The sequence below is a fragment of the Salmo trutta genome, chromosome 28 (assembly GCF_901001165.1).
Source record: "Salmo trutta chromosome 28, fSalTru1.1, whole genome shotgun sequence".
Lineage (NCBI taxonomy): Eukaryota > Metazoa > Chordata > Actinopteri > Salmoniformes > Salmonidae > Salmo > Salmo trutta.
The window spans coordinates 21,497,122-21,785,479 of record NC_042984.1 but is presented as its reverse complement, the minus strand read 5'-3'; the positions used below and the strand labels follow the sequence as shown (position 1 = coordinate 21,785,479).

Sequence of the window (288,358 nt, the reverse complement as noted above, 5' to 3'; positions counted from 1 at the left end):
GCCAATTGTGTACCACCCTATGGGACGCCCAGTCACGGCTGGTTGTGATACAGCTATCCTAACTAAGAAATACATTTGCTGATACAATTCTCCCCCTTCCCACCTTCTTGGGAAGAGTCTATTGTCCTGCTAATAGCCCATAATGGCGCTGTACAACGTGACTGGACAGGAGTAGGATACAGTACTACAGTAAGAGCAAAATAATCCTAACATTGCTGCACCCTAATTGTAGTTTAACCAATACCCAAACGGAAATCTCAATGATTTATCAAGACCAGTCCCCATGCTTGTCTCAGAGCAGCGCTCTCTTGACCTCTGAATGCTGTCATTTGAAAGAGTATTTTCCAGTAAGCATAATCAGTGCTCTAACTCCCCCTTGCGATGGTCTGGAGCAGTGACACAGTGACGCAAGGTACCGTACTAAACCACAAATTACCTCTAAATCCTGCAGCATAATCTCAAAACTTTTCGTTTTTAGGGCTACTTGATGTTAGATCCCTCACTTCCAAGGCAGTTATGGTCAATGAACTAATCACTGATCATAATGTTGATGTGATTGGCCTGACTGAAACATGGCTTAAGCCTGATGATATTACTGTGCTAAATGAGGCCTCTCCTCCTGGTTACACTAGTGACCATATCCCCCGCACATCCCGCAAAGGCGGAGGTGTTGCTAACATTTATGACAGCAAATTTCAATTTACCAAAAAAAACTAAGTTTTTGTCTTTTGAGCTTCTAGTAATGAAATCTATGCAGCCTACTCAATCACTTTTTATAGCTACTGTTTACAGGCCTCCTGGGCCATATGCAGCGTTCCTCATGGAGTTCCCTTAATTCCTATCGGACCTTGTAGTCATGGCAGATAATATTCACATTTTTGGTGACATTAATATTCACATGGAAAAGTCCACAGACCCACTCCAAAAGGCTTTCGGAGCCATCATCGACTCAGTGGGTTTTGTCCAACATGTCTCCGGACCTACTCACTGCCACAGTCATACTCTGGACCTAGTTTTGTCCCGTGGAATAAATGTTGTGGATCTTAATGTTTTTCCTCATAATCCTGGACTATCAGACCATCATTTTATTATGTTTGCAATCGCAACAAATAATCTGCTCAGACCCAAACCAAGGATCATCAAAAGTCATGCTATAAATTCTCGGACAACCCAAAGATTCCTTGATGCCCTTCCAGACTCCCTCCGCCTACCCAAGGACGTCAAAGTACAAAAATCAGTTAACCACCTAACTGAGGAACTCATTTTAACCTTGCGCAATACCCTAGATGGAGTCGTACCCCTAAAAACAAAAAACATTTGTCATAAGAAACTAGCTCCCTGGTATACTGAAAATACCCGAGCTCTGAAGCAAGCTTCCAGAAAATTGGAATGGAAATGGCGCCACACCAAACTGGAAGTCTTCTGACTAGCTTGGAAAGACAGTACCGTGCAGTATCGAAGAGCCCTCACTGCAGCTCAATCATCCTATTTTTCCAACTTAATTGAGGAAAATAAGAACAATCCAAAATGTATTTTTGATACTGTCGCAAAGCTAACTAAAAAGCAACATTTTCCAAGAGAGGATGGCTTTCACTTCAGCAGTGATAAATTCATGAACTTCTTTGAGGAAAAGATCATGATCATTAGAAAGCAAATTACAGACTCCTCTTTATATCTGCGTATTCCTCCAAAGCTCAGTTGTCCTGAGTCTGCACAACTCTGCCAGGACCTAGGATCAACGGAGACACTCAAGTGTTTTAGTACTATATCTCTTGCCACAATGATGAAAATAATTATGGCCTCTAAACTTTCAAGCTGCACACTGGACCCTATTCCATAAACTACTGAAAGAGCTGCTTCCTGTGCTTGGCCCTCCTATGTTGAACATAATGAACGGCTCTCTATCCACCGGATGTGTACCAAACTCAATAAAAGTGGCAGTAATAAAGCCTCTCTTGAAAAAGCCAAACCTTGACCCAGAGAATATAAAGAACTATCGGCCTATATCAAATCTCCCATTCCTCTCAAAAAAAATTGAAAAAGCTGTTGCGCAGCAACTCACTGCCTTCCTGAAAACAAACAATGTATACGAAACGCTTCAGTCTGGTTTTAGACCCCATCATAGCACTGAGACTGCACTTTTGAAGGTGGTAAATGACCTTTTGAGGCTGTCAGACCGAGGCTCTGCATCTGTCCTCGTGCTCCTAGACCTTAGTGCTGCTTTTGATAGCAGTGATCACCACATTCTTTTGGAGAGATTGGAAACCCAAATTGGTCAACAGGGATAAGTTCTGGCCTGGTTTAGATCTTATCTGTCGGAAAGATATCAGTTTGTCTCTGTGGATGGTTTGTCCTCTGACAAATCAACTTTAAATTTCGGTGTTCCTCAAGGTTCCGTTTTAGGACCACTATTGTTTTCACTATATATTTTACCTCTTAGTGATGTCATTCGGAAACATATTGTTAACTTTCACTGCTATGTGGATGACACACAGCTGTACATTTTGATGAAACATGGTGAAGCCCCAAAATTGCCCTCGCTGGAAGCCTGTGTTTCAGACATAAGGAAGTGGATGGCTGCAAATGTTCTACTTTTAAACTCGGACAAAACAGAGATGCTTGATCTAGGACCCAAGAAACAAAGAGATCTTCTGTTGAACCTGACAATTAATCTTGATGGTTGTACAGTCGTCTCAAATTAAACTGTGAAGGATCTCGGCATTATTCTGGATCTCTTTTGACGAACATATCAAGACTGTTTCAAGGATAGCTTTTTTCCATCCACGTAACATTGCAAAAATCAGAAACTTTCTGTCCAAAAATGATGCAGAAAAATTTATCCATGCATTTGTCACTTCCAGGTTAGACTACTGCAATACGCTACTTTCCGGCTACCCGGATAAAGCACTAAATAAACTTCAGTTAGTGCTAAACACGGCTGCTAGAATCTTTACTAGAACCAATTTTTTAATCATATTACTCCAGTGCTAGCCTCTCTACACTGGCTTCCTGTTAAGGCAAGGGCTGATTTCAAGGTTTTACTGCTAACCTACAAAGCATTACATGGCCTTGCCCCTACCTTTCTTTCCGATTTGGTCCTGCCGTACATACCTACACGTACGCTACAGTCACAAGACACAGGCCGCCTTACTGTCCCTAGAATTTCTAAACAAACAGCTGGAGGCAGGGCTTTCTCCTATAGGGCTCAATTTTTATGGAATGGTCTGCGTACCCATGTGAGAGACGCAGACTCGGTCTCAACCTTTAAGTCTTTATTAAAGACTCATCTCTTCAGTAGGTCCTATGGTTGAGTGTAGTCTGGCCCAGGAGTGTGAAGGTGAACGAAAAGGCACTGGAGCAACGGACCACCCTTGCTGTCTCTGCCTGGCCGGTTCCCCTCTCTCCACTGGGATTCTCTGCCTCTAACCCTGTTACAGGGGCTGAGTCACTGGCTTACTGGTACTCTTCCATGCCGTCCCTGGGAGGGGTGCATCACTTGAGTGGGTTGAGTCATTGACATGATCTTCCTGTCTGGGTTGGCGCCCCCCCTTGGGTTGTACCGTGGCGGAGATCTTTGTGGGCTATACTCGGCCTTGTCTCAGGATGGTAAGTTGGTGGTTGAAGATATCCCTCTAGTGGTGTGGGGGCTGTGCTTTGGCAAAGTGGGTGGGGTTATATCCTGCCTGTTTGGCCCTTTCCGGGGGTATCATCGGATGGGGCCACAGTGTCTCCCGACCACTCCTGTCTCAGCCTCCAGTATTTATGCTGCAGTAGTTTATGTGTTGGGGGGCTAGGGCCAGTCTGTTATATCTGGAGTATTTCTCCTGTCTTATCCGGTGTCCTGTGTGAATTTAAGTATGCTCTCTCTAACTCTTTCTTTCTCCCTCTCGAGGGACCTGAGCCCTAGGACCATGCCTCAGGACTATCTGGCCTGATGACTCCTTGCTGTCCCCTATCCACCTGGCCGTGCTGCTGCTCCAGTTTCAACTGTTCTGCCTGTGGCTATGGAATCCTGACCTGTTCATCAGATGTGCTACCTGTCCCAGACCTGCTGTTTTCAACTCTCTAGAGACAGCAGGAACGGTAGAGATACTCTGAATTATCGGCTATGGAAAGCCAACTGACATTTACTCCTGAGGTGCTGACCTGTTGCACCCTCGACATCCACTGTGATTATTATTATTTGACCCTGCTGGTCACCTATGAACATTTGAACATCTTGGCATCTTGGAACATCTTGGGGTTTTAGGCTGGGTTTCTGTACAGCACTTTGAGATATCAGCTGATGTAAGAAGGGCTTTATAAATACATTTGATTTGATTAGTTGATCAACCACCTCTACACCTACTGGAGAGCTCTTCTTTGTCTACACCCATTCAACATCGTTCACACCCTCTTAAGCCTTAGCCCCACCCATCTCTTTAAGGATTCACGTGAGGCCTTGTGGTAAACACATGCTATATCAAATCAAATCTAAGTTTATTTGTCACATGCACAGGATACAGAAGGAGTAAAAGGTACAGTGATAGTACTTGCATACCTGCATAGTAGCAATATTAAAAACAGAAAGTCACCAGACAAAAATATCTTATTGTTAATAGATTACGCTTACCTGACACAATTGTCTAAATTGATGGGTAATGTGAAGGAAATGCAATAACCACCCATACCCCACATCTAGCTACGTGGATGGGTCACTATTGTCTAGACATATACACATGTTCATGAAATACAATCGATGGCCATAATCACCCCTATACATGGATGAATGCTTCACGGCAGACTGGAACCATTTAACTCTGTTTTCTTTGTAGCTATATCTTGTTTGGCCAGCTTTGTGTCAAGTCACTCCGGTTCACACTGACCGTGGCATGTGCAGAAAGTAGCCTATCACTTTTTCTTACTGATCTGTCGATAGCACCTGCTAAATTCAGGGCATCAATGCTGTTGAGAAAAGTGGCAGAACTTTTGCAGTTCTCGATGGCTAGCATATCTTTCAAAAACGGCGCGGTAGAAAGGACTGTCGACACATACTGGTCAGCTCATGTTATAGACAGAAGCGGCTACATGGCAGACCAATCCAAACTCATCTCCCGGCATGTCCAGTCCATACATTATCTCAGCCAATCATGGCTAGTGGGAAGGTTCTTGACTTTTTCCATGGCTAAACCAACTAGGCTTGTAATTTAACAATTTAATTCGTTATTTATGGATGGAATAATTTTGTTAAGGCACATGAAAGTTAATATGTTACAGAAGGCATTTCTGCCCAAAAACTATAATAATAATAATATCATAAAAAAATAAATGTTTACGTTCAAATGCTGCTCCTTTGAAGTAGTGACATGCGACATACACGTAGGTTCCTGAAACGAGTCACATATGACATAGAAATCTCAAACCAACTGTAATATATTCAGGGAACTTGCTAATCCACAGCAATTACTTTGTATTTTTTTACTTTCAATAAATTACATTTTGTAATATAAAAAAATATATAAAATATATAATTCACTTGCATGAATACAACCAACTGTTATTTGTTCAGGGACCTTGCTTGTACACTCTACGGCAATTAAATTAGTATTTTTGGACTTTCGCTATTTTCTATACATTTTATTTCACTATATTGACCAAGTCCCTAAACAAATAACAGTTGTTTGAATTCATGCAATTGATATGGAGTGGATGTCACGCCCTGACCTTAGAGCCTTTTTTATTCTCTATTTTGATAGGTCAGGGTCTGACTTGGGTGGGCATATCTATGTTTCTATTTCTTTGTTGGCCTAGTATGGTTCCCAATCAGAGGCAGCTGTTTATCGTTGTCTCTGATAGGGGATCATACTTAGGCAGCCCTTTTTCCCGCATGTGATTGTGGGATCTTGTTTGTGTGTAGTTGCTTTCTGCACTGCATATAGCTTTGCGTTCATTTTTGTATTTTGTTGTTTTTTCCGGTGTCATTTTTATTAAAAGTAAAATGTACGCCTACCAAGCTGCACCTTGGTCTCATTCCAACAACGGACGTAACAGCGGAAGCTATTTAAGCTTTAAACAAGTATTTTTAATGCATTAAGAAAGTAAATTCTTTGAAAACAGCTATTGTCAGCTGATTTAGAATGTCATTTATATCATCCAGACATGCTCCATTGAAGAGGTATTAACGAGCAAAGTCTGAATCTTTAATACAGTATAAAGCTAACTTTACCGCAATGCTAACAAATGCATGCGTGTCCCAACCCACGTTTTGATAACTGAATGAGAACTTGCCTGCCTGCCCGCCCACCTATTTGATCAAAGCTGTTGAAGTTTTTTGGAAGTATTTCTCTGTAAAGTGATTTAAAATAAATAGACAACATAAAAATAAAAAAAAGCTAAACCAATAGCTGTGGATTCGAGAGAAGCTTAGTGGCGATTTTAGCATGTTAATCTAGGTGGGGCAAACTTCCCCATTTTTTTTATGCATCCCAGCAAAGCCACTACACAATACAACACTAAACTATATGTTAATTGCACTATAACAGTGACAAACGGTGCCCACAAACTGTTAGGGCCTACATTAACTTGTTGTTAATCCAGCCGCCATGTCAGATTTCAAAAAGGCTTTATGGCGAAAGCAAACCATGCGATTATCTGAGGACAGTGCCCAGCACACAAATGCATAACAAATCATTTTCAACCAGGGAGGTGCGACACGAAAGTCAGAAATAGCGATATAATATATGCCTTAACTTTGAAGATCTTCTTCTGTTGGCACTCAAAGGTCCCAGTTACATTACAAATGGTCCTTTTGTTCGATAATATCCTTCTTTATATCCATAAAAACTCTGTTTAGCTGGCGCACTTCAGTTAACAATCCACTCGGTTTCCCTCCTTCAAAATTCATACAAAATGAATCCCAAATGTTACCAATAAACTTATCCAAACAAGTCAATCAATGTTTATAATCAAACAATAGGTACCCTAATACGCAAATAAACTATACAATTTAAGACAGAGAATCGTTATTGTCTTTATCAGAGAAAAATACCAAAGAACGCGCTCTTATTTACGCGCTTGGAAACACTACAGCCAAAATGGGAGCCACCTAGAAAAACTACAATTTCTGGTTCATTTTTCCAAAAACCAGCCCGAAACTCTTTCTAAAGACTGTTGACATCTAGTGAAAGCCCTAGGAACTGCAATCGGGCACGATTTCACCCTATTATAAAAGGGCCAGCCATTGAAATCAGAGGTAGGATGAATTTTCTATTTTTGGGGGGATGGTTTGTTCTTGGGGTTTCGCCTGCCATTTCAGTTCTGTTATACTTAATATATATAATTATATGCATATCCTAGCTTCTGGGCCTGAGTAGTAGGCAGTTTACTTTGGGCATGTTTTTCATCCAGATGTCAAAATACCGCCCCCTATCAAAAAAAAGTTAAACAAATGTGGTTTCTACTGACAATTGACATGTACAAATTATGGCATAAAGGCACGACGAGCGGATAAGAGTCAATTCATAATTTCGATTAAGACATTAATGAGCGACCTAGGACAAACGTAGTCAATAAATATTTGTTCAGCACTTTTGAAATGTACAGCAACAGAATTCAGAACATGGGCCATTCTTACAGTATTGTCCCTGTACACCAAGTAAAACCGTAGGATAAACAAAGGGGGCATATAAGCAGACAATGAAAGCTCTTACAATATTTTGATGATGACATTTATCTAAAACAGTCTATAGGCTACATGTGCACCACCAAGTCAGAAACGTAGGCTAAGTTATGAGGGGAAAAGGGACCAAATTATTATGGTGAGGCACATGGGCTACTAACAGCTTACTACACAACACTGGCATATTACACAATGCATGCAGCAGCATACACTACATTTTTGAACTCACCACCTGAACAGGAAGGTGACGCAACGGTTCTTTGTGGGCAAATTTTGTCATCAAAGTCTGTCGAGACAACTGTGTCATTACTCTCGCTCTCTCTCCTTGGTGAGGATCAAAAGGACCCATCAGCTAGGCAAATGTTTGAGTATAGCCAGAGTTTGGCCTGTTTTATTACTTAAATACCTTGCAGAAACTCTCCATTTGGCTCTGCAGAAATGCTAGGCTGAAAATCATTTGTTACACAGAGACTTTGCCGCCAAAACTCCAACATCCAAAAGTGGATAATGGAACAATATTTCTAACATAAAGAATGTGGGAAATGGTCGTGGGGATTTAAAACCTGTTTGGGACAGACGTTCCGCTAGCGGAACGCCTCACCAATATCCAATGGTAGAGCGTGGCGCGAAATACAAATACCTCAAAAATGCTATAACTTCAATTTCTCAAACATATGACTATTTTACACCATTTTAAAGACAAGACTCTCATTAATCTAACCACATTGTCCGATTTCAAAAAGGCTTTACAGCGAAAGCAAAACATTAGATTATGTCAGGAGAGTACCCTGCCAAAATAATCACACAGCCATTTTCAAAGCAAGCATATATGTCACAAAAAACAAAACCACAGCTAAATGCAGCACTAACCTTTGATGATCTTCATCAGATGACACTCCTAGGACATTATGTTATACAATACATGCATGTTTTGTTCAATCAAGTTCATATTTATATCAAAAAACAGCTTTTTACATTAGCATGTGATGTTCAGAACTAGCATACCCACTGCAAACTTCCGGTGAATTTACTAAATTACTCACAATAAACGTTGACAAAAAACATAACAATTATTTTAAGAATTATAGATACAGAACTCCTTTATGCAATCGCGGTGTCAGATTTCAAAATAGCTTTTCGGCGAAAGCACATTTTGCAATATTCTGAGTACATAGCCCGGCCATCATGGCTAGCTGATTTGACACCCACCAAGTTTGGCCCTCACCAAACTCAGATTTACTATAATAAAAATTGGATTACCTTTGCAGTTCTTCATCAGAATGCACTCCCAGGACTTCTACTTCAACAACAAATGTTGTTTTGGTTCCAAATAATCCATAGTTATCCTCTACGGGCTAGGGGGCAGTATTGAGAATTTTGAAAAAAATATGTGCCCATTTTTAACTGCCTCCTACACCAACTCAGAAGCTAGGATATGCATATTACTAACATATTTGGATAGAAAACACTCTGAATTTTCTCAAACAGTTTGAATGGTGTCTGCAAGTATAACAAAACTCATATGGCAGGCAAAAACTTTGTCGAAAGAAACCACATTTGTTGTGGACCTGGGATTCCTGGAAGTGCCTTCTGATGAAGATAATTATTTACAATAGTATTATTGATATTAGATGGTACTAACCTGTATATCCTAGCCTATTGTTCTTAGCATGTTCTTAGCATAGCACCCCGTTTATTGCAAAGTGTGATTTCCCAGTAAAGTTATTTTGAAATCTGGCAATGCGGTAGCATTTACGAGATGTTAATCTATAATTCTTTGAATGATAATATTATAATTTACCAATGTTTTCGAATAGTAATTTTGTAAATTGTAATGGTAATTCACCGGAAGTATTTGAGGGAAAAAAAATCAGAATTTCACCGCTACTGTAAAATGCTGTTTTTGGATATAAATATGAACTTGATGGAACAAAAAATTGATGTATTGTATAACATAATGTCCTAGGAGTCATCTGATGAAGATTGTCAAAGGTTAGTGCATAATTTTAGCTGGTTATCTGCTTTTGGTGACGCCTGTCTTTGGATTGACAAAACATTACACACAGCTATTTTCAATGTACTCTCCTAACATAACCTAACTTTATGCTTTCGCCGTAAAGCCTCTTTGAAATCGGACAATGTGATTGGATTTAGGAGATGTTTATCTTTCAAATGGTGAAAAATAGTTGATTGTTTGAGAAATTGAAATTATTAGATTCTTGCAGTTTTGAATTTCCCGCCATCTTGACAATAAATCCCAATACCGGGATCAGGTCCTCAACAGGTTACCTCTTAGGGCTAGGGGGCAGTATTGACACGGCCGGATAAAAAATGTACCCGATTTAATCTGGTTACTACTCCTACCCAGTAACTAGAATATGCATATACTTATTAGATATGGATAGAAAACACCCTAAAGTTTCTAAAACAGTTTGAATGGTGTCTGTGAGTATAACAGAACTCATATGGCAGGCAAAAACCTGAGAGATTCCTTTACAGGAAGTGGCCTGTCTGACCATTTATTGACTTTCTTTGACATCTCTTTCCAAAACAAAGGATCTCTGCGGTAACGTGACACTTCCCACGGCTCCCATGGGCTCTCAGAGCCCGGGAAAAAGCTGAATGTCGTCATTGCAGCCCCAGGCTGAAACACATGATCGCCTTTGTCAAGTGGCCGATCAGTAGACAATGGGCATTAGGCGCGTGCACTGGTCGCCCCCGTCTTTCTTTTTTTTCCTCTATTTAGCTAAACGCATATTCCCGGTCGGAATATTATCGCTTTTTTACGAGATAAATTGCATAAAAATTGATTTTAAACAGCGGTTGACATGCTTCGAGGGAACGGTAATGGAATATTTCGAATTTTTTTGTCACGAAATGCGCCATGCTCGTGACCCTTATTTACCATTTCGGATAGTGTCGTGAACGCACGAACAAAACGCCGCTGTTTGGATATAACGATGGATTATTTGGGACCAAACCAACATTTGTTATTGAAGTAGAAGTCCTGGGAGTGCATTCTGACGAAGAACAGCAAAGGTAATAACATTTTTGTTATAGTAAATCTGATTTTGGTGAAGGCTAAACTTGCTGGGTGTCTAAATAGCTAGCCCGTGATGGCTGGGCTATGTACTTAGAATATTGCAAAATGTGCTTTCACCAAAAAGCTATTTTAAAATCGGACATATCGAGTGCATAGAGGAGTTCTGTATCTATAATTCTTAAAATAATTGATATGCTTTTTGTGAACGTTTATCGTGAGTAATTTAGTAAATTGTTAGTAAATTCCCCGGAAGTTTGCGGGGGGTATGCTAGTTCTGAACGTCACATGCTAATGTAAAAGGCTGGTTTTTGATATAAATATGAACTTGATTGAACAAAACATGCATGTATTGTATAACATAATGTCCTAGGTGTGTCATCTGATGAAGATCATCAAAGGTTAGTGCTGCATTTAGCTGTCTTCTGGGTTTTTGTGACATTATATGCTAGCTTGAAAAATGGGTGTCTGATTATTTCTGGCTGGGTACTCTGCTGACATAATCTAATGTTTTGCTTTCGTTGTAAAGCCTTTTTGAAATCGGACAGTGTGGTTAGATTAACGAGAATCTTGTCTTTAAATAGCTGTAAAATAGTCATATGTTTGAGAAATTAAAGTAATAGCATTTCTAAGGTATTTGAAAATCGCGCCACAGGATTCAACTGGCTGTTACGTAGGTGGGACGATTTGGTGCCACCTGCCCTAGAGAGGTTAATCTAACTGCACTGTCCAATTTACAGTAGCTATTACAGTGAAAGAATACCATGCTATTGTTTGAGGAGAGTGCACAGTTATGAACTTGAAAATGGATAAATAAACCAATTAGGCACATTTGGGCAGACTTGATACAACATTTTGAACAGAAATGCAATGGTTTATTGGATCAGTCTAAAACGTTGCGCACGCATTGCTGCCATCTAGTGGCCACAATCTGTAATTGCACCTAACCTGGAATAATACATTATGGCCTTTCCCTTGCATTTCAAAGATGATGAAAAAAAATTCATATTTTTTCTTTGTATATATTTTACCAGATCTAATGTGTTATGTTCTCCTATATTCATTTCACATTTCTACACACTTCAGTGTTTCCTTTCAAATGGTATCAAGAATATACATATCCTTGCTTCAGGTCCTGAGTTACAGGCAGTTAGATTTGGGTATGTCATTTTTGGAAAAAATGTTTTAAAAAAAGGGTCAGATCCTTAAGAGGTTTTAACATGTACTTACATAGTAATCTATTCATTGTTTTGTAGTCGCATACAGTACATGTGCTTCCTTTCCCATTCCTCTTCCCCTCCCCTTAACCTTCCTTTTCCCCTTCCTTTGGTGCCAAAATCTGAAGCCTCATCTCTTCATCACATTCTCTGACTTGCAGTTAACTCCACAACAACCCACTTTTCCCTGTAGTGTACATATGTACAGTGAGGGAAAAAAGTATTTGATCCCCTGCTGATTTTGTACGTTTGCCCACTGACAAAGAAATGATCAGTCTATAATTTTAATGGTAGGTTTATTTGAACAGTGAGAGAATAACAACAAAAAATTTAAAAAAACGCATGTCAAAAATGTTATACATTTATTTGCATATTAATGAGGGAAATAAGTATTTGACCCCTCTGCAAAACATGACTTGGTGGCAAAACCCTTGTTGGCAATCACAGAGGTCAGATGTTTCTTGTAGTTGGCCACCAGGTTTGCACACATCTCAGGAGGGATTTTGTCCCACTCCTCTTTGCAGATCTTCTCCAAGTCATTAAGGTTTCGAGGCTGACATTTGGCAACTTGAACCTTCAGCTCCCTCCACACATTTTCTATGGGATTAAAGTCTGGAGACTGGCTAGGCCACTCCAGGACCTTAATTTGCTTCTTCTTGAGCCACTCCTTTGTTGCCTTGGCCGTGTGTTTTGGGTCATTGTCATGCTGGAATACCCATCCACGACCCATTTTCAATGCCCTGGCTGAGGGAAGGAGGTTCTCACCCAAGATTTGACGGTACATGGCCCCGTCCATCATCCCTTTGATGCGGTGAAGTTGTCCTGTCCCCTTAGCAGAAAAACACCCCCAAAGCATAATGTTTCCACCTCCATGTTTGACGGTGGGGATGGTATTCTTGGGGTCATAGGCAACATTCCTCCTCCTCCAAACACAGAGAGTTGAGTTGATGCCAAAGAGCTCCATTTTGGTCTCATCTGACAACACTTTCACCCAGTTGTCCTCTGAATCATTCAGATGTTCATTGGCAAACTTCAGACGGGCATGTATATGTGCTTTCTTGAGCAGGGGGACCTTGCGGGTGCTGCAGGATGTCAGTCCTTCACGGCGTAGTGTGTTACCAATTGTTTTCTTGGTGACTATGGTCCCAGCTGCCTTGAGATCATTGACAAGATCCTCCCGTGTAGTTCTGGGCTGATTCCTCACCGTTCCCATGATCATTGCAACTCCACGAGGTGAGATCTTGCATGGAGCCCCAGGCCGAGGGAGATTGACAGTTCTTTTGTGTTTCTTCCATTTGCGAATAATTACACCAACTGTTGTCACCTTCTCAGCAAGCTGCTCGGCGATGGTCTTGTAGCCCATTCCAGCCTTGTGTAGGTCTACAATCTTGTCCCTGACATCCTTGGAGAGCTCTTTGGTCTTGGCCATGGTGGAGAGTTTGGAATCTGATTGATTGCTTCTGTGGACAGGTGTCTTTTATACAGGTAACAAACTGACATTAGGAGCACTCCTAATGTGCTCCTAATCTCAGCTCTTTACCTGTATAAAAGACACCTGGGAGCCAGAAATCATTCTGATTGAGAGGGGGTCAAATACTTATTTCCCTCATTAAAATGCAAATCAATTTATAACATTTTTGACTTGCATTTTTCAGGATTTTTTTGTTGTTATTCTGTCTCTCACTGTTCAAAAAACCTACCATTAAAATTATAGACTGATAATTTCTTTGTCAGCGGGCAAACGTACAAAATCACCAGGGGATCAAATACTTCTTTCCCCTCACTGTAGGACCTTAATTTTAAGATCTTTACTTTTTTGCACAAAATTGATCCACTACCTCATGATCGACAAAATCTTTTGAACATCAGATTGGTTACTAACCTCAATTTCACCTTCAACTTTGACTTCAACTCATCCACCCTGGGCTCTTTATGTACAATGTAATCTTCGAGCTATCCAAAAGGAAACGCTGGTGAAAAAGAGGTAAAAGATCGGGCATCCTGTTGAGACTATGGCGAAGGGAAAACTGGCCACTACTGACCTCCGATTGCAGATTTGCTAACAACGGAACTCTCGCATCTGCATATATTTTTTTCTGAAACATGGCTTTCAGACAAGATACAGTGCTTCCTCAAAAGTTGTGTCACACCTTGCGGGCTGCTGCAGCATTCTGTGGCACGTTATCTATTTGTCAGCCATTTTTTGTGTTAATGCAAATTATTGCTAGTTTGAACACCTGAGGGCATCTTTGAGAAGCATTTGATAGTCTTCCATATTGGCATTACCAGAGAATTTAAAACCTTTTTTGTAATAACATAGTATACAGCATGGGATTGATTTGAAGACATTTGGCTTAATGAATTTGATTAATATTATGGTGTTTCTATTCAGAGAAAAACAAAAAAGTGTTTCCCTTAGGATGGAATGGAAAATATGTTGCTGTACAATGTGACGGTCTGGAGTAGGCTACAGCATGAGGATTGGAGGATTCTAAATTGTTTGCCTTCATTAGACAACTTTGTTCCAATATTTCTGTAAATCATTGATATTTATTCCCATCGTAATTCATTATGGATTCATAACTAAATCAACATCTACATTTTGAAAGAGAATTTGTATCATTATTTTCTTAACGAAAGCATAAAGATGCTGATGAAGAAATACAGTACTGTACAGTATATGCTTTTACATTTGGATAAAAAAACATTTTGAAGATATAAGCCATTTGCATTTGTTTATTAGGCTACTGTGCAGTCTACAATACATACTGTAGTAAACATGGGAAAGTGCCTAATTCCTTACATAAGGGAGAGCAGGCCATGTCTGAATTCTGGGCATGCGGGAGACCGGGGTTCAAATCCCCGACGGGAAGGAAGGAGTAGGCTGTCCTTAAGAATTTGTTCTTAACTGATTCCATATGTGTTATTTCATAGTTGTGATGTCTTCACTATTATTCTACAATGTAGAAAACAGTAAAAATAAAGAAACATCCTGGAATGAGTATGTGTGTCCAAACTTTTGACTGGTACTTGCTTAATTAATTTGATTAATATTAGGGTTTTTTTATACCAAGAAAAACAAAAAACCCTCTGGGTTTCCATTAGGATGGAACGGACAATATGGCGCTGTACAACGTGACGGTCGGCAGTACAGTACTGGGCTATTTAGCTACAGAATCCCCGCAGGGCACGCGGGAGACCGGGTTCAATTCCCCAATGGGGAGGAAGGAGTAGGCTGTCCTTGTAAATAAGAATTTGTTCTTAACTGACTTGCCTAGTTAAATAAAGGTTACACTAAGAGCATAACATTTCAGCACCCTCATTTTCTAATTCTTGTCTAAACCATCTCCAAACAGAGATTAAGTGAAAATAAAAATATCATTGATTTATCAAGACCAGTCCCCATGCGCAAAACGGTGCTAAAATAGTTGTAGGCTTTTGATTCTAACTTCAATATGCTCTTTAAATAAATAAGACCTACACCATTTTTAAAAGCACATTACTCAATACTAGTGAGACTCATTTCGCCTATGGTAGGCCTACAGTATATCTAAAATATTTCTTCAATGACGAAACTCTCCGCAAATAATTACATTTAGAAGATTGGACTATTTATTCATATCAAAGGGGTATTTTCCATCAGGATCTGTGAGAATATCTAAGGGGCTTTTATAAAATGTGAAATTAATGAATAATAATAATCACTTTGTTTAAAAAGAAACTATGTTTTGGAGATTTCATGTTCATTTAAAAAGGCAATTCTTGAACATGGGGTGAGACAATCTCACTAATTTGTAAATAAAGCCAGAATTATTTATTTCTGGAGAAACCAAACTTGCTTCTTAAGCAGACATCACTTGCTTATATTCAGTCAACACATATCTTAAGAATATCTGGGAATATTTGAACATTTTCATTTCTCCATGCTTGTCTCAGTGCAGCGCGAAACGGTGCTGAAGTAGACATCCACAGCGGGAGGGCTATGTGTTCTGTACCCACTCATGGTATCTCTCTTCGGTTACACATCCTTGGAATAGCAGAACAGCTTAATGGTCCGGGTGGCCCTTGTTGTGCCCAGTGAGCAGTTGGTCAAGTTCTGTTGTCAGAAGAGGAACGAAAATGTCAGGGTGAACCGAAGACCTGATGAACCTGCCACGTATGTTGACTTTGTCGGAGGTGGAGTTCCAGAGCTCACAGGTGTGCCTGGCATGGATTGTGACTCCATCTGGTTCCTCAACCTTTTCCACGAGTCATTCTCCACCTGACTCTCCACCAATGCCGCCCGACTCTCCACCAATGCCGCCCGACTCTCCACCAATGCCGCCCGACTCTCCACCAATGCCGCCCGACTCTCCACAAATGCCGCCCGACTCTCCGCTAATAAGGAGTGACTCACCGCCAATACCGCCTGGCTCTGGACCAATGCATCAAGTGTCGCCCGTATCTCTGCCCTCAGAAAATGTTTCTATTTCTGATGGTCTGCCTTCAATGACTCGATCTCGGTCTTCAAAGTTTGAATCTCAACCATGAGCACCTTCATCAGATGAGCAGAAAGGTGAGCCCCCATCGATTACAGTGGCCTATGATACTAATGGTAGATCAATTGAGAATTAAAAGGTGACTCCAACACACAAATGCTGCTTACACATTTTAAGAATCTAACTGAACTAAATAAATTGACTGCTGGTCTTCACTGTATGCTGTACAAATTTTTACATTGTATTTAATTTCCAGTGAGACAATTCAAGCCACTGACTCACTGATGAATGAAGATGATGAGCGATCGGCAAAGGCACTTTCTAATCTGTGGGCATCAGGGCACAACATCAACATCACTCTAGTCACAGTCAGAAGACAGTTGAAGAAACTTGCGTGGACTTATGGAAAGGCTTGGTAAGAAATGTCATATATAGTTGAAGTCGGAAGTTTACATACACCTCAGCCAAATACATTTAAACTCAGTTTTCACAATTCCTGATATTTAATCCTAGTAAAAATTCCCTGTCTTAGGTCAGTTAGGATCACCACTTTATTTTAAGAATGTGAAATGTCAGAATAATAGTAGAGAATTATTTATTTCAGCTTTTATTTCTTTCATCACATTCCCAGTGGGCCGGTAGTTTACATGCACTCAATTAGTATTTGGTAGCATTGCCTTTAAATTGTTTAAAAACTTGGGCCAAACGTTTCAAATAGCCTACCACAAGCTTCCCAGAAGAAGTTGGGTGAATTTTGGGCCCATTCCTCCTGACAGAACTGGTGTAACTGAGTCAGGTTTGTAGGCCTCCTTGCTCGCACACGCTTTTTCAGTTCTGCCCACAAATTTTCTATAGGATTGAGGTCAGGGCTTTGTGATGGCCACTCCAATATCTTGACTTTCTTGTCCTTAAGCCATTTTGCCACAACTTTGGAAATATGCTTGGGGTCATTGTCCATTTGGAAGACCCATTTGCGACCAAGCTTTAACTTCCTGACTGATGTCTTGAAATGTTGCTTCAATATATCCACATAATTGTCCTCCCTCATGATTTCATCTATTTTGTGAAGTGCACCAGTCTCTCCTGCAGCAAAGCACCCCCACAACATGATGCTGCCACCCCCGTGCTTCACGGTTGGGATGGTGTTCTTCGGCTTGCAAGCGTCCCCCTTTTTCCTCCAAACATAACGATGGTCATTATGGCCAAACAGTTCTGTTTTTGTTGCATCCGACCAGAGGATATTTCTCTAAAAAAGTACGATATTTGTCCCCATGTGCAGTTGCAAACCATAATCTGGCTTTTTTATGGCGGCTTTGGAGCACTGGCTTCTTCCTTGCTGAGCGACCTTTTAGGTTATGTGGATATAGATACTTTTGTACCCGTTTCCTCCAGCATCTTCACACGGTCCTTTGCTGTTTTTCTGGGATTGATTTGCACTTATCGCAACAAAGTACGTTCATCTCCAGGAGACAGAACGCATCTTCTTCCTGAGCGGTATGATGACTGCGTGGTCCCATGGTGTTTATACTTGCGTACTATTGTTTGTACAGATGAACGTGGTACCTTTAGGCGTTTGGAAATTGCTCCCAAGGATGAACCAGACTTGTGGAGGTCTACAATTTTTGGCTGATTTCTTTGATTTTCCCATGATGTCAAGCAAGGAGGCACTGAGTTTGAAGGTAGGCCTTGAAATACATTTACAGGTACACCTCAAATTGCCTCAAATGATGTCAATTAGCCTATCAGAAGCTTCTAAAGCCATGATATCATTTTCTGTAATTTCCAAGTTGTTTAAAGGTACAGTCAACTTTGTATGTAAACTTCTGACCCACTGGAATTGTGATAAAATGAATGATCAGTGAAATAGTCTGTCTGTAAACAATTGTTGGAAAAATTACTTGTGTCATTCACAAAGTAGATGCCCTAACCGACTTCCAAAACAATAGTTTGTTAATTAATTTTAACAAGAAATGTGTGGTGTGGTTGAAAAACGAGTTTTAATGACTCCAACCTAAGTGTATGTAAACTTCCGACTTCAACTGTATACAAACTCAGCAAAAAAAGAAACGTCCCTTTTTCAGGACCCTGTCTTTCAATGATAACTCGTAAAAATCCAAATAACTTCACAGATCTTCATTGTAAAGAGTTTAAACACTGTTTCCCTTGCTTGTTCACTGAACCATAAACAATTAATGAACATGCACCTGTGGAACGGTCATTAAGACACTAACAGCTTACAGACGGTAGACAATTAAAATCACAGTTATGAAAACTTTGGACACTAAAGAGGCCTTTCTACTGACTCTGAAAAACACCAAAATAAAGATGCCCAGGGTCCCTGCTCATCTGTGTGAACGGAGACAGGGCGGACAGCTGATCGTCCTCGCAGTGGCAGACCACATGTAAAAACACCTGCACAGGATAGGTAGATCCGAACATCACACCTGAGGGACAGGTACAGAATGGCAACAACAACTGCCTGAGTTACACCAGGAACGCAAAATCCCTACATCAGTGCTCAGACTGTCCGCAGTAGGCTGGGAGAGGCTTGACTGAGGGCTTGTAGGCCTGTTGTAAGGCAGGTCCTCACCAGACATCACCGGCAACAATGTCGCCTATGGGCACAATTCCACCATCGTTGGACCAGACGGGACTGGCAAAAAGTGCTCTTCCCTGACGAGTCGCGGATTTGTCTCACCAGGAGTGATGGTCGGATTCGCGTTTATCATCGAAGGAATGAGCGTTACACCGAGGCCTGTACTCTGGAGCGGTATTGATTTGGAGGTGGAGGGTCCGTCATGGTCTGGGGTGGTGTGTCACAGCCTCATCGGAATGAGCTCGTTGTCATTGCAGGCAATCTCAACACTGTGCGTTACAGGGAAGACATCCTCCTCCCTCATGTGGTACCCTTCCTGCAGGCTCATCCTGACATAACCCTCCAGCATGACAATGCCACCAGCCATACTGCTCGTTCTGTACAAGATTTCCTGCAAGACAGGAATGTCAATGTTCTGCCATTGCCAGCGAAGAGCCCGGATCTCAATCCCATTGAGCACATCTGGGACCTGTTGGATCGGAGGGTGAGGGCTAGGGCCATTCACCCCAGAAATGCCCGGGAACCTGCAGGTGCCTTGGTGGAAGAGAGGGGGTAACATCTCACAGCAAGAACTGGCAAATCTGGTGCAGTCCATGAGGAGGAGATGCACTGCAGTACTTATTGCAGCTGGTGGCCACACCAGATACTGACAGTTGATTTTGACCCCCTACCCCTTTGTTCAGGGACACATTATTCCATTTCTGTTAGTCACTGTGGGAGCTAAGTAATATAAATAAGTGTCGTTGCTATGCTGAAGTAGCAAAGACATAAGTACATTGGCCATAGAAAGAGAAGGTGACACCCAGTACAATTGATATTTCCAAATAAGGTAACAGGCCACTGCGGGTTGTGCAGTAACCTGGCAACTGGACTTGAGTTCTGTATTTACCACTTCTGAAACCTTATTATCATCAGTCTCTTAAGATTACACGAGCAATGAGTACATTAGCCAAGGCCATAAATACATTTATGACAGCCAGCCAAAGTCAGAAGGGCACAGGAAGGAGGATGGTAGCAAAATGACCAAACATGAGCATGCAATGCATGCATTATTTTTGTGTGACACACAGAGGTCCCCGCCACCATTATAATCTAATCAGAAGCAGATATGAGCGTTATTGGGCGTGAACAAGCAAAGAACTCAGACTAAAAGATAATGGTGGCAGAAGGACTAAGGGAAGTAACTTCATTTACATATGGGATGTACCTATATACTGTATGTGTATAAAAGCAGAGCCAGTGCTCAGGGAGGTTGGTTGTTCCGCGGACCAGCACGGCTTTGCTACGTTGTATTAAAGCCTATATTGAATTTACAAGTTCTTGTAAGAGTGTTATATTTCTGAGGCAATTTTCCATGACATCACATATCTGTGGAACTTGTTTAGTTTATGTCTCAGTTGTTGAATCTTGTTATGTTGATTCAAAAATGTACACATGTTCAGTTTGCTGAAAATAAACGCAGTTGACAGTGAGAGGATATTTCTTTTTTTGCTGAGTTAATATATATATATACTGCTCAAAAAAATAAAGGGAACACTAAAATAACTGTAACGCCCTGGCCATAGAGAGGGGTTTTTTGTTCTTTATTTTGGTTAGGCCAGGGTGTTACATTGGGTGGGCGTTCTATGTTCCTTTTTCTATGTTTTTGTATTTCTTTGTTTTGGGCCGAGTAGGGTTCCTAATCAGAGGCAGCTGTCTATCGTTGTCTCTGATTAGGAATCATACTTAGGCAGCCTGTTTTCCTTTGGGGTTTTGTGGGTAGTTGTTTCTGTTGTGTGGTTTACACCGACAGAACAGTTGGCTTTCGTTTTCCCTGTTTGTTTTTTGAAGTGTATCATTAAAAATCATTATGACCACTTACCACGCTGCATCTTGGTCCCCTCTTCCAGACGATCGTTACAATAACACATCCTAGATCTGAATGAATGAAATAATCTTATTAAATACTTTTTTCTTTACATAGTTGAATGTGCTGACAACACAATCACACAAAAATAATCAATGGAAATCCAATTTATCAACCCATGGAGGTCTGGATTTGGAGTCACACTCAAAATTAAAGTGGAAAACCACACTACAGGCTGATCCAACTTTGATGTAATGTCCTTAAAACAAGTCAAAATGAGGCTCAATAGTGTGTGTGGCCTCCACGTGCCTGTATGACCTCCCTACAACGCCTGGGCATGCTCCTGATGAAGTGGCGGATGGTCTCCTGAGGGATCTCCTCCCAGACCTGGACTAAAGCATCCGCCAACTCCTGGACAGTCTGTGGTGCAACATGGCGTTGGTGGATGGAGCGAGACATGATGTCCCAGATGTGCTCTATTGGATTCAGGTCTGGGGAAAGGGCGGGCCAGTCCATAGCATCAATGCTTTCCTCTTGCAGGAACTGCTGACACACTCCAGCCACATGAGGTCTAGCATTGTCTTGCATTAGGAGGAACCCAGGGCCAACCGCACCAGCATATGGTCTCAAGGGGTCTGAGGATCTCATCTCGGTACCTAATGGCAGTCAGGCTACCTCTGGCGAGCACATGGAGGGCTGTGCGGCCCCCCAAAGAAATGCCACCCCACACCATGACTGACCTACCGCCAAACCGGTCATGCTGGAGGATGTTGCAGGCAGCAGAACGTTCTCCACGGCGTCTCCAGACTCTGTCACATGTGCTCAGTGTGAACCTGCTTTATTTGTGAAGAGCACAGGGCGCCAGTGGCGAATTTGCCAATCTTGGTGTTCTCTGGCAAATGCCAAACGTCCTGCACGGTGTTGGGCTGTAAGCACAACCCCCACCTGTGGACGTCGGGCCCTCATACCACCCTCATGGAGTCTGTTTCTGACCGTTTGAGCAGACACATGCACATTTGTGGCCTGCTGGAGGTCATTTTGCAGGGCTCTGGCAATGCTCCTCCTGCTCCTCCTTGCACAAAGGCGGAGGTAGCGGTCCTGCTGCTGGGTTGTTGCCCTCCTACGGCCTCCTCCACGTCTCCTGATGTACTGGCCTGTCTCCTGGTAGCGCCTCCATGCTCTGGACACTACGCTGACAGACACAGCAAACCTTCTTGCCACAGCTCGCATTGATGTGCCATCCTGGATGAGCTGCACTACCTGAGCCACTTGTGTGGGTTGTAGACTCCGTCTCATGCTACCACTAGAGTGAAAGCACCACCAGCATTCAAAAGTGACCAAAACATCAGCCAGGAAGCATAAGAACTGAGAAGTGGTCTGTGTTCACCACCTGCTGAACCACTCCTTTATTGGGGGTGTCTTGCTAATTGCCTATACTTTCCACCTGTTGTCTATTCCATTTGCACAACAGCATGTGAAATTTATTGTCAATCAGTGTTGCTTCCTAAGTGGACAGTTTGATTTCACAGAAGTGTGATTGACTTGGAGTTACATTGTGTTGTTTAAGAGTTCCCTTTATTTTTTTGAGCAGTGTATATATAAAATATTAACCTTGTGTAGGTAGATGCGTGTGTAGGTAGATGTGTAAAGATATATTCAAATGATTTGTTCCAAGTTGTGACGGCAGGGGGAGGTTTCACACCTTGCTCAAGTTGAGGGGGGTTTCACACCTATCTTTGCTATTTGACAATTCTTTAGTAAAGGTTGAATAGTCTATTGTTCAGCTAATAGCCCATCCTGCTACACTTGTGAACAACTAATAATAATACTTTTTCCCCTTTCCACATGTTAGATTCCAATTGATAAAGTGTTTTTAGCCACATTCGGCCCCAACCCCAATTAATAAATTTGGGCACAATCAATAGCGTGCTGGACTTAGGGCTAGAATGTTTAGGGTTCAAAACCTGCTCCCTGCTTGTTTCATTACATTATTATGCCAGTCTCAGAGCAAATAGTACTCCCATCTCATTCCTCGCTCTCTTCCACGCGTCATTCTCCGCCTAAGTGGCTCTCTTGGGGGTGTGCTGGCAGGATGTATTGTTTTTTATTCTGTATATATGAATTACAAATCAGCCTTTACTTAAATCATGTTTCTAGTCTGTAACTATGCAATAATGTGTAATCATTGATGACCCAGGGGCAGGAGTGGTAAACACTGTTGAAGTGTATAGTTGTAATACATACATGGAGACACAGCATCACTCAAAGAATGGAGTTTGACACACCTGGTATTGGATATGACTGAAAAAAAACTTGATAAATAGCGTTTTTCGTAAATTTACTTAATGACAAAAAAAATGTATTAGATTTTGATGGATTCTGGGTTTTAACTCCTAAACTTGAAATAGGGTTAATTATCAGGTAATCTATTGAAATATTGAGTGCTATGGTTTAGAGGGTCTACACCAGAAGTTAATGGTTATCTGTAGGAGGAAGGTATATGGTGGGTGCAATTAAGCTTGGAATTTTCCCTACACTGAGTACATTATCATAATGGTTGCTAATGGTCACGGTTACTCATGTTTACATGTATACAGTGCATTTGGAAAGTATTCCGACCCCTTGACTTTTTCCACATTTTGTTAGATTACAGCCTTATTCTAAAATTAATGAAATTGTTTAATTCCTCATCAATCTACACCCAATACCCAATAATGACAAAGCAAAAACAGGTCAAAATCTTTGCAAATGTATTAAAAATAAAAACTGAAATATCACATTTACATACATTTTTAGACCCTTTGCCTTTGGCAGTGATTACAGCCTCGAGTCTTCTTGAGTATGTCTCCTTGGCACACCTGTATTTATGGAGTTTCTCCCAATCTTCTATACAGATCCTCTTAACCTCTCTGGGGTATGTGGGACGCTAGCCAGTGAAATAGCAGGGCGGCAAATTCAAAACAACAAAATCTCATAATTCAAATTTCTCAAACATACAACTATTATATCCCATTTTAAAGATACACTTCTCATTAATCCAAAGACATTGTCCGATTTCAAAAAGGCATTACGGCGAAAGCAAACATTAGATTATGTTAGGACAGCGCCTAGACAAGAAAAACCACACAGCCATTTTCCAAGCAAGGAGTGGCGTCACAAAAACCAGAAATACAGCTAAAATTAATCACTAACCTTTGATGATCTTCATCAGATGGCGCTCATAGGACTTCATGTTACACAATACATGTATGTTTTGCTCGATAAAGGTCATATTTATATCCAAAAACCCCATTTTACATTGGCGTGTAATGTTCAGAAATGTTTTGCCTCCCAAAACTTCCGGTGAATGAGCACATCAATTTACAGAAATACTCATCATAAACGTTGATAAAATATTCAACTGTTATTCAAAGAATTATAGATTATTCTCCTTAATGCAACCGCTGCGTCAGATTTCAAATAAGCTTTACGGCGAAAGCAAATTTTGCAATAATCTGAGTACAGTGCTCAGATATCAAAACAAGCCATACAGATACCCGCCATTTTGGAGTCAACAGAAATGACAAAAATTACATTATAAGTATTCACTTACCTTTGATGATCTTCATCGGAATGCACTCCGAGGAATCCCAGTTCCAGAATAAATGTTAATTTTGCTCGATAAAGTTCATCTTTATGTCCAAATACCTCCATTTTGTTCGCACGTTCAGTTTAGTAATCCAAATCCACTATGCTCGCGCAGTGAGTTCAGACGAAAAGTCAAAAAAGTTATATTACAGTTCGTAGAAACATGTCAAACGATGTATAGAATCAATCTTTAGGATGTTTTTATCATAAATCTTCCATAATATTCCAACTGGACAATTCCTTTGTCTTCAGAAAAGGAACACAGCTAACTCTCACGTGAGAGCCCTCGATTGAGCTCATGTCATTTTCTCAGTCATCTGATTCCAATGGCTCTTATTCTCTCCCCATTCACAGTAGAAGCATGAAACAATGTTCTAAAGACTGTTGACATCTAGTGAAAGCCGTAGGAAGTGCAAAATGACCCCATTGACACTGTATACTGGATAGGGAATCACTTGAAAAACTACAAACCTCAGATTTCCACACTTCCTGGTTGGATTTTTTTCTCAGGTTTTTGCCTGCCATATGAGTTCTGTTATACTCACAGACATCATTCAAACAGTTTCAGAAACTTCAGAGTGTTTTTATCCAAATCACTAATAATATGCATATCCTACCTTCTGGGCCTGAGAAGCAGGCAGTTTACTACGGGCACACTTTTCATCCAGACGTCAAAATACTGCCCCCTACCCCGATGAAGTTAAGCTATGTCAGGTTGAACAGCTATTTTCAGGTCTCTCCAGAGATGTTCAATCGGGTTCAAGTCCGGGCTCTGGCTAGGCCACTCAAGGACGTTCAGAAACTTGTCCCAAAGCTACTCCTGCTTTCTCTTGGCTGTGTGCTTAGGGTCATTGTCCTGTTGGTGGTGAACCTTCGCCCCAGTCTGAGGTTCTGAGCACTCTGGAGCAGGTTTTCATCAAGGACCTCTCTGTACTTTGCTCCGTTCATCTTCCCCTCAATCCTGACTAGTCTCCCAGTCCCTAGAGCTGAAAAACATCCCCACAGCATGATGTTGCTACCACCATGCTTCACTGTAGGAATGGTGGCAGGTTTCCTCCAGACGTGATGCTTGGCATTCAGGCCAAAGAGTTCAATCTTAGTTTCATCAGACCAGAGAATCTTGTCTGATGAATGGTCTGAGAGTCTTTAGGTGTGTTTTGGCAAACTCCAAGCAGGCTGTCATGTGCCTTTTACTGAGGAGTGGCTTCCGTCTGGCCACCCTACCATGAAGGCCTGATTGGTGGAGTGCTGCAGAGATGGTTGTCCTTCTGGTAGGTTCTCCCATCTCCAGAGAAGAACTCTAGAGTTCTGTCAGAGTGACCATCGGGTTCTTGGTCACTTCCCTGACCAAGGCCCTTCCCCTCAGATTGCTCAGTTTGGCAGGGCGACTAGCTCTAGGAAGAGTCTTGGTGGTTCCAAACTTCTTCCATTTAATAATGGAGGCCACTGTGTTCTTGGGGACCTTCAATGCTGCAGAAATGTTTTGGTACCCTTCCCCAGAACTGTGCCTCGACACAATCCTGTCTCGGAGACCTACGGAAAATTCCTTCGACCTCATGACTTGGTTTTTGCGCTGACATGCACTGTCAACTGTGGGACCTTATATAGACAGGTGTGTGCCCTTCCAAATAATTTCCAAATCATTTGAATTTCCCAAAGGTGGACTCCAATCAATCAAGTTGTAGATACATCTCAAGGATGATCAGTGGAAACAGGATGCACCTGAGCTCAATTTTGAGTCTCATAGCAAAGGGTCTGAATAAGGTCTTGATTTGTCATTTTTTTATAAATTTGCAAACATTTCTTAAAACCAGAAATGTCATTATTAGGTATTGTGTGTAGATTGATGAGGAAAACATTTCATTTAATACATTTCAGAATAAGTCTGTAACGCAACAAAATGTGGAAAAAAGGAAGGGGTCCGAATACTTTCCGAAAGCACTGTGTATTACCATTAGTATCTTACCAGAAGTATTTATATATTCCTTGTACCAGTCAATTTTCAGCCCTGTTCACATGTATATCCTACTACCAGTCACTTTTTATGTATAAACCCACCTTAACCACCCCAGTACTTCAGCACATTGAATAAGGTGCTGGCACTATCTTGTATATACTTGCAATCTCGTGTGTCTTATCTAACACTGTTTTTTATATTTGTATTTTTTTCTATATAATCACTGCATTGTTGGGAAAGAGCGTTCAAGGTAAGAATTGAATTGTACTGTTTTACACCAATTGTGTACTGTGCACGTGGCTACTAAAATTTGAGAACTTTCCTGCAGTTCAGGAAATTTTAAACTAGGTTTAAACAAGGTTTTAAAGGGCATCTGAAGTGTGTAATTTCTACTTTGAAATGTCAGATGTGATCTTCACCTTATGAAAAATGTATCATCCCCTTCCAAAAATGTCCATTAATTATAATCCACATAATAATTAACATTTCCATTTGCTGCAGGATTATTTTCCTGCTGTAGCAAACTGGCTCAAATTAAGATCTTACATCTGTATGAATTATCTGATTGGGTCCTGATGCAAAATTAATTGCTGGTGTTCCTACTCCACACAGTGGACCTTACTGGTAATAACGTCACACTAACCATTACTTCAGAAGAGATTACAGTTGTTTGGTCAGAGGAGATAAGATGATATCAGACAACTGTTTTACAAGGTTCAACCAGAGTGAGAAGCACAGGGTTGCTGGGCACTCCTCCCATACCAAAGCAGGGTACCCGCCAAACCATTAGAAGTTTTAATAACACTGGTATATTGATGCTTAGGGAAATGTTTTCAGCTGCCTATGAAAAACTGTATATTGAATGGCAAAATATTTGTAGTGATATGACATTTTTAATTGGAAATATGTATCAAACACAAACAAATCTGAACTCTATGAATTTGTGCACTAACAAAGTCTCTAATGTACATCTATACAATATCCCCACATTTCACATGGTAATTGAGTATGATTCAGAAATCAAAATCCATGATGACATTATTCCTTTAGCCACAGAGGTCATTCTACTCCCTAACTTAAAACCTAATTAAGTGAATTTATCAGAGTGCTAAGCCAGGGTCCAGCCTGGCCTGGACCCTGACAGACACGCTACATTAATCTGCATTCAAATCTCTAGGCTTACCCCAATTTACCTGTCTCATGTGAATAATACCAGTAATATAAAGCATTTTCACTTCTTAATTTGCTTTAAGGCTTTCTGATTAGCTCCAGTTGATTAATGAAATGTGCACATGTTGTTTGAAACTTTTATCACGTCCTATTTTAGTGCAAACCCTTTACCTTTCCACATGAATAAAGCTGCATTTGTCGAAGTCCGCTGAAAGTGCAAGACTCATTAACTCAGTGCTTGGCATATCATGCTCTGCAAATGCCACCTGAATGGTGATGGTCTCTGGGATTTTGCCACACTGTGTTGTCATCCACTGACTTCCACCACTTTAACCTCTTAGTGACCCCTTAACACGCAAATCCCGTTAGCGGAATCGATTTGACAACAGCCAGTGAAATAACACAGCGCCAAATTCAAAAAACAAAGATCTGTCATGACGTTGGCCTGTGGGTAAGGTTTATGACCCCCCCCCATAAATACCTTTCTCCCTTCCCCTCTCTTACTGACCCTACTGAAGGACTGCTGTCCTGTTAAATATAGAGAGTCTGGGAACATCAAACAAATGGGGAAAGGAACCATATTTTGGTAATAAAACCAGTTGGAAATATGCTTGATAACGTAATGAGTATGTATGTCAGTTCATTGTTATCTGAGACATTATGATTGATGACAGGACGACATAAACTGTACCTGAGAAAGTATACACCCTCTAGTTATCAGAGTCACATGGAATTGTTATGCAATTGAAATGTTTGATATTGAAATTGTTTGTTAGGAGATTAAATGTAATTTTAGCTTCCAAATGAGAGAATTGGGTTTTCATAAGGAAAGTCCCTGCTCGATCAGTGGCCCAACCCTGTGAAGAGACAGGGGTTATAAACGATGAAACACCTCCTTCCCCCCTCTCCACTATATAAGCCTTTGACGAAAAGATAACCAGGAGTTCCAGTACGGGAGGTCTGCAGCCTCTACGTTAGAAGGACACACACATGTCAAGGACAGAACTAAGCCAACCTCGGCGTGAGCTTTGATGGCGAATGGTATGAACCTTGAGCTTATTCACTACAGAAGTGATAGTTCCTAGCCGCTGTAGACGTGGGCTAGGAAAGGACGGACGACGGATCCAGTCTAACAGACGGACGAAGATACCACCACGTATCCAATTTACCACCAGAGACATTGTTCCGAGTACAGGAAGATCTGTTGGCCAACCCGGCCAGCATATTCGACCAATCTACCGAAGCGCAGCTCAGAGTAAATATTTATTGCATTTTCCTTTTCCAAATGGGCGGTAATTTAGAATGCATAAGATAATGTATTTACGATAGCATAGCTGCTGTTTCTTTGTTCCTAAATCTTCCCGCTCTTTCATTCAAGCCCAACCCCCTTTCCTTTGTGTAACCAGGTTCCGTCCACCGGGACGTTTTCTGTATGACATCATTGGTATTCTGTGTATTTGTAATTCTGTGTGATTAGTTAGGTATTTAGTAAATAAATAATTAAACCCAATTTTGTATTGCTGATTCAACTTGTTAGCCAGGGTTCGTGAAGATAACCAAGAATTTACAACTTTCATTATGAGACTGAAAATAAGATCAGGGTTAATATTGACTGCTATCGATGTAAAATATTACTAAGTATTTTAAGAGTTTATTCGGAAGATAACAGCTCTATAAACGTTCTTCCGTGGTGCCCCGACTTTCTAGTTAATAACATTTACATGATTAGCTTAATCAGGTAATATTAATTACAGAGAAATCATTTTATAAGTTAGCATGTCATATCACTTAATCCGGCATAGCCAAAGACACGACAGATCTCATAATTCAAATTTCTCACACATACAAGTATTATACATCATTTTAAAGATAAGATTCTCGTTAATCAAACCACATTGTTCGATTTCAAAAAGGCTTTACGGCAAAAGCAAAACATTAGATTATGTTAGGACACCACCTAAACAAGAAAAGCCCAACAGCCATTTTCCAAGTTAGGAGAGGCGTCACAAAAAACAGAAATACAGCTCAAATGAATTACTAACCTTTGATGATCTTCAGCAGATGACACTCCCAGGACTCAATGTTACACAATACATGCATGTTTTGTTTGATAAAGGTCATATTTATATCCAAAAACTCCATTTTACATTGGCACGTGATGTTCAGAAAATATATTCCCACCAAAACCTCCGGTGATTTTGCAGAGAGCCACATCAATTTAAAGAAATACTCATCATAAACGTTGATAAAATATTCAACAGTTAATGAAAGAATTATAGATAAACGTCTCCTTAATGCAACCGCTGTGTCAGATATTAAAAAAGCTTCACGGCGAAAGAACACGTTTGCAATAATCTGAGTACGGCGCTCAGCCATCAACCACAAGCCAAGCAGAAACCAGCCATCTTGGAGTCAAGAAAACTCAGATATAGTATTATAAATATTCACTTACCTTTGATGATCTTCATCAGAATGCACTCCGAGGAATCCCAGTTCAACAATAAAATGTTATTTTTGTTCGATAAACTTCATCTTTATGTCCAAATACCTCCATTTTGTTCGCGTGTTAGGTTCACTATCCCATGCGCGCGCTTGCTATTCCAGACGAAAAGTCCAAAAAGTTATACTACAGTTTGTAGAATCATGTCAAACAATAAATAGCATCAATCTTTAGGATGTTTTTCACATAAAACTTCAATAAAATTCCAACCGGACGATTCCGTTCTCTTTAGGAATGAAAATGAAGTCAGCTCGCTCCCAAGGCTGAGCGAGTGACTGAACTCGTGCCTTATCCTGGGACACCTGGTTGGAACAGCTCTTGTTGGCTATCTGTTCACAGTAAAAGCCTGAAACAACGTTCTAAAGACTGTTGACATCTAGTGGAAGCCTTAGGAAGTGCAACATGACCCCGTAAATACTACAAATTGAATAGAAATTCAATTGAAAAACTACAGGCCTCAGATTTCCCACTTCCTGGTTGGATTTTTCTCATGTTTTTGCCTGCCATATGAGTTCTGTTATACTCACAGACATCATTCAAACAGTTTTAGAAACTTCAGAGTGTTTTCTATCCAAATCTACTAATAATATGCATATCCAACCTTCTAAGTCTGAGTACCAGGCAGTTTAATTTGGGCACATTTTTCATCCGGACGTGAAAATACTGCCCCCTATATCCTATGATTTATGGTTAGTTTGTTTTTCACAGGCAAATGCAGTACAACATACAGTGCATTCAGACCACTTAACTTTTTCTACATTTTGTTACAGTACAGCCTTATTCTAAAATTAAATAGTTTTTTTAATCATCAATCTACACACAATACCCCTTAATGACAAAGCAAAAACATGTTTTTTGATTTTTGGGGAAAACGTATTAAAAATAATAACTGAAATATCACATTTACATAAGTATTCAGACACTTTACTCAGTACTTTGTTGAAGCACATTTTGACAGCGATTGCAGCCTAGAGTTTTCTTGGGTATGACGCTTGGCACACCTGTATTTGGGGAGTTACTTCCAAGCTTGCCACACCTGTATTTGGGGAGTTTCTCCCATTCCTCTCTGCAGATCCTCTCAAGTTCTGTCAGGTTGGATGGGGAGCGTTGCTGCACAGCTATATTCGGGTCTCTCCAGAGATGTTCGATCGGGTTCAAGTCCGCGCTCTAGCTAGGCCACTCAAGGACATTCAGAGACTTGTCCCGAAACCACTCCTGCATTGTCTTGGCTGTGTGCTTAGGGTCATTGTCCTGTTGGTGGTGAACCTTCGCCCCAGTCTGAGGTTCTGAGCACTCTGGAGCAGGTTTTCATCAACAATCTCTGAATAGTCTCCCAGTCCCTGCCCACAGTATGATGCTGCCACAACCATGCTTCACAGTAGGGATAGTGCCAGGTTTCCTCCCAATGTGATACTTGCCATGCAGGCCAAAGAGTTCAATCTTGGTTTCATCCGACCAGAGAATCTTTAGGTGTGTTTTTGCAAACTCCAAGTGGGCTATCATGTCCATTTTACTGAGGAGTGGCTTCCGTCTGGCCACTCTACCATGAAGGCCTGATTTGTGGAGTGCTGCAGAGATAGTTGTCCATCTGGAAGGTCTTCCCATCTCCACAGAGGAACTCTAGAGTTCTGTCAGAGTGACCACCGGGTTCTTGGTCACCTCCAGGAACAATGCACTTCTCCCCCGATTGCTCAGTTTGGCCGGGCGGCCAGCTCTAGGAAGTCTTGGTGGTTCCAAACTTATTCCATTTAATATTGATGGAGTCCACCAAATGTTTTTGTACCCTTGCCTAAATCTGTGCCTCGACACAATCCTGTCTCGGAGCTCTACGGACAATTCCTTCGACCTCATGGCTTGGTTTTTGCTCTGACGTACTGTCAACTCTGTGCCTTTCCAAATCATGTCCAATCAATTGAATTTACCACAGGTGGACTCCAATCAAGTTGTCGAAACATCTCAAGGATGATCAATGTTCTAGGATGCACCTGAGCTCAATTGAGTCTCATAGCAAAGGGTCTGAATACTTAATTTTTAATAAATGTGTCATTTTGCATTTGCAACAGTCAGCAGACAGATTATGTAAAAAAGCAAATCTTATAAAAAATTATTTAATTAATTGATTGATGGTTAGTAGTGCACTGATGATAGCCTAATATATAATTGAATCACCAAGAGGACACCAGCTCCCTGACACACACTCCATCAGACAGTGTTTGTTGAGTTGTGCCGCATGTCTTAGCTAGCACAGTTACTTGGTGGCATCACTTCGTTCCTGTTGACATGTGGCTATATGAGGTCTCTCCTCTCTTTCCTGTCTTTGCACTAAGGTCTACTCCATTCAGGTAAGTGGGTACTCTCTCATGCCTGGACTAGACTGACTGGATATGGCCTTTCTATGATGTGGTTATCTAGTGAGTGTGGCTTATTGGGCCCTTTTGGCCTCCCCTGTCTTATGGAGGTTAATCATAGGATGCATGACTGAGCAGTCAGCTCTCTGAGCTCCACCATGTTTATTCACTCAGACATGATGGATAGAAAGACTTCTGTCCTGTCTGTCTGTCCACTACTCCTGAGAGTGAAGGGAGTTGTTATTGTTTATGCTCTCCAACACAGGCCATCTCTCGAGCTCTAGCAGTGGATGCAGATAAGCATTGTTATCCTCTGCCTTGGAACAAAAAGGGAAGTGTTCTACAATAATGTTTGGTTCACAGCAGCATGCAAATGTTCTGCAGCAGCTATCACAAAACCGTACATTGTCATTATTCAACTGTAAAATAGAATACATTTACAATAGGTTTAATTGGTCTATATAACCACGTGTTGAAGAACCCCCTCACCGCACCTCCTGTTGCAGTGAGTCACCTCTAGCCAGCGATGCTTAGACTGAAGGTATTCACATAAGGCTATATCCTTGACCCTACACCTAAACTGTCCATGCACAATAAGTACTGAATACAAACTGTTTTGCACTAGCTACTGACCGTCTTCTTCTGTGCTGCTCTTTACATGTGAGTCAGTTTGAGGAGGCTAGTGTGAGCACAGTCAAACAAAACTGCATATTGAATCAAATACAGAGACAATGCACTGACAGGATGGCAGGCATAAAGGGTTTTTACTCATCTCTTTTAGCTTGGGCTTTATTCTGTGAGGTTTATGTTATGAAAAGCTACAGTAGGCTTAGTTACATTAACAGGTTTGGTGGCATATCCACTAAATACTGTATCTTCTTTATCACCAGAGTACAGGACTCAACTCAGTGGTGCTGTAGTAGAGTAAACAACACATTTTGAGTATCTGGCCCTGACCAAAGTTTCAACAACAAAAAACCTCATGACTGACCAAAATTATAATCTCATGCACCCAATTATACCACATTGCATGTTTAACAAGGCACTCTGTTTTTCCAATAAGATGTTTTTTAGACAAACAAAACTACTCAACCTTGTCTAGCTTCTTAGCAATCATGTGCCAATGGGGAAAAAGAGAGAGGTGTTAGGATGGTGCTTACACCTAATCAAACAACTGCAGATGCAACTTCCTCCTGTCATGCTCATTCGAGACTGACTGTTTGTAAGCCATTTAAATGGAGCAGTGGGATTGGACCGACCATCAGGTTGAGAATGTTGGCTTTGCTTGGACTGAGAAAGCAATGGCTGGGCACTACTCTGATCCTGATTGGTTTTAACACCTGAGCTAAGGATCCTCATGGGAGCGCTTACTCTGCAAGGTGTTTCCAAGTGGCTGTATGCCTGGATGCCCCACCAACATAGAAACTGCAAGTACTTCTGGTTAAGGGCTAGCATTATACGCTATACTGTATCTATTGAATATAAATATTATGTCTTTACTTTATTGTGAATCACAGCACTGGGAATAGTCTTTTGAAAAAGCATTTTATGCTTTTGAAGAGTGGTTCAAAAATATTGAAAATAATCTTTGAAAATATTTGAATGAAATTGAGAACTATGAACAGCCTTGAGTACAGTATGAGACAATTCATTGTACAGTAATTATGAATAATATGACTCAATTAAAAAATACATTGTACAAGGGTGCATTTAGATACATTTTGTGCTATGTTGATTTGACTGTTATTGCTTTGTAAAGTTTAAAATGTTCTCTAATAGCATTCTCAATTATTTAATTCAAACACATCTCCTAGATAAAAAGCAGTACTTTTTTTGATCACATTTAATAGGAATCATTTAGAAATCCTATAGTTTTGCAAGAGTCTGGGAAGTTGGCTGACAGAATCAAAACTTAAAAGTAGGAGATGTGGGAAGGTTATTACTGACACAGAAGTACTGGTATAAATACAATACTACATCCAACCCTGTTCATTATCAAAGTCTCAAGGGAAATTGATATGAATGTAAACATAAAATATTTATGCTACATGGGAGATATTCAAATGGTTAATGGTATGCTGGGTGTACCTTGTTGACTTTTATAAAGAAATATTTCCAGAACGCTGTGTGTAACAGGTTCCTCTAGTCTAGATGACCTTGAGTTGGTTCTTGTGAAATATTTCTCATTTGAATTAGAGGTATCTATCCTGCTGTGCGACCTTGTGCTAGATCAGGAGTGGGTGTTGCGCCCTGCACAAATAGATGGCAGTAAAGCATGTTAAGATTCACTTTCAAACAGTAATTACACCATGGTGGAGGGCTGTGTCCTTTTCTTCCCACTCCTCCCACTGCTGTTCTCGCAAGGGCAGAACCTGAGCCAGTTGTTGGATTATGAAAATGTTCTCCATCAATTGTCAACTTTTTATGACAAATGTCTTCTTCTAGTTATTCTTGTAACGTCTAACAGTAATGGGTTATAGTGCCTAGATAAATGTGTATATTGTGACAAAATGTCCTCTCTGTGCATCTGTAGGTATGTTACGTTCCCCAATAAGAAACCAAAAATCATCTCTCAACAGAAAAATGAACTAACAAATGAGCCACTGACAACAACCACAGCAAAAATGGGTTCAGAAAGCCATCCATGGGGGGCCTACTCACTGTGTGCTGGTCAAGCAAACTCGAGTAGGGTCTTAACACCCACCATGGACGCCCACTAGATTTGCCTGATATCAGACAAACTAAAGGAAAAGAAAAACCCCAAAATGCAAATGAGACACACTGAACAGTAGAAGAGTCTTTTTAAATTTGAGCAGGTAATTTGGGTTAGATTAATTTGCTACCAGTGTTGCAGGATTACTCTTCTGTGCAGATGTACTAGGAAACTCAGCTGGGTGTCTAACCCGTAAAAGTGGAATCTTTAACGGGATTGAAAATGCCTTGAGTGTTTCTCCTGGTGTGTAGCGATGGTGTTGATCTAAGTTTTGAGAGATGGCTTGGTTATACTTTGTGACATGCTACTTTAATTTGTCATAATCCCTCCTCTTGAGTTTTCAGGCAGTAATAATGAAAGTGCCCATCGGAGATTGTGTGAGCAAACTAATGAGCCATGCAATAGAAAGTGATGGACAGTACAGCACATTTGTTTCGTTTGCTGAGTCTACTGTTGCCTCCAAGGTCAAAAGCTGTACAGGCAGTGGGACATTTGCTGATGAGCAAATTATGTTCAGGACAAGTATAAGATTGGAAGGCACTTCCTCTGGCATTTGTAAGGTAGCCTGTCAGCTTTGAATGGTCACCTTATCCCCAGGTTTGCCCCCATAATGTTAACAAGACTACAGTCCCAATCAGAGTGATGCATCGAGTTCCATTTTCCTCTACATACTGTAAGCCATTGGTTCCGAACTACTGTAAGCCAAGTTAGACATGTTCTACCATTTCCCACCATCTCGTTGCAGTATTCGCTGCAAGCATGATTATTTATTATTGGGCAGTGGAAGCAATGCAATAGATAAGAGAGAATGTTTGTGTTTCTATGTGATAGTGTCAGAGGGAATGTCAAGTATGACTGTAGTGTGTCACTGCACTATGTTCACTGCTGTCTACACCTGCGGCCTCATTTATAAAACAGACTTACGATCAATGTTGAAAATAGAAATAGGCCTATAACAGTTAAGATCAGCTTGATCTCCCCCTTTAAATAAAGGATCAACCGTGGCTGCCTTCCAAGCAATGGGAACCTCCCTAGAAAGGAGAGACAGGTTAAAAAGGTTGGAGATAGGCTTGGCAACCTTAAAGAAGAAAGGGTCTAAACCATCTGACCCTGTTGTTTTTGGGGTTTCAGTAAGTTTTAGTTTCAGTAAGTTTCAGCAAGTTTCAGTAAGTTTTAGTATGACATACTTTTTACTAAACGGTACGTGCCAAACAGAACACATGCAGTTTAAGTTAATAGTAGGGAAGAGATTTCAGACACAGCCACTCTTCAGGACAATGAATGATGTCCCCTAAAATCACTTCCAATGCATTTATCGTTCTGATCTCCTGCTCATTTGAAAGGGTGTTAGTTCGATCAGCATGGATGAATCCACAGTGGTTTACTGGAGGGCATTAGGCACAAAAGCTGAGTAAGATCCACTAATTGCTGAGGATGAGACTTTGGGGAAAACATTTGGACAGCAGATAGACAATTAGAGCAAGCCCTGAGACAAAAGCCAAAAACGAATGGCCATACATTAGCAGATGCCATCATTAATATCTAACAGATAATTATCAATGCTCACTCAATCATTTGGGGCGGCAGGTAGCCTAGTGGTTAGAGTGTTCGGCCAGTAACTGAAAAGTTGCTAGATGAAATCCCTGAGCTGACAAGGTAAAAATCAGTTGTTCTGCCCCTGAACAAGTCAGTTAACCCACTGTTCCTAGGCTGTTATTGTAAATAAGAATTTGTTCTTAACTGACTTGCCTAGTTAAATAAAGGTTAAAAAAATAAGACTAATCTGGTGATTTAAGTTTAATTTGTTCTTAACTGACTTGCCTAGTTAAATAAAAGTTTAAAAAAAAGATGAATCTGGTGATTTAAGTTCACTCTGTCATGCTGATTGAGTTTGAATAACACTGGAAGCTTCAAAAGGAGGGTGGTGCTTGGAATCATTGTTCTTCCTCTGTCAACCATGGTTACCTGCAAGGAAACATGTGCCGTCATCATTGCTTTGCACAAAAAGGGCTTCACAGGCAAGGATATTGCTGCCAGTAAGATTGCACCTAAATCAACCATTTATCGGATCATCAAGAACTTCAAGGAGAGCGGTTCAATTGTTGTGAAGAAGGCTTCAGGGCGCCCAAGAAAGTCCAGCAAGCGCCAGGACCGTCTCCTAAAGTTGATTCAGCTGCGGGATCGGGGCACCACCAGTACAGAGCTTGCTCAGGAATGGCAGCAGGCAGGTGTGAGTGCATCTGCAGGCACAGTGAGGTGAAGACTTTTGGAGGATGGCCTGGTGTCAAGAAGGGCAGCAAAGTAGCCACTTCTCTCCAGGAAAAACATCAGGGACAGACTGATATTCTGCAAAAGGTACAGGGATTGGATTGCTGAGGACTGGAGTAAAGTCATTTTTTCTGATGAATCCCCTTTCCGGTTGTTTGGGGCATCCGGAAAAAAGCTAGTCCGGAGAAGACAAGGTGAGCGCTACCATCAGTCCTGTGTCATGCCAACAGTAAAGCATCCTGAGACCATTCATGTGTGGGGTTGCGTCTCAGCCAAGGGAGTGGGCTCACTCACAATTTATCCTAACACAGCCATGAATAAAGAATGGTACCAATACATCCTTCGAGAGCAACTTCTCCCAACCATCCAGGAACAGTTTGGTGACGAACAATGCCTTTTCCAGCATGATGGAGCACCTTGCCATAAGGCAAAAGTGATAACTAAGTGGCTCGGGGAAGAAAACATCAATATTTTGGGTCCATGGCCAGGAAACTCCCCAGACCTTAATTCCATTGAGAACTTGTGGTCAATCCTCAAGAGGCGGGTGGACAAACAAAAACCCACAAATTCTGACAAACTCCAAGCATTGATTATGCAAGAATGGGTTGCCATCAGTCAGGATGTGGCCCAGAAGTTAATTGACAGCATGCCAAGGCAGATTGCAGAGGTCTTGAAAAAGAAGGGTCAACACTGACAATATTCACTCTTTGCATCAACTTCATGTAATTGTCAATTAAAGGCATTGACACTTATGAAATGCTTATAATTATACTTCAGTATTCCATAGTAACATCTGACAAAAATATCTAAAGACACTGAAGCAGCAAACTTTGTGGAAATTAATATTTGTGTCATTCTCAAAACTTTTGGCCACGACTGTACACAGGGCAATGTCCCCAATGTCACTGGGATCTTTTATTTATTTTTTACCAGAGGAAAGATTGCCTCCTACCGGCCCTCCAACAACACTTCCAGCAGCATCTGGTCTCCCAACCAGGGAACAACCCTGATTAGTTTCAGAGTCAAACCAGCAATGGGCTGCAGGGTTGCATGCTGCTGACATGTTGTGTGGCATGGAGGGGCTAGAGACATTGTCAGAAAATGTACCTACAGTGTATGAATTGTGGGGGCACTTCCCATGAATAGCTTTATAAATTTTACAGATTCTCTCCATTCATTTCCTTTCAGTCTATGAGGCATAGTATCATTGCTGTTCTGATTTATTCCAGGTGGTTGATCTGTTGCCATTAAAAATAGGCCTGCATTATAAACTCACCAACAGCAGAGGTGACTGGAGAGGTAAATGTGTTGTGGAAGCAGATGCCCACTCAAAGTGACTACATGGAAGGCCACAAAACCACATTCCTCCGCTGTTGGAGTGCTCTCAGTGACAGTGAACACCAGTGGTGTATCATTTCCATTTATTTTGAAGAGCCAGGCCCGCCTCGACCCACCACCCACCGCCTGTGCATATATCTGCCCGTCAGCCAGAGTGCAATCAGAATTCATTTAACCTCCTCTCCCAGTGATCCTCGATGGCAGTCTGGAGAAATGTCATCCATTAGGTGTGGAGAGGAGAACTCGTGTACCTGTGACCTTGTTATAAATCACAATCATAGTGTCAGACAACTGCTGCCACACAAACACCCTCTGATTTACTGTAGTATCTGCCACTAATGGTACTTATTCACCTCACTTCCAGGTTGAAAATGGCTCTATAACCAGGTTAAATACTTGTTTTGTTTTCCATTGAATTGATTGGGCTTAATGTATGTGCCATTGTAGAAAATCTATTGTGTTCTCTTTACTGTGCATTGTAATTTGTGTTTGAAGTCTTTCTGTATTACCAGGTTGTGAACTACGGGATTATTTTTTTTATTGCTGTAACAATCTCATCACTTTTCACACAGCATTGTCTCATTTCTGGTTTATAGTATACCTTCCCTGAAAATGCAAATTTCCATAATGTACAGTATCATTTAGAAGCTTCCATTGGTAGACAATGCTAGCTTGACGTGCTAATTTGTTACAATAACCCTAATTTACTAAAGAGAATAGGGCAGCAGCTAGCCTAGAGGTTAACAGCATTGGGCCAGTTTTTGGAAACCCTGATCTAACACACACACACACACACACACACACACACACACACACACACACACACACACACACACACACACACACACACACACACACACACACCTGTTCCAGATACCAGGAACCCAAAGCATAATAATGATGGAAGGGCTTTGGTACCGGGGATATACAGTACCAGTCAAAGGGTTTTTCTTTATTTTTACTATTTTCTACATTGTAGAATAATAGTGAAGACATCAAAAGTATGAAATAACAGATATGGAATAATGTAATAACCAAAAAAGTGTTGAACAAATGAAAATATATTTTATATTTGAGATTCTTCAAAGTATCCACGCTTTGCCTTGATGACAGCTTTGCACACTCTTGGCATTCTCTCAACCGGCTTCATGAGGTAGTCACCTGGAATGTATTTCAATTAACAGGTGTGCCTTGTTAAAAGTTAATTTGTGGAAATTGTTTCCTTCTGGCATTTGAGCCAATCAGTTGTGTTGTGACAAGGTAAGGGTCGTATACAGAACATAGCCCTATTTGATAAAAGACCAAATTTTGGCAAGAAGAGCCCAAATAAGCAAAGAGAAACGACAGTTCATCATTACTTTAAGACATGAAGGTCAGTCAATACGGAAAATGTAAAGAACTTTGAAAGTTTCTTCAAGTGCAGTTGCAAAAACCATTCAGCGCTATGATGAAACTGGCTCTCAGGAGGACCGCTACAGGAAAGCAAGACCAAGTTACCTCTGCTGCAGAGGATACGTTCATTAGAGTTCCCCAGCTTCATAAATTGCAACCCAAATAAATGCTTCACTGAGTTCAAGTAACAGACACATCAACATCAACTGTTCAGCGGAGACTGCGTGAATCAGGCCTTCATGGTCGAATTGCTGCAAAGAAACCACTACTGATGAACACCAATAAGATGAACAGACTTGCTTGGGCCAAGAAACACGAGCAATGGACATTAGACCGGTGGAAATGTGTCCTTTTGTCTGATGAGTCCAAATTTGAGATTTCTGGTTCCAACCGCCGTGTCTTTGTGAGATGCAGAGTAGGTGTACGGATGATCTCCGCATGTGTGGTTCCCATCATGAAGCATGGAGGAGGAGGTGTGATGGTGTGGGGGTGCTTTGCTGGTGACACTTTCTGTGATTTATTTAGAATTCAAGGCACACTTAACCACAGCATTCAGCAGTGATACTCCATCCCATCTGGTTTGCGCTTAGTGGAACTATCATTTGTTTTTTAACAGGACAATGACCCAACACACCTCCAGGTTGTATAAGGGCTATTTGACCAATAAGGAGAGTGATGGAGTGCTGCATCAAATGACCTGGCCTCCACAATCACCCGACCTCAACCCGTTTGAGATGAGTTGGGCCGCAGAGTATAGGAGAAGCAGCCAACAAGTGCTCAGCATATGTGGGAACTCCTTGGAAAAGCATTCCAAGTGAAGCTGGTTGAGAGAATGCCAAGAGTGTGCAAAGCTGTCATCAAGGCAAAGGGTGGCTACTTTGAAGATTCTGTTGTTAAATCAAATGAAAGCTTACATTTTTTTTTTTTTATTACGTGTGGAGCTCTTCCATCATTACCGAGGAGCAAGGCCCCATTATTGTCCCAGAGCTTTGTGTTGCCGTCATTCCCCATGCAGCATTGCCTTGATGAAGAAAGCAGCTGTAAATTAAGAGCTATGGTCTCTAAAAGGGGAGATCTACAGCAGTCCGGGTCTCGCATGACAAACGAGGAGCTCAGGCCTGTAGCTTATTTATAGCTACTTAAAGCTGTCATTGGGAGATGATTGAGGGTGACCGCTTGATTGAAAAGTGTTGGATTGGCCCAGTTGCTGTAAGCAGTCTGATAAAGGCACAGTTGAGCAGGGGAAAGGAGGTGACACAGTGCAGTAGACTGGGTGATATGTTTACCTGTCAGGCCAAAAGCTAGCTGGTAGAATAGATTCCAGCTTCGTTCCAGGCCTGGTCTGGCTTACCAATTAGAAAGTATTACTCATATAAAGGCTGTTAATTTTTCTATTTATATTATTATATTTTTAGAATTACTTTTGGTAACTCTAATACCTGTGTTATTGCACAGTAATTGCCGTAGTCAGTGTTTTGTATACTGCTCTTAGTTAAGGTAATTTAAGTAAAAAATAAATCTGTCTATTCTTATTTCAAAACAAGAAACTGTATTTATAAGTAGTTAGGAACCATAGAGTGGAACACCAGAGGGGTATACTACAATGCAAGCTAAATCTACTCAGGGGTTTCTAAAGCTAGTCAGCTTCAGTTAGCTTCACATTCCAGCTCAGGCTTCATCCATGTGACAAAGGTGGATGATCTTGCAGCTACCGCTAACTCGAGCCGAACTCGAGCCAGGCTTATTACTGCGCATGCATGCCGCACATGGACACCCCAACTTTTTAAACTCTAAACTCTTCAGTGAGACAATGCTGAACCATCAATCCATTGCTGTTTGGAGTGTTTATCCGATTGGATTTAGGACCATGCGGACACCACAGAATGGGCTGACAGGTTGTGTGAAGGCGAAGCTTCTGGAAGGCTGGCTGGACCAGCACAGAAGTGTTAAACATTGTTCAGTGCGTACGTGTTGCGCTCTTTCACCGAGTTGTAAAAAAAAGCAGAACAGAAACTGGCTACTCTTTAGTTGACTGATACAGCTGGCAAGTTAACTGCTGTTTAACTTAACAGAAAAAATGAAAGTAGTGTTTATTCGCAGTGCTGAGCTAGTATTGGAATTGACATGTAACGTTAGCTAATGTTTCATCCCCTCTCGACTGAGGTAAATGAATAAGCTACACTAATGAGTAGCTACCACAGCCAGGTCAGCTTTACCCTCTAGTTATCTTTCAGATAGCGATATGAGGTGGCTATTATTACTATCTAACAGCAGTTGTTTGTGTGGAAATGTTTTGTAGCCTTTGTTTTGTCACATTTCAGAAGTAAATTAACTTGTAAAGCTTTCACCAGTTGATGTACCGTTAGAGAGACAGCTGGCCAAAAGTTTGCTTACATTAGCTACTGGCTTTCTGTCCGACTCGCAAGCACTGGTCCCAAACCCAAACCCGAGTCCAGCAATGTTATTTTAGGCGTATGTGACACAGCTCACTTGCCAGCCATGGTCCCAGCAATTTTGCGCCCTATAGGCAAAATGAAATGTGCAAAAATAACTTAAGAAATAGGTAAAATTACCAGAGATTCTCACATGGCCCTTACATTGTATTACTGGGCTGTATCAGCCAATATGCTAGATGTAGTTTGAAGAGAACAGAGTTGGAGAGACTTGCACTTTCTCTTGAGCTTTTTTTATAGCCTACCTTTAAGGAGTGGGAAGATTTTCAGATGGAAAAATATGGGTAAACAATATTTAGGCCTATTTTTAGGCAGTGTAGTAAACTATAGCCTAATCATAGGCCTATTTAGGAAGTACATTTCCTTGGAAAGATAACTGCCCCATGCTTCTCCGCCCATGTATCAAGTGTAACTTAAGGTTTCATAAACTGTGTCACAAGTCATCTATAACCGTATGTCATGCTCTATTAATTAGGGCTAGGCATCCCGCCAGCAGGACACCTGTCGACAACTTCCGGTGAAATTGGAGGGCGCGCAATTCAAATAAATAATCATAAAGATTATGGTTATTAAACATCTAGGTACATACAAGTGTCTTATATCGGTTAAAAGCTTAAATTCTTGTTAATCTAACTGCATTGTCCGATTTACAATAGGCTTTACAGCGAAAGCATACCATGCAATTGTTTGAGGACGGCGCCCCACATCAAAATGTGTTTCAACCAGCACAGGCTTCATAAAATCACAAATTGCGATTAAATATTAACTTTTTGAAAATCTTCCTCTGATTTGCAATCCAACGGGTCCCAGCTACAACATGCATGGTCGTTTTGTTAGATAAAATCCTTCTTTATATCCCAAAAAGTCTGTTTAGTTGGCACCATCGATTTGAGTAATCCACTCGATCAACATGCAGAGAAAGGAATCTACCAAAATACATTTCTATTTAATCCTCAGGAACCCTAAACTGATTTCCAACTCTGACTCCCAGTACTAAAACTCAAAATTCTTCCTCATTTGGGAAGAAACAAGCCTGAAACCTTGAACAAAGACTGTTGACATCTAGTGGAAGCCATAGGAATTGCAATCTGGGAGCTGGAATTGCATATGCCCCATAGCTTTCCATTGTAAGAGCATGGGCTCTCCAAAAAAATAATTCTGGTGGGTTTTTCTTTGGATTTTCTCCTACCATATCAATTGTGTTATAGGCGCATACATTATTTTAACATTTCTACAAACTTCAAAGTGTTTTCTATATAATGATACCAATTGTATGCATATCCTGGCTTCTGGGTCTGAGTAACAGGCCATTTACTTTGGGCACGTCAGTCAGACAGGAAGTGGAGAAAAATAGACCCTAGCCTGATTAAAGGGCTTATAAATGTAGCCTAACATTTTAGGGAAAGTTGAGGTCAGGTCCAATATTGGCTATGCACCTGTCGTGTCTTTGGGTACCATTAAACTGAAGATAGGTTTATCAATTAACTCCCTGTAATTATTATCACGTAATTAACTAGGAGATCGGGGCACCAAGAAAAATATTCAGATTACAAAGTTATAATTTTCCTAATATAACTTTCCTATATTATAATATAGGCCGATTATCTTCTGGTTTGAATGGTGTATTTTACCTCGCGTCCAGTCTCATTCCAAACGTCGTAAATTGTTGTATCTGCACGAACCCAGTCTTTACTAAAATCATCCATACATCAATTGTCTTAAAATAATTTATTTACTACACTAAGTAATTAACAGAAAACATACAAACAGTAATTATCGTCACAAAGGATTGGTATAGTATTGTGCCCTAATGGCTAACAAGCATGGCTGGTCTGTTAGACAATGGGTCATAAATGGTAAGCTGAGAAGTTACAGAGTTCATTAATATTAACAATTGACAATTGAAGGCTCACTCATTCGGGAACAATTGCAATCAATAGATATTTACGCTCATGTGTCGTCGGGATCCCTTTTGAAGAGTTATGTTCTGATGGAGAGTTTTGTCCGCGTTCTCTCTCTCTCTCTCGGTTAGAATGGATCTTTCAGAGCGACATTCATTAATGTCGTCATAGAATGGATGTTTCGCTGGTCTTCGCGTTCGATGATATAATTTACTTAGCTGCAGACTAATAATTAATATCAAAGACTTGTTCTTATTCTGTCGATATCGATAGTCTAAAAGTTAACCACGTGGTATGGTTCACTTTCAGTAGAGTACTTGGATGATAAAACCTAATGGCCATGGAGTGCAGGCCTGGTCTGTAGAAATGTAAATCAGGGGGTGTTTTATAGTGCCCATAGAACAGGCTTGTCAAATGACGCCTGGTCCTGTATGTGTCCCTGGGGGCGTGCCTATAACTGAGTTAGACTTGGTTACAGAAATACAATTCTATCACATTAACATCAGTACATAGCATCTCAATGTATTACAAATAGCTTTATCCTTATTAATACATTTTATACAACCATTATGATGCCAGCCTCATCGCTGAGGCTATTATATAAACAGTTTTATGGTAATATGGCTATATTGTCTCTTCTGAGTATCACAAAATTGTACCAAGCGGATCAGTTCGTAGCTGGAGTCTTCATCAATCTTCCATATCTTCTCCAGAACACACATGTCGCTCGTTCTCCAATTCTATGAGTTGGAAGAATTTCCTTTGTCTCTCTATGAAACATGTGGTAGTAGATTCTCCTCTTGGAATTTTTACAACCCTGGGTTGGGGGGAAGGTAGGTTGGGTGATGGTACAAAGGGGAGGGGGTCAACTGTCCTTCCTGTACCCAAAGAGGCCAACGTCATGACACACCCAAGAGGGAAAGAGGTTTGGTCATCCTAGAAATGAGAGTATGGCTTGACAAGGTTATAGATGCTTTGTGAAGCCTATACATTTAAAATTATTCATAAAGCCTTTATTAAGCGGTGCTTATGTCACCCTTTAAAAAGCACAGGTTTATGTCATATTGGACATAGTGGGTTACAGTCACATTTGACATTAGTTTGTTCTGAAGAATTAATTGCCATAGAAATGTACCTGGCTAAAAGGTGAGCCACTCGTGTCACCGGTTATCCCGAGTTAAACTCAGATTTGATCAAAGTTACCCCAATAACTGTCTCGCAACGTAGTGCACCACTCTGACCTAACTCAGCTATATGTAGTCTTTGGCTCACATGAGTACTGTATGTTATCTATAAACCATGACAAAGACAGGGGCATATCTTTCAGGTGGCTAGCTACCATTCTGTGAGAGGAGAGGTATACGATGGGGATCCCAGATAGCCCTCAGAGATATATTCCTCAGGTACATTGCAACCAACAGGCAATAGAGCTGTATTACACCTTACCGCTGGTTTTCTTAAAACGTTACTAACAGGAGATTACATGCACCTGTGTGCTAAAGCAAACTTGGTTGCAACCAAAAACCCACAAGAATAAACCAGCCAATCAGTGGGTCTCTCGTTACCGTGTCAAGTGGTTATGATACCAGACAGCAGCGTCTAGGTTCTCTACTCCCTCCCCTTATGAAATATCGACATATCAGGAGCATCAGAAACCGTAAGGCTGATGAATGTAAAAATACTTATTATAAACTGGGTGGTTCGAGCCCTACATGCGGATTGGCTGAAAGCCATGGTATATCAGAACGTATACCACAGGAATTTAAAAAATATCACTTTTTACTGTTCAAATTACAGGTAACCAGTTTATAATAGCAATAAGGCACCTCTGAGGTTTTGTGGTATATGGCCAATATACCACGGCTAAGGGCTGTATCCAGGCACTCTTAGCCGTGATATATTGGCCGTACACCACACCCCCTTGGGCCTTATGGCTTAATTGTAGTGTAAGAATATAGAAGTAGTAAGCCTATATTTCATTAAAATATTTCACCTTAAAATGGCAAATATTATATATGCCATTTAAAAAAAACATTATTAGCCTACATTGTCATTTGATCTAAATCACAATTGACTTCATTTAGTAACAAGGTATGGACAGTTCAGGGATAGTTTACCCCCGATCTTATAAGAAATTACCATAACAAACAATTGTAAGGACAATTGTATTTAATAGATTACATAAATTGGAATCTAATAAAATAACAAGAATAGGCTACACCAACATTAGTTTTCCTATCCATACAACATGTCGAGTAAATTGCCACAGTAGATTTGTTGTGGTAGATGAGGGAATACTTTACTTCACTTGCACGGAATGATTGTCAAATAGATAAAATTGCCCTTAGTCTGCTTAAAAAGTAGGACTAGGTTGTTCAAATGATAATACCGACTGCAGGGCGAACATGTCTTGAAAAACTTTGGTAGCAAGCAGGACTAAGGTAACACAAACATCAGCTTTTAAGGAGCGGTAATGAAGTGACTAATAATGGTTGTAATTGATATCAGCTGTGCGGGTGAATTTAGTGCGTATTGATGGTTTAGCGAGAGATCAGCTGGCAATGATCTGGTGGCCATTGATGGTTGCAGTTGGCCCCTCATGCCCAGTTAGCCTGCTTTGGCTAAGCATTATTTGTTTCAGTCAATCCTGCATTAGGCCTGTGAATTAGATGAATCAATAGGAGAATTGAGCAGGCTGTGGTATCTTTGGATTCATTGGAAAGTTAAATTGAAGATTATGGAGGACGAAAAAGAGAAAATAGCATAATGTGGGGATGGGATAAAGTATGACTCTCCTTGGTAATAGGTGAGGGAATTGATTGGTAAAATCCATTTGCAATCACCTTCATTACTATTATATGACATTTACCAGTCCATTTCATGTGGAGAGCACATGATTTGGCAGATGTAGAGAGGATATTTTGTTGGGATTTCATCTCCTGTACTGATGCATTATTATATTTTTTATAAAAAATCCCATTTTTAGAGCCATCCATGCAAACACTAGACACCAAAGATGTTGCTTTTATTTTATTCTTATAAATGTACCATTCAGTTCTTTTCTGTAGTCTATTTGAAGTGTGAAGGTCCGTTGAACATTTATACCACAAGTTTATTGTGAGAAAGATGTCTCTCTCTCTCTCTCTCTGCCTCCAGTTCTGCTGAACTCATAAATCTAATATATTCAACTTTAGTGCAGCCTAAGCATTTCATTAGCTTTATCTGACATCTACTCTATTAAGTTTGACTTCTGCAGCATTTGCAGTAGCAAGCAGCAAAGTTCAAAGACTGATAGGCACCCCATTGCAATGTTCTTCGTTCTCTTCAAATTGCTACTTGGAGCTGGCCTGACTTGAGTAGCCTGATTGTGCTGTCTTGTGCCAATGACTATAGGAGTTGGCAGGTACCAGTACAATATAGGTTCAGCAAATCCACTTATTGTTTGGGATACCTTTAAATGTACTTTCAAAGGTCATTCAATTCAATATTCATCAATAATAAAAAGCAGATTCTGTCTAAAGAGACAAGACTAACAAGAGAATATATTAACTGATAGTACAGGTAGATAGCAATAAAAATGATACATTCAGAGATACAAAATAAGTTAGAGGAAAAGCAAAAAGAGCTGGAGGAACTTTTCAAGAAGGTTCTAATGTAATCTATTACAAAAATAAAGCAAACTGGGTAGAATATGGTGAAAATGCACAAAATTCTTCCTGAATCTCCGACACAAGAACGATACCAAAAAATAATTTGCAGGAACTCATTACTAAAGACGGAGTCCTCTATGATTCTATATTTATATTTTATATTTTAAAAGATAAATACTTTAAGCAGATGTTTTCTTTTCCGTCTCATCTTCCCCCTCTGAATGACGATTACTGTAAGGAATTCTTTCCAATTAATACAAAAATTTTAAAATTAACAAAATGTACAAAAAGATCTGCGAAGGCCGAATTACAGAGGAAGTACTTTGAGGCTATTAAATCTTTTCAGTCTGGAAAAACCCCAGGGCTTGTTTTGATATATATACTCAAATGTCTATTATTAGTTTGTTTTAACTACTCCTATAGAAATTATAGCCGGTCAGGTACTCAGCAGGAAGTTGTAACGGGTTTCGGGGGAAGTTGAAGGAGTGGACCAAAGCGCAGTGTGGTAAGTGTTCATGATTTTTATTATTCAATGAAACACTCCTTCAAACACTACCCACAAACACAGGTGGGAAAAGGCTGCCTAAGTATGATTCCTATTTAGAGACAACGATAGACAGCTGCATCTGATTGGGAACCCTACTCGGCCAAAACAAAGAAATAGATAACATAGAATGCCCACCCCACATCCCACCCTGACCTAACCAAATCCTTGGTGGCGGCTCCGGTTCGGGGCGTAGCCCCCGCTCCGCCCACTGATCCCTCCGCTTTTGTGTCACCGGACCGTGGATCGTTGCTGGAGGAACCGGACCGTGGATCAACGCCGGAGGCTCCGAACTGGGAACCCCAGCTGGAGGTTCTGGACTGCAGACCGCCTCTGGAGACTCTGGACTGCAGACCGCCTCTGGAGACTCTGGACTGCAGACCGCCTCTGGAGACTCTGGACTGCAGACCGCCTCTGGAGACTCTGGACTGCAGACCGCCTCTGGAGACTCTGGACTGCAGACCGCCTCTGGAGACTCTGGACTGCAGACCGCCGCTGGAGACTCTGGACTGCAGACCGCCGCTGGAGACTCTGGACTGCAGACCGCCGCTGGAGACTCTGGAGGCTTAGTGTGTGGAGCCGGGACAGATGGCACCAGACTGGTGACATGCACTTCAGGGCGAGTGCGAGGAGCAGGCACAGGACGCACTGGACTGAGGACACTCACTTCAGGAAGCGTGTGAGGAGCAGGCACAGGACGTACTGGGCTGTGGAGGCACACTGGAGACCTGGTGCGTAGAACCGGTGCAGGATATACTGGACCGGGAAGGCGCACAGGAGGTCTGGAGCATAGAGCTGGCACAACCCGTCCAGGCTGAATGCTCACTTTAGCCCGGCACATGCGGGGCGCTGGCACAGGACGCACTGGGCTGTGAAGGCGCACTGGCGACACAGTGCGTAGAGCTGGTGCAGGATATCCTGGACCGAGGAGATGCACCGGAGACCAGGAGCGCTGAGCCGGCACAATACGTCCTGGCTGAATGCTCACTTTAGCCCGGCAAATGCGGGGAGCCGGCAACGAGCGCACCGGGCTGTGAATGCGCACTAGTTTTTAACCACTCCACAAATGTATTGTTAACAAACTATAGTTTTGGCAAGTCGGTTAGGACATCTACTTTGTGCATGACACAAGTAATTTTTCCAACAATTGTTTACGGACAGATTATTTCACTTATAATTCACTGAATCACAATTCCAGTGGGTCAGAAGTTTACATACACTAAGTTGACTGTGCCTTTAAACAGCTTGGAAAATCCAGAAAATTATGTCATGGCTTTAGAAGCTTCTGATAGGCTAAGTGACATCATTTGAGTCAACTGGAGGTTTACCTGTGACTGTATTTCAAGGCCTACCTTCAAACTCAGTGCCTCTTTGCTTGACATCATGGGAAAATCAAAACAAATCAGCCAAAAATTGTAGACCTTCACAAGTCTGGTTCATCCATAGGAGCAATTTCCAAACGCCTGAAGGTACCACGTTCATCTGTACAAACAATAGTACGCAACTATAAACACCATAAAAAATATTTTGCATCTTCAAAGTGGTAGGCATGTTGTGTAAATCAAATAATACAACCCCCCAAAAATCTATTTTAATTCCAGGTTGTAAGGCAACAAAATAGGAAAAATGCCAGGGAGGTGAATACTTTCGTGCATTGAAATGGTATGGTGCATTGAAAGCCAAAGAGGGTGGCCAGCAGAGATAGGTGGGATGGGCTGAGGGAAGCTGAGGGTTGGGATGTGGAATTGGAGACAAGTGGGAGTGGAGTTGCTGGGCAGGGGATAGAATGAAGGTAAAAAAATATATATATATATTAAGTAAAATAAAACAAAACAAAAGTAAGTTTGAATGACACTGAGGGGCAACGTTGTTACAGCTAATGCCTGCTTGCCTGAGGCTGATGCCGCACAAGTGTTTTTACACATGCATATACACAGTGGTGGAAAAAGTACCCAACTGTCATACTTGAGTAAAAGTAAAGATACCTTCATAGAAAATGACTCAAGTAAAAGTAAAAGTCACCCAGTAAAATACTACTTGAGTAAGAGTCTAAAAGTATTTGGTTTTACATATACTTTAGTATCAAAAGTAAATGAAATCGCTAAAATGTACATAAGTATCAAAAGTAAAAGTATAAATAATTTCAAATTCCTTATTTAAGCAAACCAGACAGCACCATTTTCTTGTTCTTTAAATATACGGATAGACAGGGGCACACTCCAACATGGAATTCATTTATTTTTCTTGGGGGGGGGGTCTCGGATGGTTGAGGGGCAGCTCTCGGGGAACTGTGGGGGGGATCTTGGAGGGCTTGTGGTTGGGAGCTTGGGCCGGTGGCTTGTCCCCGTTATTGACCTTGTGGAAGATCTGTCGACGTGCCCTTGAGCAGGGAGTTGGCCCTGTTTGCTTCTGTGGGTAGCTCTGGATGGGAGACGGTTAAATGATTGAATGTGATGAAGATGTTGAGCGGCTTCACTGCAAGTAGATTGTATGTTTTAAAATTCAATAAAAATAAATAAAAGGTACCAGGCTATGGCTTGGATGACTATAATCTGTGACCAGCATCATGGTGTCACAGCGGCCTGATGAGAGTGACAGGCGTTCAACTGTAAGGCTGCTAACAGATAGTTCCATTAAACTGGCTGTTCAACCAGCTGTCACAGTCAAAACCACTGCTGCCACCCCCTTCTCTCATCCCTGCCTTAAAAAACCTATGCTGTATCGTTCACTGTGACCTACATTGTATCTGGCAGGATAACCATCTTATCATTGATGCTGTTGGATCATATTTCAAACAGAGTCTATGTCTGAGATGATACGCTACATTAATTGGTAGGATAGTAAATGAGGGCAATACTGTATGCAAATGGGAGAGCATCACCCCTGAGAGTTACTCTATAAACTTAGTTGTGTCTGACAGAAGTACCTACTTCAGCATATCTCTCTAAAGTCCTCCATATATTTCCATTCAAATCTACTTCAGTGAATATGCAGTATGTAAACTTATCAACTTTGCTATTTGCTTCAGAGTTGCATCTATTTGAATGTTTTTGTTCTACACCCTTTCTAAAGCACCCTTCCCCCCTGAAGACTGACTGACAAAGCAAATGAGTACAGATTTCCCAGAGGCTCGAGCCATACATACATATTGCCCTTGAACAACCCAGATAGGTCTGTCTGTGTAGGCCTACTCCTGAGTGGATTATCACTAATAAGCTACAGCTCTGGCTGCTATCTCTCTGCAGGATCATGTTCACGAACACAGTGGCTCTTGCCAACAGAGCTGAATCACTTGTCAGTCATCAGCCTTTACCGCATACAATATAGCTTATACTCTTGACAAGTGAAGAGAATGTAACAGGCCAAATATCATCTTTAGAGTACCAACACCAACAACACCAGCATATTCATAACTATGACAACCATGGGGATCAATATAGCATTACCGTGATCTATTGATATTGCCATAGTGGTAATTAAAATGTGATATGAAACTTGGACTCATTATAGAAGTGGCTCTTTACCCATCGTTATCATGGCAGTCACTGCATGGATGTAGCAGGTAGGTCCAAAAAATGAAATTAATGCAAGGACACAAGCGTGCATCATCAAATCCAATTTTATTGGTCACATACACATGATTAGCAGATGTTAATGCGAGGCTAGTGAAATGCTTGTGCTTCTAGTTCCTAACAGTGCAGTAATATCTAACAATTCCCCAATAACTACCTAATACACACAAATCTAAAGGGATGGAATAAGAATATGTACATACCAATATATGGATGAGCAATGGCTGAGCGTCATTGGCAAGGCGCAATAGATGGTATAAGGTAGAGTATATACATATGAGATGAGTAATGTAAGATATGTTCACATTATTAGTGGCATTGTTTAACCCTCTTGTTGTGTTCGTTTCATGTTAATTAATTCTGTGTTCCCGGTCCAAAATGACCGCCTCATTATAGCTAGTTATAAATCCATAATAATACATATATTATCACCTAATGTTGTGTTAGATCTTTTTATCAACTTAAGTTCTTGTGAATATTACAAGTTTTGAACTTCTATTTGCTATTTATGGCCTGTAGGCCTCATTGACCTGAGCTCATACAACTTGTTTTTGAGTAAAAAAAAGCTTAATGTATGGATTATTTTGGCTATAACTGTCACACCCTGATCTGTTTCACCTGTCCTCATTATTGTGTCCACCTTCTCCAGGTGTCGCTTGTTTTCCCCAGTGTATTTATCCCTGTGTTTCCTGTCTTTCTGTGCCAGTTTGTCTTGTATGTCCAAGCCTACCAGCGGTTTTTCCCATTTTCCTGCTTTGCCTCTTCTCCTTTTTCTAGTCCTCCCAGTTTTTACCCTTTCCTGTTCTGGACTCTACCTCCTGGACTCTGATCTGGTTATGACCTTTTGCCTGTCCACAACCATTTTCTTGCCTATTCCCTTTGGATTTATTAAACATCTTAAACTCCAACCATCTGCCTCCTGTGTCTGCATTTGGGTCTTGCCTTGTATCATGATAATAACAAATACTCAGATGAAACATATTGTGCTATTTATCAGTGTAATGATCAAAGATATGATCAAGAGCCTCACATACAGTATATCGTTTAGTCATAGTGCTACCACAGAATGAATTGTGAGCAAGGCCTCAAAAAAGCTTCATATACCAGAGCTACGAGAAAAGTTCTATGTATTATTGAAACAATGTTGTGATTGTTTATGAGAATGCCAACAGGGCTGGTTCCCATGGGGGAAAGATTCTATTGGGTAAAGGTTCCTGTGGTGGTTGCCATGGAAGCCAAAAAGGGGAGTGAAGTGTGTGTGTGTGCTCAAACATACATGCATGTGGGGGTCTGGAAGAGGAAGTGTGTCCATCTGATGAATGGGCCTGAACTAATTTTGTATTCACTTATTGTAGTCTCACCCATTCATTCCTAATGACCGGTCATTTTTGACCGGGAACACCATAGGTGTACAAAAGTTAAATAAAACACCCAATGAAATGTAATGAAAATCATCAAAATGCACTTTGTGTGTTCAGATGCCCTGTGTGGACAAAGTCATGGAATCTTATGACAAACAGATTAAATGAACTACATTTTTCAGAGAGAACTTGTAAATCGGTCCAATTCGACCGGAACACAGCAGGAGGGTTAAAGTGACTTGTGATCCATTTATTAAAGTGGTCAGTGATATGAGTCTCTATGTAGGAAGTAGCCTCTCTGAGTTAGTGATTGCTGTTTAGCAGTCTGATGGTCTTGAGATAGAAGCTGTTTTTCAGTCTCTCAGCCCCAGCTTTGATGCATCTGTGCTGACCTCGCCTTCTGGATGGTAGAGGGGTGAACAGGCAGTGACTCGGGTGGTTGTTTTCCTTGATTATATTTTTCCTGTGACATTGGGTGCTGTAGGTGTCTAGGAGGGCAGGTAGTTTGCTCCCGGTGATGCGTTGTGCAGACCACTCCACCCTCTGGAGACCCCTGCGGTTAAGGGCGGTGCAGTTGCCGTACCAGGCGGTGATACACCCCAACAGGATGCTCTCGATTGTGCATCTGTACAAGTTTGTCAGGGTTTTAGGTGACAAGCCACATTTCTTCAGGCTCCTGAGGTTGAAGAGTTGCTGTTGCGCTTCTTCACCACACTGTCTGTGTGGGTGGACCATTTCAGTTTGTCTGTGATGTGTACACCGAGGAACTTAACTTTCCACCTTCTCCACTACTGTCCCTTTGATGTGGATAGGGTATCCTCCCTCTCCTGTTCGCTGATGTCCACGATCATCTCCTTTTTTTTTGTTGACATTGAGTGAGAGGTTGTTTTCCTGACACCACACTCCGAGTGTCTTCACCTTTTCCCTGTAGGCTGTCTCGTCGTTGTTGGTAATCAATCCCACTACTGTTGTGTCGTCTGCAAACTTGATGATTGAGTTGGAGGCATGCATGGCCACGCAATCATGGGTGAACAGGTAGTACAGGAGGGGGCTGAGCACGCACCCTTGTGGGGCCCCAGTGTTGGGGGCGGCCCAGAAAGTCCAGGACCCAATTGCACAGGGCGGGGTTGAGACCCAGGGCCTCCAGCTTAATGAGCTTGGAGGGTACTATGTTGTTAAATGCTGAGCTGTAGTCAATGAACAACATTCTTACATAGGTATTCCTCTTGTCCAGATGGGATAGGGCAGTGTGCAGTGTGAACGCGATTGCATCGTCTGTGGACCTGTTGGGGCGGTATGCAAATTGAGGTGGGTCTAGGGTGGCAGGTAAGGTGGAGCTGATATGATCCTTGACTAGTCTCTCAAAGCCCTTCATGATGACAGAAGTAGTCATTTAGTTCAGTTATCTTTGCGTTCTTGGCTACAGGAACATTGTTAGCCATCTTGAAGCATTTGGGGACAGCAGACTGGGATAGGGAGTGATTGAATATGTCAGTAAACACACCAGCCAGCTGGTCTGCGCATACTCTGAGGACGTGGCTAGGGATGCTGTTTGGGCCAGCTGCCTTACAAGGGTTAACAGGTTTAAATGCTTTACTCACGTCGGCCACAGAGAAGGAGAGGCTGCAGTCCTTGTTAGCGGGCCGCGACAGTGGCACTGTATTATCCTCAAAGCGGGCAAAGGTGTTTAGTTTGTCTGGAAGCAAGACGTCGGTGTCTGTGACGTGGCTGGTATTCTTTTTGTAGTCCATGATTTCCTGTAGACCCTGTCACATACGTCTTGTGTCTGAGCCATTGAATTGCGACTCCACTTTGTCCCTATACCGACATTTCTCTTGTTTGATTGCCTTGCGGAGGGAATAACTACACTATTTATATTCGGCCATATTCCCAGTACTCTTTCCATGGTTAAATACAGTGGTTTGCTCTCTTTCAGTTTTGCGCGAATGCCGCCATCCATCCACGGTTTCTGGTTAGGGTAGTTTTTAATAGTCACAGTGGGTACAACATCTCCAATGCACATCCTTATAAACTCACTCACCGAGTCAGTGTGTAGATCGATGTTATTCTCTGAGGCTGCCCGGAGCATTTCCCAGTCCACATGATCAAAACAATCTTGAGGCGTGGATTCTGATTGGTCAGACCAGCGTTGAATGGTTCTAGTCACAGGTACATCCTGTTTGAGTTTCTGCCTATAAGACGGTAGGAGCAAGATGGAGTCGTAGTCGGATTTGCCAAAGGAAGGGTGCGAGAGGGCCTTGTATGCATCGCCAAAGATAGATTAGCAGTGATCGAGTGTATTGCTCGAGCGAGTGCTGCTATCAATATGCTGATATAATGCTCTCAAATTTGCTTTGTTAAAATCCCCAGCTACAATAAATGCAGCTTCAGATGTATGGTTTCCAGTTTACATAGAGTCCACTGAAGTTCCTTGAGGGCCGTCAAAGTGTCTGCTTGAGGGGGTATATACACAGCTGTGACGATATCGGATAAGAATACTCTTGGGAGATAATATGGCTGCCATTTCATTGTAAGGAATTCTAGGTCGGGTGAGAAGAAGGACTTGAGTTCCTGTATGTTGTTATGATTACACCATGAGTCGTTAATCATGAAGCATACACACCCACCCTTCTTCCCATAGAGGTGTTTATCTCTGTCGGTGTGACGCATGAAGAAGCCCGGTGGCTGAACCGACTCCAACAACGTATCCCGTGAGAGCCATGTTTCTGTGAAACAGAGAATGTTACAATCTCTGACGTCTCTCTGGAAGGCAACCCTTGCTCTAATTTCGTCTACCTTATTGTCAAGAGACTGGACATTGGCTAGTAGTATACTCGGAAGCGGTGGGCTATCAATGTAAGAAATAATACATAAAAAAATTAAATACTGCATAGTTTCTTAGACTCGACGCGTCCTTAGGAAACTAGCCTGAGTGTAAGGCCCAATAATCTGGCTGATAAAAAACATGAATCAAGCCTGAGAGCGCTAAGTGTTCATGGATGTAGAGGGGTAAACTGAAGAAAAAAGGGTACAACCCACTCACATAGACAGGTGATTACCATTAGGCCTGATTTGCAAATCATCAAGCCCTTGATTGCTGAGGATCAATTTTGCAATGCAGAGGTAATGCAATGCAGAGGTCTGAGACAGGTCACAGACAACAGAGCCTTAGCAGGCATGATAATGAACCCTGAGGGGCTGTTTATAGGAGGCCATGCAGCTGGCTCACGTTGAAAGGACAAAGGGAATATTAATTTTGATATTTGTAGATCACAAAATTATATATGAATATGTAAGTAGTTCTTGTGTGCTTTTTTTAATTCAATTTTCTATTTTTATCTAAATCATTATTATCACTGCATTGTTGGAAAGAGCTCTCAAGGTAAAAATGTCACTGTACTGTTTTACACCAGTTGTATCCACGTAGCAAATAAACTTTGAAACGTTGAAACTGTAACTTGGGAAAAAGTGACTCAGAGTCTGAGGCATGTTGGGCGTGTTGTTACAGAGGGGGAGAACTCTTACCACTGAGAGACGTACGGTCCTCGTTCTCTGTCTTATGTAGTGGTTCTTCTGAGTGATGTTGGGGATCTCAAAGAATGACCATTTTCCTTAGAGACTCATTACTGTATACGTCCATCATGTGCCAGACTGAATCGAGAACAAACTAATTTTAGGAAACTACCAGAGTTTCTTAAATTGGCCTGCCTCATTGACAGACAAATACCTTACAAAACAATCAACTTCCCTTAAGATGCAAACCAAAGTTATTTAGACGTTTCAGAGAACTAACTTCTGGGCAAAGACATTCATATTCTCCTCAAGGTAACAACTGTTCTAATGTTTAGAAGAAATGTTTATAATTGTATTGTCCACGTATACAGGAAGGGTTGCAGACCTCCACCAAATGCAACCTTGATATTAAATTAAGATCAGATATCTTTACAGATTCTTCTCAGAGAAAATGGATGTCAAGCTGAGCCTTTAGATTAATAAAAATGTTGGTTTGCTCAAGATAAGAGAACAGAGTGGTGTTTGTGTGTATATAAGTGTAGGTGGAGGGGGATTGTCTTGACGGCCAGGGAGAGAAGAGAGAGTCAGTGATGGAAAGGCAGTGTATGACAGCGTTTGAATCAGCAGCACTGAAAGCCTGCGGGATAATAGGTCAGATGGTTTTAAGCTTTTGCTTCTTGTTGCGGTTGCTTGGTGACAATCAACGGATGACAGGCACACATCCTTCCAAAGAAGCTTTTTCATTTACTTTCAACGAGATAGCCTTGTCATCTCATTGTGAAGTCCCCCACTCATATCCTGCAAATGAAATAACCAGTGAATGGAAATATTGGATGGGAAAGTGCAATACAGGGCAGAACCTTCATGGAATTATTTTCTTCAGCTTTACAAACACCAAGCCTACCTTGGTGTTTTGTGTTTACAGCTCTCCAATTTAATTTATTTTTACAAAATAAATCTTGCCATTTTGCAGCTATTCAACGATACCACAGAACTGGAAAATGTGATGTGGTAAAGGGACTCTTGTGACATAAGATAGCATGCCCTGTATTGTCAAGTGTAAAGCACATTGTAAGGCCATCTGAGGGACCAAAGGGACTTTGGAGTTTCCCTTTAGTCTTAGATTTTGCCCATTTAGAGATATTGATGACCATACTGTAAATCATTTCTGTAGTCTGCACTGGCAGTGTGTTACAACTCAGTTTACTTGATCATTAACTTATCAAAACATTTAATAACAGGTTATGTTTGTTGGCAACAAGAATCAAATACACCTTCATGTGATCTATAGAGCATCAGACAAGGAGATTACATAAAGAATATATAGCTCATTATCTACAGAAAGTTCTGAAATCATGCACATTTCTGATTAGTACGCGATTTCTATTATTAAACATAACTCTGGTGAAAGTAGTGTGTTGCTGTGAAGGACATTGTTGCAGATTGGGAGGGGGTTATGATTTTATTTTTTATTTTGAATTATGATTTTTCCCAACCAAAATCATAATTGGTCTTGTTTCAAACTGCAACAGAATCAAAGCGTTATACCACCACCTTGTGGAAGCCATGGGAAAAGAAACCCACTCTCCTAGTTTTGGTCATGGGGAATAGCCTAATGTAGCCTACCACTACCACGGCAACAGCATCAAGTTATCATGGGGTCAACAGGCTGTCACCAGGATACAATCCATCTTAAGAAACGCAGAGCGAACCTGTTGACAAGGAGTTTAATCACCTCAGTGAAGGGCCCAGACTATAATGACATGACATTTGAGGAAGACCTCTGTTACAGCAGTTCTCTGTGTGAGATTGACCTATTGAAGAGACGGATACAAGAAAAGGATCTGAGGCCATAGGTCAAACATCAAAATATCACAAGACCTGTGATTTACATTTTACATTGCAAGAGATTTAAATGTCACTTCATCGCCATGAATCAGAGAAGACGTAGTACATGTCCTTTTCCATGTGCCATGGTGGTAGGAAGCTAGCAAATGCATTTTTCAGTAAATAATCTACCTTATTTCCTAGTTGTATGAGAAAGACTTCATGTTCTTAGAGAAAATAACTATTAATAAGACCATATCCAGGAAGATTGTAATTATGACACAGTTTGATTGATTGTGCTGCCACCCACCAGCTGTCCAGGGTGCGTCATATTTACAGCTCACAGACCACATGGACATGACCAACACCTTGGTTCCAGAACCAAACTTCCTCTATTTATACACACTCTCCAGTTGTCTAGAGCAGTGTTTTCCAACTCCATTTCTCAACAGCCCACATTTTTGGTGTAGCCCCAGACAAACTCACCTGATTCAACTCATTGACCGCTTGATAATTAGTTGACAAGTTTAATCAGGTGTGCTTGTCCGGGGCTTCAACAAAAATGTGTACTGTTTGGGCTTCTCGAGGACTGGAGATGGGAAACATTGGGGTAGTGTACAGTATGACACCTAATGAAGATCAAAGGGTCAAATTATTGTCTGTCAATAACCTTCACAGGAGTAGGCAATGGGCTTATATGGGAGTAGAAAATGGGCTTGTATTGGAGTAGATAATGGACTTGTATGGGAGTAGTTAATGGGCTTTTAATGGGAGTAGGTAATGGGTTTATATGGGAGCAGGTAATGGGTTTATATGGGAGTAGATAATAGGCTTATACGGTAGCATACAGTGTATATAGTATATGTGATGTGACTTGCTACAGGATCCTAGGTGTTTGACACCAGTTCCTATTTCACAATAGGGCCGTTTGGAAAACTAACATTGGGTGGAAATGTATAACTATGGACAACTGCCAAAGTGTTGGTGCGGCTCTCAAAAAAATAGCTGCCTGAATTTAGCTGGTGCTATCGACAAAGCTCACTGTGGGAAAGTATAATGGTGTACAGAGACTACTTTCTGGAGGACAATGCCAGGTCACACTTTTGATGGTCTACCGATGTTCATACTATTAACAAACTGTTGATAAGCAACTCCTTGCTAATGTTACAATTAGGGTAAGGTTTAGAATAAGGGTTAGGTTAAGGTTAGGTTAGGGCTAGGGTTAGTAGATAGTTAGTTGAAATGTTACTGATAATCTGAAAATAGTCTGTAGATCATCTACAGATTAACTATCCAAATAAAGTGTTACCCAATGCCATGCTGACTCCCATGCGTTTAGATGTGAATTCTTAAAGAGATGGGTGGGGCTAAGGCTTAAGAGGGTGTGAACAATGCTGAGTGGGTGTAAAAAAAGAAGAGTTCTCTAGCAAATGTGAATATCTCAGCAAAATCTCAAATTTTCTCCTACTTGGTACCTGAGTGTGTTTGCAAGTCATCCACTTTCAAAGCAGCATAACTTTCCCATGTTTCTTCCAACTACAGTGTATGATACACCATTATTTCCCAGAGAATTTTTTATTGCACAGGGAAAATACTTTCATCCATGTTATTTTAATTTGACTTGTGAAATCCTTCACTATGTAGGCCTAGTCCAATGGTGGTCCATGCAGACCCTGCAGTGTGCCAGGGTTATATCAATCTGGGGTTCTTTGACATCACTGTGGCATGGTGTTGATCCCAGCCTGACAAGGAGCCAAGACATCGCTAGGTGTACTTTCACCTTTCAGACTCTAGCTATACTGAACAAAAATATTACCGCAACATGTAAAGTCTTGATCCCATGTTTCATGGGCTGAAATAAAAGATCCCAGACATTTTCCATACGCACAAAAAGCTTATTTCACTCAAACTTTGTGCACAAATTTGTTAAGATCCCTGTTAGAGAGCATTTCTCCTTTGTCAAGATAATCCATCCACCTGACAGGTGTGGCATATCAAGAAGCTGATTAAACACCATGATCATTACATAGGTGCACCTTGTGCTGGGGACAATAAAAGGCCATTCTAAAATGTGCAGTTTTGTCACACAACACGATGCCAGAGATGTCTTAAGTTTTGAGGGAGAGTGGAATTGGCATGCTGATGCAGGAATGTCCACCAGAACTCTTGCCAGAGAATTTAATGATAATTTCTCTACCATAAGCCGCCTTCAATGTAATTTTAGAGAATTTGGCAGTACGTCCAACCGGCCTCACAACCGCAGACCACGTGTAACCACGCCAGCCTAGGACCTCCACATCCATCTTCTTCACCTGCGGGATCATCTGAGACCAAGCCATCAGTACAGCAGATGAAACTGAGTAGTATTTCTGTCTGTAGTAAATCCATTTTGTCGGGAAAAACAAATTCCGATTGGCTGGGCTACAATCCCAGTGGATGGGTCTATGTCCTCCCAGGCCCACCCATGGCTGAGCCCCTGCCCAGTCATGTGAAATCCATAGATTAGGACTTCATGAGTAAAAGTAAAGATACCTCAATAGAAAATGATTCAGGTATAAGTTAAAGTCACCCAGTAAAATACTACTTGAGTAAAATTCTGAAGATACTGTATTTGTTTTAAAATATACTTTAGTGTCAAAAGTAAATGTATTTGCAAAAATATACTTATCAAAGAAAAAGTATAAAACAGTAATTTACAAACAATGCATTTTAAATTTACTAACGAAGCAGTTTAGTGAGTCTGCCAGTTCTGAGGAAGTAAGGATGACCAGAGATATTCTCTTGACAAGTGTGCAAATTGGACAATTTTCCTGTCCTGCTAAGCATTCAAAATGTAACGAGTACCTTTGGATGTCAGGAAAAATGGATGGAGTAAAAATGCCTTTTCTTTTCTTTAGGAATGTAGTGAAGGAAAAATAAAAGTTGTCAAATATAAATAGTAAAGTACAGATACCCCCAAAAATGACTCAAGTAGTACTTTAAAGTATTTTTACTTAAGTACTTTACACCACTGCCAGCGACCACTTGAGGTGAGTAGGGTGGAGGTGGCAGCAAGGGGATGAAGTGACGAGGGCCTGAAGTGGCCTTCTAAAGAGAAAATTAGTTCTCAGCTCTCCATTGTACGAGAAATAACAGATCATCTAAGGTCGTTACTAGAGACATCTTAGCCAGATGATCTCTCTCCATCCGAATACCCTAAACAGATGGGCTGGGGACCATATGATGTAAGGTATATACCAGAAAGGCCAAGTGTCAGCTGGTCCTCCCCTAAATCATCCTTCCAGCCGGGGATAAATCACAAGACTAAGCCCTGGTCAGGAGACTTGATATTACAGTTGATATGATGTACACCGTTCTGGGATCAACCTTAATGTGGAGCATGTGCGAGAAGGCTTGGTATGTTTAAACAAGCTGTGTGTGTGAGTAATCTGAAATTAAATTACATTTATCATTGTTTTCATGAATTGTTGTTTGTGATCTTTATGAGACTAGCCAGCAAACAAAAATATGTGAAAGTTCCCAGAACATTGGTAAGGTCGCAGCAAATGTTCTCATAACACAAAAACTGTCCAGTCTGTGGTGATGATTATAGAATGATTGTATGACATTCACCTGACGTTGCAAGAATGTTCCTAGAACACATTTAATTTGGTTTTTAAATGTTCCCAGAATGTTTCATTAGGTTGTGGGTTGTGGGAACAGTCTGGTGAGAACAATGTGGGGACCTTACAAAATATATGTTCCCAAAACACAAAAACTGTCCAGTTGTGTGGATGATTCTACAATGTTTCTTAGTTTTGGATACCTTGTAAATATGGGCCCAGAAGTATGCAGCATATAAAGAAGATGGGTGAAGTGATGGTGAAAAGTTACCAGTATCTCCCTGGGTTAGTTATGTCTAAGAAGGCTAAAATGGAAGCGTAGAATTCCTGATTGACCATAGTGCCATTGCTATATACCGAGAGAAAAGAAGCTGCAAAAGAGCTTCACTGGTGGCGTAGAGGACAAAAGACTTGGTTGGCAACCACACATTGCAGGTTCAAACCCCACATGTGCAAATTGTCAACATATGAAGTGTGAAAAGTATTATTAAATGCTCTTCAAATATCTAATAAACAAAATAATATGCAGACTGTTGACATACAGTATGAAGTGTAAAAGATGGGCTTTAATGATTAAATGCAGGTGAAACTAAAATGTTGCTCCACCTACAATATAGTCCTCAAATGTGAATTGCCATTACATCTAGAGAGAAACACAAAGGAGATGTATTCCAGTCTGTTATCTTATGCTTTAATTTTGCATGCTGAGAATGTTGTGGTAATATTAGGTCAAACTTAAATATAAAATGTTTTAAATGTTCTGAGGACCTCCAAAACAAGGTCAAAGTAATACTGCAAAACATGTGGCAAAGAAATTAACTTTGTCCTGAAAACAAAGTTTTATTTTTGGGGAAATCCAATAGAACACATTACTGAGTACCACTCTTCATATTTTCAGGCATAGTGGTGGCTGCATCATGTTATGGGTATGCTTGTAATCGTTAAGGACTGGGGAGTTTTTCAAGATAAAAAAAATGGAATGGAATGGACCTAAGCACAGACAAAATCCTAGAAGAAAACCTGGTTCAGTCTGCTTTCCACCAGACACAGGATGGGTTCGTCTTTCAGCAGGACAATAACCTTAAACAAGGCATAATCTACACTGGAGTTGCTTACCAAGAAGACAGTGAATGTTCCTGAGTGGCCGAGTTCCAGTTTTGACTTAAATCTACTTTGAAATCTATGGCAAGACCTGGAAATGGTTGTCTAGCAATGATCAATAACAAATTCGAATAATTTTTTCAATAATAAATTGGCAAATGTTGCACAATCCAGGTGTGGAAAGCTCTTAGAGACTTATCCAGAAAGACTCACAGCTGTAATCGCTGCCAATGGTGCTTCTACAAAGTGTTGACTTATGTACTTATGTAAATTAGATACAGTTGAAGTCAAAAGTTTGCACACACTTAGGTTGGAGTCATTAAAACTTGTTTTTCAACCACTCCACAAATTTCTTGTTAACAAACTATAGTTTTGGCAAGTCGGTTAGGACATCTTCTTTGTGCATGACACAAGTAGTTTTTCAACAATTGTCCACAGACTGATTATTTGATGTATAATTCACAATTCCAATGGGTCAGAAGTTTACATACACTAAGTTGACTGTGCCTTTTAACAGCTTGGAAAATTCCAGAAAAGTATGTCATGGCTTTAGAAGGCTTTAGAACAAACAATAGTATGCAAGTATAAACACCATGGGACCACGCAGCCGTCATACCGCTCAGGAAGGAGACGCTTTCTGTCTCCTAGAGATGAACGTACTTCGGTGTGAAAAGTGCAAATCAATCCCAGAACAACAGCAAAGGACCTTGTGAAGATGCTGGAGGAAACAGGTACAAAAGTATCTATGTCCACAGTAAAACAAGTCCTATATTGACATAACCTGAAAGGCCGCTCAGCAAGGAAGAAGCCACTGCTCCAAAACCGCCATAAAAAAGCCAGACTATGGTTTGCAACTGCACATGGGGACAAAGATCGTACTTTTTGGAGAAATATCCTCTGGTCTGATGAAACAAAAATGGAACTGTTTGGCCATAATGACCATCGTTAAGTTTGGAGGAAAAAGGGGGATGCTTGCAAGCCGAAGAACACCATCCCAACCGTGAAGCATGGGGGTGGCAGCATCATGTTGTGGGGGTGCTTTGCTGCAGGAGGGACTGGTGGCCTTCACAAAATAGATGGCTTCATGAGGAAGGAAAAGTATGTGGATATATTGAAGCAACATCTCAAGATATCAGTCAGGAAGTTAAAGCCTGGTCGCAAATTGGTCTTCTAAATGGACAATGACACCAAGCATACTTCCAAAGTTGTGCCAAAATGGCTTAAGGACAACAAAGTCAAGGTATTGGAGTGGCCATCACAAAGCCCTGACCTCAATCCTATAAAAAATCTGTGGGCAGAACTGAAAAAGCGTGTGCGAGCAAGAATCCTACAAACCTGACTCAGTTACACCAGCTCTGTCAGGAGGAATGGGCCAAAATTCACCCATCTTATTGTGGTAAGCTTGTGGAAAGCTACCCGAAACGTTTGACCCAAGTTAAACCATTTTAAAGGCAATGCTACCAAATACTAATTGACTGTTTGGAAACTTCTGACCCACTAGGAATGTGATGAAAGAAATTACAGCTGAAATAAATCATTCTCTCAACTATTATTCTGACATTTCACATTCTTAAAATAAAGTGGTGATCCTAACTGACCCAAGACAGGGAATTTTTACTAGGATTAAATGTCAGGAATGGTGAAAAACTGAGTTTAAATGTATTTGGCTAAGGTGTATGTAAACTTCTGACTTCAACTGTATTTCTGTGTCATTTTCAAATAAATATGCAAACATTTGTCATTACGGGTGTTGTGTGTAGATGAGTGAGAATATGTTATATTTAATCAATTTTGAATTCAGGCTGTAACACAACAAAATGTTGAATAAGTGAAGGGGTATGAATACTTGCTGAATGCACCATACATCTGGGGAACGGATGGATTGGGAACCTTAATTGAAAACTTTCTGAAGGCACTCTTAGCTATAAACATTACTGGTACATTGTGTTATTACATTAACTGTAAACCTGATGAGAACTTTTGAGTGTTCTGTGGATGTTGTTACTGATGTTGTGCACAACATGTTAGTGAATGTTAGATTATTCCAAGGATATTTAATTTAAAACATTTTTTGAAGAATACAAATATTTTGTTATCAAAAACAATCTATGTTTTTGGATGTTGTCATCCAAATGTTAGTTAAACCCTAAATATAACTTAATGGGACTCTTAGCTAATGTTCTGGGAATGTTGCCGGTTTGCTGGGTAGGCGTTAAGTACCAAGCATTATTAAACCAGACATTTGTTACAATGTTGCCAGACAGTGGACCAGATAATATCTAGTTGGATTATGATGTATAAACCCACTATAAAGTCTTCATGGTGTTCTTGGAAAAGACAACAATATGTGGACTCCAAAATGGTAACTTATGGTCCTGTGATCATCTCAGTCTCTGAGGCTTTATAGAGGAATCAAGTTGCTCTGCCAATATATTTCAGCTGTACAGCAGCTGTGAAGGATGTACTTTCATTGGTAAATTCCTCAACTAATGGCTTTTGAACAACATCTACTCTTCGAGAATTGGTCTCATCTTTAGAGCAATTTCTAAATTGGTTAAATTTTTGTAAAGATCAGGATGACTTGTAACTAGCTTTCACTTCGTTGATTTGCCCATTAGAATTGCAATATTGGCATTCAAAGGTTTTTCGTATACCGGTATGTATAAACTGGAATATAATACTGGAGTGGCTGAGAGATTAGATTTGATACTAGTCCAGCGGCGATTTTAGCATGTAAATCTTGGTGGGGCCAAAAACAATATATAAGTGGGATGCATGTCAGCAAAGCCACTACACAACACAACACTAAACAGTAACAAACGGTGCCCACAAACTTTTAGGGCCTACATAAAGCTGTCCCAACATCTTATCACTGCTGCATCTGGCTATCAGCGGAGCCTTGTCTGGCAGCGAAACAGTTAATTCAGCCTAATTTATTGCCTTTTAAAAAAACATAGCTGATATGGCTGACTTGCTAAAACAAATATGGTTTCTAATTGAGATGTACAAACTATGGCATAAGGGGACGACAAGTGGATAAGAGGCAATCCGTATTTTAAATTAAGACATTAATGAGCGAGCTAGGACAGACATTGTCAATATAATTATTTGTTTAGCACTTTTGAAATGTACAGCAACAGAAATTCAGAACATGGGCCATTCTTACAGTGTTCTCCCTGTACACTAAGTCAGAACTGTAGGATAAATAAAGGAGGCACATAAGCAGACAATGAAAGCTCTTGCAAAATTTGATGATTACATTTCTCTAAAACAGGTTATAGGCTACATGTCCACCACCAAGTCAGAACAGTAGGCGAAATTAAGAAAGGTAGACCAAATTATTAGGGTGAGGCACATGGGCTACTAACATCTTACTACACGACATACACTTAGTATTACTTTCTTAGCTACAGTATACATACAGTATCTCCCTGGCATATTACATAATTTATGCAGCAGGATACAATACATTTCTGGACTCACCTTTTTGTTTTGTGCTCACTTGAACAGGATGGTGGCACGGCGGTCCTTCATGGGCAAATTTTGTCATCAAAGTCTGGCATTTATGGTGCTTTCACTGGGAACTTGGAAAAAAACAATGTCGAATCATGATGACGTCAATGATCTTCATGTCGTAGCTCTAGAAAAGAGGCCCGAGTTCCCGATTTACAATTCCGAGTTGGATGACCATTCAAAACTTATTTCCTAGTTGGAGCTCGTAGCTCGAAGTCGGAGCTCGAAGTCAAGTTTTCGCAGTTCCAAGTTAACAGTTGTTTTGAGCACGGCACAAATCATGCTTCATTGACAGCATGGCCAATGTTGAATGTTTATCATTTTAAACTTGGAAATGAGACACTCAAACCCAGATTTGGGACCACACAGCCACTCCACTGAATATCAGGCTAGTGATTGCTTTGCAATGGTTAGAGTTAGCCACTGTCACTGATTCCTTCCAAACCACTCATTGTTAATTTTGCGATTTCCAACTTGTTGTGTAATGTTTATGTCCAATGGCCGATGAGCACCGATACGTTTTATCTATTTCTCTTCACTATTTATCTTCATATGACAAGGAATAAAAAGGATTTGCCAGTAGATTGTCAACTTGATTCATAATGATGACTGCTAGCTAAAATTTTGAAAGTATGTATATCAGTATATCAGTCCAATCAAAGCTACAGTAGATTTAACGTGATTTGAAGTCATTTTATCTCTGGCCAATGACCTTGAGCTTTCTTCGATGGGCACTTCTAATGTAACTCCATGGCAGCACCCAAGGGGCTTGAATTTCCGAGGTCTGCCCTTAGACTTGGCGGTGACGTATTGTCCCCACGAGTGACAGAACACTGAGCTAATCATGGCGCAACTAGAGAACATTACCAACACTGGCTGACCCACCTCCACAGAAAGCACTGAGCAAGGCTGGAACACCTGCATTTTGGAGCTGCCTTACTCAAGAAAGCAAAAAAGAGACCATGTTTGTACTAAAAATGTGGGGCTCCACTGTACTAGTCTAATACCTTGCCTGGTTGTAATGTTAGAAGAGTTCAGTTGTATGGAAAATGGAGAACATGATGGCATAACCCTGAGTTACACGAATATAATCTCTCAAGTATCTCCAGATATATCCAAACATGGGAGAATCAAATGGCAAGGGTGCAACATTTAACCCAGCAATGTGAATCTTTGTGAGGGGAGATGAGAATAGCATTATAAGCATTACAATAAATGTCACTGTATTAGAATTACAGCCACCCCCATCCTGTACTTTATTACTGTCACTGGCTAGTTTTGGTTTCGTCATGTGATCATGTGATTTATCATTGTCTCCGAGGTCTCGGAGGTCATCAGCCATGTGGAAATGCTATTTGTCTCGGGCATATCATAGCTCAGTGAGTTAGTCAGCGTGCACTGAATGGCAACAATGAACAAATGGGCCCAACAGGTATAAAACAATGCGATCGCTGCCTGGTTGAAACATACGGCAGAAGGTACAGTAGTACATGTTAGCAGAGATGAAGGATATTCCCCATTCACATTACATTGATAGATCCTGCCAAGCTCATCATTAGTTTAATCGAATTATGATAATACTGACTAGACAACACCTTACTGTGGCCTTTCTGCAGCCAATTATTTTATGATGTATGCTTTAAGAATAGCGTTTGATTTATTTATGTGGCCTTGATATGTGACCTGAACAGGTTGGCTGTGCATAGCATACCCACGTTGAGAGATAAATCCGGTCTCTCCGCCAGAGATGCTCCTGTCACTCTCCATGCCTCTTCAGTGGAACGGGATCACTTGTTTACCCAACTTCTCAATATACTGTATTACCTCAGGTAGTGGTGGAAATACCCAATTGTCATACTTGAGTCAAATGAAAGATACCTTAATAGAAAATAACTCAAGTAAAAGGTGAACGTCACCCAGTAAACTACTACTTGAGTAAAGTCTAAAAGTATTTGGTTATAATATACTTAAGTAAAAGTATAAATAATTTCAAATTCCAAACCAGATGGCAAGATATTCTTGTTTTTTTTAATTTACGGATAGCCTGGAGCACACTCCAACACTCACACATAATTAACAAACAAAGCATTTGTGACCATTTTCTTGTTCTGCTAAGCATTAAAAATGTAAGTACTTTTGGGTGTCAGGGAAAACGTATGGGAGTCAAAAAGTACATTATTTTATTTAGGAATGTACTGGAGTAAAAGTAAAAGTTGTCAAAAATATAAATAGTAAAGTAAAGTACAGATACCTAAAAAAATTACTTAAGTAGTACTTTAAAGTATTTTTACTTAAGTACTTTACACCACTGACCTCAGGCATGTCAGCTAAAACATGTATTTACTCTCCAGAGGCTGATTCAGGACTTTTACAAGCATTTCTAGAAGCTTACAAAGGGTCACCACACCACGACCTCACAAAATGATATGTACAACTTTTGAAGAAGACGTTTGATGAATGGCAGGTAATTTGAGTGACCACTTGGCAGAACACCCGGCACATGTTGAAGACCCTTTATGTCCATTTAGAGTCCTGTCTCTTGCACATAGTACAGGTATGGCTCATCTAGGCAAGAGGCCATGCTTACCATATACATTTTGATATATGAAATGTATTATTTAATTTTCTCAGAAGATATTACCCATCATTGCATATATTTATCAAAATTATTTTCCCGAGTTCGTCACCAGCTACGTCAGAGATCGCTGACATACTGACGTTTAAAATGGCAAGATAACTGCTAACAAAAAAGTAAACTTCACTTGTTTTTTCTTCCTGTTTTCCTCATCGAGATCTGGTTGTCTCTTGTTGTATTTTGAATGACCAGGCACTGGTGACATAACCCAAAGGCCGCCATGCTCCAATGAGGGGCCGGCCATTGCTGTCTTGTTAGCACCCAGGCGGCTCCCCTCAGTACTTGTCCATGGCTGGAATGATCACTATGTGCCATGACATTTTATCAATATGGAAAAGGATCGACGAAGGGACTAATCCAGTAGGTTTATGTGGGATTATGCCTACTCTGGAGGCTATTTAGTTCCACTAGGGGAACTGTACGTGGAAGGACGAACATGGCAGGAGACTGGCACCACATGAAACTTGCTAGTCTTTTTGAAATAAACACATCCGGCGTTCTGGTCAGCTGCAGCTTGTTATGATATTTGTACCTCCAGACGATTAGTATTTCATTATTTTAGGATGGCTCACTTTAGAAGAGGAAGCTAGGTGAACTCATTGAACTTACAAATATGTTAATGTTGCTTAGATGAGAAACATCAAAAATGTCTACACAGATTTGAATGATAGCGAACATGTTTAGATGCCATGTATATTCACTTCTTGATGTAAACAAATATCAATGCTTGGGAAAAGGTACTATGGTCTGTACGCATTTCACTAGCAGCAAACAGCTTGGAAAGCATGTACTGCATTGTGGTGTGTCAGTTGAAAGTTCGCTTTCACGTACTACAACAACATGACCAAGGCGTCCAAACCTCTTGCTCCCTGTGTTTTCATTTGCAGCGCAATGTTAGATGTTTTATTACCCAGTTTAAAATATCCTCTTTGTCCTTTCATCAATCATGGTCAAGTGACCGCATTTGTCATATCAAGTTTTGGGGACACGCAACCTTCAGCATTACAAGTTCATATTCTTGATTATTTATGCCGCTACAGTATATAGGATGGTGCCATAGAAACAAACTACAGAAAGACTAGTAGAGTGTCTGTGCGAACAGTAATGATGCAAACAACATTGCACAAGCACAATATATTGTATCCTCCATTCGGTATTCGGAATTCTCCTTTGGATCATGACCAGACTGTCAAAGCAGCAGTAATTACATAGAAGCCACTCTGAGTGTGAAGGATTAAGATCTCAGAGATATCAGAAACAGACACGTTCCCATGGAGAGGACCGAGTATAAACAGGCATTACACTCAGTCCTCCTCATGCAAGTGTCTGCCATTGGAAATGCAGGAACAACTGCAAAAACAAACTGTCAGACACGACTATCAGGCAGATGAGATAAGGTTTTGACTAGGCTGTTTTGACGCAAACATCAAGGGTGGTGTTTTTATGCTTAGTTTCCTGACTTCTTTATGCTATCTGTGTCCTTTCAAAGAAGTTATAATGTACAGTGCTGTGGAAAAGTATTTGCCCCCTTTCTGATTTTCTCTATTTTTGACTATTTTTTACACTGAATGTTATCAGATCTTCAATCAAAACCTAATATTACATAAAGGGAACCTGAGTTTACAACACAAAAATACTTATTTTATTGATTTAATTAACAAAGTTATGCAACACCCAATTCCCCTGTGTGAAAAATGAATTGCCCCCTTACACTCAATAACTGATTGTGCCACCTTTAGTTGCAATGACTGCAACAAAATGCTTCCTGTAGTTGTTGATCAGTCTCATTGCTGTGGAAAAACTTTGGCCCACTCTTTCATGTAGAACTGCTTTAACTCAGTGACATTTGTTGGTTTTCAAGCATGAACTGCCCATTTCAAGTCTTGACAGAATATCTATATTGGGATTAGGTCTGGACTTTAACTAGGCCATTCCAAAACTTAAAGTGTGTTGCTTTTTAACCAATTTTCATGTAGATTTGATTGTGTGTTTTGGATCATTGTCTTGCTGCATGACCCAGCTGCGCTTCAGCTTCAGCTCACAGACATATAGAATTCTACAGGAGAATGTCAGGCTATGATACTGAGTAGGATTCATGTTTCCTTCTATTAAGGCAAGTCATTCAGTCCTGAGGCAGGAAATCATCTCCAAACCACCACCAATCTAATATTAGGTTTTGGTTGATGATCTGATAATATTCAGTATAAAAAATATGCAGAAGTAGAGAAAATTAGGAAGGGGGCAAATACTTTTTCACATCACTGTATATTAGAACAATGCTGAAACTGAGATCCTTGTGTTGATTGAAAGTTAAGTTCTCACAAAAGTTATTCAAAGCCCTTTAACTTTAGTTTAAGTCAATGGGTTTTCCTTTTAAAAGACTCATAAGAGTCCTCCAACAACAACTGTCTCGGAGCACTAACAGGATGAGAAAAAGACATGACACAATAAAATAAGGTACTCTTCATTACATATAACATGTTACATAATGCATTTAGCATGATGAAAGGGACAAGTGACTCCTTAACCTCAACCTCTGAAGTTTACTTTGCAGTATCATCACAGCTGATGACCATTAGTGCTACGAGAGGTCAGCTATGTAAGATCAATATTAACCCACGTTGTGTTTGTCAAGCTACAGTATATGGGAAGCATATGGTGTTTCCCCTTGATGAAATGACTACAATATTCTTTGAAGTGCTTTTTAGCAGTAACACTAGTTGACCGTTGAATAGAGGCATATAAGAAATGAAAACAAATTATGTGAATAACTTCATGTACATATCTTGCATTTGAAACAATCCCCATTTTCTGTTTGAATTAAAGGAGCTAATGAATAAGATAAATCTACTCTCTGATTGAGTGATATAGGCACTGTATGCGTGACAAGATTTGAATACCAACCTAATGTCTACATAACTTTAAATGGAGACCACCACACCAATCATGTTCTTTTCAGCAAATGTTTCTGTAAAGATGGCTAGACTGTCACCAGTCATTATGTGGTGTAGAGAAACTCAGTATCTGTTGATACCCCTCACTCCATCATCCTTTTCATCATATAGCCCCCCACCCCCAGACCACCCTCCTCCCCTTTTGAGGAACCGTCTGCCTAAATACAGGGAGAGCCTCCTCTTGATCAGAATCACTGTGTCTGGTTACTAACTGGCTGACAGAGAAATCAAACCCGTTTCCTCCAAAGGATTTACTACAAAGCAAAACCTTGAGGGCAGCGAGAAAATACCCCAAGAAATACCCAAGGAAATACCCAAGCCCTCAAATACAGTCTGAGTTGGACTAACAGGACGTGAACAGTAGACAGGCGACAGGCAGGTAAGCTTCCTTTAACTGACTATTGCAAGATCATACTGAGTAAGGTCACCGGAGAAATGTAATTTCCAGGGACGATAAAGACACACATGGTAAAGACACATGAAGTCATTGCAGTAGGCAGGCCTGGGTTCAAATACTATTTAAAATCTTTCAAATACTTTGAGTGTTTGCTTTAGGCTGCCTGGAAAGCCAGGTGGTAGGTGTTAGCACTTTTGAGACGTTTCTATTGGTTGCATTGCAGCAGACAATCTCAATCAAGCACATATACAGTATTTTCAATTATTTCTAATAGCATTTGAACCCAGGTCTAGCAGTAGGTTACCAGCAGGGTCACAGCTAACTATAGCGGTCGAAGTGTGTACTGTCAGTGTTTGTCCTGCTACTGTTATGACTCATGGGACGGGAAAGAACATGACAAGAAGGGAATGCTTGGCACCCTGATGTTCATTAAAGTCATATATTTTTTATTTAGTATGGTGCTCTGACTGCCAAGAAGTGATGACCCTCAAATCCCTTTGGGACACTTTCCATGTAGCATTATTGCTTTAATTCAAACTACTGTAGCTCTTAGGAACTTCTAAACATTAAGGTTCAGAGTTTGCCATTTTGTTCAGCAGGTTTGATTTATTGTACTCACATCAGCTAAGCATATACTTCTTTATTTGGAATGTTTCAAAGAAAATACTGTACTCAACAACGATCTCTCAGATCATCTTGTGAGGACATGTGAGGGTAAACTAGCCCAGCACTGATTGATTTATAAAACTCAACTGTCTGTGCCATATTTCGTCATGCTTAGCCTCTCACTATGTATCAGTTGGCAGGTACACATGCAAGTGAAGTTCAATTGGTTTAGACTTAGAGCATGGAACACTCAATTAGAACAGCATGTGCGTTATTGACAAAGAATGCTATCTTCTGCAACCTATACTTCTGCAACCTGTCCAACTATTGACTTTTTCCACAACTGCTACCAGTTTGATTCCAAAACATTGACATCAAATACATGTTGACAGTGAAACAAATAAAAGTATTAAAAATATATACAGTGCCTTCGGAAAGTATTTAGACCCTTTGACTTTTTCGACATTTTGTTACGTTCCAGCCTTTTTCTCATCAATCTACACACAATACCCTATAATGGCAAAACAAGAAAACTGTTTTATAGAAATATTCTAATGAGTCGCCGCCCCAACATTTGAATTATAACTCATAGAGCAAAGAACACTTTTGTGAACTGCAAAGAATCATTTCAGGGCTCAAAGGGATATTATTTGAGTCATTACGATTCCACACCTTTCTTTGTGTATATAGTGCATTCGGAAAGTAGAAGTAGAAGAATGGGAGAAACTCCCCAAATACAGGTTTGCCAAGCTTGTAGCGTCATACCCAAGAAGACTCAATGCTGTAATCGCTGCCAAAGGTTCTTCAACAAAGTACTGAGTAAAGGGTCAGAATACTTATGTAAATATAATATTTCCGTTTTTTGTATTTTTTTTATATGCACATTTTCAAAAAACTGTTTTTGCTTTGTCATAATGGGGTAGTGTGTGTAGCTTGATGAGGGAAAAAAACGATTTAATACATTTTAGAATAAGGCTGTAATGTAACAAAATGTGAAAAAAGTCAAGGGGCCTGAATACTTTCCGATGGCACTATATATAAAGGATATTTCATGCTGAAACCCCCATATTAAACACCTATGGTGTTCAATTGATTGATGGTTTATATTTAGGATCATGTTTTACAGCTTTGACATATTTTTTATTTTAAAATCATCTTATTCAATTATTTAATTTATTTGACATGTGATAAGGCCACACAGAAGGCCAGTGATTATTACCGACACCTGTGATAATCTGAAGTACTCAAACGGGTACTTTATGTAATAGATTACATAGAAATCTTTCAAAGACAACAACATTCTGGTAGTTTAGTGGAAAACGAATGTTTCCAGTATTATACCCTCCCTTTGCAACCCTAACCAAGCCCCTTAAGCTTTTCTACTGCAATCACCTTAAGCCTGCCACTTTTTGGCTAGACAATTCTTAGACTGAGTTTACACAGGCACTCTAATTCTTATATTTTGCCTTTTTTTTCTTTTTTCTCTAAAACAGATCAGATCGTTTGCCAAAAACTGTTACAAACTAGATACTTGTTTGCATTCTTATATGAAAAACCTTTGTTGACCTTGCCATTTCTATCTGTGTACCCATTCAAGTATAACCATTCCAGTCATTTGCACATTCTTGGTGATAGCATGGCCCTAGTTTTATGAGGTATGTGCCCTATCACATGCACAGGGTTAGTCTTGGCTGTTTAATGAAAGGTAATACATCTTCTGAATCCCATGTAATTAAATTGGCTTCTGACAGTTTAAAATGACAACACCACACAAAAAGATGAAAGGCAATGTACTGTATGCTGTATCTTTATCAGATTATGAGAAACACAGACACACACACACAGACACACACACTTTGCCTTGCTCATGGTACACAATCATATGCATCCCATAAATAATGAATATTGTCAGCAAACAAGGAACTTTTCATCTCTTAGATTAAATACAGTCTACGGTACAGCACACTGTGCACCCTGAGCATGTGTCATTGTCACTGTTATGAGCTGTGGTCACTATCAGTCGCACAGGAAAAGGGCATCAGCCTAAAGTTCAAACACAACATGCATCCTTCACACTCCACATTTAATGGACACCTCAGCAAGTGCAAGACTTTACAGATGACATGTCAACATTGCCTTCTAGAGACAGACATACAGCTCAGCTGTGTTCAGGAACTTTGGACTCTGCCACCTCTTTTGGAAAGACATTCTCGTAATAGATAAAGTATAATAGAGAACAATGATTAAAAATATTACAATTCCTAAGTAATCAATCAGTTGATGTTTACATGATGTTTTCATTTACAGAGAGCCCCCTGACTGACTGAGCTTTTTGGATCACACACACACATCTGCCAAGATGTGGAAGAAGTCAAAGGTCACAGACCAGACGGCCACTGGCCAAGGAGGTACTGTATACATGAGTGTTCCTTTCTCTCCTTCCTAATTCCAGTACAGTACATACTAAGACAGAGAAGACATCAAACATCAAGCGTTATCTTCACAAGGCCCCCAATGATTGCCAGAGAAAATAAAGATGTGAATACCTTGTGGTGCACTGTGGTATTGCAGTAGCCTATATTGGCAGCAAACACTTCATGACCAAAAGTATGTGGACACCTGTTTGTCGAACATCTGATTCCAAAATGATGGCTATTAATATGGAGTTGGTCCCCCCTTTGCTGCTATAACAGCCTCCACTCTTCTGGGAAGGCTTTCCACTAGATGTTGGAACAATGCTGCAGGGACTGGCTTCCATTCAGTCACAAGAGCATTAGTGAGGTCGGGCACTGATGTTGGGCGATTAGGCCTGGCTCGCAGTCGGCGTTCCAATTCATCCCAAAGGAGTTCGATGGGGTTGAGGTCAGGGCTCTGTGCAGGCCAGTCAAGTTCTTCCACACCGATCTCGACAAAACATTTCTCTATGTACCTTGCTTTGTGCACAGGGTCATTGTCATGCTGAAATATGAAAGGGCCTTGCCCAAACTGTTGCCACAAAGTTGGAAGCACTTGAGTAGGGGATGGGGTAGGTAGCATTCTCCTGGCATCCGCAAAACCCGTCACTCCAGAGAACTTCATCCCTCCAGAGAACACGTTTCCACTGCTCCAGAGACCAATGGCGGCAAGCTTTACATCACTCTAGCCGATGCCTAGCATTGCGCATTGTAATCGGCCATGGAAACCCATTTCATGAAGCTCCCAACGAACAGTTATTGTGCTGAAGTTGCTTCCAGAGGCAGTTTGGAAGTTGGTAGTGAGTGTTGCAACTGAAGGCAGACGATTTCCACACGCTACACGCTTCAGTACTCTGTGAACCCGTTCTGTGAGCTTGGGTGGCCTATCACTTGGCGACTGAGCCATTGTTGCTCCTAGACGTCTTCACTTCACAATAACATAACTTAGAGTTGACCAGGGCAGCTCTAGCAGGGCAGAAATTTGATGTAGTGACTTGTTGGGAAGGTGGCATCCTATGATGGTGCCACGTTGAAAGTCACTGAGCTCTTCAGTAAGGCCATTCTACGGCCAATGTTTGTCTATTTTTTTATTACCTTTATTTAACCAGGTTGACCAGTTGAGCATGGTGGTGGTAGTGTGATGGTTTGGGGGTGCTTTGCTCCCTCAGGACCTTGACGACTTGCCTTAATAGAACGAACCATGAATTCTACTCTGTATCATAGAATTCTACAGGAGAATGTCAGGCCATCTGTCTGTGAGCTGAAGCTGAAGCGCAGCTGGGTCATGCAGCAAGACAATGATCCAAAACACACAATCATGTCTACATGAAAATTGGTTAAAAAGCAACACACTTGACGTTTTGGAATAGCCTAGTCAAAGTCCAGACCTAATCCCAATTGAGATGTTCTGGCAAGACTTGAAATGGGCAGCTCATGCTTGAAAACCCACAAATGTCACTGAGTTAAAGCAGTTCTGCATTGAAGAGTAGGCCAAAATCCCTCCACAGCAATGAGACTGATCAACAACTACAGAAAGAATTTGGTTGCAGTCATTTCAGTTAAATGTGCCTCAACCAGTTATTGAGTGTACGGCAGCAATTCATTTTAATTGTAATTTGTAAACTCAGCTTCCCTTTGTGTAATATTAGGTTTTGATTGAAGATCTGATAACATTCAGTGTCAAAAATATGCAAAAATAGAGAATATCAGAAAAGGGGAAATACTTTTTCACGGCACGGTATAGTGTATGTTGGCGGAAAGCCTACTTTAGCATTGCTACTTATACTGGCCAAGTAAAACTATTTTTCATAATAGCCGGGTTACAAAAATGCTTTAATCATGCAAACTATTTTTCTCTGGGACCAATTATTTTCCCATTATGAACAGGAGAATTTGTTTGACCTTTTTTCATATTGAGAAAAGGCTGTCCTTAGGGAACTCAATGGATTGAAGAAATTGTACTTTTGTACATGCACTGTGGCTAGTGGGCCCTAGTGTGATTGTTTAATAGTACCTTGTGGAATTACAATAAAGGAACTGATGAGACTAACATTTCATATATTTGCTTTATGGTAATGCATAAAAAGACACTACTGAGGACCACAGAATGGCAATATCAGGGCTCCTGCTAACTCTTAACTCTCAGGCACTATGGATGTACCAAGGTGCCTGATCAGTCTATTATGAGATTTTTTGTATAATTTTTTTTAATGTAACCTTTATTTAACTAGGCAAGTCAGTTAATATCAAATTCTTATTTACAATGATGGCCTATCCCTGCCAAACCCTAACCCGGACGACGATGGGTCAATTGTGCACCACCCTATGGGACTCCCAATCACAGCTGGTTGTGATACAGCCTGGAATCAAACCAGGGTCTGTAGTGACGCCTCTAGCACTGAGATGCAGTGCCTTAGACCACTGCACCATTCGGGAGATGAACCACCCCAAGAAAAACCACAACAAAGAAAATGAGAACATCTTGTTTCAAGTGATCAGCACTTTCAGAAGAGGCGACCAAGACCCAAAACAATGAACAAGACAAGATGGAACTCGGTTTAAAATGAATGTTCAGTCTCATTGAATATTGAACATTGCAGATGAGCCCGAGGGTTGTCTCCTTTATACACAACGCAGCTCTTTGAAATATAGCCATTCAATCAGAGTTGAGTAGAACATAAACACAAGAACATTGGAATTGCCCTGAGGATGGGGAGGGAAGGACATGAAATCAAGCTCTAGGGTCTAGTACCATGTCTCACAGGAGAGAAAAAAATCTCTACAACATTAAATTGTCTGAGATTCAGACACATCTGCAAGAAATGAATGAAGTTGTATTGCCGTACTAATTTGGTCCTTGTAGTACCATTAGTTAAGTTCTATTAGTTATGTCTTTAACTATTGTCCTTAATTAAATGTACAAAACTACATTACAAATGTAGTGAAGTGTCTTTCTACCTGTATTTGTCTTTCACCCCATTTATTAAATTGGTCACACTTTACTTTAAGCCAACAATTCTTCATTACTTGTTTTAGGCATATATGAGCCTTTATGATGATGTATTATAAGGCTTACATAATATGTTACATAATATTAAATTATGGCTTTTAGTAAAGTGTTACAAATGTATTGTATGTCCCTATGTTGGAATATATCCTGTCTTTACCATACATATCGTAATGTATGAGGATTCTAATGTCTCAAAGTACTAGGCCTAAACCATGTCTTTGCCAGAAAGGTACTTCTCCTCTCCCTCTCTCCAAGTCCTTACCAGGATTAATGTTTCTTGTCCCATCTGTTTCCATGTCATCCTTTTGTCTTTGCACGCCCAGGCCCTTCAGAGGCTGAACAGGAAGAAGAGAAAAAAGGTAGGACAGTGATGATCAAAAAGCAAGTTTCGCTTTTTCACTCACTGGTGTTTTGGTTTTCAAATTCCATACATTGAGGTAAATTGATTTTGATTGGTTGTCCTGAGATTTTAAATATTCTGGGCAATTAACTAAATAATTTAACCTCATGCTGCCTTCAGGTCAGATGTGACCTCTGGACATATTTGAAGATGAAAAACACAAACAAACAAAATGTTCAACTATTTTGGATTCAAACATCAGTGGTATAGTATTTGTGTTGTATTCATGTTTTAGAAGATTGTGCAGTCTGTGGTATTCATACACATTCTTCTGGAATGCACATACCGGGAAATATAAATGTTTATTTTCTTAAGATATTGTAAAACATAAAGGTAAACTGTAATCAATGTACTTCAGGATAAAGAGGTTGGTTTACCTTTGATGTCTACATTCTGTTACGAAAATATAAAAAAATACAAAAACTCATGTGACAAAACACTTCCAAAAACTCAGAGCCATTTTCCTGTGTGAAATTGTAAAATACTCTTCACATTCAAGGACAAAAATAATTTGTAAAAAATTTACTGCCCAGTGCACTTTGGATGTTTATTGTCATGTCATGTGAACAGTAAAGGCATTGAAACAAACCATTTCCAGTACCTCACATGTGGAAAAGCACGTCATGACTGACATCTGCTGGTGAGGATAAGAAGTCAGATAAAGCCCCAACCTAAATGTCAGTCATGCAAAATGAACAACCTGGCCAGAGATGCAGCAGGTGCATAGTATGTTAAACAAAATGGAAGTAAATATACATACATATATACAGTACCAGTCAAAAGTTTGGACACACCTACTCATTCAAGGGTTTTTCTTTATTTTTTATATTTTCTACATTGTAGAATAATAGTGTAAACATCAAAACTATGAAATAACACATATGTAATCATGTAGTAACCAAAAAAGTGTTAAAGAAATCAAAATATATTTTATATTTGAGATTCTTCAAAGTAGCCACCCTTTGCCTTGATGACAGCTTTGCACATTCTTGGCATTCTCTCAACCAGCTTCATGAGGTAGTCACCTGGAATGCATTTTAATTAGCAGGTATGCCTTGTTAAAAGTTCATTTGTTTGCATTTGAGGCAATCAGCTCTGTTGTGACAAGGTAGGGATGGTATACAGAAGATAGCCCTATTTGGTAAAAGACCAAGTCCATATTGTGGCAAGACCAGCTCAAATAAGCAAAGAGAAAGGACAGTTCATCATGACCTTAAGACATGAAGGTCAGTCAATACAGAAAATGTGATCTTTGAAAGTTTCTTCAAGTGCAGTTGCAAAAACCATTCAGTGCTATGATGAAATTGGCTCTCATGAGGACCGCCACAGGAAAGGAAATCCCAGACTTACCAGAGTTCACTAGAGTTCCCAGCCTTCGAAATTGCAGCCCAAATAAATGCTTCACAGAGTTCAAGTAACAGACACATCTCAACATCAACTGTTCAGAGGAGACTGCATGAATCAGGCCTTCATGGTCGAATTGCTGCAAATAAATCACTACTAAAGGACACCAATAAGAAGAAGAGACTTGCTTGAGCCAAGAAACACAAGCAATGGACATTAGACCGTGGAAATCTGTCCTTTGGTCTGATGAGTCCAAATTTGAGATTTTGGGTTCCACCCGCCATGTCTTGTGAGACGCAGAGTAGGTGAACCGATTATCTCTGCATGTGTGGTTCTCACAATGAAGCATGGAGGAGGTGGTGTGATGGTGTGGGGGTGCTTTGCTGGTGACACTGTCTGTGATTTATTTAGAATTCACACACTTAACCGGCATGGCTACCACAGCATTCAGCAGTGATACTCCATCCCATCTGGTTTGCGCTTAGTGGGACTATCATTCATTTTTCAACAGGACAATGACCCAACACATCTCCAGGCTGTGTAAGGACTATTTGACCAAGAAGAGAGTGATGGAATGCTGCATCAGATGACCTGGCCTCCACAATCACCCAACCTCAACCCAATTGAGATGTTTTGGGATGAGTTGAACCGCAGAGTGGAGCAAAAGCAGCCAACAAGTGCTCAGCATATGTGGGAATTCTTTCAAGACTGTTGGAAAAGCCAAGAGTGCCAAGAGTGTGCAAAGTTGTCATTTTAGATTCTTTTTTAACATTTGTTATTTCCCCTTTATTTAGCCAGGTAGGCCAGTTGAGAACAAGTTCTCATTTACAATTGCGACCTGGCCAAGATAAAGCAAAGGAATGCGACACAAACAACAACACAGAGTTACACATGGAATAAACAAACGTACAGTCAATAACACAATAGAAAAAGACTATATACAGGGTGTGCAAATGGCGTAAGGAGATAAAGCAATAAATAGGCCATATTAGCGAAGTAATTACAATTTAGCAAATTAACACTGGAGTGATAGATGTGCAGATGATGATGTGCAAGTAGAAATACTGCTGTGCAAAAGAGAAAAAAAGTTAATAAAAACAATATGGGGATGAGGTAGGTAGTTGTATGGGCTATTTACAGATGGGCTGTGTACAGCTGCAGCGATCAGTAAGCTGCTCAGATAGCTGATGCTTAAAGTTAGTGAGGGAGATATAAGTCTCCAAATTCAGCGATTTTTGCAATTCATTCCGGTCATTGGCAGCAGAGAACTGGAAGGAAAAGCGGCTAAAGGAGGTGTTGGCTTTGGGAATGACCAGTGAGATATACCTGCTGGAGTGCTACCGGTATGTGTTGTTATGGTGACCAGTGAGCTGAGATAAGGCGGCGCTTTACCTAGCAAAGACTTATAGATGACCTGAGCCAGTGGGTCTGGCGACGAATATGTAGCGAGGGCCAGCCAACGAGAGCATACAGGTCGCAGTGGTGGGTAGTATATGGGGCTTTGGTGACAAAACGGATGGCACTGTGATAGACTGCATCCAGTTTGCTGAGTAGAGTGTTGGAGGCTATTTTGTAAATTACATCAACAAAGTTGAGGATCGGTAGGATAGTCAGTTTTACGTGGGTATGTTTGGCAGCGAAATAGGCTTTGTTGCGAAATAGGAAGCCGAATCTAGATTTCATTTTGGATTGGAGATGTTTAATATGAGTCTGGAAGGAGAGTTTACAGTCTAGCCAGACACCTAGGTATTTGTAGTTGTCCACATATTCTAAGTCAGAACCATCCAGAGTAGTGATGCTGGCCAGGCGGGCGGGTGTGGGCAGCAATCGGTTGAAAAGCATGCATTTATAATGAGTAATGTAGGCATGTCCAAACTTCTGACTGGTATTGTATATATACAGTGCATTCAGAAAGTATTCAGACCCCTTGACTTTTTACACATTTGGTTACGTTACAGCCTTATTCTAAAATGGATTAAATCATTTTTTCCCCCTCATCAATCTACACACTATACCCCATATTGACAAAGCAAAAACAGGATTTTAGACATTTTTGCAAATGTATTAAACATAATGTTACGATGCCTCCTAGTAGGAGGGAGGTGCAGGAATCAGGAGCAGGAGAGCAAGGAAGTTCCAGTGGCACAAATGTTATTTAATGTAGTCCCGACTCAACAACAACATGGGGGAAAACACGCACAAAACGAAGTCGCCACACACAGGGAAACTCATTACACACACGGAGGAGAAACCTCGACTCCTAAACAAAATCTCGAAACGGTAACACTACCGAATGAAATGAAAACCCACCGAAATCAACTAAATGAACACAGGTGTGATAAAACAGACAGACACAAACGAAAAGGAAAAATAGATAGATGGCAGGGAGAGGAGCCACCTTCGGTGGAAGTCGTGACACATAAAAAACTTAAATATCACATTTACATAAGTATTCAGACCATTTACTCAGTACTTTTTTCAAGCACCCTTGACAGTGATTAAAGTATATTATCCGCACAGAAGAATAGGTGAAACTCCCCAAATACAGGTATGCCAAGCTTGTAGCGTCATACCCAAGAAGACTGCAGGCTGTAATCACTGCCAAAAGTGCTTGAACAAAATACTGAGTAAATGGTCTGAATACTTATGTACATTTGATATTTCAGTTTCTATTTTAAATACATGTGCAAAAAAATCTAAAAACCTTCTTTTGCTTTGTCATTATGGGGTATTATGTGTAGATTGATAAGGGGGGAAAAAAACAATATAATCCATTTTAGAATATTGCTATAACATAACAAAATGTGGAAAAAGTCAAGGAGTCCGAATACATCCCGAATGTATTGTATTTATATATCATGATTGAATAATTGATAATTGATTCATGCCATTTTTGAGTGCAGTTCAGTTCATGTTCATTGATTCATTGATTGGATTTATGTTTTTGTAAAACATTTGTTGGGGCTTAATCAGACTTATTTTCCTCTTACTTCTCATCTTTTCTCCAGCTGGCATCAAGAAGAGGTCCAAGGTCCCTGGGGTCATGATCACGCAGTTTATAGAGGTTCTACCAGAGGGCAAGAGCACCCCAGACTTCCTTCGCAAACCCATCGCTCTAACCATTCAAGAGGGTGAGCCCCCAGGATGTTTTAGGAGATCTGTATCAGGCCTAGGCCCTCTCAGTGTTGGTCTATGTGCTCAGAGGCGTCATGCCCATAGGGGGCACAGGGGCACGTGTCCCCTAAGATTTGTCAAACTTTTTAAAATATTTCTTTTTTTCTCTGTAATACTACACTTAGCTTATATGAAGTTGGCTTTAGCTAGTCCAGATAGATTCCCCATCTCCCAAACTCATAACTAGCTACCAAGAAGCTTTTTCATTCTACCAGTCAAGTTAAAGTAGCTAGCTTGTCTAACTATCTTAGCTAGCATGCCTGCTGGCAAGGTTGGTAGACTTGAAAAAAGCAAGCAATAACTAAATAAGACTCATATTCCTTTCAATGCTTTTTCACGTTGGGATTTGGGGTATGTTATAATGAATCAATGTTTTTGCACATCCTACAGGTAAATTAGCAATTTTCAAAGCCAATGTGTGTGGTGATCCCAAACCAGAGGTGACATGGGGAAGAGCTAAGGGGGATATGTCAGACAGAGAAAGATTTCAAAAGAAATATGATGAAGCTACTGGTGAATACACTTTAGAGGTGAGTCTAATCTTATGCACAAGAGTGTGCATATAACCCATGAATCTGTTCAGTTGTGATTAAACAGTTAATTTATTTCACCAGATTCACAGAGTGTCTGGAGAGGAGGCAGACACTTACAAATGCTATGCTATCAATGAATATGGCAAGGCTATTTGCACTGCAGCATTGAATGTGATTGAGGGTGAGAATGTTTGTTTCTTTACACTTCATGTAACTTACTTGTATGATCAGTTGAGTCCTTGTGTTTTGGTGCTAATCCTAAACGTCTGTTATTAGTTGGATTCAAGAAGAAGAGGGCCATGGAGCAGTTAGAAGACATAGGTGGGTATTTTCATTGATTCATCCATCCATCCATGATAAAAATAAAAAACCTACAAAAGAGTATTTGGAGGAGGAGATTTTTCAATCCGTTACCTAATATTTTGACCTGCTCTCTAAAAAAATAGCATTGTTTATGGAAACCATTTTTTAATGATGAAAGCACATTTAATAATTGCATTTATGTGTTTGCTTACCATGTCATGTGGTACTGTTGATCATTTGCCAACAAGTAACATTTTTAAAAGAGAAAGAAATGTATGGGACATTTGTAGGAGGCAGCCATTCAATTGGTTTTGGCGCCAAACATTTGTTTGCTGCTCCACTAGTTTCACTCTGTTAATCATGCTTTTTGTGTTTTAATGTTACTCCTACAAAGTGCACAAATGTTATTATTAGGATGGCTATTCCTATGTTAAAAGTAATGATTAGAACTTACCTTTGATCCCTCGTAATTTAAGAGGTGAAATATTTGTTCTCTTGTCGTGCTCAGGAAGGGGGCGTGTCAACCAGAACATCGTTCGTCCATGTGTTCGTCCATCCTTTGTGTTGGGTAATGCCCAGTTGGCTAAATCCCAGTGGGAGAGCAATGTGTACCCTGTTTTATTCAATACTTAGGCATGGTTCTACACTAATAATTTAAGTGTGTATTTCTGGCAATTGTGTGTGCTTGTATTTCCTGAATGTGTTTTTGTGGCCCTCATATGGGCCACAAAATCCCTTTTTTTCATTCCATTATTTGTTGATTTTTGCAATGGTAGGCTTATATTCAAACATGAGGCCTTGATGGAAACATATGTAAGCTCTGTCATTCCTGTTGCAGCCAGACAGGGGGCAGGTTGCTACATGGCTATTATCAGGCATTATTAAGTCCTTATAATCTTGGTTTAGATTTAGGCTTACTTATTATTTGATTTCTGTCCAGTTTATGTTCCTGTCTGTTCATCGTCAAGTTTATTGTTTTGTATTAACGTCATGTAGCCCAAAGCAATTCAAACACATTTGTCTTTCAACTTCCGGCTCATTGACAAATGCAAACCATTGTTCAATATGAACTAAAATGGTAATTTTAAATTAAGTGAAATTGTGGGACTTGCTTTAGCTCTTTAAAAGTATTTTTGTGGTTGTGGATGACATTTTTTGATTTTGAATTTAAAAAACAGAGAAGAAGAAAGATTTCATACACCAGCTCTGGAACGGCTTGCGTACCACTGATTTAGACATCACTTCTCACAAGGCCATTTTATGTGATTCTTTCACAAGACTCTGACATTGGCCATAGTCATGTATAACATGTAATGGCATAACACAATAGATTACATTAACTGGAATGATACTCTCACTCATGGTTACACAAAAAGAGCTGTGCGCAAACTGCACCCAAAAATATTCGAATGAGTCGCCTCCCCAACATTTGAATTATAACTCATAGAGCAAAGAACACTTTTGTGAACTGCAAAGAATCATTTCGGGGCTCAAAGGGATATTATTTGAGTCATTACGATTCCACACCTTTCCCAAAGAATCCTTGAGGATCCCTCTTTTCTTTGTGTATATAGTGCATTCGGAAGGTACTCAAACCCCGTGACTTTTTACACATTTTGTTATGTTACAGCTTTATTCTAAAATGTATTACATTTTTACAAAATCTTATCAATCTACATGCAATACCCCATAATGACAAAGTAAAAACAGGTTTCAAACATTTTTGCAAATGTATTAACAATTAAAAACATAAATACCTTATTTACATAAGTATTCAGACCCTTTGCTATGAGACTCGAAATTGAGCTCAGGTGCATCCTGTTTCCATTGATCATCCTTGACATGTTTCTACAACTTCATTGGAGTCCACCTGTGGTAAATTAAATTGATTGGACATCATTTGGAAAGGTGCACACCTGTCTATATAATGTCCCACATTTGACAGTGCATGTAAGGCTAAAAACCAAGCCATGAGGTTGAAGGAATTGTCCGTAGAGCTCCGACACAGGATTGTGTCAAGGCACAAATCTGGGTAAGGGTACCAAAAAATGTCTGCAGAATTGAAGATCCATAACAACACAGTGGCCTCCATCATTCTTAAATGGAAGAACTTTGGAATCATCAACACTCTTCCTAGAGCTGGCCGCCCTGCCAAACTGAGCACTCGGGGGAGAAGGGCCTTGGTCAGAGAGGTGACCAAGAATCTGATGGTCACTCTGACTGAGCTCCAGAGTTCCTCTGTGGAGGTGGGAGAACCTTCCAGAAAGACAACAATCTCTGCAGCACTCCACCAATCAGGCCTTTCTTGTAGAGAATCCGATCGAACATCTTTGAAGAGACTCTGCGGAGAATACATGTGTGCCACGCTTATAGAGTCATATCCAAGAAGACTCTAGGCTGTAATCACTGCAAAAGGTGCTTCAACAAGTACTGAGTAAAGGGTCTGAATACTTATGTAAATGTAATATTGTAATATTTCAGTTGTTTATTTTTAATAAATTCACAAAAAAATCTAAAAACCTTTTTTTGCTTTGCCATTATGGGGTATTGTGTGTAGATTGATGAGGGGGAAAAAACAATTTAATTAATTTTAGAATAAGGCAGTAACATAACAAAATGTAGAAAAAGTCAAAGGGTCTGAATACTTTCTGAATGCACTGTATTTACTTTGTACATATTGTACATACATTTGCTACTGCTTATTTACCTACATCACATTAAAAAGTAATCGCCTCACCATGGGCATTGCACAACTACACTAAAGCTAGACTGGGGCATTGAGAAAACAGTACGTTTTTTATCTGCTACATTGGAATCATTACTTTTTGCTGACGTGAGTAGAGTGAGACATTTTATCCTGTTGTTCTCGGGCGTGAGCTGCATTGAAAATCTAGAACCAAAGCGTAATCTTGCGAAGCCGACAGGCTTACACCTGGTTTCATTTAAATGATTATGATGTATCCTGCTCTGCAAACATGAATCTGGTTTAGCTGCCCTGTTACCATCTAGTTTCCTCCTTACTGAACCCTCCACCACCAATAGCACCATTTTTAGACATTTGGATACATACTCCCCAATAGATCATCTATACTGTAGATGTTCAAACTATCAAACTCCGGGTAGTGAGTAGTTGGTTGAATAGTTTGTTGACAGTTAGTTGAACATCTATTTGGGTCTATCCAAATAAGGTCTTACTAGAACCAGATATTTAATGTGACTACCCACTGAGCACAGACATCAGTTCAACATCTAGTTTGATTTACATTTGGTTGAGTTGTCAGCTAATGTGAATTCAACATGAAATCCCCCCAAAAAGATGAAATTCGCTTACATTGATGACTTTTTGCAAATCCAATCAGTTTTCCATGTTGATTCAACATCATCACATTGATTTATTTTGTCGAAATAACGTGGGAGCAATGTTGATTCAACTAGTTTTTGTCCAGTGGGTATTCTGCAGTGGCTAGTGTGAGGAGATATAGCACGACTTGCTCATTGTACTGGCTGGAATGGAGTAAATGGAAAGTGGTTTCCATATGTTTGAGGTGTTTGATACAGTTCCATTTATTCCATTCCAGCCAATACAATGAGCCCATCCTCCTATAGCTCCTCCCACCAGACTCCAATGGTATCCTGTCACTTTAAATGAAGTTGGGTAACATTGAGTGTCCTTTATTTTGTTTAGGTTCAGTAGACCCAGCCGAGTTCAGGAAATTGCTCAGAAAAAGGTAAGATATGAGACGATCATGATATCATGATATCAGTTACCAGATCCTTCTATTTACATTGCATGTATTTGTAAACAGGGACCTCTGTGCCTGACAAAACAGTGTGATGGGATGACCACAATGCATACAAATGGGGAACTAAGCTCAGTGGCAGCTCGTCAGAGGAGGAAGGGGAGAACCATCCTCCTCAGTGAATTTCAGAAAAATGTAAATAGTGAAACATTAAAAAAGTTATCCTTTTAAGATAAAACTATACTAAATATAATCACGTCACTAAATAATTGATTCAAACACACAGCTTTGCAATGAAGGTCTACAGTAGCCTCAGCGCCATTCTGTAGGGTATTGACTTCAATACAAAACCTATGAGGCTCATAGTTCTCAGCCCCTTCCATAGACTTCCACAGTAATCTATCAGAGTTCTTGCAGCATGAACTGACCTGTTTTCCACCCAAGCAAAGGATCAGAGCATGAATCTAGTACTAAAAGCATAAGCTACAACTAGCTAGCCCTGCAGTGCATAAAATGTGGTGAGTAGTTGACTCAAAGAGAAAGAAAGTCAATATTTGAACAGTTTTGAACAAATTAATTTCTTCCATAGTAGCTAGCTAGTTTAGCCTACTCAAACACCCGGCTCACACAGAGAAGGATGCTATGTTAGCTAGCTGGCTATGGCTATCCAACACTGGAACGCTTCCAAGTCAAGGTAAGCTTTTGGTTTTATGAATTTATTGCCACCGGGGCCCGTCAGTGTAACTGCTAAACTGATTGCTGCTGAGTACACTTTACTGCATGATTGTAGCGGCTTTACTAACATGTTAGTTCTTGTAGCTATGTTGACTATGACCTGACAATGATGTAGACTGTGTGTAGCAGTTAGCGGTCATGATATGAAGGTTTGGCTTGGAAAGGTTTTTTCACCTGGTCACAGACAGGTGATGTGTTGTGTACTGAAGTCCAAAGCAAAGGGAAAAGGTGAGAGGAGAGAACGTAGATGGATGCGAGAAATAATTATATATACAACGAGCTGTTTGTATGTGTCTGGTATGAATGTGAAATTTGTTTGCGTGTGATCAGGGGTGTATTCATTACGCAGATTCTGTTGAAAAACGTTTCTTAAACGGAAGCAAACGGAACGAAATAGGGATAAACACACCTGATTAGAAATAGAAACTCTTGTTTGCAACTGTTGTACTAATGATTACATCCTAGATCAATTAGATGCAGGCAAGAGTGTGCAAGGCAGTATTGAATGTGTCACTGTATGTCACCTTGATTACTCAAAATTCGCTAGACCTGTGCACCTAAGTTGTAAACTTTCATTCACAGTCTAGTTTGTAGCATACTCATGATGGGTACAGGAACAATTCTAGTATCATGTAGTAGCCTAAACCTACCGATGTTACATTGAGCTAGGTGAATGGAATATGAATGACAGTCATCCAATATGCTGTAATAGAAAAAAGACCATGCTAATAAAGCAAAAATCATCCTCCCTCATCTTAAATGGCAACGACCACCACTACCGAAGATCCTACAGTATATGGTATATGGTTTTGTACCAATACTCAAGCAATGCTTCTGTCATGTTTCAACCAGGAAGGGAGTGGACAAACAGGAAGCTGTGAAAGAACCTGGAGAAATCGATGAAAGGTTCTGGGAAATCATCATGAGTGCAGACAGGAAGGACTATGAACGAATCTGCGCTGAGTTTGGTGTCAAAGACTTCCGTGTGATGCTGAAGAAACTGAGTGAGAAGAAAAAGGAGAGACAGGAGGAACAGGCCAAGGTTTGAGAATTGGGCACATTCAGTATGTACAAAACGTCTTCTGTGTGTACTGTTTTTGGTCATATAATGTAGCTAATGGCTAGTGTGAAAACCTACATGACCAATATGAACCTCAGGATTCATAATGTCTGAAATGAATTTGAGTGTAACTAGTTAACTACATTAAGTCATTGTGGCAATAGCCTTAACCTATCATTTCATCCTCGTGATTTTAAACTCCATTTCTCTCCACTCCCCTCCCTCTCATCCATTATTTTCTCTCCACCCTTTTCCTCATGGTGATCTTCCAAACCATCTGCCATCCCTTCCTCAGTATATTGAGACCATCAATAACCTGAAACATATTGATATTAAAGGAGTAGGCATTGCTTCGTTTGAGTTTGACCTTGAGCTCAAAGACCCCGCCAGTAGGATTTTCCTCTACAAGGTGAGACATCTAGAAGTTGACCTCTGATTCAGTTTCCACATGAGGCAAAGGTATCATTATTCATCATTTAGCTTTTATCTCAACTTTACACAACAACCTTGTCATTCAACATTGTACAGCATTTTAATGGATGACAACTGCCTTAAAGGAAAGACTGACATTGCACAATTACAACAGAATGTGTCACCTTCTTTCTTGTATGGCAGTAGTATCTCCTTTAAATTTCTACCTATCACCCAAAGTTCCAGGCATATAATTACATTTTCTATGGTTCCATAGTAACTTCATCCACTGTTATCATTTTGCCATCATATCCATGTCAAAACATGTCAATTGTCGTGCATCCCATCAACTATGAGGATTTTAGTTTTTTCTTTTTAGAAAATGTTGAAATGAACTGAATTTGAACTCATATCTGATAGTAGCTGTCACTGTGTGAACTCTGTATCATCTTGCAGGATGGTGTAATGATTCCCTATAGTGATGAAGAAGAAATGAAACACAGCTTAAAGACTGTTGGGAAGAAGTTAATCTTCAGTGTGCGGGACCTTAAAGCAGAGGATGCTGGGCTCTATCAGGTGGATGTCGAGGAGGTCAATCTCTTCTCTACAGACTTCAAGAGTAAGATGAGCACAGAATGATTATGAATAGCATTCCTTTTTGATAGAAGATAAAAAAACGTTCCTTATTTATTCAAATGAGCTTGTTCCATTTGCCCTTTTCCTTTCAGTTCCCACAGTGGATTTCATTGTCAAGATCCAGGAGGTGAAGGCCAAAGAGAGAGAGGATGCTATGTTTGAGTGTGTCCTGTCACATCCCTGGCCCAGAATAAAATGGATGGGCAAGAATGCCACTCTGGAGGAGGGAGAGAAATACACAATAACTGTGTCAGAAGACAAGCTGATCCACAGACTGCTAATAAAGGACTGTAGCCAGCTGGACAAGGGCATCTACTCTGCTGCGGCAGGAATCAAGACATGCAGTGCCTGGCTGCTAGTGGAAGGTAACATTACATCTTCATATCTTGCACAATATGTAATTTTTCAGATGAAGGAAACAGCAGAAGGGTTCATATTTTGTTGAACAACATATACTATTCACCTCAGTAACTCAGTTCTGGTCTCATGACAGATTTGCGAGGTACTGTCTTCTCAACTCTTATCGAAATGTTCCATATCAATAATCATTTTAATAACCATGCTCACTGAGCACCTTGTACAGTATTCCCCTATCTCTCCCTCTCTCTCACCCTCTCTCTCTCTCTCTCTCAGCTGACAGCGACCCTGCTTCCCATGGTAAAAAGAAGACCCGTAAAACAACCCAGGCTGGTGGAACAGGGTTGGATCTGGGGAAACTGGCTCAAGAGCAGCAGGAAAAACTGGCGAAGGAAAGGCAGGAGCAGATCGACGCTGCAAACAAGGCCAGAGCAGAGGAGGAGAGGCTTGCCCGAGAGGCACTCCTGGCTCCCCCTCCTGATACTGGGGATGGACACAGTGGGGAAGGTGGAGACAGTGGGGAAGGCAAAGACACCGGAGATGAAAAAAACAAGTCTATAAGTGGATCAAACAAATCCAAAGATGTTGGCAAATCAGTTGGCGAGTCAATTGGCAAATCAGTTGGCAAATCAGTTGGCGAAATGAAAGACTCTGAAAAGGAAGGAGATGACAAGAAGAACAAGAAATCCACTGATGATTCTGACAAAGGTAAGACAAATGATATCCCTATTATAAACACATTGGACATTTATGTTATATACTGAAAAAGAAAAAGGAAAGTAATAGGGTCGACTTTGAAAAATAAGGTATAATGAAAAGGATAACACATTGTTACAACATCCTACGTTAATAGGAATGTACAATATGTATTCAGGTGTATATTAGTTTATGCACTTTTGACCATATTTCAAATTGACAACTGATACAATAATTACTGATAGGAACATAAAATTATGATATTGACCCAAACGCAAATGGGGAAGGCGATGGAGACATTAAGGGACATAAGGGCCATACTGTTCCACTTATACCAGACACAGTCATTGGTAAGAAACACACTGAGACACCTTGGCTACTGCATGGAGGAAGTCTCTAAAATCTCAGATGCATCTTAATGAATTAGCAAGTCACCTTAGGATTGCATTAAACGATGCTAAAAAACACAAAACAAATGTTTATTTTATTTACATTTTCTACATTTTAACAAAACTTACAGTAATTCAACTTAGAGTAACATGCAGTAATACAGTTACAGTATCATTTGTATTCCACTTGACATCAAGTGATTAACCAGAATTGCAGTTTACTTAACCACAGTTAACAAGCAAAATACATTTGATAAGACCCACCTTAAAATAGTACACTAATGTCAAAAATAGTAAATACTTGAAATATTGAATCTCATGCATGAAATGATAAACATTTGTTTAACAGGTTCTTCTGTCCACAACGGTATGTTATGTCTCATTGACTTATTCAAGTCTGTGTAGAACATTTGTTCTTGTTAGTAACACTTTACATGAAGGAATACTTACCTAAAAGTATTTTAAAGGTTGTATAAGTAGTTTATACTATATTATATATATAAACAAATAATTAACCATTAATAAACAACTTGTAAACACCTTTTTTTAAATCATTTTAAGTATGTACAATCAAAGATGCTGAGAAGGAAAGAGATGACAAGAACAAGAAATCCACTGATGATTCGGACAAAGGCAAAGGTAAGACAAATGATATCCCGATTATAAACACATTGGACACATGTTATATACTGTACTTGAAAAAGAAAATGTATATAGACGACTTAGAAAAATAATGTATAATGAAAAGGATAACACATTGCCACAACATCCTACATTGATAAGAATGTACAATATGTATTCAGGTCTACTGTATAATGGTTTATGCATTTTTTACAATATTTCAAACTGATATAATAATTACTGATAGGAACATCAAACGATGACATTGACCCAAATGCAAATGGGGAAGGCGATGGAGACAGTAAGGGACGTAAGGGCCATACTGGTCCACTTATACCAGACACAGTCATTGGTAAGAAACACACTGAGACACCTTGGCTACTGCTTGAAGGTAGTCTCTAAAATCTCAAATGCATCTTAATGAATTAACAAGTCACCTTGGGATTGCATTAATTATAAAAACAAAAAAACGTACAACTTGATTTTAATTTGTCAACATTTTAACTAAACGTACAGTAACTTAACTTAGAGTAACATGCAGTAATACAGTTACAGTATCATTTGTATTCCACTTGACATCAAGTGGTTAACCAGTATGCAGTTTACTTAACCACAGTTTTAACAAGCAAAATGTATTTTATAAAACCCCCCTAAAAATAGTAAATAGTTAAAATATTGAATCTCATGCATTATTTTCTAACAAGCTATTCTGTTCACATGTGTATGTTATCTCTCTGTGAGTTATTCAAGTCTGTTCGTGTAGAACAGTTTGTTCTTATTAGTAACACTTTAAAAACCTGTTTAACTCTGAGGTGCTGTTTTGGACCTGGTACCGGGTCCAGACAGTTCCCCCACTCCTTGCTTTGGCCATATTCATAGAGTATGCATTGTAGGTAAAGTCGCCTAAAGCGCAAACTTTTAGTATGTATGGAAAAGGAACACCCTAATGGTCATTGTAAAGCAGTGGTCACCAACCGGTCGATCGCGAAGATCGCCTAATTTTTGAAAGTTGCCAATCGCAATATAAAGTTATTAGAAGAAAAAGACTAGAAGGAGGAAACGATTTAGTTGACCATTTTATGTGTGGATTAATTGTCGGAGTAGAGGACCTTGTGCATTTCAGGTAAAATAACAACTCAATGTTTATATCCCAGGACAAATTAGCTAGCAACAGCAAGCTAGCTAAATAGGACAAATTAGCTAGCAAGTGCAAGCTAGCTAGCTAAATTGCCATAAATGTTTAATGCTTTTCGACCTGTCCCCAAATTAATGTAATTGGTTCAGAGTTTGTTTTGATATTTTAACCTGCGTGTTGTGATCGCGTTTGGTGTGGGGGGACAAAATAAATGTATGCACGATGGCGCACGTGCGCAGCAGGTTTGGGTTCCGTGGGTTCCGTGTTTTATTAGTCTGCTGCTCTCTCCCTCCGCTGAGACTGACCATCAGATGCAGGCATCATCAGCCCAGTAAAATAAAAAGCGAATTATTTAAATGTATGTTCACTCAGCTGTGCCTCACAAGTAATACAGCAATGGATCAATTAACGGTGTGATCATATAGCCTACCTCAAATGTTGAAATATATATATTTTTTAAATGTCCCGAACAACAATGCATTGTAGGTAAATGCAGGTAAATTCAAGCAAAGCCAGTATGCGGTGATAATGTATTGGGCCTGTAGTTTACTGCACAAACCTCATTGCTACAGTACTGTTTTTAATTGGTTAGTGTTGCATAGGCTTACATTTTTTAAGTCATGTTAATAAAAAATCATAGCTGTAGATCTCGGCATGCATTTTGACTCAGAAAGTGATCTTGACTCAGAAAAGGTTGGTGACCACTGTTGTAAAGCAATGCATTTCCTTCTCCATCCACATTATCTTATATGCATCCTCCGCATGCGCTTTTGATCTCTCTCACTCGTTTACAATAGGAAAAGTGAATGGGAAAATAAGTTTGAAGTTTCCTCACCTGTTTGTGTCTTATTCCTGAAAGCCGTGATTGCTTGGGTCATTTTAATATGTCAGGCTTGAAAATCCGTTCGGCCATTTTGGCACAGACACACTACCCAAACCAGACGCAACTGATTTCAAGAGGCCAAGAGACGTCTTGTGATCACCTACTGCTATCTAGTGGACGACCTGGGAATCAGACAGGGGATATATTTACATCAATGGATAGGTAGAGGCTTCAGCTTTCTCCTCATATGTATAGCATTCCTATAAGACGACTAATTATTCCTTTAAGATGAAAAATTACATTGCACAAGCCCTGCACTTTTGAAATGGCTGTGTTCCTATTTATCCTTTTGGAACAGTAATTGGTGACATTTATGAAAAAAACCTAGACTTTCAAATGTATTATTCTCCAACATTTGACAATTGGAATCCCACAGTTATTACCTTTCTAACAGTACTAAGCATGTAGTATACAATATTGTGTAGTTTAGAAAATGCCACCAAAGGGTGTCAAAGTTGAACAGGTTAAGGAATACTTATCTTAAGGTATTTTAAAAGGTTTTTAAGTAGTTTATAAACTGTTGTAGATAGTTTATAAATCTGTAATAAACACTAATGACACATTGGTGGAAATTGTGCTTCTCAGTTATCTGCTAGCCAAATACTGAGCTTATATGACAGCACTGGCTTTACTCACAATAATAATAAATAACATTGCAGTCATATATTAGCTCATTATTTGGCCAGTACCAAAATAACCATTGTGTTATAACTGTATAACAGAATCATAAACTTTCTATGTAAACTACTAATTAACGGTTTATAAACTACTTGTCAAGCCCTATATAAATCCTTTTAAGTATGCCTAAATGTAAAGCCTTACTGGTTTATTTGTATGTCCCAGTGCATATTTTGTTCACAATAATATGTCTGACTGTGTATTTGTTTAATTAACCTGCATATATGGCAGTTTTGTCATATATTTTTATTTGTTGATCTATCTTGTCGTCGTTACCATTACAATCAAGGAATGAATGGATTGTTTCGTTTTATATTTACCCAAACAAAAAGTAATTATGAAAAGTGTCAGCAGGATTATTCTAACTTTAAGGCCAAACCACAGATCCCAATGCGAAAATGGGGACAGGAGAAACTTACTTCACTGATGAGTCTGCTAAGTGTTCAGAGCGCGCAAGACAAGGCCTTCTTCTGAAAGACAGTGTGATTGGTAAGAGATCACATGTGACATTGTGTACTGACTGCACGAAGGACATGACGTTCCTACAAATATAACTCAAGTTTGGGAAATGAGATGATACTGAAATGTTCATTCAAGGGGAATGTTGAATGTAATCATACATACAGTATCTCAAAATAATCCATGTCTGTTTATTTTTGAGAATGGATGTACAGTATGCAGTCCTCTGACATCAGTAGTATCTTCAATGGAATATCTATGAAACTTTTCTTTGTTCCATAAAACTCGAACTAAACTTTACATATCTACAATAATACGAAAATATATCTAATCCCTGAATCCTGTAGAGGCTTGTTGTGTTGTGTGTTTGTGTATTTCTGTCATGCTTTTTGTGTTCTATTCATAAGAATTTGAAAGCGTCCTTGATTTTCAAATATTCAACAAATATTTGTGAAACAAACCATGGAAACAGTATCTGCATGACAAGACCATTCCAATAACTCTGATACCAGAATCTCCATGCCAACAGCATGGTTGAGGATCTGTTCATCATGAAAAGACGTCAATAGACACCAACACAACATCTGTTCTTATCCAAATTCAGATTGAAGACAAAGTATTACTTAGAATGACCTCTCTTGCAAACAATTGGTCAAACATGTTTGTCTGTCCACAACTTTCTGCTTTATGTCTTTGTGACATGTTCAAGTTTGTTCATATGTGTAGAACAGTGTTTGTTGGTAACAATTCACATTAACGAATACTTACCTAAAATGATTTAAAAGGGGTTTATAAGTGGTTTGTAAAAACATAAACATTAAAGATATAATTTACTCTTTATAAACTACTTATAAACCCCTTCAGAAATCATTTTAAGTACGCCTTAATGTAAAGTGTTACTGGTTTGCTTGTATGTCCCAATGTATGTTTTGTTCACAATAATATGTCTGAGTGTGTTTTTGTTCTATTAATCTGTGTACATATGTGGTTATTTTGTCATGTATTGTTCATTGTTGCTCTGTCTCGTCACTGTTTCCATTACAATCATAAAGCGGATGGTTTATTTTCATATTCAATCAAATGAAAAGTGATTGTGGAAAGTGCCATCAAGGTTTTTATTATTTTACGGCCAAACAACAGATCCCAATGCGAAAAGTGGGACAGGAGAAACTGAAGAGTACATTGATGCGGCTGGCAAGCGTTCAGTGCGCACAACGCAAGGCCCACTGCTGAAAGACACAGTGATTGGTAAGAGACCATGCGTGATGTCATACACATGACGTCATGCACTGACTGAATGAAGGAGATAGCGATGGCTTTAACATGAGTGACAAATGTCATTCAAGTTTGGGAAATTACTAGGAAAAGATTTAAGAATAACCAATAGTATGATCACTTTCTGGAATAGATTTCCATAGTCCTATGATAACATCCACAGTATCTTCTTTGTGATGTGTTCTTCTGGGGAGATGTTCTATGAAACGTCTATGTTCCATAGAACTCTTCTGACAAAATGTTACATGATGGGGCTTAAATATATATGTATATAGCTATATATCTATGTACAGTACCAGTCAAAAGTTTCACACACATACTCATTTAAGGGTTTTACTTTATTTTTGCGATTTTCTAAATTGTAGAACAATAGTGAAGACATCAAAACTATGAAATAACACATGGAATCATGTAGTAACCAAAGTAGCCACCCTTTGCCTTGATGACACTCTTGGCATTCTCCCAACCAGCTTCACCTGGAATGCTTTTCCAACAGTCTTGAGTTCCCACATATAATGAGCACTTGTTGGCTGCTATTCCTTCACTCTGCGGTCCAAGTCTTCCCAAACCAATTGGGTTGAGGTCAGGTGATTGTGCAGGCCAGGTCATCTGATGCATTACTCCATCACTCTCATTCTTGGTCAAATAGCCCTTACACAGCCTGGAGGTGTGTTGGGTCATTGTCCTGTTGAAAAACAAGTGATAGTCCCACTAAACGCAAACAAGATGGGATGGCATATTGCTGCAGAATGCTGTGGTAGCCATGCTGGTTAAGTGTGCCTTGAATTCTAAATAAATCACAGAGAGTGTCACCAGCAAAGTACCATCACACCTCCTCCTCCATGCTTCACGGTGGGAATTACACATGCAGAGATCATCCGTTCACCTACTCTGCTTCTCACAAAGACACGGCGGTTGTAACCAAAAATCTCACGTTTGGACTCATCAGACCAAAAGACAGATTTCCACCGGTCTAATGTCCATTGCTCGTGTTTCTTGGCCCAAGCAAGTCTCTTCTTCTTATTGGTGTTCTGTAGTAGTGGTTTGCTTTGCAGCAATTCGACCACAAAGGCCTGATTCAAGTCTCCTCTGAACAGTTGATGTTGAGATGTGTCTGTTACTTGAACTCTGTGAAGCATTTATTTGCGCTGGAATCTGAGGTGCAGTTAACACTAATGAACTTATCCACTGCAGCAGAGGTAACTCTGGGTCTTCCTTTCCTGTGGCGGTCCTAATGAGAGCCAGTTTCATCATAGCGCATGATGGTTTTTGCAACTGCACTTGAAGAAACTTTCGAAGTTCTTGAACATTTTCGCATTGACTGACTTTCATGTCTTAAAGTAATGATGGACTGTCGTCTCTCTTTGCTTATTTGAGCTGTTCTTGCCATAATATGGACTTGGTCTTTTAACAGATAGCGCTATCTTCTGTATACTACCCCTACCTTGTCACAACACAACTGATTGGCTCAAACGCATTAAGAAGGAAAGAAATTCCACCAATGAACTTTTAACAAGGCACACCTGTTAATTGAAATGCATTCCAGGTGACTACCTCATGAAGCTGGTTGAGAGAATGCCAAGAATGTGCAAAGCTGTCATCAAGGCAAAGGGTGGCTACTCTGAAGAATCTCAAATATAAAATATATTTTGATTTGTTTAACACTTTTTTGGTGACATAATTCCAGATGTTTTATTTCATAGTTTTGATTTCTTTCCTATTATTCTACAATGTAGAAAAAAGTCAAAATAAAGAAAAACCCTGGAATGAGTTGGTGTGTCCAAACTTTTGACTGGTACTGTATCTATATATATACACACAAAAGTATGTGGACAACCCTTCAAATTAGTAGATTTGGCTATTTCAGCCACACCAGTTGCTTACAGGTGTATAAAATCGAGCACACAGCCATGCAATCTCCATAGACAAACATTGGCAGTAGAATGGCCTTACTGAAGAGCTCTGTGACTTTCAACCAGGCACCGTCATGGATGTCACCTTTCCAACAAGCCAGTTCGTGAAATTTTTGCCCTGCTAGAGCTGCCCTGGTCAACTGTAAGTGCAATTATTGTGAAGTGGAAACATCTGGGAGCAACAACAGCTCACCCGTGAAGTGGTAGGCCACACAAGCTCACGGAATGGGACTGCCAATTACTGAAGCGTGTAGCGCGTAAAAATTGTCTGTCCTTGGTTGTCACGACCGAGTTCCAAACTGCCTCTGGAAGCAACTTCATAACTTCATAGCTTCATAAAATGGGTTTCCATGGCCGAGCAGCCACACACAAGCCAGGAAACACGTTCTCTGGAGTGATGAATCACGCTTCACCATCTGGCAGTCCGTCGGAAGAATCTAAGTTTGGTGGATGCCAGGAGAACGCTACTTGCCCCAATGCATAGTACCAACTGTAAAGGCAGGGGAGGAATAATGGTCTGGGGCTGTTTTTCATGGTTCAGGCTAGGCCCCTTATTTCCAGTGAAGGGAAATCTTATCACTACAGCATACAATGACATTCTAGACTATTCTGTGCTTCCAACTTTGTGGCAACAGTTTGGGGAAGGCCCTTTTCTGTTTCGACATTACAATGCCCTCGTGCACAAAGCGAGGTCCATTGAGAAATGGTTTGTCGAGATCGGTTGGGAATAACTTGACTGGCCTGCACAGAGCCCTGACCTGAATCCCATCGAACACCTTTGGGATGAATTGGAACGCCGGTTGCGAGCCATGCCTAATTGCCCAACATCAGTGCCCAACCTCACTAATGCTCTTGTGGCTGAATGGAAGCAAATCCCCACAGAAATGTTTCAACATCTAGTGGAAAGCCTTCCTAGAAGAGTGGAGGATGTTATAGCAACAAAGGGGGGACCAACTCCATGATTTTGGAATGAGATGTTTGACGAGCAGGTGTCCGCATACTTTTGGTCATGTAGTGTCTATACACTGAGTGTATAAAACATTAGGAAGACCTCTTTCCATGACATAAACTGACGAGGCGAATCCAGATGGAAAGCTGAGATCCCTTATTGATGTCACTTGTTAAATCCTCTTAAATCAGTGTAGACGAAGGGGCCGAGACAGGAATTTTAAGCTTTGAGACAATTGAGACATGGATTGTCTATGTGGGCCATTCAGAGGGTGAATGGGCAAAGCAGAAGAGGGAGGGGAGTGCAACTCAATATTTAGGAAGGTGATCCTAATGTGTTGTACACTCAGTGTATATGGAGATATAATCCCTAATCACATAGAGAGGCTTGTTGTGTTGTGTGTTTGATTAGCGCGGCCATGCTTTTTGTGTTCTATTCGAAAGACATTGAAAGCTTCCTTGATTTCCAAATATTTAACAAATCATTGTAAAACAAACCATGGAAACAGCATCTCCATGTCAAGACCATTTTAAGAACTCCAAGCCTACAGCTGATGGGTTAATTTCAGATTTAACAAAATAACATTTTGGAAATTGCTTGCAATGTTTTCATTATTTTACGGCCAAATCACAGATCCCAATGGGCAAAGTGGTACAGGAGAAACTGAGGAGTACACTGATGCGTCTGGCAAGCGTTCAGAGCGCACAAGGCAAGGCCCACTGCTGAAGGACACAGTGATTGGTAAGAGACCACACGTAACGTCATGTACTGACTGCATGGAGGAGATGGCATTCACATGAGTATCACTCAAGTTTGGGAAATTACTGGAGAAATATGTTACTGTTGTAACAGGGTCATCTGTTACACTGACAAGAGATGATACTGAGAAGATACATGTACCTTAAAGGGGAATGTTGAATCTCATCTCTTACCATACTGTATGTGCACATCTCAAAGTAACCAATAGTATGTTCATTTTCGAGAATGGATTTATGTAGTCCTATAATAACATCAATAGAATTTTCCATACAATGTGTTCTTCTGGGCAGATGTTCTATGAAACTCTTCTATGTTCCATAGAACTCTTCTAACTAAATTTTACCTGGTGGGGCTTATTTCTACAGTATATGTACAGTCAGGTCCATAATTATTGGCACTCTTGATAAAGATGAGCAAAAATGACTGTATAAAATAAATAATACAAATACTGAGCTATATTGCATGCAAAAAAAGGGACATTTTATATTTTTATACTAAAACAATTTCTCAGAGAAAGATTTTGTTGAACAAGTAATCATAGGATGTCCTGTTTTCAATACTCCAGCACCATCCCTGTGCAAGGATAATGATAATGAGTCTTTATCTACGACAAAATCCACCGCTGGTATATGTGGCCAAAGAGCTCAATTTTCATGTCATATGACCATAGCACTGGATCCAATCCAAATGCCAATGCCATTTAACAAACTCCAGGCGGTGCTATGGTCAGATGACATGAAACTAGAGCTCCTTGGCCACGCACACCAGTGGTGGGTTTGGTGTTGAAAAACAAAAGCATATGCAGAAAAGTACCTCATACTTACGTTAAAATATGGTGGTCGATCTTTGATGTTATGGGGCTATTTTGCATCCATTGGTCCTGGGGCAACGCCATCATGAACTTTGCCAAGTACCAGGACATTTTAGCCAAAAACCTTGTTGCCTCTGCAAGGAGGCTGACATTTTGCTGCAAGTAGATCTTCCAGCAAGACAATAACCCCAAGTACTAATCAAAATCCACAAAGAAATGCTTAATTGACCACAAATTAAACATTTTGCAATGGACTTATCAGTCTCCAGACTCGAACCCCATTGAAAACCTGTGGTTTGAATTGAAGAGGGCAGTCCATAAGAGGACACAAAGGATATCAAGGATCTGGAAAGATTCTGTATGGAAGTATGGTCTAAGATCCCTCCCAACATGTTCTCCAATCTCATAAAACAATTTAGAAAAAGGTTTGGTGTCATTGTCCTCACAAAGGGATGGTGCTAGAGTATTGGGTAACACTTTTTTTGGATAGTTTGTATGTAGATGCTCTACAGCAGGGTTCCCCAACTTGAGGCCCGCGAGCCGAATTTGGCCAGTGGATGATTTTATTTAAGAACAAATTGCTGAAAGTGCTGAAAAAATATTTGTATTTTTTATTGTTGGACATAAGACTAAAGACACCAGCAAATCATCTTTATAAAGTGATTTTAATTCGGAAAATCTGTTCCAAAGTATTCCCATGCATAATAGAGAGACACAGTGCCTTCGAAAAGTATTCAGACCCCTTGACTTTTTCCGGATTTTGTTACATTACAGCCTTAATCAAAAATGTATTACATTTTTTTTTAAATACTCAGCAATCTACACACAATACCCCATAATGACAAAGCAAAAACTGTTTTTATTTATTTTTGCAAACGGGTTAAAAATATAAAACTTAAATACCTTATTTACCTGGGGCGGCAGGTAGCCTAGTGGTTAGAGCGTTGGACTAGTAACCGAAAGGTTGTCGTTCTGCCCGTGAATAAGGCAGTTAACCCACTGTTCCTAGGCCATCATTGAAAATAAGAATTTGTTCTTAAATGACTTGCCTAGTTAAATAAAGGTAAAAAAATAAATACAATTTATATAAGTATTCAGACCCTTTGCTGTGAGACTAGAAATTGAGCTCAGGTGCATCCTGTTTCCATTGATCATCCTTGAGATGTTTCCACAACTTGATTGGGGTCCACCTGTGGTAAATTTAATTGATTGGACATTATTTGGAAAGGCACACCTTTTCTATATCAGGTCACAAAGTTGACAGTGCATGTCAGAGCCATGAGGTTGAAGGAATTGTCTGTAGAGCTCAGAAACAGGATTGTGTCGAGGCACAGATCTGGGAAAGGGTATGAAAAATGTTCTGTACCATTGAAGGTCCCCAAGAACACAGTGGCCTCCATCAATCTTAAATGGATGAAGTTTGGAACCACCAAGACTCTTGCTAGAGCTGGCCACCCGGCCAAACTGATCAATCGGGGGAGAAGGGCTTTGGTCAGGGAGGTGACCAACACCCCGATGGTCTGAGCTTCAAAGTTCCTTTGTGGAGATGGGAGAACGTTCCAGAAGGACAACCATCTCTGACAACCATCTCTGGCCACTCCACCAATCAGGCCTTTATGGTAGAGTGGCCAGACAGAAGCCACTCCTCAGTAAAGGGCACATGACAGCCCGCTTGGAGTTTGCCAAAAGGCACCTAAAGACTCTCAGGCCATGAGAATCAAGATTTGTCACTTCTGGAGAAAACCTGGCACCATCCCTACGGTGAAGCATTGCTGTGGCAGTATCATGCTGTGGGATGTTTTTCAGCGGCAGGGACTGGGAGACTAGTCAGGATCGAGTGAAAGATGAACGGAGCAAAGTACAGAGAAATCCTTGATGAAAACCTGCTCCAGGGCGCTCAGGACCTCAGACTGGGCGAAGGTTCACTTTCCAACAGGACAACAACCCTAAGCACACAGCCAAGAGAAAGCAGGAGTAGCTTTGGGACAAGTTTCTGAATGTCCTTGAGTGGCCCGGCCAGAGCCCGTACTTGAACCCGATCGAACATCTCTGGAGAGAACTGAAAATAGCTCTGCAGTAACACTCCCCATCCAACCTGACAGAGCTTGATAGGATCTTCAGAGAAGAATGGGAGAAACTCCCCAAATACAAATGTGCCAAGTTTGTAGCGTTATACCCAAGAAGACTCGAGGCTGTAATTACAGCCAAAGGTGCTTCAACGAAGTACTGAGTAAAGGTTCTGAATACTTATGTAAGTGTGATATTTCAGTTTTTATATTTTTTTATATTAACAAACATTTCTGAAAACAGTTTTTGCTTTGTCATTATGGAGTGTTGTGTGTAGATTTATGAGGACAAAAATCTATTTAATCGATTTTAGAATAAGGCTGTAACCTAACAAAATGTGAACAATGTCATGGGGTCTGAATACTTTCCGAAGGCACTGTATATGTGATCTTACACAAATGTAAGCAAGGTTTGAAATTATTATGTTTTAGTTCAATATTATATCTGTTTGGGCTTCTTGCGGTCAATTTGCAGTCTTCAAATTATTTGTAATTATGTTCATGCCATTTTACCATCTGCTCAAGACCACAATTGCCCCGTGGCTGAATCTAGTTGATTATCCCTGCTCTACAGATTATCTACAGACTATCAATAACATTTCAATTTACCCTAACCCTAGCCCAAACCTTAACCCTTATCCTAAACCTAAACTTAACCCTTAACAGAAAACCCAAACATATGGCAGCAGATCCACAAGGTCTGCCATGAGAGGTGACTGTATAGTTCCCTTAAGGAAAAGCACCTTTAGTAAATCCGCTTTCTCTGTGAGAGCGTCCCATGTCTGGAATACACTGCCATCAGACACACATAACTGCACCACATATCACACTTTCACAAAATGCATGAAGACATGGCTAAAGGTCAATCAGATTTGTGAACATAATCTCTAGCTATGTATTGCCGCTTTCCATGTTGTCTGTTGTCTGTAGCTTGTGAGGTGTGGAAACACTTTGTTGTTTTTATGGATTTTGTCTTGTTGCTTTTTGTTCTATGTTGCTCTGTCTGTATGCTATGTCTTGCTTGTCCTATGTTGCTCTGTCTGTATGCTATGTCTTGCTTGTCCTATGTTACTCTGCATGTGCTCACTGTTCTATGATTGTCTATATTGTAATTGTTTTAATAACCTGCCCAGGGACTGCTGTTGAAAATTAGCCGGCTGGCTAAAACCGACACTTTTACTGAAACGTTGATTAATGTGCACTGTCCCTATAAAAATAAAATAAACTCAACTCAAACTCAACCTCCCTAACCCTAACTCTAAGCTTAACCCTTATTCTAAACCTAACCTAACCCTAACCTTAGCAAGCAGTTGCTTATCAACAGGTAGATTGTTGACAGTATAACCCAAATTAAGTGTGACCAAATCTCTTTCTCTGAGCAATTGTTAGTATAAAATAATATAATGTCCCTATTTTTTGCAGCATACAATATAGATCAGTATTTGTATTATTTATTTTAAACAGTCATTTTTGCTCATCTTTATCAAGGGTATATGTACATTACCAATCAAAAGTTTGGACACACCTACTCAATGGTTTTTCTTTATTTTTACTATTTTCCACATTGTAGAATAATAGTGAAGACATCAAAACTATGACATAACACACATGGTACCATGCAACAACCAATAAAGTGTTGAAAAAATCTAAATATATTTTAGATTTTAGATTCTTCAAAGTAGCCAACCTTTATCTTGATGACAGCTTTAAACACTCTTGGTATTCTCTCAGTCATCTGGAATTCATTCCAATTAACAGGTGTACCTTGTTAAAATGTGTGGAATTTCTTTCCTTCTTAATGCGTTTGAGCCATCAGTTGTGTTGTGAAAAGGTATGGGTGGTATGCAGGAGATAGCCCTATTTGGTAAAAATAAAGAAAAACCCTTGAATGAGTAGGTGTGTCCAAACGTTTTACTGGTACTGTATTTTTATACAGTATATAAAATCCCTGATCTCACAGTGGCTTTTTGTGTTGTGTGTTTTTGTATCTCTGTCATGCTTTTTGTGTTCTATTCACAATAAATGTAATGCTTTCCTCCAACCCTAACCTTACAGCTTTCATAATTTAACAAAATGCTAAGTAATTTTGGAAATTGCTTGCAATGTTTTTATTATTTTACGGCCAAATCACAGATCCCAATGCTCAAAGTGGTACAGGAGAAACTGAGGAGTACACTGATGTGTCTGGCAAGCGTTCAGTGCGCACAAGGCAAGGCCCACTGCTGAAGGACACAGTGATTGGTAAGAGACCACACGTAACGTCATGTACTAACTGCATGGAGGAGATGGCATTCACATGAGTATCACTCAAGTTTGGGAAATTACTGGAGAAATATGTTACTGTTGTAACAGGGTCATCTGTTACACTGACAAGAGATGATACTGAGAAGATACATGTACCTTAAAGGGGAATGTTGAATCTCATCTCTTACCATACTGTATGTGCACATCTCAAAGTAACCAATAGTATGTTCATTTTCGAGAATGGATTTATGTAGTCCTATAATAACATCAACAGAATTTTCCATGCAATGTGTTCTTCTGGGCAGATGTTCTATGAAACTCTTCTATGTTCCATAGAACTCTTCTAACTATACTGTAGATGGAGCTAAGGAAATTAACTTCTAATTACTGGTATCTTAAAAAAATAAGATCTGATGCCATAGAAATTCTTGTGCATTTGTGAGCATTATTGTAATTTATAGATGAAGTCGGAAGTTTACATACACTTAGGTTGGAGTCATTAAAACTCGTTTTTCAACCACTCCACAAAAATCATGTTAACAAACTGTAGTTTTTGCAAGTCGGTTAGGACATCTACTTTGTGCATGACACAAGTTTCCAACAATTGTTTACAGACAGATTATTTCACTTATAATTCACTGTATCACAATTTCAGCGGGTCAGAAGTTTACATACACTAAGTTGACTGTGCCTTTAAACAGCTCGGAAAATTCCTGTAAATGATGTCATGGCTTTACAACCGTCTGAAAGGCGAATTAACATAATTGGAGGTGTACCTGTGGATGTATTTCAAGGCCTACCTTCAAACTCAGTGCCTCTTTGCTTAACATCATGGGAAAATCCAATACAGTGAAATTGTTGGTCTGTAAACAATTGTTGGAAAAATGACTTGTGTTATGCACAAAGTAGATGTCCTAACTGACTTGCCAAAACTATAGTTTGTTAACAAGGAATGTGTGGAGTGGTTGAAAAACGAGTTTTAGTGACTCCAACCTAATTGTATGTAAACTTCCGACTTCAACTGTACATCATCTGGTCTAACCATTATCCTACTCAAGACAGCCCAAATAATAATTTCTTCAGAGCACTACAAAATGGCATTAGATGTTAACATCACATCTGGTAAGTATGTCTAATCCAAATGTAATAAAACCAGTCTTAAGTCCCTAATTGTTTTCTGTTGTGTATGCCAGATCCAGGAGTTCAGTTCGTAAGCGGGTTGTCAAATGTCCATGCCCTCATTGGCCAGCCTGCTGAACTGATGTGTAAGCTGAGCAGTGATAATTGTGAAGGGGCCTGGTACAGAGATAGCAAGAAGGTTAGACTGGATTATCTTTGTCATGCTCACCCCCAAATTTATTTTTATTTGATAATATCTTAAGATAAATTATAATATATATCTTTCCTGACAGTTGACAGCAGACGATGGACACATAATGTCCAGAGATGGTGCAAGCCACAAGCTGGTCATCAACCGTTGTCAGGAGGAAGACTCTGGAAAATACCGCTTTGAGGCAGACGGACGTAAAACTGAGGCAATACTGAATGTGGAAGGTAAGAAAACGAAATGCATTCATTTTGATTATATGTACAATGCAATGTCTACACTGTCTCAACATAATTTAAGTAGCCATTTCACAATACTCAAATTATAAAATCATTATGCATTTAAAAAAAGTTATATCCACTTTTAGTATTCAGATTAAAAAAATAACATAATTGCAGTTGAGTCAATTGTCAGTTACATTGCATGATCTGTGTCCTATTCAGACCCTCCCAGGTTTGACCCTGATGACCTGTCTGCGTTCTCTCAGCCGGTCATAGTCAAAGTGGGGAATAGCACCACGTTCAAACTGCCCTTTGTGGGCCGCGAGCCCATGAAGATCCAGTGGTATAGAAAAGGAGAGGAGCTCCTGGACGATAACACCACCAAGATAGAGAAGTCCTTCACCCAAAGCCGCCTGCTCCTCAGCAAGTGCCAGCGCAAAGACACTGGAGAGATCAAGATCAAGCTCAAGAACGAACATGGTACCATGGAGGCTATCTCAAGACTCATCGTCCTCGGTGAGTTGAGAAATGGAACCAATGTTAGAATTAGTTCAATTCAAGAATTCAAGGTAAGAACTGTCTCAGTTCAATCATTGTTCAGAGATATTCAGGTGTATCTGTGCTGTGGACAGTCAGTTCTCTCTCTTAAATTCCAATGCAGAGACATGACTGCAGACTGGATATCATAAGGTGAATGCACCAATTTGTAAGTCGCTCTGGATAAGAGCGTCTGCTAAATGACGTAAATGTAAATGTAAATGTTTTGGCTAGGGTAATGTGACCTCTCTCTCTCTGTCTGATCTGGTAGACAAACCCACCCCGCCCCAGGGCCCTGTGGAGGTCCTCGAGAGCACAGCCTCTTGTATTCATATCAAATGGAGAGCTCCAAAGGACGACGGTGGCTGCCCAGTAATAAACTACAACCTGGAGCGCCAGCAAGTTGGCCGCAACACTTGGAAGAAGCTGGGGGACATCCCTGGCGTGCCCGAATACAAGGATAACGACGTGGAACACGGCAGGAAGTATTGCTATCGTATCAGGGTGGTCACCGAGGAGGGCGTCAGTGACATGATGGAGACTGATGACCTCACAGCTGGCACCTTGGGTGAGCTAGTTGTAGGTTTAATAGGTTTATAGTGGATATCAACAATGTCACGTAAGTTGTTATATGTTGTCATTAGAATCTACTTCAAAAGTTGTGCTTACGATAACCTTATTTGGGTATTATGACAGAACATTTTGAAAAGTGTTACCCAAACATGAAATGTTACATAATTTCCCTGAAATATCTCAGCCTTTCCTAGCAGCCCTGTCCCACCAAAAGTGGCTAGTGCTTTTAACAACTGCATCAACCTGACATGGTCTACCCCGACCGACACTGGCGGGTCTCACATCCTGGGCTACAACTTGGAAAAACGCAAGAAGGGGAGTAATCTTTGGAGTCCTGTCAACCCTACAGATGAGCCTATCCAAGGTCTCTTCTTTTAGTGAATTAGGGGCGTTAGTATACCACAGCTTCTTTGGTTTAATGAATTCAATTGTATTGGACTTCTATGACTGATTCTGTTTCTCCTCACTACTAGAAAAGAAACGTGCAGTGACAGATGTTGTAGCAGGGAACGAATATGAGTTCAGAGTTTATGCTATCAACGTCTCTGGACTCAGCGAGCCCAGTTCCCCTTCAGAGTTTATTTTCGCAAAAGACCCAAAGAGTAAGTCATACATCCTTTCAAAGTGCGAGCAACATGTAAAACTATAATAAAACATCATACTTTCTGAAATAACTGTTTATTTAGGTGCTTGTTTCTACTGTTAATTTGTTTGAAGTCAATGATGTATGGCCATTAGATTTAAGATTTTGTGTTTGTTTTAGATCCCCCAGGGAAAGTGGAAGATCTGAAAGTGGCAGACACATCCTACACCGCCCTCTCCCTGTCCTGGAACAAACCCACAGAGGAAGTGGGGGTCCAGGATGAGGCCAAAGGGTATTTTATAGAGGTCAGGCAGGCTGAGTGCATAGACTGGACCCGCTGTAACGTCACCCCCATCATCTTGACCACCTTCACTGTGAAAAGCCTGAAGGCCATGGCCATGTACTGGGTCAGGGTGATCGCTATCAATGACGGAGGAGAAGGAGTGCCCCAGGATTTGGACAACTATATCCTGGCCATGCCTCCACCTGGTGGGTGACGATGATGCTTTCATTGGGAATAATGTTGGATTGTTTGTCTGTTTTAGCCTACATTGGGGATAATCTCCCAAGAGTCCTTATAAGCCTACGTAAGTAAGATTTACATAAGATGAGTTTCAAATGTCCTCATTTATTTTTGTCACTGTTTTTCAGTGAGACCATGCTTCACCGATAATAAGATGAAGAGTTTCATGGTGGTGAGAGCAGGAAATTCTGTCAGGATCCTCTTAAACTTTGAGGTAAGAGGGTAAGAGGTGAAACTGGTAATTGGCATATGCTTTAAGAGCATGTGCAATGCATGCTATCTTGATGTTTTAAATCCTGATTATGTTTTAATCATCTTGTTATTAACAGGCATCCCCATGGCCAGAAGTCACGTGGCTGAAGGACGATGTTCCTTTGCTGAAGCGGGTCAATATCTCCAACTCTGAATCGTCATCTCAACTTCTGATCACTTCCTCTGAGCGCTCTGATTCAGGGATCTACACCATAGTGGTCAAAAATCTAGTGGGCCAGGAGAGCTTCAGCGTGGAGGTCAGGGTTACAGGTACAGTAACATACAGTAAAGCTCTCCTAGTGTGTTTCAGACTGAGAAGGGATTGGAACTTGCACAAGATGAAAAAGACAGCCAGGGCCCGCATTCACAAAGAAAGTATTTGAAATATCAGCAGTCACAATGAACATCGGCCATAAGTGAATGAACAACAATTACCACCTAATGATAGAATGACCTCCCGAAGTGTAACATCCTACTGACTATTATCTCTGACTCTGGCTGTAGATGATCCCAAGCCTCCAGGACCAGTAGAACTTGAGGAGAACGTCCCAAGCACTGTGACTGTGATTTGGGAGCCATCCCCTGATGAGAAGCGTGACGACCACCTTCACTACTCTGTGTCTAAACGGGACTCCACCAAAGGCTCATGGAGCACGGTGGCCGACAGGCTCTTCAACAACAAGTTCACGGCTTGTAACATTATGCCTGGCAGGGAGTACCACTTCAGGGTCTACGCCAAGAATGACATGGGCATGTCTGCTCCGTCTGAGTCTCCCACTTGGGGAAGCGAGAGGAGGAAAGGTATTAGAAGCCAGGCAGAGAGAGATACTTTGCCATATAAATAAGTCATATAAATCAGCTTTTATGGATAGACAGGTACTAATAACAGTATAATCAATAGCAGTCATTAAGCTCAACATTTGACAAGTACTAATGTGCTATTATAACGGTTTATTACAAATGTATGAACAATCTATGAACCCTTTATAAAATGCTGCCATGTTAACTTAAGCATTACATGACATGTAAGATGAGCATTTTACCTTTCTGCCATGTTTCTTCTCTAGACAAATTTGTGGTAAACATGCCAGCCTACAAAACGTGTGATTTGCGGACCGCTCCAGCCTTCCTTGTGCCACTGAGACAGCACACAGCACCCAAAGGCTACGAGTGCTATATGAGCTGTGCCATAAAGGGAAATCCCAAGCCTCGCGTCACTTGGTACCGCAACAACATCAGCCTCAACACTAACACCAACTACTTGATCACCAACATCTGTGGTGTCTGCTCCTTGCTGATACTCCGTGTGACCCCCAAAGACTGGGGCGAGTACAACATCCAAATAGAAAGTGCCCTGGGGAGGGCCGAGTCCTCCACCAAACTCACAGTCAGAGGTGAGAACTCCACTGACCTGCTCTGATAAATATGTTTAGTACCTCGGTGTGAGTTAGAATATGATTTAATGTAATTAAAATAGGGTAATATTGTTTCTCTCTTTCTCTCTCTTGCTCACAGAATGAAGAAACATTTTACAGTGCTTCAGTATGTGGAGGCGTTATTATGTATCAAGGTGGAAAATGTCCATTTTGTTATATGATTGAATTAAGTTATTTTCCAAAATGCATGACTGTACTGCTTGTAAGACATGCACTGTGTTTGTTGAGGCTAGTAAGTAAAAATGACAAGAGTGATCGTTTTTGATCATTATGTTTGATGTGGATATTTCACGACCTAAAAGGACCCGAATCGAGATGGCATTGACCCAACCTGGGAGTTGGGGTTTCCTAGACTTAAATTAATTCTGATCCTAAATCACATGAGATTACCAAAACCCTCTCCAATTTTGTTGTAATGTTAAACAATACTAATTTCATACTGAATAATGTTGACATTCCGAATAAAAATATCCTAGAAAGTGACTGAAAGTGTACACACACACATACAGAAAGTGTTGTGTAAAGCCTATGGAAGTGATGGCAATAGACATGAATGCAGTGGACAGATTACTGTAGGTCCCATGAAATATTAAATATGACCACAGAAAATAACTGAGCTGTGCTGTCAATTTTTTTGACAACTCAACTATGTCACTTGTAAGATGCAATGCAAATAAAGGGTTTGGCAAAGTTGTTGTAATTGTGAAATGTTTTTTAAAGGCTTTTTGAAAGACACAAAATAAAGAATTATAACACACATCCCCCCCACCTCTATAGAGCCCATTCATATGTTAGGCTACATACTGATAATTGCCTACTCAGTCATTAAGAAGCTACATGACATGGTGGTGCCGAACTAAGGCATGCATAGAAAATTATATACAGTGCATTCGGAAAGTATTCATGTACCCCTTGACTTTTTCCACATTTTGTTACATTACAGCCTTATTCTAAACTTGAGTAAATTGTTTTTCCCCCTCATTGTCACACCCTGATCGGTTTCACCTGTCTTTATGCTTGTCTCCACCCCCTCCAGGTTTCGCCCATCTTCCCCATTATCCCCTGAGCATGTATACCTGTGTTTTCTGTTTGTCTGTTTGTCTGTTTGTCTAGATGTCTGTTGCCAGTTCGTCTTGTCTTGTCAGGTCTTACCAGCATTCTTTCCCGTTTTCCTGTTTCTCAAGTGTTTGTTTCCTAGTTTTCCCAGTTCTGACCTTTCTGCCTGCCCTGACCCCGAGCCTGCCTTCCGTCCTGTACCTGTCTGACTCTGACCTGATTACGAACCTCTGCCTGTCCTCGACCTGCCCTTTGCCCTGGGTTATAATAAATTATTGAGAACTGCACTATCTGCCTCCTGTGTCTGCATTTGGGTCATATCCTGAGTCGTGATACTCATCAATCTACACACAATACCCCATAATGAAAAAGCAAAAACTGTTTTTTAGACATTTTTGCAAATGTATTAAACATAAAAACAGTAATATCACACTTACATAAGTATTCAGACCCTTTACTCAGTACTTTGTTGAAGCACCTTTGGCTGTGATTACAGCCTCGAGTCTTCTTGGGTATGACGCTACAAGCTTGGCACACCTGTATTTGGGGAGTTTCTCTCATTCTTCTCTGCAGATCCTCTCAAGCTCTGTCAGGTTGGATGGGAACGTCGCTGCACAGCTATTTTCAGGTCTCCCCAGAGATGTTCGATCGGGTTCAAGCACTGGCTGGGCCACTTAAGGGCATTCAGAGACTTGTCCCGAAGCCACTCCAGCGTTGTCTTGGCTGTGTGCTTAGGGTTGTTGTCCTGTTAGAAGGTGAACCTTGGCCTCAGTCTGAGGTCCTGAGCGCTCTGGAGCAGGTTTTCATCGAGGATCTCTCTGTACTTTGCTCCGTTCATCTTTCCCTCGATCCTGACTAGTCTCCCAGTCCCTGCCACTGAAAAACATCCCCACAGCATGATGCTGCCACCACCGTGCTTCACTGTAGGGATGGTGCCAGGTTTCCTTCAGACGTGACGCTTGGCATTTAGGCCAAAGGGTTCAGTCTTGGTTTCATCAGAACAGAGAATCTTGCTTCTCATGGTCTGAGAGTCCTTTAGGTGCTTTTTTTGCAAACTCCAAGTGGGCTGTCATGTGCCTTTTACTGAGGAGTGGCTTCTGTCTGGCCACTCTACCATAAAGGCCTGATTGGTGGAGTGCTGCAGAGATGATTGTCCTTCTGGAAGGTTCTTCCATCTCCACAGAGGAACTCTGGAGCTCTGTCAGAGTGACTATCAGGTTCTTGGTCACCTCAATGACCAAGGCCCTTATCCCCCAATTGCTCAGTTTGGCCGGGCGGCCAGCTCTAAGACTCTTGGTGGTTCCAAACATCTTCCATTTAAGAATGACGGAGGCCACTGTTCTTGGGGACCTCCAATGCTGCAGAAATGTTTTTGTACCCTTCCCCAGATCAGACAATTCCTTCGACCTCATGGCTTGGTTTTTGCTCTGACATGCACTGTCAACTGTGGGACCTTATATAGACAGGTGTGTGTCTTTCCAAATAATGTCCAATCAATTGAATTTACCACAGGTGGACTCCAATCAAGTTGTAGAAACATCTCAAGGATGATCAATGGAAACAGGATGCACCTGAGCTCAATCTTCGAGTCTCATAGCAAAGGGTCTGAATACTTATGTAAATAAAGTATTTCAGTTTTTTTTTTTGTAATACATTTTATTTGTAATAACATTTCTTAAAACCTTTTTTCACTTTGTCGGTATGGGGTATTATGTGTAGATTGATGAGGGAAAAAATGCATTTATTTTAGAACAAGGCTGTAACTTAACCAAAATGTGGAAAAAGTCAAGCGGTCTGAATACTTTCCGAATGCACTGTACATCATTACCATAGGCACACGTTTGGACTTTGTATTTTTCAGTCCCTTCAGGATTCTGCTATCAAAATGTTTTAGTTGCAAAATCAACAATTCCCCTCATATTATGCAAGCAAGGACTTGAAAATTAAACAGTCAATTCGTTGCAATATTTTTCTCACAAAACTGACCCATCGCCGCATTACAAAAAGAGAGCTGGCAATTTCAACCAATCAACGCACATGTATCGCATAATATCGTTAAATGAAGCCAGAAGTCAACAAACTTTTTTCTCGTCACTGCATTTCGCATTTTGCGACTAATTTGAACACAATAATCGTGGAACCCTGGAGGGACTGAATACGTAAGACTGAGCAGCACACGTTACAGGGAGACTAGCCACTCTCGGGCACTAAACGCCCCTCACGCACTCTTCTCTTTCTGGAACGGGGTACCACACGCTTCTTTATTTTCTTATTTGCAGCCCAAACCACCCCTTCACCAAGAACTCTCTCTTTTTGCTACTTTGTTTACTGGTATTGAATGAGGACCATTTTACGCGTTGTAATATCAATTAATTAATACAAGAAAGACGTGTCTGGAGAAGTCACCGCAGCACTGGAGCAAACATCCATCTTTCCACCACCGGTCTTTCACCACCTCTGGCCATTATACTGTTGGAACTACTACGCTACTGTGTTAAAATGACAGCAAAGCACCGAGGGAAGAAGAACAAACACAATCACGAAGACTTTAACCATTTGAATCATGAATCTTCAGAACCGGAGGCGCGAGGTGGAAACCGGAATGTGCTATTGTTAATTTTATTCCTTATGATTGTGGTCGGAGGTGCCACCGGGGCATGGTTCTGTTTCCAGCAGCACCAAAGTATAACCTACTTATCAGACAACTTCATGGGCATGCAGATGAAGATGGTGACGCTTCAGTCCTTCCAGGAAGAAATTCGACAGACAAATGAAAAGGTAAATAGTTAACCATGCGTAATAAGAACATGGGAAAAATAATAGGCGCATTACAAAAGCTCTGAAGTTTCCATGCGTCAGCAAAATGTCAAAATAACATTCTGTGCAACGTTTTTTGATCAAAATCCTTCTGTGTTTAGACCCATTGCAATACTATTCCGACCGTCCAAATTTATTTCGCATTCAGTACTATGGAACGCTCTAGCAGTCGGTATGTATATGCCTTCCTATAACCTGCCTGCAGTTGTCAGCAAAATGTCAGGATAGGATATGATAGTTCTGAACTGATGTAATACTGCCAAGACACTGAACCGAAGTGACTCGCAAATTATTCTATTTCTAACCCCGGTCAAGGTGCGCAACCTGGTCTCAGAGCATATCGTTTTATTCTGTACGTAAATCAGGGACACACAATTTAGTATGATATGTTAAGTTTGGAATGGTTACATAACACAGATAGTTACTTAAGGCAAAAACGACATGAGGGCGTTTGGTTGTACGTATAACACTTATAACACGAACGTTTAGCATTTTAGCAATTAGCAATTTTTCAACTACTTCTTACTTTTTAGCTACTTTGCAACTACCTAGCATGTTAGCTAACCCTTCCCCTAACCTTAACCCTTTACCCTAATTTCTAAACTTAACCCTAACCTTGAACCCTAACCCCTAGCCTAGCTAATGTTAGCGAGCTAGCTAATGTTAGCCAACTAGCCACCTAGCTACAATTCATCGCATATATGTTCTGCAAATTCGTAACATATTGTACGTTTTCGAATGCATAACATATGATACTAATTGTAATTCGTAACATATTATAGGAAAATGGTGATGGACATCCACAAATGAATACATACTGTACCATACGAAATGTAACATCATACTAAATGGCGTGTCACAGTTTTATGTACAGAATAAGACGAAATGCTAAGAGACTAGGTTGAGGTGCACATCATGCAGCTGTTGCCATTTGTAATGGGGATTAAATTTGACCTACAATGTGGGAACACTGACTGCACCAATAGTTTGTTAGGGTACATAACATAAGCCACTAAATGTCCCTAGAATATAGACATATTTCAATAAAACATTAACTGTATAAGCGTTTTCAAATAAACACATTCCACTTCCAATTCGACTACAGTTTTACAGCAGTTCACCCTGCTTGAAACCATGCTTCACATAGTCATGGTACTGATTTCAGTGTGCACTGTGCAGTGGCTCAAATAAAGAAGCCAGTTGTCTATATGGGGATAAAAATAGCCTGCTACAACACTTGATATTGACCTTACTTGTGGTGAGTCCCTGTAACATGTACTCCTATTAGTTTTCCAGCTTCATTGCACTGGTTCCCTGGCTGGTCTTTAATCATACATAGAAACATGTTCTAGAGATTATACCGATTCAGACGTGGCCACCCGGGTGAGTGTTTCCAAAACAAAACAATAAGTGCCGAGGGGAATTTGTAGACTAATTGAACCCGTTTATGGGCTCAATTTACTTCCCAATTAGGATGAGGAGGTATATGCACTAGTATCTGCACATGCTTAATGCATGTTCTAAGTTACTTTGTTATACATACCAAAATACCCTGCGTCAATGAGAAGTCATTTTATAGTATTAAACTATGGCCCCACATACAGGTATTACAGGTACTTCATACACACTGTTGAGAGATAAGAAACCAGCATGATTTTCCACATAAAAATCCTTAGCATTTTAACATGTTTGCACATTGACCTCACCATATACACACTATGCCACAATTTGACCTTGTGGGTCACAGCAAATATAAAAAGTGAGTAACCTATGTAGCTGTTACACCCATGAGTGAAGGTTTGTTTGCCCCCAGTTCAGTAAATTCCATTTGAGGCTAGGGATTGTGCAACACTTGAGAGGCCAGAGTCAGAGACTTTCTGCATGCAGAGTAAGGTGAAGCCAATATTGTTGAGAGGCAGGAATTCAGAAGAAGTAAGCTTTTGGTGAACTAACACTCGTACTTCACTCTTTTCTCCCTTACTAACTCTGACTTTGCTGATAGCTACTTTATTGAGTAAAAATGTATTTACTATGACTGTGATATGTGGTTGTCTATCTTAAGATGAATGCACTAACTGTAAATTGCTCTGGATACGTGCATCTGCTAAATTACTAATGTGTAAAATGTGAATGCTTGAGCTAGTGTCAGTATTGCTAGAAAGCAGCCACAGTGTTCTGTCCTCATACTGTGGGGAGAGTCATTAAAGTGGTATTCCCCCCGGCACAGGAAGGGAGGCCATCCTTAACTTATAAGATCACAGGTTAGCCTTCACACAGTGGGACTTCGTCACTGATGGGGCCAGGATGTGGATTCACTTAAACTGCTGACAGAATTAAATTGGCCTACTTAAATCATAGGATTATCCTACAGCCACTGCAGTACCTGGTCAATATCTTGTTCTCATTTCTTTACACCCACTTACTGTAACTGTCTCAACCAATAGATTGTTTTCTGTCAGGATGAATAGCATGAGAGGTAAAATACTTGATAAAGAGAGCTCACTTACTTGCTATTGGCTGCACTATGCGCTGACTTTGAGCTATTTCTGTTTTATGTCCTTGCAGCAGCACAGTTCCAGTGGCTTCGAGCTTCGCCTCAACACCCTGGAAGAGTCTTACACGCTGGCCCAGAAGCAGGTAGTGATGGCCCTGGCCATGGCTGAGCAGCTAAAGACCTTAGACCTGCCCGCCCAGGTCCTCTCCCTCCACACAGAGATGAAGGCCCAGCTGGCTGAGATACAGCAGGCCACTGTGTCCACTGAGCAGCTGACTCAGCTGCAGGCCATGCTGAAGGGGAAGAGCGAGGAGTTTGAGGCTGTCCGGCTGCAGGTGGAGGGCCTGGCGGGGTTGAGCACAGAGCTGGCCCAGAGCGTGGAGGGCCTGACAGGGAGCCTGGCCGAGAGGGGAGGGCTGCTGGGCACCCTGAGCGCCACTGTGGAGGGCCAGGCATCAGACCTCCTGGGGGTGAAGGAACAGCTGTCTGCCAACCAGGCTCAACTGGAGGCCAGTACAGCGGAGATCACAAGTGTCAGGTATGTAGTGTATTGGGAATTGGAAAGAGGTTTGAAATGTTTGGTGTTGTTGTATCTTCCATTGTATTGGTTGGTTTCACTGTGTGTGCATACCTGTGTTTCAGAGAACTGATTGAGACAGTGCAGTCTCAGAGTGCCCAGCAGGCCAGAGAGGGGCAGCTGGTGACAGTACAACAAAGTCTGCAGGAACAGAACTCAGCGGCTCACTCTGAGCTCCACGCTCAGCTGGAGGTCGTGCAGAAACAGGTCGCCCAGGTAACGCCTACAGGAAGTCTCACACATGCCAGGGTTTAGAATATTGTGGTAGAAGGGGACTGGGTCACCCTCAAATATACTTCCTTTTATGAATTGTCTTATATAGTGGTACGTTAGGACTGGTCACAGGTTATTTAAGCAGTAAGGCCCGAGGGTATGTGGTATATGGCCAATATACCACGGCTAAGGGCTGGTCTTAGCCACGACGCAACACAGAGTGCCTGGATACAGCCCTTAGCCGTGGTATATTGGCCATATACCACAAACCCTCCGAGGTTCCTTATTGCTATTATAAACTGGTTACCAACATAATTAGAGCAGTAAAAATAAATGTTTTGTCATACCTGTGGTATACGGTCTGATATACCACAGCTGTCAGCCAATCAACATTCAGGGCTTGAACCACCCAGTTTATAATGCCTTTTAAAATCTTTTCATCACATTTTCTCATCTAAGCATTAGTGTTCCTAATGTGAAATGTTTTGGTGTATTTTGTACAGAGGAGCATGCACATTCTCGTAACTATTTTTGCCCAGCATGTGCCCATGGGGAACTTTTATGAGATTGCTGCTAACCCATTAGTGTGTAGAGGCTAATTGCCTGCTGTGGATTCTCTGATGAATTCTGGTTAAATGTTGTATTCCCATTCATATACTGTAATGTAGGCCAAATAAATTACATCAATGTGATTACAAAGTAACCATAGGCCCTGTACTTCCCCTAAGTACTAACTATAATGATGTCTCTTTCAGCTGGAAGGAGGGGGTCAAGCAGATGAGCCCTCAGAGGAGGTGGAGGAAGAGGCTGCTTCTGCGGAAGAGGAGCAGGCTGCTCCTGCTGAGGAGGTGGAAGAGAAGGAGACGGCTCACTTAGATGGGAAGTCTGTCGTACAGGAGGATTCGGCTATCACAGAGGAACAGTCTGCTCCTGCAGAGGAGGAGGGGGTGGAGGAGGAGCAGGAGGACTTGGCAGAGGCAGCACCAGAGGAGGTGGTGGAGGAGGTGCAGGCAGTAGAGAATGTAGAAGAGCATGCGGAAGAAGAGGATTCTGAAGCAGAAGAGGAGCAAGAGGAGGAGCAGGCCGTGGAGGAAGAGGAGGAACAACTGGAAGAAGATGAGGCCTCTACTGAGGAGGAATGTAAGTCTGTCTTAAAATCCATTTCAAACTAGAGTACAAACCTCCAGTTACTGCAAGGTGCAGGGTACAAAACGAAGAAATAAAGATGGATCCCTGCACACCGATGAATGCTCTCGCATTGTTAATGTGCAACATTTCAACTCAAAGTCATTGTCAGCCCTTCATCAGGCTGATGTTATGTGCACACTGTGAGGTTATCAATCTTTATTTCAAGGCTTTTACAATTCATCTGTGACCTCTTTTGGCCTGACATCCTTACAGAAATTGTTGTTTCAAGTGAGGAGCACTAATGTGGTAATACAATGTTGTTACTAGTCTAATTGCAGTGTTATTACACAGGTATAGGAGCAAAGTGCAATTAATGTAACCTGTACTCCATATAATGTGAAGTGTTACCGACTCCACTTACAAAGTATGACAACAGACCATTTAGGGTATCAATATCTTCTCTTATTGGTAGAGCAATGTTCCTCACTAAAGGTTGTTGTGGGCAATAGTATATGAAATGTTGTTTTTCTGATTTGCCTGATCAGCTCTAAGGCCTTTAGTGAAGAACATTGCCATTGACCTGTCTAATAACTGAAATGTTAATTGTAATGTTATTCTATATTACAGTGTGAATGTAAGCAGCAATGACAGCCCCCACACTCACAGAGGATAATGGACACGTTCAGTCTGCATCGTGACAAATGGGGAAGGCATTGCTGATGTTGAGGTGCAATAAACATTTAGTTTATCTCTACAAGGGAAATGGCTGGTCAATAGAATCCACACAACTCTCTGGAATCAGTATTGTTACCTCAATGAATGTGTGTTTGAGAAGGCTACCTGGTCAGGCAATGGTTAATAATATTCAGGACTCACCTGCCAATACCAACCTCAAGAAGCCTTCATCTATTTTAACAACACAGCTGTATTTCTATAGATTATTTTCTGTACACCAAACTGTCACACTTTTTCTGCAAGCTCAGTTCTAACCGTCAGAGTTCAATGTGACAGGGAGAAAACAAAAAGCCAACAGAAAAAACACTCATTCACTCACACACTGTCACACACAATCAAACAAAGACAAAATGTGTCTCTTGTTGACACGAGAAGGGCTTTCCTTTTGTCATTGTCTGAAATGTGTCTTGGGATGTTGATAAGTGATACGGAATGAAAGTTACTGAACATAAGTTACTGTATCCTATTTGTTTACACAGGCAAAACCGCTTACTACAGGAAAAGCATGGGGGGGTAGCAAGGGCCATATCTATGAAATTCTCAAATGTTCATGCAGCTTCACTAAAGATTATGTTAGTCTAGTAGTTTTATTTTTGTTTTACTTTTCTTTTTGACTTTTGTCTGTACGCAAAGTGCACTGTTACTGCCAAGGCATGGGTTCGTCTTCTGTCTCTCACAACATACCGCTCATCTCAGATCTCTGTCATACATCTTTAATCAAATAAACCCTGCTTCCTCCGTTATTTTTAAACTGAATTCTGTCTCCATGTTTTTGAAATATTTTTTAATGATTGATTGAGTAGTACCTCATATGAACTGAAGTGAATGTGTTGGATACAGTCTTGAAATTATACAGTTGCAGAAAATGCCTTCATTCCAGGGACAGGGAGTGAACATGTGGTGGCAGTGACACACTTATTCTCCGTGTACAATCAACTCTTTAGCCTGTACTGCATCTAAGTCCCCTGTTGCGTTTGCATTTTTACATTTCTATTCATTTACTGCTGTAAACGGTAGTCCCACTTAGTGCTACTTAGCAGCATATATGTATTGTGGAAGAGTGAGTGTCTGTAATGTGAGTGTCCACATGTCAGTGCATGCCATGTAGTCCAAGGGCCACACACAAAAAATGTGTAGTTCCATAACCTAGGAAATAGACCTGCTAAATTTCAGCAACACTATGAAGATAATTCTAGAAACATGAATACTGTGTGATTCGAAACTTGCAAATGTTTTTTCATTAATCAAAGAAATCGCAGTGCATCTTGGGTAACTTCTATAGGAATGTTCCAACGTTGCTATGTTTCACCTTGGTTCATTGTGTTGCACACTGGCGTATATAACATTGTGCGTTCAGTTTCCTTGCATCAGCTAAAGCATCATCACTGATCCAGATGAACCTTGAAATGAGGAAATATGTTTTAACCACCACAGTGGTTTTCTCATTTCATATAAGACGTTTTGGCAGCTATGTTTAGCCTACAAGGTCCATCATTGCTCTTGCCTGCTAGCCAAACTAAAGACAGTACAACGTTTGCTAGCTAACACAGCTCTCAAAAGATGGGACTATTAGTCCTTTTACATCGTTTGCCATCTGCATCCGACTTTAATGTGCCCAGCAGGCTATACACTTGTGACCCCCGGTGACCGGGTCGTACATGAAACATCCTTCATTCAGGCTGCAAAGGCGTCATTTCATCCTTAATGCGATTTAATGGCCCACCGGCCTAACAAAACATCGAAAATATGCGTACTGTCTTAATAAAGCCCAATTTTCCACCACCATGCTAGAGTGGCTAATGCTGCTTCCTGAATGAAGGATTTTTAATGTACGAGGCGGTCGCCGGGGAGTATATAGGCAGCTGGGTTAAAGTTGGACGCATAATATGACAAAAAATGTAAAAGGAATAATAGTGCCCTCTGGCACCGGTTAGGCTAGAAACAAGTGTGTAACAATTGTAACCAAGATGTAACATGGCAACCTCATAATGTTGCAAGGGGAAATTACCCAAAATGTGTTTTGATTTCAAAATCTTACCTTTTATTTATAATATTTAATTAATGTGCAACTTTTACAAGTTGTAGATCAGAAATTCTTCAGCTTTATAAAATTACCTCACCTTTTCGGAGGCCTTTCTTGTTCTGTGGCCCTTGGACTAATGTAAGGAATGACTCATGATGAAATCCTGAAAAGTACAGATAAGACGTGTGTGTATAGTTGCAAACGCCTTTGTCTGCATTTGCTGGTTTGGTACTGCCAAACACTATGGTTTGCTATTATTTTATCTATTAAGCTAAGTTGATGACCTACTGCATACTTGAAAATCGTTCAACTGACCAGAAATATTGTCTAACTTGTTCACACCCATCCATGATGTTTTATTCTATTGTTACACGTTAAAGGGTAAGGCCCCAGGAAGTTAACGTGATAATTCACAATGGATTAGTATCATGTTATACAATTATTTCTACATTTGTAAAGACTGCTGTATGTGAACATTTTCAGCATGTTAGAGAAGATCGGCCTGAAGACCAGCACAGAATCACTGATCTACAAATCATCTTCTACCCTCATAATGTGATCAAGTTTGGCAAATCTGCGCAGCACTTGCTAATGTCGATCCCATCGAGCATGCTTGTTGTGTGCCGTGTGGTGTATAAACTGCATTGCTTGCATCAGGCTCTTAGAGACGCAATTGGCTCAGAGTGCCCCGCGGCCCGCCTATGAGTCTGTATTGAACGATGGGGAGGATACAGTCTCTCTCTCTTTCTCTCTCTCCCTCCCGCCCTGTCCCAGTCTTCTGTCCCTCCCACGTTCCCCGTTATCGCTCCCTCTCTCTCTTCCAATCACTCCCTCTCTCAGGATCGTATCCGGCCTCTCCCACTGCAGTCTCTCTCCACCGGTCTCTGACCTTCAGCCGCCTGGGACCATGCAAGCCTGCCTGCCCAGGTATGGAACTAATTCCTACCCTGAACCCTATCCTATCCCCCTATCTGCATGTCTTCCCTGTGCAGAATGTGAGAATATATGTCTTTTACTTTGATCTGAGAGTGAACGTGGTGCGGCCTCTCACTGGTGTTGTTTGGGATTTCCTAGATGTGGAAGGTATACCCTTCCCTGGTATTTGAATTGTACTGTGTGGGAAGTTGGTGCCACTGGGTTGTGTGTGTTAGCTGAATTTCTTGGAGTGTGAGTGTGTGTATAGTGCTGTACATATTTAGTATACTAAATGCATTGGCACTCAAATACCTCCCATCACTGTGTTTAAATTACAACCCCAACAAATGTATCCAATATAATGCATTTGGTAAGGAAATTGGACATGCTTAAATCGAATTGGACATGCTTAAATCAAATTGGACATGCTTAAATGAAGTGTTTTTTATATCCTGCAACATAAGCAAATGTACTGTATGTTTTGTAGGACGTCTCCTGTATCACGTTTGCCTCAAGTCATTCCACTGTGTAGAAATATGATTTGTAATGTTGCTGTAGAATCACAGTTTACATAACAATTATTTAGCAGACATTCTTATCCAGAGCGACTCACAGGAGCAATTAGGGTTAAGTGCCTTGCACATCCACAGATTTTTATCGGGGATTCAAACCAGTGACTTTTCGGTTACTGGCCCAGTGTGCTTAACTGGTAGGCTACCTGGCTACATCACAGTTGATAGTAATGTAGCCATCCACAGCCCTGTAGTCAGTGTTAAATAATGCAGTAGACTGACGTCCTGACCGTCGGTCGACTTAAGCTTTCTCTCACAATGGAGGGTGTGGATGGTGCCTCTCCGGCACAGCAGTGGTTGATTGATCAACACTCAGTACAGAAAGAGGGAGTGCAGCCGGCAGCCAGGACTAGTGGGAACAACGAGCCATTAGATTGAATGCTGCTTACTCGACTCTTCCCCTCTCTATGGAGCCCAATGGCTGCTAACATGGCTGTCTCTTAGAGGTCATTGATTGGCTACTGTCCACGCTAGAGGCATTAAACATGATCATGAAAGGAATACCACATAACGTCCTAAGAGCATTGTACTATTGATTGAGGGGGGTTATTTACTGTGAACTTATTGTGTGCTTTCTACAATCCATAATTGTTTTGTGATTACATCAGGCACTGTATGCACAACTGAACAAATTCTGCATGCATTTACTTGTGAGAAATAGTATGTAGTAAAAACAGCTTCACCCAAGTCATTGCATGTAACACATAGTTATTATATGTCATCTCCTGTGAATATTTGTTTTGGTGCAGTACCTTTCAAAACGATCACTTGATTGCACTGCCACCCTCTTATCTTGAAAAGTTTTGTTGATAATTTGAGCATAATGTCACCTCACCCTGATATGTCGTCACCTCGTGCTGTGCTCCAGTACAAGGTGACAAGTATGTGACCAGAGCATGGCCAGAGTTCATTGAAGCTATTTATAAGGCATGACAGCTACAATGCATTCGGAAAGTATTCAGACCCTTGACTTTTTCCACATTGTGTTACGTTACAGCCTTATTCTAAAATTGATTTAAAAAAAAAATAGAATCAATCTACACACAATACCCCATAATAACAAAACAAAAACTGTTTTTTAGAAATGTTTGCTAATTTATTAAAAATAAAAAATTACCTGAAATATCACATTTACATAAGTATTCAGACCCTTTACTCAGTACTTTGTTGAAGCACCTTTGGCAGTGATTACAGCATTGAGTCTTCTTGGGTATGACACTACAAGCTTCTCTGCAGATCCTCTCAAGCCGTGTCAGGTTGGATGGGGAGTGTCGCTGCACAGCTATTTTCAGGTCTCTCCAGAGATGTTCGATCGGGTTCAAGTTCGTGCTTTGGCTGGGCCACTCAAGTATATTCAGAGACCTGTCCTGAAGCCACTCCTAAGTTGTCTTGGCTGTGTGCTTAGGGTCGTTGTCCCGTTGGAAAGTGAAACTTCGTCCCCAATCTGAATTCCTGAGGGCTCTGGAGCAGGTTTTCATCAAGGATCTCTATGTTCTTTGCTCCGTTCATCTTTCCCTCACTCCTGACTAGTCTCCACTGATTGGTGGAGTGCTGCAGAGATGGTTGTCCTTCTGGAAGGTTCTCCCATCTCCACAGAGGAACTCTTGAGCTCTGTCAGAGTGACCATCAGGTTCTTGGTCACCTCCCTGACCAAGGCCCTTCTCCCCCGATTGCTCAGTTTGGCCGGGCGGCTAGCTGTAGGAAGAGTCTTGGTGGTTCCAAACTTCTTCCATTTAAGAATGATGGCCACTGTGTTCTTGGGGACCTTCAATGCTGCATTTTTTGGTACCCTTCCCCAAATCTGCGCTTCAACAAAATCCTGTCTCTGAGCTCTACAGACAATTCCTTCAACCTCATGGCTTGGTTTTTGCTCTGACATGCACGGTCAACTGTGGGACCTTATATAGACAGGTGTGTGCCTTTCCAAATCATGTCCAATCAACTGAATTTACCACAAGTTACCAAATCAAGTTGTAGAAAAACGGTCTGAATACTTATGTAAATAAGTTATTTCCGTTTTTTTTAAATAAATGTGCAAAAAAATCTACAAACCTGTTTTCACTTTGTCGTTATGCGTTGTTGTGTGAATATTGATGAGGAAAATAAATAATTTTATCAATTTTAGAATAAGTCTGTAATGTAACAAAATGTGGAAAAAGTCAAGAGGTTTGAATACTTCCTGAATGCACTGTATGTCCTGCAAAGTGCTGCTGCCCTGTTTCCAACCTGTGCAGGTCCTATCTAACCCCAGTGAGAGATGAGGAGGCAGAGTCTCAGAGGAAGGCCAGATCCCGCCAAGCCAGGCAAACCCGCAGATCCACACAGGTACTAAACAAAACGCACTCCACGGGCCAGGACTGAAAATGCATGTTAAATGGAAATTCTTCATTACGAATCCAAGACTAGGCCCCAAGATAGGGAAACTGGCCCCAAGATATTATTTGGTATCAATGTGATTTTGTTGGACTATTTATCTGTAGTATCTTGTTGATCTTAGGATGTACTGTCTGTCTTCCTCAGGGTGTGACCCTGGCTGAACTGAAGGAAGCTCAGAGGACCAACAGCCTGTCTCCCCTGGACAGAGACAGACAGACAGAGGATGGACATAGCAGACTGACTGACAGGTCCTGTCTGCGGGGGAAATGGGCTGCAGAAGACAGAGGAGAGACCAGGACCAAACTGGCTCAGTCTATGGAGACAGAGGATCACAGTCCCATATGGAGCAGGGAGATAGATGAGGTGGGGATAATACTTTAATAATTTTGCGTTAGCCTTTCCCCTCAGGATCGTACTGTTGTCATTGGTTAATGTTACAATAGATAATCTATGATAATGTAATTTTGTGAGAGATCGTCTTGTACTATAGTAGCTGTGTAGTTTGAGGTTCAGATGAGCCAAGCATTGAAGTGCAGTTTTTTTCTCATTTCAAGCTCGGAAATCATAGATCAAGGCTGGGGACCATGGAGGCAGAGTATTCCTCTGCCAGTGGGCCCTATACCTTGTCTTACACCTCCACCAGCCTGGCCAACCGCACATCCTCCAGAGGTCAGAAACCCAACCATTGTACACAGTCACACAGTTATGACTGAATACAGATGTGTTTACATTTTTCTGCTCAACCATGTTAAGGAAGTTGCTTTGTTACATTAATGTTACTCTTCCCGAATATCCTTGTCATGTGACATACTGTACCATAAGAATAACAGGTTATACCTGACACCCAGTTTATGTAAGACTTTATGCAGTCAGTGGATCAGTTGTTGTTTTTAGTTTTTTAGTTTTTTACAGCAAGATCTCTATAGGATAAATAACTTGTCATGGTAAGGTGCAGTAACTGTTTAGTGATTGTTTCTTATCATGTGAATACTGTAGTTGTTGAATGGAAAGATGAAAACCAGAACCCAATTGAGGATCCCTCCAAACATGTCCTCTCCACAAGAGAGAAACAAGTTCGATTCTGTGACCAAGAGTCAGATGAAGCCTACCAGAATTTTGAGGTATGTGGTGTATGGGAGCCTACTAAAAGCAGCACATTTACTAACAATGTCAAAGATAGGATCTTATAGATTTGACATTTTTCAGATTTAAAGGTGAATAAAAACGAAATCCAAATAGTGAGCAAACTACTTCAAGAAATGTCTGTGACATTTTCAGCTACCAGTAGGTGGTGCAAAAAAACACTATGATTTCAGTACAGTACCATTTTCCTCCCAGATGATGGGGCATTTGTTGATGAACATTAGATGCGTTTGCAATGGGCAATTTTATTATTATATGATATTACACACCTCACTGATTCTATTGTCATAGCGGGGGATTCCTATGATTCTTGAAATAAAGATATAGATGTACTATTGTAAAGTGGTTGTTCCACTGGATATCATAAGGTGAATGCACCAATTTGTAAGTCGCTCTGGATAAGAGCGTCTGCTAAATGACGTAAATGTAAAAATGTAAATGTAAATGAAATATCATATTGTATTGCAATTAAGTGTGTGTGTGTGTGTATGTGTGCGTGTGTGTGTGTGTGTGTGTGATTGTGTGTGTGTGATTAGTTGTGTGTGTTCAAAGCTGCATTTCTTTGATTCACATAATAACAATAGCCTTGCACACAGAGACCATGAAATAGGATCTGTGATGCAATGATTACAGATGTACTGCAATGTTAGTGTAGTTTGCTTTGGGAGTGTTTGTGATAGGGCTTTTTTGCTATCACAGTGGGAGAGAGTCCAGGGCAGGCTGGAGTACCCACATACCCCCTCTCCTTCTCTTCCCTTCTCTCTCCCTCTCCTACCACATCATACATGCTCGAGGTATCTCGACATTCCATACCATATTGGGCAAAACAGGGAGCTCCTCTTCTGCTTCTCAGCGTTGAATTCTACAGCCATAATTATACTGTAGTCAATTCAACTCTCTCTCTCTCTGTTTCTCTCTGTCTCTCTCTGTCTATGATGGTGTGTTCCTTCCACCTGTAGGTTAGGTATCTGCACAGACTGTCTCCATGCAGCCCAAGGTGTACCTTCCTCCCAGGGCAGAATGACCCTATGAGGCTGGAAATCCATTTCAAAACAATATGTTTCAGCAAAAAGCTCACAGTTACTAATTCTGTTAATTTCCCTTAAAGATGGAATCCTCAGTAGGGGGGAAACAGCGCCATTGGCCGCCCCACCACCATTGTTATTGTTTTTATTGCCGAACTGAGGAGCATGGTAAACAAATTGCAGTACATATAGTGCTCTTCTATCGTGCGTGCAATGATGTCAGAGGAGAAATAACAGTGTTGGTTCTTTGCAGTAACTTCTTTGTTGTTGTAATATTGAAAACAATCGTGGCAGTTTCACCATTAGGAATTCCAACTTGAATGGGCATACAGTGAAATGGAGATGCCCAGAAATAGATACTGAGAGGGGAAGGATAATCAAATCAAATCAAAGTTTATTTGTCACACACTCCGAATACAACAGGTTTAGACCTTACAGTGAAATTCTTACTTACAGGCCCTAACCAACAGTGCAATTTTTATGTAAAAAATAGGTATTAGGTGAACAATAGATAAGTAAAGAAATAAAAAAAAGACAGTGAAAAATAACAGTAGCGAGGCTAAATACAGGCACCGGTTAGTCAGGCTAATTGAGGTAGTATGTACATGAATGTATAGTTAAAGTTACTATGCATATATGATAAACATAGAGTAGCAGCAGCGTAAAAGAGGGGTTGGGGGGGGCACAATTCAAATAGTCTGGGTAGTCATTTGATTACCTGTTCAGGAGTCTTATGGCTTGGGGGGTAAAAGCTGTTGAGAAGCCTTTTGGTCCTAGACTTGGCGCTCCGGTACCGCTTGCCATGCGGTAGTAGAGAGAACAGTCTATGACTGGGGTGGCAGGGGTCTTTGACAATTTTTAGGGCCTTCCTCTGACACCGCCTGGTGTAGAGGTCCTGGATGGCAGGCAGCTAAGCCCCGGTGATGTACTGGTCTGTACGCAATACCCTCTGTAGTGCCTTGCGGTTGGGGGCCAAGCTGTTGCCGTACCAGGCAGTGATGCAACCAGTCAGGATCCTCTCGATGTTGCAGCTATAGATCCTTTTGAGGATCTGAGGACCCATGCCAAATCTTTTTAGTTTCCTGAGGGGGAATAGGCTTTGTCATGCCCTCTTCACGACTGCCTTGGTGTGTTTGGACCTAGTTTGTAGGTGATGTGGACACCAAGGAACTTGAAGCTCTCAACCTGCTCCACTACGGCTCTGTCGATGAGAATGGGGGTGTGCTCGGTCCTCCTTTTCCTGTAGTCCACAATCATCTCCTTAGTCTTGGTTACGTTGAGGGTTGTTGTCCTGGCACCACACTGCCAGGTCTCTGACCTCCTCCCTGTAGCCTGTCTCGTCGTCGGTGATCAGGCCTACCACTGTTGTGTCATCTGCAAACTTAATGATGGTGTTGGAGTCGTGCCTGGACACGCAGTCGTGGGTGAACAGGGAGTATAGGAGGGGACTGAGCACGCACTCCTGAGGGGCTCCAGTGTTGAGGATCAGCATGGCAGATGTGTTGCTACCTACCCTCACCACCTTGGGGCGGCCCGTCAGGAAGTCCAGGATCCAGTTGCATAGGGAGGTGTTTAGTCCCAGGATCCATAGCTTAGTGATGAGCTTTGAGGGTACTATGGTGTTGAATGCTGAGCTGTAGTCAATTAATAGCATTCTCACATAGGTGTTTCTTTTGTCCAGGTGGGAAAGGGCAGAGTGCAATAGAGATTGCATCATATGTGGATCTGTTTGGGCGGTATGCAAATTGGTGTGGGTCTAGAATAATGGTGTTGATGTGAGCCATTTTTAGGGCGTTCGTGGCTACGGACGTGAGTGCTACGGGTCTGTAGTCATTTAGGCAGGTTGCCTTAGTGTTCTGGGGCACACGGACTATGGTGGTCTTCTTGAAACATGTTGGTATTACAGACTAAGCATTTAAGTGATTTAGCTCATCTGGTAGGCTCGTGTCACTGGGCAGCTCGCGGCTGCACTTCCCTTTGCTTTCTGTAATAGTTTACAAGCCCTGCCACATAAGATGAACGTCAGAGCCGGTGTAGTAGGATTAAATCTTAGCCCCGTTAAATCTTAGCCCCGAGTCACGCACCTTGAAAGCGGCAGCTCTACCCTTTAGCACAGTGCGAATGTTGCCTGCAATCCATGGTTTCTGGTTGGGGTATGTATGTACAGTCACTATGGGGACGACGTCCTCAATGCACTTATTGATAAAGCCAGTGACTGATGTGGTGTAGTCCTCAATGCAATCGGAAGAATCCCGGAACATGTTCCAGTCTGTGATAGCAAAACAGTCCTGTAGTTTAGCATCTGCTTCATCTGACCACTTTTTTATACACCGGGTCACTGGTGCTTCCTGCTTTAATTTTTGCTTGGAAGCAGGAATCAGGAGGACAGAATTGTGGTCAGATTTACCAAATGGAGGGCGAGGGAGAGATTTGTACGCATCTCTGTGTGTGGAGTACAGGTGATCTAGAATTATTTTCCCTCTGGTTGCGAGTTTAACATGTTGATAGAGATTAGTTAAAACTGATTTAAGTTTCCTTGCATTAAAGTCTCCTGCTAGCTGAATATCCATGTCATCATTCAGCCACGATTCCGTGAAACATAAGATGTTACAGTTTTTGATATTCGTGATCGTACCTCATCTAATTTATTGTCCAATGATTGTACGTTGGCGAGTAATATTGACGGTAACGGCAGTTTTCTCTCGCCTTCTGCGGATCCTTACGAGGCACCCCGCTCTGTGTCCTCTGTACCTGCGTCTCTTTCTCTTGCCAATTGCGGGGATGTTGGCCTTGTCAGGTGTTCACAGAATATCCTGTGCGTCCTGCTTTTTGAAGAAAAAATCTTTGTTCCATCCGAGGTGAGTGATCACTGTCCTGATACCCAGAAACTTTTTTCTGCCATAAGATATGGTTGCAGAAACATTATGTTCAAAATAAGTTACAAATAACGCAAAAAAAAAACATATCATAGCACAATTGGTTGGCGCCTGTAAAACTGCTGCCATTTTATTAATGGGAGTGGGCTAAGGCAATTTGGTGGATGCCAGGGCGTGGAGGGGAGTCACAGAGAAGAATGTAGATTAACATGAGGATGGCATACTGTATACTATAGTGTGAAAGTGGTAGTGATAGCTTTTTGAGCTCACCGTCTCTATCACTGTCCTGCTGTCCTAAGGTGGAATCCCAGACATGGACGGTCAGTAACATGAGCGTTCCTCAGCGTTAACCAAGGACCTAAATCTGACTGTGATAATGCCCCCCCCCCCCCCCCCCCCATCCAGTGAGCATGGTTTCATCTGGAAAGGATGGAAAGGTGCCCGCAGGCCCCATTACCAACGATGACCTCTGCCTGCCTCTATAATGATCTGAGCAGACTCTCTCCTCTCTCTCTCTCTGCTTTTTAAGAACAGAGCCCAGAGACAGGTGCAGTAGATCTCAGCTGAAGACCTCACGGCTTTCACTGCTCTGAAAGGGGATTATTAACGGGGAGGCTGAGAGAAAGAACGAGGGAGAGAAAGAGAGAGAAAAATAGAGCGAGAGACTTTGCTGCCAGGCATAATTACTACTTTCTCCTGCTCCTGATGTTTAGATTAAGTTATCAGAGAGAGCCTTCTGTTCCCTCTATCGTCACAGACCTGATTATTCACTTATTCAGAATTCATGACAGCTCTGAGAGCTAAACACAGGACTGTTTGATAGACCCACTCTCAATGTAAGGAGAGATAGTTCTGGATAGCCCATCACGGCATGCAGCTTAGCTGTGTGTGCTACAGAGATTCAGCAGTTCTGCTGCTGCAGTTAGCAGGTTGGCTTAGGAGGGTTCAGGGTAGTATTAGAACCCCAGAGTATCTGTGACCTCTCTCAGAACTCATCATCTCTCAGCTGTGACTAGGCCAAGGCACAGCTCAACCCCCATAAAGATGCTAAAGATCACTAGACCAGTGAAGGCAGGAAAACAGATGGAGAGAGAGTATGTATGACAGTAACCAGGACTTTACTCCAAAGTAAGTGTTGAAGGACCAGAGTTATTCTGAGTTGGAAGGGGAGAGAGAGGAGAGGAGGGGACCCTAGCCAAGTGATGTATGAGAATGTTCCATATTGAAAGTCATAAAGGAGAGAGCCAGTCTACTCAACCTAAGCCCCAGATCCAGTGTGTGGAACTCCAGCTGAAATCAACTCTTTATATAGGTCTCAGCAGGCCTATCTCCACAGCCAGGGCCAGTGCAGTTCACTGCCACAGGGAAGCCACTGGACTTCCTGATGAGCTAGTAGGAACTCAGACTGTCCAGCAGACTCGCACAGATGGTCTGTGAAGCTGGTTGAATATGTATTGGAACAATCCATATGGACAGATTGGAATCTCATATATCAGGATTTATATTACGTGAAACTTCTGTGGTGCTTATCTTAAACTATGGGCCATAAAGCACACGTAATGTATCATTGATATGACATGACAAGTCAAAACTCCAGGAAAAATAAGTATTCTGCCTGCACACCAATGTTTTAAATCACAGAGAGATCTAATGTGCAAAATCAATGTACATTAAAAAAAAAATCTCAGTTTGAAAATTTATTTTTCTCTTATTGTGTCTCATTTCTTTGCTGCAGTTGAATGGTTGTATTTGCCATGTGCAACGGTCACTGGGTCCACTCGTTAAAAAGGAGGGAAACAGGAGAGACAGACCTCTGTCCTCAGTATGACTCAAAGCAAGGTGATGGGAGCGTGCCAGGCCAGGGCTCAACACAAGACCGCCAGGCCAGCATTCATTCTCTCTCATGCACTCTCTCTCTCTCTCTCTCTCGCTCTCTCTCTTTCTCTCTCTCTCTCTCTCTCTCTCTCTCTCTCTCTCTCTCATTCTGTCTCATTCTCTCTCTTTCTCTGTGTCTCTCTCTGTCTCTTTCAGTTGATGAGCGAAGAGGATAAAAGAGTTCAGGAAGAGCCACAGCACTGCAAACCTCTTTAAAAAGAAGGTAGCAGTGAGCCTCTGACCTGTGTGTGCAGAATCTGAGAGGAAGGGAAAGAGGGATAGGAGGATGGGGGATTGTTTATGATAGAAAGAGAAACTTAGCAGCAAATTAATACTTCAGTGCTCTAGAACCCAATGCAGTTGCCACAGATTGAGTCATTGTTGACAGGCCTCTGTGTGTGAGGTAACCGATAATGCAGGAAGAAATCAAAACCACTATGGAGTGGAGTGTTGCCTTAAAATTAGCATGTGAGCTTAGCTCACTTTACAGTGCAGCATGGCAAGTACTATGAAACAGATTGTGAAAAGGAGAGAGGGCTCGGACACAGTGGCTCTACATCCAAATGTCAAAACTCATACTAACATTACTTCTTCCCAGAGCATCATGGGAGGACAGGGTTACTTGACGGGTCACTGTTGATCTTGACTCCCCCCGAGTGTTAAAGCTGAACCTCTGGAACCTCAGTATCAGCCCCCTACTTCTGTCTGTCTACTTCCCCCTCTCCTTATCCTCATCCACATCAATGGACAGCTTTAGCCCAGAGCTTGTACACAGCAGAGCCTCTAGCAGCCTGCCAGAGAGTTCTGCCAGAGCTAGAGTGAGCAGGGAAAGGCGAGAGAGAGAGGGGAGGAGGGTGAGAGAGAGAGTTGGGATAGGAGAGAGGAGAGTTGGGGAAGAGAGAAAGAGGGGGAGGTAAAAGGAGAGAGAGTGGATATTTAGAGAAACATGGGATAAGAGATCATCTGGAACAAACTTTTCACTGTGGTTGGGTTTATCTTTGGATGTGAGGACTTAGTGTGTTGTGTCGACTTTGATGTACGAAAGGGTCTCGGAGTGCTGAAGCTGTGGTTTAACAATCCTCAACTAAGTTGATTTGTCTACTTCAGAAAAACAGAGGTGCATGTCTTTGTAGGAGTTGTACTAGCCAAGAGGAGAAATAGCTATTTTGGTTGTTTTCATTCTTGTCCAATGATCACTTTGCTGTCTTTACTTTGTGGAGGAAGAAGGGAAGGTAGGTCATATCAGCAGCAATATTTGTAAAGTTAGCAGCGGTCTCTCTCGCCAGCCCTCTGGACTGTGGAGCGGGCTCCTCTCACACACCTGTTGGTCAGGATCCCCAGTCAGGGTGAGCGCAGCAGCAACAACAGCCATAGGTGTCTGCACAGTCGTAGCCTAAGAGGAGATCTGTGGATCTGTGCAGCTGTTCTGTTCTGGATTGGAAGCCTCTGTCTGTGGATGTTACTGTAGAGGTGAGACCAGACCTGCCTCTGTGTCCTGGGTAGAGTGTGGAGATGTCATCTATGTACCCCCGCACCAAGGAGCTGTCCAGGACTAGGAAGTCTCTGTCCGACTCACCACCCTCTTCACCCTCTCCTACCGCCAAGAACTTCAGAGTAAGACCACAACTTTTTTCTCTCTGTCGGAACCTCAGAGTAGTCATGGTTTTTCCGCTGTAAACTTATTTAAACTGTAGAAACAAGCGCTTTCTGTTCCTATGAATTCCTAAGATTTTGCATCTGTCTCAGAGTATCACTGATAATCCCTAATTAACTGTGTGTGGGTGTGTGACTCTAAAGTGACTTGTAGCTATCAAAGGCTCTTAAATGCTGATTAAGTTGTGGCCGGTTTACTCCCAGCTCCTATTGGAATTGTCACATCTGTAGTGTGCTAATCCAATATCCATTTTCATTAAACCTATTCTAAACACCTTACAGTACATGGGTGTTAGTTAAGCAATAAGGCACGAGGGGGTGTGGTATATGGCCAATATACCACGGCTAAGGGCTGTTCTTAGGCACGATGTAAAGCAAGGCAAAGGCAAGGCAAAGGGTGGTTACTTTGAAGAAGCTAAAATATAAAATATATTTTGATTTGTTTAACACTTTTTGGTTACTACATGATTCCATATGTGTTATTTCATAGTTTTGATGTCTTCACTATTATTCTACAATGTAGACAATAGTAAAAAAAAAACGAAAAAAAAAAACTTGAATGAGTAGGTGTGTCCAAACTTTTGACTGGTACTGTATGTATTTAGATGTGTGCTCTGGAGGCTCCTTAACACATGATTGGACGGGTCACTGTTCCAACCACTTGAGTGTTTCACAACCCTTGAAAGAGAGAGAGGGAAGGAGGGAGTATGGTGTGAAGTGCTGTGCACATGGCCGCTTATTCTGGAAAATACTTTTGGATTGAGACATTCCATCTGCCATTTCCTGTTGTTGTTTTTCAAAATGTCTTATTCTCATGTTTTATTTATTGATATGATTGACATTTACTTTTGTGTTATTTATTATTGCATTATTTCATGGTGTTGTCTTTCCTTTAGTAGCAATATATGCTCGTTTAAATAATAAAAAAACAAGAAGAAATGGGTTTTCAGGTGGAAGTAATGGGATTCCATATTAGAGAGGCACAGAATCAGGTGCTAAACGATCATGACCCCCCCACTACCGCAGTACTGACAGTATCATATCATGACCACCCACTACCTCAGTACTGACAGTACCGTATCATGACCACCAACTACCGCAGTACTGACAGTATCATATCATGACCACCCACTACCTCAGTACTGACAGTATCGTATCATGACCACCCACTACCGCAGTACTGACAGTACCGTATCATGACCACCCACTACCTCAGTACTGACAGTATCGTATCATGACCACCCACTACCGCAGTACTGACAGTATCATAACATGACCACCCACTACCTCAGTACTGACAGTACCGTATCATGACCACCCACTACCTCAGTACTGACAGTATCATATCATGACCACCCACTACCGCAGTACTGACAGTACCGTATCATGACCACCCACTACCTCAGTACTGACAGTATCATATCATGACCACCCACTACCTCAGTACTGACAGTACCGTATCATGACCACCCACTACCTCAGTACTGACAGTATCATATCATGACCACCCACTACCTCAGTACTGACAGTATCATATCATGACCACCCACTACCTCAGTACTGACAGTACCGTATCATGACCACCCACTACCTCAGTACTGACAGTATCATATCATGACCACCCACTACCTCAGTACTGACAGTATCATATCATATCATGACCACCCACTACCTCAGTACTGACAGTACCGTATCATGACCACCCACTACCTCAGTACTGACAGTACCGTATCATGACCACCCACTACCTCAGTACTGACAGTACCGTATCATGACCACCCACTACCTCAGTACTGACAGTACCGTATCATGACCCCCCACTACCTCAGTACTGACAGTACCGTATCATGACCACCCACTACCTCAGTACTGACAGTACCGTATCATGACCACCCACTACCTCAGTACTGACAGTATCATATCATGACCACCCACTACCTCAGTACTGACAGTACCGTATCATGACCACCCACTACCTCAGTACTGACAGTATCATATCATGACCACCCTCTACCTCATTACTGACAGTATCATATCATGACCACCCACTACCTCAGTACTGACAGTACCGTATCATGACCACCCACTACCTCAGTACTGACAGTATCATATCATGACCACCCACTACCTCAGTACTGACAGTATCATATCATATCATGACCACCCACTACCTCAGTACTGACAGTACCGTATCATGACCACCCACTACCTCAGTACTGACAGTACCGTATCATGACCACCCACTACCTCAGTACTGACAGTACCGTATCATGACCACCCACTACCTCAGTACTGACAGTACCGTATCATGACCCCCCACTACCTCAGTACTGACAGTACCGTATCATGACCACCCACTACCTCAGTACTGACAGTACCGTATCATGACCACCCACTACCTCAGTACTGACAGTACCGTATCATGACCACCCACTACCTCAGTACTGACAGTACCGTATCATGACCACCCACTACCTCAGTACTGACAGTACCGTATCATGACCACCCACTACCTCAGTACTGACAGTACCGTATCATGACCACCCACTACCGCAGTACTGACAGTACCGTATCATGACCACCCACTACCGTAGTACTGACAGTACCGTATCATGACCACCCACTACCGCAGTACTGACAGTACCGTATCATGACCACCCACTACCTCAGTACTGACAGTACCGTATCATGACCACCCACTACCTCAGTACTGACAGTACCGTATCATGACCACCTACTACCTCAGTACTGACAGTACCGTATCATGACCACCCACTACCTCAGTACTGACAGTACCGTATCATGACCACCCACTACCTCAGTACTGACAGTACCGTATCATGACCACCCACTACCTCAGTACTGACAGTACCGTATCATGACCACCCACTACCTCAGTACTGACAGTACCGTATCATGACCACCCACTACCTCAGTACTGACAGTATCATATCATGACCACCCACTACCTCAGTACTGACAGTACCGTATCATGACCACCCACTACCTCAGTACTGACAGTATCATATCATGACCACCCACTACCTCAGTACTGACAGTATCATATCATGACCACCCACTACCTCAGTACTGACAGTACCGTATCATGACCACCCACTACCTCAGTACTGACAGTATCATATCATGACCACCCACTACCTCAGTACTGACAGTATCATATCATATCATGACCACCCACTACCTCAGTACTGACAGTACCGTATCATGACCACCCACTACCTCAGTACTGACAGTACCGTATCATGACCACCCACTACCTCAGTACTGACAGTACCGTATCATGACCACCCACTACCTCAGTACTGACAGTACCGTATCATGACCCCCCACTACCTCAGTACTGACAGTACCGTATCATGACCACCCACTACCTCAGTACTGACAGTACCGTATCATGACCACCCACTACCTCAGTACTGACAGTATCATATCATGACCACCCACTACCTCAGTACTGACAGTACCGTATCATGACCACCCACTACCTCAGTACTGACAGTATCATATCATGACCACCCTCTACCTCATTACTGACAGTATCATATCATGACCACCCACTACCTCAGTACTGACAGTACCGTATCATGACCACCCACTACCTCAGTACTGACAGTATCATATCATGACCACCCACTACCTCAGTACTGACAGTATCATATCATATCATGACCACCCACTACCTCAGTACTGACAGTACCGTATCATGACCACCCACTACCTCAGTACTGACAGTACCGTATCATGACCACCCACTACCTCAGTACTGACAGTACCGTATCATGACCACCCACTACCTCAGTACTGACAGTACCGTATCATGACCCCCCACTACCTCAGTACTGACAGTACCGTATCATGACCACCCACTACCTCAGTACTGACAGTACCGTATCATGACCACCCACTACCTCAGTACTGACAGTACCGTATCATGACCACCCACTACCTCAGTACTGACAGTACCGTATCATGACCACCCACTACCTCAGTACTGACAGTACCGTATCATGACCACCCACTACCTCAGTACTGACAGTACCGTATCATGACCACCCACTACCGCAGTACTGACAGTACCGTATCATGACCACCCACTACCGTAGTACTGACAGTACCGTATCATGACCACCCACTACCGCAGTACTGACAGTACCGTATCATGACCACCCACTACCTCAGTACTGACAGTACCGTATCATGACCACCCACTACCTCAGTACTGACAGTACCGTATCATGACCACCTACTACCTCAGTACTGACAGTACCGTATCATGACCACCCACTACCTCAGTACTGACAGTACCGTATCATGACCACCCACTACCTCAGTACTGACAGTACCGTATCATGACCACCCACTACCTCAGTACTGACAGTACCGTATCATGACCACCCACTACCTCAGTACTGACAGTACCGTATCATGACCACCCACTACCTCAGTACTGACAGTACCATATCATGACCACCCACTACCTCAGTACTGACAGTACCATATCATGACCACCCACTACCTCAGTACTGACAGTACCATATCATGACCCCCCCACTACCACAGTACCATATTTGGTATTTTATTAGGATCCCCATTAGTTGTTGCAAAAGCAGCAGCTACTCTTCCTGGGGTCCACGCAAAACATGAAACATAATACAGAATGACATAATATAGAACATCAATAGACAAGAACAGCTCAAGGACAGAACTCATACATTTGTTTTAAAGGCACACATAGCCTACATATCAATGCATACACACAAACTATCTAGGCCAAATAGGGGAGAGGCGTTGTGCTGCGAGGTGTTGCTTTATGCTGTTTATTTGAGCAATATGAGATGGAAGAAGTTCCATGCAATAAGGGCGCTATATAATACTGTAAATTGTTCTGGATTTGGAGACTGTGAAAAGACCCCTGGTGGCATAACTGGTGGGATAAGTGTGTCTGTCAGAGTTTGTGTAAGTTGACTATGCAAACCGTTTGGGTTTTTCAACACAATTTTTCTTATAAAAAGAAGTGATGCAGTCAGTCTCTCCTCAACTCTTAGCCAAGAGAAACTGGCATGCATAGTATGTACAGTTGAAGTCGGAGGTTTACGTACACCTTAGCCAAATACATTTAAACTTCATTTTTCACAATTCCTGACATTTAATCCTAGTAAAACAATTCCCTGTCTTGGGTCAGTTAGGATCACCACTTTATTTTAAGAATGTGAAATGTCAGAATAATAGTAGAAAGAATAATTTATTTCAGCTTTTATTTCTTTCATCACATTCCCAGTGGGTCAGAAGTTTACATACACTCAATTAGTATTTGGTAGCATTGCCTTTAAATTGTTTAATTTGGGTCCAACGTTTCGGGTAGCCTTCCACAAGCTTCCCACAATAAGATGGGTGAATTTTGGCCCATTCCTCCTGACAGAGCTGGTGTAACTGAGTCAGGTTTGTAGACCTCCTTGCTCGCACACGCTTTTTCAGTTCTGCCCACAAATGTTCTATAGGATTGAGGTCAGGGCTTTGTGATGGCCACTCCAATACCTTGACTTTGTTGTCCTTAAGCCATTTTGCCACAACTTTGTAAGTATGCTTGGGGTCATTGTCCATTTGGAAGACACATTTGCGACCAAGCTTTAACTTGTTATGGATAGGGGGCAGTATTTTCACGGCCGGATAAAAAACGTACCCGATTTAATCTGATTATTACTCCTGCCCAGAAACTAGAATATGCATATAATTTTTAGCTTTGGATAGACAACACTCCGAAGTTTCTAAAACTGTTTGAATGGTGTCTGTGAGTATAACAGAACTCATTTGGCAGGCCAAAACCTGAGAAGATTCCAAACAGGAAGCGCCCTCTCTGACCATTTCTTGGCCTTCTTGATCATCTCTATCCAAAACAGGGGATCTCTGCTGTAACGTGACATTTTCTAACGCTCCCATAGGCTCTCAGAAGGCGCCAGAACGTTGACTGATGACTTTGCAGGCCATGGCTGAAAAACAGTAGCGCATTTGGATAGTGGTCGATCTGAGAACAATGAGACTGGTGGCGCGTGCACGAGACGACTCCATGTTTAAATTTTCTGTCTTTGAACGAAAACAACGACTCCCGGTCAGAATATTATCGTTTTTTTACGATAAAAATCGCATAAAAATGGAGTTTAAACAGCGTTTGACATGCTTCGAAGTACGGTAATGGAATATTTAGAATTTTTTTGTCACGAAATGCGCCGGGCGCGTCACCCTTCTTTACCCTTTGGATAGTGTCTTGAACGCACAACAAAACGCCGCTATTTGGATATAACTATGGATTATTTGGAACCAAACCAACATTTGTTATTGAAGTAGAATTCCTGGGAGTGCATTCTGACGAAGAACAGCAAAGGTAATCCAATTTTTCTTATAGTAAATCTGAGTTTGGTGAGTACCAAACTTGGTGGGTGTCAAAATAGCTAGCCCGTGATGGCGAGCTATCTACTCAGAATATTGCAAAATGTGCTTTCACCGAAAAGCTATTTTAAAATCGGACACCGCGATTGCATAAAGGAGTTCTGTATCTATAATTCTTAAAATAATTGTTATGTTTTTTGTGAACGTTTATCGTGAGTAATTTAGTAAATTCACCGGAAGTTTCGGTGGGTATGCTAGTTCTGAACGTCACATGCTAATGTAAAAAGCTGTTTTTTGATATAAATATGAACTTGATTGAACAAAACATGCATGTATTGTATAACATAATGTCCTAGGAGTGTCATCTGATGAAGATCATCAAAGGTTAGTGCTGCATTTAGCTGTGGTTTTGTTTTTTGTGACATTATATGCTAGCTTGAAAAATGGGTGTCTGATTATTTCTGGCTGGGTACTCTGCTGACATAATCTAATGTTTTGCTTTCGCTGTAAAGCCTTTTTGAAATCGGACAGTGTGGTTAGATAAAGGAGAGTCTTGTCTTTAAAATGGTGTAAAATAGTCATATGTTTGAAAAATGGACGTTTTCGGATTTTCGAGGACTTTGTATTTCGCACCACGCCCATCATTGGATATTGGAGCAGGTGTTAGATGTAACGTCTAGATGTAAGAGGTTAACTTCCTGACAGATGTCTTGAGATGTTGCTTCAATATGTCCACATACTTTTCCTTCCTCATGATGCCATCTATTTTGTGAAGTGCACCAGTCCCTCCTGCAGCAAAGCACCCCCACAACATGATGCTGCCACCCCCATGCTTCATGGTTGGGATGGTGTTCTTCGGCTTGCAAGCATCCCCCTTTTTCCTCCAAACATAACGATGGTCATTATGGCCAAACAGTTCTATTTTTGTTTCATCAGACCAGAGGACATTTCTCCAAAAAGTACAATCTTTGTGCCCATGTGCAGTTGCAAACCATAATCTGGCTTTTTTATGACGGTTTTGGAGCAGTGGCTTCTTCCTTGTTGAGCGGCCTTTCAGGTTATGTCGAAAAATGACTTGTTTTACTGTGGATATAGATACTTTTGTACCTGTTTCCTCCAGCATCTTCACAAGATGCTTTGCTGGTGTTCTGGGATTGTCTTGCACTTCTTTTTGCACCAAAGTATGTTCATCTCTAGGAGACAGAACGCGTCTCCTTCCTGAGAGGTATGACGGCTGCGTGGCCCCATTGATTTTCCCTTGATTTCAAGCAACAAGGCACTGAGTTTGAAGGAAGGCCTTGAAATACATCCACAGGTACACCTCCAATTGACTCAAATTATGTCAATTAGCCTATCAGAAGCTTCTAAAGCCATGACATCATTTTCTGGAATTTTCCTAGCTGTTTAAAGGCACAGTCAACTAAGTGTATTTAAACTTCTGACCCACTGGAATTGTGATACAGCCATAGAGAGGGGTTTTTGTTCTTTATTTTGGTTAGGCCAGGGTGTTACATTGGGTGGGCGTTCTATGTTCTTTTTCTAGGTTTTTGTATTTCTTTGTTTTGGGCCGTGTGTGGCTCCCAATCAGGCACAGCTGAAGTTCGTTGTTGTTGATTGGGAGTCACACATAAGGAGCATGTGTTTCCTTTGGGTTTTGTGGGGGATTGTTTCTGTTTAGTGTTTTGCACCTGACAGGACTGTTTGGCTGTCGGTTTCCTTGTTTTGTTTTTCTATAGTGTTCTTGCTTAATTAAATTCAAAGATGAACACTAACTCCGCTGCGTATTGGTCCACTTTCTCAGACGATGACTTCTCTGTTTCGTCTGAGGACGAAGACAGCCGTTACAGAATCCCCCACCAACAACGGACCAAGCAGTGGAGGAAGGAGCAGCGCCAGGAGGAGCAAGGATCCTGGACCAGGGAGAGAAAGGACTGGACATGGGAGGACATCCTGGACGGCAAGGGTTCCTACACTTGGGAAGAGATCCTGGTCGGAAGGGATCGCCTCCCATGGGAACAGGTAGAGGCACTCAGAAGAGTGGAGGCAGCAGGAAAGAAGGACCAACGGTATGAGGGAACACGGCTGGCAAGGAAGCCCGAGTGGCAGCCCCCCCCCAAAAAATTGGGGGGGCACACGGGGAGTGTGGCAGAGTCAGGTTGGAGACCTGAGCCAGCTCCCCGTGCTTACAGGAGGCAGCGCAGTACTGGTCAGACACCGTGTTATGCGGTAAAGCGCACGGTGTCCCCAGTACGCGTGGAGAGCCCGGTGCGCTACATCCCAGCTCCTAACATCTGTCGGGGGAGGTTAGGCATCGAGCCAGGACGGGTTGTGCAGGCTGTGCGCTCTAGACCTCCAGTGCGTCTCCCCATCTTGGCTAAGCCTGTGCCTCCTCCTCGGACCAGGCCTCCAGTGGGTTTCCCCATCCTGGTCTGTCCTGTGCCTGCTCCACGGACCAGGCCTCCAGTGCGTCTCCCCATCCTGGTTAAGCCTGTTCCTCCTCCTCGGACCAGGCCTCCAGTGGGTCTCCCCATCCTGGTCCGTCCTGTGCCTCCTCCTAGGACCAGGCCACCAGTGGGTCTCCCCATACTGGTCCGTCCTGTGCCACCTCCCAGGACTAGGCCTCCAGTGGGTCTCGCCAGTCCGGAGCCTGCCAGAGCTGCCCGCCAGTCCGGAGCCGCCAGAGCTGCCCGCCAGTCAGGTGCCGCCAGAGCCGTCCGCCAGTCAGGTGCCGCCAGAGCCGCCCGCCAGTCTGGAGCCGCCAGAGCCGCCCGCCAGTCAGGAGCCGCCAGAGCCGCCCGCCAGTCAGGAGCCGCCAGAGCTGCCCGACAGTCAGGAGCAGCCAGAGCCGCCCACCAGTCAGGAGCTGCCAGAGTGGCCCGCCTGTACGGAGCTGCCAGAGTGGCCCGCCTGTTCGGATCTGCCAGAGTGGCCCGCCTGTCCGGAGCTGCCAGAGTGGCCCGCCTGTCCGGATCTGCCAGAGTGGCCCGCCTGTCCGGATCTGCCAGAGTGGCCCGCCTGTCCGGATCTGCCAGATTGGCCCGCCTGTCCGGATCTGCCAGAGTGGCCCGCCTGTCCGGATCTGCCAGAGTGGCCCGCCTGTCCGGATCTGCCAGAGTGGCCCGCCTGTCCGGATCTGCCAGATTGGCCCGCCTGTCCGGATCTGCCAGAGTGGCCCGCCTGTCCGGATCTGCCAGAGTGGCCCGCCTGTCCGGATCTGCCAGAGTGGCCCGCCTGTCTGGATCTGCCAGAGTGGCTACCTGTCCAGATCTGCCAGAGTGGCCCGCCTGTCCGGATCTGCCATCGCCGCCCGCCAGCCGGGTGCAGCCATCGCCGCCCACCAGCCGTGCGCAGCCAGGGTCGTCCGCCAGCCGGGCGCAGCCAGGGTCGTCCGCCAGCCAGGCGCAACAAGGGTCGCCCGCCAGCCGGGCAAAGTCAGGGTCGCCCACCAGACCTTCAGCGCGGCCAGGTCGCCACCTAAGAGGGCGACGCCAAGGGTGGAACAGAGGCCACGTCCCGCACCTGAGCCGCCGCCGTAAGAAGGCCCACCCGGACCCTCCCCTTCAGTGTCAGGTTTTGCGGCCAGAGTCCGCACCTTGGGGGGGGGGGGGGGGGGTACTGTAATGCCCTGGCCATAGAGAGGGGTTTTTGTTCTTTATTTTGGTTGGGCCAGGGTGTTACATTGGGTGGGCGTTCTATGTTCTTTTTCTAGGTTTTTGTATTTCTTTGTTTTGGGCCGTGTGTGGCTCCCAATCAGGCACAGCTGAAGTTCGTTGTTGTTGATTGGGAGTCACACATAAGGAGCATGTGTTTCCTTTGGGTTTTGTGGGGGATTGTTTCTGTTTAGTGTTTTGCACCTGACAGGACTGTTTGGCTGTCGGTTTCCTTGTTTTGTTTTTCTGTAGTGTTCTTGCTTAATTAAATTCAAAGATGAACACTAACTCCGCTGCGTATTGGTCCACTTTCTCAGAAGATGACTTCTCTGTTTCGTCTGAGGACGAAGACAGCCGTTACAATAATCTGTCTGTAAACAATTGTTGAAAAAATTACTTGTGTCATGCACAAAGAAGATGTCCTAACCGACTTGCCAAAACTGTAGTTTGTTAACAAGACATTTGTGGAGTGGTTGAAAAACTAGTTTTAATGACTCCAACCTAAGTGTATGTAAACTCCCGACTTCAACTGTATATCAGCTGCAGATTAACTAGGTCTTTCCTTGCAGCGCTGGACCACAAGACTGGACAATAATCAAGATTAGACAAAACTAGATCCTGCAGAACTTGCTTTTTGGAGTGTGGTGTCAAAAAAGCAGAGCATCTCTTTATTACGGCCAGACCTCTCCCCATCTTTACAACCCTTGAATCTATATGTTTTGACCATGACAGTTTACAATCTAAGGTAACGCCATGTAATTTAGTCTCCTCAACTTGTTCAACAGCCACACCAAACATTACCAGATTCAGATGAGGTCTAGAACTTAAGAAATTATGTGTACAAAATACAATGCTCTTAGTTTTAGAGATGTTCAGGACCAGTTAATTACTGGCTACCCATTCCAAAACAAAATCAAATCAAATCAAATTTATTTATATAGCCCTTCGTATATCAGCTGAAATCTCAAAGTGCTGTACAGAAACCCAGCCTAAAACCCCAAACAGCAAGCAATGCATGTGAAAGAGGCACGGTGGCTAGGAAAAACTCCCTAGGAAAAACTCCCTAGAAAGGCCAAAAACCTAGCAAGAAACCTAGAGAGGAACCAGGCTATGAGGGGTGGCCAGTCCTCTTCTGGCTGTGCCGGGTGGATATTATAACAGAACATGGTCAAGATGTTAAAATGTTCATAAATGACCAGCATGGTCAAATAATGATAATCATTGTAGTTGTCGAGGGTGCAACAAGCACGTCCGGTGAACAGGTCACGGTTCCGTAGCCGCAGGCAGAACAGTTGAAACTGGAGCAGCAGCATGGCCAGGTGGACTGGGGACAGCAAGGAGTCATCATGCCAGGTAGTCCCGAGGCATGGTCCTAGGGCTCAGGTCCTCCGAGAGAAAGAAAGAAAGAAAGAGAGAAGGAGAGAATTAGAGAGAGCATATTTAAATTCACACAGGACACCGGATAAGACAAGAGAATACTCCAGATGAAACAGATTGACCCTAGCCCCCCGGCACATAAACTACTGCAGCATAAATACTGGAGGCTTAGACAGGAGGGATCAGAAGACACTGTGGCCCCATCCGATGATACCCCCGGACAGGGCCAAACAGGCAGGATATAACCCCACCCACTTTGCCAAAGCACAGCCCCCACACCACTAGAGGGATGTCTACAACCACCAACTTACCGTCCGAAGACAAGGCCGAGTATAGCCCACAAAATCTCCGCCATGGCACAACCCAAGGGGCGCCAACCCAGACAGGAAGACCACGTCAGTGACTCAACACACTCAAGTGACGCACCCCTCCCATGGACGGCATGGAAGAACACCAGTAAGTCAGTGACTCAGCCCCTGTAATAGGGTTAGAGGCAGAGAATCCCAGTGGAAAGAGGGGAACCGGCAAGGCAGAGACAGCAAGGGCGGTTCGTTGCTCCAGCCTTTCCGTTCATCTTCACACTCCTGGGCCAGACTACACGTAATCATAGGACCTACTGAAGAGATAAGTCTTCAGTAAAGACTTAAAGGTTGAGACTGAGTCTGCGTCTCTCACATGGGTAGGCAGACTATTCCATAAAAATGGAGCTCTATAGGAGAAAGCCCTACCTCCAGCCGTTTGCTTAGAAATTCTAGGGACAATTAGGAGGCCTGCGTCTTGTGACCGTAGCGTACATGTAGGTATGTACGGCAGGACCAAATCGGAAAGATAGGTAGGAGCAAGCCCATGTAATGCTTTGTAGGTTAGCAGTAAAACCTTGAAATCAGCCCTTGCCTTAACAGGAAGCCAGTGTAGGGAGGCTAGCACTGGAGTAATATGATCAAATTTTTTGGTTCTAGTCAGGATTCTAGCAGCCGTATTTAGCACTAACTGAAGTTTGTTTAGTGCTTTATCCGGGTAGCCGGAGAGTAGAGCATTGCAGTAGTCGTGCCTAGAAGTAACAAAAGCATGGATTAATTTTTCTGCGTCATTTTTGGACAGAAAGTTTCTGATTTTTGCAATGTTACATAGATGGAAAAAAGCTGTCCTTGAAACAGTCTTGATATGTTCTTCAAAAGAGAGATCAGGGTCCAGAGTAACACCGAGGTCCTTCACAGTTTTATTTGAGACGACTGTACAACCATCCAGATTAATTGTCAGATTGAACAGAAGATCTCTTTGTTTCTTGGGACCTAGAACAAGCATCTCTGTTTTGTCCGAGTTTAAAAGTAGAAAGTTTGCAGCCATCCACTTCCTTATGTCTGAAACACAGGCTTCTAGCGAGGGCAATTTTGGAGCTTCACCATGTTTCATTGAAATGTACAGCTGTGTGTCATCCGCATAGCAGTGAAATTTAACATTATGTTTTCGAATGACATCCCCAAGAGGTAAAATATATAGTGAAAAGAATAGTGGTCCTAAAACGGAACCTTGAGGAACACCGAAATTTACAATTGATTTGTCAGAGGACAAACCATTCACAGAGACAAACTGATATCTTTCCGACAGATAAGATCTAAACCAGGCCAGAACTTGTCCATGTAGACCAATTTGGGTTTCCAATCTCTCCAAAAGAATGTGGTGATCAATGGTATCAAAAGCGGCACTAAGATCTAGGAGCACGAGGACAGATGCAGAGCCTCGGTCTGACGTCATTAAAAGGTCATTTACCACCTTCACAAGTGCAGTCTCAGTGCTATGATGGGGTCTAAAACCAGACTGAAGCGTTTCGTATACATTGTTTGTCTTCAGGAAGGCAGTGAGTTGCTGTGCAACAGCTTTTTGTAAAATTTTTGAGAGGAATGGAAGATTCGATATAGGCCGATAGTTTTTTATAATTTCTGGGTCAAGATTCGGCTTTTTCAAGAGAGGCTTTATTACTGCCACTTTTAGTGAGCTTGGTACACATCCGGTGGATAGAGAGCCGTTTATTATGTTCAACATAGGAGGGCCAAGCACAGGAAGCAGCTCTTTCAGTAGTTTAGTTGGAATAGGGTCCAGTATGCAGCTTGAGGGTTTGGAGGCCATGATTATTTTCATCATTGTGTCAAGAGATATAGTACTAAAACACTTTAGTATCTCCCTTGAGCCAAGGTCCTGGCAGAGTTGTGCAGACTCAGGACAATGGAGCTTTGGAGGAATACCCAGATTTAAAGAGGAGTCCGTAATTTGCTTTCTAATGATCATGATCTTTCCTCAAAGAAGTTCATAAATGTATTACTGCTGAAGTGAAAGCCATCCTCCATTTGCGAATGCTGCTTTTTAGTTAGCTTTGCGACAGTATCAAAAAGAAATTTCGGATTGTTCTTATTTTCCTCAATTAAGTTGGAAAAATAGGATGATCGAGCAGCAGTGAGGGCTCTTCGATACTGCACGGTACTGTCTTTCCAAGCTAGTCGGAAGACTTCCAGTTTGGTGTGGCGCCATTTCCGTTCCAATTTTCTGGAAGCTTGCTTCAGAGCTTGTGTATTTTCTGTATACCAGGGAGCTAGTTTCTTATGACAGATGTTTTTAATTTTTAGGGGTGCAACTGCATCTAGGGTATTGCGCAAGGTTAAATTGAGTTCCTCGGTTAGGTGGTTAACTGATTTTTGTCCTCCGACGTCCTTGGGTAGGCAGAGGGAGTCTGGAAGGGCATCAAGGAATCTTTGGGTTGTCTGAGAATTTATAGCACGACTTTTAATGCTCCTTGGTTGGGGTCTGAGCAGATTATTTGTTGCAATTGTAAACGCAATAAAATGGTGGTCCGATAATCCAGGATTATGAGGAAAAACATTAAGATCCACAACATTTATTCCATGGGACAAAACTAGGTCCAGAGTATGACTGTGGCAGTGAGTAGGTCCAGAGACATGTTGGACAAAACCCACTGAGTCGATGATGGCTCCGAAAGCCTTTTGGAGTGGGTCTGTGGACTTTTCCATGTGAATGTTAAAGTCACCAAAAATTTGAATATTATCTGCTATGACTACAAGATCCGATAGGAATTCAGGGAACTCAGTGAGGAACACTGTATATGGCCCAGGAGGCCTGTAAACAGTAGCTATAAAAAGTGAGTGAGTAGGCTGCATAGATTTCATGACTAGAAGCTCAAAAGACGAAAACGTCGGGGTTTTTTTTGTAAATTGAAATTTGCTATCGTAGATGTTAGCAACACCTCCGCCTTTGCCGGATGCACGGGGGGTATGGTCACTAGTGTAACCAGGAGGTGAGGCCTCATTTAACACAGTAAATTCATCAGGCTTAAGCCATGTTTCAGTCAGGCCAATCACATCAAGATTATGATCAGTGATTAGTTCATTGACTATAACTGCCTTGGAAGTGAGGGATCTAACATTAAGTAACCCAATTTTGAGATGTGAAGTATCACAATCTCTTTCAATAATGGCAGGAATGGAGGAGGTCTTTATACTAGTGAGATTACTAAAGCGAACACCGCCATTTTTAATTTTGCCCAACCTAGATCGAGGCACAGACACGGTCTCAATGGGGAAAGCTGAGCTGACTACGCTGACTGTGCTAATGGCAGACTCCACTAAACTGGCAGGCTGGCTAACAGCCTGCTGCCTGGCCTGCACCCTATTTCATTCTGGAGTTAGAGGAGTTAGAGCCCTGTCTATGTTCGTAGATAAGATGAGAGCACCCCTCCAGCTAGGATGGAGTCCGTCACTCCTCAACAGGCCAGGCTTGGTCCTGTTTGTGGGTGAGTCCCAGAAAGAGGGCCAATTATCTACAAATTCTATCTTTTGGGAGGGGCAGAACACAGTTGTCATCCAGCGATTGAGTTGTGAGACTCTGCTGTAGAGCTCATCACTCCCCCTAACTGGGAGGGGGCCAGAGACAATTACTCGATGCCGACACATCTTTCTAGCTGATTTACACGCTGAAGCTATGTTGCGCTTGGTGACCTCTGACTGTTTCATCCTAACATCGTTGGTGCCGACGTGGATAACAATATCTCTATACTCTCTACACTCAGACTGCAACTCTAAAACAGACTGCAACTCTTTGTTAAGGGTTTCAGTGACTTCATTAGCTGTGGTTGCTGATGCGTATATGGTTGAATCATCAGCATACACGGAGACACATGCTTTGTTAGGTAACCTGCCTAAATGACTACCGACCATGACTCACATCAACACCATTATCCCAGAAACCCTAGACCCACTCCAATTTGCATACCGCCCCAGCAGATCCACAGATGATGCAATCTCTATTGCACTCCACACTGTCCTTTCCCACCTGGACAAAAGGAACACCTATGTGAGAATGCTATTCATTGACTACAGCTCAGCGTTCAACACCATAGTGCCCTCAAAGCTCATCAATAAGCTAAGGACCCTGGGAATAAGCACCTACCTCTGAAACTGGATCCTGGACTTCCTGACGGGCCGCCCCCAGATGGTAAGGGTAGGTAACAACACATCCGCCATGCTGATCTTCAACACAGGGGACTCTCATGGCTGCGTGCTCAGTCCCCCCCTGTACTCCCTGTTCACTCATGACTGCACGGCCAGGCACGACTCCAAAACCATCATTAAGTTTGCCGATGACACAACAGTGGTAGGCCTGATCACCGCCAATGACGAGACAGCCTATAGGGAGGAGGTCAGAGACCTGCCCGTGTGGTGCCACGACAACAACCTCTCCCTCAATGTGATCAAGACAAAGGAGATGATTGTGGACTACAGGAAAAAGAAGATCGAGCACGCCCCATTCTCATTGACGGGGCTGCAGTGGAGCAGGTTGAGTGCGATTGGCCCACTACATCACTGGGGCCAAGCTTCCTGCCATCCAGGACCTCTATACCAGGCGGTGTCAGAGGAAGACCCTAAAAATTGTCAAAGACTCCAGCCACCCTCGTCATAGACTGTTTTCTCTGCTACCGCATGGCAAGCGGTACCGGAACACCAAGTCTAGGTCCAAGAGGCTTCTAAACAGCTTCTACCCCCAAGCCATAAGACTTCTGAACACCTAATCAAATGGCTACCCAGACTATTTGCATTGCCACCCTCACCCCCTCTTTTACACCGCTGCTACTCTCTGTTGTTATCATCTATGCATAGTCACTTTAATAACTCTATCTACATGTACATTTCACCTCAACTAACTGGTGCCCCCGCACATTGACTCTGTACCGGTACCCCCCTGTATATAGTCTAGCTATTGTTATTTTACTGCCGCTCTTTAATTACTTTTTACTTTTATTTCTTATTATTTTCCGCATTTTTTAAACTGCATTGTTGGTTAGGGGCTCGTAAGTAAGCATTTCACTGTAAGGTCTGCACCTGTTGTATTCGGCGCATGTGACTAATAACATTTGATTAGATTTGTTTAATGCCTCAACTATCCAGTGCCTCCGCACATTGACTCTGTACCGCCACCCCCTGTATATAGTGTTATTTTTTACTACTGCTCTTTAATTACTTGTTACTTTTCTCTTATTCTTATCCATATTTTTGTTGGATAGGGGCTCGTAAGTAAGCATTTCACTGTAAGGTCTACACCTGTTGTATTCAGCGCATGTGTCTAATAACATTTGATTTGATTTGATTTGGCAGGTCATTGGTAAAAATAGAAAAGAGTAGAGGGCCTAGAGAGCTGTCCTGTGGTACACTACACTTTACTTGTTTGACATTAGAGAATCTTCCATTAAAGAAAACCCTTTTAGTTCTATTAGATAGATAGCTCTGAATCCACAATATGGCAGAGGTTGAAAAGCAATAACACATAAGTTTTTTCAACAACAGGTTATGGTCAATCATATCAAAGGCTGTACTGAAATCTAACAGTACAGCTCCCACAATCTTTATATTATAATTTTCTTTCAACCAATCATCAGTCATATGTGTCAGTGGAGTACATGTTGAGTGCCCTTCTAATCTGCTCAAAAAAATAAAGGGAACACTTAAACAACACAATGTAACTCCAAGTCAATCACACTTCTGTGAAATCAAACTGTCCAAATTAGGAAGCAACAGTGATTGACAATACATTTCACATGCTGTTGTGCAAATGGAATAGACAACAGGTGGAAATTATAGGCAATTAGCAAGACACCCCCAATAAAGGAGTGGTTCTGCAGGTGGGGACCACAGACCACCTCTCAGTTCCAATGCTTCCTGGCTGATGTTTTGGTCACTTTTGAATGCTGGCGGTGCTTTCACTCTAGTGGTAGCATGAGACGGAGTCTACAACCCACACAAGTGGCTCAGGTAGTGCAGCTCATCCAGGATGGCACATCAATGCAAGCTGTGGCAAGAAGGTTTGCTGTGTCTGTCAGCGTAGTGTCCAGAGCATGGAGGCGCTACCAGGAGACAGGCCAGTACATCAGGAGACGTGGAGGGCAACAACCCAGCAGCAGGACGGCTACCTCCGCCTTTGTGCAAGGAGCAGCAGGAGGAGCACTGCCAGAGCCCTGCAATATGACCTCCAGCAGGCCACAAATGTGCATGTGTCTGCTCAAATGGTCAGGAACAGACTCCATGAGGGTGGTATGAGGGCCCGACGTCCACAGGTGGGGGTTGTGCTTACAGCCCAACACCGTGCAGGACGTTTGGCATTTGCCAGAGAACACCAAGATTGGCAAATTCGCCACTGGCGCCCTGTGCTCTTCACAGATGAAAGCAGGTTCACACTGAGCACGTGACAGACGTGACAGAGTCTGGAGATGCCGTGGAGAACGTTCTGCTGCCTACAACATCCTCCAGCATGACCGGTTTGGCGGTGGGTCAGTCATGGTGTGGGGTGGCATTTCTTTGGGGGGCCGCCCAGCCCTCCATGTGCTCGCCAGAGGTAGCCTGACTGCCATTAGGTACCAAGATGAGATCCTCAGACCCCTTGTGAGACCATATGCTGGTGCGGTTGGCCCTGGGTTCCTCCTAATGCAAGACAATGCTAGACCTCATGTGGCTGGAGTGTGTCAGCAGTTCTTGCAAGAGGAAGGCATTGATGCTATGGACTGGCCCGCCCGTTCCCCAGACCTGAATCCAATTGAGCACATCTGGGACATCATGTCTCGCTCCATCCACCAACGCCACGTTACACCACAGACTGTCCAGGAGTTGGGGGATGCTTTAGTCCAGGTCTGGGAGGAGATCCCTCAGGAGACCATCCGCCACCTCATCAGGAGGTCATACAGGCACGTGGAGGCCACACACACTAATGAGCCTCATTTTTACTTGTTTTAAGGACATTACATCAAAGTTGGATCAGCCTGTAGTGTGGTTTTCCACTTTAATTTTGAGTGTGACTCCAAATCCAGACCTCCATGGGTTGATAAATTGGATTTCCATTGATTATTTTTGTGTGATTTTGTTGTCAGCACATTCAACTATGTAAAGAAAAATGTATTTAATAAGATTATTTCTTTCATTCAGATCTAGGATGTGTTGTTAAAGTGTTCCCTTTATTTTTTTGAGCAGTATATATAAGCATGCTGAAAGAATTGTATTTGGTCAAACACTATTTTTTCCAACAGTTTGCTAAGAGCTGGCAGCAGGCTTATAGGTCTGCTGTTAGAACCAGTAAAGGCTACTTTACCACTCTTGGGTCCCGGAAGTACTTTGGCTTCCCTCCAGGCCTGAGGACAAAGACTTTCCTCTTGGCTCAAATTAAAAGACTTATTAGCCACTCCTTTTGCCCCATCTCATTTAACCATACCGTTTTTCAATCCCTCATCAATCCATGGAGCCTTAACAGTTCTAACAGTCAGTTTCTTAACAGGTGCATGTTCAACAATAATTGGAAGAAGCAATTTCATAAATGTATCAAGTGCAGCATCTGGATGCTCCTCATTAATCACATCAGACCAACAAATATTTTTAATATCATCCACATAAGAGTCACAGCAAAAATGTTTGTATGATCTCTTATACACTATTTTAGGCCCAGCTTTTGGAACTTTGGCTTTCCTGGATATAGCCACTATATTGTGATCACTGCATCCAATGGGTATGGATACAGCTTTAGAACAAAGTTCTACAGTATTAGTAAAAATATGATCGATACATGTGGATGATCATGTTCCTGTAGTGTTTGTAAACACCCTGGTAGGTTGATTAATAACCTGAACCAGATTACAGGCACTGGTTACAGTAAGAAGCTTCCTCTTGAGCGGATAACTTGATGAAAGCCAGTCAATATTCAGGTCCCCAAGAAAGTAGACCTCTCTGTTTACATCACATACACTATCAAGCATTTCACACATATTATTTAGATACTGACTGTTAGCACGTGGTAGCCTATAGCATCACCCCAAAAGAAAAGGCTTTAGATGTGCCAAGTGAACCTGCAACCACAACACTTCAATAACACATAAGATATTCTCTAAGCATTACAGGGATATGGCTCTGAATATATACAGCAACACCTACCTGCATTTCTGTCTCTTCTATAGATGTTATATCCTTGTATTGCTACTGCTGTGTCACCAAATTAATTATCTTAGTGAGTCTCAGAAATGGCTAATATATGAATGTTATCTAATGTTATCAAGTTATTGATTTCATGAACCTTATTTCTAAGGCTACATATATTAATATGGGCTATTTTCAGCCCTTTCCTGGGTAGCTTATCAGAGATAGACATAATACTGAAAAGAGCAAACAAAGCAAGAGAAAAAAATATACTTTCAACAGTACATTAATCAATTGGTGTGTGTGTGTGCTGCAGGGTTGAAGCTACGAACCCACTACCACAATACTGACAGTACCGTATCATGACCCCCCCCCCACTACCACAATACTGACAGTACCGTATCATGACCCCCCCCCCCCCCCCCCCACTACAGCATTGTATCATGACCCCCCCGCTACCACAATGCTGACAGTACCGTATCATGACCCCCCCCCCCCACTACCACAATACTGACAGTACCGTATCATGACCCCCACCCCCCCACTACTACAGTACCGTATCATGACCCCCCACTACCACAGTATTGTATCATGACCCCCACCCCCCCACTACTACAGTACCGTATCATGACCCCCCACTACCACAGTACTGTCAGTACCATATCACGACCCCCCCATACTACAGTACCGTATCATGACCCCCCACTACCACAGTACTGTCAGTACCATATCACGACCCCCCATACTACATTACCGTATCATGACCCCCCACTACCACAGTATTGTATCATGACCCCCCCCTACCCCCCACTACTACAGTACCGTATTATGACCCCCCACTACCACTGTACTGACAGTACCGTATCATGACCCCCCACAACCACAGTACTGACAGTATCACAGTCCTCCAATGCTGTCAGGAGAACTCCAAAGAATACAGTCACTGTTTTGTCCATCCTTTTCTTTTCATTAACTGTACTTTTCCATTCTCATATATATCCACAGTGAGCTCAGGCATTAAGTGTCCATGATGTCAGCACAGCAAAAAGCCCATATTGGCAATATTTTCCTGGGAGAAAAATGGAAGCGAGAGATAAAAATCTCCAGAAGGGCACGTCGCTGTTGGTGTGATATTAGAACTCTCCTCATTGTTTAGGATGAAAACCTGGTGTATTTCTTTCTGCAAAAGTGTTGTGTGCAGCACAGCTGCAGACATTAAGCAACAGGCCTTGACTGTAAACAAGCAAGCACATCTGCCTCCTCAGAGGCAATGCTTCATGTCACACTTCGGACAAGACGAGAGATTTGGCCAGAAGTCCTACCTCCTCTCAGTACTTGGATGAGGAAAACTCTTCCAAGTGAGATGAATAATAACCCAAAATGGGTAGGTTCTTTAGTTGTTTACTCATATCAGTAATTCCTTAATTATAACCAGAAATGGCTGGAGAGAATGAAGAGGTGGAAGGGGGAGTGAAAAAAGGTAGAGATCTGCAGTGAATTGCTGGGAAAGCAATAAAGGCTTATATGGTTGTGTGTACAGTACAGTAGCCCATGGTCATTCCGTTGGGGTGAAACTAACTCATATTTTCCAATGGGGTGAATGGGCAGTAGTCCAGGCAGGCGGCCTATGGGATGAGAGGGTGAGAAAGAAGAGAGAGGAGGGCTGACCATTAAAGGGGTCCTTCAAGAAATGAAACACTTTTCAGAGCAATAAGATCAAGCGCAGTCTGTCTGTGATAGGCTTTGCATCAGAGCTGGGACTCAGTCAGGAGCTGATTAAAAAGCATAGGTAGTGTGTAGGAGGGAGTGATGCTGATGGTTTTACAGGCTGCATAGAAGGGAGTGCTGTTAACTGGGGATTGTTTATATTGGGAGTGTACTAAGGATCCCAGTCAGCACCCAACGCATGTACTGTCCAGTACAGCAGCAGATCCCCAGCTTGCTGTGTGGTGGTTGGTCGTGACGAGTCGTAAACCAATTGGCCATGTGTTTACACAGAGCCCACAGTGCAGTTCAGGCACGCACCCGTTCAGCACAGGCCAGTTCCATTAATCTAAGGCTGTGCTGTTATTTCTACCCTGGTGGAATGTCTCCCCAGTCAACTGCTAGGCCTTATGGAGCCTCAAATGTAGATTCTGGTGCTTTGTAGATAAATAGAGCGAGAACTTTGACCAGGCGCAGTGCCAGCAGGTGCCCATCATATCTCTATCTGCTGCCCTTTCAGGATTGCCTCCTGGTAAGTCAGAAGATAGAGTAGGTTTCTGTAAGTTTACAATGTTTCATGATGCATACACATTGTAAATAAATTAGAAATAAATGTATTTGACAAGAGTGAAACAAAACATTTAGGTAATTCCTCTCTGTAAATCATTAAACCCTGCTCTGTGAAATAGATCCCACTTGTCTGACGTCCGAGCCTGGCCTGGCTCACTGTAAGGCTAATGGAGCTAAAATGGAAGGAGATTTAGAAATGTCACAATGGATGTTTCTGCATGACCTAGATCTGTGGTACTGTGTTCGGGTACCCCAGCTATCTCCAAGCCAGCAACAGGGGGTACTTGAAAAGGACTACTGCATTTAGTGTCTTGCTGTGTTTTAAGTGATTATCAAGCCATTTTTATCAATGTAATAATCTTTATGGAGACTTGCTGGCCTGGTCGTGGTCGTTCTGCGGCCGTATACCCCGCAAACCTAGAATAGTCCTGTCATGTCCACTCCTGCTCTAAAATACAGATTTTCTGGACGTTAAATATAGGTTCATTTTAGTTTCTAAATGAAAGGTTAAAATACGTCTTTTCCGGATGTTGAAAATACATATTTTCCGGACATTGAATATTATGTATTTTCCGGACGTTGAAATCATATTCATTTTAATTTCTGGCTGAAAGTTTGCGAAGCTGTCATCAAGGCAAAGGGTGGCTACTTTGAAGAATCTCAAATATAAAATATATTTTGATTTGTTTAAAACTTTTTTGATTACTACATGATTCCATATGTGTTATTTCATAGTTGTGATCTCTTCACTATTATTCTACAATGTAGAAAATAGTAGAAATAATGAAAAACCCTTGAATGAGTAGATGTGTTTAAACTTTTGACTGGTACAGTACATCAATGTTTGGACCAAATCAAGGCCGGTCTAGACTGAACCAAATCTGAACCAAACATAGACGTCTATGTTTTGGGCAAATCAAGGCTGATCCAGACCGGACTGGACCAAAAATCAATGTCTGTGGAAATCAAGGCCGGTACGCACCGCAAAGGAAAGCGGTCCAAAAGACATTTAAGAAATTCCTCTCTGTAATTCATTAAATCCTGCTCTGTGAAATAGATCCCACTTGTCTGACGTCCGAGCCTGGCCTGGCTCACTGTAAGGCTAATGGAGCTAAAATGGAAGGAGATTTAGAAATGTCACAATGGATGTTTCTGCATGACCTAGATCTGTGGTTTCCAAACTATGGTACATGTTCGGGTACCCCAGCTCCCGAGCTCCCGGGTCCCCCGGCTCCCGAGTGGTGCTGCGGTCTAAGGCACTACAGACCCTGGTTCGATTCCAGGCTGTATCACAACCGGCTGTGATTGGGAGTCCCATAGGGCGGCACACAATTGGCCCAGTGTCATCCGGGTTAGGGTTTGGCCGGGGTAGGCCGTCATTGTAAATAAGAATTTATTCTTGACTGACTTGCCTAGTTAAATAAAGGTTAAAAATATGAAGAAAAACATTTTAAAAAATCTCCAAGCCAGCTCCATGTGGTAAAAGGACAACTGCATGTAATGTCTTACTGTGTTTTAAGTGATTATCAAGCCATTTTTCACAGTGTAAGAATCTTTATGGAGACTTGCAGTCCCGGTCAAGGTCGTATAGAATAGAATAGCCTGTCAGTGAAACTGTGTATAGGCTGTCAAAGACATGAGACCATCCAGTGTTAGTGTTGTATGAACAGTTTATCAGAGCGCTCATCCGGCCTTTTCCATCCTTGGACCTTCTTCATCAGAGTTTACTGGGTCTCTCTGTCCCTGGATGGAGACTAACACATGACCGCATAAGGCCAAGCAGCTTTAGCAGTGCTGTATAAACATTCACAGAGGAGAGGAACGTCTCTCATGGTGCGCCTAGAATTTACTCCCCCTCTAAAATCCATGTGGCTGTTACAGTGTATGAGCCTCCTAATAAAGACCAGGCATTTAGGTCTGCTTCTGCTTTTGGTTTGTCCTGCATAGATTCACAACAAAGCTTAGCTTTAAAAATCAGATGAACAACATCTTGTATCACAACGCCTCTACTCTTTCTAAAGATCTAATTTAACTGTACAGTATATAAGAATATGAATATGTATATGCACTCAGCGGCCAGATTATTTGGTACACTACCCAGTTCACGAAAATGGTTCACTCTTACAGACAGTGAGTCATGTGGCCGTGGCTTGCTATATAAAGCAGGCCGACCGGCATCGAGGCCTTCAGTTAAATCAAATCAAATGTTATTTATCACATGCTTCGTGAACAGCAGGTATAGACTAACAGTAAAATGCTTTCTTCCAGGCCCTTCCCAACAATGCAGAGAATGTTTTTTAATCTATAATAAAACAATTAAAAATAAGAGGAATAAATACACAATGACTAATGATAACTTGGCTATACTGGGTACCAGTACAGAATCGAGGTGCAGGGGTACGAGGTAATTGAGTTAGATATGTACATATAGGTAGGGATAAAATGACTAGGCAACAGGATAGATAATAAACATTAACAGCAGCGTATGTGATGAGTCAAAAGAGAGTGCATAAAGGGTCAATGCAGATAGTTTGGGTAGCTATTGGTTAACTATTTAATTAAATATTTAGCAGTCTTATGGCTTTGGGGTAGAAGCTGTTCAGCCTCCTGTTGGTTCAAGACTTGGTGCATCGGTACCGCTTGCCGTGCGGTAGCAGAGACAACACTCTACGTACAACTTGGGTGGCTGTAGTCTTTGTACATTTTTCGGGTTTTCCTCTGACACAGGGAGCTTGGCCCCAGTGCTGTGCTGGACCATGTCAAGCAGTTGCCATACCAAGAGGTGATGCAGCCAGTCAAGATGCTCTCAATGGTGCAGCTGTAGAACTATTTAAGGATCTGAGGGCCCATGCCAAATCTTTTCAGCCTCCTGAAGGGGAAGAGGTGTTGTTGTTCCCTCTTCACGACTGTGTTGGTGTGTTTGGACTATGATAATTCCGTAGTGATGTGGACACCGAGGAACTTGAAGCTCTTGACCTGCTCCACTGCAGCCCTGTCGATGTGGATGGGGGTGTGCTCGGTCCTCCGTTTTCTGTAGTCCACGATCAGCTCCTTTGTCTTGCTGACGTTGAGGGAGAGGTTGTTGTCCTGGCACCACACTGCCAGGTCTCTGACCTCCTCCCTGTAGCCTGTCTCGTCGTCGGTGATCAGGCCTACCACTGTAGTGTCATCGGCCAACTTAATGATGGTGTTGGAGTCGTGCCTGGCCACGCAGTCGTGGGTGAACAGGGAGTAAGAACGCATCCCTGAGGGGCTCCCGTGTTGAGGGTCAGCGTGGCAGTTGTGTTGTTGCCTACCCTCAACACTTGGGGGCGGACTGTCAGGAAGACCAGGATCCAGTTGCAGAGGGAGGTGTTTAATGCCAGGGTCCTTAGCTTAGTGATGAGCTTGGAGGGCACTATGGTGTTGAACGCTGAACTGTAGTCAATGAACAGCATTCTCACGTGGGTTTTCCTTTTGTCCAGGTTGGAAAGGGCACTGTGGAGTGCAATAGAGTTTGCATCATCTGTGGATCTGTTGCGGCGGTATGCAAATTGGAGTGGGTCAGGATGTCTGGGATGATGGTGTTGATGTGAGCCATGACCAGTCTTTCATGGCTACAGATGTGAGTGCTACGGGGCGATAGTCATTTATACAGATTACCTTGGCTTTCTTGGGCACAGGGACTATGGTGGTCCTGTGGGTGAAAACAGCTTTTATTCCCATTTTTTTCAGCTTTATTTAACCAGGTAGGCTAGTTGAGAACAAGTTCTCATTTACAACTGCGACCTGGCCAAGATAAAGCAAAGCAGTGTGACACAAACAACAACACAGTGTTACACATGGAATAAATAAACATACAGTCAATAATACAATAGAAAAAGTATATATACAATGTGTGCAAATGATGTAACACAAGGGAGATAAGGCAATAAATAGGCCATAGTGGCGAAATAATTCAAATATAGCAATTAAACACTGGAGTGATAGATGTGCAGAAGATGAGTGTGCAAGTTGAGATACTGGGGTGCAAAGGAGCAAAATAAATCAAATAAATAACAGTATGGGGATGAGGTCATTGGATGGGCTATTTACAGATGAGCGATGTACAGGTGCAGTGAACTGTGAGCTGTTCTGACACCTGGTGCTTAAAGCTAGTGAGGGAGATATGAGTCTCCAGCTTCAGTGATTTTTGCAGTTCGTTCCAGTCATTGGCAGCAGAGAACTGGAAGGAAAGGAGGCCGAAGGAGGAATTGGCTTTGGGGGTGACCAGTGAAATATACCTGCTGGAGCGTGTGCTACGGGTGGGTGCTGCTATGGTGACCAGTGAGCTGAGATAAGGCAGGGCTTTACCTAGCAAAGACTTATAGATAACCTGGAGCCAGTGGGTTTGGCGACGAATATGAAGCGAGGGCCAACCAACAAGAGCATACAGGTCGCAGTGGTGGGTAGTATATGGGGCTTTGGTGACAAAACGAATGGCACTGTGATAGACTGCATCCAATTTGCTGAGTAGAGTGTTGGAGGCTATTTTGTAAATGACATCGCCAAAGTCAAGGATCGGTAGGATAGTCAGTTTTATGAGGGTATGTTTGGCAGTATGAGTGAAGGATGCTTTGTTGCGAAATAGGAAGCCGGTTCTAGATTTCATTTTGGATTGGTGATGCTTAATGTGAACCTGGAAGGAGAGTTTACAGTCTAACCAGACACCTAGGTATTTGTAGTTGTCCACACATTCAAGTGCGGGCAGTGATCGATTGAATGGCATGCATTTAGTTTTACTTGCATTTAAGAGCAGTTGGAGGCCACGGAAGGAGAGTTGTATGGCATTGAAGCTCGTTTGGAGGTTGGTTAACACAGTGTCCAAGGAAGGGCCAGAAGTATACAGAATGGTGTCGTCTGCATAAAGGCGGATCAGAGAATCACCCGCAGCAAGAGCAACATCATTGATGTATACAGAGAAAAGAGTCAGCCCGAGGATTGAACCCTGTGGCACCCCCATAGCGACTGCCAGAGGTCCGGACAACAGGCCCTCCGATTTGACACACTGAACTCTGTCTGAGAAGTAGTTGGTGAACCAGGTGAGGCAGTCTTTTGAGAAACCAAGGCTGTTGAGTCTGCCGATAAGAATGTGGTGATTGACAGAGTCGAAAGCCTTGGCCAGATCGATGAATACAGCTACACAGTATTGTCTCTTATCGATGGCGGTTATGATATCGTTCAGGACCTTGAGCGTGGCTGAGGTGCACCCATAACCAGCTCGGAAACCAGATTGCATAGCGGAGAAGGTATGGTGGGATTCTAAATGTTTGGTGATCTGTTTGTTAACTTGGCTTTCGAAGACCTTAGAAAGGCAGGGTAGAATATAGGTCTGTAGCAATTTCGGTCTAGAGTGTCTCCCCCTTTGAAGAGGGGGATGACCACGGCAGCTTTACAATCTTTGGGGATCTCAGACGATACGAAAGAGAGGTTGAACAGGCTAGTAATAGGGGTTGCAATAATTTCGGCGGATAATTTTAGAAAGAGAGGGTCCAGATTGTCTAGCCCGGCTGATTTGTAGGGATCCAGATTTTGCAGTTCTTTCAGAACATCAGCTATCTGGATTTGGGTGACGGAGAAAGCTTATTGATGAGATGTCAAAGGAGAATGGCAAGAATCGCGCAAGCCAACAGGCAGACCACAAATTAAGGTGCAATACAACAGTTGTGTGCAGAACGGCATCTCGAAATTGGCCCTTGTCACGGATGGGCTATTGCCGATAAATCCCAGGCATGCTGATGGCAGAGTCAGGATTTGGCGTAAGCAGCATGAGTCCATGGCCCCACCCTGCCTGGTGTCAACGGTAAAGACTGGTGGCGGTGGTGTATTGGTGTGGAGAGTGTTTTCCTGGCACACGTTAGGTCCGTTGATACCAATTGAGCAACGTTTCCATGTCCCGAGGAATTCATGTTGTCAATATATTTATTTTATTTTTACTTTCATGAAATATTATCTGATGTTGTTCTTGTCTATAACTGTTCTGTACTCTGTTATGTATTCTACATGTTATGTGGACTCCAGGTAGTGTAGCTGCTGCATGTGCAATAGCTAATATAATTGTTTTTCACAATGTAGTTTTGATGTAATGAACTACTTTTTCAAAGTAGCTTTAGTTTTCTAAACTATTTTTCCCCTTAGCTTTAGTGCAGCTCAACTTCTTCCAGTGTGGAGTAATTGGTAGCTTGGTAAACTATATTTTCAGAGCAGCTTCCCCAACACTGACAGACCAGTGTCATCCAGAGTGTTTCCAAACAGGATACGATCTAGTGTCCAGGGAAAAATCTGTTGTTTTATGTGTTTAAAGGAGTCTCTCACCCAGGCAGGAGAACAGCTCCTAATCTCAAAGAATGCAAGAGAACATGATATCTACGCAGAGATCACAAGGAGATCAAACACTATCTCTCTCTTTTTTTTCACAATTTCACTTTTTAGTCTGTACCGTGTCATGTCATAATGTGCACTGATCAAAGATCAGCCACCATGGGTCATGTATATCGACTCTTGGCAAGGAACTTCCCAGCACGTATCAGATTGTCATAGAGGGCTCTTTCCATGCTATCAGATAGGCCTAGTCATTATTGAGTGCAGACAACCATATTTGGTGCCTGATTCACTAAGAATGGAGCGCACAGATGGAAACTGAAGATAAACATTTTGGACCTAATATAGTCTAGACTTTACACTTTATTTAAGTAAATGCCTCATATCTGTACACAATTTACCCAATGGAAAGGCAGTGTACATCTCAGACTAGGCCTTTGCAGCCATGCAGTCATCTAGTCAGGACCAGATCACGCCAAGCCAGTATGTGTCCCGAATGGCACGTTATTCCCTATGTCCCCATAGGGCTCTGGTCAAAAGTAGAGCTCAATATAGGGAATAGGGTGCCATTTGAGACACAGCCAGTATGATATCAGCAGCATGATGTACCCTGAGGTCATCACTTGGAGTCTCTCACCCAGTAAACTGGGGCCTTTAGCCGCATGATGTCATCTCTGCGCTGCAGGCATCTGCGTGGCAAACACTCACTAAAAGATGAACAGGGTTTACAGGAGGATTACCTATGTGAACTCTGTCAGAGGAGGAGAAAAGAGCATGCAAGGTCCCGGTGAATTATATATCACAAGCAGATCACTTGTGTTGGCCTATGCAATCCCTGTCCTTTGGGATGCAAATCATCTGAACACATTGTGGGTTGGATGTCACATAAAGTTTCTATTTTCTTCTTCATGGTGTCCTCATGGAAAATGTTTTACTCTGTCTGAAGTCTCTGGTTGATACTTCATACAAATGAAATGTCTCAGATTCAGCCACTGTGCTGGTTCTAACCAGTATGGTATTCTAAAGTAAGTAAAAATGATTTCACATATGCACTAAGAGCTATTTGTGATACATTTTCACACTTCACTAACATGTTTTTTCTCTGTTCATTTTCAGCATGACAGGGCATCAAGGTATGTACAGATTCAGATCTTCCTTCTCTTGCTTTCTTCTAAACCAGACTGCTATTTTAGTATTTTAGCTTCATGAGAAACACATACAGCACTCCAAAAAAAGATTTGTATGTCAGTGTTCCATCAATGTTTATATGTCATCTATGTCAGTGTTCCAACACTGTTGTAATGTCAGCTGTGTTTCTGGATGTTGTACACCACCACCCACTTAAGGAGCTGTGCTTCCTCCTTCCTCCCAGGTTGGACTCTGGTGGTGGGGACAGCAGGGCTGAACCTCTGGGCAGAACAAGCTCCTACACACGCAGGGAAACCAGATTGGCAGCGCTGAACAAGCATGAGGACGACACCAGCTCCAGGGATTACAAGAAGGTACTGTAGAACCCAGAAGGGAAACAGAAGATATCTATTTTTTATCTAAACGTAACTAACCTGGTTAAATAAAGGTTAAATATACTGAACAAAAATATAAACTCAACATGCAACCATTTCTAAGAATTTACTGAGTTACAGTTCATGTAAGGAAATCAGTCAATTTAAATAATGCATTAGGTCCTAATCTATGGATTTCACATGACTGGGAATACAGATATGCATCTGTTGGTCACAGATACCTTACACAAATGGGCCTCACAATGGGCCTCAGGATCTCGTCACAGTATTTCTGTGCATTCAAATTGCCATCGCTAAAATGCAATTGTGTTCGTTGTCCATAGCTTATGCCTGCCCATACCATAACCCCACCACCACCATGGGGCACTCTGTTCACAACGTTGACATCAGCAAACCGCTTGCCCACACGATGCCATAGATGTGGTCTGCGGTTGAGAGGCCGGTTGGACGTACTGCCTCAAAACTTGAGACATATGTGGCATTGTGTTGTGTGACAAAACTGCATATTTTAGAGTGGCCTTTTATTGTCCCCAGCACAAGGTGCACCTGTGTAAGGATCATGCTGTTTAATCAGCTTTTTGATATGCCACACCTGTCAGGTGCATGGATTATCTTGGCAAAGGAGAAATATTCACTAACATTGTCACGTCCTGGCCAGTATATAAGGTTAATTGTTTTGTAGTTTGGTCAGGGCGTGACAGAGGGTATTTGTTTTATGTGGTTCGGGGTGGTGTGTTTGTGTAAAGGGTGTTTGATTTAGTATGTCCGGGTTTTGGTTTATGTCTAGGTAGTTCTATGTGGAATCTAGTGTGTGTGTTTCTATGTTTGGTTGATTGGGGCTCTCAGTTGAAGGCAGGTGTTGTCTATCTGCCTTTGATTGAGAGTCTCATATATGAGGGTGTGTTTGTGATTTGTGGGTGATTGTTCTGTGTTCAGCCCTAGGCTTTGCCAGACTGTTTAGTTGTTCGTTCGTTTTCGTGTTTTGTTGTTTTGGAGTGCTCTTTTGGATAATTTAAATAAAAGTCAAAATGAGCATACACGTACCTGCTGCATTTTGGTCCTCATTCACCAACGACAACCGTGACAAACATGGATGTAAATAAATTTGTACACAAAATGTGAGAGAAAAACAAGCTTTTTTTTATATTTTATTTCAGCTCATGAAACATAGAACCAACACTTTACATGTTGCATTTATATTTTTGTTCAATATAAAATAAATAGATGCCATATGTACGTTTGTTTTCTCCCACATACAGTGTCATCCATGTTTTAATCAGGAGAGAGTTGTGTATGGGGCAAAAAGTGATCAATACCACTTCTTGTTGATTCACCTGATGCAGAGATATCAGAGCTGACCTATTGTGGGGAAAATGTTGTCACATGACAAGGTACTGTGTCTCCAAGTGACATAAGCATTAACCTTTTGATTTGTTCTCTTTCAGATGTATGAAGACGCTTTGGCAGAGAATGACAAGCTCAAGTCCCGGCTGGATGACAGCAAACAGGAGCTGACCAAGATACGCACCCAGCTGGACAAAGTCACCCAGGTACAGTATAGTAGGAGTGCGTCTGATTGGCTGATAGAGTCCAGTAGAGTCCCTCCCCAAGCTCAGTACTGAGCACAACACTGAGACAGTCCCGCATAGCCTTCTGTCGACCATCTTAATTAAGTTCAGTATAGTTCACACGTCTCAACAGCATGCATATTGCATTTGAACAATAAATTGTTCAAGGCGACCGCAAGGTGATAAGAAAACGAACCAGTGTATCCCCATCAAAGTTTTCAAAGTTTTATCCCATTTTAAGTCAACCCACTGTATATTTTTTTTCACTTTGTGATAACTGTGCACTCTGTCTTACAGAAACAGGACAGAATATCTGAAAGATCCACTGTACTTGAATCAGAGAAAAGGGTATCTATAACTTGTTATATATCTTGAGGGCTTCTCTTTCTTTGTTTTCTCAAAGCCATATGCCTCATATCCTTGATATCAACATTCCAATTCTCTTTCAATCCTGACAGCTTGATATCTACATGTCTACCACTCTCTGCTTTTTTTCTGATCTCAGTCTCTTTTTTCAGATCTTTTCCATGTCATGGTGTCTGTCTGTTCATTCCACTATGGGCTCATCATCATGTGTGGGAATGAAAAATAATCTTAAAGTCGATTGTGATTCTGACCTGAACTACCTGCTAAAACATTTCCCCTCCTCTCCTCAGGAAAAACAGGCTCTGGAGAAGAGGGTAACGGACATGGAGGAAGAGCTCAAGGTAAGGTCTCCACTGCAACAAGGAGGGAAGTCACTACATGGCCCTGCTTGGTTATTATAGGCAAACAAGTGATGATGAGGTTGAGGTAGTCCCACACCAAGCAGCACAGCCTGCCGTCTGTTGTGTGTGTGTGTGTGTGTGTGTGTGTGTGTGTGTGTGTGTGTGTGTGTGTGTGTGTGTGTGTGAGAGAGAGAGAGAGAGAGAGAGAGAGAGAGAGAGAGAGAGAGAGAGAGGAGAGAGAGAGAGAGAGAGAGAGAGAGAGAGAGAGAGAGAGGAGAGAGAGAGAGAGAGAGAGAGAGAGAGAGAGAGAGAGAGGAGAGAGAGGAGAGAGAGAGAGAGAGAGAGAGAGAGAGAGAGAGAGAGAGAGAGAGAGAGAGAGAGAGATCTGTCCCACACCAAGCAGACTGTTGTCTTTTGTTGGCTACACACTGACTGACCTAGATCCAGCTGAATACCAGGCTCCATCCAAGAGCAAAGGACCTGCTTATGTTAAGCATTCCTGCACTAATTGTGTATATTTAGCATTTCGAAGAGCGAGGGGCAAGAGAAAAACAGCAGCAGAATATCATTCAGGACTGAATAGATGTGAACCTCATGCAAGTGCAAACCACTTCTAGCAATAGCCAAAGGTTATGATGACAACTCAGTATGTGACACAGAGATGTGAGACGGAACAGAGTGTTTGACCCCATGTTGTGACCCCATGTTGCCTCAGCAGGAAGCTGCCCGAGTGAGAAATTTCCGTTGTGGGTACCAGCCCTGAACGCTGACCATGGGGCAGGCTGGCTCAAGGCCAGGGAGGATGGGGGGGTTGGGGTGGGTGGGGGGGGGGGGGGTTGGGGGGGTTGACGGTGAGTGGTCTTGTATGGGAGCGAGAAGTGATTGACACCCGCTTGTCACCTCACCTCTTTAGAGACCTGGGCATGAACACATGCCTGCGCAGACAAACATACACATTGCCCACACACATACACACACATTGGCACACATTAGAACACATACACACTAGATGTGCATGTGCAGTTGAAGTCGGAAGTTTACATACACTTAGGTTGGGGTCATTAAAATTCGTTTTTCAACCACTTAACAAACTGCAGTTTTGGCAAGTCAGTTAGGCCATCTACTTTGTGCATGACACAAGTAATTTTTCCTTGTGAAGATGCTGGAGTAAACAGGTATCTATATACACAGTAAAACAAGTCCTATATCGACGTAACCTGAAAGGCCACTCAGCAAGGAAGAAGCCACTATGGTTTGCAACTGCACATGGCCACAAAGATTGTACTTTTTGGAGAAATGTCCTCTGGTCTGATGAAACGAAAACAGAACTGTTTGGCCATAATGACCATCATTATGTTTGGAGGAAAAAAGGGGGAGGCTTGCAAGCCGAGGAACACCATCCCAACCGTGAAGTCCGGGGGTGGCAGCATCATGTTGTGGGGGTGCTTTGCTGCAGGAAGGACTGGTGCACTTCACAAAATAGATGTCATCATGAGGATGGAAAATTATGTGGATATATTGAAGCAACATCGCAAGACATCAGTCAGGAAGTTAAAGCTTGGTCGCAAATGGGTCTTCCAAATGGACAATGACCCCAAGAATACTTACAAAGTTGTGGCAAAATGGCTTAAGGACAACAAAGTCAAGGTATTGGAGTGGCCATCACAAAGCCCTGACCTCAATCCTATAGAAAATGTGTGGGCAGAACTGAAAAAGTGTGTGCGAGCAAGGAGGCCTACAAACCTGACTCATTTACACCAGCTCTGTCAGGAGGAATGGGCCAAAATTCACCCAACTTATTGTGGGAAGCTTGTGGAAGGCTACCCGAAACGTTTGACCCAAGTTAAACAATTTAAAGGCAATGCTACCAAATACTAATTGAGTATATGTAAACTTCTGACCCACTGAGAATGTGATGAAAGAAATAACAGCTGAAATAAATCATTCTGTCTACTATTATTCTGACATTTCACATTCTTAAAATGAAGTGGTGATCCTAACTGACCTAAGCGAGGTCAGTTAGGAGCAACCTTACTAGGATTAAATGTCAAGAATTGTGAAAAACTGAGTTTAAATGTATTTGGCTAAGGTGTATGTAAACTTCCGACTTCAACTGTTTGTAAAGCAGGCAGGCTGCAATATCATTACAACCAGAAACTAGGTTGCTTTAATGTCATTGCAACCGGTTTTGCCCACTGGGATAGAGATATGCACATACAACAGTATACAGACATGCTTTTCCTCTTTTCACACAGGTCTGATGTGATTCTACACATTTCTTCTGCCACAGGGTCTGTCCGATGTTTTACAATTCTGGTTACTTTATGGCTCTCTGATATCCCACTGGGCACAGATGTCAGTTCAACGTTTATTCCACTATGGTTCAACGTAATTCCATTGAAATGACGTGGTAACCAAGTTGATTAAAACCAGGGTGTGCCCATTGGGATGGGTCTCTCTGGGATAATGGGCTAGGATTATTCCTGGCAGCCTCTGAAACTCCAGCACTGGCAAAATGTGGGAATTTATCTATAGGACTCAGCTCTGGTTAAATATCAAAGAGTTCAAGAGCATTAAAACATCATGAGTAATAAATAATTAAGCATTCTCTCTCAAGCTCACCCCTCTGGCTACATCCTCCTCTCTCTCTCCTCTGCACTCACTCTCTCCTGCACTCACTCTCTCTCTACTCTTTACTCTCCACACTCTCTCTCTACTCTCCAGTCTCTCTCCTCTGCACTCACTCATTCTCTTTCTCCTCTCCACTCTCTCTCCTCTCCACTCTCTCTCTACTCTTCACTCTCCACACTCTCTATCTACTCTCCACTCTCTCTCTCTACTCTCTCTCTCTATTCTCCACTCTCTCTCTCTCTACTCTTCACTCTCTCTCTACTCTCCATTTTCTCTACTCTCCACTCTCTCTCTCTCCTCTCCACTTTCCACCCCTCTCCTCTCCCTCTCTCTCTCTCTCTCTCTCTCTCTCTCTCTCTCTCTCTCTCTCTCTCTCTCTCTCTCTCTCTCTATAGTCTCCACTCTCTCTCTACTCTCCACTCTCTCCTCTCTCTCGCTCTACTCTCCACTATCTCTCTACTCTCCACTCTCTCCACTCTCTCCTCTCTCTCCTCTCCTCTCTCCTCTCTCTCTCCACTCCCTCTCTCCTCTCCACTCTCTCTCTCTCTCTCCTCTCTCTCTCTCCTATCCACTCGCTCTCTCTCTCCTCTCCACTCCCTCTCTCTCCTCTCTCTCTCTCCTCTCCACTCTCTCTCTCCTCTCCACTCTCTCTCCTCTCCACTCTCTCTCTCTCCTTTCCTCTCTCACCTCTCCCCTCTCTCTCTCCTTTCCTCTCTCTCCTCTCTCCTCTCTCTCTCTCTCTCTCTCTCTCCACTCCCTCCCTCCCTCTCTCCTCTCCACTCTCTCCTCTGCACTCACTCTCTCCTGCACTCACTCTCTCTCTACTCTTTACTCTCCACACTCTCTCTCTACTCTCCAGTCTCTCTCCTCTGCACTCACTCATTCTCTTTCTCCTCTCCACTCTCTCTCCTCTCCACTCTCTCTCTACTCTTCACTCTCCACACTCTCTATCTACTCTCCACTCTCTCTCTCTACTCTCTCTCTCTATTCTCCACTCTCTCTCTCTCTCTACTCTTCACTCTCTCTCTACTCTCCATTTTCTCTACTCTCCACTCTCTCTCTCTCCTCTCCACTTTCCACCCCTCTCCTCTCCCCTCTCTCTCTCTCTCTCTCTCTCTCTCTCTCTCTCTCTCTCTCTCTCTCTCTAGTCTCCACTCTCTCTCTACTCTCCACTCTCTCCTCTCTCTCGCTCTACTCTCCACTATCTCTCTACTCTCCACTCTCTCCACTCTCTCCTCTCTCTCCTCTCCTCTCTCCTCTCTCTCTCCACTCCCTCTCTCCTCTCCACTCTCTCTCTCTCTCTCCTCTCTCTCCTATCCACTCGCTCTCTCTCTCCTCTCCACTCCCTCTCTCTCCTCTCTCTCTCTCCTCTCCACTCTCTCTCCTCTCCACTCTCTCTCTCTCCTTTCCTCTCTCACCTCTCCCCTCTCTCTCTCCTTTCCTCTCTCTCCTCTCTCCTCTCTCTCTCTCTCTCTCTCTCTCCACTCCCTCCCTCCCTCTCTCCTCTCCACTCTCTCTCTCCACTCGCTCTCTCTCTCCTCTCCTCTCCACTCCCTCTCTCTCCTCTCTCTCTCTCCTCTCCACTCGCTCTCTCCTCTCTCTCCTCTCCACTCTGTCTCTCTCCTTTCCTCTCTCTCCTCTCCACTCTCTCTCTCCTTTTTCTCTCTCCTCCACTCTCTTTCTCTCTCCTCTCTACTGTGTCTCTCTCTACTCCAAGATAAACTTGTCAATAGTTGTTCTTCAGAACAGTGTGCTGTGAAAGGCTTACTGAGACAGCACAGAGAAACAGTCTAACATATCCATGGATTCTTCAGTCCGAGTGAAGGCAGACTTCAAATGGTTTCCTGGGATGTTAGCAGCTGGATCTCTTCCATCTCTTTTCTTCCTGGCCTTTCTCGCTTCTCTTCTGTCTTTCTCTCTAGCCTTCTTCTCCTCACTGGGCTTCTCTCTTCTCTTTCTCCCCGGCTTTCCCTTTCCTCCAGGCTCACCTTCATTTCTTCCCTTTCTACCCAGCCTTCCTTTCCTCTTCTGGGGGGAAGCCTCTGAGGCCACTCTCTGAGCCACATGGGGCTCAGCTTTCCTCTGTCTATGTGTGTGCTGCCTCCTTGCCTGCCTGTGGTTTCCCCCATGAACGTTGTCAAACCACAGACATCTCCACTAAACCGCACTGAGGTTAACCTCTAAAGCCTTCCAGGGAACCCAGGAAAATTAATCATTTCCATTTTCTATGACCTATTGGGCTCTCTGAATGAGGCTGAAATTGAAGGTTATATTGAAAGTCCCCCACACCCATCTCTCCCCATCTCTCCTCAGCACGACTGACAAGCTGTGTAAACCATACAGCATCTCCCTACCCACTGCCTTTTAAAACTGCCCAGGTTTGCGGAGAGCAAACTTAAGGATAGCACCCTGCTGTGCTTTTCTTTTGCATAGCTGTCTCTTTTGCCGATTTCTTTCTTGCTTCCTTTTACAGTATCTCTTTGTGTGTGAATGTCATTAAGGAGCTCCTAAGTATGTGTGTGTGTGTGTGTGTGTGTGTGTGTGTGTGTGTGTGTGTGTGTGTGTGTGTATGTGTGTGTGTGTGTTTATAGCTCTGCTTCCTCCTTTCCACTGGCCCATCCTCCTGCTCTCTTTCTTTCTATCACTCTCTCTGTATTCCTGTGTTTACTGCAGGCCCTCCCTGTTTTGGCTCAGCTGCAGGCACTGCGGAGCGGCAAGGAGCGTCTGCTGGCTGAGAACAGGGCCATGCTGCGTGTCCTCACCCGCCTCTCCCAGATGGCCTTCCTGCCTGAGACAGAGGACCTCTAACCCCCCTGTCCCACACGCCTCCACCTCTCTACCCCTCCTTGCTCTCCCCTCCCTGAGTCTTCAGCCACACCTCCTCTCATCTGTCTTCCTTCTGGTTCTCCTGATGCTGCACCTCCTTCCCTCCTCTCTGCTGCGCTCATCTCAGGCAGGTCCTGCTGCTGCACCCCCCATTTCCCACTCTCACTCCTCCACCTTAAGGCCTCTCTCACTTGTGTGGCATGCCTCTCTCTGACTCACTCTCCCATAAGGCCAATGAAGGGCAGCCCCCTTAAACTCCCTCATCTATTTTAGCTACATCCATGCTACATGGGTGATATTATTTACTAGGCTGTGTAGAGACCAGTACAGTAGTGGTGGCAGCCTGACGTTTCTCCAGTGGTTATTATTAAAGTATAGTCAGGCAGGTCACTCAATCCTCAGCTTGAACGAACTCAGAAACAGTCTGGACGCTCCTTGAGAGACTTATGGAAGGCAGAGTGCTGAAGTCGCCAAGGAAACCTTGTAGGGATTAACATGATTGCAATTTTCCATTTCGCAAACCTGACATTTTCATTGTTTGCTAATTTTTTGCCACAGTGTCCAATGCAAAGTGGCTGATAGGGAATCTGACATTTTAAACTATTACGTTTGTCTCAATCATGTTGGAGTGGAATGTGTGATCTCATTGGCATCCGTCGACTCACTAAACCCTTTTCCACTGGCCAAAAAACATGTGCACAATAGTGTGTGTGTGTGTGTGTGTGTGTGTGTGTGTGTGTGTGTGTGTGTGTGTGTGTGTGTGTGTGTGTGTGTCTGCTCTGTCTGAGACAGAAGCAGAACTAGACAAACAGTTGGACCAAAAATGTGCAGTATGCATCGTCAAATATAATACATAACAATATGCTGCTATTTATTGCGGTAACTGGAATAGACAGGAGTGGGGGGATGAGTTCATCATCATCTGTGAAGGTAGACTTTTTCAGGCAAGCACAAAACGTTATTGTTCACTGCACTGTCTGTGGGGGATGGGGGAGATTTTGACAAAGATTGTGGTTATTTTTAGTCATTATTCATGCTGTGGGAGGTGACCTAGATTGCGGAAGCTGACCGCCTTGCATATCTCTATCTCTCTGTTTCGGTTCTCTCTCGGCTCGTAGTTTGCACATAGAACCATAAGCCTAATCATGTCCCAACCTTTTCCACGATCATACTGTATCCGCATGCTCTCATTGCTTTACATCATATTTTGCTGAAAGCCTGCCTTTTCTCCACCCTTTTCTCCACCCTTTTCTCCACCCTTCTGTCCACCCTTTGCATGTAGTGACTATAGCGATTGTAGTGTTCAATCATTTAGCAACGTGTTTCTGGTGATTAAATATTGCATATCATTCTTACTTTGCCTGATAATGATAAACAATGTGTATGAAATGTGTCTGTCAATGTCCCTTAAATAAGAAGGAACATAGACAAAAGACAAGGCAGTGTCACTTGCACATATTTCTGTCTACAGGGCATTATGTGTCACCACTGTTCCCTGTTGCGAATTAGCTACCATGACAATCTAATGCTGCTCTCTCTGTTCCTGTAGGTCTTGTCAGAGCTTAAATCAGACAACCAGAGACTGAAGGACGAGAATGGGGCTCTGATCCGTGTCATCAGCAAGCTGTCCAAGTAAGAGGTTGGAAGCCTCTGTCCAAAGTCATAGTATACTTTCCTCAAGCTTGCATTGTGTGTCACTATCATTGGCCTTCGGCATCCTCCCACCCTGAGACTGTACCATGGTGCTCAGTGACACTTACCTGCCAACTGTTCTCAGAGGCATGGTGAGGAACCGTCAAATTCCTGATGACCCCTGGCCTGACCCTTGACTTCCATGTTCATTGGCTCACTTCATACCAGGAGGTCAAAGGTGAGAAGAAGAACACACAGCGTCCGCTCAAAGAGGGTGTGATCTGGGGTACAGTAAACTCCGAAAACTCTAATCAATATCACATCCACATATTTTACCTATACATCACAAACGTATGTTGATTTTGTGCTTCAGTGTGCACTGCTGAAAAAAACAACTGAAAAAACAATCATAGGTATAACTTTTATGACATTGATAACATTACACATTGTCAGTTGTTATGAGGTGTTTATAGCATTAGTCTTTATGGTTTGTACTTCAATTGATGTCCAAATTTCCATCACAGACCATTTTCTCTGAGCTGCTCATTAACCATTTCCTGCTTTGATTTTAGTGTGGTGTACTGTACCATGGTCTCTGGCGAGACAGATGTCACACTTGTCACATTTGTTGGATATTTTTATATAATTTATGATTTTTTTCTCTCGAATATTTATACCTATACTCAACCATATTTTTACCAATTTACCAATATTATTAATATGTATCCTCTTTCATGAAACAGTACCATTAGTCTACATAGTGCCTCACGTTATGAAATGGACAGCATTGCTTTTTTTTCAAGTGAAACCTGTACATGATTTGTAATGCAGATAGCACAGGACACAACACAGGGCCTCTTTATCACAGGAGGTTGGTGGCACCTTAATTGGGGAGGACGGGCTCGTGGTAATGGCTGGAGCAGAATCAGTAGGAATGTTATCAAATACATCAAACACATACGCTCCATTCCAGCCATTATTATGAGCCGTCCTCCCCTTAGCAGCCTCCACTGCTCTTTATGTATACTACATGTGCCTTTCCTGAAAGAACAATACAGCTATCTGTCTACACATGTACTGTAAGTATATTTAAAGACAGTATTTTACGTTGAAACAACTTTACCATGTATGTATGTATTATAAGAGACATTTCAGAAAAAACTGAAATGCTACTTGTACACATGTCTGTGGTTTGATCACTTGCTCAATAAACTGTAGATGGTTAAATATGTGATAACTGTCATTGTGTGTGTTCTCAATCTACCAAAATCTTTATCACTTGGCATTAAGTGCTTCTCAAAGGAATTGTTCAGTACTGAGCGCTAAATTCCAGATATCTTGCGATAAAAACTGGTATCCAACCAATGAACACTTTGATGCTGAAGTTAAAATCCCCTTGTAGAGAGGTTAATAAAGAATAGAGCCATGATGCACAGACAATACATGAGTCCAAGCTTATTAAAAGGCCTTTATTTCCTATTTGTTTCTTACAGAGCTGGTAACACTTATGATAGATCTGTATTGAGTTATTTGGTTCCCTCGATAACTTTACAAGGATCCTCGATGCTCATCCACTGACGGGCCGTGGGCAGTTTGTATAGGAGCAACGTTTTGTGTCCAGTCAAGGGCTAAAGCATGCGATCCACAGTAGGCACAAGTACTGACATGAACACGCGCACCACAACACTAAGACACGAAGAAACACAGCCAGAGGACACGCAATCTCATGGTCCTCTGAGGCATAAAAAGAGGATGAGGAGAAAGAGAGGAGAAAAAAGTATTTTGGAATGCAATTGTAGTATGGAAAATGAGAAGTGAAGGAAGAGTTCAAGAGAGAGGGTTGGTACTATTCTCCATGTTTTGGTAGTATATATATCCATGTTGTAAACGCGATGGACGACGTTCCTCTGAAAATCCGTATCATTCTGGATCCAAAGGAGCCCCCAGCGAGTCCAGTTCCACAACAACAGCACATTAATGCTAAGACAGGAAAAACTGAATTCATGGTGGAAAAGTTCAATCATTGTCTTTTCCATTGGTCCTAATGCAGTTTTGCATTCTAAATATAATACAATAGAAACACAAGACCAACCTAGTGATTATTACAGTAGAAAGAGAAAACACAAAGCGAGCAACACAAACAGAGACAGGAGAACACACTGTTAGGTGGTGAGTGACCTAGGCCAACTGAGACACTCCTTAACACATTATTGACATGGAAGTTGTATGACTTTTCTGTTATTTCTCTATTTTCTCTCTCTGCATTGTTGGGAAGGGCCTGTAAGAAAACATTTCCCTGTAAGTCTCCACCTTTTGTTGACGAAGCATGTGACAAATACAATTTGATTTGATATGATGTTCTAGTTTGGAGGGTATCCCTTTGAAAATCACATTGGCCTTTTTTATGAAGTACTTGAATAACTCATTTAAAAGCCTGATAGAAATAAAACAGCTAGTAGTACAAAAGAACTGTAGAATGTAGTGTGTGAATCATCGTGCTCTCAATCCATTATTTCTTCCCCGCTGAGATATAGCCTGCAGTTAGTTTCTAAAGCAGTTGTGCATAAAGTAGATATATCAATTTAGGCTTTCAAAAAAATAGGTAATCCTATAATATAAACATTTTAAATCATTGTAAATAAAAACATCTTTGTTAATTATTTTCATCACCACTTAAAATGTACACTTAAGAACGGTTTATGTATTCTGGGCATGCAGATATATACGTTTAGGTATAGTAAGTTGCAGTAGTACTGTGTTTTAGCACTACAACCTCTTAACTTTATAAAGGGCCTATGCTTTTTGTTCTTGTAACATACATACATACACACAAACACACAGTTGTCAGTCTTTTTCCCCATATAGCGAACTGTCCAATGACCGTGGCAGTGTAAAACGCATTGAAACAATCAACTATTTTTAATAAAAATGTGCTATATTTGATCCTTTAATCACAGTTATTTTATCATCTAACCTGCATCGGCATCAGTGGAATTATTTGGGCTCTGAAATAGATTCAAACAGATTACTGAAGATGATTTCATGGAATTGTAAATATAGATGGATATACTGGCAGTATTTTGTAAAGACACTGAACTCGTCGACTGGATGAAGTTCCATGTGCATCGGTTTGGTCACAGTTCAAAAGGTTGATTGTGACATTGAGAAGCAACATCAATGATCCCATTATAAAATTGTTGCAAACATCAAACAACACTATGATTATTATTTCAATAGTGTTGCTATTAGAGGAATTGTTGACTTGAAACAGCTGGTTTCCATCAAAGTGGCTAAGATTAGACTGTAGATTATTCATCTTAACTTTCCTGTTTACCATGAACGCAACTTATGTTGATCAGACAAAAATGCTGAGACATGGCATTGTTACAAGATAGATAGATATTTCTGCCATATCTTTCATCACAATGTTATGTCATGTCTGTAAAGCCACTGTGGATGAAAATAGAGGGATCCATACATCGCAGTCAGGGTCCTAAATGAATTGCACTCAGCCCAAGGATCACCAACAGACCAGCCTGACACTCACATTTCAATAATGTAAATGTTCTGGATGACTTCTTCAGGTATTTTTGATAACATCTTGTGAGATAAGAAAAATCATGATTCAGACTATCAAAACAAGGCATATACAAATTACACCACTGGAATATATTAGCTACACATGTATAAAATAAAGACAGCTTTAACATCTTCAAAGTAGAAAACAAAATCACATCCACTCTACTAAACTCACAACTGCTCTCAGTGCTCAATATTTTGCCTTCTAGAATCTAGATGAGTACAGAGTTCTGAGCAGAATGTACATGAGAAACACTGGCCTAGGAAGATTAAGAAGTGTTATTATTTTTATTTTTTTTACAAATCAATAACTAGTTATTCAGCAGAGCTCTAAAGAGTTAGTGCTTGAGTATTATGGCTTTAGTTTTTATCTAATTCAACTATCTGTATACACATACACATTTATTTGTGTAATAAGCACTGTAAAATACATATAATTGCAAAGGGTGTCAGGTCATTAAACCAACGCAAAGTAAAACTCCCCCCAAAAAGTTTCATGTACAGTAGGGGACTCCAAGCTTTATGTCCAGTGTGGAGGTGTGTGGATTCAGTTCTGGTGGGCTCTTTAGCATCCTAAATAGTAGGCTTGTAATACATGTTTGTCCAAAAATCAGGTTTATCTTTTTTCTTGTCTTTTTAACCAAATGGTGGAAACGTTTCAGCAATGGCACTGATCATTGAAGAGTTCCACTTTGGAATAGCTGTATTTCTTGAACTTGGAGCCCCTCGACAATGACTGATATTTGTCAAGAAGACCAACATAGATTTAAATAATCTCAAAGGAAACAATGTATGAACAAAGAAATAAGTACATAAATAAATACATTTGAAATAAATTATAATCAATCCAAATAAATCACAAGGATTTAGATAGCAAGCATGCGGCTACATTTTTATCCGACATGAACTCACACACAGTACTTGACGACAAACTTGCTTAAAAGTTTAGGCATGGACAGAATCACATTATTCTAATATATTATGACATTCTCTCCAATAACCCATTCATGGAAAATAAATACATATTTGTTTCATTTAGAAAATATACAGTGTATCTTTTTTCCTGCATTGTGTTACAGTATTAAAATGACAAATGACACCCACATACGTACACAAGATATTTTTGCTTAATCTCTAAAACATGCTCTTTTGTACAGTATTTTGTAGAAACATGCAGTATCAACCTGTATGAACTATGTATATAGGCAAAACTACACACCGATGGGTTGTTTGATTGCTTGCATTTTGTATTTTCTTTAGTGTTGCTTTTTGAACATATAGAAGAAACTAAATCAAATTAAATATAAAACATAACTAATCTGACCCCTACTGGACAGATAAATAAAGATATGGTTGTCCAATAGAGAAAAGCAATACATTAACCAACATTCACTACTGTAATTCCCAAAAGTATAAAAGTTGTCAAACTGTTAAAACATTAAACTGCTTTGCTTGTTCTTCAACACAATCAAGTACTTTTTGCCGTCCTTGAAATACATTGTTTTGCTTTGTAATATTTTGTTGTTTGGAACAAGATGGTGCACAGAGAGAGTTCATGTCCTATTAAATTACTAGTGTGGCTTGAAAGTCTAATGGCATTTTGCTACGACTTTTACATTTTTTAATTGTCAATTTAATTCAGTCATATGATCAGTTTTATACTCAAATTTATCTCAAGAGAAAGTCAAAATGTAAAATCACTTATTCAGCAAAGGATCTGAGGAACAGCATTTCATTGAAATGTGTCTTGTTCCCAGTCAGAAGACTTTGGAATATGTGACCTGACTAAAAGTCACGACATCTCATCAAAAAAACACCCTGGATCAAAGAACAATCTATAACAACGTAACACAGAGATATCCAGTATAGTGCAATTAGATTCAGCACTTTGGTAATCTGTGTATAACATACACATAACGGGAACCTTCCAGATCTTATCCTTTCAATCAAACTTAACAACAATTGTCTCAGAGCAATCAAAGTGCATTCACAAGAAAAAAAAGGTTAAAATGATCAAACAAAACCACAAAAATAATGATTCACTCATAAATTCACTCTCTTGCTTTTTTACCAGAAATTATTCATCATAAAATAAATTGTTAATTCTCTGGTTTTCGGAGAGTAGAATTAGAACAGAACATTTTGATTTAAAGTGCTTGAGGAATAAAATAGTTCGACATTGAAAAGAAAAGGGTGAGAAAAAAACAACACAGCTAATTGGAAGGCGTCCCTGGTAGTTGAGAATTGCTTATTTCATTACTTGGAAGGCTTGTCTCCTTTATGACTGTAAGACGAATACAGGGATTCGTTTGAACAAGTGAAATCCTTGTTGTGAGTCCATGACTAATGGCAGTAGCACTGAACAGGGAGATAGATCCTAAATAGTAGAGGCATTGGAGGGGAAGGTGGTAGATTGCAGGCAGTAGAATAGACACCTGACAAACAACATTGTGTCAACCAGGGTCCCATTCAGTCCTTGGAGTTTCCACAAAGATATTCTCACAGATATGCTCTCTCTTGCATGCATGTAAGTGTCTATCATGGCCCATGCTGGGAAAGCATGCAAGAGAGAGAAATATCTGTGCGGAAACTCCAAGGACTGAATGGGACCTTCCATTCAGTCCTTGGAGTTTCCACACAGATATTCTTTCTCTTGCATGCTTTCCCAGCATGGGCCATGGTAGACACTTACAGTGGCTCATGGTCCCTTTATCCTAAATATATTTCACATCTCAACTCTGTTGACTGACAGCCACAAACGGTGTTATTGAGAGACACTCGAGAGACTCTCCTGTTGCCATTTCAGTGATAAATTTAGACTAGTCTTAGATTATGGAAAAATAAACCAATCCAGCACCAGACTGAGATTTTAAAATCATCAAAAACATTATTCTCTGATCATGTTGCGGAGCATTTTGAATAACAACCCGTTTAGAAAAAAAGGCATGAAGTTTGAGTTTTCTCTCAGTGTACCTGAGAATATGGGCGAGCAGATGAGCTAATAATCAAAAAGGCAGTGTGTTAACAGTGTGGGGTAACTGGATATTGTCTATCTCTACTCTTTACCCAACTCTAGGAATGTAGTTCGAACTAATGGAATCGTATCTAGTATGTAGTAAGTAAGTAACTGGCAGGTGTGGAGCATGGTGCAACAATACACCCAAGGAATGAACCTGCTTGTGTTTTTCCTCTATTACATGGCAGTATAAAGCATTTTAAGTATTAAGCAGTATTGAAGCAACGGTGTCTCTAAGGGGAGGGGATGAAAAGGTACAAAATGAGTGAGTGTGTGGTTTTACTTCCCTAATCACATTGGACCTCTGTTTTCACACTCTAGGCTCCTATCCTCATGACGCAATGTAACTAACTGCAACCCCAATATAAACATCAATTGAGTGATCTTGTGACTGTCTTCTTGTGGAATGATGCTTTTCTTTTCTATAATTTTTTGATCATGTCAATTGGGATATAGGTAGGTATCTTTTGTGGTATAGGGTGTAGAATTGGTTGGTGTGTTGGTTTGGAATGTAGTATTGGTAGATGTGTAGGACCAGGGGTGAGGAGGATGGGTAGGTTTGGGTATGGGTGTTAGTGGGTAGAGGAGGTTTACTTCTTGGCATTCAGGGCTGCCAGCGAAGCATCAATCTCCTCCTCGGGCTGCAGTGGATGCCACTGGGCGATGGGGCGGCGAGGGTTGGCCAGCATGTCGGACCAGTGCTTCAGCTGGGTGCCAGTCGCCTTGCTGCCCACCCAGATCTTCCCGATGGCGTCGTTTTTACCGATCTTGTCATAATCCAGCACTGTGACCACAGCTTGGATTTTCTAGGGAATGAGAAAAAGCAAGTGTTATATTATTGACATTTAGAAAGATCTTACAGAATATAATTGCATAATTGAATTGTAATTCCATGGTGTACAGTATGTATGCCTTTGGTACTTTCTCCCCTCCCAGCTGTACGCTCTTACATTACTGTCAGCTAATTCAAGGATACACAAGGGGGCATGATTCATTCTGGTTTTAGCATGGCTGTGCTGCGGTCAGGTATGTATGTGTGTGTGTGTGTGTGTGTGTGTGTGTGTGTGTGTGTGTGTGTGTGTGTGTGTGTGTGTGTGTGCGTGCGTGCGTGCGTGCGTGCGTGCGTGCGTGTGTGTGTGTGTGTCTGTCTTTGAGCGTTTTGTTCAAAGCTGTACACTACCTGCATCTGCTCAATAGGGATCTCAAAGCTGAAGGACTCGTTGTAGTATGGATTCAGAGTGTTCTTCTTCACCGTGGTCTTCTTCTTCTTCAGACGCTTACCGTTCTGCATCAAGTTGATCTTCACATAGGGATCTGCACACAGAGGGATTGATACACACAGCCAGGTATTAAAACAGGCCTGGTATCAGACTCACTATTGGGATTATTAACAGACATGGCTTTATGTCATTTAATAGATGTATCTTATTGCCCCTGTCACATTGTTTCAGCAGAGTTCAATCATTAAAACACAATACTTCATTACCATCAAGGCTCCAGTAACAAAAGGAACCCAGCAGTGGTTGTAATGCAGTAAACTGCCAGCAGATGGTTGCAGTGCAGTTTAGCTGAAGGGAGTGAAGAGTCGTGGGTACATCAGAGTCAGCATGTGAGCGCAAACTGAATGGCCCCTTGCAATGTAGCCTACAGCAGCTCACCATACAGATAAAAATCATACGGTCGGTTCACAAGATTTCACTGGATCCTATTTCATGTTATATAGCCTTTACCACAGAATAATGCACAGAGAAACACTCTGAAATAGCTGTATTAATATAGATTTGGGAATATAGATTTGGGTGTCGTACTGTTTGAATAGAGGTATTGCCTCGTTGACCTTGACCAAGGGGAGGACATTGAGCCAGGATATGGGAGATACTGTAAACTCCACTGTTCATCTGTTCCATTGTTTTATTCACAGTGATCATTATGTTTCCATATTTTACCTGACAGTCCTCCCACGTCCATCTTCTTGAGGTTCTTGGCCTCCAGGATGCAGATGGTGAGTTTCCCAGCAGTGGGCACGTAGCGCAGAGAGATGCAGATATCTCCCAGCTTCTCTTGCTGCGTGTGGGACGGGAGAAGAGGGTAAAGGGGAGAACAAAACTTGTTCAATCTAATAATATTCCTCCTCAATGTTCATCCTCATTGTGTGCATGTCCTCCATTCACACTAAGCAACACCTAAATATTGGGAACCATTCACACTAAGCAACACTAAATATAAGGAACCATTCACACTAAGCAACACCAAAATATAAGGAACCATTCACACTAAGCAACACTAAATATAGGGAACCATTCACACTAAGCAGCACTAAATTTAGGTAACCATTCACACTAAGCAACACCTAAATATAGGGAACCATTCACACTAAGCAACAACTAAATATAGGGAACCATTCACACTAAGCAACACCTAAATATAGGGAACCATTTACACTATGCAACACCAAAATATAGGGAACCATTCACACTAAGCAACACCTAAATATAGGGAACCATTCACACTAAGCAACACTAAATATAAGGAACCATTCACACTAAGCAACACCAAAATATAGGGAACCATTCACACTAAGCAACACTAAATATAGGGAACCATTCACACTAAGCAGCACTAAATTTAGGTAACCATTCACACTATGCAACACCAAAATATAGGGAACCATTCACACTAAGCAACACCTAAATATAGGGAACCATTCACACTAAGCAAAACTAAATATAGGGAACCATTCACACTAAGCAACACTAAATATAGGTAACCATTCACACTATGCAACACCAAAATATAGGGAACCATTCACACTAAGCAACACCTAAATATAGGGAACCATTCACACTAAGCAACACTAAATATAAGGAACCATTCACACTAAGCAACACCAAAATATAGGGAACCATTCACACTAAGCAACACTAAATATAGGGAACCATTCACACTAAGCAGCACTAAATTTAGGTAACCATTCACACTAAGCAACACCTAAATATAGGGAACCTTTCACACTAAGCAACAACTAAATGTAGGGAACCATTCACACTAAGCAACACCTAAATATGGGGAACCATTCACACTAAGCAACACCTAAATATAGGGAACCATTCACACTAAGCAACAACTAAATATAGGGAACCATTCACACTAAGCAGCACTAAATATAGGTAACCATTCACACTAAGCAACACCTAAATATAGGGAACCATTCACACTAAACAACAACTAAATATAGGGAACCATTCACACTAAGCAACACCTAAATATAGGGAACCATTTACACTATGCAAAACTAAATATAGGGAACCATTCACACTAAGCAACACTAAATATAGGTAACCATTCACACTATGCAACACCAAAATATAGGGAGCCATTCACACTAAGCAACACCTAAATATAGGGAACCATTCACACTAAGCAACACTAAATATAAGGAACCATTCACACTAAGCAACACCAAAATATAGGGAACCATTCACACTAAGCAACACTAAATATAGGGAACCATTCACACTAAGCAGCACTAAATTTAGGTAACCATTCACACTAAGCAACACCTAAATATAGGGAACCATTCACACTAAGCAACAACTAAATACAGGGAACCATTCACACTAAGCAACACCTAAATATGGGGAACCATTCACACTTAGCAACACCAAAATATAGGGAACCATTCACACTAAGCAACACCTACAGTTAAAGTCGGAAGTTTACCTACACCTTAGCCAAATACATTTAAACTCAGTTTTTCACAATTCCTGACATTTAATCCTGGTAAATATTCCCTGTCTTAGGTCAGTTAGGATCACCACTTTATTTTAAGAATGTGAAATGTCAGAATAATAGTCGAGAGAATGATTTATTTCAGCTTTTATTTCTTTCATCACATTCCCAGTGGATCAGAAGTTTACATACACTCAATTAGTATTTGGTAGCATTGCCTTTAAATTGTTGAACTTGGGTCAAACGTTTCGGATAGCCTTCCACAAGATTCTCACAATAAGTTGGGTGAATTTTGGCCCATTCCTCCTGACAGAGCTGGTGTAACTGAGTCAGGTTTGTAGGCCTCCTTGCTCACACATGCTTTTTCACTTCTGCCCACAATTTTCTATGGGATTGAGGTCAGGGCTTTGTGATGGCCACTCCAATACCTTGACTTTGTTGTCCTTAAGCCATTTTGCCACAACTTTGTAAGTATGCTTGGGGTCATTGTCCATTTGGAAGACACATTTGCGACCAAGCTTTAACTTCCTTACAGATGTCTTGAGATGTTGCTACAATATATCCACATACTTTTCCTGCCTCATGATGCCATCTATTTTGTGAAGTGCACCAGTCCCTCCTGCAGCAAAGCACCCCCACAACATGATGCTGCCACCCCCGTGCTTCACGGTTGGGATGGTGTTCTTCGGCTTGCAAGCATCCCCCTTTCTCCGCCAAACAGTTCTATTTTTGTTTCATCACACCAGAGGACATTTCTCCAAAACGTATGATCTTTGTCCCCATGTGCTCAGCAAACCGTAGTGTGGTTTTTTTTATGGCGGTTTTGGAGCAGAGGCTTCTTCCTTGCTGAGTGGCCTTTCAGGTTATGTCGATATAGGACTCATTTTACTGTGGATATAGATACTTTTGAACATGTTTCCTCCAGCATCTTCACAAGGTCCTTTGCTGTTGTTCTGGTATTGATTTGCACTTTTCGCACCAAAGTACGTTCATCTCTAGGAGACAGAACGCGTCTCCTTCCTGAGCGGCATGACTGTTGCGTGGTCCCATGGTGTTTATACTTGCGTACTATTGTTTGTACAGATGAACGTGGTACCTTCAGGTGTTTGGAAATTGCTCCCAAGGATGAACCAGACTTGTGGAGGTCTACAAATTTTTTTCTGAGGTCTTGGCTGATTTCTTTTGATTTTCCCATGATGTCAAGCAAAGAGGCACTGAGTTTGAAGGTAGGCCTTGAAATACATCCACAGGTACACCTCCAATTGACTCAAATTATGTCAATTAACCTATCACAAGCTTCTAAACCATAATTTTCTGGAATTTTCAAAGCTGTTTAAAGGCACAGTCAACTTAGTGTATGTAAACTTCTGACCCACTGGAATTGTGATACAGTGAATTATAAGTGAAATAATCTGTCTGTAAACAATTGTTGTAAAAATTACTTGTGTCATGCACAAAGTAGATGTTGTTAACAAGAAATTTGTGGAGTGGTTGAAAAACGAGGTTTAATGACTCCAACCTAAGTGTATGTACATTTCCGACTTCAACTCTAAATGTAGGGAGCCATTCACACAATGCAACACTAAATATAGGGAACCAGTCACACTAAGCAACACTAAATATAAGGAACCATTCACACTAAACAACACTAAATATAGGGAACCATTCACACTAAGCAACACTAAATATAGGGAACCATATTTATAAATCATATTTTATCAGTACATACAGAGAGCAGTTGTTTTAAAAATATATTTATGTTTTACATTGTGTTGCTTAGGGAGTTAATTTCCCCTGCAAACACACCAGCACACTAAAACTTGTCATACATGAGATTCAGAACTGTAATAAAACGCTTCATTCATAAGCAACACTAAATATAGGGAACCATTCACACTAAGCAACACCTAAATATAGGGAACCATTCACACTAAGCAACACTAAATATAGGGAACCATTCACACTAAGCAACACTAAATATAAGGAACCATTCACACTAAGCAACACTAAATATAAGAAACCATTCACACTAAGCAACACCTAAATATAGGGAACCATTCACACTAAGCAACATCTAAATATAGGGAACCATTCACACTAAGCAACACTAAATATAAGGAACCATTCACACTAAGCAACACTAAATATAAGGAACCATTCACACTAAGCAACACTAAATATAGGGAACCATTCACACTAAGCAACACTAAATATAAGGAACCATTCACACTAAGCAACACCTAAATATAGGGAACCATTCGCACTAAGCAACACCTAAATATAAGGAACCATTCACACTAAGCAACACTAAATATAGGGAACCATTCACACTAAGCAACACTAAATATAGGGAACCATTCACACTAAGCAACACTAAATATAAGGAACCATTCACACTAAGCAACACTAAATATAGGGAACCATTCACACTAAGCAACACTAAATATAAGGAACCATTCACACTAAGCAACACTAAATATAGGGAACCATTCACACTAAGCAACACCAAAATATAGGGAACCATTCACACTAAGCAACACTAAATATAAGGAACCATTCACACTAAGCAACACTAAATATAAGGAACCATTCACACTACGAGGATGAACATCGTTCTGAACTGTACAACGTGATACGTATTTCAAAGGACTGAATAAAAGTGGGGTGATGGTCTTCAACATTTTACCTCTTCTTTCTCTGCACTGTCCAGGTCCCTCCACTCCTCCAATGGCTGGGCCAGGTCCAGTTTGTGCAAGGGTAGTTTTACCTCTCCAATGACGTCATGCTTAGAGAAGCGGTCAAAGTCAAATACCTGCATGACCAAAGTCTTGCCACCCATCTCTTGGAATGGAATCTGAAAAACATCAAAAACCCCATCAACATTAATATCACTTTCTTTTATAAATGTTAGCCTCTGAAGCCTCTCTAATGTGATTAGTGATGAATTTAGTCTGTCCCTCATTTTAAGGTCAACCATGTTACGTGAACTGAACTCTCAATTGTAATATGGTGAAACTATTCCTTTTTAAATATTGTTTCCAAAAGAAAGATTAAACATATAATAGTAAAATCATAGTGTAAAAGCAGATGAGCTGGTTCTACTTTATTTGGACATTTTCTGGGGTTTTGTGGTGGAAAACTGAGCGGGTCGAGTATAACACGCCAACCCTGTTACCCACAGATAGACAGGTTAGACATTTTTTAACAATTCAACTTTTTTAAGGTTTCATTGAATTTCCACTCCCTGTTGCACACAACAAGTTTCCATTCCCGTCATCACAAGGGATTTATGGCTGACTTAAGGTGAAATCGTCAACCCTGTTTCTTTCATTTGCACTTAATAGGCACTTTCTAAAGTACATTTTTATTTAACCTCTTGAGATGGGATTTTTTTTTTTAATGAAGTTGACCATGTGCTCTTTATGACAAAATGTTAAGAGTAGGTGAAATCAAACATTTTTGTCTGACAAAGTTATGTGAGGACAGACTCAGGGAGACAAGAAGCAAGTACAGGGAGTGAATAGTTAGTAAATAACAGACATGAAACAAAACACGGACAGTGTCTGGACAAGGGAAACATAACGACATTAGTGCTGACACAGGGATCAAGCTGAGGAATAGGCAGATATAGAGGAGGCAATCAATAAAGTGATGGAGTCCAGGTGAGTCCAATGAAGCACTGATGCGCGTAACGATGGTGACAGGAGTGCGTAATGATGGGCAGCCTGGCGCCCTCGAGCGCCAGAGAGGGGGAGCGGGCGTGACAAGTTACACTTCTCAAAAGGCACCGAATTGGTGGATCAACCATAGCATTATTTTGACCTGATATACATACATTGACCATGAATGATCAGAGCCAGACATGCACAAATAGTTGTATGCAGTATCCAAAGAATCTCACAATTTGGAGGTGTATACAGAAACCTGAATATGAATAGCCATTAAATGAGAACAGAGTATCTTGGACCTCTCTGGACATCGCTAGAATGGGTCTGGGCTGTATTTCCCTGCACTGGGAGCAGATGCTCTATCTGTCCCCAGAGGAGTTATGGGCGTGTGGGATGATTAGTGGGAGAAGAGGAACAGAGGGCCAGAGCCAGCCTGCATAGTGCGCTGCTCCCTCAGCAGAACTGAACAGTGCAGTCCTGTCCTGTCCTTGGGAAGGTATAGCAGGTTTGATCCCTTTCTCATAGAGCTGTGTCAGCACTCAGACAGGAGGGAGGGAGGTGGCGTTCTCCTTTAACTGGATTGCCATCCCTCTTATCCCCTCCTCTGCTCTGCTCAGGTCAGCTCTGAGGTTTCTATTGCTATGCTTTATCACTGGTCAAGCTCTGATTTCCAATCACATTCTCCAGCTAGACTAGTCTATACTGCTGCTCTCTTTCGAATGCACACAGATGCACACACACAGACACACACACACACACACACACACACACACACACACACACACACACACACACACACACACACACACACACACACACACAGAGAGACACACACACACACACAGAGAGACATATACACACACAGAGACACACACACACAGAGAGAGAGACACGAACATAAAATAAAAATAACATAAATGAAAGCACATGGGAACAGATTGTAGAATTAGATTCTGACAATGGGAAGCTTGAGGCTATTTATACTTGATGGAATACAGTCTAATATACACCGTATACATTAGACAGTAGTTACACAATATCTGAAGAATAGTTTGTAATTCATTCTTTGAAATGCAATATTGAATAATTTCTTTGAACTTCAGATATGACCATATAAATTCAATTTATATGATGGCTTTATACGATAGGGATTTATAATGTACAGTACATGTCCAAAATGTTATTAAACAAATTAGAGATTGTTTTAAGGAAATGCATCTGAGCATCTACAAATGCAAGTCTAGGCTCTGACTCTATTAACGGCCGAGGAGATTCAGTGGTGGAGGCTAGTTGATATCAGATGCAGGGAGTCTGCAGTGGACTGTGGAATCTCTGTTATGAGGTGTTATCTGAATACCAGCACAGTGGATGGATCAGAAGAGAGAGAGAGCATAGCTGATGCATCAGGCTTTGGGTAACTGGCTGTCTGGCAGGAGTTATGGTCTGGCCATCCATCACAGCTTAGGTCTATTAGAATTATCTTTATAATTCTGATACACGTTATAGAAGAGAGAGAAAGAGAGACAGAGACAGAGAGACAGAGAGAGATACAGTAGCCTACCTTGAAAACAAAGGTCTCATTGAAGGTAGGGTTCAGCGTCTTCTTGTGCACCTTGGTGGTAAAATGCTTCTTCTTGTCTGGGAGGACATAGACCTTGACATAGGGGTCAGAGGTGCCGCCACTGTCCATGGAGAGGAGATCAGCTGCTTGGAGGAGGCCCACTGTGAGCTAGGGGTCAGAGGTCAAGGGTAAAAGGGTCAGTCAATTTGCTCTATGCATGGGTCAGTCAATCAGCTTCAATGTACCCAGACAGTGTCCTCTCACAGTTCCACAGAGACAACCCACAGTTCTTTGAACAGATGTTTCTTTGAACAGATGAAAGAAAGCCCTTACTTTATGCTTGTATAACACATTACGATGAACATGATAAAGATGCTTTGGTGTGGTGAGGTCTGTCCGTCTGTCTGCCTTTGCTCCTCAAAGTATCAGTGAACAAAGATATTCTCCACAGAAGAGTATGATGACGGAGCAAATGCTGCATAACAGGTCAAGGAAATCAATTCATACGCTGCATATATAACACAAACAAGGAATGGAATCTTTGTAAAAGTTTGACTGATTTGATCTTGAAAGCATAACCGTAGAACGATGGATTGTATCAATCCTTTAGTGTCAGCAAATTCACATTTACAGCTGTCCTTGGCTTTTGGATCAACTCAAACTGCATTTCTGAAAGATAGAAAACTCTCAGCAAATGGCAAAAGTCCATTGCCTTTGAAAGCCGTCATGTGGAAAACTACCTTGGACTAGAGGCTTAGGCAGTTAGCTTTGTTTTGTCTTTTTTCCAGCACAGTAAAATTGTCTATTTATTAAGCTCCGGGGTCATCAGAAAGCCATCTGCTCGTCAAAACACCCACCTTGTTGTCCTGGAAGTCGTAATCTATGGAATACTGAAGCTTCCCAAGCTTTTCTTTCTCCTTCACCTCTTCCTCTTTCTCGTCTCCAGTCATACCAGTCTCAGCATCATCTTCATCATAATCATCATCGTCCTGTTTCTGGAATGACAAGGGAGAGGAGGGGGCAGAGTGGGCGTCAGACATTTGAACATAGAGTCAAAAACACCTATAGATTCTTCTTCAGCAGTCTGGTTAGTCACAGCAGCCATCTACCTGCCACTTTCCCAATGCTTGCTTACCCAGATGTTACTAGTGCACATCTTTTCATCGATGACCTTGGTTGCAACATGACTTGATTTCACCATTCCTTGAGTGACACCATTTTTCTTTCACACTCTATATTCATAATTAATTGTTTACTGTATATTCATTGACATAACATAGAAAGAGATAGGTATACTGAATGTAAAAAGGAAAAAAAGGACCGTAAAACAGTCAAGATGTAGTCGAGGTTTGCTACGGGGGTAGCCCCAGACAGGACAAATGTTTTTGTTCCTGCTGCGAATCCTGGCATTTTGACATTGATAAAGGTTTGTGTCAAAGTCTACAGAAACAATATAATGCTTGTATTCTGTTTTGTCCTTGTTGCCGTAACTGCACTCCAACCTCCCAAAAATCTGTTTGCACTATTACTGTCTAAGATTACACCTCCACTGACATAATCATCGTAATTACTTTCATTACTGAAAAATCGACACTAATCTACAGCAGATATGAGCTAATAACTCCTGCTAATACACATTGTGTGTTACAGATGTATTGTACAGTATCTCTAGTTATAAGGAACATTTACAAATCCCAGTGTCAGCTCATATGATAATATAATTAGTCAAATAGCTAACCATGACATCATTGTAGAATTACTGACCCTTTTAAGGGATTTTTTGCTTACCTTCTAATGCATTTCTTTTATACTGTACATTACTCAATAATGTCAATTAGTAGGGCCATGCTATTTATCGCAGAGCCGGGGCAGACTGCAGCTCATTCTATGTTGTATTCTAAAACCAAGACACACCCATCCAATTACTAACACATTCACACAGATACACTATATTCTACATACTATATTCACCCTTGCATACACAGCCTTACATACTTAATATACCTCACATCTACTGAGCAAACATTTAACCAACAACAAGCACACGTAAGCACACATGCACGCCCGCACACACTCACACGCAAAAGCTCTCGCATGCAGGCTTGCAGAAAAACTCACCCACTCTTCAAACACACGTGCAAACACAAACACACACACACACACTCACCATCTCCTTATAGTGGCATTCTGTACATTTGTTGCGGTAAATGCTTTACATTCGAGCATGCCAGGTCAATCAATGCAGGAGAATACAGTCGTCTTTATATAATGTGAATGAAATGATTCAGTTGTTTTCAGTCTCCTATAGTCTCAATAATGACTCCTGATATGCATTAAAGTAATGTATCAATGTCAGTAATATTTTGTTAGTCAAGATTGCATGCTTTGCAATCCTGAAAAATTCTGTGTACACTCTTAGAAAAAAAAAGTGCTACCAGGGTTTAAATTTGAATCATGCAGTCTAAAGAGAATTCAAACGTGGCTCACATTATTACCAGTAAGCGAACTTTCGGACCCCCGTTCTTTTCCACTAACACCACTGCTCCAGGGAGAAAGGGAAATGTTGATTATAACCTAATTGGTCAGCATCATCGTGGGTCATCCAGGATAGTTACTCTCAAGTCAAGTTGTGGCCATTCAATGATACCTTCTGAAAAGGCTTGTGTTGGTCTTTGCCAAGAGATACAAACCACTTTGTCTCACCTTGATCTCTGAGCATGTTTGCACAGCTGAATTTATGATGTAGAAATGATGTATGAATTTCACACTGAAAGCATGGAAAAGACTAGTATTATAGTTACTGTAAGAGACTATGAACAATAATGTGCTTCATTAGGTAATTCGATTGTGGAAACATGTTCAAAAATCTCAGCGGGTAAAGTTTCCCCCATTATTTGACAATAGCCAACCTTACCCTTTGCACATGCATGTTAGTGATCTCTAGTGGGTTGCCTCAGTGCACTCGTCATCATTCAGAGGCTCAACCGTAGGATGAGTTCCACGTTCATTTCAAAAACATTTCAAACATTTCCACTTTCAGAGGTCTTATAGTTTGTTTGTTTTATCTTTTGCCCAAAATTGCAACCTCTTCATGGATACTCAAGACATCATCATGGCAGTCGGTGCGGTAGCATATCAAATCAGTGGACTTGCGAAGCAGCTTAATCGCTCCCATAGCTACACCCTCAAGCACCCACAGCACCTAAGCTTGCAAGACTAAGAAAGCCATAGCACCCATTGTAATAATTGCCAATCCCCTTCCACAATCCCAGCCCAGCCCACCCCCACCTCTCCCCTGCCCTACGCTTAAACAGAGCGGCCAGAGAGGGGCGCCTCGTGCCGTCAGACCTACCGTAGACAGAGAAGTCCACCACAGTCAAGATACACGGAGCACACATAAGACACAAAGCAGGAAGGAGGAGAGCAGGGAGAAAGGAAGAGATTGAACTCACAGCAGACACCATAGAGGGAAATTAGAGCAGAGGCAGAGTCAACGACAGGAAAAATGACACAGTGCTAGAACCCCACTAAGGCCAGCTCTAAACTAGGGGCCTTGTGTTTTAATTAACTATCAGTTTGGGGATATTGCTGTTGTTGTTGTTGAAGAATGCTCAATTGAACCAAAATGTAATCTGTAAAAGGATCGATTATGCACTAGAGTAGAACATTTAGCCCCACAATGTCGCTACGGGCTGTTTAGAATTAGAATTTTGGCATGGCTATTCTGTGCTAATTGGTAAGCATTATATATTCCATCAACAATAGTATAATTCCCCCATGCAAAAGAGCTCAGCTGTGTCATTTTTCACCCAGGTCCCAAAGCACAACAGAAAGCACCACTAACATGTCTGACAAATACAATATATAACAACAAGAAATGAAGAAGGAAGGGGGGGTATTTTCTAGAGATTTTGACAGTTCAATGTTGGGCTAAATGACTTACTAAGTATATACAATGTTATGAATTCTAAATGGCTAGACATGGCTCTATTTTCACTATGCCATCCACTGAGTGATGTGGTTGTCAATTATGGGACAATAGGTTCTCTATGCTGTTATTGGCAAATATTCTACATAAAGAACAGCTTTAAGTTGGGTGTTAGTTCACAATGTATTTATTCTGATTTATAACTATACAATTACCCCCTCTGGGTTGAACATACCTCTCCTCCTTTCATGTTCGTCATGCCCATTTCACCCTTCCCTTTCTTGCCCTTCTTGTTCTTCTTCTTCTTGCAACAGCACTTCTTAACGATGCAGAAGCAGCAGGTGAGAATCAGGGTAGCAGCTACCACTGCAATGGCGATGATGGCCCATGATGGCACTAAAATACACACACACACACACACACACACACACACACACACACACACACAAACACATACGCACACACAGACACATACACAAACACACACAAACAAAAAACAATTAGCTAACAATTAGATTTGGTGCAAATTAGATTTTCAGAGAATGCCATTCGCAACAATACCGCCTGATCGATACATAATCAGGGCCTAAAGTGGATGTCAATGCCTTCAGGGGGAGAACAGATCTATAGTGAACAAAAATACAAACGCAACATGCAACGATGTCAAAGACTTTACTGAGTTACAGTTCAAATAAGGAAAGCAGTCAGTTGAAAATAATTCATTAGGCTCAAATCTATGGATTTCACATGACTGGGAAAACAGATATGCATCTGTTGGTCACAGATACCTTAAAAAAAGGTAGGGGTGTGGATAAGAAAACCAGTCAGTATCTGGTGTGACCCCCATTTGCCTCATGCAGTGCGACACATCTCCTTCGCATAGAGTTTATCAGGTTGTTGATTGTGGCCTGTGGAATGTTGTCCCACTCCTCTTCAAAGGCTGTGCGAAGTTGCCAGATATTGGAGGGAACTGGAACACGCTGTCGTACACGTCAATCCAGAGCATCTCAAACCGCTCACCCCTACGATGGCCTGCGGTTGTGAGGCCGGTTGGATGTACTGCCAAATTCTCGAAAACAACGTTGCAGGCGGCTTATGGTAGAGAAATGAACATTATATTCTCTGGCACAGCTCTGGTGGACATTCCCGCAGTCAGTATACCAATTGCAACTTTGTGTTGTGTGCCAAAATTGCATATTTTAGAGTGGCCTTTTATTGTCCCCAGCATAAGGTGCACCAGTGCAATGATCATGTGTTTAATCAACTTCTTGATATGCCACATCTGTCAGGTGGATGGATTATCTTGGCAAAGGATAAATGCTCACTAACAGGGACGTAAACAAATTTGTGCACAACATTTCAGAGAAATACGCTTTTTGTGCACATGTAAAATTTCTCTGATCTTATATTTCAGCTCATGAAACATGGGCCTAACCCTTTACATGTTGTGTTTATATTTTTGTTCAGTGTAATTATCAATAAAAGTCATGCAATCTCATCTGGACAGGTCTGGGTGTTAGGTACTGTGCAACGTCCAGACCAGGCTCTCATCAGACAGGCACTCACATGGGATCTTGTCGATCTCATTGAGGAACTTATTCTTGATGTCGTCAAAATCGCCGTTTTTGACGGCCTCTGTGGAGTTGTCAGCTGCGGTGGAGGCCACGGGGCCAGGGGCAACAGTTAAGACAGCGGCCCCAGTGGGTTCCGGTCCGACCATGGCTTCAGGCTTCTTCTTGAACAGGTTCCACTTCATCCTAGATGGCTAGGCCACACACAGTCCTTGTGAATAGAGAGAGAGGGCTGTTAACACAGAGTTGTAAATGAGTCCTACAGGTACATAACATTCTGGACTCCAAAAGTATTGATTATAAGCATAGTAAGGTCATATCTAGTGAAAGAGAGTGACCCGGATCTAAGTATTTGACTGGTTTGTGACTCACTGACACCGCCCCGGTTAGAGGGGAATAAAGCATCCCAAAAGTTAACGCGGAAATGAACATGGAGATGAACATGGGGATGAACATGGGGATGAACATGGGGATGAACATAGAGATGTACATGGAGATTAACATGGGGATGAACATGGGGATGAACATGGGGATGAACATAGAGATGTACATGGAGATTAACATGGGGATGAACATGGGGATGAACATGGGGATGAACATAGAGATGTACATGGAGATTAACATGGGGATGAACATAGAGATGTACATGGGCATGAACATGGAGATGAACATGGAGATGAACATGGGGATGAACATGGAGATTAATATGGAGATGAACATGGAGATGAACATGGAGATTAACATGGAGATGTACATGGGGATGAACATAGAGATGTACATGGGCATGAACATGGAGATGAACATGGGGATGAACATGGAGATGAACATGGAGATGAACATGGAGATGTACATGGGGATGAACATGGAGATGAACATGGGGATGAACATGGGGATGAACATGGAGATGAACATGGAGATGTACATGGGGATGAACATGGAGATGAACATGGGGATGAACATGGGGATGAACATGGAGATGAACATGGAGATGAACATGGAGATGAACATGGAGATGAACATGGGGATGAACATGGAGATGTACATGGGGATGAACATGGGGATGAACATGGAGATGAACATGGAGATGTACATGGAGATGAACATGGGATGAACATGGAGATGGTTCTGTAAAGTTGCAGAACCAGACAGATAATGAATATACAAATGGAATGCAATGAATCGAGCAGGATGAATGTAGGCATATTAAATGGACTACAACAGAGAATAAAAATGGAACAGAACTGCAATAGCACAATAGGTAAGGACTGTATCTAATAACCAGGTATTACATAATAGTACAATAATAACAACAGCAGAGTTAACGCAAACATCTTACCTAATATCATACAATGAAACTATACAAATGGGCAACATAAATAGCAAATATTACACATGGAAATGACGCTAAAGGTAATAATAGCCAATACCAATATCAACTTCAGCATATAACATTGTATGAGATACGTAGTGATATACAAAGCCAAGCTAAACAACAATAACAACAACAACTTACTCTGTGTTCACGCATCCCATGCACATATGTCCACCCACATTTCAATAACAAAGCTTTCACCAGGGCAAGGAATCAAACTGCGACAAACAGCAGCTGAGTGTGATCCTCCATGTGTCAAAATAATGATAGACTGAGCTAGAGCCAGATTCAAATCAAACTTTATTTGTCACATGCGCCGGATACAGGTGTAACAGGTGTAACAGGTGTAGACCTTATCGTGAAATGCTTATTTATGCAGTTCAAGAAATAGAGTTAAGAAAATATTTAGTAAATAAATAAGTAAAAAAATATAAAATAATAAAAAGAGTAACACAATAAAATAACAATAACGAGGCTATTTATAGGGGGTACCGGTACCGAGTCAATGTGCGGGGTTACAGGTTAGTCGAGGTAATTTGTACATGTAGGTAGGGGTAAAGTGACTATGCATAGATAATAAACAGCGAGTAGCAGGGGGGGTGTCAATGTAAATAGTCCGGGTGGCCATTTTATTAATTGTTCAGCAGTCTTATGGCTTCGGGGTAGAAGCTGTTAAGGAGCCTTTTGGTCCTAGACTTGGCACTCCGGTTTCGCTTGCCTTGCAGTAGCAGAGAGAATAGTCTACAAATTGATTGACTAGAGTTTTTGACAATTTTTTTGGCCTTTCTCTGACACCGCCTAGTATATAGGTCCTGTTATGGCAGGAAGCTTGGCTCCAATTACCATCTGTGGCGCCTTACGGTCAGATGCCGAGCAGTTGCCGTACCAGGCTGTGATGCAACCGGTCAGGATGCTCTCGATGGTACAGCTGTAGAACGTTTTGAGGATCTGGGGACCTATGCCAAATCTTTTCAGTCTCCTGAGGGGGAAAAGGTGTTGTCGTGTCCTCTTCATGACTGTCTTGGTGTGTTTGGACCGTGATAGTTTGTTGGTGATGTGGACACCAAGTAACTCAAAACTCTCGACCCGCTCCACTACAGCTCCGTTGATGTTATTGGGGGCCTTTCGGCCCGCCTTTATCTGTAGTCCACGATCGGCTCCTTTGTTTGTCTCACATTGAGGGAGAGGTTGTTGTCCTGGCACCACACTGCCAGGTCTCTGACCTCCTCCCTACAGGCTGTCTTGTCATTGATCAGGCCTACCACTCTTGTGTTGTCAGCAAACTTAATGATGGTGTTGGACTTGTGAGCGGCCACGCAGTCGTGGGTGAACATGGAGTACAGGAGGGGACTAAGCACACACCCCTTAGGGGCCCCAGTGTTGAGGATCAGCGTGGCAGATGTGTTGTTGCCTACACTTACCACCTGGGGTGTACCGTCAGGAAGTCCAGGATCCAGTTGCAGAGGGAGGTGTTTAGTCCCAGGGTCCTTAGCTTAGTGATGAAGGGGCTTCGAAGAGGGGCTTTGAAGGTAGAAACACATAATGAGTTCATTAAAATGATTTCTGATTTCATCAAAGCCATGAGGATATGAGCAAACGCCAATTCTCTTCTCCACTGACGGAGATCCTGTCTGTCTCTATTGCTGCATGTGAATAATTGAATGAAGCTGACAACAGAAAGGATAAGCTTTATATTATTCAAATGGACTAAGACTAGTTATAAATGTAGTATGGCGACGTTATGCAAGTTAATGTTGTGTAAGACAAATGGCTTGTGGAAAGACCACAACTACTAAAGTGAAAGAACACCATAAGGGGATAACAAATGATGAACGTTGAAATCATGTGTTCTCTTTGCAGTGAGTCATCAGACATAGTTAATTGTGTATTTAAAAAACAAACATTTCTGGAACATTTCAGTTAAATAATAAAGGTTAGTGAAGAGGGACATTTTTCACATACTCTATAGTAATATTTAAACACTCTAGTGTGTTAGTTTTTTAAGAAAGTTCGGATAAATAACTTGTCTTGGTTTGGGGAGAGATCACATTACATGTACATTTTCTCTCTAGGGAAGATGTTCAGTCTACTGACAGGCGCTATGCTGTACCATCATGCCATCTATGTCACAGTGTTTTCCTAATCGATCTCGCCTAATCGATTCCCCCCGATCTTGCTCAGCCTTAATGCTCTGTCTCAAGAGTGTTGAGGCAGAAACTGTCTGGATTTCATTGCTTTTGCATGTAAACATATTCAATCTTTAGACAAGATAACCTGAAAGACCTTGAATGTTCCGCCGGCCTGTAAACCAGGAATGCTAGGGGGATGAACTGTCTGTACTTGCTCTTCCCAAAATGTATAGTAATTAACGACATCCAGACACTGGGTGAATAACACAGTGTCCATTATCCATCTGTGTAGGCAAACCATTCAAATTCTTACAAATAATGGCCTGCTGCCACTGATTGGGTGTGGGGCATGTCTGTTACAAAACATGTCTGTTACAAAACATGCCAAAAGTGTGATGGACTATATCAGGGGGGAGACGTCATTAAACATGAGGTATGTGTATAGCAACAGTCATCATTGTCCATTTCTTGGCTGAGCAACCTTAGTCTTGGGTGTTTGGGTTGTATTAACAACAACCCAGTGATAATCACCAGCCAGCCAGGCTCTAAGGCGGGTAGATTTATCCCTCTGTTTGACCCTCACGGCAGACTAAGCCAGGCAGAATTGAATTAACATTGGCAGAGATGGCGTGGAGGAGCGTTTTATCTCCTCTCCTCTCGAAGGGCAGCGGGGTAGTGGGCCCTGGAGAGGCTCGGAGGACCAGGGTTAGTCTACTGCTTTATGGCAGCCATTACCCCTGCTTTATGATCAGTTCTCACCACTCACTCCTGGGAAATTAATTATACATGGTGTTTTCCCTTTGAAGGAAGCCTTAAATTGAACACGAAATACCACCTCTTCAACACAAGCCAGTAAACAGCCAAAGAAACATATCAATATTTGGAATGTCTGAAGTCTTTCTTCTGCCTTAATGCCCTAACTATTTGTACAATAGTCTGGTCGATATCATATCCCTAAATGAAATGCAATCTGTCATGAATAACCTTGTTTGCCTACACAACTGGTCTGCACTTTTCTAACGCTTACAATGCTAAAGTAAAACTGACTCTGTCTAGATATGTCCTTAGAGGCAGCATAACAGATAAGCAAAACATTAGCAAATACTTACTTTACCTGCTTAAATGACACATTTACCAACTTAACAACAAGCTACAAATCCGTGATAAGAAACAGTATGCGCTTTAGAGCCCCATCTCTCAGTGTGCTTCTCACTTCGTTAGTTAGGGACTCCTCTAGTTCTCCTCATAACTTCAAACAAAATGGCTGTGCTCCACATCCCTGAGCAACATGGCTCCTGGTATGATCTGGCGCTTATCTCTAAGCACATTGGCTCAGACTTGAACAGGTATCAAGGGCTTTTAGTCTGTATTATTCATCTGCATATAAACACACTGGAATAAAACGCAGCTCACTGACACTGTTTTGTTGACTTCAAATAATCTCACCACAAAAGGTAAGAGATAATAAGTCTTATTTCTGGTTTGCAGAATTTTTTCTAACTACCAGCTGAGATGGGGATGCTAGGGGATTACTGTTAGAAATCAACAATGCTTTGGTAGTCTCATAATGTTGGAGAGTTGTATTATCTATCTAAAGCTCAATATTTGCTCTGTTTGCCTAACGAATCATGGCAAAGCTATTTTAGGCAGAAAACTCCAATAAATGTGTTATACAAGCACTCAGTTCAATTGTCATTACCATGTACATTAGTAATGGAGGTGTATATCTTGCTATGGTAGAGAGAAGGCATTACAGTAATTAGAACCCAAGTCCAGAACAGATGCTGGGAAACACTCAGTATTAAATAGAGCCATGACTAAATGGAATTCTTTGCCACCCCATGTAACTCAAGCTAGCAATAAAACCAGATTCAAACAAAATGAGGCCATGTGGCGGAAAGGGATTCGGGGGCTGGAGATAGTGGTGACGGCTAGTGGTCTGTGCAGGTGTAATGTAGTTGATGTTTGTATGATGTCATTGTTTGTATGCTGTATGTTTTGTATTGTTGATAAAATATCAAATAAAATCTTAGAAAAATAATCATAATTTAAGCAGATTATAACAAAAACAGAAAAAATAACTCCTTATGGCAAATCAGAGACTATGAAGAGACAAGCATTTGTATGCGTTTTGTTTTGTATTTTGCATTGTATTTTGCATTGTATTATGTATTGTATTATGTATATGATATGTGGTAAAAATACGACTGTGACATGTGGTTGTCTCGCCTGGCTGTCTTAAGATGAATGCACTAGCTGTGGGTCACTGGTTGGGACAGTCTGCTGAATGGCTAAATTGTAAAGCGAATGTATTGCTATAAATATAAAAGTATGTAGACTATTTCAGCCACATCCGTTGCTGACAGGTGTATAAAATCGAGCACACAGCCATGCAATCTCCATACACTAACACTGGCCATAGAATGGCCTTTCTGAATAACTCAGTGACTTTCAACGGGGCTACGTCATAGGATCCCACCTTTCAAACAAGTCCGTTCGTCAAATTCCTGCCCTGCTAGAACTGCCCCGGTCAACTGTAAGTGCTGTTATTGTGAAGTGGAAATGTTTAGGAGCAACAACGGCTCAGCAGCGAAGTGGAAGGCCACACAAACTCATAGAACAGGACCACTGAGTGCTGAAGCGCGTAGCGTGTAAAGATCATTTGTCCTTAGTTGCAACACTCACTACCGAGTTCCAAACTGCCTCTGGAAGCAATGTCAGCACAGGAACTGTTCGTCGGGAGTCTCATGAAATGGGTTTCCATGGCCGAGCAGCCACAAACAAGCCTAAGATCACCATGCGCAATGACAAGTGTGGCTGGAGTGGTGTAAAGCTCGCCGCCATTGGACTCTGGAGGAGTGATAACACATTCTCTGGAGTCACCATCTGCCTGTCCGACAGACGAATATGCCCCAATGCGTAGTGCCAACTGTAAAGTTTGGTAGAGGAGGAATAAAATTCTAGGGCTGTTTTTCATAGTTTGGGCTAGGCACCTTAGGATTTCCTAGTGAAGGGAAATATTATCTATACAGCATACAATGACATTCTAGAAGATTCGGTGCAACCAACTTTGTGGCAACAGTTTGGGGAAGGCCCTTTTACTGTTTCAGCATGACAATGCCCCCATGCACAAAGCGTGGTCCCTACAGAACTGTTTTGTAGAGATCGGTGTGGAAGAACTTAAATGGCCTGCACAGAGCCCTGACTTCAACCCCATCTAACACCTTTGGGATGAGCCAGGCCTAATCGCCCAACATCAGCACCCAACCTCACTAATGCTCTTGTGGCTGAATGGAAGCAAGTCCTCACAGCAATGTTCCAACATCTAGGGGAAAGACTTCCAAGAAAAGTGGAGGCTGTTACAGCAGAAAAGGGGGGACCAACTCCATATCAATGCCCATGATTTTGCAATGAGATGTTTGACGAGCAGGTGTCCACATACTTTTGGTCATGTCGTGTATATGTACAGTTTATTGGGAAAGTATTCAGACCTTGACTTTTTCCACATTTTGGTACCTTACAGCCTTATTCTAAAATGGATTAAATAAATAAAAAATCCTCATCAATCTACACACAATACCCCATAATGGCAAAGTGAAAACAGGTTTTTACAAATTTAGCAAATGTAAAAAAAGAAAAAACTGAAATACCTTTTTTACATAAGTATTCAGACCCTTTGCTATGAGACTCGAAATTGAGCTTAGGTGCATCCTATACCCATTGATCATCCTTGAGATGTTTCTACAACTTGAATGGAGTCCACCTTTGGTACATTCAATTGATTGGACATGATTTGGAAAGGCATGCACCTGTCTATGCAAGGTCCCACAGTTGACAGTGCATGTCAGATCAAAAACCAAGCCATGAGGTTGAAGTAATTGTCTGTAGAGCTCCGAGACAGGATTGTGTCGAAGCACAGATCTGGGGAAGGGCACCAAAACATTTCTGCAGCGTTGAAGGTCCACAAGAACACAGTGGCCTCCATCATTCTTAAATGGAAGAAGTTTGGAACCACCAAGACTCTTTCTAGAGCTGGCCACCCGGCCAAACTGACCAATCAGGGGAGAAGGGCCTTGGACAGGGAGATGACCAAGAACTCGATGGTCACTCTGACAGAGCTCTAGAGCTCCTCTGTGGAAATGGGAGAACCTTCCAGAAGGACAACCATCTCTGCAGCACTCCACCAATCAGGCCTTTATGGTAGAGTGGCCAGACGGAAGCCTCTCCTCAGTAAAAGGCACATGACAGCCCGCTTGGAGTTCGCCAAACGATACCAAAAGACTCTCAGACCATGAGAAACAAGATTCTCGGGTCTGATGATACCAAGATTGAACACTTTGGCCTGAATGCCAAGCCATTCATCTGAAGGAAACCTGGCACCATCCCTACGGTGAAGCATGGTGGTGGCAGCATCATTCTGGGGGGGATGTTTTTCAGCGGCAGGGACTGGGAGATTAGTCAGGATCAAGCGAAAGATGAATGGACCAAAGTACAGAGAGAGATCCTGCTCAAGAGCGCTTATGACCTCAGACTGGGGCGAAGGTTCACCTTCCAACAGGACAACAACCCTAAGCACAAAGCCAAGACAATGCAGGAGGGCTTCGGGACAAGTCTCTGAATGTCCTTGAGTGGCCCAGCCAGAGCCCAGACTTGAACACGATAAAATATCTCTGCAGAGACATGAAAATAGCCTTGCAGCATTGCTCCCCATCCAACCTGACAGAGCGTGAACGGATCTGCAGAGAAGAATGGGTGAAATTCCCTAAATACAGGTGTGCCAAGCTTATAGCGGCATACCCAAGAAGACTCGAGGCTGTAATCGCTGCCAAAGGTGCTTCAACAAAGTACTGAGTAAAGGGTCTGAATACTTATGTAAATGTGATATTTAAACGTTTTTATTTTTAATAAATTAGCAAACATTTATAAAAAACTGTTTTTGCTTTGTCATTATGGAGTATTGTGTGTAGATTGATGATGGGTGAAAAAAACGATTTAATCAATTTTAGAATAAGGCCTTAACCTAACAAAATGTGGAAAAAGTCAAGGGGTCTGAATACTTTCCGAACGCAATGTATATATGTACAATACCATTCAAAAGTTTGGACACACCTACTCATTCAAGGGTTTTTCTTTATATTACTATTTTCTACATTGGAGAATAATAGCAAAGACATCAAAACTATGAAATAACACATGGAATCATAATTTTTTTTTAACAAATCAAAATATATTCTAGATTCTTCAAAGTAGCCAGCCTTTGCCATGATGACAGCTTCGCACACTCTTGGCATTCTCTCAACCAGCTTCCTGAGGAATGCTTTTCCAACAGTCTTGAAGGAGTTCCCACATATGCTGAGCACTTGTTGGCTACTTTTCCTTCACTCTGCAGTCCAACTCATCCCAAACCATCTCAATTGGGTTGAGGTCGGGTGACTATGGAGGCCAGGTCATCTGATAAGGCACTCCATCACTCTCCTTCTTGGTCAAATTTCCCTTACACAGCCTGGAGGTGTGTTGGGTCATTGTCCTGTTGAAAAACAAATGATAATCCCACTAAGTGCAAACCAGATGGGATGGCCTATTGCTGCAGAATGCTGTGGTAGCTATGCTGGTTAAGTGTGCCTTGAATTCTAAATAAATCACAGACAGTGTCACCAGCAAAGCGCCCCCACGCCATCACACCTCCTCCTCCATGCTTCATGGTGGGAACCACACATGCGGAGATCAACTGTTCACCTGCTCTACATCTCACAAAGACACGGCAGTTGGAACCAAAAATCTCAAATTTTGACAAATCAGACCAAAGGACAGATTTCCACCGGTCCATTTGCTCGTGTTTCTTGGCCCAAGCAAGTTTGTTCTTATTTGTGTCCTTTCTTTGCAGCAATTCGACCATGAAGGCCTGATTCATTCAGTCTCCTCTGAACAGTTGCTGTTGAGATTTATCTGTTACTTGAACTCTATGAAGCATTTACTTGGATTGCAATTTATGAGGCTGGTTACTCTAATGAACTTATCCTCTGCAGCAGAGGTAACTTTTGGTCTTCCTTTCCTGTGGCGGTTCTCATGAGAGCCAGTTTCATCATAGCGCTTAATGGTTTTTGGGACCGCACTTGAAGAAAAGTTCAAAGTTCTTGAAATGTTCCATATTGACTGACCTTCATGTCTTAAAGTAATGATGGTCTGTCGTTTCTCTTTGCTTATTTGAGCTGTTTTTGCCATAATATGGACTTGGACTAATACCAAATAGGGCTACTTTCTGTATACCACCCCTACCTTGTCACAACACAACTGATTAGCTCAAATGGTTTAAGAGTGGCAAAGGTAGGCCGTCATTGTAAATAAGCATTTTTTTCTTAACTGTCTTGCCTAGTTAACGTTTAAATAAAAAAAGATAAAAGAAAAAATAATTTACACAAATTAACAAGGCACATCTGTTAATTGAAATGCATTCCTAATGACTACCCCATGAAACTGGTTGAGAGAATGCCATGAGTGTGCAAAGCTGGCTACTTTTAAGAATCTAAAATCTATTTATTCGTTTTACACTTTTTTGGTTACTACATTATTCCATATGTGTTATTTCATAGTGTTGATGTCTTCACTATTATTCTACAAAAGTCGAAATAAAGAAAAACCCTGGAATGAGTAGGTGTCTCCAAACGTTTGACTGGTACTGTATATTAAGTATATATTTGTGTTGTTTCCTGTTTGGACCCCAGCAAGAGTAGCCTCGGCAGGAGCTAATTTTGGATCCTAATAAATACTAAATCTAATCGCATTACTTTTGTTTTAGCATAGATTTTATTTTCGGGTTTTAAGCCCTGGAGTCATGCTAAATGAGTCATGATAAAGCAGATTCTAGTCACACCTCAATGTGGACTCTAGAAAGCGTGCTTCTCCTGTGTGTTCTGGTGTTGTCTTGGCTAACATATTATCCAGCTTAAACAAAAGTGAAATTTGTACTTCCTTCTAATTATGGGCCAGACTGGTCAATGGCAAAGAAATCCAAACTGATCCCTTTAAAAGGTGCCCACAGGCAACGTGCTTAACGTTTTACCCTACCACAGTCAAGCATTGCATAGACAAACCGAAACATACTGTATTCACATAGCTACAGAGATCATTCCTTGCCATCTGTGGATGTGTACTTTAGACATTACATTTAAGCATAAACTCTTATCCAGATAGATTTACAGGACCAATTAAGGTTACGTTATCAGGAATCAAAGTAAGACCCAAGTGCAGACTGTGTGAAATAACAATGTTTATTGTAACCACAGCAGCAGGCAAACGATAGGTCAAGGCAGGCAGGTGTCGATAATCCAGAGCAGAGGCCAAGGTACAGGACGGCAGGCAGAGGTCGGTAATCCAGAGGGCGAGAAAACGACAGACTTGGGGAAACCAGGCGCTGAGACAAACCACTGGTAGGCTTGAACAAACAAGATGAACTGGCAACAGACAGACAGAAAACACAGGTATAAATACACAGTGATAATGGGGAAGATGGGTGACACCTGGAGGTGGGTGGAGACAAGCACAAAGACAGGTGAAACAGATCAGGGCGTGACATACGTGCCTTGCTCAAAGGGCACACACAGATTTTTGACCTAGTCGGCTCAGGGATTCAAACCAGCGACCATTCGGTTACTGGTCCAATGCTTTTAACCGCTTGGCAACCTGCCACGACCTACATGTACAGTATGCTGATGAGGTATGGGGGAAGTGGATGTGATTTACATACTACAGTACTGGCAGTGTGACACAACATTATCCATGTAGCTCCATCTCCATGCATCATAGCACTCTGTTGTTTCTCAGAGGGCTGATTAGCACGCCGGTCAGGCCTAGTAGCAAATAACCTGAGGAGAGTGAGTACTGTGCAGTAGCAGTGCAGCTGTTTCATTAGCTTCACAACATCAAGTTCCCTGACTATAATTAATTAACACACTCCTACAGACAGACACGTCCTCTGTTTTACGCTGGTCCCTGACAACCTCACCTCCATCCCACTTCTGCACAGCTGTTAGCCAGTGCCCAGTCTGTGTCCGGACATGAGCTAACATTCTGATTATACTCCTCTTTGGAAATGTTGTTATATTCACAAGGAACATTAGCTTAGCTAAGGACAGCCATGGTTGGTTGGTTTGTTGTTTGTCAGTTAGGTTAGGTTTGACTGAGCAGTGAAATTGTACTGAGCAGTGAAAAAGTAAACCAAAAGCACTCTGTCTGTTTTTCAAGGCAACCTTTACTTAGATAGCCCTTAGTTTGAGGTATTTTCTTAATATATAAATGTTGTACAAATTTGCCCTTTCCATTTTAACACCGAGGAATTATATCCATCCAAATTGCACAGAGCGACTCTAGGCACAAATTAATTGCAATAAGTTGTCAAAGAAATGAATTTTTAAATAATTGCTCCAAGGCATGAAACGACCAAGTACGGTGACACTTATCATAAAGGAACATGAACATCTTTGTTACGCTAATGCGAATAGAAAAAAATATTGTCTGTAATAAGTGTGAGTCACTCCTGACCGATGCCCCTCCCCCTAGTCTATTTGAGCTGATCATCCCAGCCGTATAACAACACCCTGCACCCCACTGCTGGCTTGCCTCTGAGGCTAAGCAGGGTTGGTCTGGGTCAGTCCCTGAATGGGAGACCAGATGCTGTTGGAAGTGTTGTTTCCTGGGGACATTGCACTGTTTAAGATGCTGTCTTTTGGATGGGACTTTAACAGGTGTCCTGACTCTCTGTGGTCACTAAAGATCCCATGGCACTTATCGTAAGAGTAGGGGTGTTAACCCCGGTGTCCTGGATATATTCCAAATCTGGCCACCTAATCCTCCCCAGCTACCAATTGGCTCATTCATCCCCTGTAACTATTCCCCAGGCCATTGCTGTAAATGAGTAAAATAAGGGTAAAATAAAACATATTAGGACATTGTTAGGTTGAACAGAACACCCTTACTGGATATAGCCTATTGTGGTTGTTCTTTAGTCGACTGAGTATGCAAGCCTTCACTTTAAACATATTAAGTCCCTCCCTCTTTAGAACAACTCTTATACTTACTAGCTTTATAGGCCTACTTTGGGTGATTTGTTTTCGTGACAATGTTTTGTTGCATTAGAATGCTAGCTGAATGTGCCAACTTGAGTTTCCACACGATCAACTGTTGAGCTGAAAACAAGGCTTGGGATGCCGTTTCAATTAGAGATAATGTGCAGATGTGTTTCCTAAACTCTTTACTTCCCTTGGCATGGCAATCTACCCCTCCTGAAATGGACTGGGGACTCTCAGAACCTTAATGGCCTCGTTATTGCACAAGAATGGCTGCTGCCTTTCTGCTTATTTACCATCTGAGGGTGGTAAGAGATGGAGAGGCTGATCTGGACTGACTGACTGGCTTCGAAAATTACATTATTTGGTTGTTGTTGAGTGTAGTCATTCCTGATATCAGTAAAATAGACTGTGGAAAACTACACTGTGGTACTTAATATGAGTTGGAGTATCTTTCAAAGACTGCTGGCTGCTGAATACTGTATGTCACAAAGCACAATTTAACGAATGTCCGCTATGTTTGGTGGATGATGTCTAAAGGTTGTATTTGAAGTGTTATCTGCCAGAGAGAGACATCCTCACAGGCAATCATCTCACATATCACATGCCCTATTTTCTTTGACAGTATTTTTAGCTGCAACCTCCTACACAGTATCTGTAGTCAGTTAATCTGCAGCATCAATTTCTCAGTCTCCAATAATCAATATTTTAAGTGAATGTGATCTAAATAAAGCTGAGAACTTCAGACAGTAGATGTTTTACTAACACAGCCATCAACCATCATGCAGAAAACAGCAGTCACTGTCACAGCAGGTTTTAGAGTTCTTAGCTCAGTCTATATTTTAGGTGATATTCTATTAGGATCCCCATTAGCTGTTGCGAAAACAGCAGCTACTCTTCCCGGGGTCCACAAAAAAAACATGAAACATGACATAATACAGAACATTAATAGACAAGAACACCTCAAGGAGAGAACTGTATACATTTAAAACGTCACACATAGCCTACATATCAGTACATATACACCAAATATTTAGGTCAAATAGGGGAGAGGCGTTGTGCCGTGAATTGTTGCTTTATTTGTTTTTTTAAACTAGGTTGCTCTTCACTTGAGCAATCTGAGATGGAAGAGAGGTCCATGCAGTAACGGCTGTATATAACACTGTACCGTTTTTCTTGAATTTGTTCTGGATTTGGGGACTGTGAAAAGACCCCCTGGTGGCTTGTCTGGTGGGATATGTATGTGTGTCAGAGCTGTGTGTAAGTTGACTTTGCAAACAATTTGGAATTTTCAACACATTAAGTGACGCAGTCAGTCTTTCCTCTACTTTTAGCCAAGAGAGACTGGCATGCATAGTATTGATATTAGCCCTCTGATTACAGTAAAGTGCAAGACGTGCTGCTCTCTTCTGGGCCAGCTGCAGTTTTTCTAGGTCTTTCTTTGCAGCACCTGACTGTATGACTGGGTATTAATCAAGATAAGATCAAATTGGTGTACTGCAGTTTGACTCTGACCTGGAGCTTTCTGGGCTTGTGCCACACTGAATGCCCCCAATAGTCTAGTAGTGTCTAATTCTGCAGTCAGGGAACTGTAATATCCTTTAATTAATTGAAGTAATTATATGAATAGTCATTGAGTGGCAGTATCCAGCTGACTCATCAGGGTCCAAGCCCTGTGTCATCAAACCCAAGACCACCACAGATTCCAAGGATTCAAGAGTGGTTTAAGAATCAGGAATACATCATGTCATTGGGTTGTGATCTTAACTCTGAAAGATGTGAAATGAGGAATCTAATCGCTGGACATTAGCCAAACATTTGATAGCAAGAAGACGTACAGTAATGCATCAGGAGTGGTCTGGAAAGGTTTCAGCTTATCAGGTGTCCACACCAATGCCTACAGTAGGTAAGAACATCCTTCCCCATCCCCAACTCTCCCATTCCTGTACGGACAGGGGTCTCTCCTGCTTAATGACATATAGCAAGGAAGGGTGACAGTTGCACATTCACACAGGCATTGATTGCCACTACTTTGTCATCAGTACTGCTTGAGCAGTTCCCCAGGAGAGGACATTTACAGTGATATGGAGTGAGTCACACACACACACCATACACATACAAACAGATACACACACACACTACACAGACATGTACAGTTAATTGCACACACACCCACACACCCTTATGCAAACCTCTACTGTGAAATGTATTCTGGACACCTGACAGTCCAACTAGAGATCAATCAACTTGCAATACAGTGCAATCGACTTCATGTCAAGTCTTGTCACAGTGGATAGCTTGTATAATTGAATTCCCTCATGTCACTTCAATTTTAATTGTCACAAAATCATTTCAGAGGTCCAACCCAAGAATATCGGAAAACCCAATAAATGAATGGATTCTGTCCTAAGAGCTCAGGATAAGGATGTCAAAGAAAAGGAAAAGCCTTGTGGATGATCTGGTTGAACTGAGCCAAAGAAAAGTATTTCTCTAACGTGTAACATTGTGCCCTGACAGTCCTAAAGGGAAGATTTACAAACCGGGTGGCATGGATAAAACAATGGTAGCTAACTCCTACCTGCAGCTGATTGTGACTCAGCTGTTATCTGAGTGATCCTTCAGAAGGCTTGGCGACAGGGTTGCTGTTTGAATGTCCAATGAGACCTGGGATCATTTACAGCTAGGCTCCCTTTCTCTCCACCCTACCCAACCACATACCCCAGCCTGTGCTTAGATAGGCCGTTTAATCATACTGCCACAGAGATAGTGAGCCAATCTGCATGTGAAGCTGTAGTGAAAACAGAGAAAGAGCGGCGCTTCTGCAGCAATGCAGATAGGACGACATCTATTGGGATCCCAACAGCCTCACGTTTCAAAATGGAGGACAAATACAATGGATGCTCCTGCAATGATAACTAAAGGTTTCTGTGTCAGATGTAGTCTCACATTTACTAAAGGATATCTGATGAGGCCCTGACATGAAAGCCATTTTATGTGAACATATTGCTTGCTATGATGAGATATTATGATTTGAAACAATATTTGTAAAACTCTAACAATCTTATTAACATATACTCAGTCCCCTTTAGTACTTCTACGACTTGATTTCAATCCCAAGTTACTTCTGGAGGACAACCCAGAGCTATCTGCTACAAAGCGGGTGAAAAAACAGCATCTAAAAGCGGCATGGGGCTTATCGTTCACCTTTGCAGATAAAAAACTGTTGAAAATGCCTTATCAGCAGCAGGGCGGTTGTGGAAGGCTGGGACTGATGGCAGGGCCTGGACCTGCCACTTTCTCCAAATGTCTGCCTGGCATTCAGCGCAACACCACAAGGCCAGCCAGCCAGCCTCTCTCTCTCTCCCTCACCGTGTCTCTCCCTCTCTCTCTCTCACCGTCTCTCTCTCTCTCTCACCGTCTCTCTCTCTCTCACTCTCACCGTCTCTCTCTCTCTCTCTCACCGTCTCTCTCTCTCTCACTCTCACCGTCTCTCTCTCTCTCTCTCACCGTCTCTCTCTCTCTCTCACCGTCTCTCTCTCTCTCACTGTCTCTCTCTCTCTCACCGTCTATCTCTCTCTCTCTCACCGTCTCTCTCTCTCTCCCTCTCTCTCTCACGTCTCTCTCTCTCTCTCACTCTCTCTCTCACCGTCTCTCTCTCACCGTCTCTCTCTCTCTCTCTCTCTCTCTCACCATCTCTCTCACCATCTCTCTCTCTCACCGTCTCTCTCTCTCACCGTCTCTCTCTCTCACCGTCTCTCTCTCTCTCACCGTCTCTCTCTCTCTCACCGTCTCTCTCTCTCTCACCGTCTCTCTCTCTCTCTCACCGTCTCTCTCTCTCACCGTCTCTCTCTCTCTCTCACCGTCTCTCTCTCTCTCTCACCATCTCTCTCTCTCACCGTCTCTCTCTCTCTCTCACCGTCTCTCTCTCTCACGTCTCTCTCTATCACGTCTCTCTCCTCACCGTCTCTCTCTCTATCACCGTCTCTCTCTCTCTATCTCTCTCTCTCTCTCTCACCATCTCTCTCTCTCACCGTCTCTCTCTCTCTCTCACCGTCTCTCTCTCACCGTCTCTCTCTCTCACCGTCTCTCTCTCACCGTCTCTCTCTCTCACCGTCTCTCTCTCTCTCACCGTCTCTCTCTCTCTCACCGTCTCTCTCTCTCACCTTCTCTCTCTCACCGTCTCTCTCTCTCTCACCGTCTATCTCTCTCTCTCACCGTCTCTCTCTCTCTCTCTCACCTTCTCTCTCTCACCGTCTCTCTCTCTCTCACCGTCTCTCTCTCTCACCGTCTCTCTCTCTCACCGTCTCTCTCTCTCTCACCGTCTCTCTCTCTCTCACCTTCTCTCTCACCGTCTCTCTCTCTCTCTCACCGTCTCTCTCTCTCTCTCTCACCGTCTCTCTCTCCACGTCTCTCTCTCTCACCCTCTCTCTTCTCACCCGTCCGTCCGGTCTCTCTATATCTCTCACCAGTTCTCTCTCTTTCACCGTCTCACTCCTCTTCCTCACCGTTCTCTCTCTCACCGCGTCTCTCTCTCTCTCACCACTCTCTCTCACCGTCTCTCTCTCTCTACCGTCTCTCTCTACGTCTCTCTCTCTCACCGTCTACCGTCTCTCTCTCTCACCGTCTCTCTCTCTCTCTCACCGTCTCTCTCTCTCTCACCGTCTCTCTCTCTCTCTCACCGTCTCTCTCTCTCTCTCACCGTCTCTCTCTCTCACCGTCTCTCTCTCACCGTCTCTCTCTCTCTCACCGTCTCTCTCTCTCTCTCTCTCTCACCGTCTCTCTCTCTCTCTCTCTCTCACCGTCTCTTTCTCTCACCGTCTCTCTCTCTCTCTCACCGTCTCTCTCTCTCTCACCGTCTCTCTCTCTCTCACCGTCTCTCTCTCTCTCTCACCGTCTCTCTCTCTCTCACCGTCTCTCTCTCTCTCACCGTCTCTCTCTCTCTCACCGTCTCTCTCTCTCACCGTCTCTCTCTCTCTCACCTGGCCTGCGTGACACAGTTGACAGCTGAGAAATCATATTTGTTAGTGTTGTTGGGTTGATGTATCAGACGAAAGAGTGACAGTAATCATAACATAACAGCTAATCATAGGCCCATAGTTGCTTTGTAATCAGCATAGTTGAGAACAAATTTAAAATGCATGCTCTGGGTTCAGCCTTTGAAAAACATGATTTAGTGTCGAATCAACTAAAATATTCCAAGTTCAAAGAGAAAATTAAATTGGGAGGGTTATAATTCAGCCTGCTTTGTGGCTTTGATTTTTGTTCCCATGATCTGCTTACTGTAGCTAGTCATTCATGCAGTACTAGAGCCATGGTGACAGGAGAATGGTATCATCCCTTGTTTCTCACAACAAACAGGTCTATACCTAATGAACCGACTGCACATTGGCCTGAAGACTGAAACATTGCACTGGAAACATGAAGAATGAGGAAGTATGCATTAACTCAATTACACACATTAACCAACATACAAAATAGGCAATCACTCACCAAAACATATGAAAATAATGATTAATTCCACCCAGGATACTTTAAGGAAGTCCTCTACAGTGAATTCGGAAAGTATTCAGGCCCCTTGACTTTTTCCACATTTTGTTACGTTACAGCCGTATTCTAAAATGGATTAAATAGTTTTTTTTCTCTCATTAATCTACACCAATACCCCATAATGACAAAGCAAAAACTGGTTTTTAGAAATGTTTGCTAATTCAAAAACTGAAATTTCACATTTACATAAGTATTCAGACCCTTTACTCAGTACTTTATTGAAGCACCTTTGGGCGCGATTACAGCATTGAGTCTTCTTGGGTACGACGCTACAAGCTTGGCACACCTGTATTTGGGGAGTTTCTCCCATTCTTCTCTGCAGATCCTCTCAAGCTCTGTCAGGCTGGATGGGGAGCATTGCTGTACAGCTATTTGCAAGTCTCTCCAGAGATGTTCGACCAAGGCCCTTCTCGCCCGATTGCTCAGTTTGGCTGGGCGGCCAGCTCTAGGAAGAGTCTTGGTGGTTCCAAACTTCTTCCATTTAAGAATGATGGAGGCCACTATGTTCTTGGGGACCTTCAATGCTGCAAACATTTTTTGGTGCCCTTCCCCAGATCTGTGCCTCGACACAATCCTGTCTTGGAGCTCTACGGACAATTCCTTCGACCTCATGGCTTAGTTTTTGCTCTGACGTGCACTGCGAACTGTGGGGAATTATATAGACAGGTGTGCCTTTCCAAATCATGTCCAATCAATTGAATGTACCACAGGTGGACTCCAATCAAGTTGTAGAAACATCTCAAGGATTTTCCATGGAAACAGGATGGACTAGAGCTCAATTTCGAGTCTCATAGCAAAGGGTCTGAATACTTATGTAAATAAGGTATTTATGTTCATATATTTTTATACATTTGCTAACATTTCTAAAAAATCTATTTTTTCTTTGTCATTATGGGGCATTGTGTGTAGATTGATGAGGAACATGTTTTATTTAATCAATTTTAGAATAAAGCTGTTACATAAAATTTGGAAAAAGGGGACGGGTTTGAATACTTTCCGAATGCACTCGATTTATATATATACAAAAGTATGTGGACACCCCTTCAAATTAGTGGATTCTAGCTCAGTGACTTTCAACGTGGCACTGTCATAGGATGCCATCTTTCCAACAGTCAGTTTGTCAAATTTCTGCCCAGCTGGAGCTACCCCGGTCAACTGTAAGTGTTTTTATTGTGAAGTGGAAACGTATTGGAGCAACAACGGCTCAGCCGTGAAGTGGTAGGCCACACAAGCTCACAGAACGGGGCCGCCGAGCGCTGAAGGGCATAGTGCATAAAAATTGTCTGTTCTCGGTTGGAACACTCACTCCCAAGATGCAAACTGCCTCTGGAAGCAACATCAGCACAATAACTGTTCGTCGGGAGCTTCATGAAATTGATTTCCATGGCCGAGCAGCCGGATACAAACCTAAGATCACAATGCGCAATGCCAAGCGTCGGCTGGAGTGGTGTAAAGCGTGCTACCATTGGACTCTAGAGCAGTGGAAACGTTTTCTCTGGAGTGATGAATCACGCTTCACCATCTGCCAGTCCGACGGATGAATCTGGGTTTGAGGGATGCCTGGAGAGTGATACCTGCCCAAATGCATAGTGCCAACAAAGGAATAATGTTCTGGGACTGTTTTTCATGGTTCGGGCTATGCCCCTCAGGATTTCCCAGTGAAGGGAAATCTTAACTCTAAAGCATACAATTACATTCTAGACAATTCTGTGCGTCCAACATTGTGGCAACAGTTTGGGGAAGGCCCTTGCCTTTTTCAGCATGACAATGCCACCGTGCACAAAGCGAGGTCCATACAGAAATAGTTTGTCGAAATCGGTGTGGAAGAACTTGACTGGCCTGAACAGAGCCCTGACTTCAACCCCATCGAACACCTTTGGGATGAATTGGAACACCAACTGCAAGCCAGGCCTAATCGCCCAACATCAGTGCCCGACCTCACTAATGCTGTTGCGGCTGAATGGAAGCAAGTCCCCGCAGCAATGCTCCAACATCTAGTGGGAAGTCTACCCAGAAGATTGGAGGCTGTTATAGCAGCAAGCGGGAGACCAACTCCATATTAATGCCCATGATTTTGGAATTAGATGGTCGACGAGCAGGTGTGGTCATGTAGTGTATCTGACAATTGTCACTGAAGAACCATTCACACAGTCTATGAATATGCAGGTTATATGACTAGGTCTTGAGGTGGGATTTAATATACCACGTTTTTTATACCCTACACCTTTCAGATACACAAAAAAAGAAGGTGGGATTTTAAAAACGTGGGATTTTTGTCTGTGTGTGAAAGGGATTTCACAGTATTGGACTGTCTCTTTACAAACATGAATATGGCAAAACATCGGCAAGTAGAAATGGCAGGAGCGCAGTGGACACTGTGTGTCTACTGTGAGATAGGGGGACAGGACACAGAATAGTTCAAATGAGGCTCTTTTCTACATTTATTTTAGTGGGACACCAGCTGTCAATTCACCAGCTGCTGGACTTGAGAAGCAGAGACTGAGAAGCAGAGACTGAGACAAACTATCTGGATGTAGTCACTAAGGGATTTGGCAGGCTGAGCTATGGGAGTAAAAAGGCCTTAATGAGCCTGCCTGAATGTTTTGGAGGCTGAAAAATGACACAGTTTTGAGACTTATCTTCTAACATCCAACAGTCAGCAATGTAGGTCATTGTAAAGCAGTTGTTAACCACAATAAGAATGTGGTGGGTGTTGTTTTACTGATGGGAAAGATTTCAGTCAATGATTTGTTTTCAGTCCATGAGGGTGCTTTCCCCCCAAACACAGACATGCTCATTTGTTTTCATCTGAGTACAAGACTGTGATAGTCATGTGACCGCTCCACCCCCACTCCTGAAATTTATTGGCTGGGAGTGAGCGGTACAAAAGCAGAGACAGAGACTCTGGGCTTGTACAATATTGCAGTCAACAGTGCAGGCGACTGCCTACTGACTGATCTGCAAAGAACCTTGCATCATAAATAACTACTCATTATTATTTGTTGATCAGTCAGTCACAATTTATCTATGATACATTACAGTTTTCATCTTCTTGAACATGGCCAATGTCTCCAGGGACAGGATCAACGTAGTTGGCTTGTTTGCATTTTAGGAAGTCACTTCAGGACACAGAGTCTGGTGAGGGGCAAAGACTAATCTAAGACACTTCACTTCTACTTCCGATGGTGGAAATGCTTACACTTGTTGCTTTATTTCAATTCCATACAATAAAAATGTACATTTATGGCTCTCATCTCAATGAGATATAAAGCTACCGATAAAAACATGTATCATGATTCAAAGGCGCTTTTTATTTTCATTCGAGAAAGCTGTATGAAATCATCAATATCCTTTGTTCTGGTGCAGAACTACATCAGTGTACTGTCTTGGAGCAGAGCCCAACAATGAGACCCAGCAGCACTGTCGAGGTGTGAAGTGACCAGCCCGAGATAGCCAGCTATGTCCTTGGAACTGTCCCCTCACAGCTCTGCCTGCCAGCCTGCCTGCTCTACCTACACGGCGCACAGGACACATCGTAAAAAAAAGTGCATCCTGTAGCTCTTCATAAAACCCCCATGGCCTCTCTCCGGTTTCCCCTCTCCATACTCCTCAGCGTATCTGTCAGCCTCTGTCTTATCTGCTCCTTCTTTGTCCTGTCCTAGCCTACACAGACCTGAGGGAAGACTACAGGGTACCCCCTAGGCTCCTGCCCCAGTATAGCCTGGTTTAGATCTTATCTGTCAGAAAGATAGCAGTTTGTCTCTGTGGATGATTTGCCCTCTGACAAGTTTCAGTGTTCCTCAAGGTTCTGTTTAAGGACCATTATAGTTTTCACTATATATTCTATCTCTTGGTGATGTCTTTCACAATGTCAACTTTCACTGCTATGTGGACGACACACAGCTGTACATTTCGATTAAACATGGTGAAGCCCCACAATGGCCTACCCTGGAAGCCTGCGTTTCAGACATAAGAAAGAGGATGGTGGCACATTTTTTACTTTTAAACTCGGACAAAACAGAGATGCTAGTTCTAGATCCCAAGAAAGAAAGAGATCTGCTGTTTGATTTGACAATTAATCTTGATGGTTGTAAAGTTGTATCAAATAAAACTGTGAAGGACTCTGATATCTCTTTTGATGAACATATCAAGAATATTTTAAGGGCAGCTTTTTTCCATCTTCGTAACGACAAGAACCCAAAAAATGTGATCATATTACTCCAGTGCTAGCCTCACTACACCAACTTCCTGTTAAGGCTAGGGCTGATTACTGCTAACCTACAAAGCATTACATGGACTTGCTCCTACCTATCTCTCTGATTTGGTCCAGCCGTACATACCTACATGTACGCTACAGTCACAAGACGCAGGCCTCCGTATTGTCCCCAGAATTTCTAAGCAAACAGCTGGTGGCAGGGCTTTCTCCTACATAGCAACATTTTTAAGGAATGGTCTGACCAATGCATGTGAGAGACGCAGGCTCGGTCTCAACCTTGAAGTCTTACTGAAGACTCATCTCTTCAGTAAGTTCTATGATTGAGCATAGTCTGGCCCAAGGGTGAACGGCAAGGCACTGGAATGATGAACCACCCTTGCTGTCTTTGCCTGGTCGGTTCCCCTCTATCCACTGGAATTCTCTGCCTCTGACCCTGTTGCAGGGGCTGAGTCACTGACTTAATAGTGCTCTTCGATGCTGTCACTAGGAGGGGTGCGTCATGGCATGCTAGGCTTTTTTGTGCTATAATCGAGTTGAGTGGGTTGGGTCACTAACGTGATCTTCCTGTCCAGTCTTGTGCACCCTCAGGCTCCTGCAGTGGAGGAGATCTTTGTGGGCTATACTCAGCCTTGTCTCAGGGTAGTAAGTTGGTGGTCTGTTGATATCCCTCTAGTGGTGTGGGGGCTGTGCTTTGGCACAGGGTTATATCCTGTCTGGTTGGCACTGTCCGGGGGTATCTTCAGACACAGTGTCCCCCGACACCCCCTGACTCAGCCTCCAGTATCTACGCTGCAATGGTTTATGTGCCGAGGGGCTAGTGTAATTCTCCTGTCTTATCTGGTGTCCTGTGTGAATTTAAGTATGCTCTCTCTAATTCTCTCTCCCTCCCCTCTCGGAGGACCTGAGCCCTAGGACCATGCCTCAGGACTCCCTGACCTGACGACTCCTGACTGACCACACCTGCTGTCTCAACATCTGAATGCTTGGCTATGAAAAGTCAACTGACATTTACTCCTGAGGTGCTGACCTGTTGCACCTTCTACAACCACTGTGATTATTATTTCACCCTGCTGGTCATCTATGAACGTTTGAACATCAGAAGGGGACTGGCCGCCTCGGAGCCTGGTTCCTCTCTAAGTTCCTCCCTCGGTTCCTGCCTTCGTAGGGAGTTTTTCCTAGCCATCGTGCTAAGTCACATCTGCATTGCTTGCTGGTTGGAGTTTTAGGCTGGTTTTCTGTATAAGCACTGTGTGACATCTGCTGATGTAAAAAGGGCTTTATAAATAAATGTGATTGATTTGATTGATATTGAGCAGGTACAGGCTGGTGTTTGTTAGGCGGGGTGCCATGTGTTTGTGGCTGCACCATGTCGGGGTTCCTGACAGTGCAGGACAGAGTGAGGTGTTAATAGAAGCTGGTGGGGTAAACAGAGCAGCTGTCAGAAGGGCTGCCTCCTGGATGTACTCCAGGAAAATAAAGGTAGCTACTCCACTACACTACAAACCGAGCCACCTAGGCTAAATTAGACATTATCAATGAGAGCGACCTAATGTATACTCACCATAGGGTTCCTGCAAAGACCCCAAAGCAAATGACTGTGTTCTCAGGTCCCAAACACAGTACAAAGGCACATTTCACAGCTTATCATGAAACAATCTTTCAAAATCAAGAAAACAATCTTTCAAAATCTACAAATGTCCCAAGATGATCAATCTTACCATAAATGATCAAGCTTGTTACAAATGATCAAGCTTGTCACAAAAGTTTGCACAGTATGCACTCGAAAATAACATGCAAAGCGAAGCATACACATTACCTGTCCCACTTAAGATTATCCATCTGTGCAATACAAGTAGAGATGAGATCAATCAAGTCACAATGCAGCCTTATCCAGCACCAACTCAGTTCCCCCAGCCTACAGCGTAGTTTTTGCACTTCAGCACCGGACAGCAACATTTAGTTCCCCCTATCTATGCATAAAGTCTCCCCCTATCTATTCATATTCCATAAAGAGTTAAAGCCAGGCAGGCAAAAATAGTTGGAATACACCCTTACCAGAGCAATCTCCTTGATCCTATTATCCACAATGGACGGGCCAACCCATTCACCAGAGAGGCACTTAAGGGTTAATGTAACAGTGCCTTAATAACGTCCCTCGATTCGCTCGCCCATCAGCCCAAGAAACTGCAGTCCTCCTCTCACTGTTCCCACTGCAGCAGTACTCACTCTCCTTTACCCACACACACATGAACGTACAAACACACACATTCTCTCTCACATGACCCTTCATTCTCTCAATCCCCTCCTCCTCTCCCTCTTTCCACTCTCTCCCTTTTTCACTCCCCCCAGAGTGGATCCCCCTCCCCTTTCCATCTCTTCTCTCCCCTGCATCTTCCACCCCCTCCCTCTATCCTCCCCTTCATCCTCCCCCTCCCTCCATCCTCCCCCCTCCCTCCATCCACCCCGTCCCTCTATCCTCCCCCCACTCCATCTTCCCCCTCCCTCCATCCTCCCCCCACTCCAGCGCTCTCACTCTCTCAGCCTCCTGATTTGTGATGCTGCTCACACTGTGCTGTATGCAGCACTCCTCTCTGCCGCCCTGCTCCAACACTGAAGGGCAACCCGAGAGAATCCATATGCAATACTGTCAAACCCACATCAAGAACCTAGCGGTACTTCAAACAAACCTCACCGAAGACTAGCACCTCTGGGAACTGTACAGAGTCTAGCATCTCAGAGAACGATAGAGAGTTCAGCTGTAAAATATGTGTCAGGGAAGGAAAAGGAGAGGAGGAAAGAGACAACATGAGAACAGGATGAGAGTAGAACAGCAGATGGGTAGAGGAAAAGGAAGTAGAAAGGGATGTAGAGTGAGAGAGAGAGAGAGAGAGCTTAGAAAAAAATAGAGAAATGAGAGAGGAGAGACCCCATTGTGTGGCACACACACGGTAGCCAGAAGAGGTAGTTTGACACTGAAGGAGTGACTGCTGAGAGATTCTCTTTCAAATGCTCACTAGGCTCACACGCACACACACGTGCGCGTAAAAATACGCACACACAAACACACACACACACACAAAGGCACACGCACGCACATAAACACTCACTAATGTCTTTGCAGCAGAAATGTTATTGTCATGAATAACGTTACATGGAACAATTTATACTTAATTGTACTTAAGAATTGCTATAAGGGCTCAAATCCAACTGGCATCACACAAGTAGCTATAAGGAGATTGACAGAAGCTGTGAATCAGCAGTGGGTCTTACTAAGCAAACCTTTCTTTCCCACACCTTTTCTGACCGCTGTGGCAACAGCAAAGATGGATCATGGTAATCACCGTGGCAGCAGCAGTAGAGAGGCTCTACAAGATCATTGATGTAATGATGTCACAGTGGAGGCTGCTGAGGGGAGGACGGCTCATACTAATGGCTGGAATGGAGTCAACGGAATGGTATCAAACACATGGAAACCACGTCTTTGATGTGGTTGATACCATTCCATTGACTCCATTCCAGACATTAGTATGAGCCGTCCTCCCCTCAGCAGCCTCCACTGTAAAGTAGAAGTAATAGTCGATGTAGTCATAACAACAATCACAACAGCAGAAGTAATTTTACAGATGCAGAAAAACCTACAGGACATTAAAGATGGATGTGGTGCTAAAATTAAATGAGAAAACATTGCAAGCACACTATAGCTTTCTCGTGGATTTATTTTCTTAGCTTACCCTTTCAGATCTTAATTTGGGTCGTCTTGGAATTGGGACAATAAATGTATTTGTCCTCTACTGCAGCATGTTTCCATGATGCTCTCTCTGTACTATTGGGACTTTTGCTGAGCCAGACAATTCAGTCCTCTGAGCTTTTTATAGTGTTGCGGAAAATGATCATCTTCCCGTTAGTGAAGCTGCCTCCAAGCGGCCAGCGATCCTAAATGCACTCCTAAATTAAATCAATAAGGCCTCAATCAGTGGGAACGAAAGAAAGAGGGATGGCCTTTAGCAATTTCACAACCCAGGCCTGGAGAAACAAGAGCAAGTGTTATTTGTTTTTTGCTCCTGCCGTACCTGTCAATAGTAGTTTCAATTGGTTACATGTTTAATAGATGATTACTATGCCTGGTTTGGCAACTAGCTCTCACAGTCTCACGTCAGAATCAGATGTTCATCCATGTTTCTCATACGTCAAATGTTGAAGTTGTTGCAAATTGTGTTTAAGGTTCAGTTTAGGCCTTAACTCCAAAATCGTAAGGTTAGGCATCAATGCAGAATGGTTAAGGTAAGGGCTAAGGTTTGGAAGTGGCTGGAATCAGAGGCAGATGTTTACACCCATCCGCCATCCCCAACACCCTGGCATAACCAAAACCTACTTAAAGGTGACAGTGCGCACTGTTGCCCCTAGTCGCCGGTTTCCACGTCACCTCCCGATGTCCTCAGACATGGATAGACGTCAAATACTGACTTGTATCACGGGTGACCTGGCTGGGGTTTGGAAATTATCCAATCATTTTAAAAGTCAATTCACTGACTCTGTCACAACATTTGCCATGTACTAGAATGACTGAAATGGAACAGATATCTTCTACTCTGAAGATATTTTTGTTGGTTCAGAAGCAAAAGTACTGTATGCATTTTACAATGTTTGTTCTTTCTTAACTATCTCTTACTGGTTGTCACAAATGGTACTTGAAATGACAGTGTAGTAAGTCTAAAGTTCTAAAGCAATGGCTCTAAACATACCTGGTAGTGATCCAGTATCTTATGACACAGTGGCCTAAAATACAGGGCTGACTCAGTGTCTCAGTAACAACACTGTATTGATTCGTGGCTCATTTGTGACTTGTTTCAAGAAACTAGGCATATGTCGCACGTCACTACTTCACTGGAGCAGCATTTGAATGTGAACATTTATTTTGGATCAAAATGCGTTTTTTGGCAGAAATACCTTCTGGAACATGTGAACTTTCATGTGCCTTAATAACAAACTTGTATTCCTTCCATAAATATGAATAAAATTGTGAAATTAAAAGCCTAGTTGGTTTAGCCACGGAAAAAGTCAGGAACGTTCACGCTAGCCATGATTGGCTGAGATAATGTATGGGCTGGACATGCCGGGAGATGAGTTTGGATTGGTCTGCCATGTAGCATGCTTCTGTCTATAACGTGAGCTGTTCGCTATGTGTTGACAGTCCTTTCTACTGTGCTGTTTTTGAAAGATATAATGTTAGCCATCAAGAACTACAAAAGTTTTGCTACTTTTCTCAACAACATTGATGCCCTGAATTTAGCCGGGAGCTATCGACATAGAAAAAGTGATTGGCTACTTTCTGCACACGCCACGGTCAGTGTGAACCGGAGTGACTTGACACAACGCTGACCAAACAAATTGTGCCTACAAACAAAACAGAGTTAAATGGTTCCAGTCTGCCGTGAAGGGTTTATCCATGTACAAAACCGTTCAAAAGTTTGGGGTCACTTAGAAATGTCCCTGTTTTTGAAAGAAAAGCACATTTTTTGTCCATTAAAATAACATCAAATTGATCCGAAATACAGTGTAGACATTGTTAATGTTGTAAATGACTATTGTAGCTGGAAACAGCTGATCTTTAATTGAATATCTACATAGGCGTACAGAGGCCCATTATCAGCAACCGTCACTCCTGTGTTCCAATGGCACGTTGTGTTAGCTAATCCAAGTTTATCATTTTAAAAGGCTAATTGATCATTAGAAACCCCTTTTGCATTTATGTTAGCACAGCTGAAAACTGTTGTCCTGATTGAAGAAGCAATAAAACTGTCCTTCTTTAGATGAGTTGAATATAACTTATCCTGTTGTTGCTGCTGCTATTACTACTACTACTACTCCTAATTCTTATACACAGTGATGATACTGAGAGACATTCATAGAGATAGTAGCAGTAATAGTTCTCATTAAACTGCTGAACAGTGAGACAAAAAAAGAGTACAGGAGAGGAACAAATCCTCATTGAACAACAATGCTGGAGAATTAAAAACAAAGATAAGCATCTTGTGCAGCTATATCATGGACTATACACATAAACAAGTTGATACCTACACACGTGCATGCACAGTGCACACACAAACATGCACGGATGCACAGATGTATGCCCCCCATTAATCAAGTGAAGCCCCAGTGGTTTCCCTCCCTTAATAATACTACTATGTCTGTGATGGCCTCCAAGATGTCTGCAAAGCAGTGTCTCAATTTTGCAGTTTGACAATCTCTCCCCAGTCTCTTAAAGGAATACCCAATAAGTGTTCATCAAGCCAACAGCTTGCAGGGGAAGGGAAGGGAGTGGGCAGACAAAACAGAGGGGAAACGGAGAGGGGTTGGAGTTGGATGGGAAGTGGGGGGTTTGAGGAGACGCCACTGGGCTGTGACTGCAGAATCTCTCTCTCTCTCATACAGTACTGAGCTGCCAAACGAAACAAGGTGCCTTCCAGCTGTGGTTGGCCCACTTTGAATCTGGCACAGTGAAAGGGAAGGGAACCCTTTCACCTAGAGCACTGTTATTTCACAATGTGGGGAGGAACAGCTAAAGCCACGTACAATGTCCAAGTAATGTCGAATCGTCTCTTGTTTAAAGACAGACATGAACAGATGCTGAATCAGCACAATCGTTGTGCGGTGGAGAGAGAGAGAGAGTAGAAGATGATCTAATTGGTAGTACACATGCCTGGCAACAGAAAATCAATAACATTAAAGATATTATAGATGACCTAATAGGCCTACACATTCAATGTAAATACAGGGTTTCTATTCCATTCCAAATAACATCTGTTCTGAGCATACCCTTCTCGTCAATAATATTACAGATTCACAAAGCAAACTTACAAATACAATATTCAATAGCCTTGCTGGCATCCACCTACATATGAATATCTATTCCCTGCGGTATCAATTTCCATTCAATAAATGTTAAATTGATCAATGTTGATTAGACTGCACACAGGGCCACCTGTGTTTCATCTGGTATAAAGGACAGAGGGGTGGGCAGAGGGCAGTATCTGTTCTCCCAGGAGGTGCTCTCCTCTTGGCTTTATTAGCCCTCGCTGGGCCCTTGTGGCTCCAGGCTGTCATCACACAAGGAAATGGCTGATTAATCAGGTGAGTGCTAGAGATGGGGAGAGGCAATCAGGGCAGTGCGTGTCTGCTGGAGAGGAGACTAGCACACAAAAGCCCCATCCTATAGTAAATCATGTTCTCCTATCTCTCTACAAGCACACACCCAGGCACACACACAGTGGCCTGCCTCGCATCGCCACGCCTATTCCCCTTCTTCACAACACCACAGTGTGGCTCCTCTCTGTGCCTCAGTGATCAACATGGACATTATGTCAGAGCAGATGGCACTCTGGGGAAGCCCAGCCTCTCTGGGTTTATCATGCTGAAAGATAGTTTAATGGGGTCCAACACATTCATGGCATGGTTTGACTACGCCTGTCTGTCGTACTGTAGATTATGTTTTCTATTGGTAGTGTTGTAGAGCCATTCATCAGTTAGGATCGATGATGATCTGTAGAATACATTAGACTATCTTGTGGTGAAAACCATCTACATTTTACATTTTACGTCATTTAGCAGACGCTCTTATCCAGAGCGACTTACAGTAGTGAATGCATACATTTCATACATTTTTTCTCCGTACTGGTCCTCCATGGGAATCAAACCCACAACCCTGGCGTTGCAAACACCATGCTCTACCAACTGAGCCACACCGGCTAATGCATTAGATCATGTATATTTCCAAGAAGGTCATATTATTCAGTGACATTATATAACCATGTAACATGCCAGGGATAATATACGGTTCCTTTTAAAATGGAATAAAAACGTGCATTGACACAAGAAAACCCTGCTATCCCCTCACTGATGTAGACTGTAGAAAACGACTTAACTGATTAATACTGGATGTGAAGATGAATTGATCAGTCACTCTCTAGTAGGTTAATGAATAAATGACGTTGATTGGTTAACAGTGGTTCGCCCCAGACTTGATCAGAGCACTATGTCAGGTGACAGCGGGTACCCTGTGACATTGGCAGTAACTATTGGCATACTGTTACCAGTCAAAGACAGGCCACTGTCTGTGCCCACAGTGAAGCCTACAGCAGAGACGGGAGGCTAGAGGCGGCTTCCTATTGATTAAGTTTGAATGTTTATTCACCACGTGCACAGGATAGAACAGGTGAAAGACAGTACAGTGAAATTCTTTCCAACAATGCAGTGTTGATAATAATAATAAATATGTAGATAATAATAATAAGGATAATAATTCAACATTTAATCAAATCAAATCAAAACAACAACTACAATGTGAATTAAAGAAACATGAGAATGTGTTTCTTTACAGGGATGATGATCGTTCTGAGGGAGGTTGGAGCGGAGGGAAAGGCAGCATGTGACGATGTGTTTCAAGTGAACAGTCTCTGGTTAAAGAGGTCAGGACCAATCACAGCAATGAAAGTGACAGCTACCTCTTGATGTGGAAAAAAGCAAGGACTTCACTCAACAAATCCTCTCTCTCTCTTGCTCTTTCTGTGTCCCCCTCTCTCTTTCCTCTCTCTCTCTCTCTTCTTCTCTAAGCAATCCTTCTGGCGAGTTCATTCCAACAGATATCACCTTATCAAAGATTACAGCTCATGTGCAAATACACTTATATCTTAATTTGCCTTCTAAGCCATGATACTCACAGCCAAATCTTGATAGGTGGCCCTCGCGATCACAGTGAGAGTGTTGTCAATATCAGGGTGATCTAGAAGAGAAAAATAATCAATTTTATGACCGTATGGATTGACTGAAAATCACACTGAAATCACAGTGAAACAATGTAAAATACCGTCTACTTCAGCCCTGGACAGCTCCATTTTAGCACTAGGTAAATAATCAGATGAAAACGAATGAAACACTATTTGAAGTAACTGAGTGCGTGGCAAGCTAAATGGCAGGACATCCAGTGTGGCTATCTGCTCAGTATGGTCCATATCTGAATAAAAGGATTGGTCCATATCTGAATAAGATGACTACACAATCACCAATCCCCTCCCCATATTCTACTGTATGATTGAGATTTCCCAACTGTTTATCACAAAGAAATTACCATAGTAATATGTTAATAAAATAGTGTTACTTTATTAATGACAGTGTAACTACACAGGTTTAAGAGCAACTGAGGGTTACTAAAAACATGTGTATTTCACATATTTCTCCCGTTCTTTGTTAATGATTTGGACCGCTGCATACACTCTGGCACAGTTAAGCAACCTAAATGAACTCTAAGAGGTTCTGACAGTTGTCTCACTCCCACACAGGACATGCTGATGTATGCTTGGAGGCCACAAAGAGGCGGACTAATGAGTGCTTGCTGTTGCTGGAAGCTACTCCTTCCTCTGATTACAGCTCTCTGAATTTATTTAATTAATGCCGAATAATTTCCTGGTGGCGTGATCTCGTATATATGAGGAGGCCTGTGACTGGCTGAAGGTTAGGGCCCAGATAGGCCTGTTTTAGCTATATCTCCTGTACATCTCCTGTACCACAGACCCAGGAACAACAACCCAATACAACCCAACCTGTCCCAGAACAAAAGCTTGCACACCTAATGGAGGATACCCCAGACAGAAGAAAACTGACTGAAAGGGTCTACCTGGAGTTCTTCACTAAGAAACACTCAGTTTCGTTTTTCATTGCCTGCCCTAATGAACACGATCCAGGTTTACAACACACCCTGCAGAAAATATGGTTCAAGTTAATATGCACTACACGATCACACATTCTGATGAGAGAAACACTTTTCTGTCCACTGTAAAATTAACTGCATTAGTCATGCATAAATAATTTAGTTGGCTGATGACGTACTTACAGTAATTCATGCATTGACGCAAGTATGCACGGAAGCAAGCATGCACAGTCACTCATACAGGTGTACGATCTTAATTTGAGCCAGTTTGCTACAGCAGGAAGATAATGTGGATTACATTTTCGTATGGGTTGATACATTTTCTGTAAGGGGAAATCAAGTCTGAAATGTCAAAATGGAAATTACAAAGTTCAAAAGCCTTTTTAAACCTCAAATACACTACATGTTTTACATTTCCTGAATGGCATTAAAGTTTTCCTGTAACAGGGTGATCAAATTAAGATCATACATCTGTATGCACACACATTATTTCAGCTGCATGTACATATGCTCAATGTTTATGTGGTGTTTGGATAGAGGTACAGTAAGTGATTGTTCCATTAATCTACATCTAGTTGAGACAACAGGGCGGTGTGAAGACTCCCACAAAGCCTCTGCAGCGCTCAGGCTTTTGGACAGTGCCGCTGACATTTAAAGGTCCAATGCAGCCATTTTTATCTCAATATAAAATAATTTCTGGGTAACAATTAAGTACCTTACTGTGATTGTTATCAATTAAAATAGTCAAAAAGAAACATAAATATCTTCTTAGTAAAAAACAATTTCTCAAGCAAGAATTTTGCTAGGACTGTCTGGGAGTGGTTGGAGTGGGGAGGGGAACATTGAAAAGTTCTGTTATTGGCAGAGAGGTTTGGAACTCTCTTTCTTATTGGTTTATTAACTAATATAAAGGCCAAATCTCCCTCTAGCCAAAACAGGCTGAAATGTCATTCTGTCTTTTGAAACAGCTCTTACACTAAAAGGGCATTATCATTTTAAAAACTTTTTTTTTTACAATTTCGCAGTATTATTCCAACCTCCTACTGTGGAAATATATATAAAAGATAGGAAAATCAAGTTTTTGACTGCACTCGGTCTTTAACTTACGGGTTCTCCAATACCCCTCAAGAGTCATGTACAGGGATGTATAGGAATAGATATTTGGCATTGAATGTAAATCTGAATGGGCACGTTTTTCAGGCCTGGGTTTAATTATAAACACAATAATCCATACCCCAGAGCTATTCACACAGACACACATTTCTTACGACTTGTGGGAACTGTCAATGCGAGATTCCAGGGACACTTGGAATGATTGATTAGTTCCTAAGAAGCACAAGCAGCCCTGTTTATTTATGTGGGTTCCATGCATTGTAAAAGGAAAAAAGGTTATGAATTATGTGTAAACCTGAATGCAGTGTAAGAGATATACTGTATATTATAAACTGGGTGGTTCGAGCCCTGAAAATAAATTTTTACTGTTCTAATTACGTTGGTATCCAGTTTATAATAGTAATAAGTCACCTCGCGGGTTTGTGATATATGGCCAATATACCACATCTAAGGGTTGTGTCGTGCATAAGAACAGCCCTTAGCCGTGGTATATTGGCTATATACCACACCCCCTCGGGCCTTATTAATTACTTTTAGGCCTACATTAGCATATGCATAGCCCAGGCCCTTTGTAAGGTTTCTCAATGGTTGCAGCTGTACATTTTCAGCCACCTAAAGATCTGTCTGAATGAACAGTCAATCAGCCAAATTAGCATTTTGGAGAGTGTATTTTCCTCCACTATTTCGCAAAACAATTCATTCCATGATTTGTAGGATTTAATTGCCCTAAGTGTATCATAAAGACATCCACAGAGACATATTATCCCGTCTTATTTTGTGCAATTTGTTGAGAAAATAATTGTGTTGAATATTTGCTTAGTCATCACTCCAGTGTCTCTCTCTACCTGTCACTTCAGCAAGAGAGCAAACAGCTTGTGTTTGTTTCCGCTAGTTAGGAAAGCATCAAGAACAAGATAGTATGAAGTCGCAAACTCTAGCCTAATACACCCAAATTAACAAACTTTTCTGAATATGATATCACAAATGTATGAGAGAAATGAATGCCTTCATGAGGAGTAATTTTATGGTGGTGAGGAAAAGCAGCCAGGGTCAGTCTGTGGTGTGCTGCTGGTGACAGCGAGTTTATGGGCCGTAGACTCCAGGTTCCAGTACAGTGAGTTATGACTGAGCCAGTGTCCTCCTTCTGCTGCAGGCCCATGGTGGTGCCCCAGCCACCTGTGAAACTGTCCTAGGTGTTTCTGGCTAGCTAGAGGTGCTGAGTGACAGCAAGGTGAAAAACAATGCATACCATTAGCTTAAAGCTCAGCCCAGACCAGATTCAGACTTCCTTTGGCTAAAGGGTAGGGCTGGGAATTGCCAGGGACCTGACGATGCAATATTATCACGGTAGGTTCCGATACGATATGTATTGCGATTCTCACAATTCTATATTTATTGCTATTCGATACTGCAATTTTATTGCGATTCGATGTTCCAAACATATTGCTCACCTATGTCCGCTGCAGAGGGACAAGAGAGAGCCATAAGTAAACGAGTTTTGATCAGTCATGGAAATTAAAGTGCTGAAAACATGCTGGCTTCCTATTTAAAAATAAGATGAAGAACAAGCTATATGATAAAAAACACCGGTGTTTCGGTGCAGGTACAGCCGACTAGCACTAGCTAACGCTACCTACAGTAACAAAAAATATACACTGAGTGTACCAAACATTAGGTACACCTTCAATTCCACAGGGATGCTGGCCCATGTTGACTCCAATAATTTCCACAGTTGTGTCAATTTGGCTGGATGTCCTTTGGGTGGTTGACCATTCTTGATACACACGGGAAACTGTTGAGCGTGAAAAACCCAGCAGCGTTGCAGTTCTTAACACACTCAAACCGTTGCACGTGGCACCTACTACTACTATACCCCGTTCAAAGGCACTTCAATCTTTTTGAATGCCCATTCACCCTCTGAATAGCTCACATACACAATCCGTCTCAATAGTTTCAATGCTTAAAAATCCTTCTTTAACCAGTCTCCTCCCCATCATCGACACTGATTGAAGTGGATTTCACAGCTGAAATCAATAAGGGATCATAGCTTTCACCTGGTCAGTGTATGTCATGGAAACATCAGGTGTTCCTAATGTTTTGTACATATAGGCCTATATATATTTATTTTATTTTTTATTATAAATAATATTGCAATATGGTAACTGTATGGATTTGTCCCCCATCACTACTAAAGGGCCACATTCATTATATCAAAAAAGATGGGCTGCAGTAGAGCAAAGTAAAGAGGGGACATGATTGATGTATTCTATCTCTCTCACACGCACAACTATTTCGCCCACACAGAGCCAAAATCACAATATTACCCAATAGCCAATATGGCCACAAGTGCCTCCAGCTAGAATCACCTTGATGACATTACGTTAGTTGTTGGTCCACAACAGATCTTGGCAAAACCAATCCTAATGTGGCAGATCTGTGAGACAATCTCTTTAAAGCGGAATTGTTCCATCATTCTCTGCCACTGAGTATAAATATATCTTTCTCTCCTATTTGTAGCCTCGGGGAAGACAACAACTCAGAGAAAAGCAAGCAAGGATCGGCATGAGACTGAGACTGTCTTTAATTGGTTATTGGTAACAAGAACAAGTTCACTTTGCTTAGTTGCTGGATACCAATCCTCCAGAGGGTTTAACAACCATTTAGAGGTGGACTCCCAGAGCCCAAGGCAGAGCGAAGGAAGGATTTAGTCTTAATGAACTGTCAACATAGGAGTAATACTTCTCTTTGGTCTTTTGATCAGCCAACATAGTTTTTCAATGTTGGAAATAATAAATGGTCAATACTAAGCCAGTTAAGCCAGGAAACTGAATGAATCATATGTGTCACCATGTACAATTCCATCAGCAAACAAGATTGGCATTTATTTTTTATTAAAAGGTTATAAGGGAAATAAAGTGTGATACCTATCTAATTTATTTGCTGTATGGTGACAGTGGTATTGTGATTACTATACTGAACAAAAATATCAACACAACATGTGTTTGGTGGTTTATAAGATGGTCTCATCTTTCATGAGCCGAAATAAAAGATCCCAGAAATGTTCCACATGCACAAAAAGCTTATTTCTCTAAGATTTTGTGCACAAATTTGTTTACATCCCTATTAGTGAGCATTTCTCCTTTGCCGAGATAATCCATCCACCTGACAAGTGTGGCATTACACAGGTGCACCTTGTGCTGGGGGACAATAAAAGGCCACTCTAAAATGTGCAGTTTTGTAACACAACACAATGCCACAGATGTCTCAAGTTGAGGGAGCATACAATTGGCATGCTGACTGCAGGAATGTCCACCAGAGCTGAATTTAATTTTCATTTCTCTACCATAAGCCGCCTCCAACATCATTTTAGAAAATTTGGCAGTACGTCCAACAGGCCTCACAACCGCAGACCACGTGTAACCACGCCAGCCCAGAACCTCCAAGTCCGGCTTCTTTACCTGTGGGATCATCTGAGACCACCCACCCAGAAAGCTGATGAAACTGAGGAGTATTTCTGTCTGTAATAAAGGCTTTTTGTGGGGAAAAACTCATTCTAATTGTCTGGGCCTGGCTCCCAAATGGGTGGGTCTATACTTTCCTAGGCCCACCCATGGCTGTGCCCCTGCCCAGTCATGTGAAATCCATAGATTAGGGTCCAATTTATTTATTTTAATTGACTGATTTCCTATATGAACTGTAACTCTGAAAAATCGCTGAAATTGTTGCATGTTGCGTTTATTTTTTTGTTCAGTGTACATGGATCTGTAATACGTCATACACATCACTAAATCAGCAAGATCCCTCCAATACTACGTCATATTATTTTTCACTGTGTTGGAGAAGGGGAAGGGGAACACACAAGCACCACAGCTGAAAATGTCATTCACCATCAAAGTATAGGTAGCCTTTTTATTCTTTAAAAAGGTTACTGTGCAGCAGCTGAGACAGCCCCTTGAATCACTAACCCCTCCGGATCCCCCCGTGCTCTTCCTAACTAGCCCTTTCTCTCTCTCTCTCACACACACACACACACAGACACGTGGCTCTCCATGACTCTACAGTTTCCACACAAACCAGGAGGGTGAATTCATATGGGGCAGTGGCGGATTACAGGAGACTTTTAGGGCTCTCAGATGCCCCCGAGCTCTCTGGAGCATAGCTAGTGTATGCACACGGGGAGATGTGTGTGTACAGTATGTGTGAGAGAGAGAGTGTGTGTGTAGTGGAGCTTTGCACACTGGAGAGATCTGGCCCAAATGTAATCCTTCTATTGTGAGGTGGAGAGGGTTGGAGAAGAAAGGGCTGAGGCTGTCTGCTCAAATCCTACTTGCACTACTGCAATGCAGGGGTTTAACATGGAGATATGAACACATGCCATGACATGCCTACACACATATACACTAGATAATAGATACACACATATACTACCGTGTATGAACTGGAAGCCTTGCAGGGACTCTGCACTGTGCTTCAATGTTGCACACAGCAATTCCTATATCATGTTGATGCTTCACATAAATATTCAATACTGTCTCATTGTCCCCTCCTTCATATTAAAGAAAATCCATTTGGGCCAAGCTAGGTTGATTCACATCAGAGGTAAGTGTTTGTCCAGGTTTATATCCTCTATAAGACCACAGCATCACACCCCGATGTGCTGGCACAGGCCACTTTTATAGAGCAGTCTTCTCCAGGAAAATTGTTAGCGAGACGGCAGATAGGCCAGGGAATTGAAGCTTGCAGTTCTATGAGGAGAGAGTCAACCGCTGAGATAACAGCTGACAAAAGAGTTGTAAGCAAAGAAAGAGGGGGTGGGAGAGCGAATAAAAAGAAACAAGAGAGATATAAATACAAATTATATTGATGGTGGCTGGTTAAGCTGATCTCTCCTTTTACATTATTCCACATCTGTCTTTCCAGTTGGCCTCAACAACATGGTAGAGTAGAAATATAGTGTATTATGAAAAGAAATAGGTATAAAGAATTAACACATTATTTGGATAGTCTGTAGAGCATCTACAAATGGACTATCAGTAACATTTCAACTAACTATCTACTAACCCTAACCCTAGCCCTTACCTTAACCGGATAATGTATAGTTTACATTCAAAATGTACTGTGAATTTTCTAATTTTGTGACTGCAGTAGTCGACAGTATAGTTGTGTAGGCTAGGCTACATGGCAGATGACTGACAGTGGGTGTCTTTCCTAGTCAGCAGAGACAACCCTTCATAATGACACTCTGGCTCCAATTATTACACTGCTGATATAGGCAGTACAGAGCAGTACAGCGAGGAGGGGAAACACCATACGGTCAATCATAGCTGATACACTGACTGCTTATAGAAGCCCAATTCAGTGAGCATATACTGTCTGTATATCTCGAGTCCTCTCATGGGTTTACAAACTAATCAACTGAGCTTATTTCAACTGGGAAAAGATTTAAAGAGATAGCCTACTACAAAATTAACTATGTATGTTGCAATATTAGTGAAGTGTAATCATTTAAATATTGGATTTTCAATGCATTTTATAAAGGGCAACTATTCTGTTTTTCTGTGTGCTGTTTCTGAATTTACCATCACACACAGTGTTCATCTCTATGTTTGATTATTCTACAGAAACTACTCTCTTGAGGAGAATCCCTTGGCCTTGAGTTAATCCTCTCCCCTGTCCCTCTAAACTGTAAACGCTTCCAGTTTATCAGTAAGACCCCAGAGACCACAACTCCATTATGGGGATCTTATGTTCAAAAACAAAGGTTCAGTGACTGAATATGGCTTTTACATCAAGTCTTCAATTCCTGAAACATATGGCGACTACACTGCACCCTCTAACACCCTTTTGTTATGTTTTTATTTATTCACTTTTTGGTCAAGTTCAAAAACACTTGTAATAAACCGATCATCACAGTTCACTTCTTTGAACAAAATGCAATTTTTCACCAAGCAGCAGGCCATAAATCCTTGGTGGATGGAGGGCAGCCTTTTAGAACTTCCTCTAGTCTAGCTATCTGGCTGCTTCCCTGGGAGACAAATCTGTGTTTATGTAGAGAAATAAGGCCATCCATCACCCAGTGCCACAGAAACAAACGGTCAGCTGCGGACTGGAATAAATGAGCATGCAGTTTAAGATGAATTACTTCACTCTGTGGTGGCTGCCAACTAATGTACCAGAACACCCCAAATCTGCACTAAATAGAAAAACAAGAAAATGAGGATGATAAAGAGGAAAGAATGAAAATATACATAATGACTTGTTTTGCATAATGATTCATAGATCACTGTAGTTCATCTGCTTTCTTTTAAGCTGCAGTATATGTCTATAGCAAGAGGAACTGACACCCTCCAGACTTCAATGTCATCAAGCAACAGTGGCAACCTAAGCATAGAACGTAACAACAACTCACCAGGGGACTTATAAAGTCTCATAAATATCAAGTAAGTTTTAGTCAAGTTGTACTATGTGAGCAGCTATACAACCCTTACAGCAATATTACCCCCATTACAAGTACCAAGTCCTTCTATAGTCAGAGGCTGATGGAATGAAACCCACCTTCAAGTTTCAAGTTTTATTAGTCGTATGTACAGGATACGCATGGTATACACCGTCCAACGAAATGCTTACTTCAAGAGACTGTTGGTCTGTATCCTGGCATTACCCACGAAGGGGGTTTCTGTTTCTGCCTGAACCTATTGTTGAGTGGTCAGTAGGTGTTAATATAGGTCATGAGACAGACAAGCTGTCTGGGGTGAACAGACTGGTCCCCGTGAGCAGACAATCACCTTCACACTCTCTGTGAACCGAACCAAGTGGTTCACTTGGTCACGCAACCTAAAGGGTCACGCAACCTAAAGGGTCACGCAAACTAAAGGGGATCAGATGATTTTGCCATGACATGTAAAACTGACTAATTTAGTCTCTTTCAGATTGACTACAGTCCTCAGACAAAATTCACCAGGCAACTTACTTAGAATCTGACGTGACGCATCTCCTTGAAATCCAAAGTAAGGTTTGAGACAATGAATATGCAACTTGGAGGATGACTCCCACCAGTGAGTCAACAGGGATGTTTGTACTTATGTTTGAATCAGCCCACAGTAATGGGGTCTCATTTGGAACCAGTTGAGGCTCCTCAGAGGAGGAAGGGGAGGACCATCCTCCTCATTGAATTCCATAAAAATCAAAATAGTGAAACATAAAAATATTCACGTCACCAAATAATTTACTAAAACACACTGTTTTGCAACAAAGGTCTACAGTAGCCTCAACAGCACTCTGTAGGAGGCTCATGGTTCTCACCCGCTTCCATACACTGTAATTATGACAACTTCCGGAGGATGTCCTGCAACCTATCAGAGCTCTAGCAGCATGAAATGAAATGTTGTCCACCCAATCAAAGGATCAAATAATTAATCTAGTACTGAAAGCATAAACTACAGCTAGATTGCACTACAGTGCATAAAATGTGATGAGTAGTTGACTCAAAGAGAGAAAGACAAAAGTTGAACAGTTTTGAACAAATTCATTTCTTCAAAAATGAAGGAGAACCAAGAGAGAGAGAGAGAGCTAGCTATATTTCATTGTATTTTAAACATTTTATTTCACTTTCACTTACTTAACTAGCGAATGCAGCTAGCTAATTTAGCCCACTCAAACACCTGGCTCAAACAGAGAGGGATCATGCTGTTTGTATGTGGCTGCTATGAAAGTGAACTGTGTTCCCGTGTGATCAGGAGTGTAGTCATTCTGCCAATTCTGTTGAAAAGTGTTTTTTAAACGGAAGCAAACGGAACGAAACAGAGATAAACATACCTGAATTTGTCCAATAGAAACTCTTGTTTGCAACTGTTGGACTAATGACTACACCCTAGATAAGCTAGATGCAGGCAAGAGTGGGCAAGGCGATATTGAATGTGTCACCTTGATAACTAAAATGTTTCTCTCGACCTGTGTGCACCTACATTATAAACTTTCATTCATAGGCTAGGTTGTAGCAACCTCATGATGGGTATAGGGCAAATTTTTGTATCTTGTTGTAACCTAAACCAATCAATGTTACATTAAGCTGGGTGAATGGAATAATAATGACAGTCATTCAATATGCTGTAATACAAATAGGGTCGTGCGCATAAAGAATGATCAGCATCCCTCATCTAAAATGGCACAGACTGCCAATGTTTGGAGCCTATTAGGCTGCGTTTAGACAGGCAGCCCAATTCTGATATTTTTCCACTAATTTGACCAATCACATCAGATCTTTTCACATCAGATATTTTTAAGAGCTGATCTGATCTATGCTGACATCTGAGTGTCCTTATGTGGGCACAAAATACTGCAAAAACATCTGTCTCCTAATATTACAAGAACAGTTTTTGACTCTTGGACAAATTACTTTTCTAAGGCTGTGTTTACACAGGCAGCCCAATTCTGACCTTTTTTTCACTAATTGGCCTTTTAATTAATCAGATCAGCTCTGAAAAAGATCTGATGTGATTGGTCAAAAGACCAATTAGTGGAAAAAAGATCAGAATTGAGTTATAATAAAGCACTTATTATGAAGAGTTAGTGCAAGGGTATTGTATTTTCTAAAAGGTACCTTTCAAAATAGCTAACTGCCATTTCGCAGGACTCATCGGTGTCTTCTATGGTGTCTGCTTTTGGCTTCTGAACTCGCCTAGGCAAACCGAACAAGAGCGCTCGCATACTCCCTTAAAAGACCATCGCTTGAAAAATGAGAAAAAGCGGCAATAGTACAGTTTGTCCATCTTGAGACACCATAGCCAATATATACTTCCTCAAAATAGTTTGAATTAATTTAAGATAACTCAAGAAATCTGTCATTAATGTTGATGTTTTTGCCGCAGAGATCTTAGTCAGCCAATTTTACATCTAACTAAGATGTTTGATGCAGTATTTCTCAAGTGACAATATGTGCATGAAATTAGTCGTCAATCGTTGAATGACTTCGGCTCCAAACTTCAGTTTGCCTTTGTGTGCACGAACAGCCAAACAAAACCTTGCCAAAGACGAAAACGAACAAAACGTCACAACATTTTGTACAAACTGTTCCGAACTGTTTCAGATGCTAAGCATGCACACGCCTTAAGGCTCAGTGTCTCCTGCTGTGATGCGACTGCATTGACCTGAGAGCCTAGTGATAATTAACTGTGAGATCAACTGTAAAGTAGAAGGGAGTCATTTTCAATTTATCTTTCATTACAAACCAAATGAATCACTGACCTTCCAAGCATACCAGCACAGGGAAGACTAGAGGAAAGGCAAGGACAAGTACTTTAACACACATATATTATTAAAATGAGAACCGTCATTGTTATCTTTCAAGGGCCTCTCCTGTAATACATTTTTTTTCTCAGTTTTGTCATTTTCAAAACTGTATCTTTGTGTGTTGCAGTGATTAGAATCCAAACAGCATCAGTTGTCACTTTATCTTTATTGTAATGTCCATGAATACTATAAACAGTATCAAAACTGCATATTTTGAGTATTGTACAGTGATTAGATCCCAAACAGCATCAGCATCTAAATTTGGTAACTTTATCTTGATTGTAATGTCCGTGAACAGGTTAAACAGTATCAAGGGTATTCAGTACTCCTTAATGTCTCTGCACGGGATATAACATAGTATATTAATTGCACCTATAGAGTAGAGGTGGCTGCATGGTGATAACAGTGGCTGGTGATAAGGCCTTCAAAAAGTATCCACACCCATTGAGTTTTTCCACATTTTGTTATGTTACAAAATGGGATTAAAATTGATTTCATTGTCTTTTTTTTGTCAAAGGTCTACACAAAATACTCTGTAATGTCAAAGTAGAAGAACAATTATAACAGTTGCAAACAATGTATGAAAAATAAAACACTAATATATCTTGATTAGATAGGTATTCAAGCCCCTGAGTCAGTACATGTTAGAATCACCTTTGGCAGCGATTACATCTGTGAGTCCCTAAGAGCTTTTCACGCCTGGATTGTGCAATATTTGCACATTGTTCTTTTCAAAATGATTCAAGCTCTGTCAAATTGGTTGTTGATCATTGCTAGACAACCATTTTCAAGTCTTGCCATAGATTTTCAAACAGATTTAAGTCAAAACTTTAACCTGACCACTCAGGAACATTCACTGTCCTCTTGGTAAGCAACTCCAGTATAGATTTGGCCTTGTGTTTTATGTTATTGTCCTGCTGAAAGGTGAATTAATCTGAACCAGGTTTTCCTCTAGGATGTTTAGCTCCAATTTATAATTTTTTTACCTGAAAAACTCCCCAGTCCTTAACGATTACAAACATACCCATAACATGAGGCAGCCACCACCATGCTTGAAAATATAGAGAGTTGTACTTAGTAATGTGTTGCATTGGATTATCCCCAAACATAACACTTTGTATTCAGGACAAAAAGTTAATTGCTTTGCCACATTTTCTTCAGTATTACTTTTGTACCTTGTTGCAAACAGGATGCATGTTTTGGAATATTTCTATTCTGTACAGGTTTCCTTCTTTTCACTCTGTCAATTAGGTTAGTATTGTGGAGTAACTACAATGTTGTTGATCCATTCTCAGTTTTCTCCTATTGCAGTCATTAAACTCTGCAACTGTTTTAAAGTCACCATTGACCTCATGGTAAAACCCCTGAGCGGTTTCTTTCCTCACCGGCAACCGATTTAGGAAGGAGGCCTGTATTTTTGCAGTGACTGGATGTATTGATACACCATTTAAAGTATAATTAATAACTTCACCATGCTCAAAGGGATATTCAATGTCTGCCCCTTGGAAAACAAAACATTGCTGGTCTTTGTGGTTGAATCTGTTTGAAATTCACTGCTCGACTGAGGGACCTTACACATAATTGTATGTGTGGGGTATAGAGATAAGTTAGTCATTCAAAAATTATGATAAACACTATTATTGCACACAGAGTGAATCCATGCAACTTATTATGTGACTTGTTAAGCACATTTTTACATATCTGAATTCCCCCATCTTTATGCACCTTCGCCATTGGGTTGAGATCTGGTGACTGAGACACACACACACACACACACACACACACACACACACACACACACACACACACACACACACACACACACACACACACACACACACACACACACACACACACACACACACACACACACACACACACTTTAAACCCCCTATGCTCCTTTGAGACCCCTCTTTCAGTCACTGAGATCTCTTCCTCTGACCATGGTAGCCAAAATAATGGGCAACTGCGCATTTTTATACATGACCCTAAGCATGATGGGATGTTAATTGCTTAATTAACTCAGGAACCACACCTGTGTGGAAGCACCTGCTTTCAATATATAGTTTGTATCCCTCATTTACTTGTGTTTCCTTTATTTTGTCAGTTACCTGTATCTCAGGAGAGAGGAGTGCACCATTCAGCCAACCAGTGGAGGCTGCTGAGGGGAGAACGGCTCATAATAATGTCTGGAACGGAGCAACTGGAATACCATCAAACACATAGAAACCATGTGTTTGATGTATTTGATACCATTCCACCTTTTCCGCTCCAGCCATTACCATGAGCTCGTCCTCCCTAATTAAGGTGCCAACAACCTCCTGTGCAACCAACGTTTCTCAGCTCCCTTTTACGATCAAAAACACCATGTCAACACGTTACCAGGGCTAACCATGAACCACAGTGATCTATTCAGAATGATGAGGGCGCCATAAAACATCACAGAATATGAGCAAATAACTATCCTCTGCTTTGACAATACAGGCAAACCCACATATACAACTGGCAGTATGTTATCAATTATTCAGGAGGAAAACCTATTGTGAAAAGCTAGAAAAAATACAGAACCCAAGGCTATGCTGTGATAAATCTGTGTACAGCCCACCATCTGCTACCTGTCAAAGCTAACGGTCACTGTGTGCACAGCAGCACTGGGGAAACATTGATCACTGATACACTATTTAAATCTGAATGCAGTGAGAAGCACAAGTACCTCAAAAACGACTTGTGTCGGAAAAGCAAGTCTATCCTGACAGGAAGTCAAAATGAGTACTATGCAATTCAGTTGATTCAGACTTGTTTGTTTGGAGGTGTAAATGTGTATCCATATGAGCATGGGTGACCAATCCTGGGTGCACACCTAAAGGCCACTATAGCCCTCTAAGCTAAAACATATATTCCAGAGAGCTAAAGCAAGTCTTCAGGTATCAGGATAGGTTATTTAGCACCACACAGCTGCATTGACATTGCCCTCCTGAGACTTCAAGGCATATGATAGTGTTGTACATACTGAATCCCAGAGCAGCGTAGTATATACTTTATGTGTTTATATGAGGTTTGTAAAAATATCTCCATCCTTCTTTGCCTTAATTAACTCATGTAGAAATATGGTCCACTAGCCACCCACAGGAAACATTTGTCTTGGTGGTTAATCAAAACCCACCTGCCTCAAAATATTCAGACTTAACAGGCAAAGGTAAGTTTCTCTGGTCCACAAATCCTGTATCTATCTTGTAGGGTTACTGAGTTACTATCCTGAGCTTAGCCCCAAGCCTCCTCTGTCCATTTTGGGGAGGGAAGAAACAGAATGTCCTGCTTTCAGGCTTAAAGGTCCCAAAGTCAAAATCATGTTTTCCATAACATTGGATGATATTTGGATGAAACCTGTTCATAGTAGGTTGACCCAAGTATGAAAAAATGATGGTAGCTGGTACATTGACAAAATTGATCATAAAGTTACTGGTCCTCTCTCCCTATGTCAAATGCTTGGATTCAGAAGGCAGGCATTACTTCTGGCCAGGGGCGGAAATCCCGGGGGGGGGACGGGGGGAACACGGCCCCCCCATCCTGGGAAAAATATGATTTGTCCCCCCCAATATATTACTGAAACATAACTATGTAATTTAAATAATATTAATAATACGCAATGAAAGCAATTGTGCTGATTATAGACACTTAATAGCGCGTTTTTAAGTTTCAAAAGATTGCAACCCACCACCCTTTGCCTCACAATGGTTTGATCCACTGCCAGTTCCTTAGCTTGCTACGTAACTGACGTGAGGTTAATCCAGTCAATCGAGCACACACACTAGCTGAATATGCAGAGCTAGCGCACAAATATTAACTATTAAGCTAGCTAGTACCTATTCCATTTATGTGGCGTCGTCAAAGATGGAATCAGCATGCAGATGATGTAAGTTAGTGCTTTAAAGTCCCTGTGATAAGGTTAGCGATAAACTGAAATACAAACTGAACAGAACTACACTCTCTTCTACCATTGTCTTAAATATATTTAATGGTCTCGTTGCAAAAGCTAAATTGTCGCAAGTGAACTTTTATTTATTTATTTTATTTCACCTTTATTTAACCCGGGTAGCAAAGATTATAGCATACACCACTGAAACTGAATTGGTGCTCGCTAGCTTTGCAAATTCAGCTATTGTTGGAAGCCAGCCAATATGAAACAAACTATTCAAATTACAAAAGGTTGCAGCATATGTTGTGTAAATGGTGAACTCATACAGCTGTCAACTCTTGTCATTTTAATCCGTTTCACATTTGCTAGCTACCTTTTAGATCGAAGCCCAAATAGAATGATAGAAGATGATAGAAGCCCATCTCCTACTGTAAATAACCTACACACTGTGTGTGTAGCCAGCCAGCCAGCCAGGTAGAAAAATGGCAGAAAAATAAAAGACTGACATCAGAGTATTTTTCAATACACCAAAACGCATAGTAAGAACCCTAGTAGCCTAATATCTCAAAGACTAGTTTATAAAATGTTCATAAGAAAGAAATGAAATTCTAATGGAAATGTTTCACAATGATGTCATTAGGCAGAGCAGGCAACAGATGGCACACAGACAGCAGAGTCGGGGACAGATATGCAGGGACAGACTGGCAGAGACAGGGAGTCTCAGGTAAGTTTGTTGAGTCTTTGTTTGGCAACATTATGAAAGGTTCTCAATTTTTTTGACTTGTAAAATAGGAACATAATTGGAAAATGCCATGGATACCCCCACTCTCAACTTAAACTGGTGACTGAACTAAGATTTGTTAAAGGCAATGGTATTGCTGTTGTGATTAGTTGTGTAGTTTTGGGTACCGGTAGTTAGGAGTACGGCAAACACCTTATTCCTTTGGTTCCTCAATATACATTTACCATATTACAATGTAGGCTATGTGTTACAGCACTACTTTTGGTGTCCCCCTCAGGAATTGCTCTTGAGAAAATTTCATGTAATTGTCCCCTCCAAAGTTGATATCAGATTTTCGCCAATGCTTCTGGCGTTATGCAACGTCACATAATGCCGGGCATTTTATACACCAATGGTAGCGTCTTATAATCTTAACTAATTTAAATTTGTAAAGCCTTAAAACTGTCATTACATGTACGCATCATACGGCTTGTTTTACAAACCGTAACATAACTCAAGCAGAACGTGGCAGAGCTATACTGGTAACTAACCCCTCTGTGTTGTGACTTTTAGCTAACAAGCTACTTACCAGCATGCTGGAAAAAGCACACTGTGTTGTGGCTGGATGCCATAGTGTTAATTTAATGTTACACTATTTACCGAAGAATGAAGACATCTGACAGCAGTGGCTACTCTGCATTTCGTGTGGAAAGGCTGCAATGAAAATGATCATGTCACAAGTGTGCAGTGCACATTTCAAGCTAAGTTGCTTTATCAATTGGGGAGAACATTCAATGGGTCTTGCCAGGAAGTTCATCCTGAAGACGGATACAGTACCATCCTTAACAGTAAATCTTGCAAGTGTAAGTATCAGAGTTTGATGAGTCTGACACGGCGGCTGTAACTGTGGCTGCTTTGACTTGTGAATAGTTTATTTTCTGAAACACACCTGATAGTCACTATATGGTTTTGGTTCTTCCATCCCCCCTGTATTGAGTCTGATAACTTCCAGCACACAGCTGACACGAAGGAATGTTGTCCACAAAAGGAGTTGCGGTGTGTATAGTATTTGTAATTTACCCCTGAAAATTATATTTTGCCATTTCATTGTGTAGGTTGTTGTCTTACAGTTGATGTAGCTTGTGTCATTGGGGCTAATCATGATGATTGGGTGGGTATTCTTTTTTCACTTTCCATCTCCTTTTGTCTTTCAACTATCATCAAGCTGTATTGGTAGACATTAGAAAATGCAACATCTACTCTGTCTGTACAGCTTCCCAGGCAACCACTGCAGCAGAAATGCTGTGACAAAATCAGCTTTCCCAAAGGCAAAGAAGAGGGGATGTGCTGTAAAGTTATTCATTTCAACTCAATTGAGCATTTCAGGAACACGCATTCCAAATACAAACATTGAAAAGCTTCACCAAAAAGTATATGACCAAATATTGCATATTTCAATTGAGTACTTCAAGAAATACCCCAAAACACATTGTAGAATGAGTAGATCACTAGATAAACGAATTGATAGCATCATAACTCAGAACAGTAAATACAATTAAATTAAATTCACTACCCATTTAACAAACATTTCCCTTTTCAAAAACATTACAGGCTACACTCTTAGGCTACACTCTACACTCTTCTCTTTGGTTCCAGGTAGAAAGGGTTCTATATGGAACTCAAAAGGGATCTACCTGGAACCAAAAGGGTTCTACCTGGAACCAAAAAGGGTTCTTCTAAGGGTACTCCTATGGGGACAGCCCAAAGAACTCTTTAGGTTCTAGATAGCACCTGCTGTTCTAAGAGTGTACGTACCGGCTCCTGGATCTCCTCTTCAATGTGGTCACCCTTGATCCAGCACCATATGTGGGGAAGCTGTGTGAGCTGTCCATCCAAGGACCCCTGTCTGCCTAGTGTGAGAGGCCTGACAAGGAGGAGGCAATAGCTGGATTTGTCTACCGTTTCAATCTTGGGGATGACTGTAGCCAAGCGGGTGACTGAAGCCTGCTTGATTGAAGCGGGGTACATGGGTCCCCCTCCTCTCCCGCTCCCATCCCCATCAATCTCTGTAGTTGGTTGCATTTCCTAAAGCTTAAGTAATTAACTTTTATGTGATATGATGTCACATTGTTACTTTGTATAGTTTCTTTTAAGCATTTGGACTGGAGATCAGTGTTACAAATTGAAAGAATCAATGGGGTCCTGCACACTGTAGGGTGGCCAGGTGCCTATATTAGGCTTATGGCTCTAAAATATTTTTTTTCTATCAAATGATGTCTCACCTTTATTACTCAACCTTTATTTCTCATGAGTGTTCATGTTGATCAATATTTTGGCTATGCTGGCCTATTGTGAATGATCAAATAAATGTCTGATAAATTCATGCAATTCTGAACATATTGTCATTTATAATGCTAATGAAGAGGCACCAATAAATTGTCCAGTACACTTACTGTATGCTGTTTCATGTACACTCCCTTACGTCTAAGCTTCTAAGGCAACTCAGGCTTTACTAAATCTTAAGAAGAAGTGTATCAGTGAACTGTATTCTGTAATTAGTTACATAACAATAGAAACATAATTGTGTATTGCTGCTGTTTGTCTGATATCCAGCAGTCCATGATCAGCTCTGTTGACCATGACAATATTTTACAGAGAAAATTGGATGAGGTATACTATTTAGGCATATGGCCCATTGTTTACCTGGTCATCAATGACATGTGGCCCATTGTTTACCTTGTTACCTGGCAATGAACCACAAGGGAGTTTCAAAGAGCTGTCAGTCCAGGCGAGCTCATGAATATAAGCTCCCTGCCCACTCAGACTGTTCTTTCAGGCTTCCTGATAGTTAGAGAGGAGAGAAAAGGTACACTTTCTTAAATTCTGAGCATTTTAATAGTGTACAAATATTATGGGTGATGTTTTGGTTATTCAAAGGCTATTTTTACTTGGGAAATAGGATGACTGTGCAGGACCTTTAAATAATACACGTAACTGACTAAATAAACCAACATAAGTGTTTCCATTATTTTTGCAGTTACTTGTACATCACCTCAAGGTCCGTAATGTTGGGATCCTGTAAGCTATGCCTAAAGGCAGACAAACAATGGATTAAGTTCAGGATGTTATTTATTTAAAAAATATATACTATGAGGAGGTATCGTTTCACTGCAGCTGGTACAAGAGAGGAGAGCAGCACTTTGCAGACTGACCACTCCTGTCTTCCCAGGTTATAATCAAGGTGAATTGGGATGCTGGGTAGAACTGAATGTTACTGCAATCATTGATGGGGGTTTCAGCCCTTTGCGTTGGTTAAAACAATCTTAGTCAACGGTCTGCAATTACCTACTACTCCTGAGGTTAAATAATTATAATGTATTTAGATAAGAGGAACCCCTGAGACTCACTCTCAATACTGACTAAACCTCTAAAAAATTAAACATGACCTCTCAAGGGTCTTAAATTGGTGATAGCTATGATGAAATCACTGTTTTCATAGCTCACCCAATTTCGCTAATGATTTGCCTTCGGAAGGTTGGCTGGGTTCAATAGTTATTTCAAACATTAAAAATAAGACATTCAGAATTAAAAGATCATTTGACCTCTGCCTTGTGAATGACATTAACATTCACTAGCTGTTTTTTAAGTGGGGGACCACCGTTAACCACTGTTAACTGGTAGGGCTCATTTAGTGAGCATTAATATGTCCTGATATTACAGATAGTGTCATGCCCTGATCTGTTTCACCTGTCCTTGTGATTGTCTCCACCCCCTCCATGTGTTGCAAATTTTTCCCTGTGTATTTATCCCTGTTTCCTGTCTCTCTGTGCCAGTTCATCTTGTATGTTTTTCCAAGTCAACTAGCGTTTTTCCCGTTCGTCTGCTTTTTGCTATTCTCCTTTTTCTAGTCGTCCCGGTTTTGACCCTTGCCTGCCTGACCATTCTGCCTGCCTTGACCACGAGCCTGTCTGCCACTCTGTACCTCCTGGACTGTGATCTGGTTTTGACCTTTTGCCTGTCCATGACCATTCTCTTGCCTACTCCTTTTGAAACTAATAAACATTGTAAGACTCCAACCATCTGCCTTCTGTGTCTGCATCTGGGTCTCGCCTAGTCTCATGATGGATATGTCACAAGAACAATCAGACTGCTTTCATTATGTTGTTGATAATGTGCAATTGAGACTGTCATCCTTTAGGCTGTCTGTTATTCACGTGGGCAGGAGAATGACTGATCTAATGACTGATCTAATTATTGGTATATAACACTCTGATGGCATTTCATGACTTTTCTACCTCTGCATTAGAATATATGTAGACCTAATACTTGGTAGTTCAATAGATACAGAACAGCTAACTTGTACTGCTCAGTATTCCATTATGGAGTCTTTCAGACCGACGCATAATAAACCCTAACGTTTTTTTCCCCATTAGTATTCTTTATAGGCGTAGCTGCTGAAGTGAGGAGGAGATACTTGATAAGAGTTTCCATAACCTTTCAGCAGCACACTGAGTGAATAGATAAGGAGAAAATTTAAATTCCTGTGGGCATAAGTAAGATGCAATTGTGCAGCTATGCAGCTTTATTGTCCTAGTCTTCATGGACTTGAAATCCAATATACATGTAGGTGTACACGGAGTACACCAAACATTAGGTACGCCTTCTTAATATTGCGTTGCACCCCCCATTTTGCTTCAGAACAGACTCAAATCGTCAGGGCATGGACTCTACAAGGTGTAAAAAGCTTTCCACAGGAATGCTGGCCCATGTTGACTCCAATGCTTCCCATTGTCTCAAGTTGGCTGGATGTCCTTTGGGTGGCGAACCATTCTTGATACACATGGGAAACTGTTGAGTGTGAAACCCAGCAGCTTTGAAGTTCTTGACACAAACTGGTGCGCCTGGCACCTACTACCATGCCCGTTTGAAGGCATATAAATATTTTGTCCTACCCATTCACCTTCTAAATGGCACACATACAATCCATGTGTCAATTGTCTCATGGCTTAAAAATCCTTACCTTGTCGCCTCCCTTTCATCTACACTGATTGAAGTGGATTTAACAAGTGACATCAATAAGGGATCATAGATTTCACCTGGATTCATCTGGTCAGTCTATGTCATGGAAAGAGCAGGTGTTCTTAATGTTTTTTATACTCAGTGTATTGTGCTGGCAAATGGGGGCTTGTTGTAAGCGTGGCGGGAAACAATCACCATTATAGATGCATCACACACACACACACTCAGAAACAGATACACAGGCAATAACAAACACATTGAAACCCATGCATACAGCTAAATCACCAAAATATTGTCTCAGACCCCAGTGAATTAGTGAGGCAGCTGGCTACCACAAAATAGGTGGATTCTGGGCTGGAAGCACCAAATATAACCGCCCTATAAATCTGAGTTAACTAGACTGAACACTGTGGGATAGAGACAACCAGCTTTTCCAAAAGGCCAATGGGGAGGTGAGAGAGGCTTTGTTGCCTAATCAAATGAGTCTGTATCTCCTCTCCTCTGTCCTCCTGCTTGCTTTGTGTCATACTATTTCCAGCCTCTTTGATAAGAAATTAAAGCAGCGCTGCATTTTTAAAAGGTTGAGAGCAATGAAGAATTCATGGCTAAGTAATTTAATGGGGAATGTGATCAAAATGGAGAGCAATGTAGATTAAAAAAGAACAAGTTCAAACACACTAAAATACATGAATTCCAAATAAGAGGGACCATGCATATCATCTAATTCGAATGTATTATCCTCTCTTGTTTCATCTTTAATATACCCGTTTTTCAGCTAATTCTTATAATAAGAATATGAAATACACACCAATGGGTTGTTCTTAATGTTACCCATGTGAATAAAGGAATCTCTACCTAGGGCTGTGGCAGTCGTAACATTTTGTTCACTGGTTATTGTCATGTTGAAGACTGCTGGTCTCACAGTAATTTACAGCTAATTAACATAAACATGTTTAACATCTCCAGGCCTCCATGCATACAAGCAGCTGATGCGCGCTTTGGAACATCTTCATTTTAAAAAAGTATAATAAATCAACTTAATATACACCATCACAACAAATCCATTATTTATTTTAGTCAGATCTAAAGAAACATTATCATATGAAGAAAATATATTTCAGAAGATCAGAATATGAGTTGGCCTACTGTAGGCCTATGTTTTCTGGCTATGCTCCATGCCATGGGCTGTAGGCTTGTTCATTTAGCTGACAAGATATGCTTATAAGTCCCGTGCCCTCATTTTATTTTATCTGATTTTATAGTAAGAAGAATATAATTGAATTTAGCTGAATGAAATAGAAAGGATATTTTTCCCATTACAGAATGAGTGGCTATGTTGAGCGTAAAAGTGATTATTTGAAACAGGTCCTATATGCTAGATTTAGAGTTATTTGGCAACTTTAGTTGTGAATGATACAAACCTTAGAATGTCTTAGAAACCAAAACATATAGGCCTATGGGCTGTATAGCGCGACTATAGACTATTGATGATTTGAAGAAGTAGCAAAAAAAGCTTGGGCTCTGTTCCTCAACTCAGGCTGCACAGCTGTTCTCTCATCAAGTGATCATATTTTCCCTATCAGACTATTCTCAATTTAATCTTGTATTTGCTAATATGAAAAATGTGTTTTAATTTAGAATGGTCCAATTTAATCTTGTCTTTATTAATATGTCAAATGAGTTTCAATTTAAAATGTCCCATTATCAAATGGGCAGGAACAGGGTGCAGGGGGAAAAAATACATGTCATCTGTATGCACTCAAATAGCGAATGGATCCAGCGCACATTCCTGCCGATCCGTTTTGTAGGCTACTTCCGTTTTATAGTGGAGCATGTGATTCATATGAGCAGCTGAGAAATAAATACAAGAACACTTATTTCACTCCACGAATAACCACTGTTTGAGGAGCATGCTCTCGCTGCTGGACAGGTGTAATTCCACCCAAACTCTGTATGTCATGGGCTCTCAAACCTTGTTGCTGCAGCTACCCAGTGCTTCATTTGGGAAATCAACGGAAATCTGTTTTCGCAAAGAAACATATTTGTTGACAGCCCCTCTGCCTGCTCAAGAAAGGAATAAAGGAGAGAGGAGATGGAAATGCATGGTGTTGAGATATTATGTATAGCTGAAGGTAATGTGGCACTCAATTCATTATGAACATTTTTAAAATTCCCTATTACTAGGCTATTCAAAATCAAATACAAATTCACTAATTGTAGGCTAACTCTAAGCCGCCTGGCACAATCAACGAACCAACAGCATCGCCTAGGGCTATACATTCTCATGTACTCATGGATCGAAATGTTGGAGCATAAGGTAACCAGTACATCATTAATAATATAGTCCACACTCAAAGGCATTTTACACGAATTTGTTACATTTTTTTGTATAGGCTAGACCAATTATGTACCAAAGACATCTTAAATCAGTTTTGTTTTGTGTTTTTCTGCCATGTGTAATGTAATATGTAGTAGTCTATGTATTGCATAATGGCACACTCATAATTTTTATTCTGTTTTTTTATATGCATAAACTCTAAAAAGGGTGTTTTGAATGAATCCTCATCACCTTAGAAAGCGCTGTCCATTTCGTTGTGTTAGGCTGTGAAACAACATCCACAACAATCAAATCAAATCAAATCAAATGTCATTTGTCACATGCCCGGATACAACAAGTGTAGACCTTACCGTGAAATGCTTACTTACAAGCCCTTAACCAACAGTGCAGTTCAAGAAAGAGTTAAGAAAATGTTTACTAAATAAACTGTAGTAAAAAAATAAAAGAGTAACAATAAAATAACAATTACGAGGCTATATACTGAGGGTGCCTGTACCGAGTCAATGTGCGGAGGTACAGGTAAGGTACCACCGCACACTGAGCAAGAGGACAAGTACAATCAAGTGTCTAGTTTGAGAAACATATGCCTCACAAGTCCTCAACTGGCAGCTTCATTAAATAGTACCCGCAAAACACCGGTCTCAACGTCAACAGTGAAGAGGCGACTCCAGGATGCTGGCCTTCTAGGCAGAGTTGCAAAGAAAAAGCCATACAGTATCTCAGACTGGCCAATAAAAATAAAAGACAAAGATGGGCAAAAGAACACAGACACTGAACAGAGGAACTCTGCCTAGAAGGCCAGCATCCCGGAGTCACCTCTTCACTGTTGACGTTGAGACTGGTGTTTTGTGGGTACTATTTAGTGAAGCTGCCAGTTGAGGACTTGTGAGGCGTCTATTTCTCAAACTAGACACTATAATGTACTTGTCCTCTTGCTCAGTTGTGCACCGGGGCCTCCCACTCCTCTTTCTATTCTAGTTAGAGACAGTTTGCGCTGTTCTTTGAAGGGAGGAGTACACAGCGTTGTACGAGATCTTCAGTTTCTTGGCAAATTCTCGCATGGAATAGCCTTCATTTTTCAGAACAACAATAGACTGACGAGTTTCAGAAGAAAGGTCTTTGTTTCTGGCCATTTTGAGCCTGTAATCGAACCCACAAATGCTGATGCTCCAGATACTCAACTAGTCTAAAGAAGGCCAGTTTTACTGCTTCAAAATTTTTTATCATATTACTCCAGTGCTAGCCTCCCTACACTGGCTTCCTGTTAAGGCAAGGGCTGATTTCAAGGTTTTACTGCTAACCTACAAAGCATTACATGGGCTTGCTCCTACCTATCTTTCCGATTTGGTCCTGCCGTACATACCTACACGTACGCTACGGTCACAAGACGCAGGCCTCCTAATTGTCCCTAGAATTTCTAAGCAAACGGCTGGAGGTAGGGCTTTCTCCTATAGAGCTCCATTTTTATGGAATGGTCTGCCTACCCATGTGAGAGACGCAGACTCAGTCTCAACCTTTAAGTCTTTACTGAAGACTTATCTCTTCAGTAGGTCCTATGATTAAGTATAGTCTGGCCCAGGAGTGTGAAGGTGAACGGAAAGGCTGAAGCAGCGAACCGCCCTTGCTGTCTCTGCCTTGCCGGTTCCCTTCTCTCCACTGGGATTCTCTGCCTCTAACCTTGTTACAGGGGCTGAGTCACTGGCTTACTGGTGTTCTTCCATGCCGTCCATGGGAGGGGTGCGTCACTTGAGTGGGTTGAGTCACTGACGTGGTCTTCCTGTCTGGGTTGGCGCCCCCCCCCCTGGGTTGTGCCGTGGCGGAGATCTTTGTGGGCTATACTCGGCCTTGTCTTAGGACGGTAAGTTGGTGGTTGTAGATATCCCTCTAGTGGTGTGGGGGCTGTGCTTTGGCAAAGTGGGTGGGGTTATATCCTGCCTGTTTGGCCCTGTCCGGGGGTATCATTGGATGGGGCCACAGTGTCTTCTGATCCCTCCTGTCTCAGCCTCCAGTATTTATGCTGCAGTAGTTTATGTGTCGGGGGGCTAGGGTCAGTCTGTTACATCTGGAGTATTTCTCTTGTCTTATCCGGTGTCCTGTGTGAATTTAAATATGCTCTCTAATTCTCTCTTTCTCTCTTTCTTTCTCTCGGAGGACCTGAGCCCTAGGACCATGCCTCAGGACTACCTGGCATGATGACTCCTTGCTGTCCCCAGTCCACCTGGCCATGCTGCTGCTCCAGTTTCAACTGTTCTGCCTGCGGCTATGGAACCCTGACCTGTTCACCGGACGTGCTTGTTGCACCCTCGACAACTACTATGATTATTATTATTTGACCATGCTGGTCATTTATGAACATTTTAACATCTTGACCATGTTCTGTTATAATATCCACCCGGCACAGCCAGAAGAGGACTGGCCACCCCTCATAGCCTGGTTCCTCTCTAGGTTTCTTCCTAGGTTTTTGGCCTTTCTAGGGAGTTTTTCCTAGGGAGTTTTCCTAGCCACTGTGCTTCTTTCACATGCATTGCTTGCTGTTTGGGGTTTTAGGCTGGGTTTCTGTACAGCACTTTGAGATATCAGCTGATGTACGAAGGGCTATATAAATACATTTGATTTGATTTGATTTAATCAGTACAATATTTTCAGCTCTGCTAACATAATTGAAAAAGGGTTTTCTAATGATCAATTAGCCTTTTAAAATGATTAACTTGGATTAGCTAACACAATGTGCCATTGGAACACAGGAGTGATGGTTGCTGATAATGGGCCTCTGTATGCCAATGTAGACATTTCATGAAAAATCTGCTGTTTCCAGCTACAATAGTCATTTACAACATTAACAATGCCTACACTGTATTTCGGATCAATTTGATGTTATTTTAATGGACAAAAGAATTGCTTTTCTTTCAAAAACAAGGACATTTCTAAGTGACCCCAAACTTTTGAACGGTAGTGGAGGTACGGGTAAAGTGACTATGCATCGATAATAAACCGCGAGTAGGAGCAGCGAAAAAAACTGTGGAGAAAATCAATGCAAATAGTCCGGGTAGCCATTTGATTAGCTGTTCAACAGTCTTATGGCTTGGCGGTAGAAGCTGTTAAGAAGCATTTTGGACCTAGACTTGGCACTCCGGTAGTGCTTGCCATGCGGTAGCAGAGAGAACAGTCTATGACTAGGGTTGTTGGAGTCTTTGGCAATTTTTAGGGCCTTCCTCTGACACCACCTGCTATACAGGTCCTGGATGGCAGGAAGCTTGGTCCCAGTGATGTACTGGGCCGTACGCACTACCCTCTGTAGCGCCTTGCGGTCGGAGGCCGAGCAGTTGCCATACCAGGCGCTAATGCAACCTGTCAGGATGCTCTCAATGGTGCAGCTGTAGAACTTTTTGAGGATCTGAGCATCATGCCAAATCTTTTCAGTCTCCTGAGGGAGAATAGGTTGTTGTTGGGTCCTCTTCACAACTGTCTTGGTGTGTTTGGACCATGATAGATTGTTGGTGATGTGGACACCAAGGAACTTGAATCTCTCAACCTGCACCACTACAGCCCATTTGATGAGAATGGGAGCATGCTCAACCCTCCTTTTCCTGTAGTCCATGATCATCTCCTTTGTCTTGATCACGTTGAGGGAGAGGTTGTTGTCCTGGCTCCACACTGCCAGGTCTCTGACCTCCTTCCTATAGGCTGTCTCATCATTGTCTGTGATCAGTCCTACCACCAACTTTATGATGGTGTCAGAGTCGTGCTTGGCCACACTGTCATAGGTGAACAGGGAGTACAGGAGGAGACTAAGCACGCACCCTGAGTGAACCATGTTGAGAATCAAAATCTTAGTCCAGTTCGAGGTGAGTAATCGCTGTTTTGATGTCCAGAAGCTCTTTTCGGTCATAAGAGACAGTGGCAGAAACACTATGTACAAAATGAGTTACCGTCAAAGCAAAAAACACACAAAATAGCACAATTGGTTAGGAGCCCGTAAAACGGCAGCCAAACCATGTTGTACAGTTTCAACCTGCTGTTGAACTTCTTTCTTCAGAATGATCATAACAATAAGGTGAGTTTTAAAAGTAAGATAGGCCTGCTGTTTTGATGCTGAGTGTTGGATATGATTTACCATTTCATTTGCATTGATGTAAGAGTGGTTAGAAGGACAATAAAGCCCTGAATACCAGGCCATTAGGAACTGATGGTAGTTAGCAAGTTGGGTACTACCAAAGCATGTCAAGAGTGCATAAAAGGAGATTACCAGTTACGTGGAATTGTACTGCAGTCATGACTTATGACTGCTAGTGTGGCAGTAATACCGACACCACAACAGCCCTATCTCTACCATGTTACACTCTGTTGCCTTGGTGCAGAACATTCATCTCACTGGCTATTCCTGCTTTATAGAATCATATAAAACAATGCCATGCTTAGTGATCTAAGCAGAGGACAAATCAACAGAGAAAGAAAATACGTGATGTAAAGAAAGCGGGACATCTATTACGTGGAAGGGGAAGAGTTGTTTGCCCGCTGCTACCTTACGAGTGGTGCAGGCGCATACACACCTACCCCGACAGTCACATCAATCCAATCACACACATAGTCTACAACACAGTGTTATGCACAGCTTGAATCACCATAATTTCATAAAGGAGTGAGATGAATAATAATTCACCTTGCTCTCTAACTAATGCCCACCACTGTGTCTAGGGTTTCCTTCACAAACCACAGAGGGATGAGAGGGAAAGATCAAACCTGACTTCAAAGGCCTTGTTAGAGATATGTAAGAGTGGAGCAAGGAGCCCCTAACACCCTCTTCCTCTGCAAATGACAGGCCTGCAGACTGTGGATGAACCGTTTATGACAGTCAATCAGGGTTTCTGTTTGAACATTTTGAAATCTCAAGAACAGTGGCAAATATTGTCAAGTTAAGCTCTTCTTGAGTGATTCACCTTTTGCCACTACTTAGGCCCTATTGGAAGAGATGTAGGAATCTAAACGCTTCTGCAAACTGCTTGGACTTTAATTGAAAAGCCCATGGAGCAGGACACGCAATCACACAGACACACAAAAACCATATCACACAAACAGAAATATAATACATTCTATTATATTTTATACGTTCCCTAAGCACTCCAAGGTTAACTAACTGAACAACAAAAGATGAATCCTATTTGGAACTTGAGAGTACCACAATTTGACAGAATAGCACAATTGATTGCCCTGCTGGCAGAGAAATACTTCTTAACAATATGGTGTGACTCATAATTCAAGTTGCACTGAGAATAAATTAACTTCACCCCCTTATCTCGTAAAAAACTCATATTGCTTTAGGGGTGGCATCTGCACAATGGCCAGAGAGGAGAAAATCACACTATACTGAGTTATTCTAATCTAAATAATCTTAAGTGACCTGCCATTCAAACACTTTGATTGGGGAACTCCAAATCTAGGTTGAATGTAGCACCTATTGTAGGTAAGGCAGCTCGTAAGACGTTACAGCATCAGCATGAGTAATATTCTCTAATTTACTATGTCCATACAGGTTTATACTCTTCAAATATCTTCAAAGTCAAATTTGTGTTATTAAATGGAAAATGTGTTGGTTGTTTTACCTCGGCAAAATATCATACATTTCTTGAAAATGAATATGCCAAAATATATTCTATGCCACGATACAAGAAAAGTAATTCCATAAAAGCCATTTTTGTTATTTTCTGCAGAACAGGAGGGATTTGTTATTGTGTCTGCTTGAGGTTTCCTTGCTGTTATTGTTCTGTCTCTCTGTGAGTTCTAACACCAAAGGGAAGGCACCCTCCGCGCCATTGGCAAAAATCGGGAGACATACGGTTTTCAGGGGAAAAGAGCCTGACTTCCGCTTTTGGATGTGGCCTTGCTGTTTACTGTCTCCGGTGAAACATATAGTGGATGAGCTATGGCATGTTTGCTAGCTTGCTCTCTGAAATTGTTTCTATCCGGAATATTAACAAGGTGAAACTCTCAACATGAATTCCTCCTCCCCAATTGCTGGATTGGTTGAACAGTGCAGAAGAGAACCTCCCCCGACAGTTTTTTTTAATCTCTTGGCACCTGTGTGTGTTCCTTCAGTGAACTCTTAAGTCTGGCTGTTTGGCCATTCAAATAGATATCCCAGAGGACCTCAAAGGCGTACTTCACCAGAGTACAAGAGCTAGCTGAATAGAAAGACAGAATAGAAAGGTTCATTGCTTTTTAGTGTGAGGTGGTACCATAAAATCTGGTCATGATGTGTGGGAGTATACAGTAACAACATTTCGGGGAAGATATTGAATTATAGATTCTTGGAACTGGGAAAAACATCACTCCCCGCATTCTTAATGTCAGATGGGCGGTTTTATAACTCAGCAATGTTGGGAAATGGCAACTTTGTTTTTACACTGCAAAGCCCCTGGGAATTGAATAAAAACTAGGCCAGAATATGTCTCTTCATTTTTCATATTTTGGTTGACAGAAAATGTAAATAGGCATTGTTTTTAAACAGAAATGCTTTGCCACTTGTTTTGGGAGTGAATATAGAGAGCTGAATATATGCCAAATGCCCTTTGCAGAATCATCAAGGCAGAAAATAAATGGGAAACCAGAAGCATAAAAGATTTATGACGGTCATTAACTAGTTACCACAGCCACAAAGTCATCAACCCTGCAATTTTTACAATTTATCTTCTTAAAATGTAATTTCATACTTAAGCATAATCTTAACCATAAACTTAACAACACTGTTAACCTTATGCCTAACCTTAAAAAAAATACCAAAAAGCTCATTTTAGTTTTCAGAAATGTTGACTTCGTGGCTGTGGTAAATAGTGGAAAACCTATTTGACCCCATCACCTGTGAGCTCCCATACTGTAGGGAGGGACCACACCTCCATGCTTGGTTTCAGCTTTGCACTGCTGCAGTGGGTAGTCAGGGTAATGTCACTGTTGTAATTTAGGTCTGGTCTGGTGGCTCTCAGGAGATGGAAATGAGATCGCAAACATTACAAACTCTCCAGCTGTGCTTTGGGAGGTTCAAGGCTGACACGGTGCATTTCAAATGCCTCTGTGCTCCCCCTCAGCCCCCAGGTAGAGAAATAGAGCCCAACCAATACCGACATACGTTGGCAGGCGGATCTTAAGAAAGCTAGAACGATTCTTAGCATTTTCAATCAAAATGTTACCTGAGATTATAATACTGGACTGACATGAAAGGGCTCTTTAATTGTGTTTTTTCAAAGAGCAACAAAATAACAGGTAAAGATGAAACAAAAACAACCTAAATCGGCTTTTAGAGTGTCTTAAATTATAGTGTCACAGTCACGCCACACCTACACATCCACATATCTCAGAGCAATGAAGACTCACTGAGAATTTAGCATGTTACAGCACTTTAAAATGGATGAGATGGGGAGAGCCACGGTGATGGGTAGGTGAGGGGACAGAGGTGCAGCCAGGTGGTATGATATGGGTGAAGGCTCGGGCCAGATTATACAATTCCCAGTGACAGCAGAGGCTTAGGGGGGCGCAAGCTCTGACAGGGGTATGGACCTATATTCCAAAACCACGCCACCACCTTCTTGACCATTTTGACCAAGACCTGCCACACAGACTGACAGACAGACAGACACACACACACTCTCACACACAAACGCACCCACGCAAATATACACACACATCGTTCATATTGCTTGTGTAAAACTGCAGAGCTGCAGCGCGCATAGCTTATCTGGCAGAAAGTCTCCTCTGCAGGGAAACAGCGGTTATAAATAAAAGAGAGAAGAGGAAACCTTGGAAGCTTTTCTTGCACACTCCTCACAGAAAGACGGGGACCTTACGTAAGACTCAAGGTCCCGTCACCATCTCAAGAACAACCTTCTAAAAAGGGGAGGATTAGCCTAGACAAAGGTCCCAACACATCAGAGAAACACCCACGGTATCATGCCCCCGTTCAGAGAATGGATCTGTGTGTTATCACCAGTTGGGTCAAATAAGAAACCATTTTACAGTCAGTTGGCTGATTATTAACAGACTGAGTCAGAGAAAGGGGGCACTGCATAGAAGAAGCAGTGCATTCTGGGATGCAGTATAGTGGAAGGTGATTGGCTTTGAGGGCGAGAGAACAGATGGGATAGGAACACAGAGCATAACAGAGCAGAGTAGAGCAGAGCTGGACCAAACAGCTGAGTGTGCTTCCTCTGAATATTCATCCCCTCTTCCCTTCCCTCTCTCCCTCCCTGGCTCTGCTTCCTTCTCCAAGCAGTTTTGCATCTCTCTGATTGAATATGTCTGATAGAAACAGAAACACAATGGGCCCTGGGCCTTCTTTGCTTTTGCAGGAAAATATGTCCTCCTTATAATCTGCTCAGAGCTCAGCACGCCTCCTCAAGAGATATTTCACACAAGAATAGGCTGGCTCCGTTCCAGTAGCATTACTGTCTCTACCGCTCACTATACCGCTCACACTTCCTTTAGCCCCTCCTCTTTCTCCTCCCCCTCTAGATTAATTATGCAGCTCAATGCAGCACTCAGAGTCCCGGGTGCAGCTCTGCTCACCCGATTCACCCCTTCACACCACTACTGCAATACACTATATCCTCTCGTCTCCCCCTTTCTATCTCACTCTGTCACTCTCTCCCTTTATCTCACTCTCCCTCTCTCTTTCTTTTTTCTTTAATTCTTCCCATGTGTCGTGACCAAGGCTGAAACATTCTTCGCTGGAAGAGTGCCAATACACACAACACACCCTTACTCACGCACACATGCACATGACAGTGCTTGCTTCGAGCGACAGTGTGCGGGTAACCTGACATGCCATATAAGACTCATGCTAAGATTGATGCTATCTCTATCGCTCTCATTTGTCAAGCTATAAGAAAAATGTTGATACTGCCATATGGCATTCATTTATCATATTAATCCTATGGCCTCTATTTTTGTATGTCGTTAAGGCGGGGCTAGTGTCAAACGAACGTTAGTTTGCAATTTTGTCATTTAAAAACTGGCGCACTGGCATTTTCCAGGCCTAACGCAAGGTTCGGCAATTTACCTGTCTTATATCAACTCGCTTGCACTCAGATGAGGGGGGTGGTAATATTTGAGGGGTATCCTTAAAAACATGATCCAAGGTGCTAATTTCAGGCAGCACTGGTAGGGATATTTAAGACCAACCAAAAGGTGGTTTTAGCGGTAAAGCAGTTGGTTATGGCATGAATTTTGACAGCGGAAACTCAGCCTATCCAGCTGTGACACACACTGCCCATATGTGCATGGAACAAGAGTAGCCTAATGTGCTTTTGGTGCATGTATACTTCGCATTTAGAAACATATAAAACTAATGTTTTTTTCCCCATTTCGTTTCATTTGATTAAAAACCAAGCATAGCCTCACCTCCTCTCAATTAAGGCTTTTTTTTTGTCTGCCCACAGTGGTCAAGACTGTCGATAAAGGGTTTGACTCCTGAGACCCCTTGGAAATAAATCTTAATCACCAAAGCTTTATTAAAATATCAAGTTTGAGAGGAGTAAAACAGTGTACTGACATTTCCTTTTTATCTATGCCTTGTAGGTGGCTCACATTATTTTAGCCATGCTGGTCCCATTTTGGATGTGCATAAAACCACCTCCGTGATGTCAGCTAGGTGTCCATGCCCATCATGAAACGAGAGATTAGAATATTGGTGAATACCGGTGAAGCTCATATTTAGAAGTTATCTGTAACCTATAAAAATTGTTTGTTTTCCGTTTCATATGTTCAAAACCCAAGCCCTCCCTCAGGCCTACTATAACGAAGGCTGGTTCAACAGCAATGTGTGTCTTTTTTACCCTGGTGGTTTTATGATATTACATTTTACATTGTTTTTCATTTAATTTCATTACCACCAAACATATTCAAATGATTCACCTTTATGGTTTCATGGTGAGAACGTCCGTGGCACGCTTGCAATTCAACTTCTAGAGATGTGTCATGTGTGAATGCGATCTGATCTGTAAAATGGTTCCGATTATGTTCATAAAACATAGACCTATTTCGGAGCAGTATAATGGTGAGTGGACATTCTCGCTTTCCATTTATATTGGATCTTTGTCCAGCTACTGTGAAAAGTTTGGATGTGAGTAAAACCCTCCACAGTCTGCGTTGTTTTAATATGATATGCCCACGGGGAGAAATGATGGTGCCTGAAAGTGTGACATAGCATATTTAAAACAAGTTGTTGTTTTGTTTTGTTTAGAATTTTATTCGAATTATTAGTTCTCTTTTTCGGCCTTATCAATCATTTATTTAATCTTGCTTATTGACAATGTTTGGTATGTCCATGCTCAGACATAATGTAATTTACATTAGGCCTATCCCCTATATCAGTGGGAATACTATTGAAGACATGCAATTACTTAGAACAATGTGGACTGCAAATGGGTTCAAGTTAACGTATTTAGCAAAGATAGTCTACATTTTGTTATTTAGTTTCTATGAGCCATTTAACAATCTAACTATAATGGACTGACATTGGCATTGGAGTTGATTCCAAGTAAATACATAAAAAAACATAAATACACAACTTGAAGCATCCACATATTTCATCGTGGAGCACGTTCTGATTGGACAGTGGGGTGGCTAAGCCTCTACACACCCACAAACTTGTTTATTCATCAAAACCTAATAATTGTGATAGTGAAAATAGCTAAAATATGACACACCCCTGAACCTATAGCGCTACCGCCTGCGCTTAGATTAACCATTGTGGTAGGTTTGTTAAAATAGAGCCCTCATTTGAATTTATGAGAGACCAGGATGCTCTAAAAAACACAAAGCTTAGCAAAGCAGCAATTACACACCTGAATAGCCTAAACATAATTGGACCAAGAGAACCCTGTGTATTCTAATGCTTTGATCTCCAATTTATTTGAGGACTGACTGGGGAGAGTCCACTCTATTAAAAGAAAGCCCTTTGATATACAGCGGGTAGAAACGTGTTTTACAAACTACACTACTTTGCCCTCAAGACTTCACCAAGTTAAATAATTCATTTCCAGCATCGGATAGGCTTTTCCAGACATACATTTCCGGCCTAGGATGTGTTCAGACCTGCCTGTTTGCTCTTTGCATTGTAAATCTGAGGTAACAGATTCAACAGAAATGAGAAGCTTAGTGTGGTGTGCTGTAGGGAAACAAACTTCACAGTCCAAACACTCACCCAGCTAGGCATATCAGACTCAAGCCCTCCTCAAATAGAGGAACGCTGACTGAACATCAAACCCCTCATTGGAACTGATAACTCTAAACAACACCAAATACACAGTCAGTGATACGATAAAAGTGTTACACCAACATGATAGTAACTAAGATAAAATACAGCAGATAAGCCTGTCATGCAGAAATAACTTGAATCTTTCATTTCCTAGAATAGCAACCTTGTGTATCGCAACTGTGTGAAGCGGTTGCCTGGACAAGGTATCCCATAACTAGCCTACATCTGTTTTAATTCAACATGCATTAATGTGTAGAGTGGAAAGTTGACCACTGGGCTCAGTGTATACTGAACTAAAAAGCCAAAAGAACAGCGCATGTCAACAAAGCGACAGACAGATAGTAGACAAACACAAGTCCTTTCTAGCCATGTGTTTATCCCTCTATTGTAGTAATTTCAACATGTCCCGTAAGGGAGCTGGCTTTATTCGAAAGACATTAGGCTAGCCTATCCAGGGACAAAAGCATGTGATATGTGCAAATGTTCCTAAAAGGAAAAACATAGAGGGGGATCTGAAAGATGATGTACCGTACCGTACAGCAGTACTGGGGTTATCAGCTACATTTGGCTTGCTATGATATGGTTGAAGTATGCTTGTACAGCGAAAAATGACAAAATCTTATGACTGAATACAACAGATAACATTGGGTAGAACTGAATGTGTAGTCATGATTGGCTCATATAATCCAGAAAAGCCTTCACATGAGATGTATTGTCTTGTGTTGTCCATTCAACTCTGAACATTCAATAGCACACTTCAAGCACCCCAAAAACAGCACAACAGAAAACATCTATCAGCTCAAGTGGAATGGAGGAACATTGGGTTGCTGATTTTTTGGTTGGTGTACTGTTTGTCAGCATGCAGTCAGGTAGGCAACCCTCTATGTCGCTCTGCTATAGGGGTCTTTTCAGTGCATGGAACCGGATGGCAAGAACACAGCAGCGGCTAGGCACTGCAATGTGCTGCAGTGCTCTGAGCTTTGTACAGCACACTCTCTCTCTCTCTCTCTCTCTCTCTCTCTCTCTTACTCTCTCTCCTCTCTCTCTCCCACTCTATCTCCCTGTCATACTTACATCATCTGTCTCCCTTATTCTGTTGAATTTTTTTCTTATGTCCCCATCCTCTCCCCTTTTGTTCTCTTCTTCCTAATAATCCCCTCTATTTTTGCCTTTCCTCCACCACCCACTTTCTATCCTATTCTCGTGCTCAGTCTTTGACTGTCTTTCGTCCTCCTCCCCCTCCTTTTCTTACACACACATACATACAATATCCTACACACACATTTCCCTGTGGTGTGTGAGGAGGTACCCTGGTCCTGGTTGCTAGCACGGTACAACTGCAGTGTTCTCCGCTGTTCTCTTCTGTTCTCTCCTGTTCTCTCTTGTTCTCTCCTGTTCTCTCTTGTTCTCTCCTGTTCTCTCTTGTTCTCTACTGTTCTCTCCTATTCTCTTCTGTTCTCTACTGTTCTCTACTGTTCCCTTCTGTTCTCTACTGTTCTCTCCTGTTCTCTACTGTTCTCTTCTGTTCCCTTCTGTTCTCTACTGTTCTCTACTGTTCTCTACAGTTCTCTCCTCGCCAGTGTATTTATCAAGCTGACACTTCATCCAGGGGAGAATGTTCACCTTAATCATTTGTTATGTCCTCTATTTTTCTCTATTGTCTCCTGTACTCTTTCTCAAAGACTGGCAGCAGTACAGAATGGGTGGAGAACATCACTGTCCTGAACATTCCTTGTGTCCTTCTACATTCACTTTTATCCATTAAGAGCCTGATATTTTCTCAGTATATGGCTCTGGATCCATTCAGTCACTCATACTCCTCTCTCTAATGTAGTCTTATCATTGTGATCCATATCTAATAGAGTTTTGAGTTTGTTTGACAAATGGCTCACAGTGCATTTCTATGGCTGACATGCAGAGCTAAGCACTCTGCTAACTGTGGTGTCAGGGTGACAGCAGTGTTGGCTCCGCTATATTGCCTACGCCATCAGTACCAGGGGCGCACTAAATGCCCCGTATCACACAATCTGGGACAGGGGGTGTCACACTGAGAGGATGAGCGAGGACAAGACTCCAGTCAAAATCTGCCCCTTCATGAGGTACTTTATACCAAATCTACCCCTTTCTAAGGTGCTTTATACCAGATCTACCCCTTCATGAGGTGCTTTATACCAGATCTACCCCATCCTGAGGTGCTTAATACCAATCCTACCCCTTCATGAGGTGCTTTATACCAGATCTACCCCTTCCCGAGGTGCTTTATACCAGATCTACCCCTTCATGAGGTACTTTATACTAAATCTACCCATTTCTAAGGTGCTTTATACCAAATCTACCCCTTCCTGAGGTGCTTTACAGTCCCTGAGGATTATTTACTTGAGGAGGTGCTCCTAATGGACACTAAAGCATTGCATTTGGGACAAATTATTCGCTAAAGACTAAACCTCAACTAAATCTTGTAAATCAATTAAAATCAAAGCACGCACCCCTGAGGGGCCCCCGTGTTGAGGATCAGCATGGCAGATGTGTTGTTGCCTACCCTTACCACCTGGGGGCGGCCCATCAGGAAGTCCAGGATCCAGTTGCAGAGGGAGGTGTTTAGTCCCAGGGTCCTTAGCTTAGTGATGAGCTTTGAGGGCACTATGGTGTTGAACGCTGAGCTGTAGTCATTGAACAGCATTCTCACGTAGGTGGGAAAGGGCAGTGTTGAGTACAATAAAGATTGCGTCATCTGTGGATCTGTTGGGGCGGTATGCAAATTGGAGTGGGTCTAGGGTTTCTGGGATGATGGTGTTGATGTGAGCCATGACCAGCCTTTCAAAGCACTTCATGGCTACAGACGTGAGTGCTAGGGGTCGGTAGTCATTTAGGCAGGTTACCTTGGTGTTCTTGGGGACAAGGACTATGGTGGTCTGCTTGAAACATGTAGGTATTACAGACTCGGCCAGGGACAGGTTGAAAATGTCAGTGAAGACACTGGCCAGTTGGTCAGCGCATGCTCAGAAGACACGTCCTGGTAATCTGTCTGGCCCTGATGCCTTGTGAATGTTGACCTGTTTAAAGGTCTTACTCACATTGGCTACGGCGAGCGTGATCACTCAGTCGTCCGGAACAGCTGGTGGTCTCATGCATGCCTCAGTGTTGCTTGCCTTGAAGCGCGCATATACAGTTGAAGTCAGAAGTTTACATACACCTTAACCAAATACATTTAAACTCAGTTTTTCACAATTCCTAACATTTAATTCTATTAAAATTCCCTGTCTTAGGTCAGTTAGGATCACCAATTTATTTTAAGAATGTGAAATGTCAGAAGAACAGTAGACAGAATGAATTATTTCAGCTTTTATTTCATTCATCACATTCCCAGTGGGTCAGAAGTTTACATACACCAAATTAGTATTTGGTAGCATTGCCTTTAAATTGTTTAACTTGGGTCAAACGTTTCAGGTAGCCTTCCATAAGCTTCCCACAATAAGTTGGGTGAATTTTGGCCCATTCCTCCTGACAGAGCTGGTGAAACTGAGTCAGGTATGTAGGCCTCCTTGCTCACACACACTTTTTCAGTTCTGCTCACAAATGTTCTATAGGATTGAGGTCAGGGCTTTGTGATGGCCACTTCAGTACCTTGACTTTGTTGTCCTTAAGCCATTTTGCCACAACTTTGGAAGTATGCTTGGGGTCAATGTCCATTTGGAAGACACATTTGCGACCAAGCTTTAACTTCCTGAATGATGTCTTGAGATGTTGCTTCAATATATCCACATCATTTTCCAGCTCAGACACCCATACATACCCGACAAGACAAGCCACCGGGCCTCTCTTCACAGTCCCTATGTCCAGAACAGAGGCTAGGAAACACACAGTACTATATAGAGCCATGATGACTATATGGAACTCTCTTCCACCTCAGGTAACTCAACTTATTTAAAAAAAAATGATAAAACAACACCTCACGGGAACATCACGGACTATGAAGAGACACACACACATTGTAATATTGTGCATTTTGTATTTATATTACATTTGTATTATGCACAATGTATTGTATGATGTGTTGTTTTATTGTGATGTATTACTTTATTCCTGCTTAGACCCCAGGAAGAATAGCATAATGTCTCAATGACAAACAACAAAATTCAATGAGGTTTGTTTTCATTACCCTTAAATTACCAAATTCTCATTGGGTATTTAAGTAGAAACTACTCGTGAATATTGAATCTACTGATATTCCGACATGCATGATTTGGTTATCCATTACCTGTCTCTTCCATAAGGGTGATTGGATAGTTGGTGCCATACTATTTCACTCTGCAATCAGTTTCTCTCTAGCTGCTGTTGTGATTGGTCCTCTGACTGAAGACGGAATACCTCCTTGATTCCACCAGCTGTTTTACCCTGATTACAATATTCTTAAGATTTTGGCCAACAGCGAGATATCAGATGTTTCAAATCCAACTATGCTAATTTCCGATAAGTACTTTTAGGCTCCTTCAAATTTCAGTGGTTCTCAACTTCTCACAGTTTCAGTCTTAGAGGACAGCAGCTTATACTGGGGCACAGTGAGGGGTATCATTGCAGTGTTGCCATTAGGCGCCTGTGCTATTTGAGTGTCTTCCTCAGCATGATGTCTCTACCCTGCTGGGAGTATCTCCACCTCATCCCCAGGATAATGTGAAGAGGAACAGTCTTCCATAATGCCATGGGTGGCAACGTCATTAAAGTGTTGTTGGCATAATAATTCACCTCATATGTAAAATATACATCATTACTCATACATTATTCATTTTCCAGAATACTAAATCTAAGTTTATTATGAATAATTTGGTCATTTTTGTTAAATTAATGATAGACTCACTGTAAGTGTAGCCTACACAGTAGTAGGCCTACCTCACAAACTACATGGTTATGATGTTTTCCATTTGAAGATTATTGCTCTGACTGTGTTTTCATGTGTGATTCATTGTGGCCACTGGCAAGCATAGGAAGGGATGTGATGATTGTTGAAGTTGCTCACAGAATTGGGTAGGTACTACTTGTCAGGTGCAATCGTCTCTCACTATAGTACTGGGCTGGCAGTGGTAGTGCAAAACAAGATGCTGAGGACGGGACACACTAAAATAGTTCTGCTGTCTCTCAGAGCAAAAGTAATTCGCTGTAAGAGCCACCATGCTCTAGAAAGGCAAAGATACTTGGATAATAAACTGGGTTTTCTCCCTGCCTGGTCCACAACTGCCATATTAGAGTGGATAAGCTCACAAAGCTCCTATGGCGTCTATGGGAGATTGGGTCTGACTATATAGAGCCAGGATTTAGGGGTTAGCAGCTCTGGTCAGGAGAGAATGGGTCCCTTACCCTCCCTAGCTTTCCTCCCTTCCTGCCTACTGTCCTTACCACTGGTACCTTCCACTTATGAGGACTTGGGCTTGTTTTAAGTGCTGGAGCCCGTCTTCATCTATGGTTATAAAACACACACACCCCCCCCCCCCCCCCCCCCCAATTCGTTTTAGCAGTATAAGAAGAGTGCTTTTCCACATAAGATTTTTGCAGCTGCTATTCAATGACAGAATGAGGACATGGTCTGTGAATCATTTTAAAACACAGATTCTTCACACTGCTCTCCCAAACTAACACAGAACTTGGTTTCCAGATAAATAGCCAACAACTGTGGATAGCAGAGCTGCCCCTTCAAAATAAACAGCAAATCATTCAAATATAATCTTCACTCATTCTACAGTACTATCTATAATGATATCAGACACATCTCAAATCTTTTAGAAAGGCTAACAGATGAAAGTAACAGCGCCCACTGCTGGCAGGTGTAAATTATTCAAACCAAAACATTTGAAGGTCATAAAAACATCAAATTACCCTACAATGACCAAAAGAAAAAAGTGTAAATACACTTCATGAAAGATGTTAGTATGATGAAAATCTATTTTATATTTAGAAAACATTTCATCCATCTGTTACAGAATGTTTCCAGTAGCCCTTCATAAAATCTTTAAAATGCCCTTGGCCTTCACTTTCCTCTGCGGATCCTACTGTTTGACCACTGAGGGGTGAGAGCGAAGCCCTCCTCTTTCCCTGGAAGGAGACTCCTACAGCCCAGCTTACCCTCCCTGTTAGATAGTTCCCTGTGGCTGCAGGCACAGACTAAGGAAAGTCCCTGAACAGCAGTGAACCCGATTAAGACTAATCAAGCTCTACACACCATTCCTAATGCATGTGTTATCTAAGCAACCCAAATGCATGCATCACATCACAGAGTATTCACATACGGCTGCACACAAAATGAGAGTCCACACATATGAGTGCACACACCATCCCATTTCGGGACTATCATTTTGCATTACATATATTTCACAGTGAAATGATGCCCCTGTCCTGTCCCCCACCTGACCTCAAATTTGAACCATCAAACTGTTATAAAATGTTTTTAGTACATTCTGTCAAAAGCCTAAGATGTCCCATGAAACTTTGAGTTTGCTCTGAATTCACCAAAACTACATGGTTATATTCAGTCCCCCTACCACACACCAGCAAGATGCTGAGGTCTGGGGAAGCTCCGCTATGGACTGAAATGGGATACTGCAGCGCTTGACAGCCGTGTGCACAGAGAGTAACTTGCCTGGAAGCATTAGAGTCCCGCTCTAGCCATCCCCCACCCTCTCTCTCCTTCCCTGTCAAGTCTCAATTATGTTAAAATTAAAAAAGAAAAAAATCTAAAAATTAATTACCATTGATTTAGTTCCCATATCACTTCATGTCATAACCCAGTGTGAGAAACATACGCTCAATTATATCAATTAGATATTGAAGAAAAAAATAGATAACTTCAAAAGCATTCCACCAGCCCAACAGTAGATGTGAAAAGCAGCATACCTTGGGTGCTAGGTCGCTTCCTCCTCAGGAAAACCTTCTCTAGCGGCTTCAGGGCACTTTGACATACACAGAACAAAAAAGACAATGAAGAAAAGAGAATGAATATTCCTTCAATAATTACTTTCTCTTATTTCCAGTGTTAGAGTGAATAAGCCTGGACTACTACAGTATAGTCCTAGAACACACCTTTCCTCAGTCCTTCTGTGGACTCTTGCCTCACATCCACACACAATCACCCTAAGACTGGAGTACTACAGTAAATTGATAAAAATCAGCTCTTGGGAGGGATAAAAACTACACGCTCACTGCAATTTTTTTCTTGTCCACTCGTTCCTCTGTTTTTTTTACTGCTGTATCTGCCTGCGCCGCCATCTCATTGGCTAAGATGCTCTTCAATAACATAAGCTCTCTGTTTTAATTGGGAGGGGGCAGTTTCATGGTGCATCAGGACCCCTCCCGCCTAGCTCTTCTCTTTTTTTTCCTCTGAAGCGCCCGTGGAGAAGAGTGCTGAGCTCTGCAAATTCATACGCAGAGCGTAAAAAAGAAGGGGAAGGGAGGATGGAAGGAGGGAGGACATGAGAAAAAAACTGAGATTGAGTGTTAGGAGGGAGGGAGAGCTAAGGAAGCAATCAATGCCATAGGACAAACACAGGCACACCGAAATAGGATGCAGCATTTTGCCAGGGTTAGGCGGATTTTTGAGACATAAGCAAGGACCACCTCTGCATGTCTCCTGTCTGTGATGAACCTCTGCAGTACAGTGGGGTGTCAGAGGAGTCTGAAGCCAGATAAAAGGGATATTTTCCGGGGCTAGCGGAGCGACTAGGTGGCTCTGCTGCAGTGTGCAGTCTAATTGCTGGGCAAAGGGGGATGGGAGGAGGAGGGGGTCGGATGCAGTGATGCCGAAGCACAGTCTTCCAGCCAGGAATACAGAGGGAGGCAGCCGCAGTATACACAGCGGCTAATGCATTTTCCTCATGAATTATTGGTGCACCAAAGAAGGAAGTATAGGGAGTGGGTGCCAGGGGGCAAAGACTGACTGTACACTGTCTAGCTAACTACTGTAAGCTTGTGTTATCACAACCAAATGTCTATTTATAATTGTTAACTTAATATGCTCTTTGTTTCAAGTAATGTAGTACTACAGGCAATCCATCGAAAGGATAGCTGGTTTGGTGTAGATTCGAATCAAGTTTCATGATGTACAGGAGGGCTTTCCCATATTACACATAAAATAGATCTGTGGGTTTGAAATTGTGGTGGAAGATTCCCCACCCCACTCTCCATTACATCTGGTGCCTACATTGTCTTTCAGCTGCGTTTAGAGTGCAATATACTCAAGACCAATATTACATCATACAATTCATGGCCATATCTGCACCCTGCAGTCTTTTGTGTTGGTCATAGAATTAGAATCACATTCAAGGTAGCTTTCAGTCAACAGCATTTTTATTTATTTACCTTTATTTAACTAGGCAAGTCAGTTAAGAACAAATTCTTATTTTCAATGACGGCCACCATGAAACATTTGGTTATAAATATACAGTGGGTTAACTGCCTTGTTCAGGGGATTCGATCTTGCAACCTTGCGGTTACTAGTCCAATGCTCTAACCACTAGGCTACCTGCCGCCCCAAACATCAAGCTAGTGACTCATGAGCATTGCCTGAATCACAGCACAGTGAATTAAGCACAGTCAGTGAACGAAGAGATAGGTATGAGTGACTAGATGTATTTGTGAAGATCATATATCCCCCTGTATTGTATGACAGGTGATATAGCTACATTTAGTCATAAGGTGAATATGATCCAATGATGACATAACACCATTTACACTAAGCAGTCAATTTCTGTATATTACACAAGAACCACAGTGAAAGGTGTAAAACAGATTATTTTATTATCTTGTGAAATTAAAATCACAATTTACTTTTTCTTATTCATGCTCATGTAAGGTACTTGTGCATTACAGGGTATTTAAAATCTGCATATGACAAAAAGCAGTACAGAACAAGCCACTGAAGTGATGTGGAGAAAACAATCATTGGTGCCCCCTTCTGGTGGAGAGAATTCCTATGAATATGATATCGCTACTATATAGGAAAGTAATTAAAGTGCAAAATATGAACATGTCATTTCATAGAACAATTAAACACAGGGGTAAAGTAGAGATGAGGAGGGGGTATGATTTCAAGGAAAAGTGTGTTTATTCTCTTTCAAAAGTACAGCCTTGGGAAAACTTTGTACAGATGCATACTCGTATGCTGATATATTGTCTGTGAGTTTAACTTCATTTTGTTTTACAGAAAACATCATTGGAAACTTGGTTTCCCCGTGGACTTGGTTTCTCTGTGGATTTTACAGGGAGGGTGTACACAGTGATACTGATACTTGTGGGCTGGAATACCTTCTCAAGAATCTTTTCCACTTTGTCCCAGCTCAGTCGATCAAGGCCACAGCCAATGCTGTAGAATAGAGGGATAGAACATTTAGTGAAATGGAAATGATTGACATGTTAAAATAATTTAATGACACCTTTATGTGTAGAATGTATTCATACAAACCGAGGCATTGATATTGCAGTTACTCCGTTTTTCAAGCAATGAGACTTCATGTCCTCAAGGCTCTGCCTCAGGCTGTCATAGGTGGGCTTGTTGCTGTACTTTTCCTTTGTTATCTGTAATAGAGACAAAACATTTTTTTAAATGCTTTAAAATGTTTGTTGGTTGAATGAAACTAACAAGGCAACTGTCTTACCAGGTAGTACACAAAACGCTTGTGTCTTTTGAGTACAGCACATTGTCCTGGCACCTTCTCTGTGAAGTAAAAGCAAAACCAGTGAACAGTGATCTTGATCAATGACATGGGCTTATGATATAAGCCATGCTTTTCCAAATTCAGGGCCCATTTTAAAAGAAAAGGGCACATCACAACAGACTTCCATAGCATGCAGTGCATAACAAATACATTAATAATACATTATACTACATTATACAGAACAACTCACTCTGTTCCTTTAGCTCAGCCACTCCACCAAACTTCTTCTTGAACATAACTGCGATGCCAGCTCCCATGTGGTAGTCTTTGCTGATACAGTGGGCCAGGGCCTCATCTTCAGGACCGGAGAACAAGTCCCCCTTCACATGATGTAGGCTCCAGATGCCTTCTGCAGGCTGGCCAGGAGAGAGCAGCATTACACCACAGAAACAGTCACCACTATCCAAAACCTTAGATACATTATTTATGCCAAATAGTTTTCCCGTCCTCTTCAGCTCCAGGTAAGTGGCTAGCTTGCTAAATAGGACTGTTGACAGTAAGTAACAACAGCCATTGATTACATGCCATTCAACGGTATGGCAGCATTACCTACTAGCTAACTAAGGCGTTTTCATGCTGGCCACTTACCTTCGATTTGCCTATAGAGCGCACTGGCTCCACAGATGCAGTTGACATTACTTTGGCAGGTGAGCTGTAGTCAACCAGGTGGGACGGATAGGCAATCTGTTTTGTTAATCTGCGAGGGAAAGCAATGCTACTGCGAGAAAATGAAAGTGCATTGATTATTTGAAGCTGCATTAGCTAGTTATATCACTACAGTCACATGACCCTAGCTTTAGCATCTACAGAGCCGGCACATTTGTCTGAAAATTGCACACGGCAACTAGCTAGCTATGGTGCATTGTCCCAAATGTATCAATTTAGCTAGTGTCGAAGTCGTTAAATTTCTCTTTCAATTTCACCAACGTAGGTATTATAAGGGTTAGAACTAGATGGGATCCAGTTTTTGTCAGATTTGACTTTTCGTAGGTTAGAATTTACGCAGCAGGTTGGAATGATTAGGTTAAGGTTAGTAAAAGGGTTCGAGTTAGATCAAATGAAAAAAATAACCAACTTTTGACATTAATTCGACAAAAGCTGTATCCCTTCTAGCATATACCCTCTATTATGGCGCTAGCAATCTACTTCCTCTTTGCCACAAGGTGTAAGTAAGCCTATCAGAAAGCAAGGTGATGTTGACGCTTCTTCTTCGATGGTATTATCGTGGTCCGCAAATATAAACGTTAGAGGTGCATGCTGCCCCCTGCTGTGTCAGCCTACTGTTCTGGATTGTGAATTAATTACACTGTGACACACAAAGAGGAGGGAAATAAGAACGAATAAAAATAAATACAAATTACCCTACACCCATTAAAACCTCACCACAATTCCACTACTTTGGCTCTATCTGATCCTATGCCAGGCCGTCAGCCTGAGAGGGCATTGTTCAACACACCGTGCTGTAACTCTTTTGCAGTAACATTTTGTACAGCCAAGTACTTTTCTGCAGCTGCCACCACAACATATATTTTCTGGAATTTATGTTCCATTTCTGCGGTACAGTTGATAACCATGGGTATGAATGCTAAGAAGCTAACCTTACTGAAGCACATGTTATTCCTATCACTCTCTATTGGCCTCGGGCTACTCACAGGTATCCTCTTAGGATCCCTCGCCCTGGATCCATCTTCCTCTACTACTCTATTCACTGCCTCAGCATACGACACCTTCTGTACTATTCTCACCCTGGCAACCTCGACCTGCCTTTCTCTCACCGGACACTTCTGATCTCCAACAACATGGGTACCCCTAAAGTTAACACACACAGCTTTTTCCACCGATACTACACATTCCTTTGTCTCATGCCCTCCTGCACGCTTCTCACATCTAGGAATCTCCCTCTTACACACTGCTGCAACATGACCATAAGTTTGACACCTAAAATACTGTAAATATCCTAACTTGACTTTGTTGGGTAAAGACAGTGTCTTCTCTGTTTCATCACGCTCTCCACCGGGTCTGCGTCATACCAAACGCTGTGCGTCACAAACACCGGGAATCTTCCATTTCAGTTGATCCTTCTCAACATTCACGCCACACCAGTTATCACTCCTTTCAATGGCGCCCTACTCCAGGGAGCAAAGAAAGTCACAGGTCTTGTCCCAAGGTGCGTGGTGCAGAGTGCCCGCTCCCTTTTGGCGGAAGACACACAAATATCATCACGAGTCCACTTCGAGTTACTTTCACCGATTTAACAGTCCCCAACCTCTTCTCCACTCAACCTGACATCACATATGGATCCACAAGAAGGAAAGGATCCGTTCTCTCAAAAAAGGCTCAAACCCGCATATGCCACCACACTCTTGTCAGGTTACATTTTATCTCTTTGTACTTGACTAAAATCTTCCTCACCACACTGCTTCCCTCTACACTTAGCTCCTTTCCTTCTTCCTTGATGTCCATTTCCACAAACCTCCACGCACTTTCCACTCCTTCATCCGCTGTAGTAGCAAATGGTTCTTGTATCTTGAATTTGCCGCCATGTCTCGTCGACTCATAAAGCTCTACCAGCCGCAATTATCTGCCGCCTACCGCCATTACCCAAGGTGAAGCTGCTTAAACCTATCCAATCATTTAACATCTACAAGTACGTAGAGGTAGGAGGAGCTGAAGGTTGATTCTGCTCCTGCTCCAGTACCTACCTCCACCATCCATTCTGGAATGTGATGAAGTGAATACTGTCAAAGATGGGCAGTATGATTTCCATATTGTCGGGTTATTTATGATATTGTGATGTACCCTCATATACTCTGAAATTGATAGTGCATTTATTCAGGGTTATATAATAGACTTACATTCCATAAAATAGGTCAACATTAGTGTGTTTATTATACATCTTCATACACATTTACTGTTCAACATACACAAAAAGAGTTGTTCTACAAATGCAAAAATTGTGCCAGATATGTAACAACCAAGTCTGCTACCAGAATACTATATTATTGTCAGCTCTAACCATTGACATTTTTCCCTAGCAAAACATAATTGCAAAATAAACTTTACGATCTGCCACTGCATGTTGTCTTTCAACCATATAGAGATGGAGAAAACTGGTCACTTTTACTTTACACTGCACATACAAAATGAAATCATGGGCAGTAGAACACACACATAACCATCAGTGGGAACAGAAACACTCAGATATGTACACATTAGGGATTTCAAAAGAGAAAACAAAGAAAGTTATAAAAGAAGCAACAAGTTATGGTGTGTGGTGTAGGGGTTGTGGGGAGAGAGGGTATTACAGCAACGGTTGCCCCCTCTGCACAAGAGTCCATAATCCCCATGGGTATGGTGGTAGTGTCAGCCACCACCTGGGCACAGGGGCAGGGCACAGGATAGCTGAAGCTGCTGGTAGATGGATTCAAATTTTGATCGAAAGAAGTCTATAAACTTATTACAGAGGTTCAGCTTCAGAGCTCGCTCCAGAGCTCTTGCATCGCCGTTCACTGATCCAGTCCCCAGGATTGACGTCCATCTGCAGCATCTTCATCACCCACTTGTCCCTCCTGGCCCCGTCAATGAACTCATCCAGAGACAACTCCCCTGAGGGAAGACACAGTTAGCATTACTCACTAACTACTGAAACCAAACACGGTTTACACTGAGGGAAAAACATTACTAACACCCATTGTCCATTGGTCCAATTTTCTAAATACTTTAGAATGTTATACACAATAATGTGTTACACACAGTCATAATGATATGGAATCACAGTGAGAACCTGCTAAATCATTACATTATTAAAACCACAGATCAAGCTGTCAGAGAACAGTAAGAGGGTAAAGAAAGCGTCCTCACCATCTCCATTTTCATCAACCAGTTCAAATATTCTGTCGACCACTTGATCTGGGGTCAGGAGGTTACACTCTGCATCCAGTTCTTCATGACAGGCTTTCTTCAGTCTGTAGATAGACTGAGAGAGAAAACAAGCAGATTTTGGAATGATATCCCATATATGTATGGGATATCATAACTGTATTTTATGTAATCCTATAATAATCTTTGAACGTCTGTTACCTCTACAATCTCCAGCAGCTCTGTCTTGTCAATGCAGCCACTTCCATCTTTGTCGTACATTTTGAAAGTCCATTTCAGTTTATGTTCCAACTTGCCCCTCAAGACCAGGTTCAAGGCTGCAACATACTCTAGAAAATCAATTGTATTGTCCTGCAAAGGAAAGAAATTATAAAATAATTTTATGATACTCATTAAGAAATACAGAAATGAAGAGAAAGTGATGTTCAACAGTTATCACTTGAAGGATGTGGACACTGTGGCTGTCAAAGGCCCCCATCAGATGACTGTAATCTGTAGGCTACTCACTCCGTTCTTGTCAAATGCGCGAAACATATTCTCAATATAATCGGCCGCCTCCTTGTTGTTAGTAACACCGAAGAAGCTCTTGAACTCGTGCATGAAGAGTGTTCCACTTGGGCACTCCACCACAAACTTCTTATACCAGTCCTGCAGCTCTGCAACATCAATTTCCTGGTCTGAATCACTGTCCTCACTTAGTCGCTGACCCATCACGGAAATCGTTCTCAAATACTGTGATGAGCCTCTTTAGTTGAAGGTGTTGTCGCTCATGTTTGATTGGGCTCCTTAGTTGAAGAAGTTGTCTCTCATGGTTGAAAGTTGTGTCAGTCAGGGGTGTAGCTCTACTCTTTGGACATTCCACAAATTATTTTTCTCTTCCAACTATGTGCTCATTTCCATCACAACTGCAACTTTTTAATCAGTCCACTGTGTCTGTACTATTACTGAAAAAAATATAACATTTCCATAAAGGTACCACATATAAACAAAAACACTGCGGACAGAAACAGTGAGTTACTATATTACCCCTTGTCTGACAATTCTCCACTGATGGTAGAGACTGGGCAAGGACTGATATAGATCACATGACACAAGGGATTAGGAATACATGCCTACTGTCTGGATCAATTAGTTCATAGTGAGTTCTCGAGAAGATTTGCTATTGTCCATCTTCTATTGCTCAAGCGTCAGTGTAAGAAGTCCAGTCAGTCCAAGGCAAGTGAACCTGCTAGACCTACTGCAACAGACAGGCGGTGAACAAAATATAAATATAAAGATGTTAAACTGCTAAATGAACTGCTAATTTAGACTACTAAACCTAAAAGGAAGAGCCCTTGACTTGACATTTTTCTTTGATCATGGTAATAGTGTGACATGAGGAAATTGAAATCAGCATACAAGTCATTGTAGAAAAGGTACAAGGCCAGTTTCCCAGACCCAGACCCAGTTTAGTCCTGGACTAAAATCCACTTTCAATGGAAACTATCAATTGAAAATGATTTTTTTCATCCAGGACTAGGTTTAATCAGGGTCCAGGAAACTGTCCCATGTCATCTCTACAGAGATTGAGCCATAAACAGGAAGCACCCAGTATATTCCCGTGGTGAAATATGAAGTCCATGTCTTGCCAAAGGTTAGTTACACAATGTCCCTTACATGGGATCCTCCTTTTTGTTTGCAAATCTGATGACTCATAAAGGCCAGGCATTTGGTAATCCCTCTTTAAGGTGATGCTATTTCTAGGACCTTCCTTGATAACCTGTGTGACAGAATGTACACATTGTGTCTCTGTTGCAGCATAATTATGTCATAAGTACATCAACTTTATGATCAACATTTATTATTGTATTCCATGGCTCAGTAGTAGGCCTAACATTTTACCAGTTGACTGTCTCCAAATACCCCTTGTTATATTTTTGTATGGAAGACGTGAAAATCCTGATATCGATATGAGAAACATTTATCAAATTTATATACACTAAAGAGACAGGTTGCAGGAGGCAGAGGTTGGAAAAACATACTTGTGGGACTGACTGTCCTTGTTTCCTATAGTTGAACAGTGTGAAGATCTCCATTGCATACTCCTTGTGTCCTCTCTCTTCGGCTCCTTCTCAAAACCAATTGGATGAGAAAGCCAGAGGTCCCTCCCCTCTGACCTCCGCCATTGGATTTTGAGGACGTGAGGAATATGCAATTGAGATATTCCCAGTGTGTTGACTGAACACCCCCGTCTAGCACATCTTGGCTCATGTAATCTGCTGACTAGGTGTTTCATAGGGACACATAAGTATCATTAGCCTGAGTGTCAAGGCCATCTGGAGATACTCTCATAACTGTCTCTGAAAATGTACAGATAAGGACATAATATATTCAAAAGATGTATTCATAGTTGGCAAAAGTTACTTGAAAAACGTACTGATACAAATTAAGCAAACCCCACACTTAAAATGTTAGCATTTATTGCTTCATATGAATACTGTGCTGAAAGCCAATCATTCAATGTACAGAGATGTCAATCGGTTTCACAAAGGCAGTGAACACATATTACAATCTACAAAATCTACTTTACAGAAATGTTTATCCTAATATATAAAAAGACAGTTGCAGAAACTGGTAAAGATATGGCAGCCAGTAAACTCTCAAAATAAAATCAAACAAGATTCTTGTGATCAATGACATTTAGTGCTGATATTGACATTTCAATTTGACAAATGTAGTTTTATTCAATTGAAAAGATTGTGAGAACTAAAGTACACCATGTTTTCTTACCATTTGAGTAAATCGGACACAAAAACTGACAGTAACTGTGGTCAACCGACAAAAGCATTCACTCAATACTGTCAGACAACAGAAATCAGGAAATTGCCAATATCATCTTCTGATGTTTTGGAAGACTTAGCAACAGGTGAGAAGGTGGAGAACGATGGGATAGAGTGCTCCTGGAATGTTTAGAGCAATTGGTTCACAGCTATACAGTGCTGTCAGAAAGTATTCATTCCCTTCAACCTATTCCACATTTTGTTGGGTTAAAGCCTGAATTCAATTTTCCAACACAAAATACCCCATTATGGCAAAGTGAAAACATTTAGACATTTTTGCAAATGTATTGAAAAATAAATACATCTAATTTATATAAGTATTCACACCCGAGTCAATACTTTGTAAAAACACCTTTGGTGGTGATTACAGCTTTGTGTCGTCTTGGGCACATCTGGATTTGGGGATTTCCTCCCATTCTTCCTTGCAGATTTTCTCAAGCTGTTATGTTAAATGGGAAGTGGTGGTGAACAGCAATCTCCAAGTCTTTCCATAGATTTTCAATGGGCTTTGGTTGAGCCACTCAAGGACTTTCAAACTCTTGTTCTGAAGACATTCCAGCATTGCCTTGGCTATATGCTTGGGGTCATTGTCCTGTTGGAACGTAAATCTTCACCCCAGTCCAAGGTCATTTGCACTCTGAAGCAGGTTCTCATCAGGGATTTGACAACATTCATTGTTCGCGGTATCCTTACCAGTCTCTCAGTCCCTGCCACTGAAAAGCATCCTTATAGCAAGATGCTGCCACCACCGCTATACAGTAGGGATGGTGTTAGATGGGTGATTAGCTGTGCCTGTTTCTCTCTAGACATAGCACTTTACATTCAGGCCAATTTGTCTCTCATCAGACAACAGAATCTGTTGCCTTATGCTCCATCTTTCATATGCATTTTGCAAACTCCAGGCCTTCCATCATGTGCCTTTTTGTTAGGAGCGGCTTCCGTCTGGCCACTCTCTCATAAAGCTCAGATTAGTGAAGTGCGTAAAGACTTGTCCTTCTGACAGGTTCTCCCATCTCAACCAAGGAACTCTGTAGTTCTGTCAGAGTGGTCATTGGGTTCTTGGTCACCTCCCTTACCAAAGGTCTTTCTTGCCTTGGTCGGACAGCTAGCTCTAGGCAGTCTGGGTAGTTCTATATTTTTTCAATGTCCCAATGATGGAGACCACTGTGCTCGCAAAAACTTAACACTACAATTGTTGTATACCCTTCCCCCAGATATATGCCTCATCACAATCATGTCTCGGCCCTCTACGGACAGTTCCTTGGACTTCATGGTATAGTTTCTGCTCTGACATGCAATGTCAACTGTGGGACCTTATATAGACAGGTGTTTTTCTAAATAATGTCCAAACAAATTAATTGGCCACAGGTGGACCCCAATCAAGTTGTAAAGACAGCTCAAGGATGATCAAAGGAAGTTGGCTGCTCCTGAGCTCAGTTTGCATACCTCTAAGTTAGATATTTATTTCATTTTCAATAAATTTGCAAAGACTTCTAAAAATGTGTTTTCATTATGGGGTATTGTGTGTTAACATTTAAGCCATTTTGAATTCAAGCTGTAACAAAATGTGGAATAGGTCAAGGGGTATGAATACTTTCTGAAAGCACTATCTGTTTTGTTCAATCAGAGTGCAATAGTACATGAGGATTGGTTGCGATCCATGGTTTCGGTATGTTTACTTTGACAGACTACCAAACTTGCAGGGCAAGGGCTTCCAGTGGTTTTATGGAACAGATGTGTGTCATGGACAATCCTTCATACTTTACATTCCAAGGTATGGACAACTACGCTAAAAATTGAAACATAGATGTGAACAGTAGCTTTACCAAGGGAAAAGCCAAGGCATCCCACAGATCCAGAGGAGACCCTAACTGGGCCGGCAAACATGATACGTTCACCACAGAATGAGATCACAACAAACACACAGAAGTGGCTGATTCATTCCTTATCACAATGTTAACCAAGCAGCTTTAGAACTGGTGTCTAAAATAGCAGTAAATACTAAAATGACAGTGATCCATGAGAGAAATAAAAACTATCAAGGTGATAAAAAAAAGTATAGCTGAGCCACAGGCTTTTAAAAAAACCAAGCTGGAGGGGAACATTAAATGATAAGTTCCAGTTTTTAAAAACAGACTGGTGGGTGGGTCATACAAGGCGTGAAGAGACCTGAGGGTGAAAATCCTCTGAGGCCTCACAAAAAGCCTCCCTGTGCTGGGAGATTACAGGTCCATGGTGGTACAGAGATCTCCTGGGTTTGGTACAGTATCAATATACAGTGTAAAATAATGTTGGGGGGGGCCCCTCGGCCTCAGGTTAGTCCTGTTCCATGGGCTCATCTGCCGTCTCTGAGCTTTCCGAACAGTTTTCTGCAGCAGCGCCCTCTGCCAACGACTCAGCTGTACTGCTGGGAGAGGCAGAGGGGACAGGCTCTTCACTGGGTGCTCCCTCCCCGTTGCTGCTACTGCTGCTACTTACTGGGTCACTGCAATCTCCTTCCTCCTGTTCCTCTAAACTCAGATCATTCCCTGACTGAGCAAGCTGCTCCTCTGACTGGTCCATGGTGCTGTCACTCTTTAGACTGTGGTTGGGGCCATACTCAGCCTCCCTCTCTGATGTCTCTTCCTCGTCATCAAAGGGATCTTCTGTCTGAGTACTGGAGGGCTCTGGGGGACAGAAGGCAAGAACAATAATACCATTACATCCTTCCATAAATCAATGAATCCATTTTAGCAATGTTATTTTTAGATTCATGTCATATTTTCCCTTTCACAAATCACATAATGTGATTTGAAAATGCCAAATGCCCCATTGTGCAAAATACATACCACGATCATCTGTGGTGAGCATATCAGCAGACTTCTCTTTTTCTTCCTCAACAATATCTGTTGATGATTCTGGCATGTCTGATGAACTTTGGGCAGGTGCAGGACATGACATCTCCTTGTCTACCTCATCCTCCTCTTCATCCATGTCAAACTTCAGCCTCTTGACTACATGGCTCTCTGCCTCCGTTGCATCCTCTTCCGGATGCTTGGTCTTCATCGGACTGCTCTGTGTGGCATCACTTTCCGATACCGAGGAATCACTAAAGGAAGTGTCAAAACATCAGAACCAGTTGCTCTAATTATATGTCTTATAAAACATTTACACGTGTTATGAGTGCATTATCTTTCTGCTGACAGTCACCTGGCTTTCACACAATGCTATTTACCTGACAACATGCTCCTCCTCTTGTTCTGTGAGTGGCTCCTTATCGTCTGTGCTGTCAGGGAGACCGTTTGTTGCAAAAGAGGTGGATAGTGATAGCTTTGGTCTGTTCAGTGGCCTTGGCGTGCCTGGTCCATTTACATTCCTACCGTAAGGAGAGGAAATAATCTCTGCATAATCTAATACACTTTCATACAATCAAATGTTGTTGCAACTGAATCCATGTTGCAATTTAATTTAATGAATAACAAGGAGATTAATTCAAGCAACACTACAGTGCCACCCACTGTCTGACAATTATATTTCGCATGAGTAAATGAGTTAACCTTCTCCCCCTATGTTCAGGGATCCCTGGAAAGAAAGACTGCTGGGTTTCATTTGGATTCCTTATCCCTGTTTTATGGTTGTTGTTTCTTTAATAGCATAACTGAAAGTTAGCCATTGACAAGTAGGTATCTCTCACCTTTCTGAATAAATAGTGGTATTGCCAGGGAACATCACTCCATTCATTCTGTTTACACTGGTTGCCCCATTTTTCCTTTAAAAAGAGGCAGAGTGAGTCAAATCCAAGTGAATGTTTGCTTTAAAGTGCTATAGATAGGATTGGTTTTTGTTTTTTTGCATTGTAATTTCAGTACATTTCCATAATATACTTGGCGCTAATGGTGGAAGGATAGTGTTTCACAGTATTGCTTACCCACAGTGTTGTGATTGGCTGTGATATTCGCCTATTGATTTTGCCCGCCGGTGCGGCATCTGTTGTCAAACTAGGATAGCTGTTCTGACTTTTATCTAGTGGAAACTAATTTCTTGGTTGCTAAAATGCTACACTGTTCATGTAAACGGTGTGAAATGGCTAGCTAGTTAGCGGGGTGCGCGCTAATAGCGTTTCAATCAATGACATCACTCGCTCTGAGACCTTGAAGTAGTTGTGGAGCAATGAGTAACGATGCTTCGAGGGTGACTGTTGTCGATGTGTGCAGAGGGTACCTGGTTCGAGCCCAGGTAGGGGCGAGGAGAGGGACGGAAGCAGTATTGTTACATTCTCTCAATTTCTGTGAGAAAACAAGCACTGAATATTGTAGGCAATCATTGTACCATCTAAATCAACAACCAAAAAAATCATATTTTCAGCTGTTTGAAGAGGGTGAACCAAAACAAAAGTTACTTTAGTTTTTTGGTCCACCAGCTTCAAACAGCTGTAAATATGATTTTTTTTTGTTGCTGAAATTACATTTCACAGCAATTTAGATGGTACAACGATTCCCTACAATATTGAGTGCTTGTTCTCTCACATAAGTTGAAATTGAGCGAACAGTGTAGAATTTTAGCAACCAGGAAATTAACGATTTCCACTAGATAACACAGCCAAAGTCAGAACAGCTTTCCCAGTTTGACAAAAGATGCCGCACTGGCGGAAGAAATCAACAAGTGAATATCACAGTGAATCAAAATGCGACACTGTAATACTCTGAAACGCTATCATTCCACTATTCCAGATATTTTCTGTAATTGCAATGCAAAAAATCCTGTGTACATTAGCACCTTTAAAGTATGTTTTGCTATAAAAAACAACAACACTTTTAGGTATAAGCTAAAGGGGTAGGCAGAGAAACATGACAGAATACTTACTCTGATGTAGGACACACACAGCTGACCACCATCACATTCTGCAAAACATAAACACCATCAATCCCCAAGCATTTATATTGTATATTAATATAAGCAATTCTAACTTGTTTATAAAAAATTCAACTGGGCCATGCGAGAATACATTACTCACTCAAATCAACACAAGGACATGTATATGTGACATAGGTATTCTTACTAGGCTTAATACCCTCATTCAAACACCCATTATGAGATATGATGTCAGTAAAAGTGATGATACTTACCTTCTCCACTCCCCTGAGGAACTTCTCTGTTCCTGTGTAGTTCCTCTTTGGCTCAGTCAGTAACTCACACAGACGCTGGATGGTGAACGGAATCCTGGAAAATAGGGATATTTGTCAAGAAGGTATACTTTCCTCACCGTGGTTGTATACTAGGGCTACACAAAGACCTACTGGTAAAACAAGAAAAAGGATAGTTTTATTAGAAGTTTCAGCACTGGTTAGTAGAGGATACTCACCCGTTGTATCCTTCTACGATTTTGAGAATCCTCTCCTTCATCTCTTCAAACGGAATGTACTCCACATTAGGATTGGCTGGCCCTCGCTGGTCTGGTGTCGAGGCTCTGAAGTCATCCATTACCTTCTCAAGTTTAAACAGGAAATAACTTTTGAACTGTGACCATGAAATCCTGGAAAAGATGAGACCAAAAAGTTATCCTCTCTAGATCAGGCACCTTGTAACCTATCCAACAGAGATGCAGCCATGTCTCCTCAAACAACTTTGGATTTGGTAGCATATAGAGATATCTGGAATATGACAATCCACGAGTTGTAATTTACCAGTCGTTTTATTTATATCCTGTATGACACAATGTCTTCTCATTAGAAAAGTGACTGGCACGGTTGGGATCATTTATCAGACACTCACATCGTTTCTCCCGTTTTGGCGACATGACACAGAAATTGATCCAGGGCAGGGCAGGCATCTTTCTTCCCTTTCTTGTCGAAGTCTGAACGTAGATGCATGAAAATAGGAAACTATTTCAAGTTATGTGTAGTGTTGCAGTGCAGGGTAACGTTAGCAGGCACCAATAATTAACTGCACGGAAACCACAGCGTTAGCGATCTAACAGTACCTAGCTAGAAAACGAATTAACCATCCATGGACAACATAAACTAGGTTACAGCGACCGGATAACTATGTAACTACAATGTGGGCAAAATAGCTTCAACACAATACACCTATTCACATACGTTTTGAATTATACAAGTACAGTAACGTTATCTAAATAAAATAGGCCTAGCGCGAGTTAGCTAGCTAACCATTTCGACTGATAGCTACAAGCTAGTTAGCCGTCCACTGAGTATAATATATGCAGCTACTTAACGTTACGCTTGTAAATTCAAGTGTAGCTAGTTAATCATGTACATATACGGAAAATCAGCAAACGCGAGTTGACTTACCCGTAAAACCCTCCAAAAGTGTGTCGACTTCCATGGTTGTAACGTAAGCTATTTTATGGCTTCCGAAGTAGCCTACACACCAGCGACAGGAAATCAGAAGAAGCTAGCTACCGCTAGCTAGCAACAATGCATCCTAGTGAGTTTATGGCGCCGTTTGTCACACACTCGCTAGCTAACGTTAGCTACCCACTCAACTGGGCATGTCCAGTTTGAGTATGTCTGGCAAACCGGGCTTCTTCTTTGGGATTGGTTTGGCGGATCGCATCCAACTTTTAAGGTGCGTTCCACGCCACCTACTGCACTGGAGTGTGAGGCCAGTCACAGCCTACCTACATTAAATTATCTTCGTTAGTCCTGTACCTCTAAGAAAGTGAAATAGAGCCCTAAACACCACTCTCCCCCACTGCACCACACAAACCCTAACCCCGTCGAGCCTCTCTAACCCTTTCACACAATCTATCCCTGTCTACGTAATGCAGTTCACAAAATATCAACACATGCTCCACCGTTTCCTCCACTAAACACTCACCACACAGACCTGTTTCATGTCTCCCCATCATCCACAGTGTGGCATTCAAACCTGTCTGCCCAAACCATAATCTACTCCACAGAACTTCCTCTCTCCTCTCTCCTACATCCCACACTCCCCACCTCTTCCTTTAATGATCGATGCACGGGATAAAATCCCTTACAAAAAAAGTATGCTGTTTTGTGATTGCTAAATAGAGACACATGGAGCAAGGGGTTAATACGGTAATCGGGGGATGCTGTAACCTGTAACTCACCTCGTTCAGTCTCCGCAGGACTTTAAATGGCCCCACAAACCCGCAGACCCAGCTTCCGGCAGGGCAGGCAGAGGGGCAGGTTTCGGGTCGAGAGCCAGACTCAGTCCCCCGGCGCGAACACCGGGGCCTCACTGCGGTGACGGTCTGCACTGGCTTTCTGGTGCAGCGCGGGGCGCTGAAGGTGAATATGAGCGGCTTCCCATGTCTCCTCCGTGCACCAGAACCAATCGTCCACCGCAGGAGCCTCGGTCTGACTCTGACGCCAAGGACCCAGAACTGGCTGATACCCCAGTACGCACTGGAAGGGGGAGAGGTTAGTGGAGGAGTGGTGGAGCGAGTTCTCAGACATCTCTGCCCAGGGCACAAACGCCTCACACTTCCCCGGCCGGTCCTGGCAAAAAGACCTCAGAAACCTACCCACATCCTGGTTAACTCTCTCCACCTGCCCGTTACTCTCGGGGTGAAAACCCGAGGTAAGGCTGATCGAGACCCCCAGACGTTCCATGAACGCCCTCCAGACCCTCGAAGTGAACTGGGTACCCCGATCAGACACTATATCCTCAGGTACCCCGTATGGGGGTGGGATCCATGGGCCGCTCCTCTGTTTTATACAGCCGGGACAGTGCGTCTGCCTTCACGTTCTGGGAACCTGGTCTGTAAGAAAGCGTGAAAACAAAACGGGTGAAAAATATGGCCCACCTTGGCTGGCGAGTGTTCAGTCTCCTCGCTGCCCGGATGTACTCCAGATTGCGGTGGTCAGTCCAGGTGAGAAAAGGGTGTTTAGCCCCCTCAAGCCAAAGTCTCCACGCCTTCAGAGCCTTGACGACAGCCAACAGCTCCCGGTCCCCCACATCATAGTTTCGCACCGCCGGGCTGAGCTTCCTCGAGAAGAAGGCACGGGGCGGAGCTTTGGTGGCGTACCCGAGCGCTGAGAGAGCACGGCTCCTATCCCAGCCTCGGACGCATCCACCTCCACTATGAATGCCAAAGAGGGATCCGGATGGGCCAGCACGGGAGCCGAGGTAAACAGAGCCCTCAGGTGACCAAAAGCCCTGTCCGCCTCAGTCGACCGCTGCAAACGTACCGGTCCCCCCTTCAGCAGTGAAACCCCGGATAAACCTCTGGTAGTAGTTGGCAAACCCTAGAAACCGCTGCACCTCCTTTACCGTGGTGGGAATCGGCCAATTACGCACGGCTGAAATGCGGTCACTCTCCATCTCCACCCCTGAGGTGGAAATGCGGTACCCTAGGAAAGAGACGGACTGTTGGAAGAACAAGCATTTCTCAGCGTTGACGTACAGGTCATGCTCCAACAGGCGACCAAGCACCCTGCGCACCAGGGACACATGCTCGGCGCTTGTAGCGGAGTATATAAGAATGTCATCAATATACACCACTACACCCTGCCCGTGCAGGTCCCTGAAAATCTCATCTACAAAGGCTTGGAAGACTGATGGAGCATTCATCAACCCGTACGGCATGACGAGGTACTCATAGTGCCCTGAGGTCGTACTGAAAGCCGTCTTCCACTCATCTCCCTCCCTGATACGCACCAGGTTGTAAGCGCTCCTGAGATCTAATTTGGTGAAGAAGTGTGTCCCGTGCATTGACTCAATTGCCGTGGCGATAAGAGGTAGTGGGTAACTGTACTTCACCGTGATCTGATTTAGACCTTTGTAGTCAATACACGGGCGCAGACCTCCCTCCTTCTTCTTCACAAAAAATAAACTCGAGGAGGCGGGTGAAGTGGAGGACTGAATGTACCCCTGACGCAGGGATTCGGAGACATATGTTTCCATAGCCGCTGTCTCCGCCTGTGACAGGGGATACACGTGACTCCTGGGAAGTGCAGCGTCTACCAGGAGATTTATCGCACAATCTCCCTGTCGATGGGGTGGTAATTGAGTCGCCTTCTTTTAGGAGAAGGCGAGAGCCAAATCAGCATATTCGGGGGGAATGCGCACGGTGGACACCTGGTCTGGACTTTCCACCGTAGTAGCACCAACGGAAATCCCTAAACACCTCCCTGAGCACTCTCGCGACCACCCCGTGAGAGCCCTCTGTTGCCATGAAATGGTGGGGTCATGACTAGCTAACCAGGGAAGGCCTAGTACCACGGGAAACGCAGGAGAGTCAATGAGGAAGAGACTGATTCTCTCCTCGTGACCCCCCTGCATCACCATGCCCAGGGGGATGGTAGCTTCCCTAATTATCCCGGACCCTAATGGTCGACTGTCCAAAGCGTGAACTGGGAAAGGCCTAACCACTGGAACAATAGGGATCCCTAACTTATGGGCGAATGCTCTGTCGATAAAATTCCCAGCCACGACTGAATCGACGAGCGCCTTATGCTGGGAATGCGGGGAATCTCAGGAAAGTAAACATGCACAAACAGGTGTACAACAGAGGGCTCTATGGCACTATGGCACCGGAGCGGTGGTGCTGGGAGAGGGAATCGACAGAGCCCTCTCTGGATGTCCGCGGGTGACCAGCAGGTTATCCAGCCGAATGGACAGGTCCACCAGCTGGTCGAAGGTGAGGGTGGTATCCCTGCAGACCAACTCCCGACAGACATCCTCGCGCAGGCTGCAATGGCAGTGGTCAATAAGGGCCCTGTCGTTCCATCCCGCTCCTGCGGCCAGGGTCCGAAATTCCAGGGCGAACTCCTGGGCGCTCCTCGTCCCCTGCCTCAGGTGGAAAAGACGTTCACCCGCCGCGCTCCTCGACTCCTATAACTAGGGTACCTGCTCCTACTGACTCCATGGTGTGGGTGTGGAATTCTGTAAGGGGTGCGTAACTGGTGGCAGTGAAGTCAGATGCAGGAGAGCAGATCTAGGTAATAGCCGGAGCAGTTTAATTTCAAAACCAACGGCATAAAGAAATAACCGACATGGGTACAAAACCCGACGCGCACCAGTAAACATGTGCACAAGCACTTACAAACAAACAATTCCACACAAAGACATGGGGGGAACAGAGGTTTAAATACACAACACTTAATAAGGGAAATGAGAACCAGGTGTGTTGGAAAACAAGACAAA

The 288,358-nt window shown here is 41.9% G+C and overlaps 7 protein-coding genes and 1 long non-coding RNA gene across 26 annotated transcripts; 4 read left to right on the top strand and 4 right to left on the bottom strand.

Moving 5' to 3' along the window:
* The first annotated feature begins 72,975 nt into the window (after positions 1 to 72,975).
* LOC115165802 (uncharacterized) lies at positions 72,976 to 79,597 on the top strand. Its single transcript, XR_003870241.1, has 3 exons — positions 72,976 to 73,152; positions 76,084 to 76,184; positions 79,563 to 79,597. It is a non-coding gene; the product is annotated as an uncharacterized LOC115165802 (long non-coding RNA).
* A 4,399-nt stretch (positions 79,598 to 83,996) lies between these two features.
* Positions 83,997 to 112,246, top strand: LOC115166489 (immunoglobulin-like and fibronectin type III domain-containing protein 1). Its single transcript, XM_029720383.1, has 27 exons — positions 83,997 to 84,114; positions 84,548 to 84,687; positions 84,772 to 84,871; positions 84,967 to 85,011; positions 88,679 to 88,721; positions 90,321 to 90,510; positions 90,824 to 90,937; positions 91,396 to 91,558; positions 91,668 to 91,940; positions 92,209 to 92,640; positions 93,579 to 93,656; positions 93,886 to 94,029; positions 96,719 to 96,823; positions 97,934 to 98,041; positions 101,564 to 101,671; positions 106,700 to 106,807; positions 108,004 to 108,128; positions 108,223 to 108,364; positions 108,581 to 108,874; positions 109,167 to 109,463; positions 109,653 to 109,832; positions 109,942 to 110,070; positions 110,232 to 110,540; positions 110,703 to 110,788; positions 110,904 to 111,096; positions 111,331 to 111,627; positions 111,894 to 112,246. The coding sequence occupies exons 1-27, from the start codon at positions 84,027 to 84,029 to the stop codon at positions 112,244 to 112,246; spliced, it is 4,644 nt and encodes a 1,547-aa protein (XP_029576243.1). The 5' UTR covers positions 83,997 to 84,026.
* Positions 112,247 to 115,432: 3,186 nt separating this feature from the next.
* Positions 115,433 to 122,038, top strand: LOC115165801 (protein Ycf2). The gene is made up of 5 exons (XM_029719191.1): positions 115,433 to 116,096; positions 118,701 to 119,167; positions 119,272 to 119,422; positions 120,175 to 120,559; positions 121,175 to 122,038. Exons 1-5 carry the CDS (start codon positions 115,818 to 115,820, stop codon positions 121,177 to 121,179), a joined length of 1,287 nt encoding a protein of 428 aa, XP_029575051.1. The 5' UTR covers positions 115,433 to 115,817; the 3' UTR covers positions 121,180 to 122,038.
* A 2,052-nt stretch (positions 122,039 to 124,090) lies between these two features.
* Positions 124,091 to 176,362, top strand: LOC115165800 (protein phosphatase 1 regulatory subunit 12B). 12 transcript variants are annotated; one of them, XM_029719185.1, is made up of 12 exons: positions 124,093 to 124,232; positions 127,027 to 127,117; positions 127,313 to 127,531; positions 127,723 to 127,837; positions 128,165 to 128,289; positions 165,358 to 165,374; positions 165,614 to 165,743; positions 167,210 to 167,314; positions 167,630 to 167,680; positions 167,989 to 168,039; positions 168,758 to 168,785; positions 175,046 to 176,362. In XM_029719185.1, the coding sequence occupies exons 1-12, from the start codon at positions 124,213 to 124,215 to the stop codon at positions 175,060 to 175,062; spliced, it is 969 nt and encodes a 322-aa protein (XP_029575045.1). In that variant the 5' UTR covers positions 124,093 to 124,212; the 3' UTR covers positions 175,063 to 176,362. The 12 variants fall into 12 exon arrangements, 11 of the variants coding, with proteins under 11 accessions (XP_029575040.1, XP_029575042.1, XP_029575045.1 ...); XM_029719183.1 differs by having other exon boundaries at positions 168,755 to 168,785; XM_029719180.1 differs by lacking the exon at positions 168,758 to 168,785 and having other exon boundaries at positions 124,091 to 124,232; positions 173,344 to 176,362.
* Positions 176,363 to 182,151: 5,789 nt separating this feature from the next.
* On the bottom strand, positions 182,152 to 269,059 carry LOC115165799 (synaptotagmin-2). Of its 7 annotated transcripts, XM_029719174.1 has the most exons (12): positions 268,918 to 269,058; positions 268,732 to 268,787; positions 227,224 to 227,285; positions 198,974 to 199,073; positions 196,176 to 196,391; positions 194,845 to 195,005; positions 191,539 to 191,676; positions 190,682 to 190,849; positions 188,139 to 188,306; positions 183,670 to 183,787; positions 182,904 to 183,037; positions 182,152 to 182,529 (listed from the first exon to the last, which is right to left on the bottom strand). In XM_029719174.1, the coding sequence occupies exons 5-12, from the start codon at positions 196,363 to 196,365 to the stop codon at positions 182,314 to 182,316; spliced, it is 1,293 nt and encodes a 430-aa protein (XP_029575034.1). In that variant the 5' UTR covers positions 196,366 to 196,391; positions 198,974 to 199,073; positions 227,224 to 227,285; positions 268,732 to 268,787; positions 268,918 to 269,058; the 3' UTR covers positions 182,152 to 182,313. The 7 variants fall into 7 exon arrangements, with proteins under 7 accessions (XP_029575034.1, XP_029575032.1, XP_029575039.1 ...); XM_029719172.1 differs by lacking the exon at positions 198,974 to 199,073 and having other exon boundaries at positions 268,918 to 269,059; XM_029719179.1 differs by lacking the exon at positions 198,974 to 199,073 and having other exon boundaries at positions 191,539 to 191,670.
* Positions 269,060 to 270,606: 1,547 nt separating this feature from the next.
* On the bottom strand, positions 270,607 to 272,689 carry LOC115165798 (ADP-ribose glycohydrolase OARD1). Its single transcript, XM_029719171.1, has 5 exons — positions 272,136 to 272,689; positions 271,738 to 271,903; positions 271,488 to 271,546; positions 271,295 to 271,407; positions 270,607 to 271,195 (listed from the first exon to the last, which is right to left on the bottom strand). The coding sequence occupies exons 1-5, from the start codon at positions 272,304 to 272,306 to the stop codon at positions 271,021 to 271,023; spliced, it is 684 nt and encodes a 227-aa protein (XP_029575031.1). The 5' UTR covers positions 272,307 to 272,689; the 3' UTR covers positions 270,607 to 271,020.
* Positions 272,690 to 274,415: 1,726 nt separating this feature from the next.
* LOC115165797 (guanylyl cyclase-activating protein 2-like) lies at positions 274,416 to 276,504 on the bottom strand. Its single transcript, XM_029719170.1, has 4 exons — positions 275,934 to 276,504; positions 275,628 to 275,777; positions 275,409 to 275,523; positions 274,416 to 275,153 (listed from the first exon to the last, which is right to left on the bottom strand). Exons 1-4 carry the CDS (start codon positions 276,135 to 276,137, stop codon positions 275,005 to 275,007), a joined length of 618 nt encoding a protein of 205 aa, XP_029575030.1. The 5' UTR covers positions 276,138 to 276,504; the 3' UTR covers positions 274,416 to 275,004.
* Positions 276,505 to 277,868: 1,364 nt separating this feature from the next.
* Positions 277,869 to 284,775, bottom strand: LOC115165795 (serine/threonine-protein phosphatase 4 regulatory subunit 2-A). 2 transcript variants are annotated; one of them, XM_029719168.1, is made up of 9 exons: positions 284,533 to 284,775; positions 283,997 to 284,106; positions 283,587 to 283,757; positions 283,351 to 283,444; positions 283,088 to 283,125; positions 281,919 to 281,993; positions 281,460 to 281,600; positions 281,074 to 281,333; positions 277,869 to 280,911 (listed from the first exon to the last, which is right to left on the bottom strand). In XM_029719168.1, exons 2-9 carry the CDS (start codon positions 284,092 to 284,094, stop codon positions 280,562 to 280,564), a joined length of 1,227 nt encoding a protein of 408 aa, XP_029575028.1. In that variant the 5' UTR covers positions 284,095 to 284,106; positions 284,533 to 284,775; the 3' UTR covers positions 277,869 to 280,561. The 2 variants fall into 2 exon arrangements, with proteins under 2 accessions (XP_029575028.1, XP_029575029.1); XM_029719169.1 differs by having other exon boundaries at positions 283,997 to 284,078; positions 284,533 to 284,634.
* Positions 284,776 to 288,358: the final 3,583 nt, after the last annotated feature.

What these genes read in the sequence shown, in the direction of transcription:
- LOC115166489 (XM_029720383.1), top strand. Translation starts at nt 84,027, where the DNA reads ATGATCACGCAGTTTATAGAGGTTCTACCAGAGGGCAAGAGCACCCCA. An exon ending in CGCTCTAACCATTCAAGAGG is followed by an intron (nt 84,115 to 84,547) that starts GTGAGCCCCCAG and finishes CACATCCTACAG; the next exon opens with GTAAATTAGCAATTTTCAAA. An exon ending in TGATTCGGACAAAGGCAAAG is followed by an intron (nt 93,657 to 93,885) that starts GTAAGACAAATG and finishes AATTACTGATAG; the next exon opens with GAACATCAAACGATGACATT.
- LOC115165801 (XM_029719191.1), top strand. Translation starts at nt 115,818, where the DNA reads ATGACAGCAAAGCACCGAGGGAAGAAGAACAAACACAATCACGAAGAC. An exon ending in GCGGAGATCACAAGTGTCAG is followed by an intron (nt 119,168 to 119,271) that starts GTATGTAGTGTA and finishes CCTGTGTTTCAG; the next exon opens with AGAACTGATTGAGACAGTGC. An exon ending in TGCAGAAACAGGTCGCCCAG is followed by an intron (nt 119,423 to 120,174) that starts GTAACGCCTACA and finishes TGTCTCTTTCAG; the next exon opens with CTGGAAGGAGGGGGTCAAGC.
- LOC115165800 (XM_029719180.1), top strand. Translation starts at nt 124,213, where the DNA reads ATGCAAGCCTGCCTGCCCAG. An exon ending in ATGCAAGCCTGCCTGCCCAG is followed by an intron (nt 124,233 to 127,026) that starts GTATGGAACTAA and finishes CAACCTGTGCAG; the next exon opens with GTCCTATCTAACCCCAGTGA. An exon ending in ACATGGAGGAAGAGCTCAAG is followed by an intron (nt 168,040 to 173,343) that starts GTAAGGTCTCCA and finishes TGTTTACTGCAG; the next exon opens with GCCCTCCCTGTTTTGGCTCA.
- LOC115165799 (XM_029719172.1), bottom strand. Translation starts at nt 196,365, where the DNA reads ATGAAGTGGAACCTGTTCAAGAAGAAGCCTGAAGCCATGGTCGGACCG. An exon ending in ATGAGACCTTTGTTTTCAAG is followed by an intron (nt 188,307 to 190,681) that starts GTAGGCTACTGT and finishes GATGTTTTTCAG; the next exon opens with ATTCCATTCCAAGAGATGGG. An exon ending in GGACGTGGGAGGACTGTCAG is followed by an intron (nt 183,038 to 183,669) that starts GTAAAATATGGA and finishes CTCTGTGTGCAG; the next exon opens with ATCCCTATGTGAAGATCAAC.
- LOC115165798 (XM_029719171.1), bottom strand. Translation starts at nt 272,306, where the DNA reads ATGCAGCTTCAAATAATCAATGCACTTTCATTTTCTCGCAGTAGCATT. An exon ending in GCTCTATAGGCAAATCGAAG is followed by an intron (nt 271,904 to 272,135) that starts GTAAGTGGCCAG and finishes TCTCCTGGCCAG; the next exon opens with CCTGCAGAAGGCATCTGGAG. An exon ending in GGCTGAGCTAAAGGAACAGA is followed by an intron (nt 271,547 to 271,737) that starts GTGAGTTGTTCT and finishes TTTACTTCACAG; the next exon opens with AGAAGGTGCCAGGACAATGT.
- LOC115165797 (XM_029719170.1), bottom strand. Translation starts at nt 276,137, where the DNA reads ATGGGTCAGCGACTAAGTGAGGACAGTGATTCAGACCAGGAAATTGAT. An exon ending in GCGCATTTGACAAGAACGGA is followed by an intron (nt 275,778 to 275,933) that starts GTGAGTAGCCTA and finishes TTTCCTTTGCAG; the next exon opens with GACAATACAATTGATTTTCT. An exon ending in AGCTGCTGGAGATTGTAGAG is followed by an intron (nt 275,524 to 275,627) that starts GTAACAGACGTT and finishes TTTCTCTCTCAG; the next exon opens with TCTATCTACAGACTGAAGAA.
- LOC115165795 (XM_029719169.1), bottom strand. Translation starts at nt 284,566, where the DNA reads ATGGAAGTCGACACACTTTTGGAGGGTTTTACGG. An exon ending in GCCAAAACGGGAGAAACGAT is followed by an intron (nt 283,758 to 283,996) that starts GTGAGTGTCTGA and finishes CATCTTTTCCAG; the next exon opens with GATTTCATGGTCACAGTTCA. An exon ending in GCTCACCACAGATGATCGTG is followed by an intron (nt 280,912 to 281,073) that starts GTATGTATTTTG and finishes TCTGTCCCCCAG; the next exon opens with AGCCCTCCAGTACTCAGACA.